At 52.1% G+C, this 258,824-nt stretch overlaps 5 protein-coding genes and 3 long non-coding RNA genes across 32 annotated transcripts; 6 read left to right on the forward strand and 2 right to left on the reverse strand.

Moving 5' to 3' along the window:
- Positions 1 to 798: 798 nt before the first annotated feature.
- On the forward strand, positions 799 to 10,267 carry LOC102937011 (nuclear receptor 2C2 associated protein). Of its 3 annotated transcripts, none has more exons than XM_027834148.3 (6): positions 799 to 917; positions 6,619 to 6,855; positions 7,608 to 7,698; positions 8,149 to 8,254; positions 9,024 to 9,091; positions 9,677 to 10,267. In XM_027834148.3, exons 2-6 carry the CDS (start codon positions 6,815 to 6,817, stop codon positions 9,791 to 9,793), a joined length of 423 nt encoding a protein of 140 aa, XP_027689949.1. In that variant the 5' UTR covers positions 799 to 917; positions 6,619 to 6,814; the 3' UTR covers positions 9,794 to 10,267. The 3 variants fall into 3 exon arrangements, with proteins under 3 accessions (XP_027689949.1, XP_007072110.1, XP_043391677.1); XM_007072048.4 differs by lacking the exon at positions 799 to 917 and adding an exon at positions 5,658 to 5,794; XM_043535742.1 differs by lacking the exon at positions 799 to 917 and adding an exon at positions 6,349 to 6,491.
- A 3,095-nt stretch (positions 10,268 to 13,362) lies between these two features.
- Positions 13,363 to 25,981, reverse strand: RFXANK (regulatory factor X associated ankyrin containing protein). Of its 16 annotated transcripts, none has more exons than XM_043535736.1 (11): positions 25,800 to 25,981; positions 25,028 to 25,072; positions 23,937 to 24,204; positions 22,875 to 22,955; positions 20,921 to 21,001; positions 19,410 to 19,475; positions 18,161 to 18,261; positions 15,607 to 15,732; positions 14,722 to 14,788; positions 14,167 to 14,247; positions 13,363 to 13,764 (listed from the first exon to the last, which is right to left on the reverse strand). In XM_043535736.1, exons 3-11 carry the CDS (start codon positions 24,076 to 24,078, stop codon positions 13,706 to 13,708), a joined length of 804 nt encoding a protein of 267 aa, XP_043391671.1. In that variant the 5' UTR covers positions 24,079 to 24,204; positions 25,028 to 25,072; positions 25,800 to 25,981; the 3' UTR covers positions 13,363 to 13,705. The 16 variants fall into 16 exon arrangements, 15 of the variants coding, with proteins under 15 accessions (XP_043391671.1, XP_043391666.1, XP_043391672.1 ...); XM_043535731.1 differs by having other exon boundaries at positions 22,875 to 22,958; XM_043535737.1 differs by having other exon boundaries at positions 24,951 to 25,072.
- Positions 25,982 to 28,548: 2,567 nt separating this feature from the next.
- On the forward strand, positions 28,549 to 52,612 carry BORCS8 (BLOC-1 related complex subunit 8). 3 transcript variants are annotated; one of them, XM_037885646.2, is made up of 6 exons: positions 28,549 to 28,706; positions 32,014 to 32,126; positions 36,803 to 36,867; positions 37,958 to 38,065; positions 39,162 to 39,239; positions 43,100 to 52,612. In XM_037885646.2, the coding sequence occupies exons 1-5, from the start codon at positions 28,670 to 28,672 to the stop codon at positions 39,202 to 39,204; spliced, it is 366 nt and encodes a 121-aa protein (XP_037741574.1). In that variant the 5' UTR covers positions 28,549 to 28,669; the 3' UTR covers positions 39,205 to 39,239; positions 43,100 to 52,612. The 3 variants fall into 3 exon arrangements, with proteins under 3 accessions (XP_037741574.1, XP_043391676.1, XP_037741572.1); XM_043535741.1 differs by lacking the exon at positions 43,100 to 52,612 and adding an exon at positions 41,986 to 41,996 and having other exon boundaries at positions 39,162 to 39,228; XM_037885644.2 differs by lacking the exon at positions 39,162 to 39,239.
- On the reverse strand, positions 40,122 to 54,299 carry TMEM221 (transmembrane protein 221). The gene is made up of 3 exons (XM_037885647.2): positions 53,595 to 54,299; positions 44,307 to 44,392; positions 40,122 to 42,134 (listed from the first exon to the last, which is right to left on the reverse strand). The coding sequence occupies exons 1-3, from the start codon at positions 53,879 to 53,881 to the stop codon at positions 41,614 to 41,616; spliced, it is 894 nt and encodes a 297-aa protein (XP_037741575.1). The 5' UTR covers positions 53,882 to 54,299; the 3' UTR covers positions 40,122 to 41,613.
- Positions 54,300 to 72,565: 18,266 nt separating this feature from the next.
- Positions 72,566 to 110,949, forward strand: MEF2B (myocyte enhancer factor 2B). Of its 2 annotated transcripts, none has more exons than XM_043535727.1 (9): positions 72,566 to 72,787; positions 94,517 to 94,596; positions 96,679 to 96,882; positions 97,420 to 97,548; positions 97,719 to 97,899; positions 101,446 to 101,591; positions 102,616 to 102,730; positions 103,113 to 103,221; positions 105,009 to 106,224. In XM_043535727.1, the coding sequence occupies exons 2-9, from the start codon at positions 94,543 to 94,545 to the stop codon at positions 105,319 to 105,321; spliced, it is 1,251 nt and encodes a 416-aa protein (XP_043391662.1). In that variant the 5' UTR covers positions 72,566 to 72,787; positions 94,517 to 94,542; the 3' UTR covers positions 105,322 to 106,224. The 2 variants fall into 2 exon arrangements, with proteins under 2 accessions (XP_043391662.1, XP_043391663.1); XM_043535728.1 differs by having other exon boundaries at positions 72,568 to 72,787; positions 102,619 to 102,730; positions 105,009 to 110,949.
- Positions 110,950 to 111,697: 748 nt separating this feature from the next.
- On the forward strand, positions 111,698 to 114,318 carry LOC122463837. Its single transcript, XR_006287478.1, has 3 exons — positions 111,698 to 112,233; positions 113,986 to 114,079; positions 114,219 to 114,318. It is a non-coding gene; the product is annotated as an uncharacterized LOC122463837 (long non-coding RNA).
- An 8,846-nt stretch (positions 114,319 to 123,164) lies between these two features.
- LOC122463817 lies at positions 123,165 to 127,050 on the forward strand. Its single transcript, XR_006287440.1, has 2 exons — positions 123,165 to 123,646; positions 126,430 to 127,050. It is a non-coding gene; the product is annotated as an uncharacterized LOC122463817 (long non-coding RNA).
- A 4,497-nt stretch (positions 127,051 to 131,547) lies between these two features.
- On the forward strand, positions 131,548 to 240,423 carry LOC119564480. Of its 5 annotated transcripts, none has more exons than XR_006287456.1 (5): positions 131,548 to 133,044; positions 149,816 to 149,895; positions 191,649 to 192,232; positions 237,477 to 237,638; positions 240,252 to 240,423. It is a non-coding gene; the product is annotated as an uncharacterized LOC119564480 (long non-coding RNA). The 5 variants fall into 5 exon arrangements; XR_005223379.2 differs by having other exon boundaries at positions 131,625 to 132,724; XR_006287455.1 differs by lacking the exon at positions 131,548 to 133,044 and adding an exon at positions 133,913 to 134,698.
- The last annotated feature ends 18,401 nt before the right edge of the window (positions 240,424 to 258,824 follow it).

Raw genomic sequence — 258,824 nt, forward strand, 5'->3', positions numbered from 1 at the left:
TGGGAAGCAAGACTTCAGTCAGACTTAGGCCCCATGCTGGCTCGGTGCAGAAAAGGCCCTGACCAGCCGTTGTCCCCCACCGAGGGCCGCCAAGGCTGGAGATGCACAGCCCCTGACTTGGGTCAGAGGCTGGGCCCTTCCAGATGCGTTGTGTCAGGACAATTCAGTGCTGGAGCCCTGAGATGGGACACGATGGAAGTGAGCTGTGGGAGTCAGGGGTGGCTGGGAGCTGGGGGATGGGGAGCAGGCTGAGCCTGCTAGGAGCCCACTTGCCCCCTGGCTCCCCATTGCAGCCCTGCAGGCCCTAGGCCACGTGTGACATAACACGGACCACACCCAGCTCCCATGTCAGCCAGCCCCTGAGTCCTGTTGCAGAATGGGGACGGTGTCTGCGATTTGGATCGGGCAGAGCTCAAGCACTTGTGATTTTCAAGAGTGGCCCCTGAGTAGGGAGGCCTCCAGTTTCTCAGAGCCCAGTGTGAGCTGTCTGATTTTTCTGAGGCACTGTGTGTGTGTACGTGTACACACACGTGTGTGGGGAGACTCCAGTTGTGGTCACCGGGGATCCAAGGGTGATTGCCCCAGACCCCAAGCCCTGGTCTCAGCCTTGGCCTGGGTCCATTCGTGCTGATCACACAAGGAGGAAGGCTTTGGGGTGGGGGTCGATTTGCTTTTTGCTTTTCAGCAAGCCCAGGCAGGCTGCACGCACTCGGAGCATGACTCATCCAGACACAGCGACGGGAGGAAAACCTGGAGGCTCGGGAGAGCTGCGGATAATGCGTTTGGGTTTGGTTTTGATTTCCTCTTGCAGCGCGTCGGCTGGGAAGATTGCCTAAGGCAGGGGGGTTCTGGGGACTGGCGATCAAGGGCCTGGAGCTGACTCATTGTATTCCAAGGGCGCCTCTGCAAAGCTGCAGGTAAATTGGAGAAGTGAGAATGCACCATATGCCAGGGAAGGTTAATTTTAGACAGCTGCTGCTGGTGCCTGTGTGTAAGCGTGTGTGGGGGGTGATTATTTCTCTCTTTCGCAGTTGTTCCCTGCTTCTCCACCACCGCTGGCTGCTCTGCCCCGGCAGGTCCCAGTTTAATAATGTGCAGCAGCGAACTCGGGCAAATCCAGGTGTTGCCTCCAGATGTGGCTGCGCTTTTGTTGGCTGAGATGCAGACAGACAGAGGAAGAAAAGGGGCCGGGCAATTACCTGGCCTGCTGGCTTTTCTCTGCTGTGGGCCACCAGCGCCACCTACTGCCCAGGCCCAGCCTGTGGCCAACCCGTCCCTAGCAGGCCCTGCGGTTCAAAGGCCGAATTCCTGCCTCCCCAGGTTCAGATCTGTGCTGGTGTGATCCCACTGAAGTCAGTGGATGAATTCGGGCCCGGGGGGAATAGGAGAGGCATGGTGCCTCTGTTTGGTGAATACTTCGAGCCAGGTGAGAGCCTGCAGTGCTTCTGCTTGAGAGTGAGGGGAGGCGGGTGTCGGTCCCGAGGGCTCTCGAGAAGTTTCTGTATCTAGAATATTTGAATAAAGAGGAGGGGTCCCATGCAATGCCCCACAACCACGAGTTCTTGGCAGGGACTGAACCGGTGCTAAAAACAGGGGCCTCCAGCACTTTAGCAGAAGGAAAGACTCTATCAGCCGCTCCCAGTAGTAGGCTGTAATCCTCATAGGAGGACCAGCCTCTAAGGGGTGACCTGCAATGAGCATAGAACCAGTGGGTTACACTGGCTTTGCCTTTCTCTGGATAAGGGTTGGCGCGGGGTGGGGGGTATTTGATGCGGTCTGATTGCTCTTCAGGGAGGCGCTGGGGGCTCTTTGCTGGGTTCCTGTGGGACCAGACATTTAGCCTGACCCCTCCCCATGGCAAGGTATTGGGGACCCCTCCCTCCGTTCAGCCCTGACATTTGAATCCAGTGGTTTCCGTTCCTGCTGCCCCTGACCTGGCAGTCCTGCAAACCGGAGCTGGCTGGCCGAGGTTGGTGGGGCCGGACGCTGAGATCTATGCACCTGTGATGAGGGCAGCTCACAGCTTAGGAAAGGGAAAACCTTCGAACTCCCCTCTCTGTCTGGGCTCCCGGGCCCTCGGAGGGCAGAGCCGGAGCATTTCCTGCTCAGATTGCACCAGCAGCCAGCAGGGCACATGCCCCAGACGGGATGGCAAAGATGGCGAGGGAGGAGGTGAGTTGTAAAGGCTTGAGGTAGTGCTGATTGTCATGGGCACACAATCACCAATATACGTGCAAACTCCCATTCACAAACACCCCTGAACATATACACACACCCTCCCTCTACCCCCCCACATGGCAGTACACAAACACACACACACACACACACTTGCACGCTCGTACACACACAGGCTCACCTCTAAGGGCTCCACTCAGTGCCCTTTGGAGCCAGTGGGGATCCCTTCTGATTTCAGTGGGTGTTGGATCAGGCTAACATACAAGTTCTCCCTTTAGCAAGTGTACACAGGAGGACACACACACACACACACACACACTTACCCTGGCGCACACTCCTCAAGCCACTGTCAGTCACTAGCCCCACCACGTGGTTTAAAGGAAGTGACATGCAGCCACCTATTTCTAAGGAGTGCGGCGCCTCCCGCACCATCCAGGCAAGACTGTCGTGGATCGGTTCTGAGCCCGTCTCAGTCTCCGGTGACTGGGCTGCAGCGAGAGCTTAGCGGGGTCTTGGCCATGTAATTCCCAGTGTAATAAAAGCTCAATGGGTGCCATTTCCCCCCAGGTTCTCCCCCAGCCCTTGGCTCACAGCAATCCAGTGTGCCCTTTTGCGTGTCGGGACGTAGCTCCACATCCTGGCTTGTTGATGCTCAGCTTCCCCGGTGCTCAATCAACTTGAGCCTCCAGCTTGGATTTCCCATTGGCTAACAGGCAATTTGACCAGCTGGCCCAGGCCCTGGCAGCGCCTCCCCCAGTGGAGACCACTCCAGCCTCATCTCGTTGGCCAGCCCTCGCGTGCAAGTGGCAGGTGTTGGTGGAACTCCACATTGTCCCTCGCCGGCAGCACCACTTGGGAACCTTCTGCTGAGGAAGAGGAATTCCCCTGTGATTGGGCTGGGAATCAGGAGAGCTGGGGTCGGTTTCTGGCTCTGCCACAGAACCCTTGGTCAAGTCACTGGGCCTTGCTCCAGGTGTGAAACGGGATAATAATCCTTCCTTCGTCCCAGACATCAGGGGCTGGGTTCCCCAGTCTGCTGAGTGAACCTGCACTGGCTGGCAGTTGCCATTGGCAAATTCTGGTAGAAGTGGCTCTGCTGGAACCCCCATAGAGAGGAGGGGGGGTGTGGCAGGGGAGGGGAACCCTTTATCCGTGGCATAAATTAAATCTGTCCCCTACAGGACAATCTAGTGGGACAGAGTTTGGGGAGCGCTGGAATGGAAACATCCTCCAGGATCAATCTCTGCCTCTCAGTTCTGCTTCTGTCTTTGGCTCTCTGGTCATTCATTCCTGTGCAACCGAGTCCTTAATGCCTGAGGGATCTGTCGGGAATGCTGGCCACACAGACCCCTTTTGATCAGCTCTAGGAAGGATATTTCCTCCCCTCCCCTCCTGTTCTCCTCATTCCAACCGTCCTGGAGTGGTGAGGGGGGCCCTGGTGTGGAGGGTGGGAGTGCTTAAACAGTGACAGTGCTTAGAGTGGCAGGATGAGGGATGCTGCAAAATAAGAGGTTGTATTTGCAACATTAAGTGATGCCCGACAAATGTCTAACCTGGGAACTGAAGGAACTGGGACATTCCTTGATTGGCCGGGGTCATTATGTTCAAGCAATTTCCAGATCATCATTTCAATTTGTGTAATTCCTTCCCTGATTGTTCTGCTCTGAGTAATTCCCCTGCCATCATGCTGCATGTAATGGGCCATTACAGAGCCTTCCCCAGGAGGCTGGTGTACACTTCCAAAATCACTGGGTGGCTGTGTGGAACAGGATTACACTCCGGGAGCTGGCCCCAGAAGTCAGAAAGCAGCCAGTGAGAGGAGCCCTGTGTGCATTCTCACCCGGCGCAGCACCAGGAACCCCAAAAGCTATGCAATAGTAATCATAAACATTCCTGAGCTCTGCAGACAGAGGAAGAGGGCTCTGCCATGAGCCACATTTGGAGCCCTTTCTTTGCAGCTGTAAGCACTAGAGGCCATTAAGGGGTTGTAAAATTAAATTTGACTTCGGCTTAAAGTGATGGGCCAAAGCACTGGAAAGACAATCTAGCTGCTCATGTACCACCCGCCCTGGCTCTGTCTGACACCTGCCGTCATGATCACAAACATGTTTAGGAAAAACTGCCCCGGTGCCTGTTTAATGCTGAGCAAAAATGTTTCCATTTTTCCCCATTTTGTTCCTCCAAAATGTCCCATGTGTCTGGTCAGCCAGGTTGGGATTGGCTGCTCAGGGCGAGGACAGGGCACAGGAAGAAATGCACCGGCTTCCCCGGGATTTCTCCCTTCTTGTTCACCTTCTGTAGGTTTGCAACCCGCCGCACACATCGCACGCCTGGAGTCTCAGTCGTGCGCACGCAGCGAGCTGTGCTCCGACGCTTTCCAGCCCGTGGTGGGCACGTGCACCAGTGGCCCCTCTACTCACAGGCGGAGACGCTTTTTGGTATCTGCATTTTGCAAGGCGCTTTCTGGTGGGCAGGGTATTGTGCATCTTGGGGCTGATGGTGAAACACTTCCAGGGCAACCTTTGCAGCCTTTACCCAGAGACCGCTGAGGGCGCTTTCTCACGACACTCGCGTCCTCCTATTGCATCCAGTCCACTCTGGCCCTGGTCCAGTTCTGTAAGCTTTCCAGGTGTGGCCCTATTTGGCAGCGTCTTGTCACCTTCTTCTGCGTGCCGGGGTAGCAGCATTATCCCCATTTAAGTCAGGGACACAGGCTGGTTCAAGCCAGGAGTGGGAAGTCGGGATTGCTGAAGACCATCATTTGCTGCTCTAAGCACTAGTCCACACTCCATCCCAAAGGCAGGCACAGAACCCAGGAGTCCTGGCACCAAGTCCCCCCCCCCCCCAACACGCCCTTTAATAGCTTTCTCACAGGGGCGTCCTGGAGGCAATAAAATGGTCCTGGAGGATTCACGTATGACATTGAGGGTCACCTGCAGGGCTTAGTTTGTGCCAGGGCCTGCCAGGGCTGAGCCCCGGCACCTCTGGGCTTGGCGGTTCCGGGCCCCCCGGCACCTCTGGGTTTGCTGCATGTTATGAAAGCAAAAAAATTCCGTGGCCCAGCATCTCCTTCGTTACAAAGCCAGCTGGGTCCCCGGCTTGCTCCGGCTGTGCTAGGGACAGGCTGGTACTAGGTGAGCTGTGAGTGGTCTAATGCCTAAAGCGGGGGCAGTGACCCAGGAGCCTCGGGTTCTCCTCCCACCTCTGACAGCGTGGCCCTTTTGGCAGGGGTAGGAGGACCGAGAGCCAGGACGCCTGGGTTCCTTCGCTAGCTTTGACAGGGGAGTGGGCGCTGGGACGGCCCGGAGGGGGGCTTGGAGTCGGGGGTCCTGTGCGCTCCAAACTAGCTGCGTGACCGTGGCCGAGTCACCGGCCGCCCCCTCCCAGCGGGAAGGCAGGGTTGGAGCCCCCCACCCGGAGGCGGGGACAGAGGGGCCCGAACCGGCGCAGCGCTCCCCACGGGGCTGTGTCTCTTTAAGAGTCCCCGGCAGCCCCAGGAAGCAGTTCAGGGCTTCCTGAGCAGCCCCGCCCCGGCCCGCCCGCGCCTCCCTCCGGTAGCCGGCCCATCTCCCCGGGGCGCACGGCGAGGGCGCAGCCTGCAGCGCGCTCGGGAGCCGGGGTAGGTCCGCGGGAGGCCGGGGGGCGCTTCCTTCTCTGATCCCGGGTTCTGCCTTGGAGCTGGGCGGGGGGCTTTGGTGACCCCCTGAGCGCTGAGCTGGGACGGGGCCGCGCAGAGTCTAAGGCCAGAGACCATTGGGGTCAGCTCCTCCTGGGGCCCTAGACTTTCCCCCAGAGCTAGGGTGACAAGACAGCAAATGTGAAAAATCGGGACAGGGGGTAATAGAAGCCTATATAAGAAAAAGACTCCAAAATCGGGACGGTCCCTATAAAATCGGGACATCTGGTCACCCTACCCGGAGCTGATCTTTTAGGAAAACATCCAGTGCGATTTAAGCATTGGCCGTGATGGAGAATCCAGCCCCCACCCTTGGTAAATTCCACTGGTTAATTTACCGCCCGCCCCCTTATCCGTCTGCGGCTATGTCTACACTAGCACTTTTGTCAATCAGGGTGTGAATAAACACCCCCGAGTGACATACGTTTCACCCACAGACACGCCGGAGTGGACAGCGCTATGTAGGCGGGAGACGCTCTCCTGTGGATGTAGCTGGGGCCGCTCATTGGGGTGGTTTAATGTAAATAGAGCCCTCTCCCACCAGCAGGGAGCGGCTACATGGGAGACCTCACAGCGATCGAGCAGGACTGGGGTCGTGGTACTGACCCAGGGTGGGGCAGCCTCTGCAGTGACCCACACGGTACGGCACATCATTCCCGACCCCCCAGCCAAGGCACGGCTGGCTGGCTAAGGCTCCTGTGTGCATACTGCTATTTGTCTCCTGGAGACTCTGCAACTGATTCTGGGGAGTGTTTCCTTCATTTCAGGACCCGGGTTCTGTGACGTTAACAGAGCAGCAAACAGAGCAGGGCAGAGAACGGATCCTCTTTCCCCTCTGAACTCCGCAACTCTGCTGCGGCCCCATTACCAGGCGCCCCTCCATCGCAGGCTGCACCTGGGTGCTTTGGCACCGAACCTCATCAGTGGCGTGTGCTGGAGAGGAGCGACACTTCCAGCAGCGCCATGCCCACGGCACCCTTGATCTGCAGTGAGACTGTGAGCAGGTGAGTTTTCCTTTCTGCATCCCCAAGAACCCACTACCCTGAATTTTTCCATGCTGTAGTGAACTTGTCCTTGGTGGACGAGTCAGAGTGGCGTGGGGCGGGGGAAGGAAAATCCCGCCAGCCCTTGAGAAAATGAGCTCTCGGGTGGGCTGGTTTCCCCGGTGTACCTGCCAGCCCTGGGTCAGGGCACTCACGGATTATGGCTTATTTGTTAATGCCAGCAGCGGGCTAGGCTCTCCACGCACAGGTCTGAAGCCGCGAGGAGCTAAGGGACTTGGAGAGGCTCTTGTTACCACCTGGCGGCTCTCTGCTGCCCTGAGTGAACCAAGCTTGAGGGCTGTCGTTCCTGCTCAGCGAACGCTCCTGAAGCCGCTTGTTATCGGGGTCGGCAGAGACGGGTGGCTCCTGAACTCCCCTCCCCACCCTCGGAGGGGCTCTGAAGGGTCCGTGTTGTGGGGGATGGGGGTCCGGGGCAGCTTGTTCTGCTGTCAGCGTTGCACCTGCTCTGTGGGATTCAGGCTCTGGGGCTGCGTAGTTGGCACCTTTCCCAAACACCTGGCTCCATCCCAGAGGGGTTTGTTCTGCCTGGTCTCGTTGGTGCAGAGCCCCTTGTTATAGACGGTCTCCTGAGAAGCCTGGCCTTGTGTCTGCGGATACCAGGGCTCGCCGTGGGAGTGGGGCGCTCTCTGTACTAGGCATCAGAGCCCGTCCCCTAGCATCACCCCTCGCGAGTCTGGTTTCTGTCTCTGCAGAGTGAGCTCCGTGCTCAACCGGGACGCCAAGCAGTTCGGGAAGAAGCACATGTTCGACGCGAGCGAGGAGACCTGCTGGAACTCGGACCAGGTGAGCTGCACGGGTGACCCCCTGTGCTTGCTCTGTCGGGGCAACCATGGGAAATGGAGTGATGGCACGTCCACCCGCAGGAGCAAACGTCCCGTCTGAGAATCAGGGAAGGGAGCTCTACCGGCCCAGCTTACGTGGGGGCTATTGCTGAGCACGGAACGGCTGCCAGGCTTGCCTCCCCGGGCCCTGCCGCCGTGGCATGGCTGTGTTAAACACTCCGCAGTACAGCATGTGCCCGGCGCAGTGCTCTGCTGTGCCCTAGCTCCGGCTACACAGCACTGGCCCCGGGGGCTAGCCCTGGCGGGGGGCACTTTGACCGGTGCTCACTCCCACCTTTATGGGCCTTACAGGGCTCCCTGCGGAATCCGCCCGCGCTGGGTGTAACGGAGGGGGGGTGGCCCCAATGGAAGCTGACTGTAACCTGTGCTCCCATTTCATTCCTGGCTCCAGGGCTCCTCCCAGTGGGTGATGCTGGAATTTCCACAGACTGTCAAGGTGTCCCAACTCCAGATTCAGTTCCAGGGTGGATTTGCGAGCCAGCTGTGTACACTGGAAGGTAAAGAGCCTCCCCCGCTGGGGAACAACGTGTGGCATTCTGCGCCATTCATCATGTCGATTGCAGGGTCACTCATCTTTCAGGAATTGGAAGGGCTCTAATTACGGGATAGAGGCAGACTGGGGCTCAGACTATGTTCTACTGATGCTCCGGTCATGCCAGATGAGACAACAACTAATCCAGAGAAAGATCTGTGGCCAATGCACTGTAATTATTTTCAGTTATAAATGCACTTTTCCGGTGCCTCTCATGTGAAAGCACCTTCCCAAAGAGTCGGCGACACACTGGATCGCAAATCCACAGCACGGCGTGTTCACTTCTGCAGCTCAGTGCCTGGCAGTATATCCAGATGCAGAGGATTGCATTGAACTAGATGTTACAGTATCGATTGTATTTAATTCAGCGTACATCTGTGTGTGGAATGTCTTTCCCCAGTGCTGGTGCGTGGGAGAACTTTGGTCCAATTTTTGAATTCACAGGGCCTAGACTGATCGCATTTTATAACCAGGAAAACAGAAGCAATTTGTCTAGGCAAGAGCAATGAGGGCTATACCGGTACCTGGACAGATAGCACTGGAGAGATTAAGTGGCAGAACTAGAATTGAAACCCAGTTCTTGGCCTGACCCCCAGTCCTGAACTAAAGCTATAGGGGTGGGATTTTTCAGAAGCACCAAAGACACTTGGACATCTAGTTCCCAGCGTAGATCCAGTGATCATCTAACTCTGCAACCAGCACAGACATTTCCATCCTCTCCTCTTGCTTCTTAGGTGGCAGAAAAGGTGAAGAACTTGTGAAGATATCAGACTTCTACCCTGAAGACATCAATGCCCTGCAGATATCCTTTCATTCTCACTGGGGGCTAGGTCTTCTAAGCGTATGCGCCACGTGTCACAGGTGGCATGTGACCAGGATTCGTCACCAGATTTGGTCCGTTAGTCGGATCGTTAGCGTCCCTGGCTAGGGCAATGTGAATCCTGATCCCTGGGAACCCCTGGGGGCTGGGTTAGAATGGCTCTTCCATAGAAGAAAGCACCACTCTCATCACTTGGTCTGACTTCCTGCGTGGCACAGGCCACAAGACTTGGAGAATCCACCGCAGCCCTGCGGGAATTGTTTCAATGCTGCACAACGTCAGCAGGGCAGGGTCTGTCTAACACGGGCCTGGCGAGAGGCAGGTGGCCTTACATCTGTTGGAGCGGTTGCTGGATGGAATCCTTGCACTCTGTGCGGGAGGGTAGCAGGGAAGCTGGGGGCTGTGAGGTGAACCCCAGTTTTGGTGAGAATATAGCGCGTGCCCCAGCTCGCTACCTGCATTGATTGGGTTGTGCTGGCTGAGTGACTCTCTTGCTGTACTGGAAGTTGTGTGTGTGTGTGTCATGTGCCCCATTGCCCTTGTTTCTTCCTTTACTGCTCCATCCACAGCTTCAGGACAGAAGAAACAATGCTGGATAAATTGAAAATCACCTTTGAGAACAGCACGGATTTCTTTGGGAGAATCATCGTGTATCACCTCAGCGTCCTCGGGGAAAAGCTCTAACTTGGGACAGGAATGGCAGAACTGCAGCCCATCACCCCGAATGGGTTTGTTCCCCTGGTGTTTGATCAACCGGCACTCTGCCTACCCACCCTGTCCGATAGGGCCCAGTGGCATGAACTGGCACGAGGTGGCATATTTGCCTTGGCAGACAGCGCCTCTTATGAGGGAGGAGAGATGCCAGACTTGTTCTGCAATTGAAATGTAGCCACTTGGAAGTAAACCAGGGAACGCTCAGACAGAAAACAGCCCTGGGCATTAACAGAACAAGGCTGGGATCCTGCCCCCTCCCCACCCAGCTGCGGCCTCTCAGCGGGATCTAAAGCCCCTGGGCGCACACCGTGGTGCTCATGGGCTGCCAGCATAGTGCAGACCAGTGCATGAGAATCCACATGCTGTCATCTAGTGGCTTATCACGTGGCGAAGCTCATGTTTAATGGCTGAATAAATGCTTCCCGCCTCCCGGACCACACTGGATTTGGGGCAAGCGAGTGGTTCTGTTCTGTAGAGATTAAACTAATCACATACTGAATTTGGAAACTGCCTCCTTCCCCCCAGCTCGGGCCCACTCTGCCCTTTCCAGTGGGGTCACAGAGGTGGCAGCTCCAGGCTTCGCTCAGGAAGTGGTGTTGAAGAGCTGGGAAGTGTATGTTCCCCCAGGAACACCTGCTTCCTCAGGGCTCCTGCTCTCAGGGTGCAGCCCAGGCAGCCTGGTGAGTTTCAGACCCTCGTCAGGCGCGAGAATTCCACTCTGCCCTTTCCCGGTAGGGTGAGGGCTCAGCTGCTCCAGCAAACTGATCAGCCTTCGGCCTAGCTGGGGAGGGTGGTAGGTGCCATGGGACAGCTGGGATCATGCACTCAAAGGCTTTCAGAGAGAGTGGGGATAATCCTGCTCCTATAGGAAAGAGAATTAAGAAATATCACGGGGCTGCTTCCTACAAGGTTGGACTAATGGCACCTGTCATGGCTCGCCTCAAGCCTCTAACACTCAGCTGTGATGGAGAATGGGGCTAGCTGCCCTCGTCTCTGCAGGGGGCGAGATAAGACTAGCAGTAAATTTACCAGAGGGCCTGTACCCAGTTGTCCAAAATATCATGAGTACCTCCATAAAAACACAATCAGCCACCAGTCAACTCACTCCAGGCCTTTTACTCGTGGGGAATGGCATATGGGGGAAACAATCCCTCTGAGCCCAGCGATCAAGGCTGCCTGCCCCAGAGCGTCCTGTGTCAGGATTGGGGCAATGCACCATCTGCTGAATGCCTGCAGTACCTCAGCCCATCTGCATGCAGCCTCTGGGCTGTTTGGTAAAGGGCCCGAGCAACAATGAGTATAAGTAGCAGAAGATTTCCCTGTTGGGGTTTTTTTTTTTTTTTTTTTTTGGGGGGGGGGGGAGTCCTGATTCTGGTACTGAGCCCAGCCCCCATCACAGAGGCCATGTTCCCTTAGAGCTCGTTTCTAATCAAAACCCATTTATACCAATCACCCTAAGCCAACCCCGTTCCCACTTAGCACACTCTCCGGTTCGCTCTCTGAAACGGATTGTTTCTGTTGTTTTGTTTTTAAACACGACGACAATCCCATTTCTCTAAAGCCGCTCTCCCCAAAGCCTCATCGTGTAACTTCAGCACTCACAGGAAAAGCGATAAACGAGCCACCACAACCAGGCAGATTAGCCGGGTTCTGGTTTGTTTGGTTTCGCCGTTATTCAACACTGTAGTCCCTTGGTTAAGGGAGGCAGCGTGCTAGTTATGCGCAAGAAGCTCTCCCGTCTAATACAAGTTAGGTTTCTTTGGGTTCAAAGCTAATGGCTTTGCATATAAGTCAGGTGGTTTTTCTTCTAACTGAAGGCCTGGCTTCGACTGCAGCTGGCAGAGGGTGGCGTTGCACACAAGCATGGACCAGGCCATGGCTACCTATTGATGCGTCTACAGCACCTTAAACGGTCTCATGCCATTTATGTGATGCAGGGGCTGGTGCAGATGATGCCCTGGTTCTGGGCCTGGGAGAAGGCAGATGGGCTGGGGAGGTTTCCTCGTAGCAATGGACACTGAAGGAGAAAATGCGGGAGCTCAGCTTGGACCATGTGGACTTTAACGCTGGTGGCTGGATGCTGTCAATGAGCGGACAGAGCTGTGCGCAGAGATGAGCCAGCTGGACGGATGGAGGCGGCGTGGAGCCGTCTGCAGAGGGAGCCCTCGAGGGCCTGCACTGAGAACTAAAGAGGGGAGGTACCTCTGACCCCAGCACTGAAAGGGATGAATGGAAAAAGGGAGACAGCTGGTGGGGAGAGTCAAGAGGATGGTGTTTGATGGGGGAAGCTAAAATAGGAATGCAGAAAGGAGTGGAAGTGGGGGGTGGTGGTGGCAGGGACAGGTGGGGGGGTTGCAGGTGTTGAACAGGAAAGGACCCTCAGCGTGGGGGGCTGGGAGCATTTGTGGATCGTGTCCGGGAAGAAGCTGCGGGGGGAAGGAAGTCCGCTCCCTGGGGAAGCTCTGAACAATGCTGCGAAGATGCAGCATGGTCGCTGGAGGGGGCCAGGCCGAAACCGCTGCTAACGCTTCCTGCAATGTGCATGGGGTGGCCAACGGTCCACCAGCACGTGCACTGGTCCCATCGGTCCAACGCAGCAGCTGCCGGAAGGAGAGATGGTGGCTTGCTCGCCGGGGCTGCCATGCAGGCCAGGACAGAACAGCGGCTCAGGGCTTCCCTGGGATCACACAGGGACGCCTTGTTTTAATCACAGTTGAACTAGAGCGGATAACTGGCCCTTCAAAGAGGTGAGATTTGACACACATGCAGCCTTGGTGAGGGCTGGGGGTGTGTGTGATCTAACCATCTACTAACATGTCAAGGGCATAAACCTCAATGAGCGTCATGGGGGGGACTGGCCCTTTAAGGGGATTTGCAGCCCCACTTGTAACTAATTAGCTGCCTCCCAGCTGATGCTGCAAGGTCCGAAGATACAAGCAGCATGTTTCTCTCCTCCAAAGAGACAACAGCTGCCAGGGAGGAACCTGGGTGAGGAACGGTTGCTGGGTCTGGCTGTATTTCTCCCCAAGCACCATGGTGGAGGGAAGCCCCTGGCCCACCGGGGCTGCTAGTGGGACAGGACTCCCAGGGCTGCTGCCTGTTCTGTCCACGCTGGGCGCGAGGGTAAGTGCAGCAGGGAGTTGTTTTCGAGCCCTACAAGGCTGGTATGAACAGCAAGGTGGGGGGGCTCTGGTTAGAGCAGCTGACAGAGTTTCGCCCAGGGAGGTAGGGAATTGTCGAGCAGACGGTCTCCCCACCTAACCTGCTTCCACCAGAGCTGGATGCAGTGTGATCAGCGTGCTGTGCCCTGACCTGAACTCTCCCTAAGCCACTGCAGGAAGCATGGTCACTGGCTGGGGCGTGGGCCGGGGGAAGAGGGCTGCTCCAGCAGGGCAGACTTTGTGGCCTCCCTTTCGAAGGCGGCATGGTTCATCCTCGCCCCATCTGAGGAACAGGCAGCATCCCCGAGAGCATTTCGCTGGGCAAGCCCCAGTTCCCAGCACAACCCCCACCCCGCAGCTACCGCATTCAGGCAGGGCTCCTTAGGCAATATTTACTACACACACAGAGGGGGCAGAGGGAGGCGGCTTGCAGTCTTGTTTGCAGCAGAAATGCAGCTACCCGGACAATTCAGTGTCTCACTGTGTGTGGGATGCTTCTCCTTTACCCCCTGCCTGGAGAGTGAATAGTTCCTCCATCAGGGATTTCCTCCCAGCCCGGCTTCTAAAGCTCCCTCCACACCGGCTCGGCCAGATCTGCTGCAGGAGCGTCAGCCCTTGGAAAGAGACAGCGCGTCTGGCCACCTTGTTCCCATGCAGCATCCGGAGAGCTGACCGAGACAGCAAAGCCCTGGTTCCTTCAGCCAGGGAGCGCGAGCCAGCGTCACTCCAGTTTCTTGGTCTGAAACAGCTTGAGGATGTGGTTCTCAATAACCTGTTGAACTAATGGGCACAAAGAGAAGAGACACCAGTAAAGTTTCAAACAGGCACGGCTGGAGTGCGGCCAGCCTATATGGCAGCAACCACTGGGGTTCTGCTTCCAGTATCCCCTTGGAAGTTGGCAATTTAGACTTGTTTCTGTTTGGCTGACCACTTACAGCACCCACCCCTCCCTGGCTTGGCCCCTGTGAGCAGCTGGGTGTGAGCTGTGTCGCGTTAACGCCCTCTCTAGAGAATCTGATTTTCTGGGCCAAATTCAGCAAGCAGCAAAGTGGGACGAGCCTGTGTCCGTGCAGATTAGGGAATGCCCCGGGCGGCACTCAGCACTGAGGAACCGCACTGGAGCAGGGCAGGGTTCAGTTCCAACCCCTTCATTCTAGACTGTCCGAAGGGCAGGACACTTGCCTTTCTTGTGTCCCAACGCCACAGCCAGATCCATGGGGGTGTAGCCAGAGTCCGCTTCCGTTGTCAGATCAGCACCGCGAGCTGAAAGCAGACAGGAGCACGTGCTCAGGGGTGGATTCCTCTCTACACAGACAACTCATTTAACTCGAGTGGACAACGGGCTCTAGGGCCGGCCTGTGTGCTTTGATCTGCCCCGGATGGGGCTGGGCGACCACTCCGGGGAAACAGCAGGGCCATTGTATATGCTTGGAGTTTAGATGCCAGGGCTGAATGACTTGGCGAGTGACACCCAGGCTTTGCCTATCTTGGCCATTCCATGCAGAGTCCCAGGACAAGGAGCAAGCAATGGAAAGCTGCTGCAGCTTTGGATCTCAGGAGCTCTGGCTTTGGCCCATTTGTTATGTGCTACTATTTGTCCAGGGATCCACATCACCTTCTGATACCCAAATAACTCCATGCCTCTCCCCACGTCAGCTGCCCCAGGTCAGCACTTCCAGGCAGAGTTAGCAGTGAACAGTCACTTAAAAACCAGCACGTGAAAGTCTGTCTCATTACCTAGTAAAGCCTCGACACACTTCACGTGGTTGCCACGCACAGCATACAGCAATGGGGTGCCTCCGTTCTGCAGGGAGACAGGAGAAGGCAGCCCTGAGCGCGCGCCCCGAATTCCACCTGGACGCCAAACACTCAGATACCTTCAGAACTCGAAGTTTCACAGGGTGTCGTGCGGCAGCAGCTGTGGGGTGGGCTCAGCTGGCCACCCAGCTCCCACCACCCACCCGCCATACCAGCGCCCCGAGCAAGTCGCACCAGAAGAACTGTGTAAACGAAGCACTCGATTCTGCTGCTCTTCAGGCTGCGCGGGGAGCTCTGTCTGAGGGGGTGAGATCTCAGAGGCATACCAGGCCTGCCCTTGGGCCACGTCTCTTGGTTGTGACTCGCTGGGCTGGCTGGAGCTTTGGTTTTGATTTTTCAAGGCTCTGCATTCTCTGGAGCTTTAGGTGGATTAGAAGTTTACTTTAAAAGTCATTTTATTTCTAAATGCTTTGGCTTGTAGTTTGTAAAACCTCCCCAGAGAATGAGCAATTGCCTGTCTGAAGAGGCCACTTTAAAGTCTCCCTAAGTTCCCCAGGACAGGCAGTTCATGTCTTTAAAGAACTATCTCCACCAGGCAAATGATTTTGGCTGGTCCCTGCAGGGGGGCATTCAAGACACTACTGTCCTGTGTGGAATCTTAACTGAAAACAGACCAACAGGCTTGATGGGGGTCAATGAATTTCTCCCCAGCTTGGCAATGGTGTTTCTTTTTAAAATTAATTTCTTTAACCCCAGTCATAAGCAGTATATAGATATTTTTTTAAAGCCAACCTTTAGCAACAGCAAAAGCCCAGGATGGCTGTTACAGAGAGTGATATTGGCAATAAGCAACAGTGCATTTACCCAGTCATATATATTGATATCTACGTCTCTTTCCAGCAGCATGATCACGATGTCAGTGTATCCTCCAGTGCTGGCCAGTGACAAAGCGCTCTCCCGCTCCTTTGCCAGTACATGGGGGTCAGCGCCCTGGGAACAGGACAAGGGGTAAACCAGCAATGCAGAGGAAAGCAGGTCACACACAAGGGCACTGGGATGGTCAACACTCTGTTCGCTCATGGTTCCCACTGCGTGATGTGCCACTTCGCCAGCACGCGCATGCCCAGGCTTATCCGCTCACCTGGGCGGCTCCAATTCACAGGTGTGTTGTCTGAACTCTGAGATCAGAGTGAACTGTCTGGGCATTGCTTCCCAGCATGCCGGATTCTTTTCTGTAGGGCAGAAACGACAAGGGCTTCCCATCCCACTTAAAGAAACTGGATATTGGAAAAGCCCCACGCAGCTACTGAGACCTTCTCCCTATAGTATAGGTCATTCGTAGATTCATAAATTCCAAGGCCCGAAGGGACCACCATGATCACCTAGTCTGAGCTCCTGGACAGCATGGGTCAGAGAACGTCTCCAAAACAATTCCGAGAGCAGATCTTTTAGAAAAACACCCAATCTTGACTGAAAACGTGTCCGTACCAGAGAACCCATCACGACCTCAGTAAGTTGTTCCAATGGTTAATTACCCTCCCTGTCAAAAACGTATGCCTGATTTCCAGTCTGAATTTGTCTAGCTTCTACTTCCAGCCACTGGATGGTGTTTGACCTTTCTCTGCTCCATTAAAGAGCCCATTATGAAATACAATAAAAGCGGTGTTATCCAGCCCTGTACCAACCGGAAAGCTCTATAAACCGGCATTTACTAATCTCCATAGAAAGTCTGGTTTATAGTCCCGGTTGGTGCGGAGCCGACAGGCTCCCTACCTGGCTCCACATGGCTCCCTGGAAACTGCGACATGTCCCTGCTGCTCCTAGGCAGAGGAACGGCCATGAGGGGTTTGGAGTGCAGGAGGAGGCGCGGGGTTGGGGTGTTGGATCTGGGGTGCGCTTACCTTGGGCGGCTCCCCGCAAGCAGTGACCTGTCCCGGCTGCTGCTAGGCGGAGGTGTGGCAGGCGGCTCTGCCCCTGGTCCGCCCCAGGTGCTGGCTCAGCAGCTCCCATTGGCCAGGAACTGCGGCCAATGGGAGCTGCGGGGGTGGCGCCTGTGGGTGGAGGCAGCGCGCAGACCTGCCTGCCGCACCTCCGCCTAGGAGCAGCCGGGACAGGTCGCCGCTTGCAGGGAGCCACCCAAGGCGAACGCCCCGCGGATCCAGCACCCTGAGGCCCCTCCTGTGCCCCAACCCCCTACCCCAAGCCCCATCCCTCACCCAAATTCCCACCCCCTCCCATGCCCCAACCCACTGCCCCACACCCAAACTCCCTCCCTCTTAGTTAACCGGGACTTTTCACTTACCAGCACCCCCCATTCCCCCAACATGCTGAATAAAACAGCTTTTACTGTATTTGTTTCCGGGGTAGATACTTAGACTGTGATCAAGTCACTTCTTAACCTTCTTTTTGTTAAAATAAATACATTGAGCTCCTGGAGTCTGTCACTATCAGGCAGGTTTTCTAATCCTTTAACCATTCTTGTGGCCCTTCTCTGAACCCTCTCCAATTTATCAACCAACTTCTGGGGTAGCAGTTTCCCCCTGGATTAAACACCCCATGCAGCAAGGAATTTTGCTTTGTCCAGAAGCTAACAATAAACCCTCCACTGCTTCAGGAACGTAACTGACAAATTTCTAAACGCCCCAATCACATGGGGGTGCAGCCCGAGGACAATGCAGCACGGAGTTTATTAAACGTAAAAATACTGGTGGATTATGCAGCCCAGCGATAAGGCGGATCTCAAATTACCAATATGCAGATCTTTAATTACTAACAGCTATTGCGAGTCACAAGATAAGGCTCTTTACGCTCCTGACTTAGCCCACAGATGGCCTGAGCAGAACTCTCAGATAAGAGAGGTTACGTTAACCTGGCAAAATTGTTTTTCTATCCGTTTTGTTCCCCTGGAAAAAAATCAGCTGATAAATCCATCAGTAAAAACCACCCTTCTGTGAAGACCTGAAAGGGAGATGGCATGGCATGGCTGGCTGGCTGGCTGGCCGGCCAGCCATCTGTCTGTCCGAATTGCCCTGGGGTCGGCAGAGGCTTTTCAGCTACAATGATCTTGCTGTCAGATTGATACCATAACTAGCCCAACGGGAAGGGATGGGGGGTGGGGGGGGAAGAGATGGGTGCTCAAAGTGTAGGAGCAAGTTTTGTTACCAGCTTTCCAGGGTTAAGTACAACAGAGGTGGCCCCTTCATCCCAGAGCGGGTGGGGGAGAGCAAGGGAAAGCACTTTGCTTTGTTCCATCAAAACATGGCTGACTACGCCCAGCGGTTGCCAGGCGCATCTACGCGCTGTGCTTTGTGGCCAGGAGAGGTCAGCGCAGGGCACTCAATTTTGGGAGATGCCCCTCTGGATTTCTTCGCCCAACCACCGGCCAATACAACCCCCCAGGCTGGCACTGGGCTCTTACCCGGTCTAGCAGATGACGGACTGTTTCAATCTCCCCGAAGGCAGAGGCCCAGATCAGAGGAGTGAAGCCTCTCTCATCAGGCTTGTTCACCAAGTTCTCCCCTGAACAGACAAGAACACAGAGCCTTGTACATATGGACCATCCACCATTTGCTCCTGTGGTTACAAGAACTTGGCCTTCCAGAGGGCTTTGCAGTCATAAGAATATTCCTCTCCACGCCCTGGATGTGGTTCAGTAGCATTAGCTGCATTTCGCACATGGGGAAACTGAGGCACGGACCAGGGGAGTGACTTGCTGAAGGTCACAGAGCAGGAGAAGAGGTCAGAGGGGTTCCTGGCTACCACTCCTATGCTCAGGCCACATATCACCTGTCTCCCACTGCTCCCCGGGGAGCATTTGTGTCCTTAAAAAAATTCAGTGCTTCCAAAGAGAGAGGCGTTTCCCAGTTCGATCATGTACCACTCTGTCTATTGCTCTCTTGGGCCTGGAACACTGGCTCAGAGCCTGGCCCCAGGAAGGAAGAGAACAACAAGGCTCCAGGAGGGATATGGGGGAAGGAAAACAAATTGACAAGCAAGAAGATAATGAAGGGAAAATACAAAATGAATTTTAGAGAAGAATTGGTGCTACAAAGTATGGGAGCACTACCTGATCCCTGGGGAAGAAGGGGTTAATCTCAGCCTCCCCTTAGCCTGGCACAGAGGCAGGCTATCTACTGGCTGCTTGTAAGATGGGTCGTTGTCAGTGGGGGAGAAGAATACTACCCCGCTGGTGCTCCAACCAGAGGAGTCCGGGGTTCCGTGAACTGGGCTTGGCTTCCAGTTAGAACGAGCCTCCCGTGAGGAAAACCTTCTGTGATGGCACCTGGGGTTTGTTCCTGCTAAATTCTCACCCCAGGTATTCAGTGCAATAAACGCAAAGGGAGGGCTGGAGCTGGGGAGAGGCTCTGACCTTGCAGCTCCCGCTGTGGCCTCCTTTGGCAGTCTGAGCGTTTGCCACGTCTCTAGCCTCTCACACAGAGTCAAACCGCACAGGGCAGCTCCCTTGTGATTGACGTGCTATAGCGTGTCTCACGCTTCACTACTCCAGGAGAGGCCTCTTGAAGCAATGGGGGAGAGCCAGCCAGGTACGTGCTTAGGACTCTGTGCAGCCATTAAAGTTCTACATCAAAACCTTAAGTTGTCCCTACAAACCAGGATAAAGAGGGGGAAGGAGACTGAGAGACAGACTTGCAGTTCGATGCACGCACCTTTTCGGAGATACTCCTTCAGCTGACTGAGTTCACCCTGAGCCGCCAACTGGTGGATGGACAAAGCTAGTGTTGGAAAGGAAACAAAATCTTAGAATTACATGTTCCCCTGACTGCTTAGTATTTGCTGTCTGGAGATACAGGTAAGTACGTGGTACAGCCTATGCAAGATCAGAGCTGTCCGAAGCAGGACGTTGCATTATGGCTTCACATTCTGTGCTCTGGTGGGAGTGTGAGGTAGAATCAACTGAGCCAAAATGGATGAATTAGGAGTTGGGTTTTTTTTCTCCTCACTAATCCTGCTCAGAAAACTTGCTCTCACTGAAACAGGGGATCTTATAATAAACATTACTGGGATAAAGATCACATCTTTAAAAACAAGAACAACAAAAAACCCTTTACTTATTAATAGCTCTACTCCCGGCCATCACAAGAAAAATAATTCTGAGATCCCCTTGTAGGGCCACATGCTGCAGATGCCAATGCCCCCATGTGTAACTTCCCACTGAGCCACTGCAACCATTCATGCATATTAGTTACACACGTGTCTAAATGTCCGCAGGACTGAGGCCTGGCCTTTTACCACCAGTGCTGCTGCTTGGCATCAATTTGCACAATTTGCCCCAAACTGATTGCAAGACTAGCTAAAGACATTCACGTCCCTCTGCACTAGCTCTACCCGGCATTGGTTGGGGTGCAGAAACTGTAGAGATGTTCACATCTGAACAAAAACAATCACGGATTTTTGTTTTTTAGTTTCATACAAACATTTCTATGTTGACATTTCAGTTTTATAAACATGTTGTTTTTAAAAATTTATCTGTTCAACCTAATCTTTAACTAGCGGAGTGGCCCATTAATAAGAGGCAAATACAAACAACACAAATACAATAAAATATCAGACCCGATCTTGTTTGAAAGATTTACAACGACGTTGACAGCTACTGGGGAGCTATAAAAACATGGGGAAATGGCACTTTTTTCCTACCATCACTTACCAGGCTAGCTGTTTTAAAACTACCTTGCTAATTGTTAACTAGTGCAGGCGAGGAGCACTGACATATAATTAAAACAAATGGGACACAGTAAAAATGCTCTGGGAACAATTTCACTGTAAGAAGGAAATGCAAGGACAGCGTTCTGCTGGATGCCCTGATTAGTACCCCATTGTGGAAACACTGGTAGTGCCCCATGTGACTTGCAGGAGAACAAGGAGGAAGAGTGGACATCTACTGGTATCTTAGCTGCCAAAGCTTCTCTCTCCTCTGCCCTGGCTGACAAACTCAAAGCTCCCCCACAGGGCGGAGGGGACAGCCTAGTGCGGTGTTTCTCAGTGACCGGTCTTTGGACCGGTGCTGGTCCCGGAGGTTTCCCTGACACAGTTTAGGACGGCAGCAAGCTGGTCCCTGGTATCAAAAAAGGTTGAGAGACACTGACCCTAGCACACAAGCGTCTTTCGCATTGGAAGCGGCACCTCTGAGCGTGTGATCTTCCAGCCCTGGGATACTCACTGTCGAGGGTTGCTGGGAGGGCAGAGATCTCGTTGCCTCTCTGTCTGTTTGTCAGGGTGGTCGAGTGCTTCAGCGACGTACCTGCCTCGTTTCAAAAAAAAAAAAAGAGTTGAAGTGGTGACATGTTGCAGAGCAGAACCGGGGCTTGCTCCACCTGGGGGAGATTTCACCAACAAGGGGCGGATAGCACAAAAATCTATCCCGCAGGATTCTGGGACGGTCACTGTGAAGCCTAGTCAGCGTGAAGCGAGGGAAGCAGCTACAAGCGTGGCGGAGGACTCTGTGTTCGGAATATCGCCGGGGTCAATCGTCCGTGGGGCTCGCGGTTTGTTATCACCCAGGAAGTTCTCAGCCATTCTGACTTTACAGAAGACACTGGGGGCAGCACGGGTGTTCAGCCACAGTAAAACATGTGTCCATGCCAAAGCAGGAGTCCTAGACCATTGTGATATCAGAGTTAACCATTTTGTGAGGCAGCCACCTAGCCTGAGAGATGGATGCAGGTGTTGAGGGGGCAGGGAGGCACGAGGAGTCCAAGGGGGAAGACTAGACTGGCTAGACGAGGAGACTGGACTGCAGGGGGGGGCGAAGAGGGGACAGGGACAAGCTGGATGGGACAGAGGCAGAAGGCTTTGTGTCCATTACAGCACATTCCCCTCTAGACCGTGGAAGTTCCCTGGCTCTCAGTGTTCCTTTGCTGTTAGCAAATAGCTGTGATTCCCGGGGTATTTTTTCCACAGGCCCCCGGCCTTATTCACTGCACAGGCTGGATGTACTCGGGTTGTGCAGAGGAGGCTGTTGTCTGCAAGGCCCCTGTCTCATTTGTTGCAGAAGCCGGCAAGTGGGCAGTGAAGGAGGCAGGGGACTGCAGGAAGAGCGTGCAGGGTCTCATGGTTCAGGCGGTCAAATGCAGCCCTGGAGAACTGGATTCTACCACTGTCTCTGCCACAGAGTTCCCGTGTGATGCTGGGTAAGTCACTTACATCAGACTTTACACAGGTGGCCACTGATTGTGCCCGCCTCGTTTCCTGGGAGCCCACTCTGAGCCCCTGGGTCTGTCACACCAAAGAGCGGAACCCTCACAGCTGCAATTGAAGTCAATGGGAGCCGTTCTTTGAATGTCTGAAATGTTCTTTAATGCTAAGGACTCTGAAAAATCAGCCCTAGTCATTTCAGATTGGGCACCCACAAATATTGGATCTTATTCTCTCTGTGCTTCAGTTCCCCACCTGTAATATGGTAACAACAAACCCCTCAGCTCACAGGGGTGTTATGAAGCCCAATTCATTAAGGTTTGTAAAACACTCCGATACCATAGTGAACAGAACTGCAGGTAATATTGCAGAAAAGCCCATGAGGAAATTATTATTCTGTATTCAGAGCAGGGTTAGAATAGTGTGCAGTAAATAAGGCCTGGGGCCACACACCGAACAGCGAGAAGAAAGCAGAATATTGAATAGCTGCTCATGTGCTTAGCACCAGCCATCCTGAGCACTGCATGAGGCAGGGTTTATATGTTAAAAATAGCATGTGATCACGTAATTAAATACTGTGTCATAATGCACATGCACACAGCAGGCATTTCCTAACTTCTGAAAGCTTGAATTTCTAACCTGAATGTTTATTTACCATATTTTAATGCAATTTCCTAAGGTCTTTAAAAAAGGAAAACTTGGAAAAATAAACATACCACCCAAAAAAATCCATGATCTTTGGATTCACAGCACTGTCCTCTATTCTGTGAGCTAATGGAGTAACTGGCAGCACTAGAAAGCTATTATCTTCTATGTGGCCCTGCCTCTAGAGGGGGACAAGACACACCTTTTGTTAGTGGGATTCACAGTTATTTGCTGAACACCAAAGAAATGCCAAGACTACGGAGTCTTGGATCACTGCCTTTCACAGCAGAAGTTGTGCCTCTGAGTTTGAGATCTTGAAGACCTGCAATACTCACTGTCAAGGGTTGCTGGGAGGGCAGAGACCTCGTTGCCTCTCTGTTTGTTTGTCAGGGTGGTCGAGTGCTTCAGGGAAACACCTGCTTTGTTTAAAAAAAAAAAAGTTAAACACTGGTTGAGAATGTGAGGGAGAGTTTTCTTGTTGAAGAACAGAATCTGGGCTAGTGATGTTTCCCAAAAAGGGACTGATAGTATATAACATAATGCAATGACCAAGATTACACAGCACCCATCTTCCAAGCACTACACGTTTACTAGCTAGCCCTTAGGGAATAAATACATCTTCCTCCCTGTTTTACAGAGAGGAACCAGACTGGAGTTTAAGGCCCAAATCTTCAAAAGTAGCTGTTGGCTTTTGGGTGCCCAGCTTGAGATACTGGGGCCTGTGTTTTCCATCAGTGCCACTCCCTTAGAAGTCGATGAAGGCTGCACCGATAAATGCCAGGCCTGAGGGGTCTCAAACAAAAACCCACAAACTGTGACATTCACAAATCCATGACCACTTTTGCTACCTTTGACCTGAGTGACTTGGTCAAGGCTGCACAGAGCTAGGATTAGAATTCAGAAGCTTCGAGTTCCCAGTCCTATGTTCACTCCTCTAATAACATAACCCAGATGTCCTGACCCCCACGCTCCTGCTCCAACCACGGTAGACTTTGCTGCCTCTTCTCACTTGTACCTTTGTGGAACAGCTGTCCCAGAGGCGGAGGGTCCTTTGGGTGTTATTTGTGCACTGCTTGTACGAAGGCACCACTTACTATCAATTTGTTCCTCTGTTATTTGAATTCTAGAAGTGGGTTTAGTTCACAGCTGCTGGCCAGAGTCCCCCTGGGGTGGGCTTTATAAGCCCAGGAAGTATGTAAAGGGATGGGTTAATAAAGTGGCATGGAGATTTCCAGACAAAACTCTTCCTTCACTCCCTCTTCTTCTCTCCTAAGAGCACAGTGAGGGATTTTCCTCCGCTGCTGGGTTTATCTCCCACTCATGGTGCCCAGTGACTACCAGCTTCTGGACTCATTCCTCCCAGCCAATTCCCACCCTACCAACCCCAAGGAACTAACCAGTTTGTGCAGCAAGGCCTTGGTCAAGATCTGGATTGGAATCATCCTGAGTGCCTGGATACAAATGTAGATGCACTGTCGCTGAGCTGTTCTCATCCCCACCAGCAGCCTTGTCCAGATCTCCTGGTGGGATATCTTCCATCGTTATGTTCCTTCAGGCACTTAGCGGTGCTTCTGCTGCTTACAGAGCCCTCCACAGAGGGGTTGGTGACGGTTTTTTCGCCTTCCCCGGATACACCTGCTGTTACTTTCCAGTCCTTAATATTTCCTTATGTAACAGACAAAATATCTTTTACAGAGATGGACGTAGGCCTATTTATGCACACTCCTACCAGGGAACGGGCTTCCGAAGAGCTTGACCAGAGTGAAACTCCCCGTGTAACTAATAACTTATTAAAGCAGGAGCCCAGCTGGAGACTGCAGGGTATGTGCTGCAAATACAGATAAAAGTGGATCTGTTCTGCAGAGCCTGTCTGTGGGCATAATCCGCAGCCAACTGAAATCAAGAGGAGTTCTGGCACTGGGTTAAAGGGGATTAGGGTTGGGGAAAAACCAGAGATTTGTGTCCGCACACCCGCTGGTGCACTTCTCCAGACCAAATCACTTGCTCTCAGCACTGAGTCTTGAGCAAGTCAGTGTAGTTCAGAAACTCGGGAGTTCATTTGTGAAGTCCTATTATGCCAATTACTAACTACATGTAGTGGTAGCTGTGTGGCTCCCAGGATATTAGAGAGACAAGGTGGGGGAGGCCATATCTTATCTTATAGTTGGTCCAATTAAAGATATGACCTCACCCACCCTGGCTCTCTAGTTACTCTCCGAGATACTTATATGGCACCCATCACTACAGTATGTGAGCACCTCACCATCTTTAAATGCAGTTTGTCCCCCCTCCCCCTGCTGTAAAGACATGCAATTCATCCCATTATACAGATGGGAAAACTGAGGCACAGAGAACCTAAGTGACTTGCCCAATGCCACGCAGGAAGTCTTTGACAGAACTAGGAATTGAACCTGGGGCTCCCAAGTCCCAGGAGTCAGCACCCAAAAATTGGACTCTCAGGATTTCCAGCTCCAACCATCAGACTCACTTTGGCCTCTTGCATGGAAGAGTTTACGTTAACGTCCCCAGGCCCCTGTAGAAATGCTTCTAGGTCAACACAAGAAATCGCCAAGGGAAGGAAAAACCTTCCCGTGGTAACAGTTGAGTTTAACGGCACTTGGCTAGCAAAGCGCCCAAGTTGTATGAAGCCTGGACCCCAATCCTAACCCCTTCCCTGGGCCAGCCCCAGGCTGCATCTTAGGCCCACATCAGGCGTGCAGAGGACACTAGTCAGCGGGTCCCAGCTCCTTGGGGAGGCGACTCCCAGCCCAGATTGGCTCAGTGCTTGCTGGCTGGGGCCATGGGGAGCTGCTGGCTCCAGACCCCCCATTGCAGTAACTTGCAAAGCCTGGCCACGCAGCCAATCCATCTGCCAGAGGGCAAGGACTCCGCTAACGGGTATGGTCCCCTTGGGCATGTGGGCACCTGTTGGCACCTCCCACTGCAAGGGGGAAGGCAGGGCCTAGCGGGGCTGAAGGCAGCATGGGCATCGCCCCCTTCCTGCCCCCAAGCCACAACCTGGCGAGCTGCACCAACTTCTCTCTTTGCATCCGCTCCCCACGCCCCCCAGCGACCCTTCCCCGCCTGCTGCACTGTCTACCCGCTTCTCGCGCCCAGACCGAGCCCCGCGCTGCCCCCGCGGCTGGAGGGCACCCACCGCCTCCTTGCACCCGGCCGGGCCAGCGCAGCTCCCCCGGGCCCCCTCTCTTTCCCCTTCCTCACTCCGAACTGAAAGTAACTTTTGTTGTCCCACAATGCACCTGAGCCCCGCGGCGGCGGCTGCCGGTGCAGAGCCGGAGCCCGCCTGGCCCTTTAAGAGTTCCGGTGGGGCTGCAATGGGGAGAGCAGCTCTGAGTGGGGCGCGTGCATTGCCAGACCGGGGTGCGGGGGAGAAGGCTGCTCTGCACCGGCTTGGCACCCCTATCAGCTGACCCGGTGTGGGAAGGGCTTCGCACGCAGCCTGGCTTTAAAGGGACAGTCCCTCTCTTTCGGACCTTGTCATGCAGCCCCGCAGCAAGGGGTGACAGCGGGGTCGCCATCCGGCTGGAGATGCACAGATGTCAAGGGTGTGTGTGTGTGTGTGTGTGTGTGTTTGTGTGTGTGTGTTTATACTGACAGTAGCCAGACTCGCTTTCCCCGTTCTTGCAGGATAGGTCTGTGGACTCCCTTGGGGGTGGAAATAGTACCAAATCTGGACTGATGATGGGCCCTTATTAATGCTTGAACTGGTGCGGTCTGTGCAAACTGCCCGGAGAGCTCAAACCAGATTGATACAAACCCAGAATTTAGCTTTGAAACCCTCGCTCTCTGGGCTCCCTGGATCCACTAAAATCTGTCGCCTGGATTATTGCTGTTTGTAACACACTCTTGCCCGGAGGTGCCAGTTGTTGGTTCCCATTGCGCCAGGTGCTGGAGGAAGCCAGGCCTTCAGCTAGCATGGGAGGGCAGCATGGGCAGGAGACAGGGCGGGTGTGGTACTAGTTTAGATGCCAAGGTGCCTGGATCCCAGATCTTGTTTATTAGTATTGCATCCTGCACAGGGCGAAAACTAGTCCCACTCCCTGCCAGTCCTCTCTGTCATTTGCTGCTGCTTCCAGCTGCTCTGTGATGTTAAGAACAACTGTCCTGCCCTCCCTGCTAGGGGGTCTTCTTAAGCTTTCTTTGGGCACCCTCCTTTCCTCACACCAGTTGGTGAACAGCTTCCTGGGGAGTCTGTGTTGGTCTCCAGAGTACATGCCCTACGTATGTCGAGCACTTCCTTCTGATTCTAGCGGAGACGAGCCGCTGATTGATGATTTCTTGTCTCTCTCTGTGGGTGATGAAATCTTCCCATACAATGCCCAGGATATTTCATAGGCACTTATTTTCAAAGGTGTCTAGTTTTCTGTCTAACGTTTTGGTAGATGTTCTGTTCTTGCAGCTGTATGTTAGCACTGTAACTACATTTGAGTTAAAAATCTCTTTACCAATTGCTAATTAAAATCTCCACTGAAAATCCCTCCTCTCCCCCACGTCATAATCCATGTGTGTTCTGTCTGGGGAATCGGAATAATGGTATGTTGCCCTTCTTTCTGTCCTGGGATCTCAGAGCTTTATGTACCTATTGAATGAAGGTGGGTAATGGCAGATTACTTCTCTGCTATTCTGCTTCTTGGATCATCTCATCGGATTCTCACGGCTGGGTCTTGTGCCTCCAGTGTGAGACATGCAAGCATCTCACTCCACAAGAATATAAACAACCCCCTTTCTCTCTCTAGCGACCAGCACTGCAGATCAGGCAATGAGTACCTACTACGTGATTGCCTAGACTGTGAACCCCACACACATCACCCCCTCCTCAAAGAAAATCTAAATGGCAGAGGTGGGGGGAATGCTGGGGGGGATGAGAATCCTGCCAGACAGTATCTCCAGAGAAACAGAACTACTCGTAAGCAATTTCCCCCTCTCTAAAGACGCCATCTGGTCCGGATTCTCACCCGTGGATCATATGTACAGCCAACTGACCAAATAACACAGGCCAAAGAAATCCTTTATGAGGCTGAGAGAGTTTGGCGCACTCTGTACAAGGTGCAGGATCACAATGCAATGCTCCCTAGAGGCCAGGGCCATGCAGAATTGCTTAGTGCATATACAGCGAGTGACCTATGGTGCCCCTGGGCATATGTCTGCCATTGAAGCACCTTGAGGCAAGACATATCAGCTGCTCTCCTTAGACTGAAAGAGTCTTGACCTTGTCAGGCCAGCCAGGTCACAGCAGTGTAAAGTGCCGTCAAACAAGCAAGGTCGTGTGGAGCACTGGTGCCTACTCGCCCCTCTGTACAATGCTGGTGACAGCCACCAGCACCGGCCAGTGATGCCAGTTGCCCCCTCCTGCCTCAGTGCAAAGGGGAGTCACTAAGTCCCCGCACACGAGGGGGACAGTGGTAGGGGCAGGGGCGATGGGCAGAACCCCTCCACCCCCATACTATTATCACCAGGGGTAGCTCCCTGGGCCTTTCCACTTCGCCCTGGTCCATGGCAATGGGGAAGGGGGTCACGCTCTGAGGGCGCCGTTGCACCAATCTCGTGATTTTTTGGAACGTGACTCATGAGTTCCGACCACTTGGCATTAGCAGCACTAGGAGGCTCCGGATGAAATCAGGGGACCTGGAAACGCTGTGGGCTTGCCCCAGCATCTGCGTTCCTTCCAGGTGGGGGCCCCCAAGGGGTAAGCAGGGGCGGAATTTACAATAGCCGTCGTGATAACCCTGCACATTTAATTCTAGCGCATTCGGGGGCAGAGACACCGTCCCATTATGCCTGCCACAGAAAACCCCTATCTCTTGGGGCTGGCAGACAGAAGCAGGGCTGGCAGCTGGGGGTTGCTGGGGTGGGGAAGTCACACCCTATGGGGCCACACAACTGGGAGGGGAGGGTCCCCCAGGGAAGGGGTCGCTCACTGGCCCCAGATGGTAGCGGCCTGGGGAATGTGCAGTACACAGGGGCGGGCGAGGGAGCAAGAGAAGAGGCGGAACTTCTGCGGCGTCGCGCGGGTTCCGGAGGGGCCGTTTCGAGCGCTGCACCGCGGAGCCGGAAGTTGCCCCTGGCTGGGGTTCCGGGCTGGCTTCGGCATCTGCTACCCCCGCCCGCGATGGAGGAGACCGAGATGCAGCTCAAGGTGAAAAAAGGTAAATGGCGGCGCCACGGCTTCCGGCGGGGGCCGCGATGGGCGGGGCACGGGGCGGGTCAGAGGGCCCCAGGAAATGCCCAGCGATGGGGGGATGGGGCCCTTGTAGGGCCTCCCATAGGTGGGATGGGGGAGGGTATTTCCAGAGCCCCAGGGCAGCCCCCTAGGGGGGTATGGGGCCCCAGCTTGCCCTCCTGGGTGGCCATAGGGCATTCTCCGTATTGGGGCAGGGCAGCTATGGAGCCCCAGGTCAGCCCCGTGGTTCGTGCACTTGTAGGGTTTCTATGTGGCCCCCTGTGGGTGGGTGGTGCGGGGCTGACAGTTATAGCCTAACTGCCCCCCGACCACGGCTAGTTTGTGTCTCTTCTCCAGATAAATCTTGATTCTTTTTTTTTTTTGACCCTTCCTAAGCTGACCTTCCTGCAGCGAGGAGTTCCGCAGACTGGTTCATTTAAAGAACATTTTTTTAAAAAGATACATTTTAAAATGTTTGACTTTTTATTTCAGTAGACTGCCTTGCCCTCTTGCAGTGTATTAAATCCATGGCTGTCTGACTTGCTGCAGGTCTGTGGTTAGCAGGCAGAGCCTTCACATGTGACTTAAAACAAGAGGAAGGATTTGGTTAAAAGAATCTCCCTGGGGTTTTTTGGCTACTGATTTAGCTGCACCAGTGCAGATATGACTTATGTTGCAGCAGCCCAGTTTGAAGCAGACACCTGGAAATTGGGATAAGATGCACTAGTGCAACTTTTTTTGCACTGGTGTAAACCATGTCTATGTTGTTGGTTTGCACTGGTGACTAAAACCCCAGTGTTGACAAGGCCTAAAAAAATAACACTTCTGGGCTTTGGTGTTTTGTGGGCATTTGCAAATATACAAAGGCGGCTGAAATGAAGCGGCAGGATGTGCAACAAAAGCTCTAGGCCAGAGATTGAATGTGTCTGTAAAAGCATCTTGCCACAGAGATCCCCAAAGGTGTGAGTCTGGAAGTAAAAGGGATTTCATAGGAAATGCCAGACTGGATCAGACCCAGCATCCATCTAGTTAAGTATCCTGTCTGTGACAGTGGCCAGTGTCTGATGCTTCAGAGAAAGATATAAGAACCTCCCAGTAGCAGATGCGGGCCTGCCTTATATCTCATCTTGATTTCTAATAATTAGAAATTGGCTTAAATCGGAGGCTTGAGGTTTAATATCTCTTCCAAAATTTTTATTAGCATTAACTATTATAACCGTGGATATTCTTGCTGTCCAGACAACTGTCCAATCCCCTTTTGAATCTCACATTCCAGTGCCCTACCATCCAAGGGTCTGTTCATCTGTGCTTAATAACAGTCACATAGTTGCTACTTTCTCTTTCTCTCCCCTCCTTGCCACAGCACATTGTGTGAGTCCCAACACAAACATGGCCTCACATCTGCACGTCAGATAAGTAGTGGGTGTCTGTGTCCTTTTTGGAACGTGTAGTTGGCACGTGGCTACAACGTGTTTTGCAAAGCTTAGAATTTATCTACATCTGTATTCAAGCAGTTTGGAAAGTTGGCTAACAGAAAAGACTGCAATAACTGAACACTTACAAATGAAACAAAAGCTGAGAGCAGGGGAAGCAAAACTATTTGCCTTAAAAGGAACTTGTTTTTTTTTAAAAAAATGTATTCAGTTCCAAAAGATCAGCCAGCTCACGCTATGCGTGGGCTCAGGACTAGTTGAGCCATAAACCAGTGTATTTAAATATGGCAAAAAATACCCACTACTTTCTTTTGCTGTGATTAAAAAAAATAAAATAAAAAATCTACATCCACTATTGAAAGGTTACTCCTGAAAACCCTCTCTGATCTATCTGAAACACAAAGCTATGATTTATAAGGGGCTGTAGGTGGATATGGGGCATTGCAAACCCACAAAGAGGAGGCACTCTCTTCCCCGCAAAAGCTTGCAATCTAATTCACAGGATATGGAGCTTGTGAGCCAGAAGGCAGGGTTCACGTCTCCCCTTTATGTATGGAGTCAGGCACGCTGTCTGTGCTCAATAAATAAAACCTTTTAAATCACAAGAAAGGTGTTGTCAATTATTTGTATTGCGGTCGTGTTTAGCGCCAAGACCAGGGCCCCATTGTGCCAGATGCTGTACAAACATAGTGAGAGCGTGCTCCAGAAAGAGACAGATTCAGGGTGAGAAGGGAAAGGGGTGGATGCAGAGAGGGGAAGTGACTTTCCCAGGGTCCCACAGTAGGTCAAGAGCTGGGAATAGATTTCAGGTCTCCTGAGTCCTGGTCCAGTGCCCTACTCACTAGACCATACTGCCTCTCTAAAGAACATTGTGGGGATATCCATAGGGGAAGGTTTCTTAAAGGTATTGTGCTATTATGAGGAAGAGGGTGGTGTCAGTTTGCCCCAAGCACAGCGGGTGGTGAGAAAGATGGTGCAATGCTAGGAATGGAAGGAGAGGAGGATTGGGAGAAGGATGGGGGAGATCACAGAGGTGGTGGGACAGTGTGACACACAGCCTTCAGGATTGAGAGCTTGAAAGTGATGCAGCACTTTCAAGAAACAGCATTTAGTGGCTTTAAAAACTGGTCATGGAGACATCAGCTGGGCTGGAAGGGAATTTGTTTACCTCCTGCCTCAAAGCAGTTTGCTGGGTTTTAAAGCCATTGTGCCCTAGCCGTCTAGGGCTTTTTCTGGCAAGGCAGTCTGTGGCCCAGAGCCATGTCCATACAATGGGTTTGTCACACTGACTGCATGCTACTGTGTGTTCATGGCATAGTCCGTTAGGATCCCCATGGGGGCTGTTGAGATGTAAGGAGCATGATGCATGGAACTGGGTGAGCAGCTGGAAGGGGAACCTCAAACCCGAGGTCAGTCTAGATTTCTGTGTTGTCAGTACCCCCATTTGCTCCTAGGCTGCTTGGGCACTCCACACAGGAACCAGAGCTAACTTTCCCCTTTAAGATTAATTTAAGGCTCTGCTAATCTGCTGGTTTGGCTAAAATGCCCCAGAGTCTGTTCAAAGATGTTACTGATCCCAGAAAAGCCAGTGGTCTTACAGGACTGCCGGTGACCTCCCTGAATGATCTGTGGCTAGCAAACCTGGAAGAGCCAGCAGTTTCCAGAGCCCCAGAGGGTATGGTAAACCCTGCTGCTGTGCTGTGAGTCTGGGGGGAAAGGTTCTGAACAGAAATAAGTGCTTAGTTTGATTTTGCTTTAACATACCTGCTGATAGGCTAGAAGTGTCAAAGGGGTTTGGAGCTCTGCCTTCTCCCCGTTTTATTCCCATTTTAAATAATGCAGCTGTTTTGCTTATTTTAGTTACAGACAAATTCACGGAGAGCATGTACATCCTGGCCAACGAGCCGTCTGTGGCACTGTACCGGCTGCAGGAGCATGTCAGGCGCTCGCTTCCGGAGCTCGCCCAGCACAAGGTGAGAGCCAGTCTGGGTCAGGAGTCCAGGGCTGGCAGGAACAGAGTGCAAGCTGCCTTTCTTCCCATGACACTAGCACCTCTGGCCATTTTTTCTGACTCTGTGAGGTGGGAGAGAACAGGATAATCAAGTCAAGATGGGAGTACGGTGTAATTGGTAGAGGAAAGGGGTTGGGAGCCAGAGCTCCTGGGTTCTATCAGATCTGCTACTGAATTGTTCTGTGGCTTGGGAGAGTTGCTTTGCTCTGTGTCTCAGTTTCCACATCTGTAAAATTGAGATGGTATGACTGGACTTCCAGGGCTGCTGTGAGACTTAACTAATTAATGTTTGTACAGCACTTCGAGAACTTCAGATGAAAGGATCCTCAGAAGGGCAAAGTAGTGTAACATAATAAGCTGCTTCAGATAGTTGCTGGCAGTAGTAGACCCAAAGTGACCAGAACCCCTTGGCCCTCTAGTGGCTGCACTTTGCACTGCCAGGGGAGAGCCTAGAGTACTGTGTTGGGTTTCGATTCCTTACTTCCTGGACCGGTGAAGGCTGGGGGTTGTCTAGGAGCGACGTGTTTCCCCCGCGTCAGCTTGAATCTAGGAGAGGTGACATGCCTTTCCAAGTTCACGCTCTGAGACAATAGCAGAGCCAAGAGAAGAACCCAGGAATCTGACTGCCATCCCTTGGCTCTAACCACTGGGTGACAGCCCCTCCATTCCATACGTGGAGACAAAGAAAAATGAGCTACCTGCCTTGTATGGGGAGAGGGGAGATGTTAAATCTCATTTCCCCTGGCTGTGCTGCAAGGTGTTTTTATTTCCTGCATAAAATATGGGGAGAGAAACAAGTAAAAAGAGCCCACCAGAGGCAAAGGACACTAATGAATCGCAGTCCACAGCTGCGTTTCCCCTTTCCTCCAAAGCACGGAGTGCTGACACTTTAATGCTAGTCCTGGTGTCCTTCTCCCTTTTCTGCCAGTCATGATTCATTAGGAGTGATGTCTCATGAATAGATTACTGCTCCATGTGTATGCTAATGCACTGTCAGTCCTCATTTCTCACCTTTGCTTTACAACCTTAGTTTCCAAATTAACCCGGATTGTGGCACTTTATTATTCACTTATTTATTAACTATTTATGTATGTTTCTGTGTGCGGAGGTATATAGAGATATATACATATGTGTAGTGCAACGTTGATCTGGTCACAATACCAGGGTGTGCGGGACAGGTTTGTAATACAATTCCCGAGTTGTCACTCACCTTGATTTAATCAGAATAGGCCCAATTTCAGGGAATGTGTCCTGAACAAAAGAAAACTGAGCAGATTGTATGCCAAGCCATGCAGAGGGAAGAGCTTGGGTGCCAGCATTGAACAGTTTCTGCCAAAAAAGGTAGGGGGGCACTGAAACCCCACTGGAAAAGACAGCAGGGTGAATGCTCGAGACACACAGAATGTTGTTAGGCAGTGGGAGCAGGGGGCGTTGAGGGGAGCCTTCTCAATCTTTAATTTACTGACTTTCTCAGCTAGCCAGGGTCGTCTTCATGATTATCCTCAAAACTGAGTGACCTTTCTGGAGGTTGCTTGAGTTCACGTTTGTAGCTACTTGCCGTCCCTCCTATTTTTAGCCAAGATAGCTGTCTTTTTTCACTTTCCTCCCACAGAAAGAAGACTGTCATCTAGCCAGATTTCAGTGACCCAGAGGGCCTTGTCCCTATTTCTGCCCATGCTAGTGTCACAGCTATAAGTATTCACATGCAGGAATTGAGGCCTTGATGCTCTGCTTGATCCCTCTCCTGCGTTGGCCACCAGTCCTGACTCAGGAGTGACTTTTGCCTGAAAAGGGAGGAAAATAATTTACCTAGTACCTCTGCGAAGGCAGCAGATGAATGTCAGATTGCTCTTCTTTGTCCTCTGCTGGCCAGTATAGATGGGATTTAATAGGTCTCGTCTAGTTCCAGGTCATATGGTTCTCTGGAGATATGGCCTTAGAGATTCCCAGAGAGTTTAAATAGGAATAAACTGTTGGGGGTGATTTAGGAGGAAAGGTTGGTGCAGGGAGAAGGTCACCTCTGTGACTTTCAGTGATTTGATTAAAAATAAGCTTAAACCTTCATCCATCTCAAGCTCTCCAGGCAGACTTAACACCTCGCTGATAAGATACAGCAAGATGCAGGGCCCAGGGTGCCTCGCGGTGTCTGAGCTGCATTGCTAAGCTCTGCTCTTGTGCTGCACAAAGCCGCCTTTTTGGATTTCCCCTGATCTTTCAGGGGTGTAGAACTCCTCGTTAATTTACTGCTGAGCGACCACAATTCATCATTAGTGCTATTGCATATCATTAGCTGGCTTTAGCTGTTAAACCCCATGCAAGGAGATGTCCTGGGAATTCTGAGAGAGGACGTCGTGAAAAGATTAAAAAGACAGGAGCACATCGGAAAGGCTCTTTTTCCTAATTAAGAACATGAAAGCCCCAGGAAGTAGCGAGAATGCTAGGAACAGACGTGGCCTGGCCTCAGATACAAGGCAACCTTGGAAACCTACTAGTGCTAGGGGATGTTGGGGCCAAAGCAAAGCCGCTCTCTGGAGGGTTGTAGCTTTGTAATTTCCTCTGTTCATCCCCCTAACCCTCTACCTCAGCCACTGTGTCAGCCCAGCCCAGCTCTGTCACCTTTTACTCTTACTCTGTTGGCTTCACAAGTAACTAGAGCAGAGCTAAGCAGAGCAGTGTGGAGCCTGGTTAGTATTTGCACTGAAAATCTTCCAGGTTTGCTAGCCACAGATCATTCAGGGAGGTCACCTGCAGTCCTGTAAGACCACTGGCTTTTCTGGAATCAGTAACATCTTTGAACAGACTCTGGGGCATTTTAGCCAGCAGATTCCAGAGCCCCAGAGGGTGTGGTAAACCCTGCTGCTGTGCTGTGAGTCTGGGGGGAAAGGTTCTGAACAGAAATAAGTGCTTAGCTTGATTTTGCTTTAATGTATCTGCTGATAGGCTAGAAGTGTCAAAGGGGTTTGGAGCTTTGCCTTCTCCCCGTGTTGGGGATTCATATACTGGGGTACTTTTCCCTCAGAGTCCATAGTGAGCATGTGTACCAGAGTGGTGCTGAGCAACACGGTGCTGCCGGTTTGGGGTAAGAGCCATTGTGACCACTAGTGATCATTAATGATCCCCTGGCACTTTTTGCAAAGACAAGAGGTTGCTGGGTAAAATTTTCAACGGTGTCTAAATGACTTAGCTAGTTCTGTAAATTTTACCTATTAAAGCCTACAAGTTCTGGCCAGATTTAAGCATGGATAATTTCTATTTTCCCCCTCTCACTAAATTCATCTGCCTTTTCATTGTGCTTTGCTTTTTTCACTTTCTGTTCTTAGCTGTTCCATAGTGTTGCTGTGTGCTGTTATGTCCCACACCAGAGTTGCTGCTTATCAGATTTGCATGAAGTGATCCTATGCATAGTTTGTGTAGCACTTACTGAGCCCTTGAGATGAAAGGAACATGCATTATTATTATTAATAGTATATGTCTTTACTTATGCTCTGGCTCCGAGCGCACCGGGATTTCTTAGCAGACTGGAGGATGGAAAAGTCTGTTTGCAAGCAGGCTGTAAAAATGTTCACCAGAGCAGTTCCTGTGAGATTCCTGAATTGTGAAAGATGCTGATTGTCTGCTTTTCTCTTGGGGCTCTGGGTTGGAATTGATGGGAACTGGGTCAGCTCGGATGGTAGCTGCACCAGCTGGAATGGACGTACCACCTGCGTGGAATGCTTTGGAACTTCCAGATGATCAGTAGCATTCGCTTTAGCAGCTCGTAGGTTCATCTGCCTCACCTTGGCTCTCAGCTGTGTCATGGACGCATTCACAGCCAAGAGAAATTTTGCCAGATTGTGCAAAGTATTTAGTTCCAGGCAGCAGCTCCTTTTAAAAACAAAACCAGTGCACTCTTAGTCTGAGTATAGCTCTCGGAAAAAGCCCCAGCAGTGATGCTAACCTTTAAAATGGGAGAGGGACTCAGAATGTGATTCCCAGCAAAAAGCAGCAGAGGCCAAAGGTTGAAGTGATGTGGGATTCATTTTCTTAATGTGCACAACGTGTACTGTAACCTCAGCTTTGAATTCGGCCTGCCTCCTGTCAGTTCCCAGCTATAAACAATGAGACCTCAAGGCTGTGTGAGACAGGGGGACATGGGAACCTACAAGGAAGGCGACATCTGGCTGTCGGATGTTGCAGTGGATGGCAGTGAATTAAATGCTACACAGAATTTAAGACCTATGTGTGGTATTTATCATTGGCTGAGTAGTGCATTTCCAGTCAAGCCTCACTAATGATATGTGATCTTACCAGCGCTATAGCGCTTTACAAAGGAAGGAAAACAGCATTTTACATATAGGGAAACTGAGGCCTAGAGAGGTAAAATGACTTGCCCAAGATCACTCAGCGTGTCAGTAAGACAGCCAGGAGCAGAACTGCCAACCTGCTACTCTAACCACTGAACTGCAGTGTCTCCCTGCTAGACCACAGGTGGCCTTTTCTTCAGGTGTCCCATATGCTTATGTAGTGTGTCGGTGAATGGGCTGCACTGGTGCTAGTTGTGTGTGTGATGTGGGTGGTATGTCTGTCTAGTACATAGGGGCGCCTTCACTTTTCCTGACAAGAAGTTTCATTCTGCGTTCCCTGTGATCTGCCTTTCAGGCTGACATGCAGAGCTGGGAGGAGCAGAGTCAAGGAGCCATCTATACCGTGGAGTATGCCTGCAGGTACAGCAGGGTGCTGGGAGAGCTTTGAAGTTTGCACTTCTCTGGGGCAGCAGCCCTCCCTTTTTCAAACCTATGGTAAATCAAAGGAGCTGGTGAGGAGGCTCAGTTCGTTCTCCCCCTCCCCCCCCTCCACTCCCATCCTGGTGATTTCACAGTACAGGTGTGTTTTCACTCCCGTTGAAAGCACCATTCAGCTCACTGTGTCGTGCCCAAGGTTTTCCCTGCTCCTGATGGCTAGTGATGAGAAGCTGTGTTGGTTATTTTGGGGGTCAGTTGCTTTGGGGGTCAGGGAAGTATTTTAAGAACTAAACGTAACTCCTATTTTCAAACCCGGCAGGTCAAAACCAGGCACCTGCACACATGGGTCCTTCGATAAAGGGGGCCTGCCTTCCAGAAAGGCTGAGCACCCTCAACTCTTCCTGGTGTAATGGGAGCTGTGGGTCCTCAGCACCTCTCCAAATCCAGCTACTTGTGTTTAGGAGCCTTATTATGGATTCACTTTAGGCACCTTGACTTGGACATTTTGGCCTCTGATTTAAAACCCAGTCAACCCCAAACCCTTCCGTTTATGGGTGTTGCTTGGCTGCTCTCACACACAAGATTCTGTAAGAGCTTCCTGCCCCCCCATTCCACCAGCACAAGGCCCAGTTCATCCTTCCCAGCCGAGCCATTCACACCCCTGCAAAGTAAGTGTCAAGCAGCAGAAATCAGAATGGTGGCAGTTTGCACTCGCTTGGCACTGGTGTAGGTGCAGGGCAGTGATGAACTGAGCCCACAGCTGGCACTAAGTGGCCCCATCTCAGCAGAGAGTCAGGCCTGAGGCACGCTGACAGCAGGCACAGCTCTCTGAAATGTTACTGTTAGGTCTCGTTCTTTTCATTGAGTCTGATACACCCTTTGTTGAGGGCAATACAAACCTGCCAGTCTCTCCCAAGAAATCCACCCCTTAGCTAGTGTTTGAAGATGCAAATTCCATATGTAGCTGTAACTCCTTCTTAGCCATCCCCTCACCGGCGTGCATGTATATTCTAAACCCGTGAAGCCCTCAAAGGTATTAACTGCATCCCCTGTTCCACCTGGTCTGTTTCAGCGCCATAAAGAACATGATGGACAGCAGCGTGTATTTCGAGAGCATCGACAGGCTGCTCAAGCATGCCATCACTGTGAAGGATCAGCTGAATTCTGCTCAGGGCCGCAGGTAGCTCGGGAGTCTGACACCCTGAATTCTGATAACTGCCCTACCGCTTTATAGGAATGACTGTTCTGTGACTGCTGAAGGCTTCACTAGCTGTAACTCTGCAAACTACAGACAAGCCAAGCAGTTACACCCGTAATGTGACTCTGTGCTATTATTTAAAAGAATAAGCTCCTTGCCTTGCAGTGAAACTCTGGTTCACTTTACTTTAGGAAGAAAACCCTCTTGTTTACAACGTTTCCTGCAAAATAACTTATTTCCATATGTTTAAAGAAGGGAGTCGGGGGGGGTGGCTCTTTGGCTAATATGTAGCATTTTTGTGCAGTGTTAAATATATTTGTAGCATGGTGAGGGCCATAATAATAAATGAATGTTTTAGCGCTGAAGAAAGGAATGTATGGCGAAGCAGGGTCTCCACCCGGATGGAATACTGTTCATTAGGTCGTTTGCGGGGTTCTGTCTGTGGATGGGATTTGCCACTGGTCAGTGTAGCTGGAGGATGCATTTTGCTGTTTGCAGCAAAAGGAAAGCTACTCCAGCATCTGCCAGTAGATGGGCTGAGTCTAGTATATTCAGTCCATCGCCCCAAGAGCCTTAATGGCATGAGTGTCAGGGGCTTTGTGGAAGTGAAACTCACAAATGCTGCTCCATATACCTAACAGCTTTGAATTTTCTGTTGCAAGCACATGGCTAAAGCAGGCAGAATGCCCGGTTCTGTGCCAAGTGACTTTCTGTGCTAGATGTTTGTGGCTACAAGCTCTCGTATTTTGCCATGTTTCCAACTTTCCTGGGGCCATGCCTAATTTACACACAGTGGAGCAAATTCCAACAGCAGTTAGAAGTGAAGCCACAGAGACTGTGGGTCTTGACATCCCAGGAGGCAGGTATGGGGGCCATGTAGCCTCCATTGGCTACCCCCCTGTATTAAAGATGGGCATGTCCAATGGCTACAGTTAGAATTCCATGAGCCACACTTGCCCCTGCGCTGCAGATGGAGGGCTCCAGGCTTAGAGGCTGTAGGTGAGGAAGCCCTGGTGCTGCACTCTCTCATGTATACTGCTGTCCTTATCTCCTGGTGGATGTGATTGTTTTCTTACAGCGCCGCTGCCCTGCAAGCCCCGAATCCGCCAGCCAGTTCCTGATTTCAGACCAGACTGGCCTTTTTCGTCCAGCCCAGGTCAGTGATCTCTTTGGCCAGCTGGAAGGGCGAGAAATCTTCCACCCTTAAACTTTCTGGCCAGTCTGTGTGAGGTTTCTTAGAAGACTATTCCCCTTCAAACTGAAAGGCACTGCAGCAAAGGGCAATGATATTGGCTGGATGTAGTCCTTCCTATGTCAGTGGGAAGTGGTGGTTAATTTTGGAATGCACACGTCCCAGATCCTCAAAGGTAGTTAGGCGCCCTAAAGACCTTCTTTAGACACCATAAAGAAGTGGGATGGGAAAAAGGCCTGCACACAGCTTGGCAGTTGGAAAGGGGTGTTGCTTAAGTTTTGTTTTTTCATTGGCGCCGACAACTCCATGTTTCTTTTCAATGGAAAGGAATTTAACAAGCAGGTCATTTTTCCAGGGCTGGGAAGAAAGGGGCATAAGAGGGTTTGAGATCAGAAAAAAGGTTTTAGCCTGGCATTTCCTGAGAGTGGTGAATAACCCCAAACAATCACACCCCACTTCAAAGAGATAAACTCTGTATTTTAGCCATTGCTATGTGCTCAGGAACACAGCTGTGTTTTAATAGCATGATGCACAAGGTTTGTTAATCCAGAAATGTGGCCTCTGTCTCCACTCGCTCCTTGCAATGCTGCACCCATTGCTGTCCTAAAGCTAGCACCCGAATAAGGAGGCCAGGAGTCAGAATAAATAAATTGCACTGCTGCTTTGGGCAACCTGAAATGAACCTTGCAGCTGGCAGAGCAGGAAACATGGCTTTAAAAAAACCCTGATTTTACTTATTGCCAGGTCATTGTGCTAGGACTCCTGGTATAAAACACTTGGAAATCAATGGAGTTATAACAGTGAAAGTCACACAATGGTGAATCAGACTCCGTTTAAAGAACTGGGTGGGTCTCACGGTAACCAGCACCATCTGTTGTATTTTTATTTTTTATTGTGCATTTCTCTCTCTCTCGTACTAACCACGCAGTTGCACCAAACAGGGCTCTTGTTTCACTTGCTCCAGCCCCGTCAATCCTAGCCCTGTCTGTGTAACCACCAATCTCCTGGCAACCCCCACTGCATTGTCACCAGGATTATCCTTTTCAGTGGGGAAACCAGCAGTAGGGCCAGGTGAACAAAGATCTTGTTTCCTTGCAAATGTCTTTTGTAGGCAATTAAAGAACAAGGAAAAGTGAATACATAGGCTGTTGTTTATGTGCAGGGCCATGTTTCTGGCAAGCAGCAGCTGCCTGCGTTCAGGCACAGCTGTTCATGCTGGAGCAAAGGTTTTGCCACAGGAAGTGATCTTGTTGACTGAGTTGTGTCTGTGCCCAGTCCTGGAGGCAGTAAGGAACCTTGGGCAAGGCCAGGTCAGCGAGCAGCGGACCCCACTCTCTCACACCCACCTTCCAACCTCCTCTCCCTCAGTCTAACTCTCCAGCCGTGTCTTCTTCGACCCCTCCCATCAGTGGCTGGTTTTTCCTCTCCGAGTGGAATAGCAATCTCTGCTTCACCATGACATACAGCAGCTGTGTTGGGTGTGTGTGACATACAGCAGCTGCCATATGAACTGTCTAAACCCCCGTAGTGCTAGCTAAGGAACAACAGGAGCAGGCTGGAGGGGGACCAGCAAGGACAAAAAGCTTGGGGTGCAGAGGGGAGCTGGGCTGCGGGAGAAGGCAGCACACAGGATGGCCGCTTTCCTATAGCTGATGCTGGCTGTTTTTTTGCCCTCTTTTCTCTCACACAACATGCAGCTAATGCCATTCTGCCTTACTGAGCCAGTTTCTGTCTGCCCCTCCCAGCTCAGGCCGACCCGGGAGGAAAGGGGTGATGGGGACTTTGAAGTGCAGCTCTAATTAGACAAGTGACGCTACCGCTCACCCCCACTCCCTTTCCTGCACTTTGGTACCTCTCTGTCCTGCAGAGCTGTCATGGGCCCTGTTCTGTCTCCTGCATCACCCGAGTTGCCAGGGTAGGAGCTTTACTCACAGGAGGGCGATGCAAGAGGCAGAATGCAGCAGGCTGTAGTTTTTACGGAGCCACCTTTCAGCTCTAATTGCCCACTACAATCATTAGGCTAGTTAACGGCAACCCCAGCCCAGCTGGGAAGGAGCTCTGATATAATCCTCCAGACTTCAGGAGGAGTAAGATATAATTTTAAAGCTCTGCACCCCTCTCAAGCCCCTCCATCTCAGTGCAGTCCAGACAGGAGGGACGTCAAGTCCCTTTTATTTGGGTGGGACAGTAGATTTCCCCTCGCCCAATGTCTGGTCGAGTTCCTGGGCAGGTATCTTAGCTGTTCAGGTGGGGACGGAGCGGGGAGTGGCCCATGTGAAAGGCTAAAGGGAGATGCAGATCTTGGCAGCGTTGGGATAAGACTTCCCCACTCCAGCCTTCACACCAAAGTTGAATCCTTCCCGGAGGCTCCTGGCTTCCGCGACAAAATATTCCTCATCTCCTGGGTGACGCTGTTCCAGGGCTTGCCCTGCACCTGCAGCAGGCCTGGTTCTGCTGACAGCGTCCTGTGCGTCCGGGGAAGGTTGCAGCAATCTTTCTCAGCCAGGGGCCTATGGCTTCCTGGCAAGGTGAAGCTGCCTCTAGCTGGTGAGGCAAGGTGGGGCTTCTGCTCTATGTATGGTGGGTAGGAGAACTCTCGGTGGATCTCTGGCCGCGGGCGGGCTGCAGCCATGTTCTTGCTGTTGTTGAGGTCACTGGCCGGGGTGTCACTGCGCCGGGCAGAGTCGTTTTCGTAGAGGGTGCGGCAGAGCTCAGACTGGCTGCGCCGTGAGGCTTGGGAGGCCCTGACGAGGGCGTGCGTCACCGTGATCAGCAGGACAATGATCCCGGAGGACAGGATGCAGGCGCTGGTTATGCCGGTCTCGATTTCAAACAGCAGCAGCATGTAGATGGAGAGAGCTGGAAGGGAAGGAGAGCAAGGCAGAGATAAGAAAGCCAGTAGTCTGACACACAAGGGAAACAAGTCCTGGGCCAAGCCCTCCTCTTGCGGCTGAGCAAGCGCTGAGCTCTGCGGGAGAGACGTCCCGTTTTGATTGAACGTCCCACCTCAATCTGAGCGAAAGCAGTTTCCTTCGCTCTGCGACTGCCTCACGAGCCCGATTCCGGACTTCACTTACGCACAGAGCCCATTTCTGGGTGGGGAGGGGGTATTTTCAAAGGCGCCCAAGTTCCCAGTCCTCAAAGGTATTTAGGCACCTAGCTCCCTTGTGGATCTGGATCTAAGTGAGTTAGGAACTTGAGTCCTGTTTACCTGGGTGCTTTGGAAAACCCCCCTCATTGAGGCATGCACAGTACCCGGCACGTTCCTGAGGCTTAACCGGTGACTAATCCCTGTGTGCTCTGCCTGCCTGTTCTTGGTGTTTGCTTTTCCTCTGTGCTGCTCTTCTGCTCACTCTTTACCAGCAGCTGGCGCCTGGCCGTGCCCACACTGCCCGTTAAATAGTTGGATTAAATTTTTTATTTTGAAATCTTAAAAAAAGAAAAATATAGTGTCTGAATGCCCCACTCCTGAAAGGGCTCCATTAACAGAGCCGCCGCCTGGCCCCTGAAACCTGGCATCCAGCTCATCAGAGATACAGACAGGGGCAGAAAGGGACTTTCCCTGGGTCTGGGTTATCCCACCCCGACAGCACTCTTACACTTTCCCTTGAGGCAGCTGGCAGCGGCCACAGTTGGAGACGGGAACCTAGGTTAGCTGGACCTTGGGCTGATCCAGCCTGGCAATTCCTTTGTTCCTAGAGGCAGCGAGAGGGGTTATCCACAGTGCTATCACATGGGGGGAGTCCTGGCTGTGCCACATTGAGCCTCCAAGGTGCTCGTCAGTCATGACACTTGCTAGTGAGCTCTCTGCTATTTTCTTGCAGCGCTGGATGGCCTGGGTGCCAAGAGAGGACGCTGTCCACACGCCTTGTCTTTGGGGACATGCAGGGATGAGAGCTGCCTACTCCTTTTAAAAGCTTCTGAAGCCAAAGCCACAAGTGATTAGCCACGAGTGGGGTGTAAAGGCCCAGTGGAGGACTGGGATCTCCTTGGGCAGATGTTGTGGCTCTAGCTGATGTTCTAGATCCCCCTAGCTCATTGACTAATCGCCCTGTTTGTGTAAAGCCAGGGGCTGGGTTGGGGACTTGCCCGTCACAGCCACACCTGTCACAGGCTCCAGGGAGAACGGAGGTGTGCTCTCCCCACCAATCTCCGGGAGAAAGCCAGCACCGTGGAGGGGCATCATGGGGGGATTTGTGGGGGGCATCCAGCCTCTCCCTCATCAAACAAATGGCAGAAGCATTACAGTATCTCAAAAACCAGGTCACAATAAAGTCTTTTAAAACTACTTGGTATTGTCCCCCTTTCCCCCTGCTCCCCCGAATCCCAAAACACCAGAGCTGCCTTCTGCTCCTTTCTCAGTGTTATGGCCTCTTCAAAGGGAGAAACTGAGGCAGAGAGAAGCTAAGTGTCTTGGCCACGATTGCACAGCAGGTCTGGCTGTGGCCCCTCTTAGTGTAAGATCTGAGCACTTCACAGCCTCCCATGAGCCAGGAGAGGGCTCTTATTCTTGGTCTACAGATAGGAACTGGGACCCAGAGAGATGAAAACCCAGATCCTCAAAGGTAGTTAGGCGCCTAATCCCCCTTGAGCTCACTGATCTGGCCTAAGTGACTAGCCCAAGGTCACGCAGGGAGCCTCCGGCATAGCAGGGAATTGAAGCCAGCTGGCCCTAGTCCTGGCACAGCACTGCTGCACCATCCTTCCTTGGGCACAGCCCTGCCCGGTGTCATGCTCAGGGTTTGTTGGCTGAAGGGCTGTCCAGAAGTTACGCCGCAGCCAGGCTGCAAACAGGATTCCGGTCCCACCACTGCAGGAATAAACCTGGACTCAGGAACCTGGGGACGCCGGCTGGGAAGCAAGCGATCCTGGCAGCCTGACCTATGAATAGGTTTTCAGCAACCTCCAAAGCACCGGGGGGAGGCAGGTGCCAGAGCATTCTCGATGAAATGCGCGAGTTCTGTGTGGGGCCGAGCCCTCCCTCCCGGCGGAATGAGATCCCAGCGTTTGCAGAGAAATGAAAATGCTTGCCTGCTAAATAGACGGAAACACCGCAGCAGAACAAGCCAATGGCAAGGTGCCGAATCATCCGGCTGTCCAACAGGAACCAGTCAGCTCTGCAAAACAGGAGAGAGAAAGACTTCAGTGGTAAAATAGAGCAGTATCTAGTGATGCCCACTGCCTTTATCCCAGTGCAGTATCATTTTAATCTGATCAGAAACAGCTCTACCAGAGGCCTTTCCTGCACCTGCAAGGGGATTGACTCTGTCCCCTAGTGACCCCAAGATCTTATATTCTCTGAGGCTATATAAAGCAGTGCAGAGCATCTATATCAAGGCTCCAATATTCAAATCGATCTAAGAGGCTGGGGTTTGGATCTAGTTTGATGGCCCAGGCTAGGGGTTTCTACACACTGTAAAGCACCTCAGTCCAAAAATCCGGACTTGGGGTGAAAAGTGCATTGGCTGCAGGTTCTGGAGCGTCTCAGAGATGCCATGATGCGTTTTAAGCCCTAAACTTGCCTCCTAGGGAGCCGAATTCTCCTCTCAGCCATGTGCATGGGGCCATCTCCTCTGGTCTCTGCGGCACAGAACACTGATGTCGCTGGAAGTGTCACGTGCAGGGGGAGTCATGTAACTAAGCCCAGATCTGCTGTGGAGCTTGGAGAGGAGAGGATTGCCTGGGCAGTTCTACTGTGGTGGGGGGCAAGGCTGTCTTCATTTCAATATCTTTCCTTCCTGTCCCCCCACCCACTGGTTTGTTGGCTGAGAAATGAAAACCAAAGACAGACAACCCACAGTTGATGAATGAGCTTGAGGTTCAGCCAGCCAGCAGAGGGAGCCCACATTCACCACCTTTCCAAACACGGATGATGCAACTACATAACAGAAGCAAACAAAGCAAGAGCCGTATTTGCTCAACATTTCTGCAGGGAGGGAGTAAACCTAAAGAGGCTGCAAGCTGGAAAAGAAGGCACAGGCTGGTGGGAGAAAGAAATATTTCAACGCTTCTTAAAGACTATTGCAAGAAATGAAGAGCAAAGAAACAAGATGATGCATTAGTCCATAAGTCTATCGCCCTTTAAAAGAGCATGAAAGGGTGAAGTGCTGTTGCAGTGAACTAAGCAAAGCCAGGTTGCATTTTCATCCTCGGTGCTGAATTGCTTTGCTTAACTAGCTGTGTTAATTTAGATTCACATTTTGGAAGGGGGTGACCTTCTTTCTGAACGGTGCATAAAACATCAAAGGCCAGCTCCTATCCAGGCACATATTCCATGCTCCTCATGGTAGTATCTGAGCCCTTCCACTTGATAGATTCAGCTTGTTCCAATTGTGACACTGGAGGGTTTCTGTGGGCGCACAGACTCCCTTGAGACTTGCCAGGAGCCCTGCCTCTAGACGTTAGTGAGCATGCACTCAATAGCTGTTGTTGTCCACCCTGCGAAAGCTGCTTGAGATTGTTTGTTCCCTTCATTGCAGCTGAGGTGACCTACAGAACCTCAGCACTCCTCTTATGGCACTTCATGGGCCATCATCACCGAAGGAAGCCCGCACGTCAGCCTCTTGTTAATTGTGAGAGCGGAACATAGTCATGAAAGGAGGTGACACAATGGGAAAAGGACACAAAGTGCTGTAGGCTTAAGCGTGGTTAAAGGTTGTGATTGAAAGATGCTCCAGCACAACTGTCGCTGTAGGAGACAAGGAAAGGATTGTGTAGCTCATCCAGGAGAGACAGATGGCGGATTGTGATGTTGGAATGACTGACACAGGGAGCGGTTTTCACATTGCTGAGCAGGATGGGTTGGCAACCCCTGGGAAGCGGCGCTCTGTATCTGTTCTGAGCAATACATGCACACACACCCTCCTTGGCAATGCGTGCAGTGGCCTTGACACTGAGTAACTGCCCCAGGGGTTGAAGGGCACCTCAGTCTCCTAGGTCCAGGCAGTCCTTGGCCTCAAAAATGGATGGCAAAGGGGCCAGTTAGTGCTGATAGTGGTGGTTGTCTTTGTAATGTGGACATCTGTCCATTGGGAATTGACTTGAGACCTAACAACTCATGACATGCAAGAGCCATTGGATTGCCTTCAGCCGGGAATGAGTTTGGGTCTTTTTGTTCTGAAGTGAGCGAGTGTCTTTCCTCGCCTTCTCCCTCCATCACTTCCCTCTTGGGAGAGCTTTGGCAAGGACTTGGGAGGGTCAGTGAGATCAGGTGCTGGGAAAAACTACCCAGGAGAGTTTGATCTCTGGCATTCAGCCCTGCTGGTTCAGAAGGGCTGGTCAACCTATGGTGTGTGTGTGGGAGTCCTCTGGACCCCCCCAGTCTGAGAAAGCAGGAGAGTAACAGCTCTGCTTGCCTCTGGAGTAACTGCATAAGGAACAAGTGAGAGAGAAGGGACTTTAACTCACAGTTCTCTAGCCACCAGCTGATGAAAGCAGTGATAAGTCCACTTGAGGACCAGCCACCTCATAGGCAACACCAACGATGCTCCAGCCAGCGTGACCAAAATTGCACAATGCTTTTCTTTAGAATCTGGCTACCTAGGGTTTGCAGGCATGAAAAAGGCAATGGGGGAAAGCCTCCAAATGCTGTCCCTAGAACTGCCCCTGTAGGGAACGGCCCTTCCCCTGGCTGGGAGGTTATAAGGTGGATGAGATGGGGGCCACAGGGTCTGTTCTGTGCTGAACTCCTGGGATGTCTGGGCCTGTCTAGTGCTGGGAGTTTGCAGTCAGGAGCTGTTAATAGAACTTGGAAGGGCTCCTGCTCCTCGTTCATTGTTGGGGAAGAGAAGCCACTTTGTTTTATTAATTACATGATTTGGGGGATTAGTGGGGGGGAGGAACAGCCTTTGTTTAGAGCAGGCTGGGGCTATTGAGCGCAGAGCTGGAAACTGGAGCAGTAATTCAGCGTGACAGGCCCAACGTGGGAAAGCCTCCTGCTACGTGAGCAGATCCCCTAATGAAACCGGAGCCCCGTCTCCCTGCTCCCCTCGGGGGATAGGGCTGTCCCGCAGAGATGGGGCTGGGCAGGATGAAAACACAAGTTCCGACATGGGGAGACAATAGCTAATCGCATGTCAATGGGGGAGAAGGGGCTGTGAGAATTAACCCTTCACGGGCTGGCATTTTTTAGACTAACAGTATTTTCCATTCTAGGATCTCAAAGCAATTTGCAAACAAACATTATTTGAGTGTCACAACCCTACCCCTCCCCCCCCAAGTAGGGGTATAATCCCCACATTACAGATTGGGAGACTGAGGCACAGAGAAGTGACGTGACTTGCTCAGGATCGCCCAGCAAGAGTGGCAGAGAGAACAGGACCCAGGAGTCCTGATTCCAAGGCCTCTGTTCTAACCACACTGCCTTCTGTCAGCCCTCCAGGCCACTCAGCTCTCGAGACGCCCATGCCCTCAGCAGCAGAAGGGTGAAGAAATAACAGCCTCTCACCTTGCTTAAGAACTGTGGCGGGGTGGGGGGCGCGAAGCTAATTTAGGACAAACTATTTAAGCCAAATTGGTTGTGGGGGGCTTTCCTGGAGCCTGGCCCAGTAGCAGCAAGGTGCATGGCCCAAGCACTGGGATTGGATTGGAGGACGGATCTAAATCCCAGGTCACCACCTCTGGTGCACTGGCTCCAGCTGTCCCATAGGTGGGCAGCCCTTTGCTGAATGGCATAGTCATAGCCGCTCTCCGGCGCCCCCGCCCCCCCACCAGGCTGCTCTTTTGCCCTCGTGGGCTCAGAATAAATTACTGACAAAAGAACCTGGGACATACTCAATTTTTATACAGGGAAATCCAGAACCTTTCTGTATTCTGGTGTTGGAAGCAGGCTGAGTCCAGCTAGACGGGTCACAGAAACATCCTCTGAATTTCCTTAGCTCTTTTAATTTCGAGCTCTTTAATCACATCAGTTAATTAAGTCTCTCATCCCACTGAGACAGATAGTTACTGTCCCTGTTCTACAAACAGGGGAAACTGAGGCACAAAGAGGAGAAGTAGCTTGCTTCAGGGTCACAAGGTGATTCAGTAGCAGGGCTGAAAATAGAACCCAGGAGTCCTGATTTCCAGTTTGCTGAGCTCAGATGGGCCGCTGCAGCTTGGGTCTGTTTCATTTCCCCTCACAGCGAGACCACTGTCTGCAGCCGAAGAGGATTATTCTGCTCCTTGGGGATGTGGGATCAGATGAGTGCCCTGTTTCCATTGTCTGAGGCCTTGCCTTTAGATGCTTAACCCTGTGCAAGATGCACCTGCAGTTAGCTAGGGCTCTCTTCCCAGCCCTTCCCAAGCGGTTGCACTCGGTCTCCCCTACGCAGAAACATGGCAGAGAGCTATGGCTGGCAAGCTCAGAGCTTAACAAGGAACAGAAACAGGAGCAATTGGGACTGGAGCTGGTGAGGGATAGGAGAACCCCCATCGCCCCAGCAGGGTTCAAACGGCAACACCTGCGGGCAGAGTGGGGCAACAGGCAGCCTGTGTCACAGAATGGCCTGTGACTGCAGCAAACCAGCCAAATGGTGGCGAGGCAGCTGCTCTGCTGAGACCCAAAGGCTCTTGAGTACTGTGCCCAGGACATGAGCAGCCATGTTCAGCCCTGCTTCCTTCTCCCACCAGCACACTAGATACAAACTCGTCCTGTCAGCCAGTGCTGGGTTCCGATTACCCAGCCAGCTCCTCTTCTGCAACCATCTGTCTCTCACTTTGGTTTTAATGGGAGCAGTTTGCACTAGGCTGTAAGCTTGACTAGAAGCCCTACAATAAAGACGTGCTTCTTCTGGAGCATCCAAGGGTCTTCACAAACATGGATTAACTGAACCTTGCCATGTGTGTGGGAGGAAGGCAATAGGGTTCTTTAGCTCAGTGGTCTCCAAACTGGGCTGCGCGCACCCCAGGGGGTGCGTGGCAGCAGGAGCACCGCCGGACAGCACTCCGCCATTTTTTTAGTTCGGCGGCAGCTCTGCACATCCATGGCTGGTGTTCCCCTCCGGTGGCGCATCTGCGGCAAGTCTTCCAATCTTCCGTCGGCGGCACGTCTGCGGCAGGTCTACTGACCCTGGGGGTGCGCGAGCCAAAAAGTTTGGAGACCACTGCTTTAGCTCTCCGAGATGAGGCCTAGAAAGGGGACGTGTCTTGCCCAGGGTCACACAGCCAGTCCGTGGCAAAGCTGAGAGTAGAACCCAGAAGTCCTGAGTCTCCATCTCCTCTATCCATTAGTGACATTCCATCTCTGTAAGCAAGGATCGAATTACTTCAGGATCGTTGTGGTGTGATTAATAGATTTTTAAAGCCAGAAGGGACTGCTAGGATCACTGAGTCTGGCCTCCTGACAGCACAGGCCAGAGAATTTCACTCATCACACTCTTTTTTGCATCCGGCCCATAACTTCCGGTTGAGCTAGAGCATCTCTTTTATAAAGACAGCCAGTCCCCAAGTCATGAAGACTCCCCGACACCTGGAGGTGTAGGGAAGCTGTTTCAATAGTTCAGTGAAGGTAGGATAAGAAATAATGGGCTTACTTTGCAGCAAGGGAGATTTAGGTTAGATATTAGGACAAACTTTCTAGCTATGAGGGTAGTTAAGCTCTGAAACAGGCTTCCAAGGGAGATTGTGGAATCCCTGTAATTGGAGATTTTTTTAGAACAGGTTGGACAAACACTTTTCAGGGATGGCCTAGGGTTACTTGGTCCTGCCTCAGTGCAGGGGGCTGGATGTGATGATCTCTCGAGGCCCCTTCCAGCCCAACATTTGTATGTTTCTAAGATTACCCGCACTGTACAAATTGGGCACCTTATTCCTAGTCTGAAGTTATCTAGCTTCAGCATCTAGCCATTGGATCTTGTTCTGCCTTTGCTAGAGTCAAGACCCTTCTGCTATCAGAAATCTTCCCATTATAGATTCTGATCAAGTCACCTCAACCGCCTCTTCGTTAAACTAAGTAAACTGGACTTCTTTGGTCTCTCTCTGTGAGGCAGGTTTTCCAGACCTTGTATTGTTCTTGTAGCTCTCTTCTGAACCTTTCCAACTTACCAACTTTCTCCCTAAAGACTGGACACCAGAACCACTCTCGTCAATGCCATACCCAAGGGTAAGAACATCTGCCTACATCCACTCAGTGTTTTCATGCGTAGACGTTCTAGGATTGTACTTGCTCTCCTAGCCACCACATGGCAAATAACCAACTGAACATGAGCTTGCAATGACCCCTAAATCCATTAATGAATCACTGCTTTTCAAAATACAGCCCCCAATCCTGGAAGTGTGACCTGCATTCTTCACACCTAGATGTATGACCTTGCATTTAGCTATCTAATTAGCTGATTGACCTGTTTCAGTTTTAATGGGGGATTTCAAGGTGAATTGCAGAGCTTTGAAAATAAATAAAACTTTTAAGAACTGAACTCAGTATTAGGTGCTGGGTCAAATTTACAGGTGGTCAGGAATTTTGCCATCAATGTTTTTTCCAATGGAAAATGTGGTTTCCACAAAATCAGACTTTTCAACAGGACAATTTTGGTTTTGCAGAAGTGGTTCAATTTTCTGTTGGGAAAGTCAAATTAAGTTTTGGTTTGGATTGTTTGGACCCAAACTGAAATATTTTTGGATTGTTGAACTGACCCAAAATGTTTAGTTTTTCATTAGTTCAACATTAAACTGTATTTCCCTATTGTGCAGGTTGTCATATGGGAGTTGTAATTTGGGTCCCATTGTTTGCTATGGGCTGGACTCCCTGGTCCAACTACATATTCCACGATGCAATGCAGTTTTCCCTCCAACTCCGCGGTATGGTCCACCACAAGTCATGCGGCTGCAGACACAGGCTGGGAGATGTAATCTACCAAGGGAGCCTGGTCCTCAAGGCAGAACAGGGCCATGTGGCTTTTGAACTACAACTCCCGTGAGGCAATGTGCCTCCACAAGGAAATGAAATTTAACGTTCAACAGACTTGAGTGAAGCTTTTCAGATTGGTGTAACAATCCACAACAAAATATTTTGATTCGAGAAATGTCAGTTTCATTTTGATTGGAAAGGCCAAAACTACATGTTTTGTCATTTCCAAATTGACCTTTTTTGAAATTCTTTGTTCCACGAAAAATTTAGATGTGTAACATTTTGTCTCGATGTAGGATTAAAACAAAATGTTGAAATACTGGAATTTCCTGCAGGATGGAAATTCTGAATTTCACTCAGCTGTAGTCCAATTGAACCCTAGTGTGAATCCACTGTAGTCCGTGGAGTTAGTTACACCGAGGGGCCTATACATGCAGACGTCGATAAATTTTCACACCAAATATTTGCAAATCGCTTTCTCTTTTTACTTCCCAGCCAAGGTGAGGTGCATGTGTTTGGCCAAAACCAGCCCTGCATCAACCATGCAGGTGACGCAGTGAACCCAGGCAGGGTTCCTGGCAGGCGAAGGAAAGAGGCAGTGTTCAGAAATGTTTTTGCAGATGTAAATGTGCTGGCAATTATTAAGTCGACATGTGTCTCTGGGTTAATGATTTGGGGGTCTTTAGTCATATTCCTGTGCAGGCTGCTTTTAAAAACACCCAGAAACCAGTCAAGAGAATCCAGCTTGCCAATTCCTAAAAAATGGGGGGTGGGACGACTTATAAACACTGCAAATAAGAACAGAATTTTGGGCAAGATCTCCAGCTGGGGTAAACAGATGCAGGATCTGGCCAGCTGGCCTTCTTTTCTGACTTTGCACTTCCTACTATAGAATCTGCTAAGTATCTGGGATGCTAATGAATTGCAGTGTTAGCTGTGGGTGTGAGAGGCGGCAGGGGAAGGGCGGGGTATAAACCCTAAGATATCTTCTGTGTCAGTGTAGGTTTGAAGCTGTGGTGCCTGGAGAGCTGGCTGGGCATGGGGTGCTGGCTCCCCTCTCGTCCAGCTGCTTCTACAGGTGCCCAGGCTCTTCACTGCAAATGAGCCAGCAACAGCAGCTAGAAACACGGAAGAGGAGCTAAGCTGAGCCACGGCTAGCAGTCAGTGGGCCTGGTACTACCAGCCACCCCTGGCAATCAGGATTCCTGGGTTCTCTGCCACTGACTCGCTCTGTGACCTTAGGGCATGCCATTTAATCTCTGTACCTCAGTTTTCCTGTAAAACAGCTCTCATAGCATTTAGGCTCTTGGATGCCTCAGTTCATTGATGTGCTAAAACTGCTTTGAGATCCTCAGGTGGAAAGCACTACAGAAGGTTAAAATCGTCAGTGCTCAGCTAATGTATTGCCCCTCTCCCCCAGTCTACAAGGGATTGTGTGTGCTAATGTCTCCTCTAGCCCTCTGCTGATGCTCCAATGCGGTCTCTCTCAGGCAAGCATTGCTGTCTAAAGACTGGATTACATATTTCAAGCCAGATCCTCAGCTGGTTTCAGTTGGCATCCCTCCACTGAAGTCAACGGAGCGACACTAATTTGCACCAGCTGAGCATCTGGCCCTGGTTATTTATGCAAGTGCTGGGGGAGTTAAATACTGTGTTAATGTAACCAGATGTAAAGGCAGCTGTAAATTTGCTCAGGTAGTCAATAAAGTCGCTAAGCACAAATACACACACATGGTATTAAATGGGTTACAGTCCACAGCCAGACACTCACAAGATGAATGTTGGCATAGTCAGGTAGCTAATAATGATGCTAAGCAATGTAGCTCATCCAGGAACTTATCTGGCCCCCATCCGTATGCACTCCTGTGAAGCAGGGCAGGGCTGGGATCCCCATTATAAAATGGGGAAACTGAGGCAAAGATCCAGTTACTTGGCAGTGTCAGAGCAGGGAGTTGGAACCCAGATCTCCTGAGTCCTGGGCCAGGACCACTGTTAAAAAGACAGGGAGTGGGAATTGCATGGGTGGATTCTGGGCAAGTGGGAGATGGCAGGCTGCCAGGCCTGGCCGTGTGGTTCAGTGACTGGGTTCGATGTGGGCTCAGCTCAGAGGGCTCTTGGGGGGCCTCTGCATCATGCAGGAGTTGCATGAAGCTGCAGAGGAGGCTGGCGTGGAGGGGGGAGAGCTCCCATTTACCCCTGGCCAAGGAAGGTCTTCAGCTTCTCGGAGTCCTCCTGCCCCTCCCCTCTGCGCACCTATCCCGGGCAATCTGGGAGCCTTTAAACAGGTCAGCTCCTCCAGGGGCTCCGCACGCAAAGTTCCCCAGCGGGAGGGTGACCATGCCCGGCCCCAGGGGCTCAATTCCTCCCGACTGGCAGGGGACAGAGCCCGGGGGCCTGGACCCAAGATGCTCCCCGCCCCTTTCCCCTTCCAGCACCAGGGGACCCTGCGATGAGCCCAAGCCAAGCGCATCCTCCCCGGCCCCGCCGCTGCTCACCTGTCCGGCTCCGGGTCTCCCCGGCCCACCTCGGCGCTGAAGTAGCTTTGCAGGAGGCAGAGCAGGAGGCAGCTGAGGTTGAGCATCAGGCACAGGGCGGCCAGCACGGCCGAGACCGGCCGCAGCACCCCCGCCGCCCGCTCCGAGACGGCGCTGGGGGAGCCGGCCTGGGCCCGGCCCGCCTGGAGCTGGAAGAGGAGGATGGAGGCGAGCACCGCCATGAGGGCTGCCAGGGTGCCGAAGAGCAGGAGCACGGCCAGGGAGCGCTGGGTGTAGGCGGAGGGCATCGCGGGGACGGGGGCTATGGCGGGGCGGGGAGATAAAAGAGGGTCCCAAAAAGTTTTGCTAAACTTTCCTCCTCCCCCCCGCGCGCCCTGCCTCGCCCTGAGCCGAGCCGCGGGGACCGGGGAGCGGCGGCTGCCGAGCCCGGAACTGTCCCGGGAGGCGCTGAGCTCCACGCGCGCTGCAGCTGATCTCACCCCCCAGGTGCCGAGCTGTGTCTCACCCCGCCCGCGGAGCCCGGCGGTGCTAATCACGCTGGAGCTTGTCTCTCTCGCGCACACACCTCTGCCCACGTGATGTTTCTATTAATTAGGGATTTCAAACTTTCCTGGCGATGGAGCGAAGCTCCCTGCGCAAAGGAGGCGTTTTCTCCAGCCTGGGAGCGAGGGCTGCCTGCCCCCTCCTTCTGTGCAGTTTGCGTCTGCTCAATTTCACTCCAACTCTCTGCCCTGCCCCGCTAGCTGCGTGGAAAGAAAAGCTGGTGTTTTAAAGGGGGAGCTAGACAGAATCTGTGTTGAAAGATCCAGCTAGCCCTGCACTTGCCCTCTCTGCCTTTTAATCTTTTTTCAATCCAGCCAGGCCTTGTAGGATACAGCTGTGTGCTGCTGGTGAAAATCTGTTTTGCAGAGAAAGGTTTGTTTGTTTCGTTAAAAGGGGAATAAGGCTGGAATGTTCTTGATGGGACTTTTAATTTTGGGACCCAGGATCTGCTCGCAGTTACCCCAGCTTTTACAGCACTGTAGTTCTATCCAGTTTAGCCGAGTCGCTTCTGTTTGACATCAGCGAAACAGAAGGCAGAACGGACCCCTTCATTTTTAAAAATCAAGGGCCAGATTCAGAGGTGGTGTAAATTAGCATAACTCCGGATAGAGGTATGTTGATTTACACCAACTCCAAATCTTGCTCCAGACACCTATGGTCTCCTGATCCAAAACTCATTGAAGTCCAGGGAAAGTTTCCCATTGATTTCAACAGGCTTTGGATCAGGTACCGTGGATCAGGATTTGACACCCATTTAGCCAGTGCACTGGGCTCTTCCACAAATCTGGCTCTTGATGGCTCAGTGAGAGCTGCTAAGTGGGGAGCTCTTGAAAACCTGGCCAAGGAGTCTTCAACGGAGCCCTACAGTTTGTCCCTGGCTAGTGAAGGAGAATTTGGACCTGGTTCACCATTAAAGTCAGTGGAGTCCCATTGGTCTAAGGTCAGAATCAGGCCTAGGGCCTTTAGCGTAATTTAGCCAGAAGGCAGCGTCAAGAACCTTTGGCCTGTGTAGGAAGTGGGGTCAGTGTTACCTTCGGTTGGTTTTATCTATAACGGTCCAGATCTTCAGAGGGGGTAAATCCGGGAATATCTGTTGGCTTCACCAGAGCAATGTGGATTTGCATCAGCTGAGGACCCCGACCCATGTGCCTTTCTGTGTTGAAGGGGGAGGAGAGAGATGATATTCAGATGTCCAGGCTGCCACCTGGACCCCTGGCTGCCTGTGCAACGCACAGTGGCATCTCCAGCTACTCTCTCCCTCTCACATTCTTCCATGTGTCTCTTTGTGCAGCCCTTAAGCTTCTCTCCGAAGTTTCTTGTCCACATTTTTTCCCTGCTATTCCCATGGCAACTCGGCTAACCCCGATTTCCTGTATGGTGAGAAAAGGCTCTCAAGTTCATCCAGGACTTGGATCAACCCTATTAACATAACTCAAAGGTCTAGGGCTCAGCACTTCTGCATAGCTAAGCGCCTGTGAGTAAATAGCCCCAGTGGACACGGGGTGATATTTAGTCCTGGGGAGGAGGATGGGGTAGGAAAAATGGGAAATCTGTCCTGACTCCTTTGTGAGAACAACACAATAGCCTAATCTGCCTTCCATTGGTAGTGATACAGCCAGTCATCTGGGCTCCTGAATGTATCAGGAGGATCTCAAAGCACTTTGCAAGCCATGGGCTCCATTCTGCAGTCCACAATCAGGCAAAACTCCTACGGTCTTGAACATGTTTTGCTTGGTTAAGGACTAAAATGCAGCCATCTCTGGGGAGGAGCATGGCAGCTGCCCAATAGCTTGCAGTGACACTTCAGTGTCATTTAGAAACGGAAAGGATTAATACAACGTATACGTCAAACTCCAGAGGGAATTTAAAGGCAGAACTGGGTTATTCAAATGGGAACTTGGTCAGGAATGTTCCATGCTTGGGTGGGTTCCGGTTGTGGGTGTGGTACTTGTGGCAAAGGGTGTCCAGTTCCTGCAGATACGAGCAGCTATTTCAGGAGGCACTGAGGGATAAGCCACTATTTCCATGTCTGCTTCCCTGCAGGTTGTATGTATTGTCTTTCCATGTGTCCAGTGCAGCATTAAGAAAGCCACAGAACCGTCATGTACAGTAGGGGGCAACTGGAAGGAACTGAGGCTGTGGAGGTAGCAGGGAGAGCAATACAGCAGTGCACAGACAATCCAGGAAGTTTTTGGAAACTGTAGGGGACAATTTCCTGGTGCAAGTGCTGAAGGAACCAGCTAGGGGCGGAGCTCTTCTTGACCTGCTGCTCACAAACCGGGAAGAATTAGTAGGGGAAGCAAAAGTGGATGGTAACCTGGGAGGCAATGACCACGAGATGATCGAGTTCAGGATCCTGACACAAGGAAGAAAGGAAAGCAGCAGAATATGGTCCCTGGACTTCAGAAAAGCAGACTTTGACTCCCTCAGGGAACTGATGCACAAGATCCCCTGGGAGAATAACATGAGGGGGAAAGGAGTCCAGGAGAGCTGGCTGTATTTTAAAGAATCCTTATTGAGGTTACAGGGACAAACCATCCCTATGTGTAGAAAGAATAGTAAATATGGCAGGCGACCAGCTTGGCTTAACAGTGAAATCCTTGCTGATCTTAAACACAAAAAAGAGGCTTACAAGAAGTGGAAGATTGGACAAATGATCAGGGATGAGTATATAAATATTGCTCGGGCATGTAGGAATGGAATCAGGAAGGCTAAATCACACCTGGAGTTGCAGCTAGCGAGGGATGTTAAGAGTAACAAGAAGGGTTTCTTCAGGTATGTTGGCAATAAGAAGAAAGCCAAGGAAAGTGTGGGCCCCTTACTAAATGAGGGAGGCAACCTAGTGACAGAAGATGTGGAAAAAGCTAATGTACTCAATGCTTTTTTTGCCTCTGTCTTCACGAACAAGGTCAGCTCCCAGACTACTGCACTGGGCAACACAGTATGGGGAGGAGGTGGCCAGCCCTCTGTGAAGGAAGAAGTGGTTCGGGACTATTTAGAAAAACTGGACGTGCACAAGTCCATGGGGCCGGATGCGCTGCATCCGAGAGTGCTAAAGGAATTGGCAGGTGTGATTGCAGAGCCATTGGCCATTATCTTTGAAAACTCATGGCGATCGGGGGAAGTCCCGGAAGATTGGAAAAAGGCTAATGTAGTGCCCATCTTTAAAAAAGGGAAGAAGGATGATCCTGGGAACTACAGGCCGGTCAGCCTCACCTCAGTCCCCGGAAAAATCATGGAGCATGTCCTCAAGGAATCAATTCTGAAGCACTTAGACGAGAGGAAAGTGATCAGGAACAGTCAGCATGGATTCACCAAGGGCAAGTCATGCCTGACTAATCTAATTGCCTTCTATGATGAGATAACTGGCTCTGTGGATGAAGGGAAGGTAGGGGACGTGTTATTCCTCGACTTTAGCAAAGCTTTTGACACGGTCTCCCACAGTATTCTTGTCAGCAAGTTAAAGAAGTATGGGCTGGATGGATGCACTACAAGGTGGGTAGAAAGTTGGTTAGATTGTCGGGCTCGACGGGTAGTGATCAATGGCTCCATGTCTAGTTGGCAGCCGGTATCTAGCGGAGTGCCCCAAGGGTTGGTCCTGGGGCCGGTTTTGTTCAATATCTTCATTAATGATCTGGAGGATGGTGTGGATTGCACCCTCAGCAAGTTTGCGGAAGACACTAAACTGGGAGGAGTGGTAGATACGCTGGAGGGTAGGGATAGGATACAGAGGGACCTAGACAAATTGGAGGATTGGGCCAAAAGAAATCTGATGAGGTTCAACAAGGACAAGTGCAGAGTCCTGCACTTAGGACGGAAGAATCCCATGCACCGCTACAGACTAGGGACCGAATGGCTAGGCAGCAGTTCTGCAGAGAAGGACCTAGGGGTGACAGTGGATGAGAAGCTGGATATGAGTCAACAGTGTGCCCTTGTTGCCAAGAAGGCCAATGGCATTTTGGGCGTATAAGTAGGGGCATTGCCAGCAGATCGAGGGACGTGATCGTTCCCTTCTATTCGACATTGGTAAGGCCTCATCTGGAGTACTGTGTCAAGTTTTGGGCCCCACACTACAAGAAGGATGTGGAGAAATTGGAGAGAGTCCAGCGAAGGGCAACAAAAATGATTAGGGGACTGGAACACATGAGTTATGAGGAGAGGCTGAGGGAACTGGGATTGTTTAGTCTACGGAAGAGAAGAATGAGGGGGGATTTGATAGCTGCTTTTAACTACCTGAAAGGTGGATCCAAAGAGGATGGATCTAGACTATTCTCAGTGATAGCAGATGACAGGACAAGGAGTAATGGTCTCAAGTTGCAGTGGGGGAGGTTTAGGTTGGATATTAGGAAAAACTTTTTCACTAGGAGGGTGGTGAAACACTGGAATGCGTTACCTAGGGAGGTGGTGGAATCCCCTTCCTTAGAAGTTTTTAAGGTCAGGCTTGACAAAGCCCTGGCTGGGATGATTTAGTTGGGATTGGTCCTGCTCTGGGCAGGGGGTTGGACTAGATGGCCTCCAGAGGTCCCTTCCAACTCTGTTATTCTATGATTCTATGACTTCTCCAGAATCAGTGGCTCTATAAATACCATTTTCCATTGCTCGTTGTATTTTTAGCAGGGGCCTTTGCCTGTACTGTGTATGTTTCTGCATGGCCCTCCTGCCCCATAGCAGCAGCATCACAGGTTTAGAAGCAGCACCAGGCATGGGGGAGGGTGCAGAAGGGAGCAGGCAGAGTGGGTCAGTTGATAAAGGCTGGGGGGATTGGATGTTTGGACTCAGGAATTCCACTGCTTTACCGATCCCTTCAAGCTGCCTGGCGCTGCAAAAACCGGGCTAGAAATGTGACAAGGAGAGAGGCTGTGGGGAAACTCCCAGGGCTTTTGACTGGGCCGGTCTCATGAAGTGCCGCTGCTCGTGGGCCTGCTCGGAGCCTGGAAACACAGAAGCAGGAGCAATAGCAGCAGTCAAATGTCTCGCGCCTCCTGCGAGTTTGAGGGGCAGCTTTGGGGTGCTGATTATTTGATCTCAATGGATTCGCCTGCCCTGTCATTCACCAAATCCCCCAGCACTTCAAGCTGCTCTGTGAGAAACCGGAATGAAAGCAGAGAGGAATTCTGGGAATGGGTTTCCCTCCTCTCTCTTTTCCCATTGTTAGCATGATCTTGTGCTTAAACCCATTGCAATGCTCTATTTGCCTTGCTCAGCAGCGCCGCCGAGACCTGCCCTCTGTCCCCACTACATATGACAGTTTCACTCCAAGGGGGGCATTTTTTGCAGGTCCCCAAAGCAAGTGGGTAAATACTTTTGTCAATCCCCTTCTCTCTTCCTACTCTGTGCAGATGAGATGTCTGCAGATTAGACTGCACCCTAATGCAAGGGAAGGGGACTACCCACAGCTTTGTTTTGTGTCTGTTTTTCTCATGCTTTTTCTCCCTTCCCACCTAGTCCCCTTTGTACCAGGTGTTAATTGCAAATGAACACTGCAGCTTGGGTGTCACATTCCTGTTACTGATTAACTGGAAGCTGTTGGGGCAGATGTAGAGACAGAAGTGGGTTCAGGCATCAGCTGCTCAGCCAGGAGTGCACACGTGAGGAGCAGGGTCACCTCTGGCACGCCAGGGGCCAGAGCCCCAAAGGGTCTCTCACGCTCCCAGTGGGGCAGGTGAAATGGCTGAATGCTGCACAGCACCACACAGAGGCATCTGTGCACACAGCTCTTTGGGAGGACACAAAAATCAGGGGCACTGACTGCCCCCATCCCTCCCCTTTAATAGAAAAGCCAGGAACCCTTTGCTGGTTTCAGAACGGTAGCCGTGTTAGTCTGTATCAGCAAAAACAACGAGGAGTCCTTGTGGCACCTTAGAGACCAACAAATTTATTTGGGCATAAGCTTTCATGGGCTAGAACCCACTTCATCAGATGCATGGAGTGGAAAATACAGTAGCAGGTATAAATACACAGCATATGAAAAGATGGGAGTTGCCCTTTGGATGCTGCAGCAGTGGACACACAGGCATTCTCCTTAGCATGAACTGACCTAGGTATTTATATCGCCAGAATCACCAGTGTCCAAGCTCTGTCATTTAGCTGGCAGTCTGGAACTCCATAAGGAACAGCAACCCTTTGCAGCGGGGAAATCACTGGGTGGCGATGGCGACTCCTGTCTCATGAGATGTGGCTGTGACCAGGCGTTGTGACACAGGATGTGACAGGGCCTGACTCCTGCTGTGTGGGTGCCCGTTGTGTGGGCCCTTGGATGTGTATAATGAAGACTGACTCTCGGTACATTTCTGATTTTCCCCATGCTCTCCTCCTAGTTGCTTTTTCTGCTGTGCCCACAGCAATTTCCACCTCGTTAAGCGCTGGAATAAATTGCCTAGGGAGATTGTGGGAATCTCCATCGTTGGAGATTTTTAACAGCAGGTTAGACAAACAGCTGTCAGGGATGGTCTAGCTAATACTTAGTCCTGCCTTGAGTGCAGGGGACTGGACTAGATGGTCTCTTGCGGTCCCTTCCAGTCCTACAATTTCTATGATTCTCCAAGAGTCTGGTGCATTTCATTTGGACTTCCTTGCGGTACCACATACAGTGCTTTGCTGCTTACCCTCACACCTGTTCGAGACCACTTTGCACTTGGGGGTGGGGGTATTATGCACCCAGGAGGTTTAGGAGCACGGTGACTCTCAGTGGAACTCATGCTTAGGTTCTTTTGAAAATCAGACCCTTGACAGACATCTCTTCTTGCTGCTACACACAGCCTGGGGTATTATTACTAGTCTATTAAAAATGTCAGGAGCGAGCAAGGGAAGAGAGCCCTCAAGATACATCACTGAGCAATGAGGCTAAAAAATGACAGGTCGGGACCTTGGCGTTCACTCAACAAAAGGCCCACTAGAGCCGACGGGTTTGCCATCTCTTATAAATATCTCTGAGAAGCAGCAGTGCCTTTCCCCTTGGGATAGCCCTCCTGGCTGATGCTCCCAGGGAATCACATTCTTCAGTGTGAAAGCATCCCTTCTCCTAGCAAGGCTGACCCTTCGGCAGAGAGCGGGATGTTTTTATTGCCCATAAAGAAAAGGAGTACTTGTGGCGCCTTAGAGACTAACCAATTTATTTGAGCATAAGCTTTCGTGAGCTACAGTGAAGTGAAGTGAGCTATAGCTCACGAAAGCTTATGCTCAAATAAATTGGTTAGTCTCTAAAGTGCCACAAATCCTCCTTTTCTTTTTGCGAATACAGACTAACACGGCTGCTACTCTGAAACCTGTCTTTATTGCCCACAGTTCACTAGGAGTTTTGGCTGGTCCCAGAAACAGATCCATGGTCCTGGTTCTGCAGGGTTGTGTCTCTTTGGGGGGCGAAACTTGTCTTCCTGTTGTATGATCCCTAGAAACACATGTAAACATATTCCAATGACTCAGACTGAGCAGAATCCACATGCTCTGAGCTGCGAACTACTGGAATGCCGAATAAGCAGGAAGGATGGTGCGATGCTTAGGACACTAGCCTGGGCATTTGGAAACCTGCCACAGATTTCCTGTGTGATCCTGGGCAAGTCTCGTTGTGTCCCTGTCTGTACAATGGGGATATCAAGAGCTGTTGGGAGGATAAATACCTTAAAGAGTGCAAGGGGCTCAGATACTCTGGTGATGGGGGCCAGAGAAGTACCTAGACATAGAATGGGGATGCCCAGAGTGCTGTTTACAGGGAGACATCTGCCCTGGCCAAAGTTCTTTCATTCCTAAAAGGATCCTCTGTAAATCCTAGCCCAGGAAATAACTAGCACAAATACTTCCCACTTGACTTCTTCAGCGTATGTCACAAACATTAGCATTGCTGGGGAATGGGCCATTTTATAGAATAGGAAAAGTGAGGCCGAGAGGTTATGAGATGCGTCCAAGGCCACTGATGGAGTCAGTGTGGGGAGCAGGGGTGCTGGAGCTCTGTAGCACCTCCTCCTTTCTTTGCACGGTTAGGCCATGTTTGTCTCAGAATGAATCTGCAGAGGAAATGTTGTTCGAAGGCTGGGGGTTCAGTCATTGTTATTGTCCTGGCATCGTGTTATGCCCCCAGATTGAAGATGTGCCAAGGAAGACACTTGCTGCTGAGATACTTGACACGATCCATCCACCTTTTAGGCGGTCTGACTCTGGGTCTGTAGGCAACCCAGTTTCCTAGCATCATCCATCATCTGACTTACACAGGCCCTGTCCAAGCTGCCTCTGGTTGAAACCTCTCCCCCTGAAGCTGCAGTGATCTGGTTTGTATGCCAGGATGGAACTATGCTGCAGTAACACCTGATGTGTCAGTACCCTGTTCACCTGCTTAGAGAATAGGATTGTATATTGGGGGGGAGGGCTGATTCTGGTGTAGTCACTTACACACTGGTGCAAGTGACTACTCACGGTGTAGGGCAGAATCAGGCCCAGTGCCTTTCAGATTCTACCCCCCTTCCTTCCCCCTGCAATGAGCAGGCGAGTGGCTGGGGCCAAAGGCAGCAACCATTGTGGGCCCAGTGGCATCTCACACACAACATTGGATCATGCTTTACTGAGAGGAGGAAGGTTGGCTGGGACTCCAGGCTTGTCTCTGACTCTTTTCTAAATGTACCACATAATCGCTCTGTCCATGCAGGTAACCCACCAGAGACAGGGAGGGAACTCAATTTAACGCCTTATAGCGATAGGCTCAAGGACCTAGATCTATTTAGTTTAATAAAGAGAAGGCCAAGGGGTGACTTGATCACAGTCTGTAAGTACCTACAGGAGGAACAAAATTTGACAATGGGCTCTTCGGTTCAGCAGACAAAGGTCTAACAAGATCCAGTGGCTGGAAGTTGAAGCTAGATAAATTCAGATTGGAAATAAGGTGCAAATTTTCAACAGTGAGGGTAATGAATCACTGGAACAACTTACCAAGAGCTGTGGTGGATTCTCCATCACTGATACTTTTTAAATCCAGCTGGGATGTTTTTCTAAACAATCTGCTCCAGTTCAAACAGGAATTAACTCAGGGAAGGCCCAAGTTCTGCAGGCGGTCACACTGTTCGTTTCTGGCAATACAGCCATTGACAGCCTCTCGAGGCCCCTTCCAGCCCTGCATTTCTGTGACTGCACAAAGCCGTGGCTTGCATTGTACCATCAGCATGTGGGTGTGAGCCTCAGTCTTCATGGGAGATTTGAACCTGTGACCTCCTAGTTGAGAGGCAACAATGCTACTAATTGTGTCAGTGTAGAATTGGTCTCACCTGGGTGTGTAGCACGGTACCAGCCTGCCTCTTTCCACCTCTGCCCAGCAGAAATAAGGTTCTTGGACTATGTTGGAAGCCAGCCTGCTGGCTTTGGCAGGAAGTCTGTTTTAGCTCCTGTTAATTTCCAGGCCACCCGACATTTTTGCCCCCGGGGGATTTCAGCTCCTTGGCCTGTGTTATTGTGACATGGCCCAAGGTCATGGACCCATAAGCCTGTGCTATTTATTTCCCATCCCCTTCACTGCCATCTGCCTCCCGCACCAGACAGCAGAGCCAGGGCTGTCTGGGACAGTCAGTGGCAAGATGGGAGCAGAGCTTCCGAGTCTGTCTGAAGAAGTCTCAGTGATTTGGGAATATTTGTCAGAGATTCTGGTGGCTCTGGGGCGTGCCAAGATTTACTCCATTGCTGTCCAAGTTAACAGCCCAGGGTCCGGCAGCCCGTGGGAGGGCAGGTTTAGCAAAGTGACCAGTGGTCAATCGGATTTGCTTCTTTCTGACCCTAGCTGCGCTGCTTCTCTTGCGCAGTTCGGCCACGGGTCACAGAACCCTCTGGCAAAGAACGGCCACGACCCAGAGGCTCCAGGGCATTTTGGCACAGAGAGCGCCCCACCCCACCCCCCGGAGGGAGAGCCTAAATGGGATGTTGTCCGAGTTCTTCTGGGTTTGGCCAAGGCTGAGAACACGACATGTAAAACAATCTAGGGGGACGGACTAGCTGGTGCGTGGCAGGGCTACTCCATATCTGGTCCTGGTAGGTGCCTGGAGTCAACTGGTGCAACTCTGTTGGAATCAGAGGAGCTGCGCCTGATTGAATGGCAGGGATAAGTTTATCTCACTAACTGTAAACACCACAGTCTGCTACTGACTCTCTCCTCCTTTCTGGATCAGCCCCTTTTCTACCCCCTCTGCCCTCTATGGTGCATGAAAACCCGCTTCCCTATTCTGAGTCTGGTCCTCTTTCGAGGTGGGTTAAGGCCAAACATTTGCTTAGCTCACTTCTCGGGGGAAAACGCCCAGCAGTGAGGGGCCCCTGATAGGCATCTTAGCTGTCTTCATCTTGCTGATTTATCTCCGTGATCTGCTGGCTCTCACTGAAGAGCAAAGATCTAGACAGGAAAGACCTCAAGAGGGAGCCAAAAGCTTTTGAGCACAAGCTCCGAGCACCAAAGGCAAGAAGATCAGAGACTGGGACTTGCAATGAAATGACTGGCCAGAGCTTTCTGAAAAAGCAGCATTCCCAGGCCACTAGATCCACAAAGCAGAGAGAGCTTTCACCAGCCCACCATCCCCACCCACAGCCTAATGGCACAAATGTTGCAGCTAGCAACCAGCCCTGACCCTCAGGGACACACCTCCGGGCCACCCCAGGTGTCCACATTGCTGTGCCCCCTTTGCTGGCAGGCTAAGGAGAGATCAGACTGCCTGCTGTGGGTCATAGGGATTGAACTCCTGAATCTCAGGCCTGCAAGGGCAGGGGCATCTCAGTGCAGGTCAGAGGCAGTGGGGTTCTCTCCAGGCCAGAGGCTTATTCTGTGGTCCAAGCAGCTCTTAGGAGACCCCAGGATACAAGGTGTCATTCCACACATGCTGACATATCCTCTGCACTCCCTCCCCTTCCAGGATCAATTAAGATTATGAGCGATGCTAATTAACACCCTGCTAATTGCACTCTGCAGCCCTCTATAGATCACAAGATTTATAAGCAGACAGCAGCCACAGGCCTAGGAAAGATGCTGCTCTTGTGTACCCGCAGCTGCCTGTAAGATGAGCCTCTCCCAGTGCTCAGGATGGAGAGACCTTCCACCTTGCTCCCCTTTCCCTCTCCCTGCTGCTCCCAGGACTGCTCCTTCATCCTGGGGCAGCTCCTGGCCTCTCGGGAGGATCCCACAGAATTCACCCAGTACCTGTGTTCAGGACATGGCCATGAGTGGCTAGGACCAAAGCCCAGCAGGAGAGCTGACTGTTGCTAGACATGCTGGATATGCCAGCATAGCAGGAGGGATGGACCCAGCAATCTAGGGTGCCCTCCCCATCGTGAGCGTCTGAGGGCAGCAGGCAGAGAAAGGTCCACACCCCGGCAGAGCTCTGAGTGGCAGCCAGACTTCCCTCTGCTCAGCAAGGTGATACTTGTGCATCGGAGCTCAGCGGTTTGAAACATTGCACCGACCGCTGCCTCTGCTCCCTCTTCCCCTGACTCCGCTACCACCCGTTCAGGGCAAGAGAGCAGCCCCCGGGGCTCGTTCAGTCTTTGGCCTCTCTGCCGTGACTTCCTACAGGGAAGCTGCCTTGTGCCACTGGCAGGTCTTTTCTGTGGACATCTGCCTGGCTGGGAATTGGACTGAGCTCCGTCCGCTGACGTCACGTAGGCCACCTTTCAGTTGTTTGGCATTTGGTCACTACCAGCACACCAGCTGGATTTGGACTGGTGACTTAGAGGTGTCCCGTCCCCCTAAATCCTGGGCCACCCAGTCTCCCCATCGCTAACCTTTCTAAGGAAGGGTCAACAGACCCTATTTTGGCCTTTGGAAGGGTTGGTTTGGGATGTCCCATAGGAATTTTGCCCTGTTGTTTATCCACCCAAATTTATTCGCTACATGTGGAAATTGGATGAGTCTCAAAGCTATTGCAATAATGTGCCCGTGTCCTTTAGAGTTTTACTTTCAGGGCTGGGAACTTTGGGTGAATGGGTGAGGGCGTTCATTATGCACAGACTCTCCCTGGAGGCAGGAGCCATGTCAGCCCAGTGTGCCCTGCGTGGAGCTGGGGAGAGAGTTTATTTCCTGACAAGCCCTTTCTAATCCAGCATCCCACCTGGTAGCTAGGCAGCTCCTATCGCGTAACTAGAGCCTAGAAGTTGCATCAGTTCCATTTAGCTGCTGTAAACAGTGGTGTTCTCCAGGGCCCCCAGTGCTCCCCCAAGGCTTCTGAATCCAGCTGCCAGGACAGCTCCTTACCGCTGTCTGGAGCAGAGCTGGAGTCGTGCTGAATGCCCAGTGCAGGGGAACAGGAAGTGCCTTTCTGGCCAAACCCGTCAGCGTCCAGTAGCACTCAGAGTAGCTCGCGAGGCCAGTGCAGACACACATTTCCTTCCCGGGGGGTAAGCAGGGTCTGCCGGACGATGGCCAGCAAACCAGGTGCTTTGGGTTTGTATGGCCTGGGACAAACCTATTCTCGCTTCTGCCCCATGGGATTGCACCTCCCCCAGACTGCAGGTCTGCGAACGCCCAAGGACTCAAAGTGAAACTCCACCAAAAGCCCCAGTTCCTTTCCCCCAGCCAGCCCCACCCTGAACTTCACCAGCCTCAGCCCAAATTTCAGGGTTGTAACCACATCTGAACCAAGAGCGATCACATATATTACAGTCACACCCAGAGGCACAACAGCCATCAGAACACCGCTGAGTAGGTGCTGCGCAGACACAAAGGGCTACCCAGTCCCTGTCCCAAAGAGCTTACAGTCTGCGTAGACAAAGGGTAAGAGGGGAAATCGAGGCAGAGAGAAGGGAAGTGACTTACCCAAGGTCACCCAGCAGGTCAGTGGCAGAGCTGGGAGTAGAACCCAGGTCTCCTACACCCTTGTCCAGGAACGAAGGTCCATTTCAGTTGCTCTCGGGCATCACCTGGGTGACTTCCCAGCTCTTGTAAGAAGCCTTGTCTGGAGCAGAAGCCAAGAGTTGGGCCCAGCTTTGCTTTCACACAGATGGGGGATTATTCCATTCACCAGCAACATACTGCCCTGGGAAGTCCAAACTTCCCTCAACTCTCAAATCCTCTGTGAAGTTCCCTGTCACCCAGCCCTGGCTCCCTTTGGGGTCTGTCGGCACTGGGAATCTTTGCACTGGTGTCACTGTGCTGATGCAAATCCCCAGTGTTAGAAGCACTTGATTGCTTTCAGACTGGAATAAGCTGCCTGGGTGGAAGTCTTGGGTCATCCTGGTGCAGCACATCTGCCCTGGGGGTGTAGCTACCTCAAAGCAAATATCCACCGTACTGATAGACCCGTGGGCTTGCTGTTTGGTTCAGACTTTTTGTTCCATGTGTGCTTGACATTCGTGTGCTGATTGCCATCCAGCTAGTGGCCAGATGCCAGAGAGGTGGAAACCCCCTTGGCCCCAGGCTGGACCTGCAAGGCTGAAATGAACGAGGGCTCATTGAGGAGGTGATTGCACCAGAAAAGCCAAAGGGGAAATGATCCCGGGGCCTGAGCTGATCTGGTCAGGAGCTGTGCTGTGAAGTCACTCTGTGTGCCTTGAAAATGGTGCCTTAGGGGGGTCTCACATGCAGGCCATCTTCTTTTACTAGACAGCTGGGGGGAAACGCACCACTGGGAGAGTAGGGCTAAGAAACCAATCAGCCCTGTTATCCCCATGTGTCAGCGAGATGGGCAGGGCAAATTTTGCTGGTGCTAAAGTTTCTTGCTGTGACTCTTCTCCCAGATCGAATCACAGGCCATGAATTGAGACTGGTGTCAGGGTAGAATTTTGCCATTTCTTTGCATTCGAGGTGGAGGGATGTTTTGCTGTCCAGAACTGACAAACTTTTTGCTTCGCTCCAGATTCTAAGCACCGGTCCTCGGGCAGCGGGTGGGAGATTCACCGCTCATGGTGGGAGTGATCGTGGTGAGGTTTCACACAGATTTTATCTGCTTTTAACCTGATTAAAAGCAGCATCAGAAAGAGGCTGCCTGGGAAAAGCAGTCATGGATTGTAATATTCATCGCATCTGGGGCAGGATTCATCTACCCTACAGCATTCCCTCCAAAAACCTTGCCCCACCGTGTCCCCCCCCAAACCTACCCTAGGGCAAGATCACCGGTAGGACTCAGAGAGGAGTTTGAGTCATAGACCATTCATGGAGATTTGCTTTTGTTTGATGTCCCATCACGAGAGATGCTCAGGGCTCATTCTTGATCAGCTCCAGATTAGGTCCTAGCAGGATTCCAACAGGCCTCTCTGCAACAGCTTCCCCTCTCATAATATGAGGATAATGAGACTGACCTTCCTTCATGGTGCATTGTGAGATCCAGGGATGAAAAGCCCTGGCTGAGAGCTAAAAATGAATGGGGCACACCTTGTACTCAGCTTCTGTTTATAAAGGGTTAATAAAGGATTAGTAGATGTTTCTATAAATGGCTGATCAATTACCACAGGTCACTAGGTTACTTACAACCACAGTTGTAACCATCTGTATCACCTTCTACTCATGTCTAGCATGCTTCTATCCCCTAGACGTGTGACCTATTATTGTCATTAGAAAGGCTCAGTCAGTCTGCTAGTAATGCTGTGTAAAGTGTGAGGGTCAGAGATGAATGGTGCAATAATACAAATAATAATTAATAATCATGAAACAGTTGTGTTAGGCACTATTAAATCTGGCCAGTGCAGGGTTGTTCCTTACACTGGGCCCGATTTTCCCATAGCCCTGCACCATTTCCAGTCATTTACCCCAGTGCAGTCTGAGTGTAAAACACAGCTGTTCTGATCTGATAACACTTTGCACTGTTGTAAGTGTCTGCACAAGTTGGAGGGCAAAAGAGAATCTGGCCCATTAGATGTAGTGCTTTACCTAGCTGAGTTTTAAATGTCTCTGGCCCTAGAGAGAGATGCACTGATAAATACCCTATAACATTCAGAAGGGAGATTTCAGCAGTTTCAGCCTCAGCTATTCCACTGTGACTTTGCCCTGGATTATTTAGATCTCACTATTGTGAGGCCTTGATTGCAGTTTAGAACAATAAGCCACTAAAAATGGTTTGTGGCAATAATTAGCTCAGGCTTTGCCTTCGCTCTGGGCATATCCCTGGGAAGCCGGCTGGATCTTCCCTTACTGGAGAGCAGCAGCTTTCTGTTTGGTCGCTCAGCCCATCTCTGGCACCCTCACAAAATGTACTTTTAAAAAACCCCTGTCCATGTTGCATTACTTTCTGGGCCCCAGAGGGAAGGAGGGGGTGGTGCCAGGCCGGGTCCAGGGTGTGTCTGGGACTGGAGCTGAAAGCAAAGCGGAAGGGTATGGGTAGGAAATGGCTTTAATTGAAGATAATAAGGAAGTGTCAGTGTTTGTTTCTGCATGTGTATTATTATTTACATGTATTATGCTAGCACCTAAGACCCCCAGTTATGCCCCAGGACCCCGGTGTGCTAGGCACTGTGCGAACATAGACCAGAAAGAGAGTCTGTGCCCCAAAGAGCTTCCAGGTTCAGTAGGCCCATGTGATTGTGTCTGTCTGGAATTTAGTTCAAAGAATCGTATGGCCCTTAGCACTGTGAAAGGGGTCGGACTGACAGCTCTGAAGCACAGAGCCCTGTCTGCACCACCATCGCACAACACAGATGGTGTCAGGACAAATTGCCCTCTTCCTCCACAACCTGCCCCCCGCCATCCGCCGCATTGCCTCAGCTTGTGAGTCCATTTTTAGGAAGGACAGGGGAAGTCAGGCCTGAGGGCGGCTCAGACCTGGATGTCAGCTCAGACTGCTGCCAAGGAGACAGTTATTCTGGCATTCCTGTTGTGAGGTTGGTCCTTGTCGTGGGCTGAGACCCCACAAACTCATTGCAGAGTGTCTGGCAGAATTTGAATGAGTGGCCGACAGGTGAAAGGCTCCACCTCCCATTTCTGAGTTGGAGGCTATGTTGTGGTACCAACAAAGACCACGTTGTCTGGGGGAAGGGGAGGGCCCTATCATCCCTTCGCTTGGTGGCCAACCCCATGTCACACAGCGAAGAATGCCAGGGTAGAAAGGAGGAGATTGGCTGCCAGGCGTTTTGGCATGGGCCCTGCTGGAAGGGGAAGGAAAGTCAGAATGGAGGGGGTTGGAGTGGGGCTTAAAGAAGGAGCAGAAATCCCAGGTGCTGATAAGATTTTCTGCTTGTTTCCAGCATTTTCTGGGTCTTGACTGTGTGTGGGGGGGGGATCATTTAAAATGTAACAAAGTCAAAGAACAATAAGGCCCTGGCATTTGTGTCACCCTCCCCAGGGTGTTTGCAAACCTGGATTACACCTCATAGCCCCCCCCCTACACACACACACTTGCTGTATAGGGAAGCTGCATTACACCCACTGTAGAGATGGGGAAACTAAGGCAGAGAGAGGGACTTGCTCTAGGTCTTGATTTCTATTTAATTCCAGAGCTGACAAGAGAACCCAGGTGTCCTGAGTTCCAACCCCTCTGCTCTAACTACCAGACCACACTCTCTCCCACTCAGAGGAAAGCACCCAGGAGTCCTGAGTCCCGGTCCTCTGCTCTAACCAATAAAACCTGTGTCCCACCCATTTCCAGTGCTATAAGCTGCCCAGTAAACCTAATCAAGTGAAGCACAAGGGCCAGATTCTGCACTGTGATGCCAAAGACATTTCACAGGGGGTCAGTCAGCCTTGGGTTTGGCCCCCAATGTGTAAAGCTGTGGACTCTGGCAGAGTTCAGATTCCCGACCAGCTGCTTGACAATGGCTCTGTGGCATTCGTGATGTATATGTAAGCAGGGCTTTGGAGCGGAGCCCAGAGCTGGAGCACGGAGCAGCTCCGGAGCAGTGGAGCTGCAGGTTTTTTCCTGGAGCTGGAGCGGAGCCGGAGCACAGCTCCAAAGCCCTGTATGTAAGAGGGGCTGCCAACTGCAAGGCTGACGCATTGATTCACTGAGACGTGGGGGTAAAAGTACAGAGATAATTGCAGCACGTCTATTGTCCCTGGAAACTCCAGGCATGAGAAGAGCTGGCCCAGATTTTCAGTGATCTCTCTGATTTGGGGCCTGTGACGCATGGATCCCTGGTTCGTTTTAATAGTGCCTCCCTGGAAACAGACACCCTTCAGCAGCCTGGGCGCTTTGTAACAGACATGCCAAACCTGCCAAAAAAACCCGCAGAAACTGGGCTTGTTTTTGGCTTAATTGGCTTGTGAGTTGCTTGTTGGCTAGTTTTTGGCTTGTAGCTTGTTGCTTGTTTGGCTTGTAGCTTATTGTAGCTTGTTGCTTCTTTTTTTGATTGGCTCCCAGTAAGCAGGCTAAGGGGGGTGGCAAGCAGGGGCAAGGGGGGAGAGAGTCAGGGGTGCACAGCAGGCCCACCACAGTCCCAGACTGCAGGCCGGGGGGATCTAGTCGCATAGAGTGTTGGGGTTCTTAGGGACTGGCTTGTTTTGAAATGGGATTCACTTGATTTTTGGCTTATTGTGAAAGTTGGGGTGCTTATTTACGGCTTGAAAATTAGCAAGTGTGTGCTTTATAGCTTCTAGTTCCATTGCTCATCCTTCAAGCTTCCTCTGACACTCCCTCACATGATGTCACCACGGCACATCTGCCCCCACTCAGGTTTCCTCCTACCGCGGATCAGTATTATTATTAATCATGTTTATTATGGTAGTGCCGAAGAATGGAGCCCCATTGTGCCAGGTGCTGTACAAACATGGCATCGCAGATGGTCACTGCCCCACAGATCTTACAATCTAAATCAGACAGCCACAGGGCAGGAGGGGAAACAGCGGGGCAGAAAGGGAGGGATTCACCCAAGGTCAGAGGTGGGAATAGAGCCCCATTCTCCTGGCTCCTTCGGGCTGGGGGAAGGAATATAACACACAGGCAGACGGAGCAACTGTCATGTTAGTTCCACACTATTTTTTGGCGGGGGAGAGGGGAGGTTGTCACTTGGGCGGGGTGGGGGGGAATAAGTTACATGGAAGGGAAGGGGAAGGAGTGGGACGGGGCAGGTGTGGAGTTAAGCTCAAGTGACTAGGCTGCGTGGGAGGGGAAGGGTTGGAGCGAACAGCCAGTGAGCTGCAAGGGAAAGTCCAGTGTGGCTTGCTGTGGGAAGTTCTCTGAAATGACCAGAGGTCCTTGCTTTGGCTGGACCCCAGACCCAGGACCCCCCAGATCCAGAAATCCCTCCCCGACCCCTGATCCAGAACCCGCCCCCTGGATCCAGGCCCCAAGGTCCAGAGCCTCCAGCCCCCTGGATCCAGCCCTCTCCCCGGCACACAACCCGCCCCAGCCGCAGGAGTCATTCATGAGCGGGTCCCAGCTGCCTTGCCACAGCCCCGTCACGCTGAGGGGCGGAGCTATGACAGACACTTTTCCAGCCAGCCGCCAATTGAAACACCGCCCGGCCATTCTATGCAAATAGCCTGCCGGAGCTTCTCCAATCAGCGCGGCGGGAGGGGGCGTGGCTATGCAAAGGACGGTCCGTGCCGCCCGGGAGCCAGAGCCAGCCGCGAGCAGGGCAGCCGGAGCCGCCGTGACTTTTCAAGCGACTTTTGCAGTTCGGCTCCCCCCAGCCAGTGACAGCGCCGGGCCGGGCCGGGCCGAGCCGAGCCGAGCCGGGGCGGGGCTGCGCGTAGCCTCCTCGCCACCCAGCCGGGGCCGCCGCCCTGCGGGAGCGGAGCAGCCGGGAAGTTTCGGGGCAAAGCCGCTGACCAGGTGTGTGGGTGAATGGGGGGCTCCTTGGGCTGGGGGCACCCTGCGCCCCTGCAGGGTGCCCAGGGACGGATGCACGGAGGCGGGGAGGTGATAGCTGGTACCCGGGGCAGCGGCGCTTCCTCGCCTACCACATCCAGTCCCCGCGGACGTTAGGCCGGGCGTACCTGTCTCTGCCGGGGTCAGCTGCAGACCACCTGCCCCCCGGGAGCCTTTAACCTCCTCCTCCGCGTCTGCAGGACGCAGCATCTTCCCGGGTCTCTTCTGCCCGTCCCCGAGGGGCGCGGCTCCCTCTGGGTGAAGGCTGGGGAGGGTCCGATCCTGGCATCCCAGGAGGCGCACACACGAGTTAGGACCTTTGGCGATACCTCGCCAGGCGCTGAGCCAGGAGGGCATTCACACCCGTTTCCTTTTGCCACGCAGATGCGGGTGGGGGTGGGGTTGACGCTGATTCTCCTTTGCAGAGCTCGCTTCCCCGTGCCCAAGAGGTATATGCTGTGATTTATGCCTCAGGGTTCAGAGTGATCGGAGGGCAGAGGGACTAGTGGGGGTGGGGGGGTTGCTAAAGCCCAGTCTACGTTCCCTGTGGGTAAACTACAGAAATGCGATGGCACAGAAAGTTTGAGTGCTTGGTGGCCAGGCGCTGTCACTGAAACTATCCGAGGGACAGTGATGGCCCAGGGCAGCCTGCCTGCTCCAGCATGACTGAGATACCCCGGGGGGCCGGGGTGATCCTTTTAAAATGCCATGCCTGGTCCCATCTCCTGAGCCTGCCCTGCAGGAGAAGGTTTTAACCGTTAATCGCACATTTCCTCGCTGTCATCCCTACAGCTATGGCTGGGCTTTGGAGACCTACAGCCAACATTTCCACTAGTGACCCGGATTTTCCATGCCTTCCCTTTTGGGCAGCCCTGAAATGAGAAACCCAGGCCAAGATTTTCACTAAGTGGGGCCCATGGTTAGCCTCCTACATTGTATGCAGGCACCTAAGGGAGCAGCCGGATTGTCAGAAGTGCTAACACCCAGTATCGCCAGTGGGACTGCCTGGGAGCTGCTGGGTGCCTCTGGAAATCTGGCTACTTAGGTAGGCGGCTGTCGTCGACTTTGGCTGGCGTTTGGATGCTCAGCTGTTCTGGAAATCCAGAACAAGGGTCTCTAGTTGGGCATCCAAAGTCAGTGCTATGAAAGAGGCTCCAGTATTTAAACTATGTGAAGGTTGGACTGAGCAGGAAGTGGTCCAGTAGAAAGGGGCCTGGCTGGGCACTCCTGAGACCCTGGTTCTGCCACTCACCTGCTGTGTGACTTTAGTCAAGTCACTCCCCCTCTCTATTCCTCCTCCTGGTCTCTACCCATCAAGTCTATTTAGACTGTAAACTCTTTGGGGCAGGGGCTGTCTCTTACTTAGGATGAAATCCTGGCTATTAAAATCAGTGGGAGTTTTGTCATTGATTGTAATAGGGCTGGGGTTTCACCTGTTTACACAGTGCCTAGTGCAATGGGGCTCCAGTCTCAATCGGGACCTCTAGGTGCTACTGTTTCAGAAAGCTGGAGGCATTTCTGAGGCTACCAGATTTGCTGCTAAGTGCTGGGAGTCAAAGGGACAGCCAGAGCGATTGTAGCCACGCCAAGGCCGTGTAGCTGTGTGTTTGGGTACTACTTAAAGTTTTGCTGAAATGGCCTGTTGTTTTATGGATTGTGTTCTAAAAAAAGTCTGTGGTTAGCTTTGCGCTTGACAGTTATTTTTACTTTTGTGTCTGCTCAGAGAGGAGCGTCTGAGTTTAACCCAAAAGTGCAGATCATCATAAAAACACAGTGCCCCTCTGTTAGTGCCATTTGCCATGGGTCTCCAAGCACCTTAGAGACCATAACTAATCAGCTAGGCCTCTCGACCCCCCTGGTCAGCTCTGCCACACCCATTGTACAGCAGGGTAAACTGAGGTACAAAAGGTTGACGGTATTTGCTCAAAATCACAGATATGCTAAGGCAGCAGCAGATCTGGCTCCCAGACTCCTGCTCCGACCACTAAACAAGACTGTCTGTCTCCCACTGTACACTACGCATCACTGCTACTGTGAAACTCAGATCACAGAGCACTTGCTCTCCAAAAAATAACCTTCATGTCCCTTGATTTCCTCGGCATTATCTAAACAGACAGCATGTAGCGTGTTGTAGCAGTAGGGACTGAGTTGCCCTTGCTTCCTCCAGGTGTAGGTCTGGCCCCAGATGACTTACAGGTATCACAGGAAAACATTGAGGTCAAAGGTTCTTTATACTGAATCACTGATTTCTTTTTTTTTTACTTGATTTCAAATGCCATCTGCTGCACTGGGCACTTCCAGCGGTAATTAAAACGCACACTAGAAAACCATGCTCCACACCTCACCTCCATAGCAATACTGACTCCCTTCTCCAAGCATCCTGCCACGCAGCCCTGGCTTGAACTCCAAGGAAAAAGGGTGGCTTTGCAGGCAGTCTGGCCTCTGGCAGGCTAAAGGTCGGATACCTAAGGCCCTGATCCTGTCTCATGCTCACCTAAAGCTACCCCTGGAGCCTGTGCCGAGTCCCATTGACTTCAGAGGGACGCAGGATCAAGGTTTCATTCTGCTTTAATTTATCATCGTGGGTTGTGCTGCCCAAAGAATATTGCACGTGCCCAAGAATCCACTTATGGGATGTATTAAGTTGCTGGTGGGACCAGCTTTGCTTCCCTGAGCAAGTGTTTACCCAAGGTCTATGTTAGGTGGGCCCAGAATCTGATCCACGGTCCTCTGTTTATTATAAGTATATGAAGTTTCCAGCAGAAGCCCCCGCTTGTCTGGTACAAGTGCATCTTATTACCTTAAACTTCCTCCCTGGGGACAGGTCCAGCAAATCTTCTGCTGTATTCTGCTGCCCACCTGCAATTGATTTCCGGCAAGACCCTGTCCCCGAGAGCTTTACTCTTATAGTGATGGAAAGTTTCCTAGGGCTGCTAACTTTAGAGAGGGGTTTTCACGGGTAAGAAATTAATTTTGCAGCTTGCTGGTGAGATCTGTGCAGCGTTTGGAAGGCAAGAACCTCCTGCTTCAGAGCTTAAACCAAACCCTAGCTATTAGACACCAGGATGACACCTCGTAGGTCCCATTATCCCTCATCTGCTTCTGCAGGGTTCCTATACCTACCCCTAAAGCATCTGATGCTGGCCACTGTCAGAGACAGGATAGACAACTAGATGGGCCAGTGGGCTGACCCAGTCCAGCAATCCCTGCGTTCCTATCAGTGAATCAAACCGGTTACAAATCGCATGCAGTTCAGCTGCACTCTGTGTACTGGGGAGACTTACATTTAATCTTGTGCCTGCAGGATCAGAGCAGCTGACTTGGGGACTGAATTGGGGTGGGAGAGAGTGGATGACTCTGGGACTGTCCTGGGAAATTCTGGGCACCCTGGGGCAAAGGGAGGCAGTCAAGGTTGGCAGGCCTCAAATTTGACTTAAACTTAAAATAGTGTTTGGGGAAAAAAATCTTTCCTCCCCCTCCCACACCTTGAAAAATCTCTTGGTTCCTCAGCTGAGTGCCCCCTTCTCACCTCTCCCAGGACACCGGCCCAGCCAGTATCTGTGGCAGCTCACCCTGCGACACACAACACCTGGCTCTTTCAGTGCTGGGGCCTTGCCCAGCATGACACCCTGGAGTGAGCAGGGAACAGCTTCTGCTGGAGACCAGGCTGGAACAAGGAGCTGTCCCTATATCCCTATAGGGACCATGAGACTCAGGTTCTGTGTCTTGAGGAGGCCCGCGAGGTGAAGTGGAGAAACATGCAGCCTTCAACAGGGGTCTGCATGTAAAGACATGGGGTGAAATCCTGGCCCTGTTAAAGTCCAGGGCCAAACTGCCATTGCTGTTAAAGTGGCCCAGGATTTCACCCATGGAGCTGAGCAGAGGAGCCCCAAGCTCCAGGCGAGTTTGCAGTGATCAGGACAACCCAGGAGGATTCACTCTGGGGGGCTCCTGAGGGAGGCGGGAAGTCTGATCAGCCAATGCTGGTCGGGGTGGTGGAGGGGCAGAGAATGAGGCTGGGCACCAAGGTGATGGGTGCATTAGAAACAGGCAGCCAGGGGGTGCTGGGAGCAGAGAGCTAGGCAGAGAGCTCCACTGTAAGCTAGCTGGCAGATGGGCTGTATGGCTGAAGCCACAGGAGAGAGAGGGAAGTGAAGGAGGTGTCAGGGCTGTGCAGAGGAAGGGAGGTTGAGGAGGGGAGCTGGGAAAGGCTGGAGGAGAGGTCCAGAGTTTGGGGGTTGGATAAGCTTCATCACCAAACTTCTAAGGGTTCCCCCCCCGCACACCCCGTGACTGGTGACCTAGCTAGTAACAAACTAGCGCATGGCCCAGTGCCCGTAACCCTACAATAATAAACTGCCATGCGCGGCCCAGCACCTGTAACCCTACAACAAAAAACCCACATGCGTGGCCCAGCGCCCATAACCCTACAATAACAAACCAGTGCACACGGCCCAGCGCCCATAACCTTACAATAACAAATCAGCGTGCACAGCCCAGTACCCATAACCCTACAATAACAAACCCACATGCATGGCCCAGTACCCATAACCCTACGATAACAAACCCACATGCATGGCCCTGCACCCGTAACCCTACGATAACAAACCAGCGCACAGCCGAGCACCCATAACCCTACCATAACAAACCAGTGTGATGACCCATACACCTATAACACATTGATGTGCTCAGCCCCTGGCCAGAACTCTACAACAACAAACCCGTCGACTTTCCAATTTAACAAACAAAACAAAACTCCCGGCTGAAACATAGAAGGTCCCTGGTGCGCTATGCGCTGTACAAACACAGAACAAAAAGACAGTCCCTGTCCCAAAGATCTAATACTCTGAGGTTGTGTCTACGCTACACGCTAGGGGTGTGACTCTTCTGCTCACGTACATATGCTCGCGCTAGTGTGAGTATGAATAGCGGTGTAGCTGTGCTCGCGGGGGAGCAGCAGAGGAGGTGTGGCTGAGCTGTGCCGAGTACACGCCTGCCTGAAACCAGTGGGTAAGTAGCTGCTGCCACTACTCATGCGACCATGGCTGCACGGCTGCACGACTAGCTCAAGTATGTGTTCACAAGGAGGAAAATCGCACCCCTAGCTTGTCGTGTGAAGGCAGCCGAAGTGTGTGTGTGTTTATTTGGGTGCGTGTGTTTCATCCATTTCTAAAAAGATCAAGCCTTCTCCTTCTGGTACAATAGAATCCTTCCTGCTTTGAGCAGGGAGTTGGACTAGATGACCTCCTCAGGTCTCTTCCAACCCTAATCTTCTATGATTCCATCGCAGTTATTTTTGTAACAGAAAATACTCCGCCCTCTGCAGAAGTTTCACTGTAAGTGATTTGCAACGAGGCAACCGTGATGCATCGAAACAATGTGGGACTTTCATTCTGCATCACTGTCAGCATAGCTGGGCTCCTCTGTGCAGGCACCCCTGTGTGGCCAGTGCAACACTTCACTGCACTTCTGAATGTGTGTAGCCATCGAGCAGCCCCTGCTGAGGAGGAAGTGGTGGTGGTGGGAGACAGGATTCCGTTTTGCTGGCTGTTGATCCATACGATGGATCAGGATTTTAAGAGAGAGACTGTGGTGGGGGAAGAGCCAAGATTGCTCAGTCTATAGAGGTCTCCTGTGTGGGGAATGATGGATTTTGAAAAGGTTTTTTGGACCTGATTTTTAAAGGATTCTGCAAAAAAAAGTAAATGTGAATGCAAATCGCATGTGCCCTGTTAGCCAGTCTGGCTCACAACCTGGGCTGTGGGTAGAAGCAGGTGTCCCATGTAATACTCTGACCTCCTCTGATATTTTGCTCTTTTATTATTAAGTGCTCCCACTTTGTTTCGTCAGACTGAAATATTTGGGGGTTCTGTCAAGCGCAAAATAGGCTCCAGTTTCTTTAAAAGAAAGGGAATAAAAGGTTTGATGTGTATCTAGGGCCTATCACCCAAAGATCCTACAACTATAAAAGGTGATTGCTTTGCCCACTGCTGAAATGCAGCCACTTCAGGGTTGTTACCCAGCTTCTCTGTAACAGCGCACAGCAGTCTCAGGGAGGCAGTGAAGGGTGTGCCCTGTATCCAGACTGAAGTGGGTGGGATTCTTAGGGAGGCAGAATGTAATTAGCATGTTGGAATTTGGCCAGGGCCGCACGATTAATGCCCTGGCTCTTGTGAAAATTTCTGGTGCTGCTTGAACGTGTGTGACGTGTGTGTGTGAGAGTGAGAGAGAGTCCTTGCTGGAAGACAGAATATGTGCGGTCAGTGCATTTAACACTAATCAAACTCCCAGGATCTGATCTGTGCAGTCTAAGCCCCATCTGTGCAGTAAAGCTATTCGGTTCAAATGTTTTAGCATCTGCAGAAGTCGCTTTAATTTTTTTTTCGTAGGCTGGAATCTCAGTAGCACTGGTTTCCCCCCTCTCTCTATCTGCACAGTTCTGAGCTACATTTCAGACTCTCTGGTTGATTCTGGTTTGTTGTTTAAACAAGCTATAAAAAGCAGGAAGCCCTGTCAAACTCTAGCAAAAATGCTGGTAAACTTTGACTTTTCCTGAGCTGGACTTGGGATGCTGTTTGCATTATGAGGCCTCAGAAACTGAGAGCAACCGTCCCTTTGGGACCGTCAAGAGAAAGGAGCTCTGCTGGGTTGCAACATCTCTGGGATATGAAGGGACAGTTCAGCACAGTCATTGTGCGGGGGATAGGAGCTAGGCAGGGATAAAGTGCTGCTTTAAGCCGAATTCGGTGTGAAACTCACATTAGGAGATGAAGCCCCAGGTGCAAAGAAGCCGATCAAGAGCAGAACTTTCCCGGGGTGTACGGGGGGTTCAGATCTGGGTTTGATTCAGGCCCAACTCAACTAGTCAGCCCGCAAATGAAGCCAAAGATCCATTTGGCATGATCGCCAGGATTTACCGGTTTTGGCTGGGAGTTGTCTCCCTCTGTCCGGGCTGGTGAAGGAGACTAGAGCTGCTTGGGAAATCACTTGTTTTTCCCAGCAAAATATTTTGATGAAAATTATTTTTTTTCCTCATTTTTGTCAACATTTTTCTTTGTCATTTTGAGGGGTTCTTTTGTAAAAAAACAAAACAAAACAAAAACAACAACCAAAACTCCAGGCCCCCCTCCAACAAGAATTAGTTTAAAACCAAAAAATCTTCAGGTTTGGGGTTTTTGACAAAAACCTGAACACTTGTGGCAAAAAAATTACATTTTTACTGAAAATTGCTTGTTTTTTCATAAATGCCGTTTTCCACTGAAGCAATATTTTGATGGAAGAATGTTGACCCAGCTGTAAAAGAGACACTGGTTTGACTTTGCCAAAAAGTTGCTTTTTGCAGGTGTCACAGAAATGCCCATTTTTGGCATTTCAGCATCGGGCGTGTTAGGGAATATCCTGAGTATGTGTCTCTTCTTGTTCTACCTTTCCCCCTGCCCAGCCCTCAGTGTCAGAGCTGTAATCCTGGGATCTTAACAACAGGGAGAAACATGCAATTTCATCTCTTTCCACCCATAAGAGAGAGAAATGAGCTAAGAGAAAACTCCCCTGGCTGAATCCCACTTGGTGCTCTCCCTGGCTTTGCTGGAGAAATGCAGGCACAACGCAGGGTTTACTGGGCAAGTGGTTTGAAAACCAGAGCTGCTGATCGTGACAGTTGGTCACCAGGTGACACACTTGCAAAAGTAAAGCCACTCTTGGCTAGACACCAGACTCATGTCTGTCACGTCCTGGTCTCTTCAGTCGATGGGGAACATTTCAATGGACAACCAAATAGCTGAGAGTTTTCTGCCGAGGATGCTGCCGTGTTATTTTGATAGGAGCTGTGGGATTCCGCAGGCCTTGAATTACCCTTCTGGCTGTTTTTGCTGCAGTTATTTGGTTACCGCAGGGGATGGAGAGGGGCTTGGTGCCTCGCATCCATCCCTAGAGACAGGACTCCCTTCCTTTCTATTCTTGTGGTTTGCTCATTTTTTCTCGAGTGGTTTCCTGCAGAGGAGCTGCTGATTTTCTCTTTGCTGTTTTGTTTCTTTTCACGCCAGAGGTGGCTTTTGTTTCAATATCCTGCTTTTCCTGGGTGATCTGCTAAAGCTCCAGGATCGGCAGAGGAAAAAACCTGCAACCCACTAAAGGAATTGGGATTAAAGATAAATAAAAACCTCCCCTGGCCCTCCCAGACAGGGACCCCAGCTCCTGTGGGGATGTACAATCCAATTCATTGTTGCCTTCACCTTGCACAATCATTCCCACCAGTGCAAAATTCTTCCGGATTGATCTGGAAGCCAGTTACACCCCACTTCGCGCTGGTGTAAATCATGGGTAAATCAAGGATGAATTGGGGCCCCCAAATCCTCCAAAAATATAGGATCTGACTTTTGTTTTTAAAGGTGACTGGGGATTTTGGCTGCCTACGTTTTTGGACACCCCGGATGGGACAGCTGAAAGGGACCCGGTGTTCAATGCTGAGCACCTGCCCCTCAAAACTCAGATGCCTCGAGCTTGGCGTCCAAACATCGAGGTGCCCCAAAATTGATGAGTCATTTGTAAATGTTTTAGACACGTTTTCTGTCCCCAAACTATGCAGCAGTATGCGGGAGCTGCCCAGGGCCTGATCTCTTTGCTAAACTCTTCACAGGACCCTATCCGGGTTGGGGAGGCTGAGATCTGGGGGAGATTGGGTAGGAGTTCTGGATCCGAGTGAAAGCTGTTGAGCTGGGTCCGCTCAAACTCGATACAGAGGGTGGCAATGCCCCAAGGACCAGAGTTGGCACCGCAGCGCCCACAAATTCCAGTGGATCAAACCTATGGAGCTTTTCCCATTATGGTCACCAAAATGTGAGCAGGGTTTACATCCACAGGGCGTCCCTGGCTCCGCTCCTTGCTACGTGTGACAATGGGACTTTCCCGCAACCCATGGAAAAACATTGCTCTCCTCAGGGGGCTCAGGCACATCTCACAGCACTAATTAGGGCTTCAGATAGGAAGTTGACGCACTCTGCTGCGATGCAAATGACCCATCCATGTGCACTCGATCTTCAGAGTTAATATTAATCCTCGTGGCAGAAGCAAGGCCATGGAATGAGGGGTTGCGAGTTTCGGGACTCCTACGATGTTTCCCCGGCCCTGTAGAGCAAAGCTCAGAGCGAGGGGCAGAAGGCCTTGGAGCTGGGGCACGACTGTGTGTGAAAAGCTGCAAAAACTACAGCGCACATGAGAGTCAGCTTTGGTCAATGGACCTGTCAGCACGTGGCGGGTGGTGGGGGGCACGTTGATCAGAATCACGCCTGCATTTGACATCAGCTGGTTCGAACTGAGGGTGGAGACGGGTTCCAGTGGGGGCTCAGGTGGAGTAGCAGAGGGACAGTGGGGGCTGGGGTGGCATTCGGCCCCGCATCCCCATGACCCAAGAGGCTAGAGAGAGAACCATGCCCAGCCTTTTCAAGCTTCAAGGACGTGCCCCAAGCTGTGTGGGGCAGCAGGGTGGAGCGCATGGTCCCTGGGGCTCCTGCTGGATGGGGGCACTGAGGCAAAATGAATCCACTCTTTGCAGTTTGCTGAGTCAGCATCCTGCCTTCAGGTTGTGTTCCGTCAGTTCTCATGAGGTAATGCTTCCATCTTCCGCTCTGTTGGCTGAGTGTGATGTCATTCAGTGAGAACTGGGCGGGAGGAGCTCCTCTGGAGCCAATCTGGACAGGGTTGAGCGCTAGCTCAGACCAGGCACCAGTTTGTGTCGTGGACTGGAGCTGTTAGGAACCGCCTCCCCCTGCCCCCAACTTTTTACCCCAACTCGCTCAGAATTCCTGCTCCTCCAAATGCTCCACGGATGAGCCTTTCTGGAGGGAATTAAAGGATGGGAGAGGCCACAGGATAGCACGAAAGCCGCCCTCACCCATGCCCCCTGTGAGACGCCCCCTGCGAGACACCCCCAGCCCTCCGCACACCCGTCTCCGGGCGCTGAATGGCACGTTGAACGGAGACGTGCATTGTCTGCCAGACCCAGCCCACCCATCTGCTCACACCCCGCTTTGTCCTTTTACCCCTGGCCGTGTTTCAAGGCCACGGCCATCGTCATCGGTAGACTTCACGCTCAGAGCCGGGGAGGCTGGGGTGAGCGAGCACGTGTGACTGCCGAGTGCTATTGTTATTCTTGGATGGGGCCGGTCCCTGGCTCCTCGGAGCAGTAGCCCTGCAGCCAACGCCCTAGGGGACTGTATGTGGCTGTGAAATGGCGCGGCCGCAGGGCCCAGACAATGCCTTTTGAAAATAGCTTCCGAAGGGCTGCTCAAACCAGAGCCCGCGGGACACCTCCGTCCGGGGAAGGGGGAAGTGGACAGAGCAGCTAAAAGAAGACGCTCCAGCATATTCTGAGTCTCCAGAGCAGAAGTGATTCAGCTTGCATCCGGGCTCCATTTTGGCCCAACCCATCGAGGGATTTATGGCCTCTGAGGTCGACCAGAATCGTAGCTGGACAAAATCAAGTCAGCAGCAGGCCGTGCAGCCTTTTTTCTGGTAAAGTGGAAAGCCGCGTCTGCTCCGGGCACAGGGGCTGGGGTTAGCTGCCCCCGTGCAAGCCCCTAGTGTCGACACGATTTCTACGGGTGAAACTCGATAAGCTGCACAGGTGCGAGTGGCGCTGCCTTGGTGGGAATCGTGTCTGCACGAGGGGCTTGCATTAGAGTTTTGTATCAGCAGCTTAAGTTCCAGGGCCCAATGCTCAACTGGTGTAAATCAGTTTACACCAGTTGGTGCCTGCTGCCCTCGGTGCAGACCAGGCCTATGTCTGCTGCACAGGGCTGGGCTGGGAGCTCGGGAGTGTGGTGTCTCCTGGGACTGGCTCAAGAGGTTGGCCTGAGCCATGGTAGCTGGGAGCTCTCATCCCAGCTCCGGCACCGACTCCTCAGTGCACAAGGTGCGTCTCCCTCTGTGGGCCTCGGTGACCCCAAATGCGCAAGGCGGAAGGTATTTATCTAATGCACAAGGGTGCCATGAAGGGTCTATGACCTTTGTAAAGTGCTGCTAACAAGGAGAGCTGAGGCCAGCCTTGGCGTAACCCCATCACACCCCTAAGAGTCACAGGAGGGAGGGGAAGGATTAGGGCTCAGGAGTAATATTGGCCCCAGAACAGCTACATCACAGGGAACAGGCTTCCCCACTCCACGTACCTCTGAGCCACAGCCACCTCCTCCCAGTGCGGAGCGGTGAGCTGGTCCTCAGGACCCTCTTCCAATTAACACTCGCCCGGAAGGTGGCTGCTGTGATGGGCATGGGCTGAGACCCCCCGAGCTCGTTCCAGGTAGGGGCCTCCCTTCAGCAGGGAACGATGCTGGGTCTCTAAGACCTGGAGTCTGAAGGTGATAAAAGTGACTAATTCTCGTTGAAAGTCAGTGGGACTTGGGGCCTGCCTGTGCTGCAGCAGGAGGCATGGCGGCAGCTCGGGTGGGCAGGCCCAGGCCAGCTTTAAGCTAGCTAGCGTGGCTACCAAGAGCAGGAGAGACATGGCCGGTGCGGGCCAGGCACTGAGGAGGAACCCACAGTTCCAGCCCGCGCACGTCTGTGCTCTTGGGGCGTTGCTGCCGATTTTCATAGAATATCAGGGTGGGAAGGGACCTCAGGAGGTCGTCTAGTCCAACCCCCTGCTCAAAGCAGGACCGACCCCCAACTAAATCATCCCAGCCAGGGCTTTCTCAAGCCTGACCTTTCGCCCTGCTTGCGCAGGTGTGCTAACCCGAGCCGCGCCCACACCTCTGATTGCAGAGTGGAGATACCGGCAGGCGTCTCGGTTGCTCTGGGCATTCGCCACCGCCTTCACCTATGCCTTGCAACCCTGAGCAGAGCAGTACTCAGTGCCTTTAGCTATCTGGGCCCACCTGAGCTGGGCTGGCTGGATTAGAACCAGTGACCAGCCCCGTCTCTTCTGTCCCCGCTCCTTGGTACGGTACATTTCATGGGGAGTCTACCTCCCTGCTCCTCCCCCCGATTCACACTCAGCCTGTCCCTTTTGCACCATCTCTCTGGCTCCCTGCTGCCTGCCCTGGCCCTGTTTGAATGGCAGCGGCTCAGGGGGCGTAACTTCCAAAGCCGGGGTGCACTGGGGTGATGCTCTTCTGCACCTCAGAGCAGGGGGCTCCCCTCCGACGTGAGTCGCTCTTAGATTGGCAGCCAGGTGGCCCCCTCCCCCCAAGTCCTCAGTTGCAGCCTCTCTAATGAGGAAGCTGTTTGCCTGGCAGCAGGGGAGAAGACTGCAATTAGAAGCAGCAGGATTTCCCTTGGGGTCTATTCCCAACCCCCTCCCCTCAGTCCATGTTGCTGCCAAGGGGTTTTATGGAGCTGGGGTCCCCGAGGCTGGGGGACATTCCAGGCACACCTGGGGCTTGGGGCAGAACATCGCACCCTGCTGCTTTTTCCACACCCCTCTGCGTTCGTCTTCAATCCCCACCCTGCCCCATCCCGGCCACCGCACCCCTTCTTTGCCCCGTCTCCCGAACAATTCATGCCCTGTGTAATTTGACCCCCTGCCACTGGGCATCAGTGAGCAAGTGTTGGGAGTGGGGGGCTGCTGAGAGGCTCCCAGCATGCACTGGGATAAGCAAAAGTCTAGGGGGAGAGGCAGTAGGGCTCCCAGGATGCACAGGGGTGAACTCAGTCAGGAAGGTTCTTAGCATTCACTTTGGAGGACTCGTGGTCCATTCAATCCATGGCCTCTCTGCTGAACCTGCTCGGTTCGTGCCAGTTGCAGTCTAGGTGATGCAGTGAGGGTCCTAGCTAGCCCCTTGTCCCATGGGAGCTGGAGTGTGATCCACCAGCCCGCAGAACAGCATTGGAACGGCACGAGTTATTCCTGAGCTGGGGCTGGACTGGAAGTGGCAGCCTGGAGGTGAAATGCTCTAAGCCCAGCCATGCATTGAACACCCGCTGCAAGTATCTGCCAGCGCTCAGAGCTACGGGCTGCCCAGCAGGAGCAAGTCTGGAGTCCTTGGCAATCTACACATCGGTTGGCTTGGAGGACCCTGCAGCCTGAAAGCCATGGAGCTGCAAGGTGAGGTTCAGAGAGCAGCTACTCCCAATAATCCGCCGCACCCCGCTGCCTGGAGATGGGAAAGCAGCCCGGGCCTCTGCCCTTCGCGCGCACACTGGGATAATTGCCTGAGCACTAATGCTGCTTATCTACTTATCAGCCAGGCAGGCGGGTGAAGCAATTAAAATCTGGAGTGAAAACATCTCCCTCTTTAATACCTGATGGAGCAAAGCCAACAGGAATCCAGCCCTGGGGCCCATTGGGAAAGTGAACCAGAAACCTCACCGCAGTGACATGAGCTCGCCACAACATTAAAACAAGAAACCTCGGGCCTGCTCCAGACCACAAGAGGAAGAGGACAATGGAACAAGGAATGATCTTCAGGGGATACCCACTCCCTCCCACACTCATAAATGGCCACTCTGGTCTGGTACCCTTCCGCCCAGTTCCAGGGTACCAGCGCAGACCCACCAACATCCTGGTATGGCAGGAAGGTAGGAAATGGGTGGAAAGGCCGGAGGTTTGATCCCAGGGAGGTGGGACCTGAGGGATGAGCCGCAGATTGTGTGCAGGGTCCTGGCTCTCCTGTCACTGATTTGCCCAAGCTGCGCCAGTGAACCAGCGGGTCCCAGCGCAGTTACAAGGCTGCTGCATGGCCAGGCTGTGCATGTGGCCAGACCTGTGGCTTTGCACCGGGGGCTACGGTGAATGGAAGAAGGAGGGGGTACGCTCACTGCACCAGGCAGACTCAAGAAGGAAGGGAGAGCAGAGGGGGATGCTGCTCACCAGGAGAGGATGAGAAGCTCCCCTCTGCTTTTAGCACAGCCTGCCCCCTTCCTCCCCCGCCGCCTCTTGCACCCTGCCGGGGAAGGGATGTAAAGGGCAGGGCAAGCTGCCGGGTGTTGTCATGGCACAAGAAGGTACATGCAGCTCTGCTGACTGGTGCTTCCCAAGTGTCCAGCGCAACCCCCTGCCTCTCCCACCAGCTAACACAGGGGTTTGCAGCAAATATCCTGCCCTAGCTACACAGCTGGTCCTTGGCGCCAGGGTGCTGGGGCTGCTCATGCTCATGAATGGATTTTTCTCTTCCCGACCCCAGGGAGGGGTGACCAGGGCGCTGGCCTGGGAGCTGAGAGAGCCACATTCAGTCCCCAGCTCTGCCCCAGGCTCCTTCTGGGACTCCTCCCTGCGTGGTGGGAGTGAGAGCAGGCTGCGGGCCTGGCAGGGGCCCTACGTTCTGGACTGGGAGGTGCTCAGATCCTGTGACAGGAGGGGCCAGGTCTGCACAGCATTTTGGGGTGAGCCTCCCAGCCTGGGCTGACAGCCACGGGGAGCTGCCAGCACCTGGAAGTTGCGGCTGGTGCTGGACTGCGAGCTCTGAAGCCGAGGGATGTTGTAGCTTTGGAGCCCACCCCCTTCCAAGCGCTGTCTCCACGGCTATTTTCAGAGCACTAGCACGAGCCCTGCTAGCCCAAGTCTGTCGGCCCCGCGGCTCGCTCCCACTCGCTCCCGAATGCCATGTGGACAAACCCTGGAACGCGAACTCCTGCTCTGAGACCCAGAGTGCTCATGGTCACACAGAACATCTCTGTGAGAGGCAGGCATTGAAACCGGCTCTCCTGATTCCCAGTCCAGTGCCCTCTCCGTCAGGCCACCCTTCCCTGCCCCACTCCCTTGCCTCTGGACCGACTAGCGCCCCTCGTCCTCCTCTGCATCACCCCCCCTCCGGGAGCAAGTGGTGACTTTGCTTCTGGTGGGAAATCGCCCTTTTCCCAGGCTGCCGTGTGTTTTCCTGGTACACATGCAGGACCCAGCTGATTTCACAAACCTCGGCCCCATCTGGCCTGTTGGTCTAGATCGGAGACACCCCACAGGCGGCCAGGCCCCACCCCTGCTGCCCCTTGCTGCCCGAGCATCAGTGAAGCTGCAGCAAAGCGGCTCCCTCTGCCCTGTAATGAGCTGCTCGGGGAGGCGGCTGATGAAACCAGCCTGCTTGTTGCATGAGCCCTCCCCATCTGCGTTATTCAGTGAATACCCTGTAGGTGATGGGAGCTGTGGGGTGGGGAGAGAGATGCAATGCCCAGGGATCGAGGCAGGACTGGGATTAAGATCCATCCTCTCCGCTCTTTGTCCTCGTGCCCCTTTAGCTGCCCTGGGTTGGAGTTCAGCTGCTCTTGGCTTTAGTTTGCCTTGTCACTAAATACCCTAGGCCAGGCCCCATGTGGCCTTGCTGAAGTCCAGGGCGCGCTGCGCTGGAGATCCCGGCCTGGCTGGCGTCGCCCCAGGGCTGCACCACTCCCGCTCTCCAGCGACATCCCATCCCTGCGTGGTGGCTGCTATAACTTCCCCTTTCCTCACTTTAGACTCCACGTCTCCTCCCCCTCTTCTATTCTCAGCCTCGTGCGAGTGACCGCAGCGCTCTTGTGATGCCAGCAGGCCCTGCAGTTGCTGGTGGGTGGGGGGCCAGGGGACGTGACCTGTCACTCGCAGGGCATGGGGTCATTTGAATCCCTTCCTTCACTGGGTTCTCCTGCTCTGCGGGAGAGGAAAGCCCGGCTCCAGAACAAGGTGGGCACAGGAAAACCTCTGGGATTTCCATGCCTTCGTGACCTTTAACTCGCTCCGCTGGCCCTTGAGATGGAGGGATTGGTCCTTCCTAAACCCACTGACAACCAGCTACTATTTGTGTGATTGAATAGTAATATGATACATTTATCTAGGGCCTTTATCTCAAAGGAGGTCAAGGTGCTTTGCAAGAGTAGCAGGGAGATGCAGCCACCTCTGGGGAACAGCAGAGAGGCGAAGGGAAATGTTTGGCCAAGGACAGAGAGGCAAAGGCCTAATTTGCAGGCCTAGCACCTGGGGGGTTGGGATGTCTGTGCAGGGCAGTGCTGTGCTCAGGAGGTCAGTTACCTGCACTGGAGTCCATGGGCCTTCCTCTGAGCTGGCCCTGCTAGGAATAGAACATTGGGTCCAGGGAGGCTGGGCAGCTCAAGCCTGGGACCTGATTTCTGGTGGTCGTCTTGTCCCTGTATACCGGCTAGGCTCGGGGCTTGAGGCAAGCAGCCCAGGGCGCAGTGGGCATGCTGGGGTGGAGAGTTTGCATGTAGAGGAGAAGCTGGAGGAGGCAGGAGTGGGGTGGACCTTCATGCTGGGGCTGGTGCAGTCTTGCAAAGCCCCACAGGGAGCCAGTGCAGCAGGGGGGCAACTTAGGGCAGCCTCGGGGCTGCTTTAGTCTGCGCTACCAGCCGCTGACTCTGGCGTCACAAACTGCATCCCCTCTACCCTGTACTGGCTCAGCAATGGCTCTGCCCTCTGATGCTTAGATAGCCCACTCCTCCCAAGCCGTCCCCTGTGTCCTTATAGCTTCTGGCCTGCCTGAGCCTGTGTTAAAGTGACCCACTGGCTCGAAGGGCGGAGGGGCAGATGCAGTCTGATAGGGGAGGAAGGAGGGACCAGCACACACAGGGTTAAGTGATGAGAGAGAGGAAGCCTTTGGGTGGGAGGGGAGAATTAATTAGCTTCTGTTACTTTAGATCTCCAGGCCAGATGCTCTCTGATGTCAGAGGGGCCCTTTGCCACCTCTCCGCAGATGCCACCAGAGTGATCCCTCCTGAGTGTTTGTAGGTGCTGGCAGGAACGGGGCTTGGAGCTGGACCCACTCACTGTGGAGGGTTTTTTACCCTGTGCCTTTGGCCCAAAAGCATATTTAGACCCTGACAGTGATAGGAATGGAGAGCCAGGAGCATGCCGAGCGTATAAACTCCTCCGGGTCTCCGGAGCTGACCAGCTCTGCAGGAGAGGAGGGTTGTTTGGCTGGGGATGGGGCTTACGGAGTTTACAAGCACCAGGCTTGTGGAGCTTATAACCTAGTGGCTTTGCCTCCTCTTGTGTCCTTCCCCTGCTGGTTCTCCGGCTGAGGGGTGGGCTCTTCTGTGGGCTTTTCTGTTTATAACTCTGCAGGTTCCCTTTGAAAATCAATATGATGAGGTGACCCCAAGCAATGGCACGAGAATAAACATGCCAGACTCAGTAGCTTTGTGCAGGACCTGAGTCCCTCGTTTATCGTGGGATTGATTGCCTTGGTGTGGCTATGCCAACGCCATTCTCCTGGTGCAAATGCACTGCAGTAGTGCAAGCGAGGACACCGTGAGTCATGCTGGTGCAAGCCCCACTGGGAACAAATATAACGTGTCTATGTAATGGCCACCAGTTTGGCCAATCAGCCTTAAGCTTAGCCACAGGAGGCTGCAACAGACCTGCACCTCAATGACTTGGCTCAGAAGGGGACATGTAGCATTGGAGTGAGCTGCGTCTGCAGTAAATGTTTGCACCGCGGTGCAGTGTCACTAGCCTAGACCTGCTCTGAGGGCATGACTCCCCACGGCCTTGCATCCTGCGCAGCCTGGATGTAAAAGGCCACCACTCCTGGCCCTGCACCCTTGCTTTGCACCAGTGCAAGCAATTGCACCCAGGCAGGGCTACTGAGAGCCAGGTCCCTTCGCCCTTTGCAAGCAGAAGTAAGTTGGGAAACCTCCCGAAGTTTTCACCAGGGAATATCTGACTTTTTCCGGTAAGTCCCTTCCCACCGGAGCCGGAGGTCCCTAGCGCTGGGGTATTCTCGTCACCCTGGGCATACCTTCGTGTCATGCGTGGGCTGAGGACATAGAATGGCAGTCGGGTCGTGGGAACTCCAGCATAATTTCCTTCCATAAATTAAAATTAGTTTTGATCAGCTAAATATAGCAGCCGAGGAAGAGGGTAAATGGCCAGGGCTTGTGAGAAGGAAGCGGGATGAGAAATGGCATTCGAGTGAATGAAGGGTGGTGTGGGATGAGCCAGCCCCAGCATTTCCACCCCACCCAGAGCTTTGGGAAAAGTCCCAGTCACTGCATTCAGGGGAAGGGGGCATGGGTGGATTTTCTGCACAGTGCCTCTGGGGAGCTCGGAGCAGAGCTAGGGATGCTTCAACAAAGGACCATTCCCCTGGGAGTTCTGGCCTGGGAGCAACCTGCAGAGGTCCCCAAATCGAGGGTCAGACTAAGGAGGTTTGGGGAGCTTCTGTACACGGCTCTCAAGCCCAAACTGACCCAGGTCTAAATCCAAAATAGGAAGGAAGGTTTGGAGATGCCTGGAAGAACTGAATACAAGAATCCCTGCCTCCAAGTATCTTCCTGCCAGCTGCACCCTGGTCCTTTCCCTGTCGGTTTCCCTCCACCCTATCCCCTGGGGTTAGCAGCAGGTCAGCATGCACAGACTCCTTCCCCCACTTGGGGAGAGCTGGTCCACTCTGGCTGGTTTGCTTGCCCCATGGTGGTATAGCGGGTCCCAGCACTGAGGGATTTGCTGGGTCTGTCCCCAGACTGTTGTATAGCCGTATAGTATTCTGGGACTCCTGCAGCTCCTCTCCCGTAGTGCCCAGGGACTCGTGGGAGGTGCAATATTCTGGGATGGAAGAAACAGCTGAACTAGGGAAGTTGGGAAGCTCGTGGCTTCCTGGCCATGCTGAAAACCTCCACAAGTAGCACCGATTCAGCTGGACCTAGAATCATAGAAATATCCGGCTGGAGGGGACCTCGAGAAGTCACTGAGCCCAGCCCCCTGCTCTGAGGCAGGACCAAGTAACCCTAGACCAGCCCTGACAGGGGTTTGTCCAACCTGTTCTAAAAAACCTCCAGTGACGGGATTCCACCACCTCCCTGGGGAGCCTGGTCCAGAGTTTAATGACCCGGAGAGTTAGAACATTTCCCTAATGTCTAACCTAAATCTCCCCTGCTGCAGATTAGCCCATTGCTCCTTGTCCTGCCTTCAGTGGGCGTGGAGACCAATTGATCGCTGTCCCCCGTATAGCAGCCCTTCACAGATTTGATGACTGTTCTCTGCTCCCCCCGTCAGGTTTCTTTTCTCAAGACTAAACATGCCCAGGGTTTTTAGCCTTTCCTCAGAGGGCAGGTTTCTTACCCTGTTATCAGTTTTGTTGCTCTCCTCTAAACTCTCTCCAGTTTATCCCCATCTTTCCTAAAGCGCGGAGCCCAGAACTGGACACAGGACTCCAGCAGTGCCGAGCAGACCTCCCGTGTCTTACATCTGACACATCTGTTAATATGCCCCAGAATATCAGATGTTCTCCTAGCTGCATTGTATTGCTGACTCATATTCAATCTGTGAGCCACTGTAACCCCCAGCTCCCTTTCAGAAGTGTGACCACCCAGCCATTCTGTAGTTTTGCGTTTGATTTTTCCTTCCTAAGTGAAGTGAATTTCATCTTGTTAATTTCAGACATTTCTCTAAGTTGTCAAGATCACTTTGAATTCTAATCCTGTTCTCCAAACTGCTTGCACCCCTCCCAGTTTGGTGTCAGCCACAGATTTGATAAGTATAATCTCCACTTCGTTATGCAAGTCATTCATGGAGGTATTGAGTAGTACCAGAGCCAGGCCCGACCCCTGCAGCACCCCACCAGATACACCTCTCCGTTTGACAGTGAACTGTGGATAACTACTCTTTGAGGACTTGTGGCACCTTAGAGACTAACAAATTTATTTGAGCATAAGCTTTGGTGAGCTACATGAAGTGAGCTGTAGCTCACAAAAGCTTATGCTCAAATAAATTTGTTAGTCTCTAAGGTGCCACAAGTCCTCCTGTTCTTTTTGCGGATACAGACTAACACGGCTGCTACTCTGAAACCTACTCTTTGAGTGTCTTTCAACCGCTTCCACTCGCACCTTATAGTCATTTCATCTAGACCAGTGGTTCTCAGCCAGGGGCACACGTACCCCTGGGGGTACACAGAGGTCTTCCATGGGGTACATCAACGCAACTAGATACTTGCCTAATTTTACAACATCTCTACAAAACAAGCACTAGAGAAGTCAGGACAAACTAAAATTTCCGACAGATGTTGACTTGTTGATACTGCTCTGAAAACTATGCACTGAAATGTCAGGACAATATTTATATTCCTGTCGATTTATTTTAGAATTATATGGTCAAAATGAGAAAGGAAGCAATTTGTCAGTAATAGAGTGCTGTGATACTTTTGTATTTCTATGTCTGACTTTGTAAGGAAATAGTTTGTAAGGGAGGTGAAACTTGGGGGTACGCAAGACAAATCAGACTCCCGAAAGTGGGACAGTCGTCTGGAAAGGTTGAGAGCCACTGATCTACACCTCATTTCCCTAGTTTGCATATGAGACTGTCATGACCTGCACTGTCGCCCTTCCCCCCGGGGTCATGACCAGCTGCTACAACCAACGCTCCTGGCAGCTGCTGCATGTGGATGCCGGGGGCTTGTTAGGGATACTTGCAACACCTCTTTTACTTCAGCTCAAGCCAACTGGCTGCCATTGGGCCCATGGAGCCAGAGCTGAAACTGATTTGGTCCTGTGTACACTAGCACTTTGGCAGCTTCGTGGGGATTCATCATCGCAACAAGTCGATTTCTTAGTGTGGGCCAGGACCTTCACTGGAGTCAACTCACACCAGGGTCAGTACCAGGGACCTACTTAATGGAATTGACAAGATTTCAGGACCCAGGAGTCCTGCAGGAGTTAGTCATATCCTAGGGGGGATATGAAAGAAGAAAAGGGTCCCTGTTCTTTGGAGCAGCAAGGAGATTTGGGGTCTTTCTCTCTTCTGCCCTTCCTGATCCCCCTCCCCCCCACATGTCTAACAAACACACACTATGAAAGAAGTGGGTGGTTTGCATTTTACAACTTCTCATGCAACCACTTCCTGACCTGAACATGTCTGAGGTCAAATTTAGTCTGTATGTGAAAAAAAAAAAAAGTTGCTTAAAAAAAATTGTAAACCCCTCCACCCCCCCATCCCGCGCCGCAACCTAAAAATGTCCCCTTTGTCCTATGGAGTAACCCCCCCAGCCAGGTCAGTGTTCCTCTGTAACCGTTCTCCAAATAACCTAGACCCGGGAGTCAGTAATAAAAAGCTGCAGGAGATTATCTGGTGCAGCTCAAGAGGAAGCACACTGCTATTCTACACTGGGGCTGGAGTTTTGAAATGTAAAGATTCCCTCTTCTGGGGACTCTGGGTTAATAAGGCAGAGGCATTTTCAACTGCCTCGGGAGGTTAGGTGTCCAAGTCCCATTGAATGTCAACAGGCATTGGGTGGAGTTCAGCAAGACCCCCTTGGAGACCCTCACCTTGTGGGGTAGAGGGATTGACGCAGCTGGTTGTACATTGCCAATGATTTTTATGGGCATTTTGAAAAATGAAATAGTTTTTTGTCAAAATTCTCCAAGAAAAGTTTTCAAGTTTTTGATTAACTGAAAATCATTTTTGGTTTGGATTCTGTTTTTTCATTGAAAAATTTCATCAAAAGTGATTTCCCCCCCTGAAAATGTCCTCTTTCGTGAACTCCATTGCCAGCTCGCTCTGGTGCTTGGCAGAGCATTCTAGGCCTCCAACCCAGAGGCGGATGGATCCAAAGCATCTCGGCCTAGGAACTGGCTCTCTTGGAGAGCTGTGTTAACCCCAGAATCACCTTCTCCACCCAGGTCAGGTTTGGATTTAGATCCGAGCCCCCACCTCATGGCCCAATGATGGTAGGCTCAGAAACCTGGATCCTGTGGTTCTTAGCACTATTTGCAAAGCCTGGTCTAACGCTCAGTGGTCTGCTATCAATGCAGATGCATCAGTAACCATTTCTTTCTCTATTCCAGCATCCCCTCAAAACAAGCAGTGAAAAATGGGCCGGAAAAAAATACAGATTAGTCGAATTTTGGACCAGCGCAACCGTCAGGTAAGCCCCAGCCCCAGGGCCCATCCAGAAACTGGTCTGGGAAACACTGGAGATTGGGCAGAGGAGTTTGGATTCAACGGTGGGGAAAGGTGCAAGATTGTTGGCTCTGGAAATGTAGCGTGCACAGAGGCAGAGCAAACTGCTCCTGCACTCCATCCCTTACGCACTGAGCCTCCAGCCCTGCCCGGCAGGAACCCCCAACGAGACACTCAGACTCTGTCACTCCAAGGCCTGGGGTGCCCTGAGCGCATTAGCATAAACTCTGCATGCTCATTTGGCAACTAGACCCAAGACCATCAGACAGGGGCAATGTCCAATCCCCACCAACCGTGAACAGGATTGGAGTCATGGGGAGATGTGCTGTGTAGCCCACCACAGTGCCCTGAGCCAGCCAGTTCCTCAGCCTGGGGCTGGGCTTGACCCAGCGACCTAGTGGTAGCAGCCTCCAAAGGCTATTCCCAATGCACTGCAGCCTCTTGCCCGGCGTGTGTTCCGGAGGGTTGGCCCAGGATGTGCCCCGGGTCATTATGACAGCCATTGGTGTGATGCATCTCCTCGAGCGCTGTGAGGAGCATGCAGCGTGCGCGGCTGCAGCTGATGCCGGGTCACCCTTGCTCACGTGACCTGGGGTGCATAAAAGCTGCAGGCAGCGCGAGAGCCAGTGACGCCAGGGGGCAGAGGTTTGCCTGGCAGTTCCAAGGCAGTGGGCACCGTGCCACCAATGTTATTCCAGAGCAGCGTCTGGAGAACACCTCCCAGAGAGCTCAGTTGTGTACCTAATGAGAGACGATATTTATAATGGCGCTGAGAAGCCACCAGCAGCAGCTGGCTAGCAGGAGGGGAACTAATTTAGCCCTTTCGTTGGGCGTGGCTGCTCCAGATTCTGCCGGGCTGCATTCTCCTAGAGGACAGTGTCCGTTCTGGGTGAGGGCTGGTGCAGATAGGCACCCAGAAGCTCATCTGCTTAACTGAAAGAGCTGCACCTCAGCGGCCCCAGTCCTCCACGGTCATTTACCCCAGCGCCAGGTGGGTGCGAGAGGCTCCCCCGTCGCTGGTATAAATGGCTACACAAGGAGCAGGGCGGTGGAGAACCGCGCCCAAGGTTCGAGCTGGTTGGGAATTTTTCAGTGACGCGAGGTTTTGTTGGAAAATGCCGATTTGCAGACTCCAATTGGCAACGCCCATGCTCTCTAGAGCTCTGATCCACTGAGAGCATGTCAGCTCTTAGAACGGGCTGCGGAAGCCATTGCTGCCCCCTTCGGTGCATCTGTGCACAGAGGGACGTGTTGTAGCCAGGCCGGGATCATACGGGGACTTGGCTGCGCTAGGACAAAGGGTGTGTTCTGGCCGTGTGACAGCCAACCCGTGGTCACTAACCCCTGGGACCACCCTAGCGTGGAGAAGTCTGCAGGTCCCACACCCGTTGCTGCGTGGGATAAAGCCACCCTTCCCCCTAGGGCTTGCCTCACCCTGCTAGCGCTGCAAACAGCCTCGTCTACACTAGGATCTTATCACCGTTTTTCTAAGACATGGTAAAAATACACCCTTTGTCCTAGCGTGGCAGTGCTGTGTGTGCATGCATGTGTGGGTGGTCACAGCGGTTGTGCAAACTGGACACGCTGGGGATGTGTGTGAAGCACTTACCAAGGGGAGGCTCAGGCTAAGCGCCGAGCGCCGAATTTAGTTCTCAGTGCTCTGAGGTCGGTGCTAATTATACTCCCAGCTGATGGCGGGTCCTGTGTTGTCAGCCACACACGCACAGGGCCAGATTTTCAGACGCGCTTCCCACGCTGGGCGTCAGGCCACTGAGCGCCTGCGTCCCAGTAGGAGCAGCTGGGGACCAAGATGCCTACGTGGCAGTGGAGGTCTGTGGAAGGGGTGCCCAGCACCTGCGAATCTGGCCTCGAGCACTCTGGGAAATACGTCCTGCCACTGCGTCCCGGCAGGGGGGCATTGGTGTGACCCCACTCATGTCAGGGGAGTTACGCGGGTGTCAATCTGGAGGCCAGTCCGGCGCAGCAGTCTGCAGGGCCGGTGCTCTGGTGCCTTGCGCTTGCCCTGAGCCCTGTGCCCGCCCCTCAGGTGACCTTCACCAAGCGCAAGTTTGGGCTGATGAAGAAGGCCTATGAGCTGAGCGTGCTGTGTGACTGCGAGATCGCCCTCATCATCTTCAACAGCACCAACCGCCTCTTCCAGTACGCCAGCACCGACATGGACAAGGTGCTGCTCAAGTACACGGAGTACAGCGAGCCGCACGAGAGCCGCACCAACTCCGACATCCTGGAGGTAACACCACCTGGGCTCGCGGGGGGCTGCAGGGCAGAACTGACGCTGGTTCCAGGGCAATTAGAAAGGCAAAGCAGCCAAGCTGGCCTGGCAGGCAGCTGCTGAGCAGCCTCTGCATGAAACGAGTTTTGCAAGGTCTCAGCCTAGATCCTAGCAGACAGATGACCACTGGCAGTAACTGACCAACCCCTTGCTGGCAGCCCCAGCCGAGAGGCCAGGAGGGGAGAGGGCCTTGGAGACCCAACTGCAATGGGGCAGGCAGGGAAGGACACAGTTGCGCCCCACATGCCCCTCTTGCCCCAAGGCAAAGCCTCAGTGTGCAGGGAGCGGGTGAGGGGGCAGCTGCTGTATCTGTGCCAGGGTCTGGGGGGAAGGAAGCTGTGAGGAGAATGCAAAGTGAGGGGTGGGGCAAGGCGAGGGGGCAGTAGTGGGAGTGGGGAGGGGCAGGTCGAGGAGACCCTGGGCACTTTCCCCCCGCTCTGCCTGCCAAGGGAATCCCTGCTGGGCCTCCTCGCTCACGGGCTCCTTCCCTGCCAGACGCTGAAGCGGAAGGGCCTGGGGCTGGAAAGCCAGGAGCTGGAGCTGGACGAAGGGCTGGACCCCATGGAGAAGGTCCGGAAGCTGAACGAGGGGGTGGACCTGACGGTGGCGCGGCCCAGGCTCTACGTGAGTGGCCAGATCCCCGTTCCCCGCATGGGATTGAGAACATGGCGATCCCTTGGCATGGCAAAGATCCACTCAGTGCCCTTCCCCCACCCACCGGGGCTGCCTGGCAAGGTGATCCCCTCCCCCACAGGCCCCACTGTGACCCCCACGTCCCTGCTCTCCCTTTCCAGTCGTCAGGCCCTCTGCCCAGCCACGAAGCAGCCTACGCGGGCACACCGCCCTCTGGGAGCGACGGAGGGCTCAGCAGTGCCAACGGGTCCCCACAGCATCAGAGCCGCCTGCCTGCGTTCAAGTCAGCGATTCCCAGGCACGGCCAGCCTTCGGGGCGCTCCCCGGGGCCACTGCCTCCAGGTGTGTTCTCCCCGGGTGGCCAAGCACGGGCAGAGGAAGTGGGGCTCAGCCACGGAATCCGGGGGTTGTGCGGGGGAGGGGGTGCTCGGTCACAGAATCTGGGGGTTGTGGGGGCGGGGCTCAGCCATGGAATCCGGGGGCATGGCGGGGGGCTTGGCCACGGAATCCGGGGGACGTGGTTTGGCTTCTAGAGGCAGCACTTGAGTGTTGGGTTGCTCAACACGGCCGCCTTCAGGTTGACGAAGGAGCCAACACCCAGTGAGTGTTACCCAGTCTTTGCCCTTCTGCGGTGGCCTGTGGAAACGGCCGAGTGCCCAGGGCCTGGATCTCCCCTGGTTAAAGTAGCTGGTCAAACCCAAGGGTGTCATGGTCTAGTGGTTAGAGGAGCCGGGGCCCTGTAGTCAGGACTCTTGGGTTCTATTCCCAGTTCTGCCACTGACTTGCTATGCGATCGTATGCGAATCTCGTCTCCCTCTGCACCTCGGTTTCCCCGTCTGTACCTTGGGGGATCACGACCCTGCCTCGGGCGGAGAGCAGTCATTCCGCTGTGTGGGGGATTTCAATATCTTGGAATCTGGTTTCATTCGATTTTGCAACAAAAGCCAAAAATGTTGGAATTCTCTGTGAAAGGGGAGTGGAGCCCTGGCTACGGCGTCTGCCTGGCTGGCTACCTGGGAGTCACCGACCCTGGATGGCCTGGAAGCCCAGACTGCTGAGAAGCCGTGAGCATGAGAATCAGGCTTCCAGGCCTTCTAGTGTCCGCTTGTTGTCAGCCTGCCAGGAGCGCTGCTGAGGAGCCAGGCAGGTGAGCTCGCAGGAGCCCAGCCGGTTTCCATTATAACGTTGCTGAAATCGAACCAGCTCCGTTAAACGGTTTGATTCTGACAAACCGGCAGGTTCCGAGGACAAAGTGTTTTGTTGGAACTTTTCCGACTGGCTGTAATCCTGACCTCTGCAGGGCGCTGGGGGATCCTGAGCTGGAAGGCGCTAGGGACGTGCAGAGTGTTTATTACTGTAGCTTCTCCTGGGTAATCAACAAGCTCAAAGAGTGGACAGCAGCGATGGGCTAAGGTGCAGTCAGAGCCTGCAAAGCGATGGTAAAAATGGCCCCGTCTCACTCCATACAGCTGCTTCCTGTGTTTTGCTGAGTCATAAGTGCTGATTTTATGCACACTCACAGGCATGCGCATGAACAAGCACCCACCTGCACACTCACACTCACCTGCATGCACACTCACACGCATGCACACGCGCCCACATGCCCACTCACACACGCGCATGCGCACACACACACACACACATTTCTGATGGTGATGGGCATTTCCCAGCTCCCCTGCATTCTGGGGGGGTTTGAAATCTGCCCTGCAATCAGGATCTTCCGTTCCCCTTGGCCCCATTCCCCAGCTCAGAGGGGTAAGCAGGGCGGAGTGGGGGACAGATGGAAACCTCAGCTGCTCTCAGTACAGTCGGGCTTGGAAGTGACTGTCGGCTGGAAAAAGTGACTGAGGCTGACCAGTGGAAACTCCCCGGGCGTGGGGGTGAGGGGAAAGGGGGGGTGGGTGTCAAGGGTGTTGGTGGGTAACATGTGGCTTTGCTGCGGTCACGTAATGCTGGAGCCCGAACTCCGTGGGCGGGGCTAGTGTGATCTGTGCAGGGCCCTCGCTGCGTGCAGGGAGGTCTGATGTAATGTGCGCCGAGGAGGAGGTTTCCAACCACCCGGCCTGTGGCAGGGGAGCTGATTGGGCCGGATCGCGCTGCACTTTTCCCACGCCGCCCTGCCAGCCCTCGGCCCCGGTCTGGACGGGCCCAGCCAGCCCTTGGCCTCTGCGCTGGGGCTGCCAGCCAAGAGGACAGTCATGAGGGGGGCCTATGTGATGTGGATTCTTGTCCCTGGGTGCTGGACTGAGACCCCCAGAGCCTGTCAACCAGCCGTGAGAGCGGGGCCCTGCTGCACCCCAGACCCTCTCCTCTGCCTTGGTTGTGGGGGCAGCTGATGGGGGGTTCACCCTGGCTCCTGCTGCCCTCTGTTCCCGAGAGCAGCTCTCTCCATCTTCCTACGTGTTTGTCTGCCCTGGGGCCAGCAGGGAATCAGGGTGTTTGTGGGAGATGCACGGGGAGTGACGCCCTCCACCACTGCAGGGCTCCATCGCTCCTCGGCGGGCGAGATGACGAGTGCAGAGGGGGTAGCAGCTCCCAAAGCAGGCCTGGGTGTGGAGCTCACGGGGGATAAGGAGGAACGGGCGGCAGAGAGCAGGCACTGTTGCCCATTCTACGTCTGCACATGTTGGGCGGGGGGGTTGCCACCCTTGGGAAGCAAAGATCCTGGGAATTCCTGCCATGGGGATGTAGTGCCAGCCTGGCATGAGTGCTGCCCGCTGAGCAGGGCTGCAAGTCCCAGGCTCAGAGCCCAGCAGCCGGGCCCACTTTAGCAAATCGTTTCCGTTCCTTGCTGGCGGCGTCATGTCCCCCACACCTGACCCTGGTGTCCCGGCCACAGACCAGGTGCAGTGCTGCTCGGAGGAGCCCCGGGGCCCGGCCTCTCTCAGGAAGTGGGTTTGCAGTCACAGAAGCAGAGGAGGTTTCCGCCAAGCTCCCACCTCCCTCCCCTCACACACACTTCTTAGATGAGTGGCCCTGCTTTCAGGCGCCGCTCCAGGAACTCAGGGCTTTCCGACCTGGCTCGGCCAAGAGACGGCATCCGCTTCCTCCCAAAGGGCCTGGGCGTCACTTCTGCTATCTGGACTGGGACTCCCAGAATCCTTTGCCTTCCAAGGGTGACGTTCACCTCTGTGCAGAGGCCTGGCACAGGGCCTGGGCACTATTGAAGTCCTGCCTAGGCTCCTTGTGCCAGCCCCAGTATCACTAACCCCAAGCATCTAACAATGATGAATCATGAGATTGGCTTAAAAATCGTGAGACTTTTCAAGCAGTGATTCAGGGTTTAGGGAGTGTTCTCTCTCTTTGAGCCCTTGGGCTGCGTTTGGGTCACAGTTCCCAGCTTCTCTCCACAGACAGCAGGGCTAGACATTTTATATTTTTTAAGGAGAGCTGAGAGCCTCACCTAATCCCCTGACTCCCGGAGCTGGGTCTTTAAGAAAACCACCACGTCTTGCGAGACTCCAGAGTTGGCAGCTCTGCCGCCTTCCTAGGTTGTTTTATAACCAATCCTCCTGCTCAAGTGGCATCTCTTCTCTGCTGGAGGCTGGATGTGACGACAGCTGGGGACATAGAAAAGTAGCTATGAATTAAACACGACCCTGCTCGGAAGGAGATCTCTCTGGCCATGCCCCACGTACAAGGTCGTCGCCTTCAGTGCACTCGAGCCCACTTCTGAAGGGTGAATTTGCCTCAAGGCGTGTTATCCTTATGACTATGCATAGGAAAGAAAGCGCGCTGTGCCAGGCGCTGTACATACCCAGAGGGGGGCACGCAGCTATGCTGTGCCTTATCTCAGACTCCAGTGCATTCACCTGCCATTCCCTGAGCTGGGCTCTCACCCCAGTGCTTCCCAGATGCACTAACCTTTGCCTGCTTCTCCCTGCCTAGGCCTCGGCTACCCTCTCTTCTCCCATGGCAACCTGAACCGAGCCCTGGCTACCAAGACCCCTCCCCCGCTCTACCTAGGGGCAGAAGGCCGCAGGATGGATGTCCACAGCAGTTTGTCCAGCGCCAGGAGTAATCTGACATCAGCGGTAAGTGCCACACTCAGTGCGTCTGGTGACGAGGGTCTAGGAAGGGTCCTTCCGAAATACAGATGCCTGTGAGAGGCTGTATTTAATATATGAAATCCCTTGAGAGCTGCCCACTGTGCTCCAGCTTCCCCCACCATCCAGGCAGCAGGGCCCCTGGCTGGCACTGCAGAAGGCTCCCGTGTTGGGTTTAGGAGGAACAGCACAAGGTTGTCAAGGGGGTAGTGGAGAGGGAAGGGTTAACAGGAGGAGGGCACTGTTCTGAGATCTCAGGATGCTCCAGCCAGGCTGCGGCTCTGCCAGGGGGTAAATCCGGAGTCGCTCCATGGGCATGGGTGGATTGCACCAGCACTGGGCGGATGAGTGAGAGGAGAACCTGCCCCCCTGGGTGCAGAGGAGTCAGAGCGTAGGGTGTGCATAGGGGGTAAGGGGGCTGAGCACTCCTTTTGCAAGTAGTTTAGGGATCCCCAGTTTTTTGGTTTGTATTGGGGGAAGCGGGAGGGGGAAGGAGCAAGGCTCCCTTGGGAAAAAAACAGATCTCTGCCCGGCAGCCCCTTCTATGGGGAGCTTGGAGCTCTGGGGGTGAAGAGGGTCAGTGATGAAACCGTGGCTTTGAAATAGCCCAGAGTTTGGGGACATAGTTCACACTCACTCATTTGCACTCACAATGTTCAGGCACACACACAGTCTGGCACACACATGCAAATTGCACACTCACCCAGCCACATGCATGCAGACAGGCCTGTCTGCACAGCCAGATACACATGCCCAGTCATGCTCACACAAACTCACACGCACATGGTCACGCACATGCCCAGTCGCCCATGCACTCTCACACGGCCTTGCACACCCATGCACACTGGACATTTCCGGGGGGTGAGATGGGAGGGGATGGAGGAAAACACTCAGCCATTCAGGAGGGAAGCGATTGCGGGCCAGGGGTCAGAGTGGCGTGGAGGGGAGCTGGGGAAGGACCCGAGCGAGGTGTTTATTGGAAGCCTGAACAGAGGATGCTTGTTTGTCTCAGCAGCGATCGCTCTACCCTGGCCTGCAGACGGTGAGCCCAGTGCTGCCCGCCGGCAACGGCAGCATGCCAGCCCATGGGCTAGGGGGCTTCCCCTTCCTCTCCTCAAGCCAAGCAGGTAGGCCCCGGTGGATAGCTCCTAGCCTGACGCCCCCGCTCACCCAGTACCTAGATGTCTCCCCACACCTAGCCAGGGGCTGCAGTTCGGATCTGGGTCGCCCATGACCCTGCAGGGAATCCCCGTCCCAGAGCTGAGCTGGGTTGTGCTCCTCACTCACTGCATGACCTCAGCCTGCGGTGGCTGCTGGACACCCTGGGGAAGGGAGCCAGGCACCCCCAAATGGCCAGATGGGAGCCCCGTGCCCCTGGAATCTCTCCCATGGGCTCAGCCCTGGTGTAAACGACACAGCAGGTGTAAACTGGCTGTGGACATGGAGGTCCCTCCACTTTCACCCGTTAGCCCTTCTCCTCCTGATGTCCGTCTGCTTTCTCACTGGCAGAGTACGGGCCCGGCGAGGCTTCCTCGCACCCTGGCTACCTCCAGCCCAACTCCATTGCCTCCTGGCAGCACCACAGAGACATGGCAACCTCCGCGCACCTGCCGCTAGGGTAAGAACCACGCCCAACTCCCAGCCTCGGCCAGGGGGCTGAGTGGGACTTCTCTCTGGGGGGCAGGAGCCTGGGCTCCCATCCCTTCCCCAGCCTCTCTCCCCACAGGCCAGCAGGGCTGGGTGCAGGGGTTAGATCTTCACGACTGCATCCCCCCTCTCCCTTTCCCCATTTCTCTTCCTCCATCTCTTTTCCCCGCTCCCAACACTGGGTCCCAGGTCCCCAGAGGGCTGGCCAGTGAAGCCCTAGCCCCGCTCTGAGGGTAAAACCCAGACACAGGCTGGGCAGACGCCTTCTCCTTGTAGCTTCTGGTGCCACCTGGTGGCAGGAGCTCAGCATGGGTTGGCGACGAGATTGGTGCCTTCTGCCTGCTCCCCACCGGGAGTTTGTTACTAGCCGTGTTCCGGACACTGGCAGCCGAACGGAGGGAGCTGGCAGGGGGCCGCTCCGCCAGCGGCCGGCTGCAGCTTCCGGTGGCTCTGGCTGCTGTGCTGTGAACGCTTGGACTGGCAGATACAAGCGCCCTCTCCCTGAACGCAGAGGACAGCACAGCTCCCCCAGCCTGGGCAGCCGCTCCCAGCTCCTCAGCTAGGATGTCCCCAGGGGGAAATTGGACCCACGTCTGCCCCAGGCCTCGGGAGCAGCGACTCTGTGGCATGGGCCCAACAAACCATTGCGATCGCAGCTGGGCACGGATGGCCCTGTTCGGGGGTGGGAGAAAAATGCCCAGGGATTGGTTTGTTTCCGGAGCCCCCGGCTTCCGGGCGAGCCCCGCTCCTGGGAACACCCCCTGCCGCCTTATCCCAGCAGGTCCGGGATGTTTGCAAAGCCTATTTAAAACTGGCTGTGCCCAGGGGACGGTGCCCCCCACCGCCTGAGCCAGGCTCCCAGCTGCTCTCCCAGGCGCGTGGGTGGGGGAAGCGCTTGGGAACCTGGTGTCCCAGTGGGTTGCACCTCGTGGGCCGCCAGTTCTAATCTAGCTCCGGCCAGGAGTGAGGAAGTCGTTAGTGTCTGGCGGCTGCTGGGGGAGACGTGTTTGGTGGAGCTCAGTGTCTCCCTGGCACCAACGCTGCCCAGAGAACGGGCACAAACGGGCCACCCCTATCTGCAAGGGCTGCTATGGGCAGCAACTTCCTGCTAGAAGCCGGGGAGCACTTGCAGGGGGGCAGCGTGTGGGAACCTCGGCCCAGGGGGAATAGCGGGCACTGCCAGCACGCTGGCCACATGAGACATTTCAAAGTGGGCGGGGACAAAAGGGGACCTCCCACTAACCTGGCTTGTGGGGTCACCCTGCTGGTGGCTCTTGTAGGGAGGGAACTGGATCGCCCCCCACACACAGCTGGTTAGAAGAGGAGCCGCTCCCCAGTGCAAAGCCCAAGAGGGAGCATGTCAGCAACCCCCATTCCTGAGCCAGGGGATTAAATGGGGGAAATGCCCCCTCCCCCCACAAGCAGATGGGCTGTTGCGGGGCTGGCTATTTGCAGTCCAACTTCCTGCCTGAGATGGCGGGGGTGGGGCGGGGGTGGGAAATGCAGCCAGGCATAAGAGGACATTTTTTTAAAGGTCGGCAAACTTTCCCCCCTGCCCCCCAACCCCAGCCAATGAGGGAGAGCTCCGAATCCTGGTCAATGGAGCGGGTCAGTTCCGGTTGCCTTGGGACGGAGGCAGGAGTCCGAGAGCAGCCACAACCCAGCTGCTTGGGGCCAAGAGATCCCCTGGTGGCTTCCTCCTTCGGAGTCTCCCTCTGGCTCCCAGCCTGGCTCACGCCCTCCTCTTTCCTTCCCCAGGGCGGCCGGCAGAGGGCTCCCCACCGAAGAGGCAGCCCCAGCCCCCAGCAGCTCTCCCCAGCACCAGGCCATCAGCATCAAGTCCGAACGGGTCTCCCCAGTGGTCAGCTGCAGGTCGGCCACCCCTCAGCACTCCCTGAGCGGCCTGTCCTCCCTCAGCGACGTCCCCAGAGGGCCCGGGGACCCGCCCCAGCGAGACGAGTATGCCAAGGCCTATCACTACCCACTGGTCCTGTCCCGGCCGCTGGCGGAGGAGCAGCAGGGGGGCGTCCCGGTGCGGCGCCTGCAAGTGACGGACGTTTGGCAGAGATAGTGGGGCCGGCTGTCCTGGGTGGGGGGTCGCCCGCGCTGTTTGCGTGTATGTACCAGCAGTGGCAGGCCCAGTCTGTCCCATGCCTCCTCTTCTGCTCAGAAGCACTTGTACCCTTCTTCTGGGGTCCCCTGCAGCCACAACCACCCACAGGGCAGGAGGTGGCACCACAGAGCATGGCTGAGTGCTGCGGGAGGCGGGGGGATCCCAGAACCCCATGGGTAGTGAGTGCCTGGGGGGAGACCCCCTCGCTGCCTAGCCCCAGAACCCCATGGGCTATGAGTGCTTGGGGGAGCCCCCTTTTTGCCCAGCCACAGAACCCCATAGGCTGTGAGTGCCTGTGGGGTGACCCCCTTGGTGCCCTGCCCCAGAATCCCCTGGGCTCAGAGTGCCCACGGGGAGCTCCCTCTCTCAGTTTGAAATACATCCCTACCCTCTTTCCCTCCAACTCTCTGATTTCATGTTAATTGCATGTTTGGGTGGAAGGTCTGTTCCTCTGAGCTGGGCTGGGGCTCCCGTGAGCAAGGGGCACCCCCCCCGCCCTCGCCTGCCCCCCACCTCTGCTCCTAATGCCCCAGACCAACTGCAGGTGCCTCAGAAGCTCCTGTCTGTCTTGTTAACCATGCCCATGTCAACACCTTCCAGCCTTCTGCTGGCACCAGTGCAGCACCACTGGGGCACAGCCGTGGCGTGCCAGCGCGGGGGGGGCACTGGCCTTTTAACCCTGCGCAGCGCAGGCTGGGAAGGTCTGCGTTAGAGCTGCCCCCCCCGTGGGATTCGCAGTGTTCAGGTGCCACTCTGGATTATTTTCTATTTATTATGTTATATCCAGCCGCAGGTTCAGCCAATAAAGATTTGGGTTTGTCCGGCCCCCCGGGGTGATCTTATCGCCCAAGCGGCTGGGATAACGCTGGCTGGAAGAACGGCATGTGAGGTGCGTGGGGGGTGGGGTGGGTTTCCTCTCTCCTCTCCCCCCCGCCTCCCACACAATCAAGTTAACAGCACCTGAATGTGGGGGCTGGGGGGGGGGGAAGAGGAGACCGGCGGGGCGCTGACAGCCCTGGGGCGTGTTTGACTGTCACAAAGAGCCCTGGGCAGCCCCAGGGATGTAACCTGGCATCTCTGCATTTCCCAGGCACCGAACCCCACTTCTCACAAATACTTCCGGGGGCGACACAGGTGGGAGCGTCCAGCTATTGGCTGAGGGCACCGGGGGTGGGGCAGGATGGGAGCAAGACCCTCGTGGGCTGGGCTTGCCGTAGCCTAGCACCCCCGTTTGCTTCTCTTTCTAGTGCTGGACAGACGGGTGTTGTGAAGAGCTGGGGGCCTGCTCTGGAAGCCAGGACTCCCAAGGGATGGGCATGTTCTGTGTTACAGCACCCTGCTGGTGAAGCTGGTGTCAGGGCCAGCGTGCGTGATGCAGGGGCCTGCCCAAGGGGACAGCAGCTCTGCTGTGCCCAGAGCAGTAGAGCCCAGTACAAGCCAAGGGACAGGCATTCATGGCCCTGGGTCACTGAAACCTGGAACCCCATGCACCAGGTCGCCACGCCACTCACACAAATTTGGCCTGGCCAAACCTGAGCGACACTGTGACCCCAGAGTTTGCAACAGAGTGGGGAGCCGAGCCCCACGAGCCCCACAGGACAGGAGCTGCCGCTGTGGTGTTTAGTACCTATTACAGTGACGGGCTATGATCGATCCTGGGTCAGAACGAGTTACTAAGCAAGGTGTTTTTTACGCTAAATCTATTTACTGGGTGGCAACAGGCCATCAAGGTTTCAAATGGGTCCTGAGCCTCAAACGGCTGAGCCCCACGGCTGCAGAATGTCCCAGCGCACTCAGGCCCAGCACAGACCCTGCCCCCAGGGCAGAGGCCAAGGCCTGTCACTCGGGACATTCAGCAGCAGCCGAGAGGGCTGAGCATGGGGTGCAGAGGGGCTGAGCGGCTCGGGGCCTGGCACCTGAGCAGTTCAGTGATGTGGTGGCAGAATGGCCAGCCCGGGTGGGGAGCGGGCCCATCACTCGGTGTGTAACGTCCCGCGGCCCGGGTCTGGCATGGGTGAAAACGAGTCTGGCGGGGCGTCTGGACCTGAATGGGGCGTCCGAAGTGGTGACCGCAGGGGCTCAATGGGGCTTGTTCTGGGCTGGCTGCAGTTCTTCACTTTGCTCACCAGATGTCGCTGTCTGCTGAGCTTTGGTGCCCTGACACCCCAATTCCTTCATCGCCCGCTGGCTCAGGCAGCCCCGGGCGACTCTTGGAGGCAGGGAAGCCTCGGGGGGCTGGAGCTCCTCAGGGCGGGATTTCTCCAGGCCACTTTCAGTGTCCGGCCCCAGGCGTGACCCCAGGGAGCCCTGGTCCCAGCCGCACCTGGGAAAGGATGGAGCCGGGCGCCCATTCCACAGGCTCTCCAGGGTCACCCTCTATTGTCCTGGGGGGAGCCAAGGCTGCGGGCGGGGAGAGCTGCTGCACAAGCCGCTTGCCCTCCATCCCTGACCTGTAGCGAGGCTGAGCTGCACACGCGATCCTGCTGCTGCCCGTCAGTGCTGACACACAGTCCCCCTGCTGGTCCAGGCCCAGGCTCCCCTCACCCCCCCGCCATGCCCCTCAGTCCTGCCCTGTAGCCCCCTACTAGTCCAGCCCTGGGCTCCCTCCACTGCAGCTGTGCCAGGGCCTCTCAATCCTGCCCAGCATCTCCCTACTATCCCAGCCCTGGGGTCCCCCCTCACCTGCAGCCATGCTTCTATTCCAGTTCAGGGTTCTGCCCAAGCTCTGCTGGTGCCCCTCAAGCCTGACCCACACAGCTCTGTGATGCCCCGCCAGGCTGACCAGCTATGCAGCTCCCTCCCCCTACCTCTGTCAATGCACTGCAGTCTTGACCTGCAGCACCCCCTGCAAGGCATGAGCCCCAGCCCCTGACAAGCCAGACCTGGATCCTTCTCCATTGTCCTTTTTTTCTTTTCTTTTTTTAACATGAAATCAACATCATAAAACAGTCATTTGAACTTTGGCCACCAAAAATATGTCAATTTCTGTGTGAAAATGGTGCATTTCTACCTTGGTCAAACTCAACCCTGCTGTGTTCACTCGTATACACCACCCTGGGCCTCTGCGGCTTGTTTCAATCAGCATTTAGAAGTTTGGCTGCTTCTCCAAACTTCACAGATCTGTAAAACGGAGCTGGAAATACCACCCTGCCTCCATGGGACATCGATTGGCCCCCTGAGCTTCCCATCATGGCCTGGAGCACAAAGAAACGACAGAAGAAACAAAGTTTGAACCAAACTTTGCCAAACTGCAGTAAATATTTGGCTCGGGTTCAGTAACGTGTTGGGTGAAGGTTTAGGGCAGAGTTTATCCTCCTAGCCTGGTGTCCTATCTCCTGCGTCCATAAAAGAAGGAGGGTCAGCAGATTGTCAGGTTAATTCACAGGCTCCATGCTCTGCCCACAAGTCAGAGGTTTGGAAATGGGGGTTGGCTTGGCAGAATTCCTTGTCAGTGCTCTGCTGGAGGGGGCTGCGCAGCCCAGCCACCTCTGCCTGCAAAACTAGATTCTCCCCCGCCCCCCCATGTCCTTGGAAGCGATTCCATACTGTGCAGGCACCGGGCTGGGGTGGTTGTTGGCAGGACAGCAGGAGCCTGGCTGCTGGAGGTGCGGGAGAGTTAAATTGATCCCACAGCTGCTGTTCCACCACCCATCCCAGCCAGAAGGTTCTGGGTTCAGTCTGGGCACAAGCAATTCAGTTGATATAATTCGGAGTTACAGATCCTGGTTTCCCTCCAAGGATCGTTGGTGTACAGAACAGGTTAAAAAAGCCACGGAGGAAGAATTGCTTAGTATGAATATCTTCATAGCTCTAACATTGCAGGATGCTCGTGTGGTCAGAGCACAGGCCAAGGAATCACACCTGGGTTTTCTTCCTGGGTCTGCTGACACGTCCTCTGTGACTTTGGCAAGTCACCTCACTGCTCGGTGCCTCAGTTTCCCCATCTGTGGCTGAGGGTTAATAACACTGACACCTGGAAGACTGCCATGATGTTAGTGCTTGGAAAGTGCCATAGAAGCCTCAGACAGAAGAGGCTACAAGAACAGAAAGAGTTCATATTATTTAGTGGATCATCGAAATTATAACTGGAACAGGTCTCTGAGCTCATTTTATGTATTCCTTTGCATCTGCTGAATCTGGTCTAGTCAGGCAGAAGACACGTCCCCTGATACATTGATATGACACATGGCCACTTCACCAGCCACCAAACTGCAACCAGCTCTGGGGAAGTGCAGCGTAGTTGCTATTTAAACCACATACAGCAACCCCTCGCAACAGCTTCGGCACCAGTGATTTTTGATGGCACCCGTGCTCCAGATGCAACGCTGGGATTCCACCAGCCCTGTTAGCCAATGACAGCAAAGTTTGAGAGGCCCAGGTTTTATTTGTATCATGGTAGAGAGCTTAGGTTCTAAACAGACACGAAGCTAGGACAGCAAAGTGATCTGTCCAAGGTCTCTTAGCCCGTCAGAGGCACAGCTGAGATTAGAATGAAAGTCTCCTGACTCCCAGCCCAGTGCCTTATCTACTAGCCCACGCTGCTACCCGTTCATTGGCAGCCTTTATGTGCTGAGCCCCTGGAAGGGTGGAGAGCACGTCTCTCTTCATACACGCACACTGGGCCCCTCCCTGCGCTGATTAAATTTTAAAGATGACAACCCATCCCGTGTGGCAGCAGCTCACACCAGGGGTGACATGGCTGTCAGATCAGGGCTGGATACTTTAAAATGCGAATTCGGCCATTTCTCTCCTGCAATCTGCCGAGTGACTCATGAATAGATTATTGGTAATGGTACCTTGAGATTAAAACACAGAAGGAGGATTAATCCTGGGAAGAATTTGTGGAGTTTAATACAAACCCAGAGATTGACATAAATCCTTAGACCAGATTTGGCAGAAGCTGAGAGCTCTGCTGACATCTCGGATGGTCGGGAACCCAGGACAATCCGAACGTAGCAAGCTAGGGCCAGATCCTCAGCTGGTGTCAATCAGTATTATCCTGAGCTATACTCATTTACACCAACTGACCCATAGAATTTACATCCCGTGGCTAGAGAGGACCCAAAGCTGAGCCCAGTGCATCACCTCACTCGTTACCCAGGGCATCTGAAACCAGCAGAATGACAATATTCATATGCAATATTCATATTATTTCCAGACCAGCTAGTCTGACCCGTTGCATAACACAGGCCAGAGAACTCCAGCCAGTGACTCTGAGCCTAATAATGATATTGTGGTAGAACCTAGACGCCAAAGCCCCGCAGTACAAACAGGTGCAGTACAAACATAGAGCAGATACAGACCCTACCCCAAATTGCTGTATAAATCTGCGGACAACAGGCGGATGCAACAGACAGGCAGGGGAGCGCACAGTAGCCAAGAGCTTATCCTGAGCAGCGGGCGGTGTTAAAACCGCAGAATTGCAAAGCAATCTTGAAATCAGAAGATGAAATTGCCCAGGAGACTCAGATTTTATCGATTATCTTAATTTTGATCTCTGGGAGAAAGAAAGAGCCCCAAGATTTCCAGCAGATTCCTATCAAGATGACTTAGTGCATGGTGACCGTTGATTGGAAATGTATTTTGTTTTCTGGGGGGAAAAATTAATTAAAATTGAAAATGCAAAAAAAAATATTACTTATTTTTTGCAGAATGTGGATTTTCATTGAAAAACACCCTCCCCCTGCAGACTTCGTGTGTGACAACTGCATGACAGGGGGTGGGGCATTGGACTGGGAGGGGGGTTGGGAGGGAAAAAACCCATTTTGTTCAAAAGTTATCAGCTTTCATCACAAAAAGTCCGTGCCATGTTTTGAAGGGCTCTAACCCGTGGCTGTGGTGTAACTAACTAGCACAGGATGTAGCAAACTGCTGGCCCATCAGGACTGGATGCTGCCGATAGACGGGTGATGGGCACCAAACCCCGAACATGGTGCACAGCCCTGAGCTGGGTGGATTGTCCCTTCCCCCGCTTAGGTTTGTTCGGGTAGCTCTTCACTGCAGAGTTTACCTGGCTTCAGGCACTGGGGATGGAGGCGCAGGTTAACCAGGCTGGCTATGAGCAGCCACATGGCGGAGCTGCATGCAGGTCACACCCATGTAGACATGTCCACACTGGTCCGGCAATACCCTTCATAGATTCCAAGGCCATTGTGATGGTCTAGTCTGACCTCCCTGATCATGTGCTAGGATTTCTGGGGGCATATCCCATGGTTCTTAGTGTGATGCCAAGGCACCACCTGCGGGAGCTCTGATTGGAGGATCGCCCGGCTCCGCTGATTGGTCCAACTATGCTATTTAAGACAGGAGGCGGAACAGGAAGTTTGTCCAGGTAACAAGGTGGTTTCCCTTCTGGCTGCAGTGGACCCTGCTTGCATCTGCCACCAGCCTGGTTCCTGATCTGGGCTCGATTCTTGCCTCTCCTCCTGCCTTGTGCCTCACCTCCAATCCTCTGTGACCAGTCCTGGCTCTGACCCTGACTCCGGCTTGACCCTTGGCTCTGGCATTTGGTATCTGACCTCGGTGCTGACCCTTGGCTTTGATTCCTGATTCTGACTCTGGCTCGACCCCTGGCTCTAGTAACTGGCTGTTGACTCTGGTGCTGACCCTTAGCCTTCATTCCCCAACCTGGACACCTGCTCTGCCCACTAGGCCAGACCTCCTATGTCCCACTCCATAACACTTAGGCCCTCACTAAGTCAAGCCACTCTAGGAGTTGTTTTTCAGTGTGGTGTAGGAGGACTTGTCGGTTCTAACTGAGCTCTGGTGCAGAAGGGTTCTTAGCCTGCCAACACGGCAAACTCCAGTCTGTCTGACTCTGCATGCACCTCACTCTCGTCCCTTCTGGACGGGGCCAAGGCAGGGATCCAGGTGAGGACAATGACGGGTTCCTGCTTTTGGCTGCACCACAAATGCAGCAGGATGCAGACAGAGGGTACAGACAGGATGGAAGGCACGGGGGACTTCAAATGCTGTGTGTCTGGGATGCTGCTTTAATGCTAGCACCAGGATAGCAGTGTTACAAACAGTGCAGTGTAGACAGAGAGAGAGCGAGGGATGCTGGCTAAACTTGTAATGCCGCTTTGAATCCATTCGTTAGCGGTAACCAGTGACAGCCTACCTAGAATGAATCGCTTGCTGGATTTTTCAATTTTGTTCCTTGCTTGGAATACGTCTTGGCTCACATGTTTGGGCGGGGGGTCCCAGGAAGTTGGCATGGCTTCTGTTACACTTGGGCAAGGCTGTGCACACCTGTCACAGTGCTAACCTTTCTCTGAATGTGAATTGGCTTAGAGAGAGTGTGAGTGAGTGTGTGTGTGTGTGTGTCCCATCAGCCAACTCCCCTGTCCCCTTCTCCACCAGATCCCAGCCAGCGAAGGGAGACCAGGGCAGAGTCTACTCAGCCAATGATACATAAGGCAAAGTTCTTAATGCAGAATCTTTATTCCCAGTGAGGCTGGAAGTGATCCAGTAAAACTGGCTGGATTTTCACACTCAGCTGCTGGCAGGGGAGACGGGCTCAGCTGATTTGCAAATGGCACTCAGACATTAGTTGTGTATTAGCGGTCAGTGGCATGCCAGGCCCAGAGATGCAGCCCCTGCCCCACGGATGCATTGGGAGGGTAGAATGCAGATACACCAGGCAGGGAAGAGAGAGCCCCAAACTCTAGTTCATTTCAAGTCCGTTCGCTCAGGGCTGGCTCTATCAACACAAAGCCATTCCAAACCCTTGGTACCAAACAGCAGAGGCCTTCCAGACAGCTGGGTGGGGAAAAGGCTCACCCGTCTCACCCAGGAGCCACTGATGCAGCATCTTCCCCTTTGCTTTTTCAACCCTGCATCCATCAGCCGTGGACTAGGCATGTAGGGATGGAAGTAGCCCCATTTATGCTTTGTCCCAGATGCCGAGCTGACGAGGATAACTTGGAGTGTGGGCCAGGGAGCGCTGAGTGGCTGGGGGCCAGTAAATGAAGGAAAGGCAATGGCCTGGTGCACTGGGCTGGGAAGGTCACGGGGTGACCTGCAGGAGACGATGGAGGGCTGGGGATTAGGCAGAGGAGCGGAGCTGGAGATGGAATAGGAGAGCTGGGAAGGCTTTCACACCTATTGCCGGGGGGTGTGGCGTCCGGGGCACATGGGCGAGGCGTGCTCATTTCAGAGGGGCTGGGGGGAGTGAGATGAGGAAACGGGGATCCGGAGCAGTAGCCATGGCAGGCCCCAGCTTTGGGAGAGAATGAACATGGCTAAAGTGCAGCTGGCAACCAAGCCGCCATCTCCATGGCAACTCGTTCGGATGTCTCCAGACAGGAGTCCCAGCCAGCGCACCTCAGCCCGGGTGGGAGTGAGGGCACTGAGCTTGGGGAGAGGACACATGTAACAAGAGCCCCTGGCCCCCCTGGGAGAAAAGGCAGGATCCTGATTCATTACAATCCTACCCCCTTCCCCAGCTCGGCACCCCTTGGAGGAGACGGGCCTTCCTTCCAGCGCGGCCCTGCCCCCCGGGGTTTGCCAGGACAAAAGCAAGAAAGCTGGTGAGGGGCTCTGATGTTATGGTGATGGGGGGCCAGATGAGCACCTGAGAGATTGGACACCAGAGGCTTCCTGTGCATTCCTCCCACCCAGGCCCTGGCACCATTGCGGTGTAATGCACCGAACACTGGATTAGCACGATTCAGTGCTGCAAAATGTGTGCGTGAAGGGGCCTTCATGGCTTGAGGTGAGACAGATTCTGCTTTTTACATCTTGTAGGCAAAGGCAGCAGTCTGGGGGGAGGGGAAGGGCTGGGGCCGAGGTGGGGGGGTCTTAGCCCATTGCTAATGTAGTTCTAATCATAGACTTTTTTTTTTTTAAATAAGGAGCAGCAATGGCTCGTGTAGCAGGAGCCCCGCCAACCCCTCAGGGCTGCCCTTGGGAAAGCTACTCCAGAGCCAGCAAGGGACGGACGAATGCTAACAGGCAAGCTGAGAAACCCAGGGAATGGGGGGCAGAATAAGGCGGGGGACGGGGTGAATTGTGAGACGCTGATTGAATAGCAATGACTGCATGATTTATGGTTTGCATTATTGCATGGTTCATTTGAATATATGCTAATCAGGCTTTTCTCCTCGTTTTGTTTGTAAGATTTAAATTTGCTATGGCAACCTACTGGCATGGAATGAATGCCAGGAAATGTCAGAATGAGGTTAAGGCCGAGATGGCGTGCTGGAGCGGTTGCGGCCGCGGCGTGTGTGTGTGGTGGGGGATATCCTTCCAACCCAGCCAAGGGGGCAGGAATCCTGGCTTGAAAATATAAAACACAACAGCACGTGAAATATAGGTGGTTCCTGCCAGCAGCAGGGTCTACCCAGAGAGCAATGCAACAGGCCTGGATCCGCCTGGATTTCTCTAGGTAAATTAACATCCAGCTGTGTGAAACGGACCCTCATTCTAAAATGATGTGTAACTGGGCGAGGGCTGTGCTGTTAAACACAAGAAAACGTCCCAGTCTGGGTCCTTGTGATGATGGTTGGAGGCGTCTGGCTCCTGCAATTTTCACATTTCCCCAGGAAGTTATTGGCTGCTGGTTCCCTCCATGTTTGAACTGAATTTCAGGCCACCTTCCCTTCCATGCTGGGTTTGCCCAGACACTGGGAAACCGAAGGCAGTTGCTTTCTTGGTGGCAGGGGCTTGTCTCCATGCAGGCTCAGGATGGGCCCCAGTCCTGTTCCCGTTTGACAGCTGCCATCAGGGGCACTGGAACAATGAGGGTGCTGGGAGCCTGTAAACTGTAAACCTTGCATATGATGGAAACCACTTCTAGCCAGGGGGTGTGGCAGCAGTTCCAGCCCCTAAGCTACCATTGTCCCTTATGGGCTCAGGCTGTGGGCCAACTAGGAAATCCGTGGGCCTGCGTCTGTTGAAGTCAATGGAGTGATGTGGGTTTAAAGAGGGGCACGAGGGGAATCGAGCCCAGTGGCCGGGGTGCCCTAGAAAGAGGTTACTCAGTTTGTCCCCTCGCTTCCCGCCGAGAGGTGCTACCTTCTGGGACAGGTGCCGGGGTTTGTGTCCCTCAGCAAAGCCCTGCTCATCTGCTGTGCCAAAGGGGGCAAAGGGGTCTCGCATCTCGTGGAGGAAACGGTGCTGTCTGTGTAGCCAACTTGTGCACAAACCCCTCTCCAGACCCCAGCCTTCCCTGCCTCCCATGACTGGTCCTCCCATTAACCTCCTCAGATTGACGCCCAGATACTGGGGCTGCAGAGCGGCTGTCTGTATGCACCAAGCTTGTTCTCACTGGGGTTTTGTGATAGGATGCGGGATGGATGGATACTCCCCCACCCCACCCCAGGGATGGACACTCGGAACAGACACACCCCCTCACACTTCCCTCTGCCAAAGTCACACAATGGTGTGTCTGTGTGTTCACTATAAATCCTGCCTCAATAGCTTCTCCCTGCACAGTGGGGGGGGGGAGGGGGGAACCATCAGTTCTCAGAACAGGTAGCAGCTTTGTGGGGGTGAATGATACATTCAAGGCGTTACTGAGGGACTTTTCTCAGAGGAAAGCCATGGGAAAGTGACTGTCCAAACTTGTCTGGAAAGGTTAGCACATTTGGGGGAGAGGTGGGTTATGGCTACACTTTCTTCCACCCCCAAAACAATCCAGCCATGGCTGTAGAGTAAGGGTGAGGAGTGCAGACAAATCAATCAGTCGTTCAGTGATCAGAAAGGGAATCTTAAAATAAAGTATCGTCTCCTCCCCCCCAATAAAATTCCTAATGCATCAGCTAATATCAGGAGAAACCCCCTTTCTCGACACTCCAGAGCAGGGATTTTCTGGAGAAGAAAAAAAATAAAATACAGAAAATCAACTACAGAAAAATATCCTTAAGGGAGCAAAACGTTCAAATTCTGGGGCAAGCCTTTTGGAGTTTGAAAAAGGGCCCAGCCACAGATACAAACTCCCCCCTCCTTTAAGAAATAACCATGAGCTGATGGGATTGTGCAAAATGATTAACAATCCCTTCTTCTTCCCAAACCCCCCTGGCAGACCTATTGTCATGTTATTGGGGTTTGCCCTTGCCAAGCCTTGTGGGTATAGATTTGGACCTGGCTGGCACCTGTCCCAAAGAGAAGTACGCCTGTGGGAGGAGGGAGGGGACAGATTCAGCTGGTGTGAATTGTCCTGGCTCCATTGCAAGCCCTGATTCTACTGCAGGTGTGGTAGCTGGATCTGCCTGGGAATGAACTTCTGCTTGTCTTTATGCAACTAAATTTGGTGTTTGCTTGGGAAGAAATAGAAAGGCCAAGTGATTCCTGCAGAGCCTTCCAGGTTAATGTAATTCCCTAGGAAAATGCTAAGTGCAGGTGGGGATAACTGGGACAGTTTAAAAAAAAAAAAAGCAGATGTAGGGATTTAAAGGAATGGTCTCATTTTCTGTGTCTCTTGTTAATTTCAGAATTAATTTGGACAGCAGACTACGCTGATCGTCAGAGCTGTCTCCCTGGAGCTGTCCTGGCCCTGGTCTTTCTAAATGCAGCTTTAGAAATTAATTAGAACTGATATTTCCCATGAAAATATTTTAAAAGAATAAATAAAGACCCCCCCCTTCAAAAGTTTCATTCCAAAACGACCTTCTAGCTGCCCCGTAAAAGCATTTTCCAAAATCTTCCCCCTTTTTTTCGTTTTATTTTCTGAGTAAATCAGTCCATTTCCCCTAGATACAATCCGTATAAGAACAGGGCTTCAAAGAACAAATTGCTTAAGGAAAATCCCTTTCCTACAGAATATTCCACATTCGCCATTTACTGGGGACCTTGACTCGTGTCTGAACACACAGCACCACCGCTCCACGTCGCCTGGTAGCCACGACTGGGCCGCAGCGGTTTAATGTGAAAAAACAAACCGGTTTTGCTCAGACCCCTGCATGCGGAGATCAAGACAAATCTCCTGCAAAGCGATGTTCGGGTGCGGTTTTATCGAGCATCCGAGGAGATGAAATTTACAAACTGGTTGATTGTTTTTTCTCTCCCGATAAATAAATACAGACGGTAGCAACCGGGCGTGCTCCTGTGCGCGCTGAGGCTGGCTGAGCTCGGAGCCGTATCCTGCGGCTCCCTGGACTCGAGGCCCGGCCCCTGGGTGTGGGTGTGAACCCGGGGAAGCCCCAGGCCTGACCCAGCTCCAGCAGGAAGGGGAGGCAGGGGTGTGAATTTTGCACCGTTACGTTTGTAGCGGAAATAAAGGATCCTGCCTCGGAGAGGATTTAAAAATCCAGCCAAGCCGAGCGGGGCCCCGGAACGAACCGATGCCCGTCCTGACATTTCCCACGGGCAGAGCTCACGCCTCTGTTGGGCCGATCTCTCCCTCCTACAGCCGCAGCCCTTCTCCACTGGGGGCCTGGCTGCGGCCTAAGCTTTTTACTGTCCGTCCCTGGGAGTTGGTGCCCCCCCCCCCAGCATAAACCTCAGTCTGTCTGTAACTAGGACACAGAGCAAGGGCCACTAAAGCGTCTTCTGTGAAGCCAAAAGACACAATCTGCCGGTGCCAAGGCGTTTCTGCAGCCTCTGCGTCTCGCGGGGCAAGGAACCAAGGACGGGACGGGGGCAGTGCGTGTGATTTTTCAAAAAAGGACGTGCAGGGCCAAGATTTACTCAAGACAAAATCAGTATCTTCTCCTCCCCTGGGCTCAGAGGAGCCTGGGCAGTTCTAGGCGCAGGGAACAAAGCGCGGAACCACCCGGGGTTCACGGTTCTTTTCTTTTCAAAAGGATCGTGTGAGTTTCTGCTTCAGAGTGGGACGGAGCAACAAAGTAAAACTTAATAATGCAGCATCAGCATCGCATCTCCTCTACAGCCATTTCCTGGGGATATTTGCTACCCATCGAACTTGGCATTACTTTGCTTACTGCATGTTCTTTTATACTAGCTATCTAGCTACCTAGCTATCCATCCGTCCCCATACACCCCATCGAGCTGTCCATCCATCCCCATACACCCCCTCTAGCTATCCATCCGTCCCCAGGCACTCCCCTCTAGCTATCCATCCATCCCCATACACCCCCTCTAGCTATCCATCCATCCCCAGGCACCCATCTACCTATCCATCCATCCCCATACACCCCATCGAGCTGTCCATCCGTCCCCAGGCACCCCCCTCTAGCTATCCATCCATCCCCATACACCCCCTCTAGCTATCCATCCGTCCCCATACACCCCATCGAGCTGTCCATCCGTTCCCAGGCACCCCCCTCTAGCTATCCATCCGTCTCCATACACCCCATCGAGCTGTCCATCCGTCCCCAGGCACCCCCATCTAGCTATCCATCCGTCCCCAGGCACCCCCCTCTAGCTATCCATCCGTCCCCATACACCCCCTCTAGCTATCCATCCGTCCCCAGGCTCCCCCCTCTAGCTATCCATCTAATCAAGGTGATAACATTTGTAAAAATGACCTTTATATTAACTTGAAATTAACCCCAGCACATGATGGGGGAAACACAGATGTTTCCCACTATTCCTCTTGTTCGCCCACGTTCAGGACCTGAACGGAACCAGGTTGTGCTTTTCCATAGCTGCAGTTTTGCTTGTTGGTTTTTATCATCTCTCGCGTGGCGTTGGCTGGCCGTACAAGGTAACATCCCTCCCCGCGTAGCAGGGCAGGTGCAAAGCGCGTGTTTCGCAGGGGGCCTGCGGGTCGCTGGGAGACAGCAAAAGATCTTTTAGCGAATTCCCGTCATTTGCCAGTGAAATAGCGCCCACTGTTTGTGCTCCTCCCAGGAAAGACATCGGTCTGCAAGATTAAATATAACGCTGATCTTTGCCAGGTGCCATCTGGTTTTTTCTCTCTGTCTCCTTTCTTCTCTTTCGTTTCTGGGTGTATTTCCAGATGCGCCTCCTGCACTGGAAGAAGCTGTAGCTCACGAAAGCTTATGCTCAAATACATGGGTTAGTCTCTAAGGTGCCACAAGTCCTCCTGTTCTTTTTGTTTGAACTGTATAATTTTAATCTTTGCATGACGATAAAAGGGACCTGGAGTAGATCTAACATCTGGCACTTTGCCTTGCTCTCTAAACGGTTACATAGCTGCAAGGCGTGTGGATTTTAACAATGAGCAGCTCCCTGGAATATGATCGGTCCTGAAACCAGGTTGTCCCATTGTTGTGAGGATACTGGGGGAACAATACCTTTGCCCTCTTTGATCTGTACAGACAAGGTTCCTGATATTCTCCAGCGTGTCCGGGGTCTGCAGGTTGCATCGCCACGCAGTTTAACGCTATTTTTCTGTAGATCTGCACTTTCAAATGATCCCCTTCTCACCCTTATTCCAGATCACGGATGAGGAAAGGCAGGGAATGCTGATCTTTAGGGCAGCATGTATAGACCAGGCTACGTTGAGGTAGCGGAGTAGGTAATCTGATGAAAAATACACTCGTAAGCAATTCAGAAACAGCTATGATTTGGCCAGCTCTGACCCTCATCTATTTATCGCTGAGAGGATAAGTCGCTCAGTTTCCCCCCACAGTAGAATAGGGGTCGGACTGTCTTTATTGGTTGAAAATAAATAAAGGTCTTATTTCTTATATGTATAACGGCCTCCACTGGGACAGCTCGGGCACACGGGGGGCGGAGACCATGTGGAGGGCTGGATCCTTGCAATGTGATCTGGGGAAAGAGGGAGACACAAGAACAGCGAGAGAGAAATGACCCAGTGTTGAGCCTCGCCCTATAAACATTCAGCACTCCCGCAACAGGAGGTCAGTTTTCGGAGGGGGGTTCAGTGGAAAGGCAATGAAGGGTAACATCCTCCTTCAGGGAGGGTCTTGGGAGGGATTGGCTGGTCGGTTGTTTTTTGCACGCCATGTATATATGGCAGGTATCAGCCCCAAGCCCTCTGGAGCCGCGTTGGCTCCTGACCAATCTGGGAAGTGGCTTGAGCTGCGCTCCGGTCTAGTCCGTATGTCAGGCCAGGTGGGTAGTGAAGGTTCCTGGACGGGTAAAACGGCACCAGGCTGAGTAGTGCGAGATCACAGATGTTCCATCGATCGCTAGTGGGATGAGGGCCGGGGAGGCAAAGTCGCTAAAAGTGACTTGCAGCGGGACTGCCTGTAACTTTCTCCCCACTCCGGAATTCTCTCTCTCGACACCCGAGCCCCTTCTCCTGTGTGTAGATTGTGTCCAGGTTACGCTCTGCAGCTGCCTTTGCCGGGGGATCTGGTGTCACACGTGCGTTGGTTTATTTTATATTACAACAGAACTTGGAGAGACCCGGGGATCTATCTGGTTCCTGGGGGTGGATCGGACCTACCAGCCGCCCCTGGGCAGGGTGGCTTTTCCTTCTCTAGTCGCCTTTGTGAGAACAAAATATTCGGTGTCCTAACTTATGTGGGTGCCCACAATTGGTTTTCAAATCTCAGCATCCAGGCATGGGCCCCACCCTGTCCCAGGGACCTTCAGGGGCAGAGTTTTCACCCCAAAGATCAATGTGTTTTGCGTGACGCATTAGACGCAATGGCAGAGCCTGGTTCTTGCGGGGAGGCGGGATTGATAATGATTTTGTTTCCCTTTGGTTCCTTCTTCGAAACTCAGGACCCATGTAAAGATCGCCGTTCAAACCCGAAAGCAGCGGGTTTAGTTGATATCAAGACCTATTTTAAACGAAGTGTATTTACACCATGAGGATGTTTGTGGACATGAGGCAGCTGACTTCCCAAGGGTCTGTCTGCTCTCCACTGATACTCCAAATTTACTCCCAAATCCAGTCTGAAAAGAAGGGAAGCGGTGTTGAGACTTGATGTGTAGAGCGCCGGGACATTTGGGCATATTAAATAGGTCTTAAAATATGAAAACAGCCCAATGTCCAAAGTCCTTCTTCCTGGCTCCATCCCGGGGGCGTAGGCAGGTCTCGTGCGCTGAGTCTAGGCCCGGAACGGTCCTAAAGGGCAGCTGTGTCCGCTAATGACCCGCTTAGTTGTAAAGCGAGTGTGTAATTGGGCACGTGACTCCACACCAATCTGCACGGGCGAGGCAGGTTGGGGGGCCTGAAATGCAGCTCAGCCGCTCAGGGCGGCAAAGAGGTCAGGGCCACGTGTTAACAATGTGCTTGGAGCTGGAAGAGGGGGTGCAGGAGGTGGGGTCTCTAGGCAGGAGGAGAGAGCTGGGTACTGACTGTGCATCAAGACGCTGTCTCGGGTTGCAGAATATAAAGGGTTTAAAATGGTGGAAAACAGCCTCGATCGACAGGAGAATTTGCAGCCCCATGCATGGGGCTGGAGCGAGGGGGGCTGTTGCACCCCCTGGCTTGAAGTAGTTTCCATCATATGCAGGTTTGCAGTTCGGTTCCAGGGCTCTCAGCACCCCCACTATACACACTGGACCCCGGCCCTGGGGGGTGTCCGCTCAGTGTTTACAAACGGCTCGCTAACCCCAGTTAGCTCCAGTAACGAACTCCAGACTAGAAACCCGTGGCGGGCGAGCGAGCGTGAGAAGAGGGCGGTGAAGCAGGTGAAGGGAGGAGGTGTAGAACTGGAAACTGGGGTGGGAGTGGGGCAGGTTCTCAGCCGAGCCCTGGGAGCTGGCGAGCCCAGGAACTCCGGGAAGGGGGAGGAGCAGCTTGCGGGCTGGGGTGTTCCTCGAAAACCATTTGCCAGCCCAGGTCTGGGGTGGACACGGGGGCCAAGGCCCAGCAGGGTCTGGGGGAAGCGAGCCTGGTTCTGTGGCCGAGACCTGGCGGTCGGGTTACGAGTCTTCTCCGGGTATTGGCCAGCGGGGTTTCGTTGCTGGCCCATGGGCCACGCTGCGCAGGGAGAGTGGAGTAGGCGCTGGTCGGTCCCAGCTGGGAGGGGGCGTATTCACTGGTTTCAATAGAGTAACCCCCCCGCCCCATGCCCAATGCATGTAAGTGCGCGAATCTTTCTTGGAGGAAAAGCTGAAGGAGCAAAGCCGCTGGCCAAGCCCCTTGGGCGCGCCGAGGGCCCAGCTGCTCCCACCCTCGCTCCCCCGGCTCGAGTCCGCTAAAAGGGAGCTGCGGAGATGTCCGGGTTCAAGCGACACCCGCAGACTAACTGTCGTTGGATGTGTGGGGGCGCCCTGGTTAAAGTGGAGACGGGGGAGAGCGGTTCCCCAAGGCGGGACTGGCTAAGGTGAAGGCAGCTGGGGCTCTGGCTTTGCACGAGGGAATGGCTGGTGCCCCTTCGCTGCTAGGCAGGGCAGTAAATACAGTCCCGGAATCCCACGCCACCCTGGGTTTTCTGCAGACGTGAGGATGATTTTTTGTGCGAGCAGCAGCTGAGTGTATTTAACCTCTAAAGTCCTGCAGAGCCCCCCAGCTCCGATCTCTGCCCCGGCACAGTCCTGCTCCCCCAAAGGTGTCACCTGAAATAAACCTTTCTCCCAAGATCACTCCTAAAGTTCATAAAACTAGAAATAAGGACCGGGCCCCTCTCTTCTGTCTAAATACGTTTATTTCCAAGTCCTGGTGTGAACTTGGACAAGTCCGGAGAGAACCGACCCATTGTTTCGATGACAATAGGCTAAAGATTTTGTGGGTTTCGTTAGTTCTGGCTTTTCCGGGGGTCGCTCTGTGGTCACTTTCTCCAAGGAAATTTGGTCCCTTTGTGATTTGCTGTTGGGGGTAGAAGTCGGTTCGGGTGAAAACCGGTGACCGTGGAACCGCACCCTGGGTTGCTCCTTGGTCTGGCTGCGGGGAGGTGACGGGTGACTCCTCTCCGGGTGTGTCCTGGGGCGGGGAGCAGACAGGAGGCATTTTCCCCTGCCAAGAGCAACGGACACCGGCGGGGAACGATTTCGATCTGGTTTTCTGCTCACGCAGATTTGGGGGGTCAAGGAACTTCCGCAATCGATCGGGATCTTCCGGAAACTGGTTAATGTCGGGTTATTTGGATCCTACGTTTCACCTGCCAATTCCGGGGGAGGAAAACGATCACAGAGGGACATCTGGAGGAACCGGGGAGGAATCAAATGAAAAATGACGCTGTTTCCCTGAGTGAAATGCAGTGATCTGTCCTTTCCACTCCTGCCCTGCCCTCCGATCTCAAGTCTTTAAGCTGGATAATGACCGTCTGGGAGGTGGTTTAAATATTTGGGGGGGGAAGGGCGGGGGATAACACTGGGCTCATTTACAGAACAAACCAGCTGATTGTGCCAGATGTGACTGGGGCTCGCCCAAACTCCCCGCGTGTTTCGCTTCAGCCCAGCGACAGCAGGGAGCGGGGCAGGTTCTCGGCCCCGGGGAGACTCGGTTCTGGGGGCCGCCCCCCGGAGCTAATGTCTGCGGAACCAGAGGGCCGTGAGTGCTGAAGCAGGGGGTTACGGGGAGAGGGGGTCAGACTCTAAAGGCGAGGGCGGAGGGTTTTAAATACAGATGCGCGAGGCAGAGGGATACACCAGGGGCATGTGCGGGCGGAGGGGCTCTATAAACAGACCAGACCTGGCTCCAAAGTCTCCAGCTCTTCCCTGGAATAATAAACGGAGCTGGCCCCCTCCTCTGTGTCCTGCCCCGAGCAGCTTGTTAATTGCCCCGCTCTGTAACGCTGCCTTAGAGCCACAGCCTCTGGGTGTAAAAGCAGCGTCCCCGTGGGCTCGGAGCGCCGGGTAAAAGCGCGCAGGGGAAGGTCTGGGTTTCCTGCCTGGCCCGGGGGGTTCCGATCTGCGAGGCGCTGCGACCTTGTGGGAAAGGTGGGTGGGTCACCAGCCTGGGGGTGTGCACTGGGGATCAGAACGGGGGCAGGGGGGAGAAGGACAGACTCCCAGGGTGGCCACCCACCCAAGCCACCCCTGAAGCAGGGGTTCCCTCCCCACGCCAGACCCCACGGCCAGCTGCTTTCTGCAAGAAACTGACAGGCCGGAGGTGAGTCTCACCCAACCCCCGCCTGCTTGAATCGCCAGGTTTCTGACCCTTACGCCGCATATGGCCCGGGCCCTAAACCCTTCCCCTCACCAGCCCGATTCCTTCCCATGGCTGGAGGGACCCCAGAGCTTTTCATTCCATCTAGGGGGCGGAGGGCCCTTCCCAGATTAAAAAAATAGCCCCTGACTCCTCAAGGCCTTTGGCTGTGCTCCACGGGGCGGGGGGACAGGGGCCACCTTTGCAGGGGGCTGGAACACTGTGTACAGTGGGGGTGCTGGGAGCCATTGAACCAAACTGTGACCCCTGGGTATGATGGGGTCCCCTTCAAGCCAGGGGTGCGAGCAGCGCCCCCAGCACCCCTACTTCCAGCACCTTGCATTCTGCGCCCCAATGGGCGACAACTGAACCTTCTGTATGGTGCGCCAGGGTCTTGTTCTCCCGAAGCTGGGGACGCTCGGGGGGGGGGGGGCGGCTTCCCTGCTCCGCCCTGGTCTCTATTCAATTAAGGTCTGGGGCGGTGTATCAGTGAGAAGGCTGTCTGCTAGCTGTGACCCACACACACTGAAATCCGGGCCCCACTGAAGTCACTGGCCACCCCCCGTGGTGTTGGTTTGTGTTTCACCCCAGAATTAGCAGAATCCCAAGCCGGGGAGTGACTCCAGGAAGTCAACCCCCAATACAAAAGTACAAGGCGCTAGTGCAGGGACGGGGATTCCGCCTCCTCTCCAGGGTCCCCCCGCCCCATGCCTGTCAATATCTGGAGGTCACTACAGCACGGGGCGGAAGGCAGGGCCCACGCAGGTACCTGGCCGTGCACAGCGGGGTTTTTTCCACCTGTAGCTTTGCTGGACATTGGGAACCTCCTCCCTTGTCAATGCAGCCGGTATGCTGGGCGCGCTCTCTCTCTCACACACACACCCCGCCTCCTCTTTATTCAGATTTATGCCTCGGCTCCCCCCCCCCTTCCCTCCTCTCTTTGTTGTTTTGCAAAAGCACTAAAATATTCATAACTAGCTGCAATGGAGATTTCTTTTTAATGAATTTTTGATCAAAACATTAAAAGGGAGTCAAAATACACAAGCAATTTCCAGCCACCCCCGCCCCTACCTAGGAGGGAATTCAGTGAAAGAGGTGGGTTTTAAAGAGGTAGTGGGGGGGTGACAAATGTCCTCCCCCCCCCCCTTCCTCCTTAAGTGGAGGGAAAGAAGGAATTTCGTGTCTGGAGATGCTTACTGGTTTCAGTTGCTCTCAAAGACAAATGTCAGAACCCACTTTGCCTGTCTCCTGCCTAATTCATCAACATTTAAAACCCTTAATACTGGATCGGGCATGAGGGCGAGGGGGAGAGTCCGTGGTGGGTAGAAAGCAGAGCCGAAGAGGTGGGGAAGTGGTTTTTCTTTGGGAAGGAAGCTCGGATCAATGACTCACTCACCCGCCTTCCCCTGGCCAGGCCTAGGTGGGAGGCAACAGGACAGAACAGAAGCTTTTCGGAAAGGGGGGCGGTGGGGTCTAGTCTCCTTGGTCCCGATCCCTGCATTGTCTGTGTTTACAAGATGCCCAGACCTCACCCTGGAGTTTGTCCTTAAACAAGATCAAAAAGGTTTTGATCGCCTGATGAATTCCTCCCCCCGCCAAAGACTAGCCGGAGAGTCGGTGCTGGGTTTATCGGCTGCAGGTAGAGAGAGTCCCGGGCCCCAAATCTCCTCCGATACAGCTCCCCAGTGGAGTAAGTCGCTCCCGGGACTCGAACCTTTTCTGGCTGCAAAAGGGGCTTTCACCTCCGGAGACAGCTCTGCGGGAGAGTAAGATCAGGTTTGGAGAGGGGGGAATTTATCTTCTATTTTGTTTTAAGAGAAGCTGCCGCTTCTCGGCGACAAAACCTACCTTGCCATGCCTGGAATTGGGGGCATTTTGAGTTAATTATGTCTTTTTTAAAATTATTTCTTTTAAAAATGTCTATAATCTTGCTCTTCTCCTCTGGGTGCAAACTCGGGAAAACGCAATATTGGAAGCCACTGCAAGGGAGGCTTTGAGCCCGAAGTCAAATGCTTCTCTTTGTAAAACACCTTCTCCTAAGTGCAGAGTCCAGGCTGATTTCTAACACCCTGAGCCGTGTGTGTGTGTGTGTGTAAGAGAGAGAGAGAGATGGCTGCTCTGTGCATGAATATTAAGTACGCATAATAATGTTAGAGCATAAAATAACAGCCTCATCTTTGTTTCAGGAAGGATGTGGCCACGCAGCCTCGGACAGAGAGCGGAAAGGAGCTGGGCTAGCAGATTCACCTTAAGAAGGATGCACAGACAAGGGGGAGTTTACCCCTTTAAAAAAAAAAAAGGCAAGCCTTGGACTGGGGAAAGATTTTACTGGCTTTGCCTTTCAACATCTAATCAGAGCGTTCTGCTAAATATGGGTCAGAGGCGCCTGTTTTAACTACGGCACCCACAGGGGGGTGATTCTACTTCTGCCCAGTCCCACGTGAACAAACCGCAGTGGCGGCAGAAATCAGCCTGGTGGGTTGGTTGGGTTTTCACAGCTCTAATAATGTTCTGACTGTGGCAGGGGAGGGGGAAATTATCTAACCCGCCTACAGGTGTCGCTGTTTTCGACAGCGCTTTAGAACAGACCCGGTTTGCTTTTGGGTGCGCGCCTTTAAAGTGACCGGGCCGAAGGTGCTCGTGGAAATGAGACCGCGAGGAAGGTCTGCGAACCTGTTCCCAACTGGATCCTTGGTGGCTTTTCCTTTCTTTTCTATTGTATTAACCCCCCCTCCCCCCTTGTTCGTAGCCTGAGTCAGGGAGCAGGGAGCCTCGCGGGGCTCCAGCCCTGGTTCAAGGACAAACCCTTCCGACAAAGCCTGTTTCAGCTGCACTGAGGCTGCGGGTCCCGAATAGCCCAGAGCGTCCACCCAGCTCGCAGTCTGGGCCGATATTCGTTAGCCAATAAATGCAAAAGCAGAACTCATTAGGGAAGCAAAACCTTCCACCTGCACAGGCGGGACCAGAGGAGTCTTTTGGGGAATGACCTGCGGGGGTCGGACCGGCGTGTGTAGCTCTCGGCTAAACTTGGCCTGGGTGGGATTTTCACGCTGGGAACTCCGCGCTGCGTTCCCCAAGGGGCTTTCTCCGAGAAACCCGGCTCCGGGTCACCCTCTCCCGGGGCATTGCGCCACGTGTCCTCGCCGAAAAGCTTCACACTCCGAATCAAAACTCGGGCAGGAGGTGTCTCTGCACCGCAGAAATGAGCCCGGCGTTTGAGGACATGGTTAAAGTGCAATTGTCCCAGGCCCCCCGAGCCAGAGGTTCGCCTCCGTTTGGCAGGATCCGAAACGGGATTTTTTGACTGACACGCTCCAAACTCCCTGGACCGCTCGATCCAGCGGGTGTAGGGTGTGTTACAATGGCCTGGATTGTGTGTGGTACACACTTACCCGTATAACTGCCAACACAGCCATACGTGTGTGCATTTACTGGATTGTGTATCTTTGTGTGTGTCCGGCCACACAGGTACAGGTCACTAAATACAGACACGCGGGTGTGTCTATAAAATCCAGATCCGGGCTGTATTCTAACGCGAGGGGATGTATATGCCCCGCAACCCAGTACAACGTGCGCAGAACATAAACCGGAGTGAATTCAAACAGAGACCACGCGATTTCTTTTCCAAAAGAAAAACATCTCCGTCATCGCAATACTTCTGTTGCCCTTGTTCCTGCGCCTGTACCCGAAAGACCAGCGTGAATTGTGTGTGTCTGTTTGGGGGCTGGAGTGTAACATTTTAAGGAGGCTGAATTGCAAATCTACGTATCTTTCTTTTGCAAACGTTAAAAACATCAGGGAAATCCAGCCGTTGCTACACCCCTAGACCTGCGCCTGGCACCCCCCGTTATCAGCCTAGGGTCTCTTCTTGTAAATGCCTCCAATCCCTGTAAGAAGTCGCTGTGGATTTTACAGCTTGGGTTTTGTACCTGTGGGTTTTTTTTCCCTTAAAGCCGAATGCTTTCCCCCTCGGGCGGCGGGGTGAAATCCGTGGATTTTTAACGACGCTAATTAACCCTTAAGAAACTCTCCTGTGTAAGCTGTGAGCAGTGTAAACACAGGATGAAGAGCTCCGTTTGCATTTCGTGTCGGGGGAGATAAGACATGCAGGAAACCTTCAGCTCACCGGCTGCTTTTCTAGGCTAGTCAAACACCCCAAGGGCAGAGCGAGCAACCTCCTTGGATTTTGTGGGACGGCCAAAAATAAAATAAAAAAAAAAAACCCCTAAAAGCGATTTTGGTCCTAACCAGCGAAAAGGCCCCCGAAGGTTCCGAGTTAAGGTGTGGCTAATTTGTGATGAGCAGGAATTACTGTTAGCGACCGCTAATCTACCGACCGTGTGGCACCAAACTGGCCTGGCAAACTTTTAACCCAGGACACGGGGGGTGACACACGCCCGGCAGAGCCTGGATCCGGCACCCCGGCGTAGCCACAAAACCCCGAACAGGCAAACCCGCCTCGGGCTCCGTCCCAGATCTCTCCATGTTCACAGCTGAGCCGGCTTCCCCAAGGCGTCTATCGTCCAGCTACCTTCATGGGACGGTAAAACCTGGGTGCCGCCAAAGAGGAGGGTCTGCGTATGTCAGAGCTAGAGCTCGACACGTACCTTGTTTAGATTTACGCTTAGATTTTACTTTGCTATCGCAGGTCTCTCACGGGCTCCAGTAAAGGCCTGCGAGCCTCGGGAGGGGTGGGAAACGAGACCGCGTTTAACAAATGGGGGCTGCATCTATCTGGCCATTTGCTTTCCCTTCATCTCTAAAAATCTGCCCTTTATTTCTCCGCTAACTGCCTAGCATCTTGCTGATCTGAGATAAAAATCAAATAAAAACCCATCTGCCTGCAGCTTGCCGAATGAAACCCACCCGCCGGTTCTTTACAAGCATCTCGAGCGCCCAGTTGTTTGTCCCGGCAGCCTGGAGGACAGACACCCGCCGGGCGCTCTGCATTTCCCGTCTGACCAGGGATCTGGCTGGCACCGCAGCCCTGCACCTTTGCTACCGGGCTGTTCCACGTCAGCCCTGGTCTGGTCTCGATCCCGGTGCAGGGCACGTCTCCTCCGCACCCCGGGCTCTGGGCACTTGGTCACGGCCGGGCATCAGTAGCCGCGTGTGTGGAAAACACCGCGCTGTCCCCCTGCACAAGTTGACACCAACTCGAAAGCAGGGGAGCCCCCCCAGACACGCGGGTGCCCCAACATTTGAGTGGCTTTAGAGCAAAGAACATACCCCGCGAGTGACGGAGTCTGCCCCAGTAAATACCGCCTGGGGCTCTGGGTATTTTTGCTGCCTACAGAAGGGAAGACATTTATTTTCTTCTCGTTCAGGAAGCCCGGTGTTTCCTTCCTCTGAACTAGTGTCGAAATCAAGCCCCGCTCCTTGCGCGGAACAGCCCGGGGGGGGGGGGTTAACATTTCCTCGCTGGGCTGCCCCGGTCTCTAACTCGACCCTGTGCAGACGGGCCCCAAATTCTCCCGCTCGGCTCGTTCCAGCCCGCTGGTGCGCGGGGAGCGGCTCGGTGAGGCGGAGCAAGGCACACGCGGGCGTCCAGCTGTCCCGAAGTCTGTGCGTATCTGCAGATGCCTTAAACACCGCTCAGCAGCCGGGCCCCGGGTGCCGTGCAAACAGCCTCGGCTTCCAGCGGGCCCCTTGTCCCAGGCTGGGGCCCGCGGCCAGCAGCCAGGGGTCTGCACCCGCGGAGCGTGGAGTGTCCACTTTCCCATCGGAAACCTTTGACAGGAGCCTCCCGCCCCCCGTGTAAAGGCTGGGAGATGTGGGGCTCTCTCCGCTGGGAGTAGCTGCTTTGACATCTCCTTCCTGGCCTGTTTGCAGATATTACCGTTTGAAAAGAGGTTTCTCGTTTAACCCGGCTTTCGATGTGTTTTCCGCCGTTAAAGCTGCCCGGTGAGCGGCCCCCGCTGCCCCGGGGCTCTTGGGAAGGATCGTTAGAAGAACCAGCTATTTTAAAATACGGATTTCCAATTCCTAGACAAGCTTCTGGAGATTCCTGGGAGATGCCTTGGATGGAAAGTGCTTACAACACGTTAGGACCGATTTTGGAAAGCAAAGGGTTGAAGCAGAGACTAAAACAAACAAACAGAGCGTGTTTTTAAAGCGTCCTTTCATCGGTTTGTCCTAGAATTCACCTTAGTTGCAAAGAGAGACAATGCTCCGTTATGGGGGGTGGGGGGGTCGTGTTAGTTTCACTCTTTGGCTAGCCACCTTCACGACCTCTAACAAACTTTTGCGAGTGGTCTCGGGGCCCACTCTGCCGGCCGTGGTTTTTACAGCCCGAAGCCAGGGTCTACACTTCAATCCGGTGACAAAAGTCGCCATCGGTTCAAAAATTGCTGTTTTTTTGGGGGGGGGGGAGCTGTTTAAAGAAAAGAGTAAACGCATACGCGCAGGAGGGAGGGCATGGGGATTGTTTTGCAAATATTCTCTTCCTATAAAATCTAGGCTATAAATAGACAGCGTCACCCCCTGCAAACACACAGGGAATGAAGAGTGGGAGCGCTCCCTTCTCGACGTGATTTATTTTCTGTCTCTTGGGAGTTTAGAAATATGAACTAGCAACAGCCAAAGGAAACCAGCCCACGGCTGGAGTGCCAGGGGACAAGGTGACTGTTCTCCACAGGCTCAGAGGTCGGTCTGGGGAACACACCACGACCCCTTGCACCGCAGCCAGCCACGCACCTCGACAACGCGCCTGCCCCTGCGTTCCCAGTTTACCTGGTACCGTGAACAGGGACTTCTCGGCATGGCAAGAAGACCCTGAAATGTCCCGGGGAGCCAAGCACCTTCGCTCAGCCGTGTCTCCGAGCAGCTCCAGCCCCTAGGCGGGCTGAAAGACAGAGCCCCCCCACCCCCCCGCTGTTTGAATTGTTCTTCCGTCTGTTCTGGTTTCTGAACGTTGCTTTAAAGCTGCCCTAGGAACCTGATCGGCTCCTATCGATCAGGAGCTGAGACTAATCAAGGCTGAGACAGTCTTACAAAACAGCAGGGCTAAGACCCCCACGGGGGGGGTATTTATTTGTTGGTTGGTTTTAGATTAACCGTCGAGGGGTTATTGATTTATCCTGTACTAGTATTTTAAGGCTCCACTGTTCTGAATTTTTCCTCTAGAAGATCAGACATGCAGCCTCGCCTCGACCCCCCCCCCCCAGCAAAAAACCATTAAAATATGAATGCAGCTAACCTATCCTGCTCCGCAACGTCACGACGTCATGCTTTACGTAGTAAAATATGGAGCAAGGGGGAGGGGGGCATTTTCTCTCTTCCCTTTGCCTCCCATCTCCATTTCCAAAATGGACAAAATGGATGTTTGGGTAACATTCCTCTCACGGGGCCTGTGTGCGGGGCCGTCATTTGCCTCCCCCCGGTCAGTCTAGGCCGCTGCCAGACTCCTCCAAAGGCCCCCATTGCAATGGCAGAGGTCTTGGGGCGGGGGCGGGGGGTGACAAGCAGACGTAGCTATTTAACCCCGCGTAAAGACAACGTGACCAGCAGGACTCAAGCTTCCAATCCCTCTTTGCAGCCCTCTCCCGAGGCGAGCGCTGCGGCTGGATCTGCTCTGCCCGGGGTGGATTGATTTTGTTTTTCTTGCTTCCTTCGCAGCCAGCGTTCTGAGCTTCCTTCTCCTAACCTAGACCCTGGGGCTCTGGTTTTTTCCCCCTCTCCCCTTCTCTCTGCTGAAGCGTTAATAGCTTTGAGGGTAGTTGGTGTGTGTGGTACCTAAATCATTCAGGATGCAGATGTGGGGCGTGTAGGAGGTAAATACCCTCCCCCCACACACACACTCACTCCCCGTTCATCTTTTCTTTCTGGGGTTTTTCCCCCTCTCTCCTCTTCTCCTGCTCATCAATCCACCCGCTGACTGATGCACCGTGAGAATTGCTGGACCGCCTGCCTTTGCTGGCAGCCTGAAAGTTGCAGACACTCCCGGAGCGGGCGGCGGGGGACCCGGGCGCTCTGCTCCTAGGCAACCCTCCCTCCTTTAGCACCTCGGCCAAAAGTTCTGAACTTGGAATAAAAGGGGGAGCGAGCCGGAAGAACAACCCGAGCCCCAGCCCAGCCCAGCCAGCGTTCAGAGCTGCTCGTCTCGGCTTAGCAAGTTGTCTTCTAAATGAGAGGGACCCTGCGAGGCTGGTGCTCGCTGTAGATTCTCTGCCGGCACTGGTGGGGGGGTTTCGGATTAAACTGGGGCTTCCTCTGTGATTTTTCCCCACCCACCCCCCATCGAACTCAGTGTGTGTGTGGGGGGGGGAGGCGGACACCAAAGGCGTGAAAACAAATCCTCCCTGCAGATCAGGCCGAGCTCGGAACAATGGACCCCAATTCACTGTGGACAATGACCGCTGGGTCTGCTGATTGGAGTGCTGGACACGTTCACAGCGGCTCGGGCCGCTTTGGGGGACCGACAGCAACGGACTCCGGGCAGAGACGCTCCCTCCTCGCCCCTCGCTGGAGCTGTGAGAAAATGTGTGTTGGGGGGGGGACGGGGAGTGGGGACGTGGCCGCAAAGTTTAGGAAAGAGTCTCTCCCCCCTCCCCGATCGCTTCCCCGCCCCCCATGGCTCAGCCCAGCCAAGCACAAGGAAGGAGCTGAACGGGTCTGGCGGGCCCCGGACCCTAGAACCTGCCGCGGGGTCTGCTGACCCGCCTGCAGCCTTTCGTGACGAGCTTCAGGCTGCGATGGGCTTTTTCCAAAGTTTTTCTTTGGAAACCTGGTCAAAGAAATTGCAATTTGGGGGGAGAGGGGGTTCTCCCCCCCCGGCATGTATTAGTATTTGGAATCAACAAGTAAGTAACAATGTTTCGCTCCCCCCCCCCCTTTCCTTTTGCATTGTAGGTCTCCTGGCCCCAGGGTCAGTTTAGTTGTTTAGGACAGTCTGTCCAACGCCACCTCGTCTCTGGGCGCGTCTACACAGGGTGCAGGGAGTGGGGGGAGGAGCTGATGGCTGGGGGGGTTATTTGTATTTTTCTTTTAAAATGCTCTTTCTTCTTCTTTCAAGGGCTGGTACTTTTCTCTCTCCTTCCCCTCCTTAGGTTTTTTTTGGGGGGGGGGGGTTGTAATGACCCGCCCCTCCCCAAAGCCTTCATTATTTCTTGTTATCATAAGGCAAACTCCATGCCCAAACGTTGGCATGTGTAAGACAAACAGTTGTGTGATTGTTAAGGACCCTGGGAAAATGTGGCTAGCGGTGTGAATAGGGGACTGCCATGACGCCAGTCCCTCTTGTTGAGGAGACTTCTGTTCGCTCAGACTTTATTGTTATGATAATAACCTTCCCGCGTGCTGTTGAACTTGATGTTGACTTCTTTTCTTTGGGGCTACACGTCTTCCCGGTCACTTGTTTGTGGGAAAATTTTCTCTGGGGCTACAGTGTGAAATTAATTAATCAGGGCCTTTCTCTGGGAAGGAGACACAAAAGGGGAGAGACGGGCACTCTGGCAAACTTACAAAGGCGACCCACTTTTGATAACCTTGATGAGTTCCCAGGGAACGAGCCCCCATCGGTGGGGTTACAGTAGGGAAGGTGGCTCGAGGGAGAGATTTAATTCTACTTGCTGGGGGTGGGGGAGCGAGGTGTAAGTGTGTGTGGAGAGCGGGGGTTTGCAGTTCGGATTTCGGAGGCTGATGGGGATGAGGTTAGTACACTGGATTTGGGATGGGCAGGATTTGGCTGCTGGTGTATTTTGTGTGTGTTTGCGCGCGTCCTTCAGTCCGTTGTAATTCTCATTGAAATGCCTGCCGTCCCCTGCGCCTTCATTGGTAACGCTCCTGGCCAAAGAAAGACCAAGAAACTTTTTTTTCATACCGCGAGGGAGAAGCTTTGTGTTGGTTTAGACACCCCAGGGGGCCAGACGAGAGTATCCCGGGTCATCTTGGCACAGAGGCACTCTGCTGCTGCGCATCTCCTAGGTGTCTAAGGCTTTGATTTTCTCAGCAGTATTTACCGATCAGCTGCCCTGCAGCAGAGGGAAATATCCTGCTACAAGTTTGGTTTTTTGTTTGGGTTTATGATTTGGTTATTAATGATGGTCTGAAGTATTAAGCGCACTGAATCTTTTAGGACCAGTTGGACCGTCTGCCCCGCGTGTGAGACACAGATATTTTAAGGCGCTTGCTGGAGCAGGAGCCGATTGCTTTTCAGGGAAGTCAGTCTTTCGCCAAGCATGCAGGCGCAGGGAGAATATTTCTGCACAGAAGAGGCCAAAATGTGACCGACAAATACCCTCCCTAGTCTTTGTTGCTAAAGCACCTTTTGGCTGATCAGCTGTGGGGGTGGGCGAAACCAACCCACCCCTCCTGCTAGATATATAGTTCATGGCAAGAGCTATATTTCCAGCCTCGATTTTGGGGACATATTGGCTTAGGCTCTGGTTGAAAACCTCTTTAACCTGGTTTTGTACGCTGTTTCTGAATAAGTTGATCTGCACAGAGCCATTCGCGGTGAGTGATAGTTTAAAAAATGGAAATAATAATAATAATAATAATAATTAATAATAAATTAATAATACGTAAAATGTTAAAATCTCTCTGGAACGGTACCAAATTTTAGCTTCAAATGAGCTGATAGGATGTGTTATGTAAACCTGCCTGTACCTTCGCAGAAGTATTAGCTGCCTCTGAGGAGAGATCTGCTGTGGAATCTGCTAGATTTTGGCGAGATTGACCAGGAAAGCAATGTTCATCCTGGATGTCTGGGTCACAGTTCCATTTGTATGTGTGTTATTTACGTGTCGCCCCGAATCCATTCGCTCACTGTCAACCCTGGAATTCTGCCGGGAGACGGGGATAAAATTGCACATCAATAGTTTTCAGTCTGTGTTTCTGTCTCGGAGTGTTATATAGAAATGTGTCGTATAAAAGGGAAAGGAAATACCACTACACGTGGCTTTATCCCCCACCTGCCTCCTCACTGGCGTGTAGGCCCGAGCACATTCCTGCTTTATGTATTTATTTTTCCACGATTGTCATTTCACCTGGCTGTGATGCTGGGGCAATTTCTATACACGGAATCCCAGGGCTGGTTTTATTTCTGCTTTTTAAAATATCATTTCCCCCGGCTTTACCCTCCGGAAGGGGTGAGATTTCGGATCAGGAAACTCCTTGGCTGTACTGAATGAGATTCTAGCTAGCCCAGTGAAACTGACCTGATTTGGTGAGTTAATAATCTGCCGCTGTGTTTGTTCTGAACCAAGTTCTGTGACTTTCCTGGTGTAATTAAGAAGGAACCGTTCGTTCAGGCAAAGGGGGCTCTTGAGTTTTTTACAGCTAGTTGTATTTTGATCACACCCCGAATACGACTGGGAAATGGCACATTTACTGCTATTGACAGTCGCTGTTCTGCTCCTATAACCACCGTGAGTTACCCCCGAGCTAATGGTTGGTTTTTTGTTTGTTTGGTTTGGTTTTTGGTTTTCTTTTTGTTAAAAAATACCCCGGTATTTTTTAAAATAAATGCTTTCAGTTTACATCTTTCTGTGAAAGTTAGTCCAAGTTGGAGCATTTGCTTCTTTGGTATTATAGCAACCCCCCCTGCACCCCCATCTCTCTCTCTCTTTAGGTAAGCTCAGAAAAGGAGACCACGTCGTTATATTTGCAGATAGGATCCAAAGGCAATTTAGAAATTGTGGGTCTCCTCTCAAACACAGTCAGACTAGATGGCTGTGTGTGTACTATGTGTATCAGTAATAACACGTGCACAAGTGTACAAATTGCTGTGTGGGAGGGGTGAGAACCCTGCCCAAAGTGTTATAATTACTGAAGCAATTGAAAATGATTTAAAGGGTTTTGGATTTTTTTAAACTACAGCAGTTAACGGATTCAGAATACCCGTGGGCAGCCCGCTAGTATTTGGTGACAGAAAGGCCCTTTTTTGCGGTTTGATTTCAACACACCAGGCTATTACATTTTTCTAAATATCCGTTAGACTAAACTGCTGTCCCATTTTTCATAAAAAGTCATGTCTCCTCCTCTGATTCTGTCGGTTTTGGCTCTCGTTTATTTGCTGATTGGATACATTACTTCGTGTGTGTGTGTGTGTGTGTGCTGTGTTTACACCAGAGTCCAATATGGCTGCTGGAGTGAAGGTATTTTGCTTCATAAGAAGGTTCATTCTATCTATGTATCCCCAGATACCCCGTCTATCTATCTATCTATCTATCTATCTATCTATCTATCTATCTTCTGGAACATATATATACATATATACACTCACACACCAACTTGCCCATTTAAATGAAATAGGGATGCAGGAGAAATTATGCAGGTAAGTGTCAAATAGGAAAGGTCACCTCTTGGCCCGAAGCTTGTGCTGGTATGGATATACATTTGCTCCATTGTTATTAATTTTTAAAACTGCCTAAAAGCTTATTTAAAACTAAAATGAGTGAGTCAAGAGGATGGAGAGGACGTGCCTGGCTGTCTGACAGCTCCATCGGGGAGAGAAGGAAAGGAAACTGACCCGGACAGGGGTTTGGTTTTGTTTTTTTCAGTCTTTCCCTGGTCCTTCCCATCCTTGCCTTTCACGGTGGTTAAGAGCAAATATTGCAATACAGAAGGTGTTGTTTGTGAAGATCTGTGTGAAGACGTAGCTAAAAGCAAGCCGGGACTGGCTGGAAGGCAAGGACAAGCCTTGGAGAGCTGAGCTGGAGAGCTCTCCCCAGGGTGTTTAAAGTCCTGGCGAAAGGATTTAAGGGGGAACAATTTGGGGATCCCCCCCCCGGGTTTCCTAGAGACTATTTCCCTGTCTCCAGTCACGTGTGGCAGCCCTTACATTATGTGCAGAAGGGAAATTTGGTCGGGGCTGTAAAAGTGTGGACTTCCCGCAGCAGCCCATAGGTAATACATGATCAGAGCAGCCCATCAAGCAGTTTCATCAGTGCAAAATAAAGGGCTGGGATTTGTTTTTAATGTAGGACCCCCCCCGCAGCCCACACACACTTCCTCATGGTTGAGAAGATTTTAGCTCCCCGCACGTGGCTCCTTTGGCCGGCCGGGCCTTGTTTAAGCGGGGGTCAGGTATCTCGAGGAATTCGGAATGTGTCCCCAGTCCCTTAAGCCTTCCTGGGGAATGTTTTGGGCCCCTGTCCGAGATATACCTGGAAGGTAACTAGCAAGAAAAGAGGCCGGATGCCACGTGTGCGGCGGGTGTCTCTTTGTGAGACAAAGATATTTAAAAATAATCACCCTGTTTTTTTTTTTCCTGGAGGTTACCTGTTTCTCTCTCTCCCTATTAAATAAATTCAGCTCTAGGCAAGCCGCGCGTGTATCGTGGGGTGGGGGGGGACGGGACACAGGGAGCGAGATACCTTTTTATTTCACCAGGTGAAACTCTCTCTCGGTGGGGTCTTGCAGTAGAGACAGCTTTTGCGCGGGTTTCTTTACATCTCGGAGTCTAAGCGTGAGCCCCTTCCCTTCTCTGAGGTAGGCTGCAAACATCTGTGCATGGCGATGTAAAACCGGGGAGGGGGGATAAAAAGGAGAGAAGAAAAGACGGTTCGGAATGTGTCCTGTTTCCATTTGGAATTCGACGGTAAATGCTAAACAGATCTTAGCTCGTTTAAGGAGTGTCCAGCCTGTGTGTGTGTGTGGAGAGAGACGGGAATTAGAAGGACCATTATTTATATATTTTCTCTCTCTCTCTCTCAAAAAAAGGCCCGACAATACAGAAAGTGGCATTTTAAGCCTCTGCTTTACAGTGAGGATTGAAAAGAAAGAGGGTTGCATGGTGCAAGCAGTTGCACTGATTTGGAAACAAATATATTAAAACTCCCTCTGCACATTAAGGCTTCCCAGTAATATTTTCTATATTTACATGCTTAAGCCGAGTCCTGGAAACCATACCTAGAAAGGCGTTTGCAATGAACCACGCACGAAACACTTTAATATGCAGATAGGACACACGTTTTTATTAAAACGTGTGTGTGTCGTTTTGTACATGTATCCACTTTTATCACACTATTTGTGTTACACGTTTGTGTAAGACTACATACTATACGTGTATCTTATACATATTACATCGTTCATTTTAAATGCACAGATATAATAAACACATGAAAATATTGTTATAAAAGTGCGTGTACATATTGTATAACAATATTGTTGGGGTACTGATCAGACACTCCTGTAGCAAACACCTCAGCAATGGCGTTATAAAATACGTGTACGCTTTTATAACCATGTTTTGTGTGTCTGTTATACGTGGGTTTAATGAGCACAGCAAAAATATTGTTATAAAAAGACCTACACGCACATAGACCCAGACATTAGTGTGTACACAGACTTCTGTGTCAATAGTAGCGTGTGTGTAATACACACCCATAGTGTCTAGTGCGGCTATGTAATTTCATTCCATATTTAAAAAGATGTACATTCTGAATGAGATTTTTCTGACGTTATTCTATGTGTGAACCTCTCGATCCGGAGCTTCTCGGGGCCTGTGGGAAGAAGATTTACCCACAATAGATTCAAACACATTTGATAGAATTGTTTTCTGTTTAGAATCGCACAGTCCAGCGTGTGGGCTAAAAACTCCACCCCCGGCCCACGCTCTAACCCGCGCCAACACGATTGTCAGGTCGGGCTGAAGACACTTGTATCAAACAAAATATAATGCAAAATGGGTCTCGGCTAAGGCACAGCGGCAAGTGACGTTACTGGGAGTTGTGTCTGAGGAAGGACAGCAGGCTCCGGTCCAAGGTGTGGTCCTGCCATTTCTATGTAAATAGTTTGAAATATCTGAAAAAGGGGGGGATTATAGAAATGTATGGTAATTTACACTACTTCTGTTTGCTGGTTAAATGCGTGGGTGTGTGATATCACACACACGTGTAAACATACACTATGTAGAATGTTATATATTCTGTTTGCAAATTATGTATAGTCACACAGAACACAGAGTCAAAATATGACACAGTGAACTATTCTAAATAATCCGTATTATACACACATTGTATTAATATGTGTGTAACATATAGCCTTGTGGGGGATAGTTGGCATGTACAATTAAAAATATAACACCTAACAAAAGAAATGGCTGAAACGATGAGAGATGATACCTAGCACACACACACACACACACTCACACTCAGATAATATTTCACATTTTCAAAAATTGTCATTTTGGAGCATTTTGTTGAACGTCAATGTCATGGAACACGCCTAATGTGTGCGTATACACATGACACCCACGTGTCTCTGAGACATGGAATGATCTACTCAGGGATATTTAAATTCTACAAATGCACGGGGTGGGTGTGGGGGGAGAGGGAGGAATAATAAGCTAACCAAACCAAACAGTTACCTGGGCAACACCAGTCTCTCCATTCAGTTCTGTTTGCCTTTTAAAAATAAATCTGACAGTAATAATTAATTAATTAATTAATTAATAAGCACCGTACGGTACACAGTAAAAAAGAAATATCTCCTCCCTTTAAAAAACAAATTCAGGACCCTCCACTTGCCACCTCAAGTCTTTGAAAATAGGAAGGTATCAACTAAAAATGCAGTAGCCGGAGCTATAGCACCTTCGTGGGGTGTTGGCGTTTTGGGGGACTAGTTTCCAGCAAAGGCCCTGTGTATGTGCCAACCCCCTTTCCGGGTGTAGTCTTCCTTGTCCATGCAAAGTGCAAACCAGCCTTGCTGTGTGGGTCAGGCGCTACGGGAAACGGGCAGGCAGGGACCTGCATTTCAGCACCATGGACAGCAGTTTCCCAGGTCCCAGTCCCCGTGCGGGTGTGCTGGGCAGAGGGAGGATGGGACCCCGCATGGTGACACTCTGCAGCCGGACGAGGCGGGCAGGAATCTCCCAGCTCTTCAGATTATTGTTCGTGCCTTGTTCGGTGTTTTGTTGTTTGTTTGTTTAAAAGAATAAATGAATCTGGGGGGCTGATTTAACGCCTGGGGGGGTTTAGTGACGTTGCTCTGTAGGATTTATTTTTAAAATGTGATTCCCACGTGGGAAAGAGCTAAAGAACTCCGCCGATTGTCCGCAACGGTAAAAGGGGGGCACACTACGAACCCCAGATTTTCTTCTGTACCCCCGAAGTCTGGGTTTTAAGAAATTCGTCTGGGTCTCCTACTCGGGGAGAGTTGCTCATCCCCCTACAATTTGCCGCCGTCCCGTCCTTGGAACAGACAGAGCCAACGATATCTAGGAGAGGCCTCGGCACCGAAAGATTATATGGGGCCAGTGAGGCCCACGAGAGCAGGATCGGTGGCAGCGCACTTTGGAGAGAAGTCTAGTGGATTCCTCTAACCGGGGTCGAATGATGAAAAGCAGAATGAAACCGCCGCGTGATTCCTAAGGAAGCGCCCCGGGTGACAGGATTAATGTCCTCGCCGTGTCACGAAGGGGACTGGGTTAATCATCTGTGCTAGCTTTCTGCTGCTCGCTCCATGCGGAGCGAGGAAGGGCTGCAGCCCGGGTGGAGCGGCACTCTTCAATCTGCAGGAAGCGCGGCTAGGGCGAACGCCGGGGGAGCCCGCAGGCTGCCCGGGTCTTTGGCTGGGTTGGCTCTGTGCTGTCTCCCCGGAGAAGCCGCTTGGATTCTGGGATCAGAGGAGAGGCATGAAACGAACGGCTTCCCCGGGCCCTGAAACTCCTCTCTGAAACGATCCCTAAGATCTGAATAAACAAAACCCCGCCCGCCCCCAAACCTGCGGGCGCTGCCCCGGCTAAGCCCCGCTAGCCTCCGAAGTCGTTACGACCAGAAACCGAGCATGTGGACGTGGCGACGAGTCGGTCTCTATAACGTCTTTGGCGCAGTCAGTGTCCGTCTCCAGGAGCCCTTTGGGCTGAAAATAGCGTATTCGCGCCTTCTCCCCCAGCAGCGACTTGTCTCCGGGGGGGGCGTGTGCGTGGGGCTGGCTTCCCCCTTCGCCGCTCACGGCAGACGGGCAGCCTCGGTGAAACAGATCGGGGCGGTTGGCAGGATGCTGCCAGGTCTTTAGTGATGTATGTCGGAGTAAGGCAGTTGGGGGTGGGGGTCTTAATTGATGGACTGCGTGTTGGGTTGATTTGTATCAGGGTTTCTCTAGAAATAGGTGGAAAGATCCGGCATTTCCACCGAGAAGGGTTTAGAGCTGCCTATGTCAGCTGACGCCGGCAGTCCAATGGCGGATGCAGGGGGCTGGCAAAAATAACAATACAGCCAGGCCAGAGGAAAATTTAGGAGGCTGGGAGACGGATAAGTTATCACAACAGTGTGTGTGATTGCCTGGGTGTGCACGCCCGGGTGTTTGCATGGGTGTTTGCCTGGGTGTGTTTGCATGGGTGTTTGCATGGGTGTGCACGCCCGGGTGTTTGCATGGGTGTTTGCCTGGGTGTGCACGCTTGGGTGTTTGCCTGGGTGTGCACGCTTGGGTGTTTGCATGGATGTGCACGCTTGGGTGTTTGCATGGGTGTGCACGCTTGGGTGTGTCTGCATGAGAAGGATCCTTTGCTTGCTTTAGTATCATTTTATGATTGTTTTATTTTGTTTTTGTTTTTTTAATGTCTTTCTCCCTTAACATAGTGCAGGAGAAAAATGCGGAGTCCCCAGCTCTGGAATGCGGGCTTTCTTTATGTCTAGGTTAGACACAGCATGGACAGTGGGAGATCAGGCTTCCCCCAGCACAGCCCCCTCCCTGTGTGGCCCGGTTCTGACACCCTCTAGGAGACAGAGGGCAGCTCTGGCCCCAGGGCTCCTTCAGCCCTGGCCTGCCCCGTGAGCCTGCTGGCAGGGGGGGAGCTGGCTATTGTAATGGGGACACCCGCCTGCTAGGGAATGGGCTGGAGCCCACTGGCTGATTTCACACACAGGCCGCCAGGGATGGATAAGCTGAAGGGACATTTCAATCCTAAGGAAGGCCTGGGGATTCAAAGCCGCAGTGTGATCTCCTCCTGTTGGGCCTAAAGGCTGCAGCGGGCTCCGATCCCTTTCTGCAGCAGGAGGAAATGCTGCCTCTGAACCTGGCTGTTCCTCCATGCTGTGTGCCCCGAAGATGTTTCTATTATTTCCCTTCCTCCGCCCCAAAGGAGAAACTTCCCCCCCCCCCGGCCCATGGGCTTCCTGGGCCTAGGCCTGCAGCACGTCCCAAGCCAGCAGGATGTGTCACCCTAGATCGGAGAGCTGGGCAAGGCCTATTAGGTCCGCCGCTGCTCCCCTCCCTGCTCCTTCAGGGCTGTAATAGGCTTAGAATCACTTTCCCCGCAGAGCCATGAGGCCTGTTGTTGAGACCCTGCCCGTGGCAGAACCGTGCAACTCAGTGGCCAGGGCACCGGCCTGGCAGAGACAGGGTGTGGGTAATGTTTCTCGCTCTGCTGTGTGACTTGGGCAAGTCACTTCCCCTCTCTAGGCCTTTGCCTCCCCACCCCCCTCCAGACCCGTCTCTCTGTATCGCAAGCCCTTTGGGACGGTGCCTGGGTTTTGTGTCTCACCTGGCACCAGGGGTCTCCAAGTCCAAATTCTCTGTGTATAATATTGAATACACTTATAGACCAATATGACATGAATTAGTTAAGACCTGCTTAGCCATGCGCCCTTGCTTTATCAATGCCCTCATGGTGCCATAGACAAATAGATAAGAACAAACAGTAAAATTTTTCCATCGATGAGTTGATCATGTTTGCTTTCATGTCATATCCCCAACCCTACTTTTTTGTTTTTATTTTACAATTATTCCACACTGGGTGCGGGTTTGGAGACTTGCTAGGATCCCACTGGGTGTAGCCTCTTTCCTGCTGTCAGCTTCCCCGCTAGGCTGATGGACTGTGGCAAAGTGGGAGGACCGGAGGGAGGGAGTAGATCATGTTTAGGAAAAGTTTCAACTTCTTATTTTCGTCTCCTTTTTTTAACAAGGTTCAAAGTGTCCTGAGTCACCAGCCTTCCTGCCGAAAGACAAAGGGGTTTGGTGACAAGGCTAGCAAGGATCCATAATGCAATGGTTCTGCTCTCTAAGGTCACAACCCCATTGAAGTCAATGGGAGTCGTTCCACTGACATCAATGCAAGGTGCAAAAGTTGGCAGCTTAGCACCTGCTTAAGTGCTTTGCTGGATCTGGGCCTGAGCACCCTGGAAGAATGAATGCTAAGAATCTGCTCCCATGTGGACTGCAGCATCCACTAGGATGCGGGGGTTGCACCTTGGTGGGCATGAACAGGTTTCAGGGGGGCAAAGTCACCCTCCCTCTCTATATGGCTAGATGGCCTGGGGACACTGACTTTAGTACCTTGTAACTTGGGGCTTTGGTGGGGGGTAATGCAGAGAAACCCTGCTCTAGAGGGCGCTCTCACAACAGGAAGGGTGCTTTCTATTTAAAGAGACAGGATCTCAGTTTAATCTAAAAGCTCAAGTGGGCAGATTTGTTCAGATGGCTTGGAGATGGGCTTGTGGGTCTCTCGCCCTCTTACACCCCCTAGGATGGCAGGGAGAACATTTTTTCCCCTTATGACTGTTCCATTTTTTAAAAAAGTTTGCCTCTGATCAGAAATGTTCCTGAAATACCAGCTCTTCCGGGAGAGCTGGGGGTTACTGGCTTGTAAAGCCAGCCGGGACCTTGATGGTTACCCTGGGTGTAGCTGTCCTCCCCCTGGGAGGTTTGGCAAAGCTGGGGTTGAAGTGGACAACTTGTTACTTTTCAGGAAGCAGTTGCAGGCTTTGAGGCTCCTGCAGGGTCCTAAACCACATGGATTAAATCAAAACTGGAATATTCGAGTAACAAGACCTGAGGATAAAGGAAAATGTCTTTTAAACATAGGAACGGGGATTTTTTTGATCAGACCCGTTGAATTTTTTTAAAGGGAGCCTTCGCCAGTGCAGGAGGCAGGTAAGACCCCATGGATCTGACGTGTGCACACTCGAGCACACAGACTTTGACAAGATCTTTATGGCCACATGCTTTGCTTCTGCTGTTTCTTCCATCAGTGCCTATAAAGGGGGGGGGGTGTCACAGATAAGTGTGTGTTACATAGGTGTGTGCGCATATACACGGACATAACACCATCCGTCATAGCTCAGCCTCTGGCCCATAGCTGGAGGTGCCCGCTGCACTCTTTCGATGTCCCTCAGCGGGGTACAGGACAGAGGCAGCCGCCTCAGCCCACTTAATACCAGTAATCGGCCCAGACGGGAGGCGACTCTCCTTGCCTGGTATTAATGGCACCCAGCCGCAGAGAATTTCCGGGGCACGCTGCCATGGGAGCCGAAAGGCTCCTTGTCCCGAGGTTTCGGGAGACTTTGTTTCCTCGTGGGTTTGTTTTTAAGACTCTCTCGGGGAATTAGCTTGTTCCGGTTGCGGTGGGAATACCCCGGAGGGTGCGTGCGGCTCGCTGCCCCTTCCAGCATGACTGGCGCGTCGCCAGGCGGTTCCTTGCGCAGGGCTCCGCTCCCGGCTCCGTTAAGACCCCGGGAATATCCGGGTTGTCACCTCCCCGGGGTCGGCGCGCAGCTAGGGCCCCGTCCTGGCTGGGTTGCGCCGGGGCTGCTCTGCTCTGCTCTCTGCGCCGCGGCGGCGAGCTGTGCGGTACGAACTGCCCTCCAGTGGGTCACTGCCTGGTCTCCGCTCCCGTTTCCACCCGAGCTCGGGCTCCGGCCCGGTGCTTGCTGAGTTCTGCAGAGAAGCCAGGCCACGGAGCGGGGGGGAGGGGGGAGGAGGCAGGTGCTGGTTTTGGTGGAGATGAAGATTTAAGGCTGGCGCTGGCTGCTGTGGGTGCTGACCCAACACAACCCAGTGGGTTCGGGCGCTGACCCAACACAACCCAGTGGGTTCGGGCGCTTCTTGTCCTGGTGCATGTGGAGGTTGTGTCGGAGGGAGATGGCTGTGTGGTCTATTCGGTTTGTTTTGCCTCCCTCCCTTCCAATTTATACGGGGGGCTCCTTAAAAAGCAGGGCTGAGCCGCGCTAGGTCCAAGAGGAAGGGAGGCAGGAGACCGCAGGAGGAAGCCTTTTCAGGGAGTGCAGATTAAAATCCGACAGCTGCAGGCTCCCCTCCGACCCCCCAAGTTTCTGTGTTGCGCGTGCCAGCGTCGGCGACCCCAGCTTTCAAACTGAAGAGACCCAAGGGCGCCTTTAGGTGGGGGGGGGGGGATTTCCCTTCCCACGCCTGCAAACCCCTCTGTGTTCCCTTCGCTGCTGGCGGAAGCCCTGAGCCTGGTTCATCTCCTGAGGCCGGGGCGGAAAGAAGCTGGTGGGTGAATAACTCGGTCTGCGAATGTCTCGGCCCGAGGGGAGCTGCTGCGAACCCAGGCTCCAAAAGCGCTTCAGTCCCAGCGAAGGGAAGGCGGGGGCTGGCTCTGAACCCCCCCCCCACCTGCGCGGGAGTAGAGCGGGGGCGAGGGTGCAGATCCGGCTGCGCCCGAGCTCAGCTGCGCCTCCTTTGGGGGCGTAGACCCCAGTGCCCAGGATCTAGCCTGAGGGGCACAGCCTGGGGGATCTGTCCTGCCATGGCCCGGCCCAGGCCCTGCCTGACTCTCACCGGGAGGCTTGCGGGGAAGATCCAGGCGAAGGAGGGAGAAACTCCGGGGCCGCTTCCCAGAGGGTGGAGACCGTGGCCGGGTGCGCGTCACACCAGTCGCTCCACTCAAATCCGGGACAGAGGAGAGTCTGTCCCAGGCCGGATCCCCGAGCTGCCCACGCAGCCTGGCCTCCCATCTCGGATCGCTCCTTCTGGGCCTCCCGGACCAGCCCACTCTCCTCTCTCCTTCCCCCCGCGTTTGTGTCTTTTCTGCCCCAGGGCATCTGTCCAGGCCGCACCTGGTCCGGGGGTCCCTCAAGCAACCGGGTTAACACTGGTTTCCGGCAGCTGCTCAGTGTCCCCTTTACCCGGACCTACAGGGCTTCCAGCCTGTGCCCCCTCTCGGGCGGGTTCTACACTCCAGCACCCCCCCCCGGGGGTGGATCACAGCTCGGGCCCAAGCTTTCTTTTCTTTTCCCTTGCAGGAGAATTTTCCACCAGATACATCAATTAAAAAAAGCCACCCAGGTTACTTCACAGGGGGAAAAAACCCAGCCCGGTTCCTTCTGGCTCTCACCAAACGCGTTTCTGATCGTGACCGGATTATTCTCAGAAGTAGGAGCGAGGGGGAACTGGAACTGAAAAGAACATTGTGGACATAACCGTGGGTGACCCGGGGAATTATTACGTTGAATGCCACTTCTCTGTCTCCTCCTTTGAAAATAATGTGGCCACATAGAAACAGCATTATCTCTATCGGCCAATGATCGGAAATATATTTTGATCTAAAAGTCCCCCCCGTTCCCCATCGAGTCTTTCTTCTTCCGCCCGCTGGAAAAAAAAAATCCCAGTTTGCTAAAGAATCCCAAATCCGTAAATCTTTTCAAGAAAGGCTGGCGAGAGTTAGAGGACCCGGGCTGGTGTTTTGGCAGAAATGGCCATGGAAATGGAAGTGGCATTTTGCGGGTTTCAGAAACGCTGACAAACGCGGTCCGGGAAAGGGGAAGGGGAAGGGGGAAGGGAAGGGAAAGGGGAAGGGGAAGGGGAAGGGGAAAGGGAAGGGAAGGGAAAGGGGAAGGGGAAGGGGAAGGGGAAGGGGAAAGGGAAGTGCCCTGACAGGCTTTGGAACCGCTCTCACTTAGAAAGGTTTGTTATAAATAAAACTCACGCGCGCTCGCCTTCCGAATAAAGTGACTTTTAAAGAAAATGACGCTGAAATCCCACCCCGCGCTTAGCGCAAAGGAGGCCGAAAGGGGAAAAGGGGAAAATCCGCTGGGCTGGCGAGTGTCTCTTTCTCCGAGCCCGGCTACCAATTTTCTGCAGCTGCAAATTCCCGGCGGATCCAGCCCCAGGAGCTGCACATGGGCTTGCAACATACATCGCGGGGCTGGAACTGCACAAAACGGGCATTTCTGTCCACCCCGCGGCGGGCGAAGCGTCGCGTCCGGCCGGTGAAGTGTGCTGGGCACGTTACCGCCCAAAGCGGGGGCCTGTGGCTCCGTGGAAGAAGCAACTTCTTGATTAATGCAAATTAGCTCAGTGGAGAGCGGAGGAAAGACGGTTAAACGAAAGGAGGCAGCCGCTGCAGAAGGAGGCTGCTGGAAGGGTTTGGGGCATTTGGTTTTTAAATGTTCCCTTTCAGATGCAGAGAGAACAAGGGACACGTGATTTTTGGTTTTGAATCCGTGTTCGTCGGGGATCTGCAGTCCGGGGAGGGGGGAAATCCAGTTACCGGGGGGGTTAACATTTCAAAAAGGAGTGGAAAGGTTTCCATCTACCTCCCTCTAAAGCCATCGGTCTCGCTGCCAAGCAGCGGGTCTGGCGTCCTTCGCCAGGCGCGGCGGAGTTCAGGTCAGTGTGGCCGGGGACACAGTGCGGAGACCTCTGGGGGGATGTGAAACCGGAGTGCCTCAGAAGGGCAGAAACCAGAGCGGGCCCCTGCCCGGCTCTGTGACCGGGGCGTCCGTTCCCCGAGATCCCGGGCAGCAAATGTCGTAGCCGCGGCCAGCTTTGATTTAAAAGGCGAGTTCGGTTTTTTTGGGGTTGGTTTTTTTTTTTTTTTGGTCATCGGCGATAGCGCCACAAAAACCCTGTCCCGTTTTATGCCAACGTGGGAGCGAAGGGGGCTCGATCCTGCAGCCGGGTTAGGAGGAGTCGTTGCCTTGATAAACGGCGCGTGTGCGTGGGACACGCAGGCTCGGCCGAGTGTATGACACGTGCGGTTGTGTGTGTAGAACGTGCCCTGAGAGCCACCGCAGAATCGGGGTGTGCGTGTGTGTGTGTGTCTGTGTGTGTGTGAGATATTTAGGCCTGTCGCCGGGGTCTCACTGCCATGGATTTGAAACATTCCCCTGGTGGTGGCTGGTGTTTGCTTCACTAATTTGCTTTTTTAGAAGCAAAAAAGAAGCAACCTTAACACTGATCCCCGTGGTGACTGGACGGACAATCTTCAGCTTTCAGCAACTTTAAACCCTGCCCCTCCTCCTCCTCTCCAGAACTTGCCTCGCCCCTTGTCCTCACGGCAAGCTGCATCCAAAACCAGTGTAAACCTCCCAGGAACCCGTAACGACCGCAAACGCCCAGACGTGAGGCGGGTGCACGTTTTCGGCATGATAATTGTCAAGCGCTTTCCTAGCATGATTGGATTAGAAATCGCTGAGCTGTTTGGTTGGGTGGGGGGGGGGGGGGATTCAGATGCTCGCCCTAACAGAAGGGTCTTGTCTTGCAGTCATACCGGGTAAGAGAGAAACGATCTCTTGTGATAAAACCATGTAACAGACCGTACCCCCCCGCCCCCCCCAGTCAGACACTTCCCCATGGCAGGCTGAATTCTGCTTTCCGCCCCCCACCGCTCACACTCCCCAGGGCCCTTGCGCGGGCTTACCCCAAGGGCACAGAGAACAGAATCTGGCCCCCAAACATTTCTTAGCCATTAGGGGCCCTTTGAGACGGGGCAGCACCTTGTGCCAATGGCTAATGGGACCTTTTCCGTTTCGACGCAGGGAGTAGGATTTCCAGGGAGATGGGGACGGGGGGGAGGACTATTTCCCTGAGTTAAAAGGCGCGGCGGGGGGGGGCTGGATAAACAGATCGCTCCTCTAACAACTGTTGTGAGCAGCTCAATTACTGCCCCTTGCAAAGAGGCAGAATGGGAGGGAAACACCCTGCAACCGGATCCCATGTCCCAAGGCGCGTGTGTGTGTGTGCGAGAGAGAGAGCGAGCTTGGGGTTGCAATCGGTTTAATTGTAATAAACGACGTAGGTCCCAAACTCTGCAGTCCTGGCTCAGGCAGAGAAGCCAACGGGTGTTGGGGCCGGGGGTGAGTGTTGTTCTCTGCTCCTCACCCCCGATTCGGGGTGTGCCCCCCCCCAGGGCCTGACACAAAAGTCCAATTTCGAAGCTTTAAAACCTCGGCCAAGCAGGCGCGGGGAGGTGGCTCTGAGCAGGCTCTGTCCCGGGCTCTCCCGGGTTCGGTGCGGAGCGATGCTCCCGGAGCTCAGGGGATGCTCCGTCAGGGTGGGTGGGAGGGGGCGGCTGGGTGCACTTTCTGACCCCGCAGCGGCTCGGCGGGGGAGCTGGTGTGTCTGAGACGAAAGGGGGCTCGGAAGAGGGGCTGGGGCGGCGGCAGACCACACAGAGCCCCTCCCCGGTACCCTCCAGACTTCCACTTGCTCAGCCATGTAGCAATAAGCATGTCTAATGGGGCTGACATCATCCGAGCCCGGGTGCTTGACCTCTGCCCTGTCTGGCTGCCCCCCCCACCCCCCCAAGAGCCGGCTTTCCTCGCAGGTTGGCCCAGCCCAGAAAGTCTGGCTTTGTCCCCTGCCGTCGCCTCTAATACCCCCCCGCCCCCATCCTCAGACTTTCTCAGACCACTTGTCTCCCTCCCCTCCCCTCCCCTCCCCCCCATCCATGTGCACTTTCCCGGAGCCTTTGGACCAAGTTTGGGGGGAGATCGCAGAAGTGCCAGGCGCCGGCCTGAGGCCACGTTGTGCTGGAGCCACTGGCGGGTGTGTAAGGGGTGGGCGGCGGCGGGGGGGGGTTATTAGGGGAGGGGGCTTTTTGCCTAGAGTCCAGCAAGCTTTTTCCAGAGATACCCACCCACCCTCTTCTTCTCCACTCTCCAGGGCGTGGAAGGGAGAGCAGGGAGCTCCCCGCCGCTCCCGGGGCAGGCTGAGACCCGCCGGAGGAGCCGCGGGAGTGGAAGGTACTTTTCTTTCCTTTCCCGGCGTGTCAGGACCCCGGTTCTTCGGCTGCGAGGGGGCTGAGCGGGGAATGAGGCGGGCTGCGTCCGGTTGTGTGTTTCTCTCCCTCCTCACTGACTGAGACACAAAACACACTCACACCCCCAGTGCAAAGCCAAATAACCCATTTTCCCCTACGCAAAGGGCAAATACAGCTGCTCTCGACCCCCCCCCCTTCGGTCCCTGACCTGCCTATTTGCTAATTTTATCCCCCCAGATCTGGGCCCTGGGAGTAGCTTGTGCAGGGAGGGGTGGGTGAGAGTTTCTTTCGCCTGCCCTTTTGTTAGGCTGCTTGGGTTGCAGCCTTTGCTTTGGGCTGATCCTTCTGCTTGTGGCGGACGGAGAAGCGGGGTCGTTTTTGAACACTCCTGCTTTAGGACCGGCTGAAAAACTCCACTCCCCCCCCACCACCACCACCAGGCCCGGCCTGGGGCAAGGGGAGCAGAAATCGCTTCAAGAGAGCCACAGAGGTGCAAAGATGGGGGGCGGGGCGGGAGGAGCCAGAGGGGCCTCGAAAATCCTGGGAGGTCCCTTTAAGAGGAATAATTTTTTCCCCTCATCTGAGTCCTCGTGACTCAGCATTTCTCATGTCAGTAATTTACAGTAATTACAGAGTCAGAGCCCAGCACAGTGAGAGGGGCTGGAAGGTACATTTGGGTGTGAGAAGGAAGCAGATCTCTAGGGAGAAGGGACAGTTTGGGTGACATTACTGGTTGCCTGTGTGTGTTAGCTGTGACTATTGCATCGAGGGTGTGTGGATTTGCGCGTTGCATTAGGATGTGTGTGTGTGTTGCACTATACACAGGCATTAGGATGCATGGAATCAGCCTGGATTCCTACTCTCACAACAGTCAGGCTTCCTATTTAAGAAAAATATAAAATGGGAAAGATCTTGAGAGGCAGGAACCCACTCTGTAGATCTAAAAGGATTTGGTTTTTATTTCGCACTGTGCTGGGTGCATGAAGCAGGAAGTGGCACCAGGATGCAAGCAAGGTGTGTGGCATGTGTTGTGTGCATGGAATGACCAAGGCCTATATTTAAAGGACTGGGTTGGTTTTTGTCTTTGGTTATCTAGCTGTATGAGTGTATGTGATATCATAAAGCTAGAGAACCGAATGTAAAAACTGATTCACTATTCTCCAGGATTTCCTACCAACTGAGAGCTCTCCCTGTACTTAAACAGGGGAGTGGATTTCCACATGCCACCGGCCTCTCTGAATTATTGGCAGCTTTCTAAAGGGAGTGCATGCATCTTTTGCAAAAGGAGAGACATTTAAAGTGAAATGTGCTGTGTCTATTCGGTTGAAATTTCAACCAGTTTTTGTCTTTAATCATTTATTGAGGCCCAGGGATCACATCTGTTTTTCTGGTGATTATTTCCATTCCAGTCTAATGGTCCCTGGGCCAACTACAAACTCCAACAACTTCTTGTTTTTCCACAATGGTTTTAATCTTCACATTGACAATTAAATATTGTCATTGCGCATGTACAGAGATAAATATAACAGAGCCTGCTTGAAAGGAACCTTGAGCAAAACACCATTTGTGGCGAAGTAGAAGGAAAGTTGCTTAAATGTGGCACACCAAGTGAATTGTGACGTAGAGTTAAAGCCTGAAGTCCATGTGGAGTGGTTGATCTATCTCTTTGGGAGGAAAAAGAAGTCAATTTCAGTAGAAGAAGGTCCCATTGTTTGTCTATGTCTATATGGATATTACAGTGTTGTTCGTAGCATTGGTAGACTTAAGTCTGAGAAGCACGTTCCATTCTAAACCCTTCTTGTCATTTCTGGTCTCTCTGTCAATCTATCTTGCTTCACTATTGTTAATATTTCAAAATATCTTGGCGACACCACCACAATGTCTATTGTATGGAGAATTATAATTATGTTATTATTACTGCTAATGAGACTGACTCTGTAGTCCCTGGTGCAGAGACATTTCTGGGAGTTTTGCCTGTGAAAATGCTGCAGGCCTAAGCAATATCTAGGTGTGTTTGGGTAGTCTGCAGGCTGCTACGGTTAAATCTGCAAGTACATTTTAGGTCTGCACTTGCAGGAGGCAGGGGTGAGTGGCTGGTTGTCTGAGTGAAGGCAGCAGCATTGGCCCCTTTGTATTTTAAGGCCCAGTCCCACAGTCACATATGATTTATTCTTCATATTGCAGTAGTGCCTCGAGCCTGCAGACACAGCCTAGGCCTGGGAGCTGTCCTGTTTACTTCCAATGGGACAGGTTACAGGGGTAAAATTAAGCACATGCTTAAAGTGTTGCAGGACTGGGGCCTAATTATGCAGCTTACACAATGTCCATGTGATGCCAGAGTGGGGATACAGCTCATGAGTATTGTGGTGATGGGCAGCATACAGAAACCTTGCCTGTGTTCACTGATGCCTTTTGGCCAGGGGATGTGCTCCTATTTAATGCACCTATTTTTTCCCCCCTGAGCAGTAAGAGGGGGAAAAAATCATTTATTCAAAAACATCAAATGCCCGCCAAGCAATTTCCAGCCCCTTTAAACATGTTCCCATTCTGCAGAACCCACCTGCTATTTATCTCACGCTTGTTTTGTTATAATTAGGCCTCTCTTCTCTCCCCCTACTTAAAGCCATACGGCTGGAGCCTGCACATACGGAGCAGTTGTAATGCTGAAGATTTTGGGAGCAGAGGCGCCTTTGCAGGGGGCCCGCTGTGTGGTCAGCTGTTTGCAAACATTTGAGAAGGCGAGTTCCCTCCTCCAGGGACCTTATGGCCTGATCTGGCATCCTTACTCCTCGAGCTGGCTGTTACATCTCTAGCTGCAGTGACTGTACAGGGCTGCATGTCCTGGACATTAAGTTAGGCAGGTACTGCGTGAAGCTGACGTGCTGACATGGTGCAGGAGGGAACGGGGTGGCTACTGTCTTAAAACCTTTCCTGCTAGTGTCACCGTTGTCCCGGTGTATCTGTAATTTGATGATCAATGCATCTGATCCGCACGGGTCGATTATGGTGGCGAATCTTGGGTGGGGCCCGGTCGTGGGCAGGGACCAGCTCCATGGGCAGCCAGTATCAGAAGAAGTCCCTGCATGTCCCAGAGAAAGCAGCCCTGGTTCTTGGCAGCCAGCTGGGGAGCCGCAGAGGTTGGCTCGATATTCAGCGCACAGGTGAGCGAGCTGCCAGGCAGGGGGTGTTTTAAAAACGTCATCACACGATTTGGGTATCACTCCCCACAGGGCTGGGTCTCCCTGCAGATCGTATGTAATGTAAAGAGAAAAACGGTGTTATCACTGGAGGAAGGACAGGGTCTTGTCCATTTCCATCATTAACCCCCCCTTCCCCCAGGAGTAATGAACTCGCTTTGTCCACATCTCTGGCTGCGAACCTTCTCCATGCGGGGGTGGGTCTTACTATCATCAAGGGACCCGGGGCCCAGGCCTTGCCTGGGCAATTGGCCCCACTGAAGCCAAGAGGACTATCTGCAAGAGTAAGCGCTCCTCCCATGCGTAAGAATGGCAGGCTCAGCCCCCAGTTTGGGCAAGTCCCGTCTCAATCGTGTGTGTTCAGTGGGGCCACGGGAGGCAAGCGTTTGGCAGCCAGCACCCCAGCAGTCACAGGGCAGCGTGGGGAATGCTGCTGAGGAGATGGCAGGGGACACACCTCTGGATGCCTTGTTACCCCGTCAGTGTTCTGGAAACGAAGGGCCAGAACTCGCTCCCCAGCGAAGTGGCCGGGGGTTTTGCCACTGGGGGCTAACAGATTAGTAACCCGCTCCCCACTGAGAGGCAGTTTGAGGCCCCCTTGGGGTGCTGGGGGTGGGTACATTAGCACCGAGCATGGGAGGAAGAGGCTGGTGTAGGAAGAGGCCAGCCTACAATCCCAGTCTGTCCGCGTCTAGCTCCTTCCTCTGAGCAAGGGCAAGATAATAAGTCCCCAGCTTGCCAGTGGGGTTCTGCCATTAAGAGCCAGGCCTGACGATGTCTTGTTGCTGGCTGGGCCGGGCTGTGCCCTGGGGTGGGGAGGGCTCTGACCCCGTTCTGAGAGCCATTCTTTCACACGTCAGCAACTCGCTCCTTTAAGTCACAGTGTTTAAGGCCAGAAGGGGCCAGATCACATGGCCTGAGTACCACGGGCCACTGGCCCAGCCCAGCCCCCGCATACTGAACCCAGCAACTGAAAGAAGAGCGAAGTATCGCAGCCCCCAGGAGGCTTGGCCACAGGCAGAGAATGGTGGGACCGCGGTGCACCAGTGCCTGAGGCCTCGAAGTGGGAGTGAAGCGTGGACATTTCCTCTTTCTGAGCATGCTTGGAGGGGGCCCGTGGCACGGGTATTGGTGCAAGCTCTCTCTGGCCAGGGCCTGCGCGCCGTGTAGAGCGTTGGCCTCGCCAAGCCGCCTAAGGGGGTCGTGTCACCCGCCGCCCTGTTCCCGTTGAGATTGCAGCACGTCCACCGCCAGCGTGCTCCCTGCAGCAGGGATGGGATTGCGGCCATGCCCCGTTACCCCTACCAGGCCTCTAGTCTTGACCTCCTCTTTGTCCCCTCCCCGCGACTCTGCCCCCTTTCAGACCGTCAGCCACGGGCTCGTCAGTCCATCGATGCGGACCCTGGCTTCCAAGGTGGTGTGATAAGAATCTCCCTTTAACTTGCACCAAGGGCCAAATTCTCATCCCATTTATGCCAGAGTAACTCAGTGCTTAATTTGCGCCAGCAGGGCTTGCCATGGCTGAGCCCTGGCTCCTCTGGGCTGCATCAGTTATGAAAATAAAAAAATTACTTGAGCCCAAGCACCTCTTTCATTACAAATTAAGCCCTGGGGTAACTCCACCCTCTGGATTTGCACTGGTGTAACCTTGCCTCTCTTTCCTCCCTCACTTGGGTTTCCGCCTTGTAAATCTCATGCTAGGTTTCCATGAAGAAGGTTCACGCCCTTTTAATGTACCTTTCTCCCTAAAGGAGGGTCCTCCTCCCCCCCCTCCATACACCTTGTGTCCATCTCAAATTGCTTTTCCATGGGCTCGAGGAGTAGAATTTATATATCATGTTTTTTTCCTTCTGCCCTTCTGGGAATATAACTGGTTTGGGCTCTGACATCAAAGCTGGCCCATGCACTGGACTGGGTGTGTCGGGAGCCCCCAGCCAGAGAGAGAGAGAGGATCCTGCATGTGGCTTGTTTCAGATTATACCAAGCGCAGCTTCGGCTGATGTCCACGGTTAAGCCAACAAAGAGAACGAAAGGAGAAAAACATCTGACAGCCCCTTGGTTTGAAGGCTGCAGCAGAACTGTGGCAAGGGAGCGGCAGGAAGGGGGGAACAGTGGAGCGATCTCAGACAGACGAGGACTGTTTTCAGCTGACAGCGTTGCTGTGCTGGTTACTTAGCAGTGGGGTCTATTAATAAACAGCCACCAAAGACACTCCTGTTATCCTGGCCAGCATAGCACAGAGGGCTGCCTAAGGGCTGTGCACCTTGGTCTGGGGTTTCAACCGTCGCTGGCACAGGTGGCTCTGGCCACCAGCTGACCCCTTTACAAAGGCCCTGCAGGATGTTCTGGCCAGTCCAGCCCCATCCTGGGGGTTTTGTTGTTGCAATGTGGCCCCTAGACCGACAGCCCCCTCCCCCGCACCCAGCGCTGCAGGAGCAGAATGACAGAGGCTGGGTGCGTGTTGGATGGAGCACCCACCTCCACATTCCCTGACGGGTGGGGGCCATGGGGAGGGGGACAGGAGCGTAGGATTCTGGGGGAAATTCTTCAGTGCCGAGTTGAAAGTTCTGGCTGCCGCACCCTTGCGTCTTGAGGCCCTTCGTCCAGCCGAGATTTGAGTGGAAGGAAGGCAGGCGAGTCATGTCATTAGCTGGCCTTTCAACCACAGATCCTCGGGAGACAAAAGTGCCCTATTGAGTCAGCAGGAGCGCGTGGCCTTCGCCTCCCACTCTGCTTTGCCAGCCCGATGAATTAGAGGAGACAAAGGCTCTGAGGACCCCGAAGGAGAGAGGGGTGGGGAGGGTTGTTCTACACTCGGAAAATAACCCATCCCCGCGCCTTTGTATAGGTAACATAATACACCTTTGGATTTGCTGTTGGGAGGCCAGGCTGAATCCATTTACTTCAAGTATTTCCACTCACACATTCTCTGGGAAATGGTTTGCTGAGGGTGGTTTTCACTTCTGCTGCGCTGGGTTATTGTCTGGGGCTGCTGTGAAACCTTCCCAGAAACCGCATTCATTTATTTCAATGGCTTGGACCTTGGGGTCCCTGACAGAGGCAAGGCTTTCATTGACTCCCGTGAGAGTCTGGCCCAAGATTTTTTCAAAGTTGATTTTCAGAAGGGTTTGGTGTCTGACTCCTATTTAATTCCAGTGGGATTTAGGATCCTAACCCTGGTAGATCCCTTTGAGAAGCCCAGCTTTTTTGCCACTGTAAGATCAGGACCCTGTTCTTGCCTAGTTCCCATCATGCTGTAGCCTTCTACTATCAGGGTGCAATCCTATGAAATTGACACATTTCGTATGTTTCATGTTGTCTTCCTGCACATCACTGGTTAAACTGTACACTGGTGCACCCCAGGCAGGGCGGGGTCAACTCAGTGGAAAGAAATAGAAGCTAATGATGGTGGAAAATATTTGCAGTGTCTGTGCAATACTCGTATTGTCATGTTAACCTGTCAGGCGGTATTTATGCTGCGGCATAATCCAAAGGAATAATGCAACATGGTTGATGCCTTATCTTCCGATTCCTGGCTCCCTCTGCCATGGGTGCCCAGATTGAAAGGGAGTCTTTGCAGGAAATATTTGCTTGGTGACATCTATATTAATGGCTTTTTATGGAGAGGAGGACCCGAGAAAGCTCTCATGGTATGCTGGTTTCTGGAAGCTTTCTTTTTCCTGCCGACGCCTTGTAAACCAGTCAGGAAGAATTTCTTAAAATAGGTTCCACTTTAAGGACTTATCTGCTGAATGCCATTAATTTTCTGGGGTTCGTTAAAAGCAAACTTGGTATCATAGCAACTGAATCTATTCCAGGAAATCAGCCATTGGAAAGCACTTTGTGTGCAAGCGAAGGCAGGAGAAAGGAGCCATTCAGGTTAATTCCTGGGCATGAGTCTCAGTAAGTGAAGTTTTAATTTTCAGGAGGTCACTCCCCTTTTAATTTTATTATTATTATTATTTTAGTGAAGGGGTGAGAGAGAGAGAGAGAGAGAGAGAGAGAGAAAGGTTTCCCACAAGCCAAAAATATTTAAGACCGCGTCATTTTACCAACGAACTCCTTTCCCTCTCCCCCAAACAAACAGAAAACCTCACCTCAGAGCAACCCCCCACCCCTCACTAAGGCCTCTGGGCTGTAACACGGGTTCTCAGTCTATCACATACTCAGGATCTGCACATAAATAACAGGAGCTAAATGTACAGGCCATTTTATTTTCTACCTGTAAAGAGTGGGGCCTGGGAATGGTCAGGTTGAATCAGACCACTGGGTCTCTCTAGCCCAGTACCCTGTCTCTGACAGGGACCGGCACCGGCTGTGTCAGAGGGGGAAACCCTGCAGCGAAGGAATAAAGCTCTTGCTGGGAACATTTCCACTAACCCCCAGCAGTTCGTGGGTGGCTAGTTGAGGGGTGCGGCAGGTCAGCTGAAGGGCAGCTTCTCTCTAGCAGTTACTTACAGGCACCCCAGTTCAGTGTCCCCGACACGGACAGCTAAACTCTGCTCTCTTACGCCCTGGCTGACCCATTTGCTGTCACCATTGGAGTCCATGGGGTCTGCCCAGGTGTAACCAAGGCCAGTGCTACCAGCACTCGGAGAGCATAGGGATGGGGCCACAGAACCAGCTCCAGAGATGGTATTCGGCCTGCTGATGTATTTGGTTTTCCCCCACTCGCCCCAGGAAGTAAGACTCTGTGTGTGCATTGGGTTGAGGCATTTTTCCTGCAAGCTTGGCACAGGGCATGTTGCCAGCCTGGGAGAGTGAAGCCCTCTGTGCCCGCACTGATCTGGGACAGTGATAGAACAAGCTAGACCTGCAATAGCCATCTCTTTCCAGAGATTTTCATAGGCTTTTGTATTCACCTTCTGGTTTGGCGGGGGGGTTGGGTTGGGAGTCTGGCTTTGAGGGATCTGGCTTTCCAGCTTTCCTCTGCAACCACAAGAGCTAGAAACTTACCTTTTTGTTTCTTTTAAAATGAAAGCTGAGGTTCTCAGGCAGTCATCTGACTCCAGGAGCTGGGGCTTTATGAAAAACACCAGATATCCCAAGAATATAGTGACAAGAGTTGGTAACAGTGGTGGCTCATCTGCCTGAGAAGTCAATGGGGCCCCATTTGGGCACAGGGGTCGGCCCAAGTCTTTGAAGGATCAGGGCCTAATGGTAAAGAGGTCTTTTAACCCTCTTCTCCCCTCCCCTCACTGTCCTAGGAAAGGGACTGGCTCATCCCTTCTCTTTACTCTTTTCCCTCCAGCCTTTACCCACAGCTTCAGTTCTGGTTGATTTGGGATGTTATACAGATGCCAACCCTGCGTTGTCAGGACTCCTAGGTTCTCCTCTCAGCCCCTCACTGTGTGAACTTGGGACATGTCACTTCCCCTCTCCCTGCCTCAGTTTCCCCATCCGTAAATCAGAGTGGACGTTCTCACCTCCCAGGGGTGGCGCGAGACTAGCTGGCACCCTGAGCGGCAGCTGCTGCGGTGGGAACGTCCACCCAGTTTTCTGAAAGCGGTTGGTGATTTTCACTCCATCTTCGCCGTTTGTCTCCGAATGCCATCAAAGCAGGTTCTGACTAATCCTGTAAAAGTAACTCCGGGGGTTGGGGGGGCAGCTGCTGCCCTCCCACCCCACACCGACCCCTGGCAACAGGAGAGAGACTGAAAGGGCCTTCCTGTACCCTTGCTTTGCAGGCTTTTGTGCTGGCATCCTGGCACTGAGAGGAAGGAAGCTGGGAAAGGGACTATGCCAGCAGCTCATCAAAAGGCCTGGCTAGGCCATTAAGGAGCAGGCTTGGGGGCATGAATGGGAATGGGCAGCTCAATAAGGAGCCCCCTGCACACCCAGCAAGGCTCTTTCTGCCCCTCTCTGTGCTGTCAGGAAGATGCAGTATTTCTGCCAATTGCCACCCCCTTAAGTGGCCTGTTTTCATTGGGAGCTGCCAGGATCTGGGGCCCAAGGCTTGGCTACCAGGCCCTGTCAGCAATAGAAAGAGGCCTTTGTCATGTTCCTAGGGCTGGAGGGTGCGTGTTAGGCTGGTGTCCAGATGCCTCCCCGGCTAAACTGCCTCTGAATCAGCCGACCTGCTCTCTTGATGCTCCTGGCAGAAGGACGGATCCCGTGTTGACTGTATGTCTTTGCTGACTGCTGGTTGTTTCCCCTGGGGCTGGGGCTGAGTCCTTGGGCAGTGGGGATCATACGGAGCCGCTGCATCCCATCTTGGTTCACATGGGGCTTGAATTTTCCAGAGTTTCAGGTTCAGTTGAACCCCAAGGAGCCTCCTTCTGATCCTGCTGCAGCCCCATTGGCTTTAGTGCAGGCGCGCCTGACTTACGCTGGGACAACCAGAGCAGAATCAGGCCTAGAAACTCACCACGAAGAGTGGCCCAAGATGCCAGATGTTTGGCCTGGTGGCCGTAAATCAGCCCCAGGTCTCCCCCACCCCCCAGCAAAACTCCGTTGATGTGGGGAGAGGGGGTTGGGTTCGCTCTGGATCTTTGTGGGGGCTTGGGGGTATGGGGGCTTGTTGGATCTTCTGAGAGGAGTCTAGGGGAGGGGGGAGGGGTATTCTGGATCTCAGTGGTGTGGATTCCAGAGGAACTTCCAAGGGGAGACCTTGGATCACCCCGTTGTTCTCGCGCTTCAGGGCAAGTCTGAGTTGAGGGCTCCTGGGCCAAGATTTTTGCAAGTGCCTATTGATTTTTGGGTGCCCAACTGAAGATGCCTTCAGGGTGCCTGGTTTTCAGGGGGTGGGCACGGGGCACTGTCCAAACACCGGGTCCCCTTTGGCGCAGCTCAGGATGGACGCCCAGCATCGTTTGTTGCTTTAAAAAATCCTGGCCTAATTCATTCCCCTTCCCAGAGGTCCCTTCTCCAAATGGACCCACGTGACGTCATCACTGGAGTCTGATGCCCTTAGGGAACTGCAGGATATGTTCCCCCCACTGCCTGGCCCCTCCCCTGGAGAGAGCAGCTGGGGGCTCCCTGACCCCATCAGACTCCCTGGCCCACTCACTTCTAGGCCCCTGTGGGGAGACGGGCAGCAAGGGTGGGAGGCTTTGTTTAGTGTCCGCTGTCCTGGTGAATCCCTGCCTGCTGGGACCCAGGATCAGCCCCACAAACCAGGCGTCGGATGGTAGAAATTCTCAGCTAGTCCGCACCTGGGCCAGACATGGCCTAGAGGTCAAAGGCATCCCAGCCCCCTTCCCTGGATCTGGCTAGTCTCCCCCCCTCCCCCAGTGCCTGGTGATCTTGTATTCCACATGGCAGTTCCGTGGTGCTCAGGGGAGAGGGGTGTGTCGGGGCTGTGCCCACCCCACTGGGAAGGCGCCCAGCTCCTTGGAATCTCTCACTCTTCTGCAAGAGAACAGCTCTCTCCTCTTACAGCACCTATCGCCTGAGGGGGACACTTCTCCCTTCACTTGAAATAAGCATCTTGTGGCCCGGTGGCTAGACGATAGCCAGGACTTCTGGGTTCCCTTCCTGGCTCTGCTGCCCCTGACTAGCTGGACCCTTGGGAGAGCTACTAAGGGTCACGGTCAATGACTCTGCTTATGTGAGGAAGAGCTGTGAAATTAGTCCTGTTGCTGCTCTGTGACTCAGTTTCCCCTTCTGCAAAATGGAGTTAATCCCTGGGCGGGGGCAGCTGGGAGGCTTAATTCATTAATGCAGAGAAAGGCCCTCGAGATGCTGAGATAAAGGGTGCTAACCATAAGAACATAAGAATGGCCATACTGGGTCATATCAAAGGTCCATCCAGCCCAGTATCCTGCCTACCAACAGTGGCCAATGCCAGGTGCCCCAGAGGCAGTGAACCTAACAGGTAATGATCAAGTGATCTCTCTCCTGCCGTCCTTCTCCACCCTCTGAAAAACAGAGGCTAGGGACACCATTCCTTACCCATCCTGGCTAATAGCCATTAATGGACTTAACCTCCATGAATTTATCCAGTTCTCTTTTAAACCCCATTACAGTCCTAGCCTTCACACCTCCTCAGGCAAGGAGTTCCACAGGTTGACTGGGTGCTGTGTGAAGAAGAACTTCCTTTTATTTGTTTTAAACCTGCTGCCCGTTAATTTCATTTGGTGGCCCCTAGTTCTTCTATTATGGGAACAAGTCAATAACTTTTTCTTATTTACTTTCTCCACACCACTCATGATTTTATAGACCTCTATCATATCCCCCCTCCTTAGTCTCCTCTTTTCCAAGCTGAAAAGTCCTAGCCTCTTTAATCTCGCCTCATATGGGACCCGTTCCAAACCCCTAATCATTTTAGCTGCCCTTCTCTGAACCTTTTCTAATGCCAGTATGTCTTTTTTGAGATGAGGGGACCACATCTGTATGCAGTATTCAAGATGTGGGTGTACCATGAATTTATATAAGGGCAACAAGGTATTCTCCGTCTTATTCTCTATCCCTTTTTTAATGATTCCTAACATCCCGTTTGCTTTTTTGACTGCCGCTGCACACTGCGTGGACGTCTCCAGAGAAATATCCACGATGACTCCAAGATCTTTCTCCTGATTAGTTGTAGCTAAATTAGCCCCCGTCATATTGTATGTATAGTTGGCGTTATTTTTTCCAATGTGCATTACTTTACATTTATCCACATTAAATTTCATTTGCCATTTTGTTGCCCAATCACTTAGTTTGGTGAGATCTTTTTGAAGTTCTTCACAGTCTGCTTTGGTCTTAACTATCTTGAGCAGTTTAGTATCATCTGCAAACTTTGCCACCTCACTCTTTACCCCTTTCTCCAGAATATTTATGAATAAGTTGAATTGGATTGGTCCTAGGACTGATCCTTGGGGAACACCACTAGTTACCTCTCTCCATTCTGAAAATTTACCGTTTATTCCTACCCTTTGTTCCCTGTCTTTTAACCAGTTCTCGATCCATGAAAGGATCTTCCCTCTTATCCCAAGACAACTTAATTTACGTAAGAGCCTTTGGTGAGGGACCTTGTCAAAGGCTTTCTGGAAGTCTAAGTACAATATGTCCACTGGATCCCCCTTGTCCACATGTTTGTTGACCCCCCTCAAAGAACTCGAATCGATTAGGAAGACATGATCTCCCTTTACAGAAACCATGTTGACTTTTGTGCAACAATTTATGTTCTTCTATGTGTCTGACAATTTTATTCTTTACTATTGTTTCAACTAGTTTGCCCGGTACTGACGCTAGACTTACCGGTCTGTAATTGCCAGGATCACCTCTAGAGCCCTTCTTAAATATTGGCGTTACATTAGCTATCTATTTAAAGGACAGGTTACAAAAGGCAAAGTATAATTATTCAGGAGCCTCTTTGGTTTAGGGCCAGATTCGGCGCAGGGTGACACCCTCTTAGGCCCAAGAGAGCTGCCCAGGGCAGAGTGTAGCCGTTGGTTCTGTGTATTCACAGCGGCGTGGCCAAGCTGCTGAGGCTGCATGGCAGGACTGGGGAGGGAGGGCAGCAGACAGGCCAGGGCCACAGAGACTTCGCCTCCAGCCCTGAGATCAGAATCGACGGGCAGCACAGTCGGAGCACGGCAAAACCCGGCGGGTAAATGCGACATGGCAGGGCCGGCACCCAGCCTCCCAGAGTGCTAAAAATAGCTCCACAGAGAGGCTGCCTCTCGCCTGCATGTGTTTAAAATATTCAGCGGTTGAGCATTTTCAATTGGCCATCGGTGGGGAAAGGGGGAGGGGAGAGGAAAGATAGCGATACATGCTGCCTTTCTGAGGCCCAAACCTGCCTCTGTAATGGTCCTGAAGAGATGCTGGAGCCCACAGCACCATGGGTGTGCGGATGCAAGGCCCTTGTACTTAGCCTTGTACACTGGATGTAGGCAAGGGAAGGTAACCAGTTAATTAATGCATGTACTCTTACTGCTACTATGTATCTAAGGAGAGGGGGTTGGGTGGGGAAATCCACACCCCGGCAAGGAAGCACCCGGGATCTGTCACTTGCAATGTGATCTCGTGCCCCATGAAGGGACTGGAAAGCTCCTGTCAAGGGCGTTGGGTCGGCCTCTTAGGAGGGACTTTCCAGCCAGGCTCAGCAGGGTCCATTCTGATCTCGTCAGCCAACAGTTCCCATTGAGAACGACACAGGAGCCATGAGCCCTTTTGAAAGCCCGGAGGAGCAGGTCTGAACCTCTGGCCTCTGGTGACTTGGGCTAACGTGACCCGCGTGTTTCCCTTCCACAGAATCGTACAGTCACTCGCGGGCTGCCTGGGAAATGACTCCCCTTGTGTTCTTCACACAAAATATAAATGAAAACTATTCCCCCCCCCATTTTTGTCAATGTTTTTCTTCAATCTTTTTGTTCAGGTTTTTGTCAAAAAACGGAAGTTGGGGGGAATCATTTTTTGGACACAAAGTCTGTTGTTTTCGACAAAACCTGACATTTTTTGTGAAAATTTCTATTGTCCAAAAAAAAAAAAAGCCTTTTTGTCCAAACCAGTGATAATAAAATTTGGTAAAAATCATTTGTGGCCAGCTCAAGTTGAGATTCTCTTTGTGATCTGTGGGGTCCCGCACAGCCCCCAGGGTCCATGGCCTCATGGCTTTGCCATCTGTTGTATGAAAAATTCCCTAATGAGGGGGCAGGGGTGGGAGGTGGGCATTACCCCTCCATTAAATCAAATTGAATCGGGTCCTTGGAGAAGGATTTTTTCTCTGCTCTCATCATGGGCAGGAACTTCTGACGTGAGCGCTTCATCCTTCCACTTGCTTCCGAGCTGGAGAACAAACGTAGATGATCTTTAAAATCCACCATGTACTTGATAGCAGGGGGAAAAGTCATTTATGATTAAAAAAAATAAATAAAAAGGCCTGACTTAAAAAGATGGAAAGGGTAAAAGCCCTGGCCAAAGCCATGTCCCTGGGCTGGAGACAATGAAAAACAGGGATGTGTTTAACTTTAGGCCATTTAAAAGTAACCATTGAAGAGGCAACAGTAACTAAGCAGCCCTTCCAGTCAGGTATGTCATTGCAGCTGTGAAGCCCCTGTCCACTGCCCCCCAGCTGGAGGAGGACGGCCCAGGGAGCTCTTGAGCTGCTAATTTTGATAGATGTCAGCCCGAAGTCTGCAAACCAGCAGCTGGAGGTGGAGGAGGCGATACGGGCATTGCTCAAGGGTCCTTCACTCTCCCCTCACAGTCGTGTAGTCAGGGCTGCCCATGGGTTCACAAGCACACACATTTCTTGCTGCTTGCTGACGTGTCCAAGCCAGCTCAAGTGTGCATTCACACCACAGCACACTAAGATCCACACTCATTCCCATGCACACTCCCACATGCAGACAAAGGTTCACAGGCATGTAAACACACGGGTATTTGCACAAGGGTTTTGTGCTGAGTGGAAAACAGAGGAGGTGAATTTGGTCTTTTCGTGTTTAGCAGCTCGCCAGTCTGGCTCAGGCCAGCATTCAGGGGCCGACTGCACCTGGGTACAATGGGATGGGCAACACAAGCCTCAGACTTTGCGGCGTGATGCTCTCTGGCCCGGGTTGTGCAGGAAGTCAGGTGAGATGGTCAGGGTGGGCCTTAAAAATCTTTGTCTCTCTGAATAAGGCCAGATCGGGGCCCCAGGTTTGGACAGACCTGGCCTGAGCTTAGCTGTGGCCTGTCTCTGGTTGCAGCGCCACCGACATCCTCATGGCAAAGAGCCGAGAGGCAATATTCAAGCTGGGCTCCCCCCCAGGACTGGAATAATAAAATTACAGAAATGTCGGGCTGGAAGGGACCTTTAGAGGTCATCACGTCCACCCCCCTGCGCTGAGACAGGACCAACTGAACCTAGACCAGCCCTGGCAGGGGTTTGTCCAACCTGCTCTTAAAACCCTCCAGTGACGGGATTCTGCCACCTCCCTGGGGAGCCTGGTCCAGTGCTTCACTGCCCTTAGAATTACCCTACTCTGGATGGAGCAGGGCCGGGGAGGGCAGACGGGGCTGGGCGATTTGCGCAGTGTTCTGGTGGGAAACCATGAATACGAGCAACTGCTCCCCCTGCTCCACTTCCCTCTGCCCCACTCAGAGCTGCTGCATGCCTCGTCTCACCCAGACCCACGCTCCCCTGGACTTCATGAAGCCGTGCTCTTTGCAGCCCCAGTGTACTGTGTGCCTGCACACTCCCCTGTGTACAATTTTCCAATTCAGTCTGCAGTAGGGCTAGCCCTCAGCCTCTGACGCTAAGCAGAGAGCTGGCTTTAAAGATCAAGGAAACAAGCCTGATCCAGAAGAGGGTGCTGGGGAGAAGAGGCAAGCAGGTTAGGGCGGGTGGCTACTGAAGGAAGCAATGGTATCAGATTAGAGCTGGGGTTGGGGAGCCAGGACTCCTGGGTTCTATTCCCAGATCTGCTGCACTGCAACACCTAGGGCAGGTCACTGTGCGTAAGGACACTGACCTGCTGGAGCCTGGGGCAAGGAGGGATAAGCCCATGTGTGTTAACGCTTAATGAATCAATTGGTGCTTATAAAGGGCCCGGAGAAGCCCATGTAAGCAATGCTGGTCGAGAGCAGAGGGTTATTGTTACTTCTAACATATTGCAATGACCAGCAGTCCTCGTATCGCTTGTGCACTCCTGGTAGAGCATCCTTGCTGGGCTCAGGGCTGTTACGGGAGTGTTGGTGCAAGGACTGGGGAGCTGGGACAGCTGGGGCGTGGACCAGAGGGGCCTGATTCATCACAGTCGCTGCATCACGCCCTCTGGTGCAATCAGTGACCTGGGGTGGTACCATGAGTCGGCCTCCCCCAGCTCTGCATGCCTGGGCCATGAAACACTCGCACAGCATGGGATGGGCAGACAAGAGGGGGGTGGGACCCCAAACCAACCTTTGCCTGGAGGCAGCGAGGGGTGGCCGCTTGGTGAGCCCCAGGGGCAGCACGAACAGCCTGGAGAGGAGGTGGCAAGAGGGGAGGGGTCTCAGCGAACAACAGGGACGATTATTTGAAAGGCTGACAGCGAAATGTGGTGGGCTGGAGCCTTTTTTGTGGAGAAATGATTATTTACAGTTGAGTATCTTCATGTTTCTATGGAAACTCCATGGCTTTGCTGGGTGGGAAAGTCAAAACCAGCTGGGGAAAAGGCAATATTAGAGAGAGAGAGAGAGAGAGAGAGAGAGAGAGAGAGGTGTGGGTATGTGTGAGAGAGCCTAGAAATCTGGAGCCTGGTAAAATTTTCTCCCCCCATCAATGGCATGAGTAAATTTGGTGGTGTGTAAGTATGTAGTTTTGTAGCCTGAGGCCTTGACTGTTATTCCTATCGGCAAAGGGTGGGTTACTAGGCTTTGTGTCTGGGAACCTTGCCTTACAAATTTTTCGAGGTATGTGTGTGTGTGTGCACGCGTGTGCGTTTACACACATATGACTGTCTTTCTTTTAAAAATAAAAATAGCCACGTACACACACATGGCTTCATCCAACGGCCTTTCAAGTCTTTGGAGAGACTCCCATTATCTTCAAGGAGCTTTGGGTCAGGCCCAGAGAGAACGGATAATTGTGTTAAATTACATCCAAAAATCAATGGCCAAAGAACATGAAGGTTGCAAAGCCAAGCACTCAAATGGTAGGAAAGGCCAGCACTGAGGTTACCTGGGCCTGTGCCCCCCGGTGCGTATGCGTTTCAATACAAACTCCAAGACGTGCTTGCATATGATTTTTCCCTGCCTCATTCCATGCGCTGGGAGCGGATCAGGGCCGTGCAGCGAAGGAGGCTGTCTGTAGGACCCCTGCCTCATTTTGCTGGAGACGTTGGAAGGCGTGCAGTGAAGGAGGCAGAGACGTCTCCAGAGCAGCAGCGGCAGCCTGAGACCGAGCAGGCTCCTTTGCGCTATGGGGACGGCACGTGCAGTCTGGTCACAGGTCTGAGCTGTGAATGCTCAGGGCGGCTGGAATCTTTGGCGAACTAAGGGGCCAAACTCTAACAAGTCTCTACTGAGCATGTGTGAACTGGGATATTTTCAGAGGCTTTATAACTTGGCCAAATGAAGACAGAGTTTCACGGAGATGGCAAAAACCACATCCTGACACCAGGACAAGCCTCCTGCCAAATTTCAAGCCCCTGCTCCAAAGGGTGGAAGTGCTGGAGCTTCTCAGTGAATCAATTGTAAGAATTCCTTTAACATGGGCAAACGGCAAACGCACCTTTTCCTGATCTCATCCTCGGAAACAACCAGCCATTTTTCTGTGAAACTTTCCCCTCCAAATTCAGATGCCCAGCTTGAAAAATGTCATTCCAAATAGCTAAAGTTTGGCAAAGCTATAAGCAAATGAGAAGAGGGTCTCAGAATGGAAAGTGTTGGGCCACAGGTGAAACGATAAGTGTGCCCCAGCTCTGCTTCTCGCTGTCTGTGTGGGCGCGTGCACATGCATCTACGTCTACGCCCTTTAAAAGGGAGGTGTGACTAGAGGGCGTGTCCACGCCCATGCACGCATGCACACGGCTAGATCCAAAGCCTTGAAAGTCAGTGGAAAGATGTCTGTTGACTTCAGCTCATTTTGGATCAGCCCCAGAGAGAACAGAGGAGCGTGTGTGTATTCATATCTTTACATGTATAAATTACAAACACACAGGCATTTATTAAAGAGATAGAGGAAACGAAGAGCCCAATTTCTCCCCCTCCCGAATTTGTTCTCCCTTTTTGGTTTATCTATTTATTTTTCCTCCAGGAAATACAGAATAGCTCCCCCTCAGATTGCAGTCAGGGCGTGGGGTTTGGAATCCATCCCTCACTAGAAAGCATGAGGGGCAGCAAGGAAAAGCCGGACCACGTGGGGTAGGGAGGAGGTAATGTGTCTGGGGTGGGGGGCAGGGGGTGCTGCAAAGTGCACTGTGCTGCGTGTGTGAGTGAGGGGGCGGTTTGTTGATCCATAGTGCTGGGATTGGATGTGAGGGAGCTGGAGCCAGAGGGAGTTGTGTGTCACGCCTGGATCCCGGTAGGAGGCCGTGATGGCTGTGGGTGGTTCGGGGAGCGTGCATGTTCTCTGGCAGAAAGTGCTGATGCAGAAAGAGCTTCCCGGTGGCAAAAGCCTGCTCCCCCTAATAGCCAGCGACAGCCTCTTGCTAGCAGCTACGGGCCCTGCATTAGCCACAGACCGGGGGATTAAAGGGGTGCAGCATCCCTCTTTTGTCAGACAGAACAAGACCCTAGCAGTGGGGAAAGCAAGGAGCATGTCCTCTCCCAGCTCAGCCTCCGAGTCCAGCCGCTGCAGAGACCCTGGCTTTGTGGAGCCCCAGATGGGAAGGGTCTGGGCAGAGTGCTGGTGAAGGGTGTGCAGTGGGGCTGGAACGCTGTTATCGTGGGGGTGCGAAGGGAGGAAAGCATGTATTTGGGTCATTATTACTACCTCCAGCCAGGGGGTGCGGCAGCCCCCGCAGTACCCCTTGTTCCAGCACCTAGGAGTGTGTGTTCCTGGTTGGGCTGCTGGGGATCCCTCCTGGCGCTTTAACCTCCTCTCTGTCAGGGGGAGCTGACTTCATTTGGTTATGGCAAAATGACCATCCTCTGCTCACCTGCCTCCAGCCCTGTCTCGGTCCCTCCCCACTGAGAGAGGGGGGAGAGCCTTCTCCTCTGCAGCTCCTGCCACCAGGATTGGCCTCTCCACCTCACTGCACATCTTTCCTCCCCGTTTATTCACTGCACCTCTGTAGAGATAGACACAAATAGGAGGCCAGATCCTTCCTTTGCCAGCGTGAGCTGGTGCAGAAGCTCTGTTGGCTTCTATTGAGCTAGGCTGATTTGCACTGGCGGGGGGACAAAACCTAAACCCAGGTTAAAACTTTGTCCATTCTGGCTGGACTCCCCCCTTGCAGAGACCAGCACTAGGACTTGGTTCCCATTCAGCGCTTAAACAAGTACTCCAGGGGGACTGAAGGGACACCAAGGTCTCAGACTAACCCTGCGTGTCACCCTCTGTCTGTGGAGAACTGGCACATGGCTCCTGGAAGGCTTAGAGCCAGGTTTGGAGTTGTGTCTGGGTGAGCCCCACCCAGGGGCTGAACAGGCTACTGTGGTCCTGAGAGGCCAATAAACAAACCAGGCTGCACCTGGAGGGGAACCAGGCTTAACTGATCCTGAGGAGCAGCTGGGCTGGAGCAGGCTGGTTTGTATAAAGAGAGGAGGTTTTTGCAGTAGCATAGGCTTGTGTGGGTGTGAGTCTGGAGTCCTGCACTGGGAAGGGTGGGGAGGGCTGCTGCTGCTGGGGGAGCCCAAGGGGCTAAAGCAGCCCTGGGAATCTCACCTGACTAAAGGAGGCTGGCAAGCAGCCACTGAGGGGAGCAGGCCCTGGGGGTGCGCCATGAATGGAGAGCAGGATTTGGGCTGCTCGGGGGTGCAGGCCCTGGGAGGTCTGTGAGGAGACTGAGTAAGGGGAGTTTAAGAGGCCTAAACAGGGCAAGCCAGAGAGCAGCTGTAGGAGGAAGCCGGGGGAAATAGTAGCAAGGAGGGGACTCTGCTGGCCGGGGCTGCTGGCCATAGTGTCCCTGGGCTGGAACCTGGGGTAGTGGGTGGGCCTGGGCTCCCCTGGCAGAAGGGGACAAAGACTTTGGGAAGCCCTGAGGCAAGGGTGTGAGGAGCAGGGGTCTGGAGCCGGAGCCATAGGCACACTTGTGGGGACATGGGACTGTCTGAGGTTGGGCTTTGTTACCCTGGAAGGGGGGGAGTAAGTGGTGACCTGGCTGAGTGACAGGAGAAGAGCACCGCAGAAACAGAGTGACTGTTAGCCGGGGGAGAGCTGCTAGGTTTTCCTCTAGTGAGCGAAACCCTTTCCAACAGCCTTCCAAAGCATCGGCCAGCTCTAAAATCCCATGGGCCTGTTCACCAGGGCCCTGCACTGGTGGTGTCATTTGCATTAATGCAAAGTGGGTATGAAATGGTACTGGGGTTAAGGACAACACTGGTGAGACTTGCCCCTCTTGCGGGGCTTTGATATGTCCCCTCCAGTCCCAGACAGTACAGAGGTGCTTGACAAGGAAAATAACCATTTTCTTTAAGTGATGATCCCCCCACCCTTCCAAAGTTTGAAGGTGGGTTCTAAGGTTTGAGCCAGGACTTGTTTTGAGACTAGTTCTTCTGTATCTACTCTTGACAGTAGGGAATGGTGGAGGCAGGGGGTTCTCAGTATTGCTGATCCAAGCCCTCAAACGCTATGAGACAGGCCCCCAAAAGTCATGAAATTGGCTTAAAAACTCTGTGGTTTTTGTTTGTTTGCCTTCTGTCTCTTGACCCTTTAGGGGTCGTGTTTCCAAGCTTTTCTTCACAGCCACAAGAGCTAGAAATGTACTTTGTTTTCAATGAAAGCTGAGATCCTCATGAAATCCTGCCAGTCTCAGAGCTGGGTCTTTAAGAAAAGTGTCAAATCTCATGAGGCTTGTGATTAAAATTGTGAGCAGCGCTGTGTGTCAGTGGGCGGGTGTAATATACAGTGGAAACCACCTTCCTCCCACCAAATTTAGAACCCACTCAAAAGTCAAAGGTTCTAGCTTAGAGCAGAACTTGGAACTGTCGAAATTCAGAGTCTGTTTGGCATTGGTAAGAATCCAAGCATAGATCAGCTACGGGTTGGTTAGATTGGGTCACGCTAGGTCTCCTGGGAACAGGGCAAAAATGACCTTTTAACAAGGCTGTTTGTTGTTTTCCAGAAATCTTAGCTATCCACGCGAGTAGAAGCACAATTTCGCTTTAAAGCCATTGGTTCAAAGTTAGGGGGAAAATAAATGATGTGAGACCCACAACGGCTGTAGTGTTTTTGTGGAAACCCCCAACCACAAGTGGGTTGCGCAGGCTCCTACCATGAGGTACTTCGGTTAGAAGGAGAGCTCATTGGAGAAGGGGCTAGCACCAGCTGTTCTCCAATACAGATTTTTATCTTGGTCCAGTCCACAATTAGGAGTGTCCAGTACTGGCAGTTAATCTTTGGCACAGAGCATTAAGCGTCGCCCAATGCGAATACCCAGGAGTTCCGTTTTATGGCTGTCACAGTCCAGAGTGATAAACAGTTAAAAATTTGTGTGTATTTTTTTTTTAAAAAAGAGGCAGTTTAAAAAAAGCATCCTGCATCTCTGACCCCTGGAGTTGTGTTGGCTGGAGCATAGCTACTCAGTGATCTCTCCTGCAAAGGATCACTAATGAGGGGAGGAATATTTGGCCTGGGTGCTTTAACTCAGAGACGGCTGATAGGACACCAGCCGGAGAGCGGGGAGACATGGTTCCAGCTCTGCCACTGACCTGCTATGCGGCCAAGGGCATGTCCCTTCCCCCTCTGCCTTTGCCGGTTAGCGTGTCAGCTCTGCGGGGCCAGGGCATCCCCAGGTGCAAATAACCGATTAAACACTTTTGCAACAACGAGGGTCCATTTCAATGGTGCAAAGATGGCTGCATCCTGTCTTGGTGTCATACCATTTCTGCAGCACCCAGGCTGGCTAGCTATCCCTCCAGCTGAGGACGGCACCCAGGCGGTGGTGTTCCCTTGACTTCTAGGGAGCTAGGCCAATCTACGCCAGCTGAGGACCTGGCTCTGTATGTAGAGTTCTCAACACCCGCCACAGAGACGGGACCACCTTGCTGCTTGTTGCTGGGTCCCAGCCGAAAAGTTGCTTGTAGACTAAATCCTTCCTTCTGGCCAGATTCTGATCTCAGTTACACCAGTAGAAAGCCAGAGTAACACCGTCTGAGCAGGCACTCAGAATTCACTCCAGGGTAACTGCACTCGATGTAATCCCCCGCCTCCCTCCACCCCACTGTCCTGTTGCTTGCAACAGGCTGGAGCAGACCCCTGCACCGTCTGCTCTGTCTCCAGATTGATTGGGGCAACGTCCCAGGCAGAGAGTGAGCCTAGGAGACCGGGGCTAGTGGCATTTCAATGCAAACCAGCCTGGAACAATGAGGTGTGTTTGGAGGGGACTGTGAAAGGGGAGTTGCTGAATAACTGAAAAGAAGGAAGGGGGGTGAGGGAGCCTGGGCAGCCCCTCCATTAGTTCAGTGCAGCAGCTAGAACAGCTGTGAAAAGAGCCCAGGCCTTTTTCCCACGCCCGGAGAGCGGAGGGAGTGGAGGAGCCCCCCCAGCGGGGTCAGCCCCCGTCACTAATATATACACAGGCTGTGGCCTCATTCACGCTGCCTGGCGCAGGGCTGTTTAATGCACAGACACTCCTTTCTCCTTCCATTCGGGCCCTCCCCTCTTGTGGTCTATGCTGCATAAAGCATGTGAAGGCCCCTGGGACAAGGCGGCAGCAAGGCCCCCAGGGAACCTCTCCCGAGCTTGCGGGCAAGGTCAAGAGGAATCTGAGTGCCGCTCTGTGGCTGCTCGAGCTGCCCCCTGCGACTGGCCAGCCCGCACCATCTCGGGGCTGGCGCGGCGTCCATTGCGTGGCTGGCAGGGGCTGGGCAGGTTAATGGGTAAGGTTTATTTTGATTCTGCAGGCAGGAGCTAGGAGGTGTTTGAAACATGGACCAGATCCTCAGCTGGTGTAAATCGAAGGAGCACCATTGACTCTAATGGAGTGACACCGATTTACACTGGCTCGGGACCTGACCCTGATGACTCCAGGAGAGCAACCTGAGTTCTGTTCCCAGCTCTGGCACTAACCTTGCTGGGCGGCCTTCAGCAAATCCCTTTCCTCCCTGGGTCTGGCATGTCTCAGATGTAAAGCTTTGGGGGACGGGCGCTGTCCCTGTGCGTGTGCGCATCACCGGGGCCTACCCTCGAGGGTGGATAGTAATTGAGTGATTTTAATGACCTGGAGAGACAAGGTGGGGGAGGTGAAAGGTATTTCTTAGGACCCCATGGGCAGATTTTATCCCGTTGCTGAGCCGGATTCCAGAAGGTGACAAGGTGTCTGATTGACACCAGCTGCGGATCTGGCCCCACTGTCTTCACTGTAGCTTCCCCGGTGGCTCTCCTTGACTCCAGTGCGGGTTGGCCCCTTAGCTAGAGAAGCCAGGCCCAGGCTTGCCCCGAGTCCTTGCTGCCTCCAGTGGAGCGCCATCAGCCGGCGCCATAGTGTAGATAAGATGCTGGTGCTTTCACAGCCGTGCCCGGTAGACCTGCTCTGAAGAGAGTTAGACAACACAGACGGACACCTGCCCTGGTGAGGCTGGCTCAGATCCAAATGTCCCTTTTTAGTAGCCACCCCCCTCCCAAAAAGGGTACGTTTGTCACTGCTTGTCTCAGGGGGCCCGGAGGCTGTGGCAAGGCTCTGGCACAAAAGCTGCCCACTCCCCTGGACCTCCCCTCTCTGCTATCCCTGGGCAACTAGGTTGCTGCCCATGGGGCATGGCACATGCATGACAGGGAGGTTCCAGAGCGCGAAGAGGCTTTGCTGCCAGATGCCGATGTGCAGAAGGCCGGGATCCTGCCTGTGTGCTGGGTGCGGGATTGGCTGCCGCAAGCCATCCATCCGGACTCCTTCTGACATACACTCCAGGACCCCTCAGGCCCACTCCCTGCCTCCCACCTGAAAAGGATGTGGAATCTCCATCACTGGAGGTTTTTAAGAGCAGGTTGGACAAACACCTGTCAGGGATGATCTAGATAATACTTAGTCCTGCCTTGAGTGCAGGGGGCCCGACTAGATGGCCTCTCGCGGGCCCTTCCAGTCCTACGATTCTATGATTCGGAGTCTGGGATTTCCATGAACAGCAGATCTCACTGGAGCTGGGTCAGGTGGAACATTTGCAACAGCCCGTCCAGTCACCTGAGACATGCCCAGTGTCCCTACAAATTTGGCCCAGGTTTTATTGGAAGGTTCTTTAACCCTTCACCAGAACCTGAGCCCAGATTCACATCCTCTGATGCAAGCACCATCTTTCTGTTCTGGTTCGTACGGCGCCTTGCACAAGGGAGTTCTGGTCCGGGGATGAGTGCTACCAAAATACCAACACTTCAAGCCAATTGGGGGCTGACTCAGGAGTCAAAGCCAGGAGCAGCTTGCCGGTTTGCTTAGCTCTGGTGTTTTAAACCAGGCATAGCTCAGGCCTCCTGAGTTTTGTGGTGGCTCTTGGGGTCATTTTAAGGGGGTATGAATATTCACACGCAAACCTCCAAAGCTTCAAATCTCTGCTGTCGTAGGTCCATAGTTTTATCCCTGGAGTGTGGTTGCAAAATAATGCAGTTTGGCTGGCAGTCTTCTATGCATGTGTGTTGAGTTAACAATGTTAACCTTGGCCCTTGTGCATCATTTGCTGGGCTCCAGCCAATAATTACACACGGGAGAAAATGATGAATTCAAGCACGTACCATTGCTCAGAGATTAGCAGTAAAGGAGACAATCAGACAAGCAGCCGGTGGAGAAATGGGACCTGGGTGAGGTTGCCTCAGTGTCTCACCACAAGGGTTTCAAATTAAAATAAATAAATAAAATGATTGTGAAAATGTGCTAAGCCCGTCTGATTTCATGGCACGTGTCGAATCGGGGCCCAGCCTGTTCTCCATCACAGGGTTTTCTTACTGAGCAGTAATGTAGATCTCAAACTGATTTATAAAAGAGAAGAAAAAACATTACACCACATTTGATGCTTGGGAAAACTGAGGCACAGAACAGGGAAGTGACTTACTCGTGGTCACCAGCAGCACAGCCAGGAATAGAACTCGCTCTCCTGAGTCCCATACAGGAGTCCCCCTCCTGTATCCGCGGGAGCAACCAGCCCAATTCTTCCAGGTACACTGCACGGCCCCAGGAGAGAGAGGACAGTCTGTTGGGTGGTGATGGGCTGACATACTTTGTCTGTACAGCCCCAGGTCTGTTAAAGGCCCTCGCCACTCAAGTTAACCCCTTCCAGGGCACTCAGAACCTCCAGAATCAGGCCTTTATTTTCCTTCTTACAGCTGCTAGCAAGGTTAGTCCTGGACCCCGGGCCATGCTGGGCACGAACCATGCAGTTCTCACAGCGCTTTCCAGAACAGCAGGATTTCTGGCACCTTCATCTCCCCTCCCCTGCTCAAGGTCATTAGCCCTTTATTTAAAAGGTTTTTCTTGTTTTGCTGTTAATTAAGGGGGATTCTTTGCCCTGCCCCCACCGATCCTTTCTATTCAACAGGCTTGTTCCTCTCCTATCTCCACCAGGTGGCTGCCCCATGCCAATGAGCCCTATCTGGGGCAATACCCCTCCCCATGTTGGGATGCCCCTGGCCACAGCTGTCCACCTGTCCTGGGCAAACTCGGACAGGTCAGACAGTGCCAGGGTAGATGAGAACAAAGTCTGATGGTGGCAGCTGCTGTCCCAGTATGACAGCCATGGGACCTGCGTGCCTTTCTTTCCTCTTCCAGAGCCTTGTTCCCTAGGAAGCAGGATTCCTGACTTTCTGTGCATCCCCTTCCCTCCGCGCAGGGATGTTCCTCCTGTACTGGGACTCCTTTGATTATGCCCTGCGAAACCACAACTGCCTACATTAAAATTCAAACCAGGGGCTCCCACGTTGCTGTCTTGGGGCCTGATCCACAGCCTGCTGAAGTCAATGGGATGTATTCCACAGGCTCCTGTGGGTTTTGGATCACAGGGGGCACGGAGTGAGGGACTGCCCAGAGAAAGAGCCCCTCTGATGGAGGAGGAGGGTGTGCAGGAGCGTGGGTCCCCACAAGTCCTTTCAGAGCCCAGATCAGCCAAACTGCTCAATGATGTCTATAAATACCCTGGAAGGAGCCGATTTTTATCGGTAAATGTCGGTAAAGTCGATGTCACAATACACACCACAAACTGACAAATATTTCCATTGGTAATAATCAGAGTGTACGGACAGGCAAAGCAGGAGAGATGCTGCTTGAGAACGCCTTCGGGTTTGATTTAAGGCTACACACTTTGTAGATTTCAGCATGCCATGTTGATAGTTTGTGTTTTAACACTTATAAAGCTTTAACTTTTTGACTCTTAACAGCCAATCTCATTCAGTAATTACTGTCTGATGCTCACACCCCTCATTTCCCGCAAGTGTGAACATTTATATCAATCAAAATTTTAAAATGCTTTAAAATAAACATTGGAATGATCAAAAATAAAAATGGCATTCTGCCAAGCGCCCCTCTGATCACTCCCCTCCCTCCTAGTGGACTGGGGAGGGAGCTAACTTGTGCTTGTGAAGTGCTTTGAGATCCTTAGGTGTGAGCTCTATAGAAGGGCAAATCTTTGCAGCTGCTAAGCTCACCGGCTCCGCTCTGGGCTGCCCACTCCAGATGGGAGGAGTCAGGGCGTGAGGAACTCCGGGTGCACCTCATTGTGCTGAATCCCGATCAGGTGAGCTGGGCTCAGAGCTGGCTTGAAACTCGCAGGTTTGCCCAAGGTGACCGTGCTCCTGGCTGCACCTGAACCGAAGTCAGGTACTTAGCCTGCAAAAGCTCTTCCTCAAGCCAATCCCCACTGGCTCTGGTCTCTCCCTGACCCACTTCTAGGGAAAAGCACCTGTGTAGAGGTAACACTGGAGTCTGGATGTAAAAAAAAGGGCAAGAAGCTGGTCCAATCTCACTCCATAGATACTGGGCCTGATCCTCCACCACCTGTGGATTTCACACAGCAAAAAGTGAGTGCAGAACACTGCCATTCTGACCAGGTTGTCTTTTGTGCATTGGCGTAAGCAGGGACATGAGGTGCAAGGCCAGGGATGATCAGGCTGCCAAATTGCCATGAGTAATCTCCCCCATCTCCCCACCCCGTGCAATGATTCTGTGCCTTGACTTGCACCCCGGTGGGGAAAGCCCACACTGTGTGGGCGACCTGGCAGCAGCCGGACCCGAGGGCTGCTAAGGAACAAATAAATCAGGCTTTGTTTATTCTGGTGCTGGGCTTGTTGTGTGAGTTCATTTAAAAGTGTTCCTCCTTAAATTACAGCCTAATAAATCAATACCCACTGAGGGATGCAGGCAAATGGGAACAGTTTGCTCAAAGAATTAAAGTTGGCTCAGAGGCTCTCAATCTCCACAGAGCACAAGGCGGCAGATCCATGGCACGCACCCTGCCAGCAGCCAACATCTTCCCCTCCCACGCCCCACGCGTGTGTCCCTGGGCACACTGGAGGAAGGCAGTGCACAGGCAACCTCTCCGGCAGGCTGTGGCCCTGGGGAACGGGGGAAAGAATCCTGGCTCTGCAGGCTCCTTATTTGCATTGCTTCCCCCTAGATTCCCCTTCCAAAAGAAGTTGGCCAGGGCTAGTCTCTCAATAAACCTCTCCTCCCCAGCACCACATGCCTGCTCCAGCAACCTGGAGCCTTTCTGTTTTCCGCCAGCCTCGGCCTTTCCGCTCCCCCGGTGGTGGCTGCATCAGGCACTCCCTGCGCGGACAGGCCTGCACTACGGTGCAGCTGCACCACTGTCGCGCTCCTGGGGAAGGCGCTCGAGCGCTCTCCTGTCGGCATAACACCCACCTCGGCGAGAGGCGGTAGCGATGTCGGCAGGAGAAGCTCCCCCGTCTACACAGGGGGCTACAGCTGGAATAACGACGTCACTCAGGGGTGTGGCTATTTCACCCTGCTGAGCGAGGAGCAATACCGAAGTAAGTGTGTAGTGTGGACCTGGCCTTAGCTAATTACTGATCCATGTCGACTGGGCCTCTTTTCGGGGCTACCCAACGCCGCCCGGGCTCACTGTTCGTAAACACTTCCTTGGCCTTGCTAAACAGGGATTCCTCCTTAGGCAAGGTTCAACCTTAACGGGACCAGCCCCTGGCTGCCTAATGAGGTGTCCTCCCTAGGGTGGTGCTGCCCTGGACTCACTTCTTCACTTCAGATTGCCCTTTGCCTCTTGGCACGGGAATTCGTCTCCTTCCTCCAATTAATTCTGGCTCCTGATGTAGAGCGTGGGTTGGGGGTGGAATGGGGTGGGGAGGGGATTCATCGGGTGAGGTGCAGTTATAACTCATCACCCCGATAAGAGATCATGTCCTAAGGCCAGGCCTACACTACAGACCTATATTGGTAAATCCACTTCCCTGAGGGAAGCAGGTCTCCCGACCTAACCCCCCGTGTAGACAGCACTAGGGCTTCTCCCACTGACATAGCTCCTGCCACTCAGGGAGGTGCATTAGCTACGGCGATGGGAGAAGCTCTCCGGTCGGCGTAGCAGCGTCTGCACTAAAGCACTATACTGCAGCACCGTACGTGAAGACAAGCCCTCAGTGCACTGAACTAAATTGGAATAAAACTTATTCTGGAATAAGAGTGGTGTTGTATGGATGGCAAGGGCCGAAAAATGGTTAAAGGTTTTAAACTCTTTCACTGTCTAACACTGAAACAATATTACAGAGATTGGGGTTTCTGCAGGAACCCTGGTTTGCTTGGTTGCTTGGCAAACACATCATTAAACCTCCTTTTCACCTTTCATTAAAGAAAAGAAGGAGAAACAGTCCAACATTTGAAATGTAAAGGCGTCAATACAGCGTTCACTTTAACACCATGCCGCGTGCCCATCCCGTTTGCTTTCAGAGGCAAGCCCCCTTGTTGGATGGTCGCACAGATGGTGATAACTGACCCTTTGGGCAGAAGAGAAGAAGTTAATTGAGCTGGGTTGGAGTGTGGCGGTTATCGTTGTTGAAGTCTGATCCCATTTCCTCCTAGGTGGTAGGTGGGATTCAGCTGGAGTTGGCGGAGCTGCCAATGCCATCTGGGTCCCTCTCTCTGGCCTGGTCTGGCCAGGACATCTCTCAGGATTAGGATGACGAAGGCCAAGGGTCGCCAAAGACAGTGGGGGTGGCACCCATGATGGTAGCTTCCATCAGTTCTTATTCCCCCCCTCACCCCCCAATGTCTTTTCTTTAAGGACCCAAAGAGGGAGTGGTAGGTGGACTAGCCCCTCCCTGCATTATTTTGTCCACCAATAAGGCCTTGTTTCTGAGAGACCAATTTTGATTCAGTAATTTCCAGACCCACGTGTTCTTCTTTACTAAGCAGGATCTCAGCACAGTCCCGGAGGTCTATCAACAGTTGTTTGGTCTGGACTCCTTCAGTTTTTCGGCCTGGTTTGCGTGCACCTGTTCATAACATTCTTCGCTATCAATAACCTGACCTCCTTTTCCTGCTGGATTCCCAGGCAGGCAAGACGTTATAAGCCCAATTGTCACAACAGCCTCCACACATGGAGTTAACCAGGGATAGTTAATGCATCTCAAACTCAAACCCTGCCTTATTCCAGATTGACTGTCACGTGTGGACATTCTGCAAAGTGCTTTGGGATTCTTAGGGGAGAGATGCTCTAGACGTTCCCGTTATTCTGGCGCTTTCATTGCAGTCGTCCCATCTCTTCTCCGAATGTGCGGCAGCCTCTCCATCATGTGCGACTGTCTAACCTGCCCCCCTCTCCCTCTCTTTGCATTTGAATTGTTTTTAACCCTCCCCCACTTGTCTCTCCCCAAATCCAGACACTGGATGGCAGCCCATTGAAAATGCAGAGCAGCCCCCTTCCAAGCGCCCAGCTCTTTTGAACTAAAAGGATTTTCTCAGAGGCGAAGTTCAAATGTATGAACGTTATTTATTTATCATCCCATTATGTATTATTCATTTATTTAAAAATGAATGGCAGCTGTGCGCCCGCTGTTTAATCACCAGTCTGGGGAGAGAGGGACAGGCGGAGACAGTGGCTTGGTCCGCTGATAACCTGGCACCATTACGTGCCGCCGGGGGGCTGGCGCTTGCTGGAGATTTCGCATGAAGGCGAAAAAAAATTAAATAAATAGCCCTGCCCCACCCCCGCTGTCAGCCATGGAACCCCCCTGAAGCCCAGGAAGTAGAGGGAGTGGCTGGAAGAGTGGGGTTGGCCCTGTGTCTGGCTGCAGGGCGGGGGCCCCCGTAGAGTCCGTCTCAGGCTGATGTTAAGGAGGAAGGAGGGTGCAGTGCTCAGGGCACTAGACTAAGACTCAGGGGTTCAAGCCCATGCTCTGCGTGACCTTGGGCAAGTCTCTTGGTCTCTGAGCCTCACTTCCCGTCTGTACAAGGCAGGGAAACTGGTCTGCCCTGCCTCACGGGGTGCTGGGAGGTGCTTGGACACTGGTAATTGGGGCTGTACAAACCCCTAGGACAGAGAAATGAATATTGCCTCTGGCTAGGACTCCTGGGTTCACTAGCCCCTCCTCCTCCACATCCCTGCTCACTTCTACCGGGACGGCGACAAGACATTCGCCAGCTAACAGTGACCAAGTGGCAAGGGAAGGACCAACCGGTGGTTCAGGCAGGAGGGAGACGTGGGTTCAGGTTCCAGCTCTGCCACAGACCCCCCCCAGGTGACATAGTGTGAGGCATTTAATCTCCCTGGGCCTCCCTTCCCCATCTGTGCAACACTTCCTTTGTCTGTCTGTGGAGCTGGGGCTGTCTTGTCATACGTGCAGCTCCCAGCACAACCAGCCGCTCTTGGGTGGGGTCTCTAGGTGCCATCACAGCCCAAAAATAAATACAGATGGTGACAAGGGAGAAAGTGGATCCTTCTTTTTAAACTAAAAGAACAGCCTTCGTTGTCTGTCTCATCCCTTAGCCCTTCCCTCCATCTGCGCAATGCTGCTCTGTGCCTCAGTTTCCCTATCTGTGAAAAGAGGGCGATGACGTTTACTCTCCTTTGTAACATGCACTGAGCTCTGCACAAACACTAGGCATTCGTATTGCCTGGAAAAGGTTCTGGGGGCCAGGATCCCACCGCCATGGTCAGCTGTTTGTGGGTGGACCTGAGAAGGGCAGTTGTGTAGCATGTATGATCAGACTGGGCTACAGACAAACACCCAGAGCCTCTGCCAGAAATGTGGGGGGCAAATCATTTAGGTTTAAACTTTCCAAAGTGGCCACTGACTGTGGGCACCCTGACTTCTGGCTGCCCAACCCCAAGATCCCTCAGCCTCAGATTCAAGAGCAAATGAGCCCTAGCTTATTCCCAAGCAACTCTTGAGTTGGGGGTGCTCAGCACCACTGAAAGTTGGGGGGTTCCAAAAAAAAAAAGGCTTCCAACACCCCTGGCAGCTGAGAATGTAACCTGTAACTTCTCAGTGCCTCAGTTTCCCCAGCTTTAAAGTGGGGATTGCTCTGGGGGAGCGGGAGGGAGCCTGCAGGCAAGGTTGCATTTTGCCTCCCTGGTGTTTCACCTGCATGGCTTAATTAACGTGCAAAGGACGATGAGTTTTCAGACGAAAGGCCCCAAAGGCTAATGATACATTTCTTCCCCCAAAGCTCACATTCCTCCTGTCCTGGAGCCAAGGGAAGCCATTTCCCCCCACCCCATCCTCCCCTCTCCCATCCTCTGCCTTGCCTTGGACTTGCTCTAATTGAGAGAGACTCAGCCCCTGCCTCCCCCTGGAGCTTCCCCTGGGGAGCACATTGTCTGCTCCAGCCTGGTTGATGTAATCCCCGAGTCTGAACAATGCTTCCCCACCCCGCTCCCAGGGAAAGGGCATTAGCTGCCCAATGAGATAATTACTCTGCAGGCCACCCCTAATCACCTTCCAGTCCAGTGTGTGGATCTACTTTCTGCCAGCTGGGAACAGGCTCCTCGTCTCAGAGCCCAGCCAGCCCCGCTGCTCCACCCCGATGCCAGGGACAGTTCAGACCCTGCAACTGCTCAGCTTCGTCCCTGCTGTCTCTTACTCCCTTTTTACTTGGGTTTGATCCTCCCTGTGACACTTGGGCGGAAGGGGCGTAAAGCACAGCCCGATCTCAAGCGTAGGGACTGATCCTGCTCTCACTCACACCAGTGTTACCCTGGGCAGAATGCCATGGATTTACACTGGTGCAAAAGACAGCAGGGAGCAGGACCATAGTGCTTTACACACCCACTTTGCACAGGTGTAAAAAGGTGCAAGGCACTGGGGAACTGAGCCTAAGGACTGGGTTAGTGGCGAGGGGGCTGCAGGTCAGGATTGAGGGGCATCAGAGCTGGGTGGGAGAACCCAGGGCTGGAATAACGGGAACTGGGGTGGAGGAGGCTGCATATCAGGATTGAAAGGCATCAACAGAGGTGATGCAGCCCAGAGCGGGAATAGATGGAGACTGTGGGTAGGGACCGTGTGCAGAGAGACCAGCACTGGAATTGCAGAGGGCTACAGGTCAGGACCGAGGTGCAGAACTGCACAAGGAGAAAGGGGGCATTTTGCCTTATCCTGTGCTTTGCCTTGCCCACTTGGCCTGGCTCAGGACCTGAGTCTCGACCCTTCCTACAATTCCCCTTCGCTTCCCAGCTCACATCCCTTTCCCACCATTTGCATTGCAATTGATGGTGAGGTCTCAACAGTCCCAGTTACCAAAGAAGAGCCTCTTTCCAGCTGATGCACTGCTTGGTCAGAGAGCGACCCGCTGGCTCAGTGAGGCTGGGTCTCTACGCAGCCCAGAGGAATGAGTGGCCACTTCTCTCCATGGCTTTGATTCGTCCAAAGTTCCAGGAGAAAGGTCAGTCCCAAGGAATTTGAGCATTACGGGGGAGATGGGTTGACGCGTCAGGGAGCTCATCGGCTCCAGTAAAGCCTGGCTGTGCAGACCCAAAACGTTCCATGTCCAAGTTTTGGTTATTCATCGAAATCCCATCCAAAGTGTCCCTGCTGCTGCCGGGAAGCTCTGCACTGAACACACTGTGAATGGAAACCTCCCCGCAGAGTCCTTTCCCAGGGGGTTCTGGTACTTCCGCTTGCCAATCGTCTAACAAGAGAGCCCAGGTCAGGCCTGGGCCTTATGGAGCTTCTGCTTCTGACTCAGCTGGGAGCTCTCGGGGATGTCGATGCTGCAAAGAAGGAGTGTTCTTAACTCGGGTTAGAAGAGCCATGAAGACACAGCAACTCGGCTGTTATCTCGGGTTAGCAGCTCGAGTTAAAGTCTGTAGGAGAACCAGGGGTTGAATTCAAGCTGCTTACCCAAGTGAAAGAGCACCCACGTCTTTGCTGTTATGTGAGCCTGAGTTCAGGCCGCACCTTCGTAGCTTTGTAGACGGGGGGCTGGAACAATTTGTATAGTGGGGGTGCTAAAAATCATTGAACCAAACTGTAAACCCTGTGTATGATGGAAACCATTTCAAGCCAGGGGGTGCTGCAGCACCCACGGCACCCCTAGTTCCAGCCCCTATGTGTATAGATGTGCCCCTAGGAGCAGACAGGCCCTGCAATGAAACACAGCGTGGCGGGGGTGGAAGTAGCTACCCAAACTTTTCTCAACTTCACCAAAGATTAGTGGGTGGGATGGCACTCTGCTGGGAGCTTCCAGGTTTTCTGTTTTTGGCCAAAGTCATTTTCACCATGGTCCTGACTATTTCCCAAAGCCATTTCCTCCTTTTCAGAGAGCGGTTTTTAAATGGGTCAGAAACACACAGAAAATGCAGGAGCCAATAGACCCCCGAGGAGTCTGCTTTGGGATAAAAAGTGGAGACTAGAGATTAGGTGGTCTCAGGGGCAGGAGCTGTCTATAATCATGTTTGTCCAGCCTCTACTGAAAAGGAGCCCTGATAGTGACTAGGACCTCTAGGCTCTAATGCAAATAACCAAAAACAATAAAGCCCAGAACATGGATTCCAAACTTACCCAGGATTTGGGGTATCCAGATCTGGACTCCAACATGCCATGAAGTTTTGGGGTCCTGGGATTTAGGGAATGTGATGCAGACCTATCTCTGACAGACTTTTCCCCTGCCACTTGGAGCAAGCAGAGCCTGTCACTTGTTATTTTCTTCGCCTTTCTCAGTTCTTCCTTTGCTACATTATAAAAAGCTGCAAACCTAACAAACTTTCAGTGGGGAAACCTCACCCTGAAAAGGAAACATAGCTGGAGCAGCTGGTAGCAGGCTCATTCTCCCAGGGTTTGGCAGAGAGAGGGGGATGTTTTCCAGCCTCTGATGCTGGCTTTCCTGGAGAACAAGAATGGTTTGGGAAAGTGTCTGTGCTGGTGAATCTTCCCCCGGAGCTATCTAGCAGGGAGCCCCACTTGTCTGTATCCCCAGATTGTATTAAGTCTGGAGCTGGTCAGAAAAATGTCGTCACCTTTTGGTGGTTGAAAAATGGCTTTTAGGCTAAATTGAAATTCTGGGGAGAAAATTTCCATTTTTTCGTTAAAAAAAGATCAGGGCTTTTCATAAAAAATGGAACATCTTTCCGAGGGTCATGGGGGGTGGGGGTTGGCTCGGTTTGTTCTGACAGCTGAGATTACAAAAATTAACAAATGTTCCGTTCGTACCTGATCCGCCTACCAAAACCTGTCGACGGCCATGACCGGTTTTCATTTTCCTCTGAAATTTTTCACTCTTTTGACCAGCTCTAACTGATTTTTCCCCCCTCTTATGAAACAGCGTCCTAAATCCTGCTCAGAAGCGGCCCTGGGCTGTGATGCTTGGTTACGTAGGGAGAGATGAGATTAGTAATAGGTGTGTGGGAACGTATATATCCATCCAGGAAGAGGCAGGGCCTGTTAGACCTTTGAAGGGGCGGCAGAAGAAGAAGTTTTGCCTGTCTCTGTGTGTGACATCCGCCTCTTGGAATAGCTACACACAGCCCTAGCACAGCTGCTGCCGCTGCTCCCAGTGGAGGGCAATGCACCGTCATCAAATCCTAGGAGGAAAGGGCAGCATTTGTGTGCAGCTAGGAGGAAAAACATCCCTCTGCTACTGAGGTGCACGTGACGTGACCGGCTGGGCTCAGCCGCCGATGGTTAATTTGGAGGAGCTGGAGTTTTGCCGTGCATTGGCAGGATCCTTGTGTGTGTAACATGTGAGAGCCAGTTTGCACATGGCGTTAACACCCCCCCCCCCCATCAGCATTGCCACAGCCAGTCTCTGATAATGAGACAGCTCTGCTCTGCCCCAGCAGCAGCAGCCAGCCAAGCACTGCGGCACAGACAGATTTCCCAGATTCCCCCACCCTGGCTCGGTCTGCATCATCCCACAAAGCAGGGCTTCTCCAGGCAGGTACAGTTCGTGCTCCATTCATCTCAGAGAAAGCAGCAAGCCAGCCAGCAGCAGTCTGTCCTCACAGCCTGGGAGTCTGCAGGCACAGGGTGTTCTTCCCCAGGTCAGCTCTTGCTGGGAGGCTGAGGCCTGTCGCTCACTGCTGGGAACCTTGTGCAAAGGGACCATGAACTGGAATCCCCCTCTCACTAACTTTGCACAAGGGCCAATTGGGCCCAGAGTGAAGGATTCTGGGTATCCTGATGCTCCAGATGTTCTCTGAGCAAGAGTCAGGGTAGCTGTTGTCGTCAGTCCATGCCCTGAGCAGGAGCAGTGTGTTCATGGGGAAGGAGGAGGCTGGTTCGGCTTGTCCTTCTGTAGGGCCTGATGCCATGAGGAGCTGAATCAGACAGGAGTGGATGTGGCGCCAGATCAGGCCCTTATCTTGTCCCCTTAAATCAGAGAGTGCCCCAGGACTACCAGGCTGCTGTGTGGGCAGTGAGTGAGATGGGGCTGCTTGGCCAAGAAGTGTGGGCTCAGCAGAAGCATCTCCATCCCCTTTTGATCGATGAGCTAATCCCTTCCTATTTGCCAGGAGGTCAGGGCCCATCTCCAGTCACACCTGACGTGCTACGAGCCAAAGGATAGAAGATAAGGCGACCCCCTCCCCTTCCCCTACCCACTGCTGCCCAAACTGGAAAAACAGATCCAACGGGCCGTGCGCTCAGCTGGGAAAACGTACCATTTTGGCGAAGCCCTGATTGTGCCACTCCCAAAACCACAAGAAGCTGGGGGAACCTGCTTTCAGCTGCCACTGACAGGAGAGCCTTGTCTGGCATGCTGGTTCATAGACTGGGGGGCCAGGACAGACCCTGAGACCATCTAGTTGAAGCTCCTGCAGACATAGGTCCCGAGATCCCTGTGCGGAACCCGCTAACCAGGAGCTGAGTCCAGGGTGTCTGTTAGAATGAAGCGGCCAAGCTAGATTTAAAGCTCCCTAGGATGGAGAATCCACCACATCCTTAGCAGCCAGTTACCATTATCATTATTAGAGCGTCTTCGCACTAACTTAAGAACAGGGTCACATGGGTCATCAGCAGGTTTTTAAGCCGACCCTGCAGATTCACAGCACAGCTGGCTGCCACTTCAGTTGCAGGAGGAGCTGAGCCCTAGGCTGGCCTTTTTTCTCCAATGTTCCTGTCTGGCCTGTCTCCTGCTCCAGCTGTGAAACCTCGGCTCCAAAGACGAAACATCCCTTCAGGACAGAGTCCCCTCAAAGTCCAGCTTGGAAAGGCATCCTAAAGCTTGGATGCTTCTCTGGATCCTTTGGGGCATGATTCTTCCCGGCCTTGTTGCTGTGCTAATCTGTGACCCCTGTGCAGAGTGGGCACAGAAAGCTACCAGGGGAGTGGAGAATTTTGGTACCATTTTATGTGCCCTTCACACGGGGGGGTAAGTGAGGGCACAAAAGGCCCAGTTCCCCTCTGCCCTGCACCTCCTGGAGTAATTCAGGCTAGTGCAAGGTGGGTATAACACACTGCCCAAAGCACAATAGGAACATTTCACGCCTGCCTTGCACTTACGTAAGTGACTCCACACGGGGCGAGGCAATGGAGAGCCATGGGAAATCAGGGCCAATAGCTTCCTGGCAAGAGGTTGGCAATTCTGCATCTGGCACTGCAGAGGCGACCGTGCCAGGAGCCCTTGCCAGCTCGCGTCCCTGGTGTGCCAGGCATGGTACAAGCACATAGTAAGGCGCAGCTCAAAGAGCTTACAGTGGTTCTCACCGTGAGCGTAGGTCCTGCAAGAGAAGTCTGCGGACATGGGAGGTGAGTAGACCAAGGCAAACCCCCCATGTCCCCTTCAGGAGCATCTACAGCCACTGCTGAGACACCCAGCTCTGGAATTTCCCTGGCTAACTTTTAAAACGAGAAGTGATGCCATAGCTGGCTCTGGGAGCAGCTTCTCGCTGGCAAGCCCCAGGCCCTGGTGAAGGGAGGCTCGAGGCAGCCAGCCAGGCTCCTGCTTCTTTTGATGCTTTCAGAGAAGTGCTGGGGAAGGGGGAATAAAAGGAACCCAGCTACGGATGTCTAAATTAATGCCTGTTTCCCATTAATCCTGCTATTTGTGGCTCTCGCTAGGACTGTCAGGAAGGGGGTTTTTTTACCCGCCTTTCCCCACAGGCTGGACGTTGTTACAATCAGAGCAATGTTGCAGGGAGACTTAATCCCCTGTCAGTCTCTCCGATCAGATGAGGTTCTCAAGGAAAGGCAGCAGCAGACCCTGGAAGAGGGAAAGCTGGGCAGCAGCAGAAGAGCTAAGGACCCATCCTCTCAGCTCATCACCACCGAGGTGGGCAGCGGCTCTCCGCATGCTTTGGTGCCGTGGGCAGTTAATTTTAGCTTGTTCCAGCATTTCCTGGAAACACGGAGGTAAATACACACCGAGGGCCGTTTGCCTCCGGAACAGACACGCTGCCGGTAGCCATGTCCATGGCCCTGCACCGTCCACGCCAGTGCAGAGCGAGCGTGAAGGGCAGTGAAATGAGAACGCGAGCGCTGCCCATCACCACCACCTTTGCGCTGGTGCAGCTGACTAGGCGAGGAGCAGAGCAATGGAGAGTCAGACCCGGACGCTCCTGCCCTCAGCATGTCTATTTTCTATTCAGGACGGTCTCTTCTGGCCTTAATGTTTGCCCAGGGTTGGCCGCCGGGGGGGGAATGGCTGCTGGGGGATGTGGACGAAGGGGAATGGGAGTTCAGATGGGTCTGTCTGTAGGGCTCCTTGTAATTTACAAAGCAGGGGGGAGCGTTCCCAAAGAGGAGTTTCCCTCTGCAGTGCTTTGAATATTTATAGCTGGGTTTGGGGCTTTAGAAGTGCTGAGGGGGGTAGTGTTGGGAGCCAGCCCCGGCCCCTCCCTCTCTCTTTCTTGCCTGATCTCTCCTGACAGACAAACACAGTTTTTCTCCTAAACAAAGTCCTTGTCCAGCCAAGCACACAATGCAGTGCCATTATCCAATGGGGGGTGGAAAGGAGGGGTGTGGGCCGGCTGCCTGCTGACAATGCACACAAGTGGCAAGCGGAGAAGCCCCTATTGTGTCTGATCAGGAAGGGCTGAAGCCCATGTCTCTGGCCCAGTGAATGGGACCATTGTGTCTGAGTCCTCCATCTTCTCAGCACCCACCTTCCCTCCTCCCCCTCTGCTCCAGCCTGCCTGGACGCCCTCGGCAGCCTGTCCACGATGGTACCAACCCATGGCAGCCAAAATTGCCTTCTTCAGACCCAGATGATTCCTTTGCAACCTGTTTTTTTCCAGCCTTCTAGCAAGAGGAAGGAGCAAAACTTTCCTGTTAGAGGGATCATGGTGAAGGGCCATGACAATTCCATCATGTGTTATTCTAAACTCATCACCGTCAGGCAGGCCTTCTTGGTACCTGTGGCAGATGCTATTGGCCAGGGGAAGCAGGAGGGGATGGGTTAGGATACTGATTAAATCAGGAGGGATGATATTAGCAGGAGTGTTGTGAACAAGACACAAGCCATAATTCTTCCACTCTACTCCACGCTGATTAGGCTTCAACTGGAATACTGGCACCTTGAGTGGGTTTTTTACCCACGAAAGCTTATGCCCAAATAAATCTGTTAGTCTTTAAGGTGTCACCGGACTCCTCGTTGTTTTTGTGGATACAGACTAACACGGCTACCCCTCTGATAACTGGAGTATTGTGTCCAGTTCTGGGCACAACACTTGGGGAGGGATGTGGATATATTGGAGAAAATCCAAAGAGCAACAAAAATGATTAAAGCTCTAGAAAACATGATCTATGAGGGGCAGATTGAAAAAACTGGGTTTGTTTAGTCCGGAAAAGAGAAGATTGAGGGGGGACATGGTAACAGTTTTCAAGTACATAAAAGGTTGTTACAAGGAGGAGGGAAAGAAATTGTTCTCTTTAACCTCTGAGGAGAGAACAAGACGCAATGGGCTTAAATTGCAGCAACGGCGGTTTAGGGTGGACATTAGGAAAAAATTTCTGCCAGGGTGGTTAAGCACTGGAATAAATTGCCTAGGGAGGTTGTGGAATCTTCGTCACTGGAGATTTTAAAGAGCAGGTTAGACAAACACCTGTCAGGGATGGTCTAGATAATATTTAGTCCTGCCTTGAGTGCAGGGGACTGACTAGAAGACCTCTCAAGGTCCCTTCCCATCCTATGAGTCTAGAGTCTAGGAGCTAAGCAGGGGGATTGGGCCCCTCTGACTCATGGGTTCTAGGCCCAGCTCTGGCCCTGACCTGGAGCAATCACTTCCCCTCTGTGAGTCTCAGCTTCTCCCTCTGTCAAATGAGGATGGTTACACTGACCTGGGGAGGGTGTCCGGCTCAATGGCCTGGCTTTGTAGTGCTTTGAGATCCTCAGGGGAAAGGAGCTAGAGAAAACCAAATCATTTGGCCAAGATCTTAAAAAGTGCCTCATCCCAGCATTTTAACAGTACTTCAGTGTTGCTCTGCTCAGTTCCCACGTTCAGATCTTACGCTGGTGGAACTCCCTTGAGGTCATTGGAGTTATACCCTTGATTTGAGCCAGTGTAAATGAGATCAGAATCAGGCCCACCAGCTCCTCACAGCTTCCTTTTGCTGCGGGCTCAGGAGCAGGGAATGTCTGCTTGGGCTCTTTGATCTCTGGGGAGCTCATGTTTTATTCTCTCAAGTCTTCCTCCGCTCCCATTTACATAAAAGGAGTGAATGGGGGAGGGGAGGTGGAAAGAGCCCACCGCAGGCTGGTAGACACAGAACTTTGGGGTGCATTCCCCCAGTTCACTGGCTGCTTGTGCTGCAGACTAAATAGTGGGGTTCTGAGTTTCCAAGGGAGAGACCACCTCGGAAGCAAATGCCAACTGAGTCCCAAGGACAGCAGCCTCTGATTTTGCAGGGGTAGAAGTGGTGGAAACCTATAAATTGCAGAAGTTGGAAAGAGGAATCTGTTTGCAATCTGGAAATGTAACCTCAAGCCCAGTGGTCCCCGAGTGCTGGAACCTGGCTAGAATCTCGTCTCATTGTCAAATTGTCATTTGAGCTTCCCTAGTCTCTGACATCACTGCCACGGAGCGACACTCGTGAAGAATTCCCCAGAGAACTTGCCTCAAAATCCAGCCTTTGCCTGCCTCTTGAAATGAATGGGCCAAACGGAAGCCCTGTTCCAAAGTTTCTCTCTGTTAATAAGTACAGCAGATGTGGAAAAAGCCCCCATCCATAACTGAAGCCCTAACGTGGAACTCTCTCTTCTTCAGTCTTGTTTCCACGCAGGGCGTATTATAATGTGACACACACCCCCCCCCCACACACAATCTATATAAAGACCAGCAGCATTGTACCTTAGAGGAGATGGTCTATGCTCAGGGTCAGATGTTACCCTATGAGCAGCTTGGGATTTAGCAAAACAATCAAAGTCACATATTTAATAGGGTGGGTAACCGAAGTATGATCCATTGATCTGAGAAAAGGAACATCAGGTATCTGACTCCCCGTCCATTTTGCTTTTGCAAGAAAGGGCGTACGCTTGTCCAGTAATTCCCCTCTTGCCATGATTTCCCCACATTTGGCTGCTTGTTGTATAACTTTTAGGTGGCAATGTATGCTGGAGACATTTTTTTTTGATTCCGCCAAGACCTAACCCAGAGAACCTGATGGGGCTCATTGCAAAGCTTGGGTGACTCTTTTAATTTTTATAAAACTAGACACCAGGGTTGGAGTTTGGCTGCCTGAGGCTTGTGGGAGCAGGGGGAAATCTGCAAGACATCTTGATCTGATGGGCAAAATCAGGGTCCGCAGTATCAAGGTAGCTCAACTGCCTCCCGTGGGGGGTAGGAGACCTTGCAAGGAAGCATCCTGATGCTGTAAAGTGTGATATCAGTTTGATAGCAGGAATCTGGGACTAGGTGAGAGGCAGAGCTGTTATCTAGTGGATCAGACCCTGGGCTAGGAGTCAGGACACCTGGGTTCTATTCTTGACTCCGCCGCTGGCCTGCTTTGCAACCTGAGGCAAGTCACTTCACCTGCCCCCACAGGACCAGGAGTGTATGTTAATCCCAGTGTCCTGGCCAAATTCCACTTCTTAGATTTGCATGTCGTTTCAGCTGGATGCAGTATTCTTTACTTCCTGAGCTAAGGTATTATCTCGGGTTGCCGCGCATTGTTAAACACATCTCTGCTTTTCAGGGGTGGGCGAATTAAGATACCTATATCTTTTTGCTAAGACTGAAAAGCCCTTTGGGATCTTTTTGGAGATGAGGTGCAATGTAAATGTCCTGTATTCACTGTGAGAGATGAGGTGGGTCAGTTAATATCTTTTGTTGGACCAACTTCTGCTGGGGGAAGGTACAAGCCTTGGAGCGACACAGAACTCGTCTTCGGGTCAGATTTATTGTGTTGTTTGGAGATAGTCTTGTGGGTAAGATACTAGACTTGGGAGAACTGCTTCAGTTTTTGGCTGTGCCGCAGATTCCCTGTGTGACCTGGGATAAGTCATTTACTGGATCGGTGCCTCATTTCCCCAGCTGTAAAATAGGAGATCAGGACTCACTGTCTGTCCCATCTCTTTATATTGTAAATTCTTCAGGGCAGGGACTTTGTTTCTACAGAGCCCAGCACAATGGGGCTGTAATCTGGATAATGTCTGGAGACATAGCTTACTTCTCACCTTCTACCAAGACATTGTTTAACCATCTCTTTATTTATTTGTTTGTTTTTCTTTAGCCTTTTGCAGAAGAGGAAGAAAACCAAACCACCGCCAACTCCGAGGGATGCCGTTCTGCAGCAGTCCCAGCCAGGGAAGAGGGATGGAAAGAAGCATGCCTAGTTCAGGGGGGAAATAAAGAACATTTCAACACGCAGGCTTTGAATTTAACATAGACGAGAGGGTTCTGTTCTCTAAGCTGGATTGTGACCTACAGCACGGCATGTAAGAACTGCCTAGATGCGTCTGTGCCTGCAACGCACGGGCAAGATGCAAACTTTCCACAGGCATCAATGGGGACAGGAGAAAACAAACAGCCACTTGGCCCAGGGTCCGCCTAGAGACAGCGAGGGCTCAACAGAGGCAGGTTACGCTGCCCCAGGCCTAAGGTGGGCTGGACTTTTCCTGCCTATGAGGAATTGCCTGGTCAGGAAGAGGTTAATGTCATTGTCTTCCACCTGCAATGCTTTGAGTGGCTCTAGATGATTGGCTGGCTTGGCTGTATAATCTTTTGCAAAGATGAAAATCTGGGCGATCCAGAAGGGAAGGAGCTACCTTACTGCCCACATGGATGCAAGAGCCCCCTGGCTGTCTCTTGCAGAAGGTAAGCCTCAGCTTTTCTTGCACTGTTACTGCCCTACCCCACGCACACTCTCACACCTGCCCCTAGGTGAGTCCCTTCCACTGATCCCTAAACCCCCAGGAATTGCCCAGACACGTAGAGCCCGTGGATACAGCACAAACACCTCATGATTCCTGGTGATGTTAGGGAGGGTGAGTTTCTGCAGTGCGGAAAAGGGCAGACAAGACAGATCCCTGAGTTTCAGGTTGTATCAGCAATCTCCTGGGTATAAGCAGCCCTGGGTTGAGGGGCAGAGGAGAGCAGGAGAAGACCTGGGAGGGGGATGGGGGTACAAAGCAATGGATGATAATCAGAGGAAACTCTTGGATGGGTGATGGAAGTGAGGAATCCCCGTCAAACACCTGCGACTCTCCGGGGACTCTGTGCAGTGGCTCAACTTCTCTTGTGTCGGGGGCCATTTGGCTCTGGGATCTTGGTTTTCAGGCCCCTCTCTGCCATAGAATGACAGCAAATAAGCAGTGGGGGCAGGAGTTTAGCCCATGGAGACAGGAGTTGGACCTGGATGGGGGAACAGGATTCTGGGAGTCCCAGCCATGAGTGTCAATGGGAATTAAGGGATCTAGGCCTTGTGCCAGCCTTCTATCTAGGGGTGAATGTCATCTGGGAGAACTCATTATTATTTGTGTTATCATGGTGCCTACAAGCCCTAGTCCTGGACCTGGATCCCATTGTGCTCGGCGCTTTACAAATACCTGAACAAAAAGACCGTCCCTGCCCCAAAAACTTACAATCTAAATATGAACCAAGCAACAACAGACGAAGACAGACTGATAGGGGCATACAAGGAAACAATGAGATGGTGTTGGTCAGGGAGACAGGCCGTAGTCTTTGTCTGCGGCCTGACCATTGCCAAGTTTTGTTCAGTATCATGACAAAGGAGAGTCCTGAAGGAGGAGGATGGTAGGGGCTGGTTGGAAACAAGAATTCCAATTTGTGAAAAATGTCAAGATTTTGAGATTTCTTTTTGTTGTGATTGGAACAAAAACTAGCCCTTTCAGAGACAGAGACTCTTCCACCCCACACCAGCCAATAGCTTGATGGTCAGAGCAGTCATCTCATTGGGAGACTCAGGTTCAAGTCCCTGCTCTGACTCTCACCGACTCCCTCATCCCAGTCACCAGGCTATAGACTCAGTCTCTCCTGTTTTCATTTTATACCAATAGTTAAATATTCATTGGGCCAGAGAGCGAGAGAGAGAAATTCCATCCTGGACCCAACAAAATTTACATCAAAACTGATACATTTCTGCAAAAAGTTTTGGTTTTGACAAATTGGCATTTTCTGATGGAAAAAAAAGTTTTGTCAAAAAACTCCTGACCGGCTCTGGTAATGAGTTGGTTTTGTTTACAAGAAGCTGATTCCGTGTGGGAGGGGCAGCATGCGAGGAAGAAGGAAGGTGCTTGTTGGAAGGTGCCCATCTGAACCACATAGAGTCAGCAAAACTGGGCTGGAAATCTCAGAATTAGGGCCAGAGATGCCACAGGAAATAGCCCCTCTGGATATTTTAATGCCTCTACCCGAAGCAGGAATTAAAGTGGGAGAGGAAGGACAATAATGACTTTAAAACAATGCAGCCAGTTTTCTCCAGGGTTTAAGGTCAGGTTTGGGTTTGAGGCCCAGATTTCAGGTTTGGTTCTCATTCCATCTGAATTGGTTCAGGCATTGCTCGAACCCTTGGTCTCTTTTAATTTGAATCTGGGACTTTCCAAGGAGTCCAGGGGAATTAGGTGTCTGATCCTGTTGAATTTCAAAGGAAGTTGGGCCCCTTTATTGCTTAAGATCCTTCAGAAACCTCAGCCTGAAATAATAACGAGGGGGTGGCCCTTGCCCATCCTCCTGGGCTTAAGGGATGCCTGCTGCACCCCCTGGCTCTCCCATTGGGCACAAATGAAGGCCAGAATTTTCAGAAGCTTTCAGCCTCTGTTTAGAGATCAGACCGTGCCAGCCGTGCTCTCACTGAGTAGTGTTGCTCGTCTCAAATACCCGTCGAATCTCACGGAGATCGCTTGCCACATGACGTATTGCTCAGTGGGAGTGGCTAAGTGAGGGGCCATATTTTCTCACAGGCTGGGTGCTGAGCTCTCGAGCTGGCCAGGACACGATTTTGTTTCATTTTTACCATGCACCAATTTCTATATGAAATTTTTTTTTTCGTTTTTGTCAAAATTTTTCTTTGATTTTTTTTTTCAGGTTTTTGTAACAAAACAAATCAACTCTACAAGGCAGTTTTGGGTGACTGGGAAATTTTGAGTGTTTTTTGTTTTTTTTTAATGAAAACACAGAAATTGTCAATAAAAACAGACATTTCCATTGAGTCAAAATGCCCCTTTTCCATGGAAAAACTTCTTAGTAGGATGTTACCAACCAGGGATCCTGAACACTTCCGAAAATCTAGCTGCACGTGTCTCCGAGTGCTTTTTACAAAAACTGGCGGCTGAGCTCTTTGGAAGGTCCAACCCCAGTTGTGGGTGCTGAGCCTTGGCAAATCTGGCCCTGTGAAAAATTCAACCCCATGTAAACAACTCAATCTACAGAGGAAGTTTCCAGAGGAGGCTCATCAACTCCCCCTGCCCTAATGAGTCCATTTCCTCTTGCTCCCAGTGTCCTCATTTCTCTGCTGTGAAGTCACTTTCCATTGATCCTGGCTGCCTAAGAAACAAACAAAGCCCTAAATATATACATATATAAAGGAACATTTCTTCCTTGAGGCATTTAGCTCCCGATCCTTTACTGCCACAGAGGTTGCCAGTGCTCTCCATGTGAATGCACAGACCCCTCCTTCCTACCCTGCACAAACCTCCTTTCACTTGTTTTCCATGGAGGGCGAAGTCAGGTTTACCAGCCCAGTGTCATCCGACTCCATCCCACACCCCATGTTGGTTTTGGTTTGGGGCTTGATGTTTTTAATTTCCAAGCTATTTGCTTCACACCAGCAAAGGGGGAATGGAACATTGTTCTTTGAACAACAACAGATCCCTGGGAGTTAGTCAAGAGAAAAACTACACACCCTAAGGTCTTAAAAGCTCTGACTTTTCACATGACAGTGGAGCTGTCCAAAGAAAAAGAAGTTTCACCTTTCCTTGTGTATCTCTAAATACCGAACCCCCGTTTGCAGGATTTGCAGGCACTGTTATGTCACCCTTCATCAACCCCACTGTAACAAGGGTATTTTTTCTTCTTCTCCTGCTGTGCAACTGGAAGTGAGCCCCATGCTGACTGGAGAACCGGAGAGGCTGAAGGTCCATGTATAATATGGCAAGCTTCCCCAGTACCTGAACTCACACCAATGTGTCTCCCCCTCAACTTGGAGCTCACCTCTGCCCCAGCGTGGTCTCTGTTGCCCAGTCGATCCTTGGCTGCTCTGCTGAGACTGCTGCTAAGAGAAGAGTGGTTTGTGTGAGGTGGATATTTGTCCATTTTGACCTGGGTGTAGAACCACCGACTTGTGTTATGGAGGCGTCTCAGCTGCCATCAGCTAACTGTGGCTATTTTCAAGCCTCTAAGACCTGGGCCCTGATTTTCAGAAGCAGCTGAGCACCCACAGCTCCAGCTGAAGGCCATGATATCTGTAGGTGCTCGTCTTCTCTGAAAATCAGGCCCTTAGAGTGGAAATCTGGATCTTATGAGGCAGAGGAGTGCATCCCTGAGGCCTATGCTCCATTGTTAGCCTCCATCTTTAAACATGGCTGCTGCTTGGCCTGATTTCTACTCTGAAGGTGTTTGGTCAGTGTGGGTGAGTGACTTCACCGCCCTGTGCCTCGGCCAAACCAGCAGTGGAATGAGGTTAATGCTGTCCTACCTGTGAGGCTTGTTCAACTGGTTTGTGAACTGGTTTGGTGTTCTTGGCCGACCGGGGTCTAGACAAGGGCGAAGGATTGGCACCAGTCCTAGTCTTTGACATCTTTGTATATTAGCCTTTTGCTAGGCTCCTGATCACTGCCAGTCTCGCAGGAGCTGCAGGCTCTGAGCTGAGTGTTTTCCAATGGGGTGGCCATTTTGTCTTGTTGAACCATCTCCTGTGACGTTTCTTCGGGAGGTGGGGGGGGGGCTTCCACCTTGCCTCTCTCTTCTGGAACGCTGGCAGCCACTTTCGGAAACGAAAGATCTCTTCCTTTTCTAGGTTTAATCCCTGGACTTGTAGCTGAAAAACACATCCTTCTTCACTGAGCTAACGAGCCTGACCATAGGCCCAGCATTAACGATTCTCTTTGAAATTACTGCCTGCTCCATCCCATCTTTCCTTTTCTTTTCAGATTACCCAATGCCGCAGCTTCTGCTTGCAAAAGATGGGAAAGCATTCTTCGTTCTTGTCTGAGCCCCCAGAGCCAGGTTCCCGCGGGATTCTGTTTGAAGGTCTCATCTAAGCCCTGTCAGTGCAGAGCTGTGAATGGGATGCCCTTTGGGGGGTGGTGGTGGTGGAAGAGATGGAGGAGGTACCGAGCCCCTGCCCTCAAAATGAGATTGATTGGGGAGGGGGGAAATCTCCTCCCAGAAAAAAAGCTTTTGCCCTGTTTAGTGGAAAGGTCCTTCCGAGCCGTCATTCCAGCCGGAGAAGAGAGCTTTCTCTGCCATTAAGATAGAGGTGGAAATTAAGAGTTGAAGCTAAAGCCAGTGAGGCCAATGGGAGTCTTTCCATTGACTTCAGTAGATTTTAGATGAGGTCCTAGGGTCTAGATTGTCAGAACAGGTCACCCTGATGCCCAGCGAGCTAGGCTCTTCGGAACATCCAGCCCCAAGCCTTCATGGGAGAAGGAAATTAATTCTTCCTTGGAACCTACCTTGACCATTACTTTGACATGAACAGGGTCTATTCCAGGAGACCCTTCGTGCACACGTATCTGTATCCAGAAGAGTTTGTGAGGTAAGGATGAGTTCAGCGTCTAATGGGAACAAAAAAGGAGCTATTGTCTGGGACGGTATCTGCACTTGGGCAGATTTTAAAGCTGGAAGGGGGACCATTGTGATCATCTAGTCTGACCCCCTGTAAAACTCAAGCCACTTTCCACAGTGTGTTAATCCAGCAGTTAATATCTGTTCTGAAGTGTAGGGCAAGTGAACTAGACCATCATGAGCAATTGGATCCTACTGGATGGAAGTGCCTGGGCCCTGGTGGAGGGTGACCCTAATGTTATGCAAATATTCACCAAGAAGTTGGAAATTTTTCACATTTCATGACACTGGTCTGATCTTCTGGGAAACCTGAGAGATTATGCAAGTTTTCACTTAAAGCCAGGACGTTTGGTTGTTGTTTCCCAGTAGTGATTCTGCTGTTAACAGTTGCCATTTGGTTCAGCTGAAGATCAGTTTCTGGGATATCAGGCAAAACCTGGCTTGCATCAGAGGCTGCAAACGGCATCGGCTCAGCTTGCCTTGAATTTTCCCTAAGCCAGTAATGTCAGCAGGGAATTCTGAAAACACAGAGCTGACCCCGGGTCTGGCATAAGTCGGCGTCGCTCCCCTGAAGTCAGTGGCAGTCGGCAGAATGGCGTCGGTTCACAGCAGCCCGGGGTCTGGCTCGAGATGTCCGAGCGTGCTTCCAGTGAGTCATGATGTGCTCCCCCAGCTCTTATAAAAAGATGAAATAACTCCCCCTCCACCCTCCACTAATTCTGGAGCCCAGAGCTGCTCCCAGGAAAATGAACAACAGAACTCGGCTCAGCCTCAGCGGGAGCAGGATGTGGCCTGTCGAGAGGGTGCGTCCGTGTTTCCAGCTCCCGCGGAGCTTTGGCCTGGCTCCAGGAAACCGCTGGTCACCTGCTGCTCCTGGAGGCTGGCCCATAGGGAGGAGCCGTCCCAAGAGCATCAGTTATTCGGGAAAGGAGCGTCGCCCTCTTGAGACTGACAGGGGGCATCTCACTACCACACCCATGCCCAGGTGCTCACAGGCCCAGACAGTGCCCGTCTGGGTAGCCAACCAGTCCAACAGGTGCCACTCGGGCTGCTCTCACCACGGCCTGTCATATGGCAGCCATGGTCACTCTGGAGTGCTGAGAGCAGCTATGTCCACCTACCCCCCTGGTTTACAGGAACTAGTTTAGCGAGATTAATCCTCGCATCGACACTAACCCCTGGTTCCCCCAGACGCCACGTCTTCCCCTCTGAATCCGTGGATGCTGACTGCCCTAGAATTGTGGGAGGGGGGCAGTGCCCCCGTCTTGGCTCTCCAGCTGGCTGGAGGACATGGCTGGGTGCGGGAGACGGCGTCAGGAGCTCCAGTGGCAACTAATTAAATGCGCAGCCCCGTTAGCTTTGTTCCCCCCCCAACCCTTCTCTTCCCGCTTTGCCGCCTGCATCATTATTTGTCCCTTTTAAACACCCCCCTGCCCCGCTCCTCCCTCACCAACATGGTAAATAGGGGGCTGGCTCCTTTTCCCTATTATCCTGCAGAGACCTGGGGTGGGAGGGGACAGCCAGCTGAGCATGCTTCTCGCTGCCCGACAAAAGTAGGGCACCCAGAGCAGATGCTCTTTGGCTGAACGTGATGGGCGAAGCCATCTTGTGCCTCCGTGCCTGGCTCTAAAATGGCCGCCCGTCCCAAAATGGTGCTGAGCACAAGACGCCATCTGCAAAGCTGGTCCCACGCCCAGCGTGGCCTTTTTATGCAAAACAGAATTAATTAGATTTGAATATGGTAATTAAGCCATCAAGCCCTCCAATACTAGTAGTTTTGTTCCTTTCTTTTGGTGCTCTCCTCCCCCACTGTCCCCCACCCACCTTCGCGCCCAACGTACCCTTCCTGCATCCTAATTAAATGTTTCGTGTAGAAAATGCCATCGCTTTCTCTTCCCCTTGACTTCACCAGGCTCTGTTTTGTCTTGGGGATCCCTGTTCAGTTCTCTTTGGCAAATGCCCCTTCATCTCTAGCCTTTCTTACCAAGCCCGCATCTCCCCTTCCCCTGAAACGTAGCTATACAATATGCAACAACCACGTCAGGGGGAAATTTCCAGCAGATTCATTTTAAAAGCCCCTTTTTGAAAGCAATATATTTGTATCAGAAATCACATCTTCAAAAAGGTAGAGCCAGATATTCAGCTGATGTAATTCTGCATAGATCTATTGACTTCAGTGGAACTATGCCAGTTTACACCGCCCGAGAATCTGACCCTCAGCCTTCATTTCTAATACAAAGACTTTTCTGTCTTCAGTATCTTTCTGCATTGCACCTGGTTAATGTATTTGTATGAGCCAGATGTAGGTGGGGAGCTATATTTATATACAGATTAATATAAATTATGTGCTGTAATAGCTTTGATTTAAATAACGTTGACTGGGATGTTCAGTATCATACGACTCAAGTGGGAAAAGGGGTTTCTAAACTATTTCCCCACATTTAAAACAAATTCAGGTGATATTTTAAACATCTCTTCTAAGTCCTTGCATCACTGACACCTCCATTTTCTTTCCCTTGCACACACACATCGTGTTTACCTGCGGCTGTTTTTTTCAGTGCAGCTGACGTGGCAAGAAAAATTGTCCAGTGGTTAGAGCAGCAGACAGGCCATCAGGACTCTCCGGTTATATCTGCAGCTCTGAGTGGGCAGAGGGGTTTAGTGGCTGGAGCAGGAAATTACGGATTGGGACTCCTGGGGTGACATCCTGGCCGTACTGAGGCAGGTGGAATTTTCCCACTGACTTCAGTGGGCCAGGACTTCACCCCGGGTTCTATTTCTGGCTTTACCATTGACTTTGTTTCCTTGGACAAGTAATATCATGACTCTGTGCCTCAAATTCCACATTATATCATGGTGAGAAAGACACTTGCCTCCCGGGGGTCTGAGAGTGAATGAGTGAATAGTTGGAAGGTGCTTTGAGATCCGCGGATGGAAGGAGCGAGCTGTAGAAATGCAAAGCTTTATTATGTATTCATTAGAAGACCACACCTAATATTGAAATCCCCCTGTGTAGCTTAGTAGAATATAGACTCTTGCTATTACTGTTATTACTGTCTTGTCTGATGCACACAACAAGGTTGAATTTCTCTTGGATATTTTATAATTTACAAAGAAAAAAATAGTGTTTGAATGCACTTTCATCCCTCCGTCCCCCCCAGGGAAAGATTTTAACCAGGAATTAGATTTTTTTCCTTTCCCTAAGTTTCCTAATAGCTTATATCTGATTGATTCAGCTGCTCTGACCCTGTAGTCTGCCTTGGTGCTGCACGGTTTGGGGATGTACCAGGAAGAGCGCATGGCCGGACACTTCAACTCACGTTCACAAATCTGCAGCCTGCAGGGAATCTTTTTTCCCACATGAACATTTTGTTTTCTTCAAAAGTTTTCTTTTTCATTTTTGCTGAAAAAAATTGGGTTTTGGCATTTTCCAGGTTTTCATTGAAAACCCTAAAATTGATAGTTTTGGGGTTCAGTTGCTGAATACCCAAATAACCTTCAGGTTTTGAACAAAGGCTTGATTTTTTTTGTTTTTGGACAAAACAGGCTTTTTATTTATTTTTGAGAAAATTCCCGTTTTCCCAACAAGCCGTTTTCCATTAAAAAAAAAAAAAAAAAAAGCCCATTTAGACATCAAACGTTTTGAGACTCTCTATGCAGATCACGGAGATGAGTTTGTTTTTTTTTAAAGTCAGAAGAGACCATCAGAGCATCAAGTCTCTGGCCCACTGCCTCTTAGGCCAGAGAACCTGGCCCAGTTTCCCCTGTATTGAGTCCTGTTGGTCAATCGCACCAGGTCAGACTCAGCAGAGAGGCTCAGCTCCCCTCGCTCTGGGTTGGGGCTGAGACACACTGGTGAACGGCAGGTGATGGAGGAGGAGTTTGCCCTGCCACTGCCTGGTCTGAGGATAAAGTTGTGTTATCCTCAATGATATCCTTATGCTGGCTCCTCTGTACAGGGCTGGAGGATTTTGCCCTGAGAGAGAATGTGCCAGCTCCCAGGGCTGTCAGAGCAGCAACTTCTAACATCTCAGTGTGGAGGGAAGTGGGGGAAGACAAAATGACATTTATAATTAACTGGGGAGGTAAAGGGCTTCACTGTGATGAAATGACAGATTTCTGCCCGTGGGACGTGCCTTATTGCTAAGGAATGAGGGTCGCCTGGGGATGCCGCTGAGCAAATCACTTAGTTCAACTATCTTGGCTGCACTGATTTTTTCTGTTGGGATGTGACTGGGGATAAGTGCAAAGCCAAGGCATCACTGACAATGCCCTCGCACGGGCACCTGTGCATGAGGGTGAATCCACCCCATGTGGATTCGCCCCCAGCAGTTTGCAATCTCCTCTCATTTCTCTGTTCACCCCAAAATCGTTTGAACCCCACGGATGGCTCGGGCTGCAATTGTGGGAAGCACTGGGAGACCCAGTGAACCCCTCCCCCTTTGAGCCCCCCCATCTTAAAGCGGCATAGGGGAGCATTGTCCGATGCTAACAAAGGTATTATGGCACTGGGTGTCACAGGCAGCCTGGGTTCAGGTCTTATTTTGGGAAGTGCCGGGGTGAGGCTCCATCTTGCTCACCCTCCTCTCCTGTCCCCTCGGCCGCAGCTGCGTGGAGGAGGAAGGGAAACTGTCATTTATTTCTCACCAATTAACGTGGAAGCATCCATCCAGCAGTGTCAGGGCTGAGCTGTTGTGCCGATGAACTTGTTTGTCAGAGCCCAGCTGATGCAGGGCTGGTGACTGAAGGCCCAAGCAAAGCTCTGGTTGCTAGATGGATTTGGAAGGGTGGAGTTGCCTAGGGCAAAATGTTTGAGAGCACAGCCCTGCCCTGCAGTGTCATGGGGGACCCCTTGCTCCCCATCTCGCCTGGGCTCTGCACCCCAGCTCAGCCCTGCCCTGTAACAGACAGGGGCTGTCTCACTCCTGTCTCTCCTGATACCCTGGCAAAGCCCTGCCTGCAGTGTCAGGAGCTGTCCAGCTCCCCCAGGGGCCCCTGCTCTGACCTGCCCTACAAAGACACAGGTGCTTTCCCCACATTGAGGGTTGGGAAAGGTCTGCTGTGCCCTAAATCCCCTGGGGAGTTCCCAGCTTCCGAGCACACTCTGTGGGTCAATGGTCCTCTGCGGAGAGCTGGCTAGTGACATGGTGACGGATCCTTTTCCTTGTTCCCGCCTGGCAGATTGTATTAAAGGAAGCGAAGAGTCCACAAAATGCTTTTGCTAACGTTACTGCTCCACGTATGCAATTGTTGTCGCTGCCACAGGGGATGTTACGTGATTGTGAATGAGAGGGACAGGGCTTGAAAAATCCACTCAAGCACTCACCCATGGTTAAGGAGAATCTTTCCTGGGTGAGTGCAAGGAACTTCTGCAGAAAATCCCCAAAACGTAGGCTCTTAGCCATTATTATTGGGGAGAAAACCTTCTAAGCATGACCCAAGTGCAAGAAGTGCAGTGTGGTCTTCCTGAATCTGCAGAAAATTTGCTCCAGCACCTCCACAGCTGCTCAGAGCTTTGCCAAGCTGCACTGGAGTGAAACCTGGCCGGGATCTCATCAGTTTTCACTGCTGCTGTTTAGGAACCTGTGGGCTGCAGCAAAACTGACAGGAATGAAGGCCCTTCTACTGATTGGGCAAGCACTGATGCTTTTCCTGGGGAAGGATAGGTCAGAATGGAGCCTAAAGGGGAGGAGATGACCCTTCTCAAAACCAGCAGGCTATAAGGTGGAAGAAGGGAACAGAAAGTAGCCTCATGACTAAGCCACTGGCCTGGGACACCTGGGTTCTATTCTTAGCTCTGTCACAGTCTCTCTCTCTGGTCACTTCCCTTCTCTGTGCCTCAGTTTCCCCTCCCACCATTTGTTCATCTTGTCTATTTAGACTATGAGACACTTGGGGCAGGGATTGTGTCGTACTGTGTCTGTACAGGCCCTGGCGCAATGGAGCCCTGGCCTTGGGTGTGGCCTCTAGGTGCTACCGGAATACAAATAGTTAATAGGGGAAAAATCCTCCTACTATTTCTCAGAAGGGCTGGGGGTGTGGGGAGTGTCTCAGATTTGTCAGGAGCCTACGCTCCTGTGCCATAGAGGAGGTAGCCACACAGTGTGGGGTAAGAAGGAGAGAGAAGGAAACGGGCACTGGGGATATGTTAGGGAAAGATCTGCCACGCTTTGTTATAGGGAGGGGAAAGGTGGAACAACACCAGGGGGAAGAGAGACGGAGTGGAATACACTTTATGAAATCTATTCACTAAGCAGCACAGTACAACCCAGGACAGATTGGCCTTATGCCTTCAAACTGCAGCGGGCCTGGCGCTTTGTCTCTTCTCACTCTGGCTCAGTGCTTGGGGGTCAGGTCCGGTTTCCAGGAACTGGCAGGGAAGCTGGGGTCTATGTCATTGCAGACAGGAGGGGATGTCTCTGCAGATGAGCTCTCCAGTTAGATCACCCCTGCTATGGAAAACCCTTGAGGCCTCTGCCCAGAGGCAAACTGGCGGGACTTGCCTGAGGGAGATGGGTGAGTTGTGGTAGTTAGGTGTCAGGGTGGGGGACTGGCTGAGGTCTGCTAGCTGAATGGGATGTATTCAGAGTGGGTCCTGTGTTCCCACTTGGGATCTTGAAACTGCTGGTCTTCTGAGTCCCCCTGGCTGCAGAGAGACCGGTTAAGGGGCCTGGCAAGTGACTAAAAACAGTAGCTGATCTGACTGCTTGAGCCATCTAATTATTAATCTCCACCATACTGAGCTGCTGCTGTGATGCTTCACCCCAGGGCCTTGTCTGTGTCCATGCTCACATTACTGGCACGAGCCAAGGCAAGGTGGGCTTTGTCCAGTACTACTATGCCTTGGTAGCAATCTGTTTAAGCAATGACAGGTTGAGTTTACAGCCCAGATTGAGCGTCCCCGGTTCCATCCCAGGCCATTGTATGCCTCTCTCCCTTTCAGCCTCATTTCCCCTATCTGTGCCATGGGCCCAATCTGCAAAGTTAAGATCCCAAAGTTCAGGGGTGTTTGGATGCAGAAGTCTAGTTGAAATCAGACTCTAGTAAAATGGGGCTAGTTCACCTTTGGAACCAAAGAAAATAATGGAATGAGCCGTGTGTGTGTGTATGCACGCACACGTGCAAGCAAACCCCACTACCTGGATGGAATCAGATCTGGACAAGTGTGTGTCATAGGCCTTACAGTGCTAACATCTGATGCAGATTCTCCTTTTCCTCAGGTAACAGAGGTCCATGCTTTTGGGCCTCTTAGGTTAGCCTGGTGTCACTCTGCAGTTCTGAGTGTTCTTGGTGTGCAGCAGACTCTGTTGTCTTGTATTCAAGTAATCTGCTAGTCTTAATAGTAATTCACGGCTAGTAATTTAACAACACGCTATTAGATACATAGTTAACCATAGCATGTGTTTTCAGACACATCATACCTAGTCCAGGTTACCCACAATCTGTTGCAAATGGTGTTAAAATAGTGAAAAGATTACTAACAAAAGCTGAAGAAACAACTACTGATTTATATTTGACATTATTAAACTATAGAACATCGCCATTACAACAAGGTTTATTACCTGCACAGTTGTTATGTAATGGAAAACTTAAACAGATTCCCTAGGTTTTTTCCAGAGGGATATAAGGAAAGGAATAAGTATAAATATCAGTCAAGTTTGTATCAAAAGAATTATTGTGAGAGGATTGCAGAAATGACCTTATTTGAAACTGAATGATGGAGTACGTTCTATAATGGTAGAAACGGGGCTCAGAAGGCCACAGTGACAACTGCCAGCATCTAGGTGATGACAGCTTGTTTCTACATTTGCACAAAACCCCAGGGAGAAAAGCCCACTGAGACAGACAGGCTCTAATGGAAATCTCTTGGTGTGTGTGTGTGTGGGGGGGGACTGTTCTTATTCCCATGAGGCTGCTCCACCATAACTCTCATGGTGCAGTAAAACAGTCTGCCAAAGGGGTTGGTTTGCTTCACCTACATTCCAAAGCCTGGGGCGGGGGGCCGACGACAGAATTAAACCTGGTTGTTTTTCATGATGTTTAGCAAGCAGCACCGTTAAATGCTTCCCTGCTGTATTAAAGATCCTGAAAAATCAAGTGAGGAATAGATGGGATGCAACCATCTGATCCTTCCCCAGAATGCCCCTTCCGCCTCTGGATGACTGCAGCCCCTGCTCCGCGATGCATACTGCTGCAGAGGGACACACACGGCAGCCTCTGTAAAAGGCATCCAGCAATTTAATACAAACTGGCATCTGCACCTGAGGGAGGGGGTTATCTTCTGCCTGATCTCCAGGGACGAAAGCCCCCGACATTCCCTCCCAGCGATGGATGTGACCTACATAGCTGGGCTCCAGATAAGACCGCCTGAGCTGCCGCTGACACCCACTTAAAGAGACAACACCCTGCCGTCTGCGAGGCCCGGTTTGCCAGCGTGTGCAGGGAGAGGCCAGGGACCAGCTGGAATCCCAGCTCACCTGAGCCTGGGGGGACCCTATGCAGACCTGCAGGGCTGTCAGTCATCAGGCAGGGGCCAGGTGAATACCGATGGGAACCTCCTGGAAATTGGGATTTTAGAAAGGGCCTTGGAATTCCACCCCCCGCCCCGCAAAGCCAAAACCCATCAGGGCACCAGGAAGGAAAAGCTTTTCTCCATGGTGACGAGACAGCGAGACCTAGCTGCTCCTTAGTTTGCCCGCTTCATTAGGAGATTAAAGAATTGGGTGTTAGTCTCACCTGGCACCTCAGGCCTGGGATCCAAGAGTTAAGCAGGGAAGGGGGGCCACCAAAGAACAGGGTGGCTCTTACGGGCTAGGGCTGAGCCAGGGAGCCCAGTAAGTAAAGCCGTGGAGATGGGGGAGAACAGGGTTCCTGTGGTGCTGCAGGTCAGGGTGGAGATGGGGACAAGCAGCAGGGGAAATGAAGGAGCCCCGTAAAGCTGGAGGAGAGCCTAGGAACCAGGACTTGGGGGCAGGAGGGTGCGTGGCGTCAGCACAGAGCCATGTCGGGGAGCAGATCCCAGCTGGAATGAACTCAGCCCTGCAGAGCACGGCTAATCCGTCCCTGGCCTGAGCCGCTCTCCCCCTCCCGCTCTGATCTCCCCTTCTCTCTCTCAATCACCACATTGTATTTCCCTGCTCAAGTGAAATAAGCAAGAAACGTTTTTCTTTTTCCTTTAATTCCAGGGAAGGGCTGGAGCTCAGCTCCTGCTGCTGGGAAAGAGGGGGGAAAAGCCCAGTGAGTCCCGCTCCCTCTGAGCCCTGCCTGGCTCTGCAGCCCCTCCCCAACCTCTGCCCACCTTCCCCCATGCCTTCAGAGCAGCATTAGCAGCATGTGTCTGCACTGAGTCCAGGGATCCAGCCAATAACCTGCGATGAGCCCCGAGAATCCTCACAAGCTGCCTCTGGGTTACAGCATGCGCAGGCCTGCTGAGTTTTGTTCTGCTCCATGGGTGACATTTTATGCAAATTATTCAATTAGCTACTGTGCACATTTGCAAGTAATTTGCATGTGGTCATTAACTTAACTTTGTGGTCAATGCACCCCTCCCACGAGCAGTGGTGGGGACGTGGAGTTGCTTAAATCTTGGCAGCTCTGGCTGGCAGGGTGCACTTGACAGGAGAGATGATGAGCTCTGCCAGGTGCTGAACTTGCAGGAGGGGAGTGGGTGGAACTATTCTGTGCCTGTAGAGGGGGCCCAGTTCGGAGGTGGGTGGGTGGAATTTGCATCCTGCAGAGGCCTATGCGTCACCCCTATGGGTCTGCGCTGGCCCCTGCATGGGGTCACTTTCACTGGGCAGCAGAGTTTACTGCAGGTATGTGCAGGGGAGGGGGGCTTTGTTTTGTGGTTCCTGGAAGGACGGGGCACATTAGGAATTGCAGAACAAGCCACCGTTTACAGGAGTAAATCCAAGTGAACAGAATAAAGTGCAGAATAAAGTCCAGGCTCACTGGCATTTAGAGAAGCTCTTGCCTTTGGGGTGATGGTGATTTGGGGCAAATCAGGGTTGTTTTTTTCCCCAAACTTTAATGTTTTGAGAAAGTTACATCTTTAAAAAAAAACAAACTTTAAATATTATTATGGGTTCTAGTTAAAACAAACAAACAGCCCTGATTCCTGGTGTCACCAGCCCCGGGATTTTGATCAATCCCAGCAGAGGCCCAGACTCTCAAAACAGCTCCGCTCCCACGTCCTCTAGGTGCTCTAGAGTCCTTTTGAAAATCCGACACCTCTGCGCTTTGCCTGTGTGCTCGCCCCTTCGCGCTGTGACGGAGTCTGACAAGAGCTCTCTCTGCACTCCGCAGCCAGAGCTCACGCTGGTTTAGGGTCAGAGCCAAAGACTACACAGAGACTCCAACTGGGATCGGGCCCTAAAATAATGAGTAACATGAAGGACCCACTTCTCTGTCACACTGCCCCTTGTGTAGTCATTTACCCTAGTGCAAGGCAGGGGCAGGCGGCCTCCGTTCTGATACAGTGGCCCTCGTCAGCTCACTTGGTGCTGGTGCGAACGACTGCACCAAGTACCAGGTGATGGAGAAGTGGACCTGAAATGTTCTGTCCTGAAGCTAATATTGATTCCCTTGAGGGAGTCTTGCAATCATAATGAAGAGGCTGGCAGGGTTTAATACCAAACCCCCAGCTCTGTGCGAGCAAGAGGAGCCACAAGAGGGCCTGAAAGCAATAGGACGTTACAGGCAGCATGGACTTCTTTCCAAAGAAGTTGGCACCTGGGGTGCTGAGCAAGACTGTCCATTGCTTTCTAAAAGACAAGCTCTGGTGTCAGCCACAAGATCTGTGCCTCATGCAGGGATCACTGGGTGACATCCCGTGGCCTGTGCTATTGGATCATAATGGGCCCGTCTGGCCTTGAACCCTGTGAAACACTTTTGAAAATCAGGCCTATCATCATCAGCCTAGGTGGGAGCTGAGCATCTGAAAAGCTGACCCTGGCTTCCCTGGAAGATCTGGCCTTGTTTGCTTATACAAGGAACAGATTTTCTGTTCCTGGCCTGGTATCTGTGCTGTAGGAGTGCAAGCCCGAGCAGCTTCCCTGCAAGCCCCATCCCCAGTCAGATGAAGGAGACAGGAAATGAATTAGAGAGAGAGAGCTATGGGAAAAGGAAACCAGAGAGCTCAAATAGCTGATAGATACATAAAGCGGGAGGGGGGGGAAGCTCTAGAGAAGGCAAGATGTGTGAGAGAGATATCTCTGGAAAAGATAATAGAGAACAGGGGCGGGGGGAGATAAAAAGAGACAGAGCAAGTGAGAGTGAAGATAATCGAGAGGTTGATAGAGTGATAGACAAATCGAGAGGGGAAGAGAGAGGATAGAGAGAAGGATGGTGAGATAAAAGCTGTAGATAGGGAGGGGACAGGTATAAGCAAGAGCCTGCAGTGGTCCTAGATGGTGAGATTCCCACCAGGTTCCCATGTTCTAATCGCAGGCTGTGCATTAGCTTTCCTTGGTTTGTCTTGGAGTCGGGTGGAAGCCGCCAATTCTGTTTCACAAAGTACTCTGAGATTCCAGTGTTTGTCTTTGTTCCGATTAGGAATGAAACCTGAACACCGGGAAATTCTCCACCAGAGAAAACCCTGAAAAACGTAGTCTGGGGTCAAACGGTCAAACCGTTCCATTCGGGTTTCACCTCGCTGATTTTCTGTTCTGTCCAAGTGTACGCGGCAAAGTCGTTCCAAATGGCAACCTGGCAACGTTTCGTTCCGATTATGTTGGAAGGGTACATTTCGCGTGTCAGAACCGTTCTTTTCCCCCAGAACATAACTTCAGCTAACTCCACACGATTCCAGGAAGCATTTGGACTGCAGTGAAACGGTGTTCTCTGGTGGAACATGGACCTATCCAAGTTTTACTGGCCTGTTCTAGTTTTTCCCTTTCTCCGACATTCACATGTTTGATGTCTAGCAGGAATGTTCCAGCTGGGAGGGGCTGTATTGTCACTGCTCCTCTTTGCTTTATGTGCACCAAGCCCGCGTCTAGCAAGGGAAAGTACCCAAGGAATTAAATGGAAGCGTTAAGGTTTACCTTGTGGCCCAGTGGATAGGGTGCTGGACTGGACTAGACTGGATTCTGTTCCTGGCTCTGCCACTGACTCCTTGGCTGACCTTGGGCAAGTCATTCCACCTCCCCCATGCCTCAGTTTCCCCATCTATAAAATGAGGATACTGATACTGACCTCCTTTGTAAAGAGCCTTGAAAGCTACAGTTGAAAAATGCTGTATAAGAGCTAGCTAGGTGATATATTCACCAGAATCCCTTACTGGCAGGTTCATTTCTCTGCCTTGGCATGTGGAACCCCTTTGTGCTCATTTAAGTGCCTGATATTAAACACCTGGGAATTTTGAGGCTTAATTAAACAATGTTTGCCGAGCACTTTGGGGTCCTGGGATGCAGAAATGCAAAGCGTTGCTGTTAATTAGAGATGCATTAGTACTGGGTATATTTTGATAGCCCCTAGAAGCCCCAAGCAAAATCAGGGCCCTGACAAGCCAGGTACTGCATAGACACAGAGCAAGAGATGGTCCCTGGGCCAAAGAGTGCACTGTCTAACTAGACGAGCCTATCGGTGGGAAGGAAGAAGTATTAATCACCCTATTTTCTGGCTGGGCAAACTGAGTCACAGCGAGATCAAGGGACCAAATTATGAAGAGCTCTGCTCCCAGTTGGGTACCTAGATCAGGGGTGAGATTTGGCCCAGGGGTGCACAAAGGTGCCCATGACAGAGCTGTAAATCAAAGCAGATCCCCTGAGTCTCAGGACAGGACAGTGTGGTAACCACACAGACTGCCTTCCCCTGCCCCTTCAGCCTTCCCAACCCAGCTGGGACATCCCTCCCTCCCCCACCTGGAGCAGGGTTTGTTCTGTCTCTCCCAGCGCGATGCTTGGCCAGCTACACAGATGTGCTTTTGGTTGGTCCAATTTCTTCTGGAAATGCTGCGAAAAGAATGACACACAGACCCCTACAGATCCCCGACCAGCCAAAAAAAAAAAACCCTAACATGAAACAAATCAACCTAAAAATGTCAGTGAATAAAATGTAGAAAACCCCAAATCCCCCCCATGTCACGTTTTCACCCCAGAAAGACAGAAGAGCCAGAGGCTCTAGTGGAGTTCACTAGTGACTTCACTGTTGCTTTGTGGAAGGCATCCAGACCCTGGTGATGGGACAGAGAGCGCCAAGACAAAGAACAGTGTCAGATGTGTCGTCCTGCTGGTTAATGCACGACTGGCAGGGGCTCCGACCTCGGGTGATGAGCACGGTCTAAGAACCTACATGGAATGGAATGGGTAGCAGTTTGATACCCTACAACAGAGAGATTGACCACTGCTGGTGTCTCGGGGCTGGGTGGGGTACGCAGGAGAGTCTTGTGGGCTCCCGTTCAAAGGAGCCGAAGCCTGGGACTTTAGTCTCGTGCACAGAGCTCCAACCGACAAATGCTTCTGGGATATGAAATGCTGGCAGATCGTTCCTGAGCACCGTTATTATCTTGTCTGTGAATGATGCTAATTAAGTGTTTCTTGTAGTCTCCGTCTGTAATTTCATATGCAATTTCCCCGGCACACACATGTATATACAGTCTAGGGAGAGTGTGTATTTTGTGAACGTGAGCATATATATCGCTATGCAGCGTAGAGAGACACAATAACAATGCTTGGCGCTGACACCAGGCCTTTCAGCCCTGCTACTAAAAGCACTGGGCCCCGATCCTGCCTGGCCAAACTGTCCTGGACTTTATACAAAAAAATGGATTGGGTGGTTGGAAATGCAGGATTAAGGGACCAAGAATGGGGGCAGGTTATCCCACAACAGCCTATTGCAAGGTCTCTTGCACCTTCTCCTGTACCATTTAATATTGTCCAGCAGTGGAGACACGATACTGGGCTGGATGGACCCACTGGTCTGATCCAGCATGAGAGTCTTTATGTTCCCACTGCAGGAATAGATTAGCTCATTAATCAGGCCCACTAGCTAATTAATCCACCCAGCACTCCTGTGAGGCATATCAGCAATACCAAAGTGTGCACGGACGTTGGATTTACTGGGCTATAAATCCAGCAAAGAAGGAGGGAGACATAATAAACCAATAGTGAGATTATTTTTTTCACGGCTTTTACCAAGCTTTCCCCTCCTGACTTTATAAGCCATGAGAATTTCCCAAGTCTCCCACAGAAGGAAACACTCTCCTTTGTCTCTGTTGTTTGCCTGTTTGCGTCTCTCTCCTCCCTGATCCACCTTGCCCCCCGCCTCCCACCACCCCATTCATAATCTTCTTCTCCTCCTGATGGTGGAAGACGAGGGACAAAAAACAGTAAAAAGCAATGTCAACTTTAACATAAATGTGATGGGGGTTGTGGCTGCTTCCCCCTTCTGTGCCATGGGCCACTTGTAACTAAACAAAGGAGCCCAGCCTAGCACCCCGGGTCATCTGTGCCAAGCCTCGTCCCATTGATTCCAGTGGTGCAGTGGGTTAGCCCAAGGAACAACATGTGAGGGTTCGCCCTCATGCAGAGATGGACCCAGTTAACCTGCCTAGAGGTGGCCTCTTCCCTTTCCCCAGACCCACTGGGGTCCCTAGTGCAGTCTGTGGCCTGTGACCAGGCGAGATGATCACCCTGGTCCCTTCTGGCCTTAAAACCGATGACTAACTGTTGTCTGCTTGCCCTAAGATTGTTAGCTCCTGGGAGCAGGGCCTGCCCTCCTTGAGAGTTTGGAAAGACCCCACTGTGATGTGGGCACTGCCATAATATACAAATAATTAATAAGGCTGTCCCTGGGGTGGGGGCCTCAAGTGAACCTCACTTCCCCGCCCCGGCCAGGCGACCTCTGGCACATCTGCAAATGGGCACCAGGATAGGAAGAAGAAAAAAATGACCAATGCCAGATGTTGCGCTGCTCAGTGTCCTTCTCCCAGCCCTTCCTCTGTTTATTTTGTGTTACTGATCTGAGCGTGCGCTTCCCTGGGCCCCCCCGAGCAGATTACACTCTGCTTGTGCCAGAAGGTCAGGAAGGCTCACTAGGAGGAGAGTGCTGTCCTGCACAGACTCTGCTATTTGGTGAGGGAGTGGGGGTGGGGGTGGGGCATGAATTATGAATTAAAGTGAGAATCAGCAAGACTGTGCACTGCCTATTCCATCTGTTCATCTGTCCCTAGCGCCGAGTGGATCCCTCGATCCCCCATCTATCGATCCACCCGTCAGTCGATCGGTCCCAGATCCTTGCTGCCTGTCTAATTATACATCATCGCTGCAAAATTATCATGAAAATGCTCCAGAGGCGTCAGATATGAAATCCCCTGTCCTGCCCTTTACTATCACAATCATTTTACTAACGTCACTAATTTACTAACAAAACTAGATTCACGCTTTGGCAAAAAATAGACAGCAGACAAGTGGAATTTTGCAAGGCGGAAGGATTTAGGGGAGCCCAGCTATAGAGAGAGAGAGTGAGATATGTACAATGTACAATGCTGTGCGTGTCTGTTGATGTAACGGCTTCTCTGTACAGTGTACAGATAGATGTACTGTAGGTGTATATCAATATCTCCATGTGCTGTACTCTCACAAGGTTGTGTGTGTGTGTGTGTGAGAGTGAATGGGTAGATGTGCTGTGTCCAGTGTATATAATGTACTGCGGGGGAGGATGTATATACACAGATAGGTATAAAATATCACACATGCAATATGCTTCCCAGCTGACCCGGGACAGTCCCTTTCATGCATCTGTGTCAAGTGGAGTTTTGGTGCAATGGGTGGGGGCTGCCTGCAACTCAGGGCTCGAACTCACTGGCACGCTTGGGGCATTTGTGCACTTACGGATGCCAGTGGCAATTACTGGCCCCTTTTTGTGCCCACCCTACTACTCAGAATTTCTTTGTTGGTGGAATGGCGGCCAGGTTCCCCACCGCCCATCCGTAGGGCACAGACCTGTCTCAGACAGGCTGGGGCAGAGGGGAGCGGGGGGAAAGCAATCAGCCGGCGTTTGCATATTCAGAACAGGTGGAGGCCCATATGTCTAAGATGCACCAAACGAAATTAGCCACTATAATCATAATCAAATGTGCATTTATGCTGGGGGAAGGGAAGGGCTGGCAGACGAGCTGGATAATTATGAAACCCAGCATGTGCACAGCGGTTTTGCAACAATTATGCCTAGCTCAGCAAGCCGGGAATGATGCTTGTTACAAGAACCCTCAATCTCCAACCCGCCCCCCCACCCCACACATACACCCGGGAGTTTGTTCCCCAGGGGGATGTGCTAGATGCAAGGTGCCATCCTGTTTCCTCCGTGAAGTTCCCTTCTTAAAGAGAGCAAGCACCCAAGGAGGGAGCATTGCTGGTCTGCAGGATCTCAATGCTTTTACTGACCCCAAAGAATGTCCCAGCTTCCGGGTGTTCAGCAAACAGCAAATTATCGCTCGGTGGCAGAGGCTGGCTTGACTGCCCACAAACTATCTGTTCCCCGGCTTTAAGCATTCACTAATAACTTCATAGCCTTGCCGTATGCCCACCCCACCTTGCGCCCCCAAGCACTGTTACTGTGGTTTGCATTAGCATTTGCTAAATATTATTATGCCATGTTATTTCCTGGCAGCTTTGGCTTCTTTTAGGTGGTTCCCGCCTCGCTAGGAATTCCACCAATAACTCATGCACTCTCGGTGTGAAATAAACGGAAGACGGGGGAGGAGTAAGCCCCCCCACTTCAAAACCTCAGAGAATAAGAGCTATCTCAGTGAAATGTCACCCCACAATCCGAGTTAACAATGCCCTGCCATTGCCCCAGCATGGATAGTAGATTGAAGCTTTTACAGGAGGGATTTGTACTGTGACTCTGGATACACACAGCCAGGTCCAGATATCCCCTTCCAGGATCGTCTCCCCCCGCATCTTGCCTGTCTTCCCCACTTCTTGTGAGACTGTTTTATTTCCAGGGGTCTCTTCAGAGAGTGTGTTCGGCGTCTCCACTCCCTGTCAGTGCAGCAAGGGTTGTTGTGCCTGTCTCCTGTTATGGGGGGTGGGGATGGAGCTGACAGTCCAAATTCATCTCCGGTCTCCGATGCTCGGGGGCCAATATCACGCAGCATTTCTCTGAATGAGCCCTGCGGGAACGGGGATGCTAACAGAGCACCGACTTCGGCACATGTCTCCACAGTACGCGTGTGCATCGATCTGAGGACACTGCATTGGCGAAATAAGGGAGAAAAAGGCATGTGCGCTGGCCATGTGCTTTGGAGAAAAGCATTAGTGTTCGCTAGTTTTGTCACTAGTGTTCACTGCCTCTCACCACTAGGGCTTACAGTTTGTTGTGCAAATGCAGCCTGGTGCCAAGCAAACGTGTATGCAGGAAGCTACTCTGTGCGTTTCACAATGTGCCCACTTGATGAGGATGGTAATAGATTTGTTTCTCTCTTTTAAAATAACTTCCCCTGCTGCTTTTCCTACATGCTGGAAGGACTGAAACATTCCCACCGACATTCAGACCCATCAGGGTTAGCATCTTAAGTCGTCATTGTTGTTATTTATTTGTGTTACTATGGGGCCTAGGAGCCATAGTCCTGGACCAGGGCTGCTACGAGCTGCTGTGAGGGTACATTTTTGCCATGTTTCTGAGGTGGCCGTGTACCACGGTGATGGAGGGACCAATGATGGGAGAGAAAATACCAAAGTTCTCCCTTCCTGTGGTCTTAATCAAAGAGTCACGCCCGGTTAGTTTGGGTTCACTGGTTCCAAGCCACGATTCCTTTAGGGAACAGCATGATCCACCGAAGCAGCATCTTTGGTCAAACTGCACCTCTGATTTTAAAATAATGTCTTCGCCTTGCTACATATGGCGAAGGGGCTAATTGGCCCCCCTCACTTGTTTCACTCCCGCTTGGCCGTGGATCCGGTAGGTTGCCCTGTGCAATCCAGGAGGCAGTCAGCTCTCCAGCTAGCGGTTGATTATTTGATTAGCCTTTGTGCTGTGTCATTAGCCTGCAGATCCCGCTGCACTGCATGGCAGCCGCAGAGGCAAGTCAGCTAAGAGGGAGCTTTGCACCTATGCAAAAGTCACAGCTAGGTTCTGCACCCACCCCCCACCCGCCTGCCAACCCCCACTGCGTTTTGCAACTAAGCGGGAATCTGAAGAGGCAACTGCTATGTCCCTTTCAGGGAAATAATTCCACCTCCAGAAGCCAAGGTGCAGCCTCTTCCCTAAAATCCTGGCCCTAGGACAGAGATGCCCTCAGCAAGGGTATAAAGTGGGTCAAATGGACCTTTTCTTCTTTGTATCACTGCATGAGAAGCACTTCAATACCCAGAGTTACAGAAATACTCTGTCCGCTTCAGATGTCTATCTTAGCACAAAGGAATGTTCTATAGGTGCAAAAATACCTGCTTGTGTTTTCAGTCAGTTATCCTGTTCAGGGCTGTGGATTAGCTGATGTCTATTTTGCTGTATACTTCTTACAAGAACAAATCAAAGTCAGAGAAGGGCCAGTTAGGTCCCACCTGGGTCCTCGGATCTGTCCAGAATCGTCACCTACGGCATTTTCCACAGGGCTCTGCAAAGTCCATAACCGACCGCAGCAATTTGACGTCCATCACTTCCTGTGCTGCTTGTGCATCTTCGATGATGTACACGCAAACTTGCTGGTGTAAATCAGTGCAGCTCCACTGACGTGAATGCAGCTCTGCTGATTGACACCAGCTGAGGATGTAGCCCACTGTTTGTAAAATCAGTAACACCCGCCGCTGGGTGAATGGTGCAATAAAAACTGCCTTTCACCAAGATCCCTTTGAGTTTTGTAATGGATTCTATCTGGGCATGTTTGCTTTCCACCAGCAGTCAAGCACATCAGTGTTTGCTGGCCAAAAAACAAATAAAAAGGGTTGGCAGGAAGTGAACATCAATGCCACGTTCCCAAAAACTGAATGTCCCAGTCGCAGGTACAAGTGTTCACACTGGAAGTGCTGGGGAACAGAAACAAACATCATCTGACTCAACTGATCAACCCTTAGTCTGAAGGCTGAATATTTACCACCAATTCTTCCTTTAAAAAAAAATCCAGTAAATAAAGGTGAGGAAATAGCTGGGAGTGATGGAAACAGGGAAACAGGCTAGAATTGCTAAATGAACTCTCCATTGCAAGATTTTCTCTCCACTTGAATAATATTGACAAGGAACCGAATTTTCCAGCCAAATCCCCTTCAAGTTGGTGGGAATCTTTCCCTTGGCTTTGCATCAGACCCCATGTCATTTTGAAAAAAGGACAGGGAACATACATTGGAAATATATTTTTCTGGGTGTCTGTCTTGCTTTCCTCTATGGATCATGGTGCCATAGTAGTTAGCAGAATGTATAAGGAGTTGCTTTTGGGGCTGTATTTTCTCTATCACCATGCCTGCTCTGCTCGGGAGAAGGCATCTTTGAGGCCCTGGTGGATTTCTCTAGCAGACCACTGGTGCCTTCCTCCACACTGTGAACGGAGGAAGGCACCAGTGATTTTTCATTTCAGTGCCGTCTAAAACCAGGTGCTCAGCTGGTACAAACTGTCATAGGTGTGCTGAAGTCAAAGGAGCTGTGACGATGGACGCTAGCTGGGGATCTGCCCCAGATCGGTTGCTCTGCCAGAACTCGCTTGTGGTGAATTCAGCTAGAGTGACACGGGCTGTTATGTGGAGGGTCATCCTGGTGACTACACACTGAACAAATGTGCCAGTCCTGCTACTAGTGGAATATTGGGGAGAACTGACTTCCCTGTGGGCCTGATCCGTCAAACACACACCACTGAACGTGGTGAGTGAGAACCACCCTGAGCTGTGACCGTATTGAATTCACTGGGATGGCTGTCACTGGTACACATAGGTGGCATTTGGAGAGTGACTTCACTGCATCTCTAACGATCCCTGTGCTTGGAGCAGTGTTGTACATTTACGGGATTTTGCAGTAATGGGAGCATTTGTGTGTTAAAAATGGATCTCCGATTTCTTAAAGAGCCTGGATTTTTCTGCTTGGCATCGGCATGCCCCACTTCCGTTATTCCTGTGAAGAAAACAGTTGAGGCTTTCTCTTTTGTAAAATAAAGCACAAATGCACTTCAGTTGAAATAATAATTGAGATTACTCCATGGCTGTAACCTGATACTGAATTCTAGCTCTCATGCACCAAATCTGAAAATGGCACACTGAGCATCTGCTGCACTCATTTTAAGCAGATGCTAAAAGGCCTGATTCTCCTCCCACTTAAAATGTCAAAGATGTTACTCCCCATTTATACCAGCATCAGTGAGAGCACAATCCGCCCCCCAAATTTAAGTTGGCTCATGGACCAATCATCATCTCCAGTGTCGCGAGTATGTGTCTTTTTAACAGAATGTTTTAACTGAGAGATTCTCTAGAATTGCAAATATCGCACTAGTGAAAATACATATTTGACAACCACAAGTATCAATGGGAGCTAAGACAGAAAGCGATCGGTCACTGAGACTGTCCTATACAGAGACAACAGAAAGTAAGTCAAACCCTATGTAGCAGTTTCAAGCCCCTTCAGATAGAAGGAACCAGTAAAAACAGTTCCCACTCCCAGGTTCTGCTATGCGGTGATACAGATTGAGTTTCTGTTTTGTGGTGGCTATTTTTCTGATCAAATTAATTTTTTGACAGATTGTGGCTCTCTGGTAGGAGTAAAACTCCAATTTTATTGCTGCTTAAAAGAAAATTGTTTAACTTAAATTCTCTCTCTCCCAGAGAGCTTGTGCAGCTGAGGGGAACCCTTTAGTGAGCAACAGCCCCACCATAGGTTTCAACTCTGCAGAAATTGTCAATTCAAGGGTGTTTCCTGTGTATATTTATACAAACCCAGTCTCAGGATTTGGCTCCAGTTGGGTTTTTATTGCGTTTAGCCTAAAGGCCACTCACCTGAGTTATAGTTGATTGTGTGGCTCTGTATGGTCCAGTCCAGCCAATGAAAGGCAGCACTTAAGACGATGCAATCATTCCAGCCACTTGGCCCAATTACAAACACTGCCGAGATGCAGAAGTTCAGCCCTGTTTTCTTCAGAGGTGGCAACAACTTAGAGGCAACATGGAATTGGGTCCATTCCATTTCTATAAATTGCCCAAAATTAAAATATGGGGCTAAACCCTCCTCTTCCTCACATAGATGACATTTCCTGTTATCCAGTCACATCACAGGGAGCATTTCATCTCCAAGTTTTGCACTGACTTTACCAAGGACATTTTCAAAGACCTGTGGGAATTGGGGGTCTTTGTTCTTTGTGCCTTTAAAAATCTCCCCCTCTTTTTTTCTTTAGTGTCAGACGCTCCTAGTTGGTCTCATTCTGAATGAATGACTTTCCAGCATGAAGAGGCTGATCCAAAGCCCACTGAAGTCAACGGGAGCCTTTCCATTGATTCTTCAACAGGCTTTGGATTAGATCTGAAATTCTCACATGTCTGAAAGAGAACCAGGCCAGCAAACCTTGCTCATCCCCATTCGCTTGTGCAGAATAATCCAAAATATTCCTTGTTGGCATTTTACTTTTGAGAAAAGCTTTTCTCACCCTTATTTTTTGTTTTAATTGATGGAGGAGTTATGTAGTGACATAAAGCAGGAGAATCTTTTCCCAAAGCTATTCTTGTGAGTATAATGTCATTGCTCCAGAGTTTATTGGAAGAGGCTTGCAGTATTTGGGAAAAGCAAGGAAAATATATGTCTGTTAGTCTGTCTGTCTGCTGGAGGGGAGGAGACTGGCTCCATGTGTGGGTGCAAAATCCTCTCTTTATGGAGAAAACTTAGAAAGCTGTGAAGAGGGGAAGAATTTAATAGAGGCACGTTACTCACACACATGAATGATACTGGAGAGGATTTAAACTAGAATTAGCTACTGCCAAATGTTGCAGGTCAACTGGCTAAATACCAGCAACTCTCCTGGCAATAAATTTATGAATTCTCCCAGTCTCGCTAGGGGTGTCGGGTGAATCCTTCTTTTATTCTGTGCCAGGCGGCAGCAGGGGGAGAAGAAAAATAGAAAGGGGAGTGGGGCAGAGAAAGGGGAGTGTATACTCCATAAATATTATATTGGAACTTCTTTGCATTTTCAACTGGGCTGGATGATAGTCGGGCCAGACAATGCCTGCATTGAACTGTCAGGCGGCGGCTAGACAGCCCAGCTGTTGTGAATGGGCTGCGCAGCGGGTGAAAAAGGACCCATGGGTTCAAGGTCAGAGGTAGCCCCTCGTGTATTATTCAGCCAAGCCCCTTTATTTTTGTCCATAAAACTAATAAAGTTAACTGGCTGTTACATGCCGAACATACCAACTGGCTGCCAGTGCCAGTCCGGGGCACGGGCTGGAACCAGGGGGGCTGCCACACCCACTGCCTCGAAGTGGTTTCCATCATATTGGGGGAGGGATAGCTCAGTGGTTTGAGCATTGGCCTGCTAAACCCAGGGTTGTGAGTTTAATCCTTGAGGGGGCTGTTTAGGGATCTGGGGCAAAAATTGGGGATCGGTCCTGCTTTGAGCAGGGGGTTGGACTAGATGACCTCCTGAGGTCCCTTCCAACCCTGAGATTCTATGATATGCAGGGTTTAGAGTTTCTCAGCACCTCCACTATAGACATTGTTCCAGCACCCCTGATCCGGGGGGAGAGAGACTCACTCGGGGGCTGACAAAGACTTAGCTGCCACCCCACCCCCAACGCAAGTGTACACATGCACATTCTGGTGGCTCAGAAAAAGAGCCCCCAGCGTCTTTGCTGGAAGGTTAATGAAAGACGCGAGGGGGTAGGAGGGAAGGGATGATGCTCTGTGGGTGTATCAAGGTGTCGATGCCAAGGAGGGAGCACGGTTCTTTAGACTGGGGTTTCCCAAGGAGTCAGTGCCCAAGTCCCCCTGATTGCTCGAGTCTAAAGTCCTTGGGAAATTCCAGCCAGGGTGTTGTACACAAGTGTGCCACTAGGAAGAACAGGGCAGCATTAAGAAAAGAGAAGCTTAGGACCTGATCCTCAGCTGGTGTAGCTTGGCACAGCTCCACGGAAGTCACACCAAGCTGAGAATCTGTCCTGTAGGCTGAGTAGACATAAAACTTCCTGCTGGTGAGATGGATCTGGCTGAGGAGAGGGGAGACAGCCCCATCGCCCCCTGCCATGAAAAGGATCTACCTGGGGAATCATCTTCCCAGGGAAGCTTGGGACCAGACCGGGCAAAACAACAGAATGAAGCCAAGGAGCTGATCCTGCCCTGTCCCTGGGAGATGGGCAGGACTGGGCTTAACAGGACTTCTCTGTGCAAACCGCTCTGATTCTGTGCACATGATTCCAGCCTCCCGTGTTAGGTTTTTCTTTCTGTCCGCATTTTCATGCTGTGCTCATCATGGCGGGGTGTAGAAAGCGCAATAGACAGGCAGCTCTAAATGGCTTTAGCCCAGCCCTAGGCTAGCTCCTCAGTGGCCTGGAGCCATCTCATGCTGTTTAGAAATGGGGCTTTAGGGTCACTGTGATTCTACACACAGTGCCCTGAAATCTGCGACTTTCCTTGGAAAATTTTTGCTCATGGAAAAAAATAGGAAAAGTTTTAGATTTTCAATATCTTCTGCACCCGGAAAACTGGGGGGAAACAGCAGGAACAGGCTCCAGTGCCCTGGCCAGGCCCAGCATGGCTCTGTTCTGTGGCTGGCTCTAGGAGTCAGCGGTCTGGAGTCGAAAAGAAGTTCCTGGGAGTTTATTCAAACTGATCTCAATGTGGGGACCTGGAATTCAAAGGTGCTGAGCACACCCAAACCCAGCTAACGCCAATGGGACCTTCCAGTGTCCAGCGTCTTAAAGTCAGGCCTAGCAAAGCCCGCCGGGGGAGGGGGAAGTGGGTGTGATTGGTGTCACCAGATAATACAATGGGGAAGCATATAAACAAAAGATGGTTGTTTGCGAGGGGTTTGGAGCGGCCTCTGGGTTTCTTTCCTCTGTCAGTGTCTGTCTGTCTGAGTTCCTACTGGAATGGGTACTTACTGCTTCTGAGATGTGCCTGTGTTCGTGACGGAAGGGAGCCTAGAGCTTTGGTTAGGCTTCTTGTTAGTATTTTAAATCTACATAAATGCTACATGTGTGTGTCTCTAGAGCTGCATTCGAAAGGGATGGAATTGTAGTCACAGTGCAGTGCGCCCCAGACCGGGGGGGGCCAATGCTTCAGAAGCTCCTTCGGGGGGCCAGGAGCAAGCCCCATGTGCAGCTGCCCAGGCCCGCGTTATTTCTGCCCGGAGTCTGTCCATTCTGCTCCCAGGGCTGTGCGTGGGGCTGCGACCTGGTCTGGGGGTGACCGGCCAATATCCACCGCCTGTGCACCTCTTCTGACCTACTTCAGCTTTATTTTTAGGACTTAATGGATCACAGGCTGCGTGCTGCTGGCCCTCTCCGCACTGCGGTGATTTTCTCCCTATGGGTATAAACAGGTGGACCCTGCATTCCCTCCTGGTTCCTATCGGCAGAGACAGTACCCTGCAGGGGCAGCCGGCTTCTGTTTTGCTGTGTGATGGGGTTATTGCTGTTCTTTGCCTACGTGCCATGCTTGCCAAAATGATGCCCTCAGGAGTGTGTGGACAGCATTCCAGATCGCAGGTATCCAGCCTGTGTGTGTGTGTGTAAGTGACTGGACACTTGCAGGAAGTCAAGCAATAAGACAGCTAGTGAAAAAGAGTGTACCTGTATGATGCAGCACCCACACAGATGGGATTGGAAATACCCAGCCAAAGGCACTGGTACGCCCACCACCACCGCCCTCCCTGGTCCCTAGCTCCTGCGCTCACAGGCTGTAATCACAGCACCATGAGAACTTGTCTTTTAGAATATTTTACTACATATTAGTCAATCCCTTAGCAACCCTTGTTTCCATGGCAAAGAACCTTTGTGCTGATGCTGAGCTTAGCTTTAAACTGTAATTCTGTTAATTTCATTCTCGGCATCGGTGCTGCCCCAGCTCCGTTCTGCCCCGGAATCCAGCCCTGAAATGCCAGCGGGCAGTAATCAGGGGCTTTAAAATCCAGTCTGGCTTGTAGAATTTGCCCTTGTTTGGGGTTTTAAAACACAGATTGGCGGAAATACCCCAGGTGTCCCAGCGGCACCAGGAGAGAGAGGGAAAGGGAGATTTCCCTTCCTGTTTCTAAAGAAATTCCTAACATGAGGATCCTCTTCCCCAGACCTGTAGAAAGTTTATTTTCTCTCTCAAGGTTGCTCTCCCGCTACAGTCTTTAAGCCGGTCAGCGTCTCCTCTGGGACCAACCTGGCTCACTTGCAACCTTGGAATTGCTCCATAGTTCACAGGATTTAGAACCAGGGTCATGTCCGGTTTTAGTTTAATGTAACAGCTCCTGGCGAGCCATGGACAAGTGGCTGCAGCAGGTCTGAAACGAGCCTTGTGACTCAGAATGGCAAGTAGGGCTGGTAAACAGCAGTGATGCTCAGCTCTTGCAATGCACCGTTCAGCCCAAGCTCTCAAACAGAAAGGAATTGAGACTCGGGGTTCCCTGTGAGTTAGGTGCGTGGGGCTAGCCCCATTTTACAATGGGGAACCTGAGGGACAGAGCGCTGAAGTGACCTAAGGACATACAGAAAGTCAGTGGCAGAGCTCATCTTTGAACCAAGGAGTCCTGACTTCCACTCTCCCTTTCTAATCATTAAGGTATACTCCTCTCCCGAAACTCTCATTAGAGCCCAGGAATGCAGCCTACTAGTCTGTCCTGCTCTGATCAGCAGATCCACTTCTTGAAACATATCTGTGGTGAGGTGGGCCGAGGGAAGAACTGCTCTTGCAGGGCTGTCTGGTCAATGAGGCCTTTCTCGTCCATCCATCAGGGCCACCAGAACATAGTAGATGGCAACACATACCCGTGGGATCTTTGGTCCAGCTCCCTACGGGGTCCACTTCGAGCCAGGGGACACCAGCAGACTGTTACTGTGTGGAAGAAACTCTGGTCTAGCGGCAGAGGGCTGGTAGTCAGGACTCCTGAGCTCTCTGCAGCCCTCTGAACACAGATTCATTAAATGACCTTACTTCTGTTGATCTGTGCAGTGGGCATAACAGTGCCTGCAGGGAGGACTGTGGACAATGATTTTTAAAATATTTTGAGCTCTTCAGATAAACTGCAAAGTGGAGTTATTCTTTTCTCCCTCCATTAGCAGGTCGCTGGGTTTTGTTTTTAAATGTAAGGATGTTTGTGAGGGTTGGGACTGTACCCACCCATTTCTTATGGTAGGGCTGCTTGGGCAGAGCACATTATATTGCATTATTACTGTAGCATTGCTTAGGGATGCTGGGGGGTGTATCATATTAGTAGAAGGTGCCTTGAGAGCACTAGGCTGGTGACACTTATTGATTAGTTTATTAAAAGAAAACAGGGTAATTTAGGTGAGGGAGGAGTATCCTCAACAGGACAGTTTGGGGGTTTTATCAGCCTTCCCCGTGCAACAAACCATCTAGTGGCTGCTCGTCTGCAGGAGAGTTTGGGGGCTGGCTTGAGTCACGAGGAAGGAGAAAAGAAGCAAAGATTATTTGTGTCTTTAAGCATCACCAAGGTTTGCAGTGTGAGCTAATTCCCAGGAGAAACGTCTCTTGCAAGGACACTGTTAACTGGTGCTTACTTCTACTACTACTAATAACAATTAATAATAATTAATCATAAAGATCAAAGAGGTGAGGGGTTGAAAGCCAAAACTAAAAAAAAGGAAACCCAAACAACTCAGCTAATGATCTTTTTTCCCCAGGCATCATCATCATCCCCTAAATACCTAAATAAAGTAAATAAAGACTGCCACTTAAAGGGAATCTGGCAATTCTGCTTCGGCCACAACACAGCAGCTCGTGTTCACTTTGAAAAGTAAGTGTGGTGGTGGGAGGATTTAGGCTGGGGTTTGCACAGGCATCTAAGGGAATTAGGTGCCTAGGTTTTAGGCTTACATTCTGCAGCGTAAGCTCCTTGGGGCTAGGGGCTGTCTTTTTGGTCTGTATTTGTATGCTGCTCTATGATTGGGGTTTCTAGGCAAAACCACAATACACATCAATAATAATAATTAATATTAGGAAATGCATTGCTTAAAAAACTACGGTGGAAATGATTTTTGTTTGTATCTCTTAATTTCAACTTTCCTCATTCTGGGAATCCTAGGGCCAGATTCTCAGCTGATGTAAATCTCTCTAGTAACATCAGAGTCAGTGAGCTATACTGATTTCCACCAGCTGAGGATCTGGCCCTGAAACACAGCAGCACTCTGTTAGGCTCAGTTCAGGAAAGCACTTAAGCGAGTGCTTTAATTTTAAGCATGTACTTACGTCAATGGAACATAAGCACATCCTTCAAGTTAAACAAATGCTTAAGTGTTTCCCTGAATCGGGGTCTTAATGCAGCAGATCCAGCAACTGAAATTGCTTAGAGAATGACAAGGAGCAGAATTGCAACTGACAAGCCACTGTCCAAGCTGAGTGAATCCTTTCATCTCAGCTTTCCCCTGAGTGCTAGAAATTCTGGGGCCAGATCCTCATCTGGTGGGAATCAGGAAAGCTCAGTGAAATTGACAACAGCTGAGCACCTACCCACGTCCTGCCACAATTGCAGGGAGACAGGGCTCCGTTCTCCTTCTGCTGAGCTTAGTGGCCAGGCTCACACCGATTGCAATGGCACGGGGTGGGGTCCATGGTCTCCCAAAGCAGGATGTTTAGCCTGTCTATTTACAGAGCACCAGTCATCTCGGCATCTAGCCACCAATGTATCAAATATTAAACCAGCATTTCATTTGGCCGTGATCCCACAAACCTCTTACTCCCCTTGACTTCAATGGGAATATCCACAAGAAGAATAAGGACAACCCACAGGACTGAAGGATCAGACACTCCTAGATTCCAAGGCCAGAAGGCAACCACTGTGATCACCTAGTCTGACCCCCATGAATAACACAGGCCAGAGAATTTCCCCCAAATAATTCTGAGAAGCAGATATTTTAGAAAAACCTCCAATCTTGATTTAAAAATTGTCAGTGATGGAGAATTCACCACGACCCTTGGTAAATTGTTCCAATGGTTAATTACCCTCCCTGTCAAAAAATTATACCTTATTTCCAGTCTGAATTTGTCTAGTGTCAACTTTCAGTCATTGGATTGTGTTAGACCTATCTCTGGCAGATTGTAGAGCCCACTATTAAATATTTGTTCCCTGTGTAGATACTTATAGACTGTGATCAAGTCACCCCTTAACCTTCTCTTTGTTAAGCTAAATAGATTGAGCTTTTTGAATCGATCACTGTAAGGCAGGTTTTCTAATTATTCCCATGGCTCTTTGCTGAGCCCTCTCCAATTTACCAACATCCTTTGTGAATTGTGGGCACCAGAACTGGACACAGGATTCCAGCGACAGTCGCACCAGTGCCAAATACAGAGGTATCTGCTCCTGCTCGAGATGCCCCTGTTTATACCTCCCAGGATCGCACTCGTTCTTTTGCCCACAGTGTCACAGTGGGAGCTCATATTCAGCTGATTAGCCACCAAGGCCCCTGAGAATTTTTCAGAATCCCTGCTTCCCTGAATAGAGTCCCCCGTCCTGTAAGTGAGGCCCACAGTCTTTGGTCCTAGATGTAGACATTTCCATTTAGCCTTATTAAAAGGTATATTGTTTGCTTGTGCCCAAGTTACCAAACAATCCTGAGCACTCTGAATCAGTGACCTGTCCTCTTGGTTATTTAACACTCCTCCAATTTTACTGTCACCTGCAAACTTTACCAGTTTTCTTCTAGGTCATTGATAAAAATATCAAATACTATAGGTCCAAGTACTGATCCCTGCAAAATCCCACTGGAAATGCACAAGCTATATGATGATTCCCTGTTTACAGTTACATTTTGAGACCTATCAGTTAGCCAGTTTTTAATCCATTTAATGTGTGCCGCATTAATTTTATATTGTTCTAGTTTTTTTATCAAAATGTCTTGCGGTACCAAGTTAAACACTTTACAGACGTCTAAGTATATTATGCCAACACTATTACATTTATCAACCAGACTTGAAATCTCATCAAAAAAAGATATCAAGTTAGTTTGATAGGATCCATAAATCCATGTTCAATAGCATTAATTACATTACCCTCCTTTAATTCTTTATTAATCAAGTCCCGTATCAGCCACTCCATTATCTTGCCCAAGGTTGATGTCAGGCTGACAGGCCTATAATTACCTGGGTCATCCTGTTTACCCTCTTTAAAAATTGGTACAACATTATTTTTCTTCTAGTCTTCTAGAACTTTCTCTGTGCTCCACAACTTATTGAAAACCAACATTAACCAGCGAACTCCTCAGCCAGCTCTTTTAAAACTCTTGGATGCAAGTTATCTGGACCTACTGATTTAAAAATATCTAACTTTAGTAGCTTCTGTTTAACCTCCTCCAGAGATACTCATGGTATGGAAAGAGTATTATCATCACCATATGATGAAACTATATCTGTCCCCCCCCCCCCATATTGAGAAGCTTCTATGCCCCTTGATCTCGCAAAGGCTGGACATACGCTTAACTTTAAGCATGTGAGTCAGCCTAACTTGTCTGAAGATGGAGCTTGATAAATTTATGAACAGAATTATGTGACAAAATTATCTGTAATAGCAGGGATTGGATTGAATAATCCAGGAGGTCCCATCCAGTGCTGTGTGAATCAACAAGACTACTCATGTGCATCAGTCTTTGCAGGATCAGGGCCCTAGTTTGAATTATTGTGTTGTTATTTAAGATTTATCTTGTGGTGCTCCTAAGGGCCACAACCAGGTTTGGACCACATTGTGCTAGGCACCGTACAAACATATAGAAGGGTGGCAAGAAGTTTCACTACAAACAAATGTATGATTTTTGGCCTGTTCACAGTCCTTCAAACCAGCATCTTTCCAGCACTCTTGTATTCATTGGAGCTGGTCAATATTTTTCATATAAGCAGCTTTCCTGTAGGGAAATGTTGTTTCATCAGAACTGAAATTTTTTGCAGGGAAATGTCAGTTTTAACATTTTAACAGGTTTCCAATTGGGGAAAATCCAAGTGATGTTTCTTTCTTCCATGTCGACATTCTGAAATGAATCCACGGTTTTTCGTTGTGAAACATTGATTCTAAATTAAAAATGCCACCTTGAAATAGCTGTTTCCTTTTGATCAAAAGTGTCAAAAAACCCAAACAAACATTTGTTGTGGGTGATTTCCAGTTCCAACGCTTTGGGATATGTTTTATATTTTGACTTTCCAGTCTGACTCAGCATAGGGAACTAATTCTGACATGGTGACGTTTCCTGCCAGACAAAATTCCATTTGCCAACCAGCTCCAGTATTTATTATAAACTGGTGGGTCCGCATCTGCATGGGATTCTGCCTCCGTGAGCTGCATTCAGGGTCTGGGTGCTGCTTCAGCACTCTGGTCTCAAACACACCTTAGCCACAAATTAAATGCAATTCTAAGAAAGAGACAGAGAAAGAAACTGTTGTCCCCTTCCTACTATTCAAGGACAAGCAGAATTCAATGTGATTCCAGTTTGATTCCCCCTCCTCCCCAAACTCTTGTACTTGGTTTAAAGGAGGGGGCGGGGAATGGCTCTTTCTTTCAGTCCATAATCAAAATATTTGCCATCTGGAGGAATTTGCCTTCACAGCGCATAGAAAAGGAGCCTAAAACGGCTCTAAAAGGAGCCTTGTCCTTCATCTGGGAGTTGCCTCGACATCTCTGGTCGCAGGTTCATAACGAAGTGCTGGCAGCTCTGAACTGAAGGGAGTTATTGCAGCCTCTTGCTTTTCTTCTTCCGAGAGCAAGAATGCGAAAGAAATCTCCCCCCCCCCCCCATATACTGCTGTGTACACGAAGCCCATTCGATCCCAGCCCCTGGGGGCAACTGGTCAGGGTCGGGGCTGCAAAGGAATCTTTCTTTACCCTATTTAATCTCCATAGTAGAGAAGCAGAGACCTCCTTTCTCCCAGCACAACGTTTATTGAATCTGTACTAATGAAAGGTCGGACACAGTCCAACGGCTGGAAGCTGAAACTAAACACTGTCAGCCTGGAAATAAGGCGCAGGGGTTTAACGGTGAGAATAATGGACTGACCAAGGGTCATGAGGGATTCTCCGTCACTGACTATTTTGAAATCAAGCTGGGATGTTTTACTAAAAGATCTGCTCTAGGGCTTATTCTGGGGGAGTTCTCTGTCCTGTGTTATACGGGGGCGGGGGGAGACAGACTACATGTCACAGCAGTCCCTTCTGGCCTGGGAATCTATGAATCTAACTAATTCCTACAGCAATGGTGAGTCTGAAGGAACCTTTGCACGCACACTTTAAAGCTAACAATAAGGTGAAGGGGGTGTTTCCCTTGCTTTGCAGCTTCAATTTTTCACTAAATCTTATTTTTGAAAAATCTCTTTGCAATTGTTTTGGGGGAGTATTGTGGGCTTTGAGCCCAAAATCTGAAGTAGCTTGGACAATGCTTTCATTTTTAATTTAGAAGAAGAGCCTTTATTTTTTACCAGCTTTGTTTTTGTTTTTAAAACCCTCCCTGGGCTAGGTCCAGCTGATAAAACTAATATCAATAAGCACCCTCTGCTCCCACTGACTGTAAGGTTACCCAACTTCCTATCTATCCTCCTCTCCCTGCTTCCTCCACTTATCTATGGTGATATTGTTTGGTTGTATTATGGTGACCCCAGCTGAAAGCCAGACCCTCAGTGTGCTAGGCTGCAGACAGAGAGACAGTCCCGGCCTCAACAAGCTCACAGTCTGACAAGACAGGCACAGAGTGGAAGGAGAAACAGAGACACCCGTGACCGTGCCAAAGTCAGGAATAGAGCCCTGGTCTCCTGAGTTCTAGGCCAGTGCCCTGTCTACTAGGCCATGCTGCATCTAGCAGGTGCCACGTCTCCCTGACCTTTCATTTCAGCCCACTCTCCCTTCGGGATCTGCCCCCCTTCCAGCCCTTGGCAACCAGTCACTAGTGCAAACCCCTAGCATAGACAAGCAAAGCTGTGATTTGCACCAGCTCACTCCTGCATGAACCACACTCAGCTGCGCTGGTGCAAATCACGGTTTACATGGAGGCATTCGTACTGGTGCAGCCACATTGATAAGTGGCCACTGGGGGCTGGAATCAGGGCAAACCCTGGATTGGAACTAGCGCTCTAGTGGTGATAAGCCCCCCCTATTCCATTTCCCAAGTCTCCTTAGCCAGCCTGGGGTATCTGCTCCACTCCACCCTGGTGTATGTCTAGGGCAAAACTCCCTCGAGAGGAGAACTATAGACATGGATGAAAAAAAGAACTAAATAAATTCATGGAGGATAGGTCCATCAATGGCTATTAGCCAGGATGGGCAGGGATGGTGTCCCTAGCCTTTCTTTGCCAGAAGCTGGGAATGGGCCGCAGGGGATGGGTCACTTGATGATTCCCTGGTCTGTTCATCCCCTCTGGGGCACCTGGCACTGGCCACTGTCAGAAGACAGGACACTGGGCTAGATGGACCTTTGGTCTGACCTAGTATGGCCATTCTTATGTTCTTAAATGTAGATGGCATTAAAGTATTTTGCTGCAGAACAGGCTTCAGCCTCTGGAACTTGCCCCAAATGGCATTTATAGTATTTTCAGGGCTTTGTCCTCTCTTGCGCACCAGTCAGAAGCTGCATGATGTTGACACAGCACGCGCATCCCCTCCGGCCATCTGCTCTCCGAACCCCACTCCCAACATGACCAACACAGGAGCAGCCCTCTCCCTTCGCTCCCTGATCTGGCCTCCTGCAGAGTGGTGCTGGTCAGTGTGTGTTTACACAGTGCCTAGCACAATGGGGTACCAGTCCGTGCCTGAGCCTTGTGGACGCTACTGCAATACAGATACTAAATAAGAATTAACATTACGTTCTGCTGTCACTCACAACCGTCCTAGTCGGAGGAGTGAAAAATGATGAGAGCAGCCTGAGTCATCCAGCGTGCAGCAGATAAAGGGAAGAGAAAGCCCTGGGAGCTCCCCGGTCTTAAAGCATCAGCCTGTGAGATTTCCAAAGGAAAGACATGAGCCATGGCATTCTCTGGGTCTTCAGCTCCAGAGTTATTGGGCAGACCCAACGCTCCCCAGCCCACCTGGGGGGCTGTCCTGGAAAAGCAAAACCACCCCTGGCTTGCCACACCAAGGCGTCGTGAGGTTGGAGTAGGCAGTTGGCAGGAGTGGTGCTGGAAGAGGAGGTGCTCTTCCCCCTAGCTGGACTAAATTACTCAGCAGCCATGGAGCATTTAGTAGTGAAAGGTCCTGATTGTAGCCCAGTGGGCATCAGGTTCTTACCTCTGCTTGGTGGCGTTATCCATCTGCGCTTGAGCTTCATTGGCTCAATGGAAAAAGCTCCCCTCACGTTCCCCCTAATGTGTATTCAGGCCGAGACCCTCTGTGGTTTTGTTGGTTGGGGCCTAGTATGTTGCTTGGACTGTGGTGAATTGTAGCTTAGGAACGCCACCGAATGTGTGTGTGCGGGTGGGGGCGGAATCCATTCTTGATGCAACAAAATAGCTCCCCCGCCATTCACACACACTACTGGCATGGAGCAGTTGTTGGTCTCCATGTTAACTCTTCCTGAAGAGTCACTGCAGAAAAAGGAAGGAAAATTCCCTCAAGCAAGCGTGGCAGGAACATGAAATAAAGACCAAGAAGCGTTTGGATGTGCCCATCACAAAGGAGCTGGGCTGGGGCTCAGGAGATCTACATTCAGTTCCCAGCCCTGCCTCTACTTCCCTGTGTGATCGTGAGCCAATCACGTCATCTGTCTAGGCCTCAGTTCCCCATCTATAAAATGGGGAGAACAATGTTATACAGTGGGTCAGACTAGCTGATCACACACACACACCCTGAAATTGATGAATCTAGACTTCCTATCCCCTGCCTTTTTTCTAGGTAGATTATAAGATCTTTAGAGACCAGACTACCCCTTACCATGTGTTCGAACAGCGCCTAGCATGGACTCCCACTACGCCCCGTCACCTCAGCTCAGGAGGCAAAATGTCTTCCCAGCCAGTTGTGGCTCAGATGATTCCAATGTCCAAATTGTCCCTCTGTTGTCGTGGTTCTTTATGATATTGTCGGTACTGAGGCCTTGACTTTCGGTAAATCCCCAACCGGATTTTTCCAGAGTAGGGTGCGTGAGAACTGACCATTGCACAAGCTGATGCCTGGGTCCTAATTCAGCCCAAAGGCCTTCATTAGTGCACAAGGAAACACACTCAAAGGAGATTTAATTCCCAGTTGAAATGCAAGATGAATTTTCTTCGGGGGGGAGCTGTGCCAAGAAACCACACCCCTTTCATCCCCCTCCCTGTTTGGAGCTGGTGCAGCCCTCTCTGGCATTGAGCAAACTTGTTGTTACAGACCAGCTTGCTTGAGAATAAGGCCGACCCCCAAATCTTTTCCTGAGCCTGGAATTAAGGTCGTGAAAGAAAGTTTGGAGGTTAAACTCTCCACTTCCCTGGCCCCTCAGCGCTTGCTGGTCCTTCCTGAACCCTGACCCTATATCCTGATGCCACATCCCAGGGGCCAGCCTGGTGAAAAGAATGCATCAAGAGCAGGCCTTTCCCATTACCTACGAGTCTGCATGCACAGCTCTTCCCCCGCCATGGAAGTCACATCTCATGACACAAACAAGACTGGACAAAGCCCTGGAGGGAGCAAACACCTCCCGGCCAGTGGGACTTAGCTAGAAGGGACCCGTGGGCTCTTTTCAGTCTGATTCTCTGAGCCTTTGCTTTTTAATTCTTCTCACTGGAGTTTCCTCCATCACAGGGTCCTGCCCCATCCCTGAAATCTTTCCAAAGGTGGAGGGTGTGTGTGCAAAGAGTTAATTTTATGTGCATCTTCCCTCTGCCACCCCCACCCTCACCGGACACTTGCACAAATCAGCTCAGTGCATGGGCATTACCATGCACCGCTTGACACTGATTGTTCTAGTCAGGGTGGAACTGGCTTGACTGTTCCTTTGCAGACTCACCTGCTCCCAGCAGGCTGGCGGTTTGGGCTCCCTCGTTCGTAAGCCTTGAGCTACTTTGTCACCTCACAGCAGGCCTCAGACGGGGCCAGTTCTGCTGTCACCCAGTCACGACAGCTCTATTGCGTCCTTACCCCCCGAGGAGCGCTCAGGCTGCGGGAGCGAAAGCCATGCAAAAAGGCCTTGAGCACAGAGTCTGGCAGTGATAGAGAAGAGAGGCCTAAACCCCTGTGTTCCCACGGACAAAGGAAAGCAGCCTCCAGCCAGCAGTGAGAGGAAACTGTCGGACAGACCTGGGTGCAGAGCCCTCCAGGATGGGCAGGGAGCGGAAGCACCCACCTGACCCTCTTGGGCTGGGAATAAACTTTAGCTATTTGAAATTAAATCGGTCCCCAGAATAAGGGCAAGGAAAAGGAGTGACAATAACATTCTGCCATAGGGCACTGACATGGGACTCGGGGGACCTGGGTGCAGTTCGTGTCTCCACCACAGACTGGGCAAGTCACTAAAGGCAAGATTTCAAAAGGTCCTTGCTCAATTCAGAGGTGAAGCAACTGCCCCAAGGTCACAGAGTGAACCAGTGGCAGAGATGCGAATTAGAGCCCAGGCTCCCTGATACTTTGCCTCTCTCCTTGCTATAGATCCCATTACCCCGCATAGCTGGGGCTAGACCCCAGGAGTCCAGGCTCTCACTTCCCCCAGCCCCCTGCTGATGGCTAGACTGCATGTCCATGTGTTTACATCAGTTAGCATCCCCTGTAACGCATGTTGCTGATGGTTTGGGGGTTAGTCCACACAACCAGTGACTTCGGAGTCCAGCAGCACTTTGCTAGCTGCCTGGCCCAGGCGGCATGTCACTAAAACTGCCTAAATAACAACAGGGGCCACTCTGCACAGTGGGCCCTGGGGTATTTTAACAAGGGTTCTTCTCCCTCTGGCATTCCCCTCATCCCTCTTCTCCTCGGAGCGCCCACTCAGTCTTCTCCACTGCCTCCTGACTGAGAGGCTCTGAAACCACCTGGGTGAAACCAAAGCAGGTTTAAAGAACCACATGCCATTTTCCCCCATCATAGTGACCATCTTAACTCCCTCCTGGTGGCCATTTTACTCACACAGGGCGCGGTTCGCCTGTGCAGAGGCCAGCACAGGGTGGGTCTTTCTGTCTCTGGGCCCCATTGTTGTAGTATCTGAGCACTTCCCAGTCAGTGAGGTTTTATCCTCCGCACCCCACACCCTGGAGAGGAAGGGAAGTACCAAACTTTCAAAGGGGCCAGTAATGTTGGCTGCGTCCGTGTTTGCAAACCTAATAATAATCTAAATACCCGGGGCTTATATCGTACTTTTCATCAGTAGATCACAAAATGCTTTACAAAGGAGGTCAATGTACATTATCCCCAATTTATAGATGGGGAAACTGAGGCACAGAGCCATGAAGCAACCTGCTCATGGTCACCCAGGAATAGAAGCCAGGTCTCCTGAGTCCTAGTCTAGTGCTCTATCCTCTAGACCATACTGCCTCCCCACACTCATTTTCAAAGGGTGCATGTCCAGCACTTTCTAACCATCTGACCCCTTTAAGGCAACTCAAAATCACTAGTCTTTTTTTGAGAATATGGGCCGAATAGTGTGAATGGTTAAAGAATATGCACAGGGGCCAGGACACCTGAGTTCCAGCCTGTGTTCTGCCTTAGTCTCAATGTATGTTACTTTGGGCAAGTCACGTCCCGCCTCGTGCCTCAGTTTCCCCATCTGTAAAATGGAGATAATAAAACTGACCTGCCTGTGAGGCTAAATTCCTTCATGTCCATGAAGTGTTTTGAGGGGTCCTGGCACAGGAGGTGCCAGAAAAGAGCAAAGGTTGGTTGTTTCTCATTGGTGTCTGTTCAGACAGTTTTGCACCCACTGAGTCCTGTGCTGAGTTTGTTTCCATACAGTAAAGCTGAGGCTCCAACCCATAGGCATGACTCTCTCTGTAGTCATGAGGTTTCGGAACCTTGTTACAAAACCATAATCTCTGTCCAAGGGGACCTAAGACTCCCCTGCAATCCTTCTCATTTGCTAAAGATTCCAGGTACAAATTCACTTTTATTATTGCGGTTTTTTACTGCAATGCATGGCAGGCGGGGGGTGGGGGTGGGGGCTGTTTCTGCTGCACCAGAATAGGAAGCACCCGCAGGGAAGGAATCCCAATTCCAATCCCAGTCCAAAACCAGACCCAGATTTTCCAAATACCCTCTATCTTTATAATGGGACAAACCAAAACCCTGGAGTCAAACAGTACCCCTGACCTTCAGGGAGGTGGAAATCTAGAAGTGGGGTCAGAAATGTGTGGCATGGGCCTGTCTCGGAGGGGGGAGACTGATTTGAGTGGCACTTCGATAAAAGGCAGCAGAGCTCAGGGTATGGTTGGCACTTCAGAGCCCATCCCTGCCCGGGAGGACAGTTCGCCTGGCAAATCTATTCCCTTGGGAGCATGAGATTAATAAAGCGGGAGGCTGGAAGCGGGGGGCCCACCTGTGTCCCCAGCAAAACACTCTCAGCTTTTCTCATGCAAAGCACTAGACTCAGCCGAAATGCCCACCCTCCTCAAAGGGTTCCTGCCATTGATCTCAGCTCCCCCCACTCCGCTTGTCCTTCTCCATGCGCACAGGGACGGACACACACACACCCCGCCTTGATAGCAGACTCCAATTCCCACGGCCGAGATGGGGGCGGGGGGGAGAAATTAATCCATATGGAAATGTATGTAAATCAGGTCCCTGACTGGAATCACCAGCTGTTTCCCCAACACAGCTTTTCCTGCGTGCGGGTGCGGGGGGAGAAATGGCGGGGGAGCTGCCGAGGGGAGGGGGAAGGGGGTGAGCGAAGGAAGGAAGGAGACATAGGGGCATGGAGAAGGTGGAGCGTTAACTCCCCTTTTCCCTTCATCTCCAGATGCCTCAGCGTTCCTGAATCCCGGCCTGAAATGACAATATCCCCGTCCCCTCCATCCAGCTCCACAGGCTGCTCTTGGGGGGCTAATGCCTCAAGGCGCTTTCTCTGCCACCCCCACACGTGCTGAGGCATGTGTGTGGGAAGAGCCAGCCTCCGCCAGCACCCTCCTCGGGAGCTCCAGTCTGCATTCAGTCACCCAGCCAGGCCTCCGCTCGGCTGGCCAGCCAATTCCCACTGGGAGCCCTAGCGCAGAGCAGCTGCTGGCGGCTTCTGGAGCTTTAGCCACCGTGCCAGGGAAACTTGTCCATTAACTAATCATCACCAGAGATGGCTGGGCATTGTTTTATGAGATTTGATGGGGGGTGGAAAATATCCACTTGCCAAAATCGAACCTTCTCACGGGGACAGGTCGGTTCTGACAAAGTTCTTGACTCGAATAATTTTAGAGAGAAAAAGAAGAAGTTTAGAGATTGTCAAACCCCTTCGCTGTGACATTTTCCAAACAAAAAGTTCCACGTTTCCGGTTGAAAGAGCTTTTTTGTTTAGAAATGTAATCTCATTATGGCAAAAATCATTAAAAATAACAACAGTCAAAGTGTAAATGAAACATCTTGAAATTATATAAACTACATGATCCGACTGACCCAAGTCAAAAGGTTTCTTGGGCTTTTCAGTTCTCAGCAATGTTTAGAATTTTGACGTTTGGTCCCCATTCGCCACAGGAAGAATCCCTGAAATCGCAAAAAGTTGCCCAGGATGGAAGTACCAGAATTTCCGCTAATCATCCTCCTTTGTGTCCTGCAAAGGCTTGAGTCAAAGGCTACATGCCCTGAGGGGCAGGGGAGTTAGCTCAACCTCTCATTATTACCCTTATTTATTATCTGTATTCCCGTAGGGCTTAGACCCCTCAGTCACAGGCCAGGACCCTGTCGTGCTAGCCACTGTACAAACACAGAGCAAAAAAACGGTTCCTGCTATGACGAGCTTACAACGTCAGTATAAGACGAGAGATGACTGTGGAAGTCCAAGGACACGAGACAAACTGCTCGGGGAGGTTTGCAGGAAGCTGGCCTGCTTGAGGGTGTGTGTATAGTGGATTATAGAATGGGGCAGGCAAAGGACTCAGAGAGCGATAATGGTAAACCACTTACACAGTAGAGCTGGTTGAATTTTTTTTAAATAATTGGTGAAAAGTTTTGAAATTTCAAACTTGTTTTTATTTGCAAGGCTCAAAATGGACCTTTTTTGATTGGTTGGGTTGGGTTGTGGGGGCGGGAGTTGAATTTTGATTTTGAAATATTTTATTAAAACGTTGATCTAAACTTTTCATAGAGTCACAGATTTTCAGACCAGAAGGTACCATTAGATCATCTGGTCTGACCCCTGTATAGCGCAGGTCAGAGACACTCCCCAGTTATCCCTGCATTGAGCCCAATAACTTGTGTTTGACTAAAGCAGATCTCCCAGAAAGACGGCCAGTCTTGATTTGAAGACATTTCATTTACTGAAAACCAGGTTTGATTACCTGGCTATCGGAAACCATTGTGTTAATATTGACAATAAAAATTTCTGTATAAAATCTTGCAAGAAATGAAAAAAAATTGTCAACTTTTTTTGCAAAAATACTTATGTTTTGAAAAACAGCCATTTTTGACCAAAAAAAGTTTTGTTCAGGACTTTTAGCAGCTCTTGCATGCGCACACAGATGAACACAAAGTGCCCGTGTGTACACGTGATCATGCACACACACACACACACACACACAACCGTGCAGTGCACGTGCATACATGTGATCACACATGCAGCCATGCGTGTGCACACATGTGCATATACTCTTGGAGAAAGAAATAAATCTGTGTTAATTCCCTGCATGGAGCAGATCAGGGAACAACAGTGATGAGTACGAAATAGCCCAAAAGCCAAATTCTGATGTAACCCGATTAGAGTCAGGGATCCAAGGGTGTAAATGCGCTAAGTAGCCTCAGAGCGCAAGTGCAAGTTGAGGGGAAAAGGGGATCTCCGTAGAGTGATGGTCTTCAGCACATGGCTCGCGCTACGTGAGCAGCAGGCGTGGTGTGAGATGAGCACCAAACATCACATCTTGGAAGAGATAAATACCCCGACTGGCCAATTAATCAATGTGGACTCCGCCCTGGGAAGCTGAATGGAGTGCCTTATAGAGGAGGGGGCAGTGTCCGTGGTGTGGCAGGGGGAAGTGTCACGCTCCATGCTACTGGGGACAAGGGGGGAATCCAGGCAGAAATCGAAGTTCTACAAAGAAGTTATTAACTAAGAACAAGAGAGAAAGTACAAAGGAACCAGCTTCTTTCCAGATCCCGCCCAGATGCTAACATGATGTACGCATTAATTTTCAGGAAATTCTGCCATCCCGCTTGCCTGACACCGTCCCAGAGGGCTCCGCCAACCGATTCCATCCACTTCCGGGGGTCAGGCAGCCCTGGAAGGCAACTCACTTAGCGACGGAGATTCATGCTGCACATCTCACGCCACCACAACTGTGTTTCTCCAGGGGCGAAGTAAGGGTTTTTTTTTAAAGCCATGGAAAAGAACTGCTCTAGGCTGGGATTTCCAGAGCAGCTTATGGGAATTAGACACCCAACTGGGAGAGGGGAAGCATGGGGTGGGGGCTCAGTGCTTCCTGAAAATGAGGCCCCTTCAAGTTGGGCCCCCAAAAATTAGGACACTCAAAATTTTTAGTTGCTTTTTAAAATTTTGCCCTAGGTGACTTGTCCAGGGTCACCCAGGGAGTCTGGGACTGATCCAGGAACTACAGCCAGGTCTCCTGAGTCCCAGGCCTGTGCTTTACCCACAAGGTCACCCTTCCTCTCCCTGTTACGCATTGACCCAGCCGTGACTTGAGACCCTCTGTTATAATTTGTTCTCTGTTCTTCCAAGATTCCCTGGGGAGAGCTGGCCCTTTAGGTGCTCCCTGTCCCCCAAACACGTGGCCCCTCACCCCAGCCAGACATCCGTGACATCTGCTAGCCCAGTAATACCCCTTCCAAAAACAATAAAGGGCCAGATTCAAATCCCATTGGAAGTGCACTAGGCTGTAGATCAGGTCCTCGATGCTGCAGGGCTTGCAGCCACAGGCAGCCACTGGAGTTGATGCAATGTCCGAGCCACGTTGCATGTGCAAAGTGGTCTCGCTCCTCTGGTGCCTTACACGGCTCTGTTTCTCAGAAAGCCAAGCAGTTAATATATTCTCAGCAGAATCCCTTTTAATGCATTGGCTCTTCCCACTCCCTGTTGACACCTGACCGGCGGCCACCTGTGTCGGATGAACAGGGCATTTGTAAATGACGATTTCCCATCAGTTGAATTAATAAGAGGGGGATTTCCGTCACTGGCCCACAAGTTCAAGGTAAAGCATAAAACCTCTCATTATCATCTCCTTTCCTTCAGATGGCTCGGAGGAACCTATTATTGCACTAGCTGCTTTCTGCAGGGGCAGAGGATGTTGTGGTTATTACTGTGTAATTTAGGTCATGGGGATGAAGGTTAACAGGAGGAGAACAAAAGGATCTGCCAAATTTCCCGATAATCAAAAAGAAACAGGATCCAGGGGATAATCTGGACAGAACATTTCATGGAAGTTCCCCGATACACTGGTTTATTTCTTGTGTGTGGGCAAAGAGGGCAGAATAGGCAGGCAAGCCCCAAGTGTGAATCAGAGAGTAGTAGAAATCAGAGAGAGGGGAAAACCTCGGTTAGATCATCCCATCCACACCATGCACAGTCAGGGCCAGACTGCTCCCTGCAGTACAATGTGTGCAGTGGAAAATAACCAGTAAGCTTTCTTCCCTCTCCCCATCACTCTCCTTAGACTCTCTCGCTGCTTTCTGAACATCTAAGTTCTCTGGTTGGTGTGTGTGTTACCGTGGTACAAAGAAGTCCAGCTGAGATTGTGACTCTAGTCACCGCACAAGCATGTAGTAAAAGAGAGTCTCTGGCCCATAGCTCCTACAGACACGAGAGACCAACCAGACAAAGGGTGGGAGAAAGGAAAGAACCTTATCCCCATTTCACAGACGGGGAACCAGAGGGCTGATGTGACTGGTCTGCGTCACACAGGGAGCCTGGGGCAGAGCCATGGACAGTCTCGTAAGTCGCAGTCCAGTGCTTTAACCACAGGACCTTGCTCCCCACTGAGCTAGATAAATGGTTAAATGTCAACAATCACAAGACAGAGGTCACTGCTGCAGAATTTGCTGTGACTCCAACAGGCTTTTGTTTGACTGTCTTATCAAAATAAAGGCTACAATTGTCAAACCTGGGGCCTTAGGGTGAGGTTCCTAAACCTGCCTTGAGATCCCCAAGGAAAAGAGGTCTGATTTCCATAGGTGCTGAGCACAGCTAGCTCCCAGGGACTTCCGTGGGATCTGCAGGCACTCAGCGCCTTCTCTTTAAATGGTTAAATATGGATTGAAGAGTTGAGCTGGGTGAATAATTGAAGTTTTGGTTCAATGGCTGAACCAAAAAATTGGGGGCGAAAAAACTGTTTTGGAGAGACCTGAAACAATTTTTTAAAAATTTCTCAGTGAAGCAAAAAAGTAAAAAAAAAAAAATCACATCAGATCTAACTAAACATTTTGTTTCATTGCAGAGGGTTCTATGATAGATTTTTTTTATAATTTTTTTAAAATAACATTTAGGGAAATTCTGAAACGAAACATTTTTCCAAAATGAAAAGGCCAAACTATTTCTGAATTTCTGCTTCTTCTTTTCTTTTTTACTGAAAAATCTACCCACATTCATACACAGTTTGGTCACTCTGAATCTGCATCTTTGGGGATTTTTTTTTTTTTTTTTTTTTTGGCATTTAAGAGTCTAAGTTTCACAGCCTGATTGAAACATTCTGGCCAAAAAGTACATACGTCTTAGGGCTGGATTCTCAGAGGTGCTGAGCACCTGCCGTTCCCATTGGGGGAATCCTGGCCCCATTGATGTCAGTAGCAAAATGCCCATTACTTCAGTGAGGCAGGTTTTCCCGCACTGATTAACGCTGGAGCAGTGGGTGCCAACTGTGTCTGCAAATCAGGCCCTTGGGGAGTCCATACTCCCAGCCAGGCAGGGAGGAGGGAAATGTGTGCGATGTCCTATCACTGAAACAGCTCTCTGACTGACAGGTGGCGTGATCAGAAGATGTGAAGCTGGATGACCGCGAAAGCCACAAGAATGGCCCGTATTTGCAAGAGGTTTCATTTGAAGATTTGTTTCGTTTCTCAAATAAAAACAGTGACTAGCGTGTGGAAAGCGTCGATGGGAGGAGAGGGGAGGGTCATTTTTTTTGTAAATGGCGAAAAAAAAAAAGAAGAAGAAGCTTGGCCAGCTGCTTTCTCAGTAGTAAGACAAGCTGTGCATCTCCCCTCTGAGCAGAAAGCACCAAGGTAAACAGTCAAATCCAGCGTGGGGGGGGTGCATTCTGCCTCCTAAAATTCCCCCTGTGATTTCCACTGGATACGGATTATTCCTCACTTCCTATTCTAAGTGGTTGTATAGTTGTAATGAACCCCACTTGGGCCACTGGTGGGATTTCAACTCATAAACCGTGTTAATGCTTAAGATCAAAGACTAAATCCAACAGCTGGAAGCCACGGCAGGCTCTGTCTTTTATGGTGCCTAGTCACTAGAGGGGTGACAAAAGGCCCACAGCCTACAAGCACGGGTTACATAGCATTGCTGTGTGCCGTTACACAGATGCTGTGTCCCACCCCAAAGGCATGTATAATTTGTGTTCTCAGTTTGCAATGTGTCCCTATGGAATGAAAGTCACTATTGGCCGTGTAAGTTCTTACTGTCCTGGCTGCTGCTGGGTGAGATGTGTATTAAAAATATGAATTTGATTCATAGTCTTGACTCCTCTTTATTGATTTACTTTGCTGAAGCTTGTAGCATTGATGTTCCCATTTTCTTGCTGTGATAGCCAAGAACCCCTCCAAGCTCCTGGCCGGGGCTACAGCTCACACACATCCTCCATCACATGTGCCATATTAAGCGTCCCTTTGCCTTCTCAGATTGGATGGGGCTTTGCAAAGAGTCCTCTCATTATAAACCCAGGGATTACCTCACCAGCCAATGGGCAGCCAGCATTCCCCAAGGTTCCAAAGCATGCTCATCTTGCTCAGGGGTTGATCTCGCAGGTGAAATTCTGATTGGCTGATTGAGGAGGAATGTTCCACTGGAGTAAAGGTGGGGGGGAGGGTTTCTTTTGTAACCAAAGTATCAGATTTTATTTTAAGGAGGTGGGGGAGATGGGCCTGTTACTCACAGACTATGGGGCATTCACAGTCCCAGCCTGTGCAAATGGCCCCTTCCTTTAGGAAGCCACCCAGCCAACTCTTGGTCCCAGCCTTCGGAGTGTCCAAAATTCAGATTCTGGCTTTTGTTGTTTCAGCCCCTCTCTACTTTGTGACGAATTACTCTTGTCATTCACGTGCTGAGGCGCTGCTCAGAATCCCGAGGGGCCAGCGGTGTGAATGCTAGCCATGTGCACTGCCACAGAGGCATTTTCACCCCTGCAGAGACAACACTGCTAGGGGAGTGTGACACATAGTCTGTTCTGCCTCCTGCACCAGCCCCAGAATCCACCTTTTTAGGCTCTTAAAAGGCACCCGGCACTGTAATATCTGAGCATCAGCCAAATTCCCACTGTGGATCTTTATTTATGAAGGGAGAGGCAGACAAACCCCAGCTCTGCTTAGCAAGTGGAGTTCAAGGTGCCAGCTGTTACAAATACCTTCCCTTGACTTGTACAATGCAACTCCTTTGTTTTGGAAGCTGCTGAGAGAGCATAAACTTGCCCCACCATGGGCCAGACTTTGAAAAGTGATCAGTGCCCTCAAGTGGGTTCAAACTTTGCAAGGAGCGCAGCTTCCATCTAGGCAGCAAAATAAAAAGCTTGGCACGGGGCAGCTGCACAGGGGGTGCTCAGCCCTGGAGAATCTGGCTGCCAGCCAGTAGAAATTTGTCCTCAAGCTGTTTAGAGAAACTGGCCGCCTGGCCTTTTGACAGGGTCACTTTCCCATCTCAGGGATTCCGAGGGCACCCAGCCCTTAAGCAGTAGCAAACTCCAGCCTTCCCAACCCGACACGCCCTTCGTACTTTTGCTGCCTTAAGAGTTTTGTTCCCTCTAAAGAAGAGGCAGCAGGATCTCTGAGAGAAGGGCTGGGGCGCTTTGGGCCAGCTGTATATATTCATTTCTCCTGCGTCTCGTTGCACTGCCTGGCTCTGGTATTTTCACGGCAGCCCGTCTCTGTCCCAGAAGAGGTGCCCATAGAATAGATGGTTTATCCCATGCCCAGGGAAACAAACTTTTTAAACTACAATGATGGAAGAAGTGGTTACAAAAAATATTTTAGGAGAGAGTGTCGGGGGAGGGGCGGGGGGAAATGTTCCAGCCCCGGAAGAAAATACTTCCCTGGCCTCTTTTTTTTTTTTGGCTGGTTGGAGGCATGAAAAGTCTGACCAGCCCTCATGTTAATCCAGCTTTAGGCCACAGACCACACACTGAGGGAGCACTCAGCCATGATATATCCTTGATATAGTATAAAATGCATAGACAGTTTACAAGAGACTTAGGGCTTAGCCAGACATCAGCTAGGAGGCAGAGGGACAAAAAGTGCCCCACCCCCACTACCTCCTCCCCCCACCTTGGAGATTAGGTTTGCTTCCATTTTGCTTGAGCAGACCCACTGAATTCCAGCAGCCAGACTTTCCCAGCAGCTAAAGCAGCACCCACCTCCCAAAGGAACTGCCCTCAGCAAGGGCCTGACTTGCCACTGAAAGGCACGAATAATTATCCAGGAATAAAAAGATACATAGGGCCAGATTCTGCTGTGTTACATCAGTGTACATCCAGACTAACGCTACTGCTGTGGTTGGAGTCACTCCAGATTTACACTATTGAACCTGGGAGCAGAACCAGGCTTTCAAACATACACGCAAAAGACCCGCTATTCTTAGCCTGCCAAGTCAGGGACCCCTTTTCCCAATCACTTCACATTTTGCAGACAAATTCTAATTTGGCCTCACACCTAACCTACCAACTTTGGCGCTGACCTGCCATTTTTTGTAGCTTTTAGAGGTATGCTGGGAGACATCAAAACCAGCCCTACACTGGAAGCTCAGCTGCTATCTGAACTCTGGAGACGCTGGCTTCACTCTCCATGTTTGGGCTTTGGTAAGGTGAGCGCCATAGCATCAGACAATCAAGACATACTAATTCACAGAGAGTAGCTGCTGTGAACTTTCCAGACATCCCAGGCACTCAACATCAAATCCTGTCCCCATTTGAAAGATTTATGATATGTCCTATTACGTACGGCAGGATGGAGCCATTCCCGCTAAGACCAGTGCCCAAATGACCACCTGCAAAGCTGGAGAAGCCAGTGGTCTCAAACTCATGTCTTTTTTGCTTGTTTATGCAAAATAAAGGTGCCTGGAAGTGTTTGGTTTTAAAAAAAGAAAATCCTGCTTATGTTTTGTGTTAGAAAATCAATCCCTGTCCATGTCTACCCTGAAAGACTCTATGGCAACTGGAGAACTTGGGGGATTATGACATCACAAGGAAATGGATCCAAGTGATTGAGAAGGGACTCATATTTAGAACCCTTGTCCTGCATCCCAAGAAAGCTTTTAAAAAGGAAAGAAATTGCATAGCCAGTATTCAGCCATGTAGCCAACGCTCACAATTTAATCAGGAGTCTACTTGGTGTTTTTTCTTAAAGCCAAGCTCCTGGAGTCATGGGTTTATGTGAGAATATCAGCTTTTGCTTTTTTAAAAAAGGAAAGTTTCCAGCCCTTGTGGTTGCAAAGAAAAGCTGGAAAATGTGACCCCTAAAGGCTTGGAACCAGAAGACAAATATAAAGAACCCCAAATGGTATATTTAAAAAAAAAAACACCATTTTTTTAAACTAAGCTTGTGATTCTTTTAGGCATCATGATTTTGAACACTCAGGGTTGAGAAGACTTTGTACCTTGAGTTAATTGTTGTTCATTAGGTACTTACCACGGTTGTGAAGGCTAGTGGGGACACACCACACAACTTTGTACTACAAAAGTTTGTTCATTGTGTGAGTGTTTACAAATGTGTGAAGTCCCCAGCTGTCAATCAGTGAAGACAAGGCCACCGTGGAATGAGGGGATGAAATCGGCCTTCCCCCTTTATAACCCGGGAAGTGGAGTCTGAAGCCATATGGCTCCAATGCTCCAGCACCACACCTGTGGCTCACCTGTGCTTTGGCCATGCCTCCCGCTCAGGAGCTCGGCTACGCACTCAGGTGAGGGGCATTTTGAAAGCCAGAAGCAGAGGGGTTTCTTTCCTTTGCCTGTCAGCCTTTGAGATCCATTCCCCCTGCCTGAAATCTCAGCCGGGTTACAGCTGGGAGTGCAGCAGCTGCTCTGAGGGTGCTGGGACGAAAGACCCGAAGCCCCACCCTTGGAAAGCCCACTGGCTTTTGGTTTCTCTCTGTGCAGATGTATTCTTAGCCCACCTACTCTAATTCTGCAACGTGCCATTTGTGACTATTTTGCTTATTGTGATTTCCAGGAATACCATAAAAGGGGCCTGGCCATTGGGCCATGCACTCGTCACATCACTTAAAAATACATCTGAAGTGTAGCAACTGAAGATATTCCGCCCGCCCGCGCGCGTACACACCCCCCATTTCAGTCTCTCTCCCCACCCCCATTTTCAAATCCTCGAGGGGTGGGCTGGGACATAAACCATGCCAACTGTCGTCATTGGATCCCGGCTACTTCAGACAAAGAGAGAGTGAATTCAAAAGCACTGGGGCCTCCCCCTGAGCATGCCCAGTCAGCAGCCCCCTCCCCTTTATAGCACCCTGTCACCCGCTGCTGCTCTCTGCTCTGGCACTATGGTTCGGGGCCACAGGAAGGCAGACCCGGAGCCATTTGGGGATGTACAGGTGAAAATCCAGCACCTCCAACGGAAAGACAAATCAGTCACCCCTGCTGAGCAGCTGGCAGCGTTTGGGAGAAACCGAGAAGGCGGGATGATGGATTTGCAAACTTGCACGAATTAACCCTCTTAATTTAGGGCCTGATTTTCAGACATTGACTGGAGGAGTCCCGACGCCCAGTTCTCTCTTGTAGCTGCCCTTCCCTGTCGCATAGCCAGAGTCTGCCAGAGGACTGGTCTTACACTGCTATAAATGCAGCAGGGAGAGATAAATGTGTCCCGCCCTATCATAGCAATGTACCGCTGGAAGGGACCTCAGGAGGTCAGCTAGTCCATCCCCCTGTGCTGAGACAGGACCGAGCACACATCAGCCATCCCAGACAGGCAGCTGTCCAGCCTCTTCTCAAAGTCTAAGGCTACGTCTACACTAGCACGTTTGTCGCTATAATTTACATCACCCAGGTGTGGGGGGAAAAGCCTCTTCTCAAAGGCTAACACAAGTTCTCTTGGAAGCCTGGTCCAGAGCTTGGCTACCCTGAGAGTTAGAACGTTTCCCCTACCATCTGTCCTGACGCTCCCTTGCTGCAGATTAGGACAAGCAGTGACTGGGGTATCTTCAGCGGCGATGGAGAACAATTGATCCCCATCCTCCGTAGAACAGCCCTTAACAGATCTGACGGCTCTTCTCAGCTCCCTGCTTACGCTTCTTTTCTCCAGACTAAATAGCCCAGTTTGCAGCCTTTCCTCGGCGGGCAGATTTCTAACCCTTGGATCATTTTGGTTGCTCTCCTCTGGACTCTTTCCAGTTCATCCACATCTCTCCGAGAGTGTGTCACCCGGAAGTGGACAAAGGACAGGCTGAGGCCTCACCTTCAGGGTGGTCATTCGCACCTTCCTGGCTTATTGGACTTTCTGGGGCCAGCAAAATCCTGCCCCCGTTGGTGTGACTCCACCCGCCCCAGCGTGACTTCACATGCACAGTGCGTGCAAGGTCGCCTCATGGGGGGCGCCGTTCTGAGGAGCATGACGCCCTGCCCCTGCCAGCGTTGTGTGAGGTGACGCCGGTGGGGGCCCGCGCGCCCCGCATCTGATACCGGGGTCTGTCTCCGTACTGGATGGGGGACAAACTTTAGAAAAGCAGGACTGGCTGGTTTAAAAGCAGATGAACGGCCTGCCACTCACCTGTGCTCGGTGGAGCGAGACAATGACCTCCGGTGTCTTACAGATGACACTGCTGTGCTGTTAACACACCCCAGGACTGACGTGTCGCTGGGCAAGCTAGTCTCCTTTGGGGCACCAGAAATTCTGACACTGGCCTCTGTGGATGGGAAAAGGGTGACGGAGGACAAGCTTCTCCCCTGGTCCCTCCAGTGCCTGGTTCCTTATGAAAGCCAAGGGCTGCAGCAGGCTCCATGGACACAGGCCAGCCCAAGAAGCCGGTGCTAAGATCCAGCCACCAAACAGCAGGGCAGTTTGCAGTGTTTTCCCCCCGTCTCTGATAGTTACCCCCCAGCTCCTCTCTGAATCCTGATAAACCAGCCCCTCCAGTGAGGGGTAAATTTATCCCGCAGGGCAGCTGCTCCGTGCTTGGAATGGACCAGAAAGCCCCACATGGCAGGGGTATTCCAAACAGGCCTGGGGAGGCTACGGCCAGGCTCCCCAGGAGGTCTCCCCTCCCGTGACTATACGAGCCGAACGGTCCCAGCACCAGATGCAGAGCACTAGTCCGGCCCAGGCAATCACTGGCCCAGTGTGGCTGCTGCACCCTCTCTGCACTATGCTGATAATTAAATGAAGGCTGAGGTTCCCCTTCCACACACACACCCCTTGTGCCGGCAAGCAGAGGGCAGATCGCCCGCTGGCCAGAGGGCTAGCGTGGGAGCTAGGCCCTGTTCTGCCCCACACACTCCCTGGTGCCCCTCTGGGCCTCGGCTATACAATGAAATAAGAGCACTGCCCACCTCCCAGGGCGCTCGTGAGGCTACAGACAGTCACGAGGGCGAGCGCTCAGTGCAGGGAGCCAGTGACGGCCACGGACAGACAGCACGCACGTGCCCCGGGACAGGGGGTCCAGCCCAGGGGAGGGATTCGTTCCAAATAACAGCAGAACATCACTGAGTCAGAGCCCAGCTCATGGCTGGTGGTATCCCCCCTCCCGCGCAAGGCCCCTGTCTGAGAATGCTGAAAAGCCCCCATGGGTGGGAGGGGAAAGCAGCCCAGACTCCCAAATATTGAGCTATCTATTAAATGACCCTGCTGACGGGTTGGGAGGGAGTCCACGCTGGCTTTGAGGGAGTGTGTCGGTTTGTTATGCTAACCAAGGTGGGGGAGGGTCCATCCAGGGGACACGGCGGAGAGGTCTGAAGAGCAAGGAGTTCACAGGCCCTCTCCCTTTGTCATGCTAAAAGTGCAACGCAGAAAATATATACAGCCAGCTGCTCAATGGAGCATGAACTCCAAGTGATTTCTGAGGGAGCCCTGGGCAATGTAATGCACGGCTAGACACTGCCAGGCGCCGCCCCAGCCCAGCCTTTGTGCAAAATGGAAAACTTATTTGGGTGAATGGGCTTGTGGGCCAGGCCGGCGCTCAGCCTGCCAGGTGCAGGGGCAACGCGAGATCTAGGGGTGGAGAAGGAGCTGGGAAGAGGCTGCTGGGATGGGCTGGGGTGGGCTGAGCAGCTGAAGAGCACGGGCCCAGGTGTGAGTGGATGTAAAGCCCTGGAAGTCAGGGAGGATTCCTGGCCCTTTTTGTTCAGCTAAGTATGCAAAGCTCCCGCACGCCAGGCTTGCCTCTTCTCCAGGGATGGGGGCTCTTATTCCATCGTGGCACAGTCCTGGAAAGGGAGACTCTGCTTCTCTGCAGGGCAGGGATGGAACGGGCAGCGGCCGAGCAAGCTACACCCCTACCCTGTACCCCTGGCATCCCTGGCAGGGACAACCTGGCTATGGAGCGAGGGGAAGTTCGGTCTTTGAGACCCATTCAGTTCTTGTTCTCTGATGCAGCCGCCCACAGAGGACCAGTTGGGACTGTGAACAGGAGCTGGATTGGACTCCCTAAACTCATGTCTCACAAGCCACCAAGTGGGTCAGGCGCCCGTGACTCTCAGTTGCTGCTGACCCGGGCCAGGTTGCACGCCACGCTTAGCTCAGCTCAGCTCATCACCTGGCTCCCTCTCTCCCTTCGGTTTTCCTGGGGCCTCCCATAGCCCTTTCCAGCCACACCAGCCAGCCACCGAGCCATGAATGTGGTGGGAGCACCAGGGCTACCCAGCCGATAACCCCTTGCTCCTGAGCACGCAGAGGGATGTCTGAACACAGCAAGGGCTCTTGATTTCTTAGGGGGGCCGCCTCCCAGGCAGGCCAGTGGGGGAAACGCCACCCCCCACATTCCTATCACACAGGGAGCTTTCCGTACTGTATTGCCAGAAGATGAAGTCCACCCACGATGACACTCAGTGCCTGGGCGCTGGAAGGGAACGTCTTGCCCAAGACGCCACTTGGATGGCCTCTGCTCCATGCCAAAACAGAGCTGAACTTGGCTAGGAGCTCCCTGGAACAGAGACTTCAGCCCCCGCCCCCCCCACACACACACACACACCCTGCACAGACACCTTGCTTTCCATGGTACTCCGTCTCCAGCCCTTAAACACCTTCTCCCAGGGCCATGCCGGGAGGGCCATGGGGATGGGGGGATCCCTCGTTAATCTAGTAACTTACGAGGGCACCAACAACGGGCCATTGTGGGGCTTCCATTTGCTGATGCTAATTTATGAATTGTGGTGGGAGGAGAGGGGAGCTGTAAAATCAATTCTCAAAGGGGTTTTTGTGTCATGGGGGGCGGGGGGTGAGCAGGGAGGAGGGGTGAGCCTAAGCATCCATCTTTTTCTTTCTCTTTCTTTTTTTTTGTCTCATATGAAATGAAATTCGACACCGTCTAGGAGCCGCTGGGTTCTCAAGGCCCTTGAATTAGTTCCAGGGACACACAACTAAACCTTTTGTGTACATTGTGTACTTAGAGCCAAAGTGCGCCGGAGACCCTGGCGGGGGGGGGCTCGGGAGTTGTGCGGTGGCCCGGCTCTGGGTGGCACTATCGTTATTACCGATGCTTCGCAATGCCCCTGCCAAGACTGGGCCCGATTGTGCCGGGCACTGCACAGACACAGCGACAGCTCCTGGCCTGACGGATTTAAACTCCACAGAGACACGACTGAATTATTATCCCCATTTTACAGCCGGAGACCCGAGGCACAGAGCACTATGCGATTTCCCCAGCCCAACATGAGCTCCCAGTGCAACACTGGGGCCAAAAGAATGAATGAGATCCTGGGCGGGGCAAACAGGAGAATCTCGCGTAGGAGTAGAGCATGTATTTGACCTCTGTATTTGTCACTGGTGTGACCGCAGCTGCAATCCTGTGTCCAGGCCTAAAGGTTGTTGGCACATTGGTGAGGGTTCAGAGCAGAACCACAAGACTGATTAGAAAACGTATAGATTCAAGGAGCTCAATCTATTAGTTTAACAAAGAGAAGATTAAAGGGGCGACTTGATCACAGGCTATAAGTAGCTATGTGGGGAACAAATGGAACTAAGGCATCTCTTTTTAATGGTGGAAATAAACCTTGGAACAATTTACCCAGGCTCATGGTGGCTTCTCCATCACTGACGATGTTTAAATCAAGCTGGGATGTTTTCCTAACAGATCTGCTCAAGGAATCATTCGGGGCAGGTCTCTGGCCTGTGTTATACCACAGGTCAGACTAGATGGTCACAGCGGTCCCGTCTCACCTGGGAATCTTTGAATGAAGGTCACACAGAGAGGCTGTGGCCAAGCTGGGAATTGAAGCCGGCTCTCCCGAGTCCCAGTCCATCCTCCCCCTACAATAACAAAACAAACACTTTGTGCCTCTCCAGCGCTTTTCCTCCCAAAGTCCCAAAGTCCTTTAAAAAGGTGGGTCAGTATCATGACATCCCATTTCACATATGGGGAAACTGAGGCACACAGTGGGGACAGGAGCTGCCCAAGGTGATGTGGCACAGTCAGGGATGGAACCCAAGAGCCCTGACCCCTAAGACAATGTACTGTAATCACCAAAAACACGGGTGTGTGGCTGTTAGGGGTTGCTGTTACTGTAAGGTTGGTTTTATTTTTATTAAGGGTAGCCTCTAATTCAGGCCACTAGGCCACAATTTACACTGTGTTTCCTGGCTGGGGACGTAGCTTTTTCCTTCTGCTAAGCCCAGTGCCTTAACCACAAACCTTGAGGTCAGGAGGGCTGGGTTCAAGACCTGGGTCTGCTAAGGACACCCTTTGCGCTGTTAGGAAGGTCATTTGGGGACAGATTTTTCAAAGGTATTTAGGAGTCTAAAAATGCAAGTAGGTGCTTTCCAAAGCTGCTGAACAGATTAGAAACATCAATACCTTGGCAAGCCTGGCCCTGAGTGCTCACTGCGGCCGCTGCATGATGTAGCCAGAGGACCGGGAACTCGATGAGCTCCTGTTGCCAGTAGCGGCTGCAAGGTGCTGAGCCCGTCCGAAAATTCTCAGTGTCTCCAACCCGCCTCTGTAACCCAGGGGTGCCAGGGACACTTCCCAAGCTCACAAGCCAGACGTGAGGCTGAACGTGTTAATGGCACCAGACTGCAGGGGAATTTGCCGGCAAAGGGAGCTGAGCCAAAATGTGACCTTGAAACGTTACCCTTGACTGTTGCTACAGACCCCCAAACTCTGGCCAGGTGCGTAGGGGAAAGGTCTGTGAACGCTTCCCTATCTCGGGCAGCAGAAATTCCGGGTTGGGCCAGGTCTGTGAATACCAAGCGCTACACTAGGACCCGCGCTGCTGGCTGACGACGATACTCAGCTGTAGCTGCTTGAATTTGTCTCTTCGGCACAGGACTGGTTACGTTGCTGCAAGAAAGGAATCAGTTCAATCCACCCAGTGCCTTTTCCTCACTTTGGAGCGTGGCACGTGAGCTGGGTAGTGAGACCGTGTCTCAGATCATCTCGTCTGCTCAGGAATTGGCTTCACTTCATGGCCTGCAATATCCTGCTGATTAACATCAGTGTAAGTAACTCTTTACCATCGGCAGTTACTGTCAAAGGCGCCCAGCAAAGTATAGCACTGCAGGGCCCAAGCCTGCAAACACACAAGCCTGTGGAGATCTATACTCATGTGAGCAAGCCCACTGAAAGTCATCCTACGGGAGTAAAGTATGCACATGCTGGATCAGAGCCTGGGTGGCCGTGTTACTGGCTGCACAGGTGCAGCTGTTAAAGTTAAATTTACGGGCCAGTCCCTTCGTTGGCAGAAGTCAGCACCTTGTGCTGTTAAAATCAAGGGTGCGCCACCAAGTCACACCAGCTGAGGATCTGACCCGGGCTTTTCCCCTGGGTCCAGAAGAGGCCGTCCATATGTGGTAACCTTCCAGGCAGGCTGCCAAAATGCTCTGGGGGACTGGCTGCTGCCTCGATGAGGAAGAGGCAGAAGGGAATTCTTGTAGGTGACTGGCTGGCGTCTTTACACAGAAAGAAATAACTAATATTTGTGACTGACCCATCTTGAGCCAAAGAGAGAGACAGGGACTAGCTGACTTGCCCGTCCGGGCAGCTTGCCAATGCCCGAGTCCCTGGGCTCAGAGGGCTGCGTTAGCACAGACCCCAGCTGTGTCCCTGTCTCCAGGCACTTCCTCTTCCGTAAGTGTCCTAAACAGGCTTCCCGCCCTCCTCATCCGCACTCCACAGGGCTGCAGCCCCTGCAAGGAGCAGAGACAAAGGAAGACAGATGTGCAGAACATGTGGATGCCAAGGAAGTGCTTTCCCTGGCAACAGGGGCCGTATTGTCAGTCGCTCCTGTCTCCTACCACCACCAAGTGCTTTTAGAGGGGTATGGAGGTTAACCCTTCCTCGGCTGGTCCTTCGCCGACGGGCTGGGGAATCGTCAGCTGTTAATGTCCCGTTGCCATCCGCGGGACACACTCTGGCACACGCAGCAGCAGCCCTGGCGCCTTCTACCCGGAGTCGCCGCTTTCATTCGGGCGTTCCGCTGGGGCAGTCGGCAGCATGGCAGGGCCTCTGCCTGGATGTCGCCGGAACCTACGCCCACCTCGGCAGCACGGCGGGCGGCGGGTTCTGCCTGGCTGTACCTGGTGCGTTTGGCCACAGGACGGGCCTCCGCCTGGAATGTTCTGCAGCACCCCTGAACTGGAAAATAAGCGGAAGAAGCAGAGCCCGATAGAGAAGCATCTGAAACTCTCAATGGCAGAATACCTGGCAGGAGACTCTCTCCGTTACTCCCGAGACACCCGGCAATCCCGCTGAACTCAGCGTGCCACCGTGCCCACTGCACAGACTCCACCCGCTTTGCCGCCTGCTGGGGGTACATATCCAGTGGCTGCTGTGGCTATAGAGAGACACTCAGCTGCTCTGATTCTCAGCGCTGAATAAACACCCAGCGAGGTCCGGACGAGGGGTCTCGGAAGGTCTGGCAAAGCACAGGAGGAGACGAGCAGACTACGTCATGCTTTGGCGCGTGGTTCTTCTCGGTCGGTCACCTCCCTCTTCATTCTGCTTAGTTCCTTTTCCCAAAGCACATGACGAATCTTCTGCCGTTGGGCAAAGCTCAGGCCTCGGCGTTTGCACTTGAAATTCACATGATGCAACTCAAAACGGCCCTAGCAGGCTCCCAGGGGTGGCTGAATGCACCCCTCTCTAACGGGCTTCCCCTATATGCCCTCTCCCTGCAGCCGCTTTGCCTGCACCCCCTCACCCCAGCTCCCTCTAGGAAAAGGGCAGCCTGGGTCCCAGTCCCGATCCTAGTGGGGCCACATCACAAAACCAGCACCACAGTCCCAGCACATTGAGAGTGAGCACCCCTCTCATGCTTTGGCTAGGCCCCTCCTTTGGCAGGAGGGCAGCATGGGGAGGGGGGGAAGCTCACCCTGCCACTGCCAGCTTTGCAGGCCAAAGGAGGAGTTTGGTTCCTCAGAGCTGTCACCATCTTTCCCTGGCGCTAAAGCCCCTAAAAGAAGTCAGAGGTAAAAGGTACCTACGGGGGGAAGTGGGATTCCAGGCCCTTCTGTATCCATCCTGCTGCCTAGGATGATCCTCCCTCCACCCCCAAGAGATAGACACAGGAAGGGCCCGGGGGGCAGGGTTGGAGGGGAGCAGCCTGTTTATAGATTGAGGTACCAGGGGGGAACCTGGAGCAGCCCAGGTGAGAACTCTGATGGCAAAAGGCCAGGTAGAAAGTGACAAATCGGGGAAGCCCTGCTAGGATCGCTTTCCTTTTGATCAAAAACTTCCAAACCTGCGTTTGAAGTTTTTCCCCCAGCAGCTCAGTTACAAAATGGAGTAATTAAAGGCAGTGTAATCTCTGCCCCTGACAGTCATTTGCATGTCAAAGATACCGTTAAGACATTAGTCACTAGGTCGACTTATTTAGTGATTTGCAGGTATCAGTTATCCAGGGCTTAGGTTCCCTCTACCTTTAGCTTCCGTCTGCCCGGGATCATATCTGAACTACAAAGAGTCATGTCAAGGCAATGCTAAAGTGGAGGAATAGCGTGTCTGAAAGTCGAGTGATTCCAGACAGGCTGCCTCTCCCACCAGGTTAACCCAGCCCTGTTACTTAGCCAGTCTGAATTTTATGGCTTGCATTAACTCATGACAAAGGCTGGGGTGGTCAAAGGAGTTTAAGGGTGTTAGGCACCCAGCTCTGATTCTGTTCTCTACTCTGCCACAGACTCCCTGTGTAACCTTGGGCAAATCACTTAACCTCTGTGCTTCCGTTCCCAGCTGTATATTAAGGATTATATTTAACAAGGAGGCAGACCATGCTACAGGGCAGGTTGATGTTGCAGGAGACATTTTAACTGTCTTGGCATTTGATTGCTTGATTTGTCAGCATCACTGTTACATTCAGGCTCTGTTTTTGCTTTACATTTCCAGGGAGTGGAGGGGGGGCATATTTAAGACATGAAGGAATCTGGTGGATGTGAGACAATGCGGGTGACAATGTCACCAATGAACCCCAAAAGAGCTACAGCCCTGCAGCACTCAGACGCTCCACGGGACTGGGGCTGGAAGAACTGACAGATTTGCCCTTACCTTACGAGAGACATCCTTTAAAACACATGGGTAAAAAAAAAAATCCCTATTGAAATGTATGAAGGGGCATGCACAGAAGAGCTGATTTGTATACTCAGCATGTACAGCGCCGCAGCTGAACTGATTCCCTTCAAACATGGCTTGATTTTCTCCCCCCCCCCCCCGCCCCCGAAGCAAATGATGCCAACAAGCCAAGTCTGACATGTCCACAGTGTTCCTGGAGTGATTCAAGCACAACCATTCGGACTGGGACGCATGCAGCCATGAAGGATTTTCCCCTTTCACGTCACTCAAAAATTGCTGAACTGATTTTGATCCAACTTCCTCTCTCACACGCACCAAGAATTCACTATTGGGCTAAACCGAGCATGGCCAACTTCAGCAGGCTCTGCAGAAACACCTCCTGCTCCGGGGCCCCTCCCTTCCTGGAGACAGCACGGCCAGGAGCGACGTCCTCTGCAGAACACCTCCCAGGCAGCTCGTGGCACCTTGATACCGCAGCGATGGGTGCCGCTGAACTACCTAAAGAGATTAGATGCTGTAAGAACAATTGACCCAAACTGGACAGAAAGGAATAGAACCCAGGCATCTTGGCTCCCAGGCCTGTTCCCCTGCTCCAGTCCCTCCCAGGGCTGGGGCTAGAACCCAGGCGTCCTGCTCAAGGAGCATGGGCTGCACGGCCTGCTCTCTGAACACACCCAGGGCGGCAGCAGCAGGCAGGGAAGTAGACACTGCTGGGGCGAAGTCGGCACCGAGACGGGAAGCAGGGTGCGGCGAGCGACCCATGACGCCCCCCAGACTCCCCCGGCTCGGAGGACTCCACAGCTGCCACCTCACAGCACAGCATTCCCACTCCTGAGAGGGCCCCCGGGCGTCTCCCCCCAAGACACACACGCCCCTCTCCCGCTGGAGCAGGCAAGCTCTGGAATGGCCCCAAAGGGACTCGGTCCTGGCACGCCCCCTGGGAGCCCCGGGGGACTCCTGGCCAGCCAGCTCTGCAAGGGGATGTCAGGCCAGGGGAGGCTGGGCGCCTGGCCCGCTGCCCGCTCCGGCCCAGAGAAGGGTGCAGGTACCACGTCCTCCCAGCAGCTGCAGGCCCGGCCTTGTGCATCCTCCCCATTTGCCTGGTTTGCTGAGATCCCGCCCCCCGGTGCATTTACACACACACCCCCCACCACCATGCTGGCCACCTTTCTCCCACTGGGTGGACTAGGCACCCCCGCCTCCTTGTGCACCATAAAGTGACACCCCCCGCCCACCCCCGTACTGCAGAGCGGACGAAATGACGCTGTGCCCATCCAACCCCCTCCCCAGCTTGGGAAAGCGCTCTCCTCCTTGAGCACCCATCCCCCCACGTGGGGCTGGGGCAGCTGATCCGCAGCCATTTCCCAGCGGCCATTATCCATCGAGATGGAATTTAGGAAAATAAAATAATGGAGCTGGGGAATAATCTGGGAGACACCCCCCCCCCCCCCCCAGCCCCCATCCACTCCTCGGGCAGTTCCGTCCGGGGAGGCAGTTTCACGGCCTGCAGGCTGCAGGACTCTGGAGATAGGCACCCTGCCCACCCAGGCGCGGTAGGGAAGGTTAGAAGCGACACCTAGTGGGAAAGGAGCATCTTGTCGGCCTCTAAGGGGGACTCATATCCATGGCAATATTCATGGCACAGGCCAGGCAAGCAGCAGCCCAGACGGACCCCCACGTGCCCAATGGCTGTAGCGAGATGACGCAAGGCGCCCCAGCCCCCAAGACGATCATGAGATTGGCTTAAAAATCACAAGATTCTGGAGGGGAAATAACAATGTCGGGGTTCTTCATGTGGGTCGTTCGGAGTCACGTTAGCAAGCCTGCCTCTGCAGCCAGGCAGGCGAGACACTTCCTTCTTTTTAATGAAAGCCCAGAGTCTCCCCTCACCCCATGACTCCAAAAGCTGGGGCTTTAGGGAAAGCACGAAATTCGTGAGAGCTGGTAACACGGCAGAGCCAATCCAATCAAGCTTTCTAGGACTAAGGTCTCAGCTGAAGTAAGTGAGGCGCTGCAGGTGCTCAGCATCTCTGAAAATCAGGCCCTTTCAAAGTGTTTTAAACTGGGACCCAGGAGTCCTGATTCCCAGCCTTCCCTGCTCTAACTACCGGACCCCACTCCCCACCCAGAGCTGGGACTAGGACCCAGGAGACATGAAGCCCAGCCTCCCCTGCTCTAACACAGTGTCTCGCCTCACTCCCCTCCTGGTCCTAGGACTAGAATCCAGGAGTCCAAGCGTCACATTCGCCTTTCCAGCTGCACTCGCCTGCCTTAGTTGAATGGAACCCAGGAGTCCGGCATTGTAAACGCCAATGTCTTCCCTTGCCCCGCAGAAGTTCTGTTTACACAGGTGCCCCTCTGGGGAGGTCAGGGAACCAGTTCTGGGGTAAGTCTGACTAAATGGAGGCCCCTCTGTGCAGCCCAAGGGGCTCTCTGTTCTGCTTTCACACACCCCATCGTCCTCACAACCCTTTTCATGCTCTTCCTAGGAGACATAAATGCCGTCAGGCGGTAATGGAGGGATAAATCCAGGCAGGGAACCCATTTATCTTACAAGGAAGACTTGGGCAAAAGGACACAGCGCACGGGCGAGATTGTTACCATCCGTTCTGAAGCACTGTCGCTCCCATCTCAAGGTAACGCTGGGGGAAGGAGGCATAAAATATGACAGAAATTCGCATATTTAAAAAATGACATATGGCAGCCTCTGCCCATTAAACGGCCCGGAGTCCTGCTCAGAGGGAGAAAGGACTCTCCAACGCAGCGCCCCAGACAGTCGGGGCCACAGGCTGCAAATCCAGCATCTGCCACCCAAGCAGTTAATTGATTTGGAGGTTAATATTTTTGTCAGTCCCGGGGAAAGGGCTCAACCTGGCAGCCCCAAAGACTGAATTCTTCTGGACTTGGTTCTCCATTGCCCTGCACCTTAGGCAGTCATTTGCATTAGTGGATGTAAACCACAAGTGTTTCATGCCCACTTTGCACAAGTGTTAATGATTCCACAAAATGCAATGCAATGGAGAATCAAGCCCATCTCCAGGTGTGGCACAAGCAGAAGCTCCCGCACCCGGCACACTACCCTGCCAGTCTGATTCACCCCTAAACCAGAGGGATGCCCCTACGAGCTGGGAGGTGAGAGAGGAGTTCAGTCTCTGCCTCCAGCTCGGTTCGGGGATACTTGCCCTCTAGAACTGGACTGAGACCAAACTAACTCATAACACCAAAGAGCCAGCACTGCTCACCTGGTCCAGGATTGACCCTGTGACCGGCCCTGCAGCCTGGCCCGGCCTCAGTCACCCAGTGCAGAGATGCACAGTTAACTCTGCCTTTCAAGCATTTTTGGTAACATTTTGTGGGTGAGAAGGGAATCTAGGGGCGCAGGGGGCATGAGTCTCTGAGTCTCTCTAGTCCTTTACGGAGGGTGGGGGAACCCAGGTGGTATGGTCATTTCCAAAGCACATGGGCAGAATCATAGCTTGTAAGCGTTCTGCTAAATCCCTCCTGCTGCCCCCCAGCCTGAGTCCAAGCCACCCATCCTGCTGTCTCTCTGGAAGGCCAGGAACTCTGGCCTTTCTCTGATCCCTAAATGTGGCCTCCACTTTATACTGGGATGCTGAGGGATGGGGACACAATGGGGTGTGAGCAGTACCTGCAAATACCGTGTGTGTCTGTGCACGCATGCCTGCTGCATGACCAGTGTGTGGGTGCCGTCTGGGGGTGTGTGTGCACCCATTCGTGCCCTGTGAGGCTGGAGTGTAGCTGTGTCTGTGTGTTTGCACAGGGTGTGTCTGTGGCAAGGTGGTGTGTGTGTGCGCTTGTCTGCACTGTGCACCCACCGCTCTTTGTTTAGCAACCTCCTGTCAGAGTCCATCAGCAGAGCGGGCTGGTACGGCTGCTGAGAGGCGTTTTCAGGATTTCATCTCGAGTGTAAGGAATCTCTTTAGTTTTCGCCCAGAGCTCTCACGACTCATGGTTGATTTGCTCCAGGCTAGGCCAGCTGAGTAGCCCAGAGCCCAGAATCCCTTTACTGTTAATTAGGCAGAGAGGCATGCAAAAGTTCCTGCGTCTCGAGGCATGCTGCCCAGGGTCCAATCTGCAAAGACGAAGAGGGGCTTCCGGCTACACAGACTCACTGCAGCGTCTACCAGCTCAACCTGGAGACACACCTGCCAGCTGAGCAGTCCCTAAGCTTAGCCTTGGGGGTAGCAACCCCACAGGCAAGACCAGCTCAGCACAGCTCCTACCAGCTGAACCCAAGGGCAGAGGACTCCGTGCTAGAAGCAGAGTAGCAGCCAGCCTGGCCAGGCGTACGGGATTCCCAGTAGCGACCAGCTCAGCCTCGGGCTGGAGGAGTTCCCTTTTGGCTCAGCTGATAGATCTGCTGCCCGTGCTCTTGCCGGGTACCCGGATGCAGTCTGGCCACCAGAAAGGTTACACTGGCTGACCCTAGTGCATGGCCCTGAGGAGGCTTATAATGCTGAAGAGCGAAAGACTCAACACCCCTGGGCCGCTGGGAGCACCAGTCTGACAGGCACCGAGCCGAGGGCGGCCAAACTCCTCACGTTCCTCGGGAACATGCACACGGGGGGGCGTGCTAACTTGCCTCTCTCCCTCCACCTGCCCCCCCTTTCCCGTGCCAGGCTCTGCCCCTC

Source organism: Chelonia mydas, chromosome 25, assembly GCF_015237465.2.
Source record: "Chelonia mydas isolate rCheMyd1 chromosome 25, rCheMyd1.pri.v2, whole genome shotgun sequence".
Taxonomy (NCBI): Eukaryota; Metazoa; Chordata; order Testudines; family Cheloniidae; genus Chelonia; species Chelonia mydas.

What these genes read in the sequence shown, in the direction of transcription:
- LOC102937011 (XM_027834148.3), top strand. Translation starts at nt 6,815, where the DNA reads ATGCCCACGGCACCCTTGATCTGCAGTGAGACTGTGAGCAG. An exon ending in CCTGCTGGAACTCGGACCAG is followed by an intron (nt 7,699 to 8,148) that starts GTGAGCTGCACG and finishes TCCTGGCTCCAG; the next exon opens with GGCTCCTCCCAGTGGGTGAT. An exon ending in CCAGCTGTGTACACTGGAAG is followed by an intron (nt 8,255 to 9,023) that starts GTAAAGAGCCTC and finishes CTTGCTTCTTAG; the next exon opens with GTGGCAGAAAAGGTGAAGAA.
- RFXANK (XM_007072047.4), bottom strand. Translation starts at nt 24,078, where the DNA reads ATGGAAGATATCCCACCAGGAGATCTGGACAAGGCTGCTGGTGGGGAT. An exon ending in TCCGTCATCTGCTAGACCGG is followed by an intron (nt 15,733 to 18,160) that starts GTAAGAGCCCAG and finishes TCCTGTTCCCAG; the next exon opens with GGCGCTGACCCCCATGTACT. An exon ending in GGCGTTGGGACACAAGAAAG is followed by an intron (nt 13,765 to 14,166) that starts GCAAGTGTCCTG and finishes TGTGCCCATTAG; the next exon opens with TTCAACAGGTTATTGAGAAC.
- BORCS8 (XM_037885644.2), top strand. Translation starts at nt 28,670, where the DNA reads ATGGAGGAGACCGAGATGCAGCTCAAGGTGAAAAAAG. An exon ending in CGGAGCTCGCCCAGCACAAG is followed by an intron (nt 32,127 to 36,802) that starts GTGAGAGCCAGT and finishes TCTGCCTTTCAG; the next exon opens with GCTGACATGCAGAGCTGGGA. An exon ending in ACCGTGGAGTATGCCTGCAG is followed by an intron (nt 36,868 to 37,957) that starts GTACAGCAGGGT and finishes GGTCTGTTTCAG; the next exon opens with CGCCATAAAGAACATGATGG.
- TMEM221 (XM_037885647.2), bottom strand. Translation starts at nt 53,881, where the DNA reads ATGCCCTCCGCCTACACCCAGCGCTCCCTGGCCGTGCTCCTGCTCTTC. An exon ending in GGAGACCCGGAGCCGGACAG is followed by an intron (nt 44,393 to 53,594) that starts GTGAGCAGCGGC and finishes CCTGTTTTGCAG; the next exon opens with AGCTGACTGGTTCCTGTTGG. An exon ending in TGTTTCCGTCTATTTAGCAG is followed by an intron (nt 42,135 to 44,306) that starts GCAAGCATTTTC and finishes CTTCCCTTCCAG; the next exon opens with CTCTCTCCATCTACATGCTG.
- MEF2B (XM_043535727.1), top strand. Translation starts at nt 94,543, where the DNA reads ATGGGCCGGAAAAAAATACAGATTAGTCGAATTTTGGACCAGCGCAAC. An exon ending in CCAACTCCGACATCCTGGAG is followed by an intron (nt 96,883 to 97,419) that starts GTAACACCACCT and finishes CTTCCCTGCCAG; the next exon opens with ACGCTGAAGCGGAAGGGCCT. An exon ending in CCTCTCCTCAAGCCAAGCAG is followed by an intron (nt 102,731 to 103,112) that starts GTAGGCCCCGGT and finishes TCTCACTGGCAG; the next exon opens with AGTACGGGCCCGGCGAGGCT.